General features: G+C 44.1%; 1 protein-coding gene and 1 non-coding gene across 12 annotated transcripts; one reads left to right on the forward strand and one right to left on the reverse strand.

Annotated features, from left to right (window-relative positions):
* Nucleotides 1-15,965: 15,965 nt before the first annotated feature.
* TRNAE-CUC (transfer RNA glutamic acid (anticodon CUC)) lies at nt 15,966-16,037 on the reverse strand. Its single transcript has one exon. It is a non-coding gene; the product is annotated as a tRNA-Glu (tRNA).
* A 10,005-nt stretch (nt 16,038-26,042) lies between these two features.
* Nucleotides 26,043-193,538, forward strand: NCOA7 (nuclear receptor coactivator 7). Of its 11 annotated transcripts, none has more exons than XM_073337224.2 (17): nt 26,043-26,174; nt 59,889-59,993; nt 65,279-65,409; nt 103,995-104,248; nt 146,869-146,948; nt 147,905-148,012; nt 149,433-149,546; nt 150,824-150,949; nt 153,113-153,297; nt 155,618-156,669; nt 157,770-157,938; nt 172,757-172,904; nt 183,095-183,220; nt 183,513-183,665; nt 184,372-184,467; nt 185,228-185,301; nt 191,155-193,538. In XM_073337224.2, the coding sequence occupies exons 3-17, from the start codon at nt 65,360-65,362 to the stop codon at nt 191,288-191,290; spliced, it is 2,871 nt and encodes a 956-aa protein (XP_073193325.1). In that variant the 5' UTR covers nt 26,043-26,174; nt 59,889-59,993; nt 65,279-65,359; the 3' UTR covers nt 191,291-193,538. The 11 variants fall into 11 exon arrangements, with proteins under 11 accessions (XP_073193325.1, XP_073193329.1, XP_073193324.1 ...); XM_073337223.2 differs by lacking the exon at nt 26,043-26,174 and adding an exon at nt 26,211-26,956; XM_073337222.2 differs by lacking the exon at nt 26,043-26,174 and adding an exon at nt 27,468-27,737.
* Nucleotides 193,539-210,173: the final 16,635 nt, after the last annotated feature.

Consider the following 210,173-nt stretch of genomic DNA (forward strand, 5'->3'; position numbering starts at 1 on the left):
GGCAATATGGTCTTCAAGCAAACTTGAAGGTTATAGACAATATGTAGCTTTTGTGCATTAGAACAGAGTCATTATTTAATCAATAGAACATTTCTATTAAGTGTTAGTTTATTTTGTTTCTTATGTATTCCATTTTTGGTACTTTTCTTTTTTAAAGAAAAGTTTTAATGAAGAAAAATTCCATTAATGTAATGTTACAGTTATGGCTATAATCACAAAACAGCCAGGAAATTCTAACTCTGCTCCATCATCATATGCATTAACTACTGTAGCCCCTTCTATTAAATGATCACACTAATCCAGGAAACAATGCAGTTCTTGCAAAAATAAAGGAAAGGATTTTTTTTCTGTAATATATGGACATACGTATTATTTTATATTATTGCATATTATGTGACAATATAATAAATGACTATTTGGTTATCCAGAGGTACTTTAGGGACCTATACTTTAATTTTTCTGCCTTTGATTAAACTTTCAGTCTTAATGCTGCATATCGGGGATCCAGGGAATTTTTCTTTTTGGGGGTGCTCCTTTGGGGAGCTTTAAAAGAAATGTGGTTATTTTTTAAGATTTATATTTGTAATCAGATGAACACAGGTATATACACTGCATGTGGAAAGTTTAAATGGTTTTAATGTTTCCATGATATTCTCCAGCACAACAATTTGCACAATAGATACAAACCTGAAAACAAAGTAATATCCTTGCTCCCCACCCCCTCTAGCCCTATTACTTTTTAAATATATTTTTGATACAAAGACCCTGGAGTTAATTTTGTTTGGTGCATTTAGTGGTGTTATTCTGAAACAACACAACACTGGTAAGAGGAAGTGGCAACCATGAAAACAGTCTTCTCCTGTTGCGCTGTTCAGTTAGTTAAAAACACTTCCTCTTTTTCACCCTAACCTTACCCCTTTCTGGGCAGCTGCTCCAAAATGCAACCCTCATTGCTGGCAAAAATGAAAGCCAGAAATTTGCTGAAACCACAGTAAAACTGCAGATCCAACCAGACACACTAGAAAGTTTTAGACATAACCCTAAATACCAGCTAATTTTAAATGCCAGCCACTGAAAAATTTGCAGTTGCGCCAGGCTGTCCTAGAAGCTTATATGTGTCTCTCCATTATTATTTTTTGGTTTGTTTTACTGTTATGAAATAAATGTGTGTTTTCAATAATTGCACCATATTTCCCCCATGACCTGGCACCACATAAAAATAACAACAAGCAAATTATAATGCTCCCAAATATATGTGCTGCTAAGATTTTTTTAAATTAAGCTGTGCACAATGATCTGTGCAGATAAGATACTGTGGGCAGCAATTATCTGTTGTGGAAAACATTTTTTGATACTGCTGGTAAAGTGACCTTTATATGTTATCCTGTCCTCCGTCAAGGCCTAGTAAACGCAGAAGAAAGATTCCCATTAGTAAATCATTGTTGGATCATTAAACCTTTTAAAGCCAGTATGTGCTTAACCAAGAGAATGAGGATTATGACACTCAGTGCCTGCTGCCCACTGACAATCATGGGAACCAACCTCGGTAATAAATCCATGAATTATCTGGCTCGCATTGACCGGTTCTCACGCCAGAGCAACTCCTTTGATGTGACCATCAAAACCCAAGGATGCCCAAAAGCAATAGCCACAGACAAAACAATTGAAAAGTAATAATTCAATATACATATGTAAAGCCTGCCTCCCAAAATGCTCAGCCTTTGCAGTAGAACACGTCTCCCTGGGTATATGAAATTGGAGACAAAAGGAGAAATACAGTTCATGCTAACTGCAATATTTTCTGTGGATAACCCTTTCAGAGAAGAAAAGCTACACATACTGTATCAATCTTCTTCAGCCATAATGGATATCCATGACTATTCCATAAGAGAGGATGTGCCCACACATGCTTTTTTTAAAATATCTATCCAATAGTTTGAAGTCACGATATGCTTAGGGCCAATCCTGCAAAGAGACTTAAGAACACAGGCAACAATACGCAAAGGATTAGTCACATTGACTTCACTAGGACTACTCATGTAAATACAGTTATGTATGTTCTTAACCCTTTGCAGGATCAGAGCTTCAAGGAAGAAATGCTTATTTGATTTTCCTATGCAGACAAGTATTGATACAGTTCAGCATAGACACATGCACAAACATAGCAGAACCATGCTAGCATGGCCAGGAGACCTATTGTGAACTAGCAAGTAAATAAAGAATTTAAATATACTGTAGTTCAGCTTTATTATAATTCTTCATAATTCTATTATTTTTACTTGCACAGTGGTCGTTTGCAAAGGATTGGTGACCTCCTTCACAAATGCATAGTCAGACAGTCCCTGACCCTAAGAATGTATAGGATAAGTCCCAACCTTGTTAACACTTACACACATGAGTAATTTTACTCATGTGAGTAGCCCTATTGATTTCTCTGGCTCTACTCACATGTATTTGCAGGACTAGGGCTTAAAAATGTACTACTAAAGGTAATATAGCATATTTTGTAAAAAATAAAAAATCTTAATGAGATCTCATTACAGCATCTGCAGTAACGTGTTTGCTCAGAGGTAGGGAGAAACCACTATTTTTCTGTATTTTTATAATGTGTGTAGCTTAGTATGCAATTTTGACTGTCAGATATATAACATCTATCTCAAGGCATCTAATTGCCATAAACAAGGAAAAGCAAAATACTAAACACTAAAGTTTAAAAAAAAAAACAACAAAAAAACCAGAAGCCCAAATGCCTAGAAAGCTGGTCCAGGAAGAAACCCAGTCGTCAGAAATCTTCCCACAAAGGATGGGCATGTGATTACAAAGCTGGACTGACACTCAGGAGTTGAATACACAGTTTCACACTCTGCAACATGCTCCCTGCATGACCTTGGGCTTTATGTCTCAATTTCCCATCTGTAAAATGGAGATAACACTACTTCCTTTACCCAATCCTTTGTCTTGCCAATTTAGAGTGCAGGCTCTGGGGGCAGAGACCGTCTCTACTGTGTGTGTATACGACTGTCAGACCAACAGGGCCCTAAGATCAGCTTGAAACTCTATGTGTTTATTGTAACGCTACCACTAATAAAAGATAATAGCAACTCTCAAGGCAAGCCATCCACCAACAAAGAAGTCCAATTCCTAACTGGCATAAAGGAGGGGGGGAGGGGCGGAAAGGAGCAGGGATGCAAATGGAGTCAAGTATAGGCCCTATCAAAATATCATATTGCTATTTATTTATATAAGTGCATGTGAATATTTATAAAATATGGATCTATGAAAAAAGTGTCTTATTGGCTCATGAAGTTATGACAATGTGTTTATCTGTCATATCCAAATATATTCGAATGCATTAAACAATTAGCCTTCCCAGAAATCATTATAAACAAAGGGGGAAAACATTAGGATATTTTCTCTGCTTTTTCCCCTCCCTTTTAAATTTTTCCCATAATTTAAATTATTTATGGGTGCTACAATTGTAAGCCAATACCAGCACTTGTAGATCTAACCTGTGAGCTAGTAGCTAAAATCTAAGAATGAAGCACTTCATTTACAGTTGCTGCAGTTCGGCTTTCTATTCTTATTTCCAGGGACACAGAAGTCAGACTGGTGTAAACAGTCCACGTGATGGAGGGGTTGTATTTTAAAGTATTTTTTAAAACTCTTACTGCTTGTTTTTGTGGATCCAACAAATTTCTAATGGAAGTGGGAACTGCCCATAAACAACTGATTTGGAGATCCTGTTAATAGAATAGAATGAATGGTCCTCAGATCTGCAAAAGTGGAGTAGGGGATTATTGCCTTTAACATATTTTTAACTTTTTCTTCAGAAACAAGATTGGAATAACCATCAGTTAAAAAGGAATTTGTGTCACCACAGACCTGGCTTTCAGAAGTGCTGTGTATCGACAACCATAAGTGAAGTCATTGGCAACTATACTTACTCACTACCTTAGAAAAATCAAACACTAGATGTGTCAGGTTGGGTACCCAAAAACTGAAGCACCTAGAATTAGTAGACTCTTTTAAAAATGTTAACCTATAGGTACACACATACACACACAAACTGGATTTAAAAAAAAATATTAAGATTGCATAATGCTCACAAAAGCCAGTACATTTAGGATGTTACTTTTATCCTTGAATTATTTGTTGCCATATACAACACATGCCACATATGTGGTTTATTAAGTGTTTTGTGGAGTTCAAAAAAGAATTAGATAAGTTCATAGAGGATGGGCCCATCAATGGCTATTAGCCAATATGGTCAGGGATGCAACCCCATGCTCTGGGTGTCTCTAAGCCTCTGACTCCCAGATGTTGGGACTGGATGCCAGGTGATGGATCACTTGATAATAGCTCTGGTCTGTTCACTCCCTCTGAAACCTCTGGCATCAGAAGCGGATTAAGGGTTTGTGGGGCCCTGGGCCAGAGCAAGAGGGGACCCCTCCCTACCCCTTCCGCCAGGGATTGGGGTCGGGGTGCAGGGCTTCCCCCACGCGCCCAGCACTCCTGTGGGAGAGTGAGGTCGGGGCATGAGGGCTTTCCTCACTCCCTGGCAGGAGCGCCAGACGGGCAGAGTGGGGCAGAGTGGGGCAAGCCCCCGTGCACTAACCCCACTCCCCTGCAGGAGTGCTGGGCGGACGGAATGGGTAGGGACACAGGGGCACCCCAGTTGGCCAGGGCTCCTGGGCACGGGCCTCATTGGCACCCAGTGGCTAATCTGCCACTGTCTGGCATTGGCCACTGTTGGAAGATAGTATACTGGGTTAGATGGACCATTGGTGTGACCCACTACAGCCATTCTTATGTTCAGCCATTACTGAGGAAAAGAGAGCTGGTGGGAGGAATGACACCATTAATTCAGAATCATCCATGTGGACCGCTTTGCTTTGTCCCATTAGCCAGAGTTAGCAGTGCAGACCCATAAAGCATGTGGGATTCACAAAACTTTTTACAAGCAAGCGGGCTAGACCTGATGTTCTTGGTTTGATATCAGAGTTTTCCTTCTCCTAGATGGATTGGTTGCCATAGCTGAGGAGCCTTACCTGCCCAATATAGGCACAGAGTGATGAAGTGACATACCCAAGGTCATCCAACAGGTCATTGACAGAGCCAGGAGCAGAACCCAGAAGCCCCAGTCCTGCATCCTCTCCACTGTACTAGCCTCCTTAGAAGCCTGCCTTTGAATACATCCATGACATCCCTGGCCTGAATTTGAAATAAGGTGGAGATAGAAAAGAAGGAACCCGCTACTGACTACTTGGTGCAAAATTAGTCTTCTCCATTCTCTTGCTACTACAGTTACACCCAGGTAGTCTCGTACTTGAGGGGAGAGGGAATCAGCCATCTATTTGTGCTGGATGCCATATGCAGAAGTTCACAAAACCACCTTGCAGGTGTGAAACACCATTTTGAATCCTAGAAAGGCATCTGGGACAGCTTAAGATTTATAGCCTCCCACAGCATCACTTGAGTGGAAGAAATGCAGTACTGTAGTCTCCCATTGCCACAAACAGGAAACTGCAGCACTGAATGGGAAACTGCCATCCCATGTCATATATTTTCAGTTTATGTTTTACTTTGTCTTTGTCTTTTCTTGTGTAGCTGGTGTTGGTTTCCTGGCTTCCTGAAAGCCAGGCAAAGATTGGCAGGGCATGTTAATTTTTAAATATGGTTTACAAAAAAATAAATACATAACAGAAAAAAGTTATGGGGGAAACAAAACAGGGAAAGTTTGAAGGGGCTGGCTGAAACCAAAAGGAGGCAGAAACAGGGGTCTATCAAATAGGTTTTCAGCCCAAAGGCAAAGTCAGTTTAGGTCTTTGAAAGGATCAGAACTCTCGAGTAACTTGACAGGACTTGTTGAAGGACCTGTAGGAAAATAGTGCTTGGACTGTATTACTTGAATTTATGTATGGTTATTCAATCCATCTTTCTTTTAGGACAGAAACTATGTGGGTGAGGTAATATCTTTTATTGGACCAACTTCTGTTGGTGAAAGAGACAAGCTTTCTGAAAGAAGAGGTCTGTATAAGCTCAAAAGCTTGTCTCTCATCAATAGAAGTTGGGCAAATAAAAGATTTTACCTCATCCATCATGTCTTTCTAATATCCTGGGACCAGGATGGCTACAACAACACTTTCTTCTTTTATGATGTTAGTTTAAACAAAATGTATCCTGACTCTTCTTCCTTCACACATGCACCAGAACAACTCTCCAACCTACAGCTCTCATTTCTACAGCCATAGAGTGATGGGTATATAAGGCTAAAATGTTATTTAGCTTATCTTATTATATCAGCAGCATCTGCATATAGCATCTGCACTATCTAGATACCCAGCACTGTGGTAATCAGGCAATATAGTAATCAGACCGGATTCAAATAATCAGACCAGTCCACAGTAACTGCTTTCTCTAATAAATCAATATGCCATTTCATTTCTTCTTTAATAATGTAAAAAAAATTAAATCCTTTTATGGATCAATGTCATTTTACGGCAGATATTGCTCACTCTGGCCCTCTGTTCCCATAGGTCAGAGCAGAAGAAGATGAGACCATAGTCTTTTTTTCATATTTGTCTGGCAAAGAGATTGTGGTCTCTCCTCTTTGATATGGACTTCACCCCATCCTTATCCTTAGATGCATCCAGTTTAGAATACTGTAATGTACTCTACCCTGGGCTACCCTTGAATGCCACGTGCCTGCTTCAGCTAGTACAGAATACAATTTCTTGACTTTTAGGTAGCATTGGTTCTCCGGGTTCTCCCTCTTGCCATTTCATGTCTGAGTGCAGCTGAGTGCTCATTATGGCCCAGTTCAGCAAGGGATTAAAGCATGTGCCTAACATTAAGTCTAAAATAAATGCAACTGAAGATACTCTCAGTTACAACCATGTAAATCTGGAATGACTCATTGATTTTTCTGGAGTGACTCTGGATTTACACTGGCATAACTGAGAGCAGAACTGTGTTTCTACAGATAACAGACCATAACCTTGGTGTCATTAAGGCTGCTTTAACTGGCCAGAGGAGGATTCCCCCAGAGAGTAAAGATCAGCAGCACAGGGAGCAAGGAGATGAGTGAGGTGTCTCTACACTCGGGCAATCCCCAATTGCCAGATCAGCCCCATGGAGCAATAGGCAGCCAGGCATAAACTATAGCCATCCTTCTTTGTTTTACACCCAGGATCAGCCCAACAACTGACCAGGCCCAGGACTGGAAACATGCAACCCCACTGTCACCCCATAGCGCAGGTCAGACACAATTCAGGATCTGGGTAAATATATGGGCAAAGTCACACATTCTTTTTTAGAATTATACAGTCTTCCCATCTGGTTCCTGGACTCTTTGCTCCCAAGGGCAAAGTAGTACAATTCTGTTCTTTAAAAAGGTAAATTTTATTAATAAAAAAAAGAAGAAGAAAATACATCTGGGAACTTAGGCTTTTGCTAGATTTAAAAAAAAACAGCTACAAAGATTAAAACTCAAAAATAGCTCTCTTGAGGTCCAGCTTAAAGGTTACAAGCAAAACAAAAGCACCTGGGGTTAGCACAGAGGAATCTACAAGCCATAAAGAAATAAAAGGGATAAACCTAATAGTGTCTTCTAGACATTTCCTGATCTACTTACATATCTCGGGTTTTAGATGAGTAGTTTCTAGGTGTGATATGGATGATTTTTCAGACCTGGCCCAAGCGTCTCACAGCATAACTGCTCCCTATCTGCTTCTCCCTGAGAACAACAACAGACAGACAAAAGGGGAGTCTTGTTTCAATTTTAAAAAGTTCTAGCCTTCCCACTGGCTCTTTTTAATTCATAGAATCTCAGGGTTGGAAGGGACCTCAGGAGGTCATCTAGTCCAACCCCCTGCTCAAAGCAGAACCAACTCCAATTTTTGCCCCAGATCCCTAAATGGCCTCCTCAAGGATTGAACTCACAATCCTGGGTTTAGTAGGCCAACGTTCAAACCACTGATCTATCCCTCTCACTACTGAACTATTGGCTAGGTGCCCACTCTCTTCCTTTTACCTATGCATAGCAGTGAGACTTTTTGACGCTTTACAGGTACAGCACTTAGAGAACAACTACTAAGAGAGATTTTATAGCTACAAGCTAGCTGAGTGTCCATAAAACGGAACTACCCATCCCCCCCTTCATTTATCAAAGATGGATAGAAAGCTGGCTAGATCATTGGGCACTTAGGACGGAAGAATCCCATGTACTGCTACAGGCTGGGGACTAAGCAGCATTTCTGCAGAAAAGGACCTGGGTATTACAGTGGATGAGAAGCTGGATATGAGTCAACAGTGTGCCCTTGTTGCCAAGAAGGCTAACGGCATATTGGGCTGCATTAATAGGAGCGTTGCCAGCAGATTGAGGGAAGTCACTATTTCCCTCTATTCAGCACTGGTGAGGCCTCATCTGGAGTACTACATCCAGTTTTGGGCCCCCCACTACAGAAAGGATGTGGACAAATTGGAGAGAATCCAGCAGAGGGCAACGAAAATATTAGGGGGCTGGGGCACATGACTTATGAGGAGAGGCTAAGGGAACTGAGCTTATTTAGTCTGCAGAAGAGTGAAGGGGGATTTGATAGCAGCCTTCAACTACCTGAAGGGGGGTTCCAAAGAGGAGGGAGCTAGGCTGTTCTCAGGTTTCAGGGTAACAGCAGTGTTAGTCTGTATTCGCAAAAAGAAAAGGAGTACTTGTGGCACCTTAGAGACTAACCAATTTATTTGAGCATAAGCTTTCGTGAGCTACAGCTCACTTCATTGGATGCATACTGTGGAAAGTTTAGAAGATCTTATTATATACACACAAAGCATGAAAAAATACCTCCTCCCACCCCACTCTCCTGCTGGTAATAGCTTATCTAAAGTGATCACTCTCCTTACAATGTGTATGATAATCAAGTTGGGCCATTTCCAGCACAAATCAGGGTTTTCTCACACACCCCCCCCCCACACTGTTCTCCTTGGTGGCAGATGACAGAACAAGGAGCAATAGTCTCAAGTTGCAGTAGGGGAGGTCTAGGTTGGATAATAGGAAAAACTATTTCACTAGGAGGGTTAGTGAAGCACTGGAATGGGTTACCTAGGGAGGTGATAGAATCTCCATCCTTAGAGGTTTTTAAGGACCAGTTTGACAAAGCCCTGGCTGGGATGATTTAGTTGGGGTTGGTCCTGCTTTGAGCAGGGGGTTGGACTAGATGACCTCCTGAGGTCCTTTCCAACCCTGATATTCTATGATTTCATGCTAGCCTGGGATGCAGAGTCTGAGGTTCACTTCTCTGCTTTGACACTGATTTCCTGTGAGGTCTTGGGCAGTCTCTTTTAGTCCATCTGTAAAATGGGGGTGCTACTAGCTCCCTACCTCACAGAGTTGTTGTGAGGCTAAATGCCTTAAAGGTTGGGAGAGTCTCAGATATTAGTGTATTGGGGCCATATAAGTACAGTACCTTAACTAGGTAGACTTGTTCTAGAAACACACTACTGCACCTGATAATATTTTGTATTTTCTTTTCTATGAACAATACCTTCTAATAAAAAATGTTCAAGAGAAATATTTGACGTTTACGTACATTGTTATGTATGTTGCTGTCAAAGAAACTGATGATCATCGTAAAGTGAAGTGTTTGGGTTTGGTAACAGATATATGTTAGTATTTAATGTATTTTACCAGGAAATATGATAGGAATATCTGCTTTGTTACTTTGTGTGCACACCTCACTAAACCAAGCTATTTTACTTTATGATATTTAATGAGTAGTCTCCTTAACAGCAACCTGTACAGAGTGTGGATAGGAGTAGATCTGGAGGTCATGCAGTTAGGATGCCACCTTGTGGTATACTAAAACAATATTTTTTATCAATTAACGTATGATAGCTCTCCTTTAGAGTCTTGTGTAATATTTTATCTGGATATGTATACAGCAGACAACACAAAATAATGGGTGTCTTGACTTGTGGTTACATCACAAATGCCATGTTTGGATCATCACTTTGTTTACTATGGTTCCTTTTCTTCTTCAGAAAACACTGTGGTGTGAAATCAAGTAGAACATGTATCTTCAGCAAAAGCACCCATCATCTAAGTATCTTATTGACTGTCAATATCATGGAAACTGTTATGGATAATCAGATAAAAAAACCCTAGGTTAACATGGAATTAAGGTTGTAAATATCTACCAACAATCTAAGGGGGGAGGGAATTAGTAGAAGGTTGTAGCTTAAAAAGAACCAACCCCGAACAAACAACAGAAACAAACAAAACCCTGAATACCAGGACATTTAAAATAAAGGTCCCATTTAACAGCCTCTACCCCCTATTCCCAAATACTGGAAAGTATGTATACTAAGAGTTAAGGTAGCTATGCAAAGCTAGGCCAGATTCTCAGCCATTGAATTAAATAGAGTTTTACAGATTTATACCACCTGTTTACTGGTCTTCCTTAGCTCCATTTTCATATCCCTACCCAGGATCGGCTCCAGGCACCAGCAAAACAAGCATGTGTTTGGGGTAGCACAATTCCAGGGGCAGCATTCCGGCCACACTTTTTTTTTTTTTTTTTTTTTTTTTTGCAGGGGGGAGGAGGGGTTGTGCTCTCGGAGCTTGAGACGGCAAATTTTTTGCTTGGGGCAGCAAAAAACCTAGAGCCGGCCCTGTCCCTACCATCCTAAGCACCTACCAGCTATAGTGGTTCCATGATGCCAACTATACAGGCTTTGGAGGGAGAGAAAAATTGAAATGATACATTTTAAAATGTCTAAAAATACTCATAAACGTTTTTCTATACATAATCATCTTGCAGTGTTAAGGTCCAAAATTTCAGAATTTATCAGGGTTAGAAGCAAGCACTGTGCATCGGTATCAACTTCTACTGGTGCCAGTGGGCACTCGACCCCCATCTGCCCCCGGCCCCACCCCATCTCCACCCCTGTCCCACTCCCTCCTGCCCCCATTCCAACCCCTTCCCCAAAGTCCCTGCTCCAACTCCACCCGTTCCCTGCCCCTATTCCGACTCCTTCCCCAAATCCCTGCCCTGACCCGCCTCTTCCACGCCTCTTCCCACCCTGGCCCCATCTCTTCTCCTGTGCGCGCCATGTTCCTGCTCCTCCCTCCTGGAGCTTGCTATGGCTGTTTGGCAGCCGCAAGTGCTGGGAGGAGTGGGGATGAGGCGCGCTCAGGGGAGGAGGCGGAGGAGGAGGTGAGGTGGGGTGGGGCGGGGCGAGGAGCTTGGCTGCTGGTGGGTGCAGAGCACCCACTAATTTTTCCCTGTGGGTGCTCCAGCCCTGCCCCACAGAGTCGGCGCCTATGGTACTGTGTACCTCATTTGAATGCTGGGAATCTGCTATTTCAATTAGTTTAAAACTTCTGTTCATCTTCTACATGGTGGCAATAACCATATGCTAAACTGCAGAGCCATGTGATCAATTTATTTCATCACTGATTGCCTCTTAGGCGCCCACCTCTATTACCCAGTTCTTCTGGGACCCATTCTAACATTCCAGTGACATGATTCACTCATTTAATCCAAAAGAACAAAAAACATGCCAGAGCAATGCTTCCTTCTCTTACCACCAAATGTGGAATTTCCTCCCAGAATCACATTGGCCCAAGGTCTAGATGGGCAATATTCATGCCTGGACCTGTAATAAGTTTAAGGTCTGATACTCTGTAACTCATTAATGCTAGAAAGAGAAGTTTTATACCATTAGAAAGGAAGGAATCTCACTTTTTAGAGGCATAAATTTCTAGCCCTAGTAAAATACAAAATATCTGACCTTAAAATTGCACCATTTGTGCATACAAAAGCTATTTTTGGGTTTTTTTTAGAAGTGTCTAAAGTCTCTTTGTTATAATTATTCTCTCTCCAATGCCTGTAAAGCTGGACTCTTGGTACTAAGAGACTCTGACTTTACCACTGGATACGCGAAAGTTATGCCCATAACAAATAACGCTCAAATGTTTAAAATATTGCTATCCTAGTTATTCTGTAAAATATATGTCATATATCACCATCACATACTCTCTCTGCTGATGGATATCACTTCAACCACTTCTAAAACTAGCCATCATTCTCTGAAGTGGAAGGCAGGAAGTAACATCACACCATTTCATTAGTCGTTTTGCACTGAGAGCCAAGGGAGAGAGTGGAATATGGGAGCCACCTTGCAATCCCTGATGTTACAAATGTGACATCCTAATAGAGGTAGCAGGAGTAAATTGTAGATTACTGTATATGGAAGCAGGAAGTGTCCAAAATAAAAAGGGTAAAATGGGGGAATGGCTGAAATTCCATATTCTTTTTGCGTAGAGAATGTACATTGGCCAAACCGGACAGTCTCTATGCAAAAGAATAAATGGACACACCAAGACATTGTAACATTCAAAAACCAGTAGGAGAGCACTTCAATCCCCATGGACACTCAATAACAGACTTAAAAGTGGCCATTCTTCAACAAAAAACTTCAAAAACAGACTTCAACGAGAAACTGCAAAACTGGAATTAATTTGCAAACATGACACCATCAAATTAGGCCTGAATAAAGACTGGGAGTGGCTGGGTCATTAGAAAAATAATTTTCCCTCTGTTCATACTCACCCCTTCTTGTCAACTGTTGGGAATGAGCCACATCCACCCTAAATTAATTGGCCTTGTTAGCACTCACCCCCCACTTGGTAAGGCAACTCCCATCTTTTCATGTGCTGTATATTTATAGCTGCTTACTTTATTTCTCTCCATGCATCTGATGAAGTGGTTTATAGCCCACGAAAGCTTATGCCCAAATAAATGTGTTAGTTTCTAAGGTGCCACAAGGACTCCTCGTTATTTTTGCTGATACAGACTAACACGGCTACCACTCTGAAACTTTTAAATATTATTAACCTAACTCAACTGAGCTAACTCAATTGAAAAACAAACATTTCTTGCCTGTCAAGCAGGGCCTTAGGGGACAAATCCTGCCTCCACCTGGTATATGAGCACATATCGTTCTATAGGCAGTGGAATGGGTAGAGAAGCACTGCAATGGGGAGGGCAGGGTGTGGGGAGTGCCATGTGACTTAGCTGGTTGGTTGGGGCATTGCTAGTGAATCCATGAGGGAATAAACCCACGAACTAGAGTTACCACCTTTGAAATGCAAAAATACCAGCATCCCCCACCTCCCAAGGCACGCCTGCCACAACCCCAACCCCAAGGCAACTCTGCAACCCCTGCTTCAACAGCCACTTCTAGTATGTAGAGATATAATACATCTAGATAAGACTGATAACAAATTGATAACAAACAGGCATTTATTTTATCAGCATCTTTTTTTTTGCCAGCCCGTCTTTGTAGTTTCAGAGTAGCAGCTGTGTTAGTCTATATCCACAAAAAGAACAGGAGTACTTGTTGCACCTTAGAGACTAACAAATTTATTTGAGCATAAGCTTTCGTGAGCTACAGCCCACTTCATCGGATGCATAGAATGGAACATATAGTAAGAAGATATATATATACATACCGAGTACATGAAAAAATGGAGTAAGAGGCTAATTAATTAAGATGAGCTATTATCAGCAGGAGAAAAAAACTTTTGTAATGATAGTCAAGATGGCCCATTTAGACAGTTGACAAGAAGGTGTGAGGATACTTAGCATGGGGAAATAGATTCAATATGTGTAATGACCCAGCCACTCCCAGTCTCTATTCAAACCCAAGTTAATGGTATCTAGTTGTTTCATTTAGCTAGTTGTCATTGAATGTGCAGTTTCTAAGGCAAACTTTTTTTCCCCAGGGGTATAGTAGGATCACTCGCACCATCACCATGATCGTCCACTGTTTACTACGCCTTGCATGTCTCCCCACTCTCACGTGATTCAAACCTTCTCTCTCACACACGTGTGCTGAGCTTGTGTGCTGATGGGCAGCCAGCTACCGCATTTTCAAGAGTTTTGATTTATTATCGCTTAAACTGCGGAAGTGGGAACATCTCAGCATCTTTAGCTGGACAAAGAAACTTTTAACATTAGATATCCCAGTCTATTGTGATAATAAGGCAAATCTTTAGAACGACGTTAACAAAAAACAGTACTGTAGATTTTTCTGGCAACCCGCAAATCCATGAAAAAACTGGGCCAGGCTGGTCAAATACCTATCAGGTAGTAACCCTATGACCAACTGACACATTCCTCTGTGCGTGTGTAGGTGTAGAGGCTAGGGCAGGATGCAGAAGGGATCAAGAAGCAGCCTAAGGGAGGAAAGAATGTTTCTGTTCCTCGCCCCGCTGCTGTGGACACCACCAATCCAAGTCCACTTGCCAGGGCTGGATGCTGGGAGCAGGACGCGGGAAGCGATCCCGAGCAATGAGCGTGTTAAATGACAGAAATGGGGAGAACCAGGACTGGCCTTTCCATGAGGCGAACTGAGGCAGCCGCCTCAGGTGCCAGACTGTGGGACCCAGAGTGTAGAAAATTGTGTCTGCTGCTGGTGCATATGCATTCTCTCTGCTCTAGATGCACAGAGATGGTGGAGTGCTGTGCTGGAGGAAGGAGGGCACAAGAGACAAAACAGGCACGCAGGAGAAAAGGTGAGATGCAAGAACATAAAGCAGCAGGAGCTGCAGGGAGAGAGAGGAGGAGGAGCTTCTTATGTACCTCTCTAGCACCCCCAGGAGCCTGGACTGATTAACACCAGCTTCTCAGGGAGCTTCCTGTTTTTTGCTGCTTCCCAGAACCCACTTGAGGAGAATAGGCAGTCAACTGAAGTAAGTAGTAGGAGCCAGTTAGGCCCTTCAGGTGTTGATATCTTCCCTCACTCAGGCCCTGCTACCAGCCTGCTTATTTGTCCCCTTCAATTGAGAGTTGAGAGCCACTATAGCTGGCACAGAACAGCAGTCATGAGTGAAAGAAGAAAATGCTCCTCTGGGGCAGCATTCAGAAAATGAAAGCAAGCAAAGGAAGCTTTTCTATCGAAGCAGGAAGGAGCTCTCCTGAGATACGTGGACACAAACGTTCACGGTGAGCCTTCCAGCTCCAGTGAGGATGTGAGTGGTGAGGAGATGCTCTTCCAGTCAGTCAGAGTGCAGGTGACCTGGCAGCTACTGCAGCATCCATATCTCCATCTCAAATGGATGTAACCATGCACATTTCTGAAGAAAAGTGTAGATCAGAGAAAGGTGTGGTAGAGGCCCAAGAAACAGCTGCTCTGAGTTTAGTTCCTTAAGTCTAGATGATCCAGGACTGTGGACCCACTTAAGCAGTAGCCTGAGGGACTTCCTTGTACTGCATGGGCCACAGCAAGTGAAAAACTTCATGTTCCCCAAAGACAATGAAAATAGAAGTTTCCATCCAACACATTACTGACGTGAAATCCCCAATGGTGACAAAGTGGAGAGGCCATGGCTTATGTACGTCATCTGAGCTCCCTGCCCCAGGTGCCAAAATGTTGTGGGCTGGCCCTGGTAGGTTGACCAGATGTCCTGATCTTATAGGGACAGTCCTGATGTTTGGGTCTTTTTCTTATATAGGCTCCTATTATCCCCTGACCCCCGTCCCAATTTTTCACACTTGCTGCCTGGTCACCCTCGGCCCTGGGAGAACTGTGACACGTCTCTGCTGGGGCGCAGCGGGCTGGCCCAGGCCTGGCGAGGAGAGCACCAGGCCTCTGAGAGTGACCCCAGGCCATACTGCACGCACTGGTGCAACAGGCAGAGCCATGCTGGCGCACTCTGAAGGGTTTGTAGTTGTGGGGGGGTGAAAACCCCCTTCCAGGCCCGGTGCCCACCACGCCTGCATCTGCCAGTGTCCTCTATGGCATGGATGGGTGGGTGGCTGTCCATCTCTACCCCTACCACACACATGTGCCTTCTAACACCGGCCCTTTAGGGGTATCCCGCTTTGCTGTGGGGGTTGTGCAAGACGCAGCTATTTGCTACTTCAAGCTCCAAACCAGCCCGCGGGGGAGGGAAAAAACTTAGCTTCCCTGACCGGGAATCGAACCCGGGCCGCGGCGGTGAGAGCGCCGAATCCTAACCACTAGACCACCAGGGAGCTCGTAAATGTTTTCTCTGAGCATCGTTGTAAGCGCTACACGCAAGACGTTCTACCCGCCTCGTCACGTAGCCCCGCCTCCGCCCCCTCTCCGCCGTTCAGAGTGCGAATTCCTAACTGCGCCGACTCACACAAAACCCGCCCGTCTCGACACGTAGCCACGCCCCATCCGTAACTTGTATCACGCTCACTTCCTAGCCCCGCCCCGTGGCTTTTCCCTTTTCGGCCAGTACCACCCTGCTGGGCGGGAAGAGCCGGGTGACGCACCGAGCGAGGAAGAGCCCGTTCCCACCCGCGGAGGCCCGGCTTGGGAGCGGCGGGATGCAAGGGGCGGGCTGTGAGGAGCCCAGCGCGAGCGGGGGAAGCGCTGGGGCGGGGCGGGGGCGGGGGCTGGTGGCGCCGTGTCCCTGCCGCTGCACACGCGTGTTCGCGCACATGTGGCGGGGCCAGTAGGGAGGCGCGTGGGTGACCTGCATCTCTCCTGGAGTGGGGCGCGGCGCTGCCCTGCCGGGGGATGCCTGGGTTTGGGGTGAGACCTGGATCGGACGCGTGCCAAGTTGAGAGTGCTGCTCTCCCTCGCGGTATTTTAACTCGTGTGGTCACGGGTAGCTGCCTGAGACGACTAGAAGTGAAAAAGGATCCGAGGGGTTGGGAAATAATCTTTTCCTCCTCCTCCTCCTCTTTTTTTTTTTTTTTTGGTGCTGTCCTCGTATTTCTTCTCTGCATGTGATGTGTAGTTGTCAGTTCTTAGTTTATTGCTTCTTTCGCATAGTCCGGAAGCTTTGCAGGTCTTGAGAGAGAGAGAGAAGGTGGCAAGCATGTTTACAAATAAGAAAAAAATGGTTAAAAAGCCACAAATAAATCAAAATCAAGGGGTTCTTGGGAAGGTGCAGGCAGAATAAATAAAATTAACTTAATTTTTAAAAACCTGGATTTCTGATTACTCTTTTAAAAAAAAAAAGTAGTGTTACTTATCACAAGTGTAATGGTAAACACTTGGCTATATTTCTGTTTGGCCAGGTGTATTGTAGGTGCTTATGTTTCTCCATCACTCCAATAAGAAACTATTGTGCAGTATTGGTATATGGAGTTAAATGCTTCACCTAAGAGGTAGTTGGATTTAAGTGATGGGTAAAATGCCAACCTATAGGCCAGGGGTGGCCAGCCTGACCCTGAGAAGGAGCCAGAATTTATCAATGTACATTGCCAAAGAGCCACAGTAATACATCAGCAACCCCCCATAAGCTCCCCGCACACTCCAGGGCCTCCCACCCACTGGCAGCCCCACTGATCAGTGCCTTCTGCTCCCTTTCTGCACCTCCTGCTCAGCTGTTTCATGGAGTGCAGGAGGCTCTGGGGGCGGGGGAGTGGGAAGGAGCAAGGGCAGTGCAGGCTCAGGGGCAGGGCCTGGGACAGAGCCAGGAGTTGAGCAGTGAGCACCCCCTGGCACATTGGAAAGTTAGCACCTGTAGCTACAGCCCTGGAGTTGGTGCCTATACAAGGAGCCACAAAATAACTTCTGAAGAGCCGCATGTGGCTCCGGAGTCACAGGTTGGCCACCCCTGATATAGGGTCTGATCCAGCAAGTCCTCTGCCTGCAGAACTCCCATTGACTTCAAAATCATTTTCACATAGAGAGCTTGCAGGGTTGCAGCCAGAATTAATAAAATATCATAAGATATTTTGAGATGGAAAGTGTAGTGTGGGGGCTTAAATTTGTAGGGGTACTCAGCCTTAAAGCCTGGCTCTGATCAGAGTTATGCTTTTGAGGATGTTATGGGAAAAAGTGAGATGTAAAAAATGAGTCAAGAGTTTGATTAATGCAGCAGTTCTGAAACTGTGTGTCAGCACCCCATTTTAATAAGGTTGCCAGGGCTGGCATTAGCCTTTCTGGGCCCCTGGCCAGAAACCAAAGCCCGAGCCCCACCATACAGGGCTGAAGTCAGAGCCTGAGTGCTTCAGCCCTGGGTGGCGGGGTTCAGATTACAGGCCCCCTGCCTGGGGCTGAAACCCTTGGGATTGGGATTTGGCCCCCCTGCCCGGTATGGTGGCACTCAGGCTTTGTCGTCCCCCTTCCACCGCAGCTGGGGCGGCAGCGAGGCTCGGGCAGGCTTAGGCTTTGGTCCCCCATTCTCTGGTCATATAGTAATTTTTTTTTGTCAGAAGGGGGTTGTGGTGCAATGAAGTTTGAGAACCCCTAGATTAAAGAATTCTTTTAATGTTCTTGTTGCTGCCCTACAGTTCCAGAAGAAGTAGTTAGCTGAAATCCCTCTGGCTGCCCCTGAAGACTGTAATATCTTTTCTGAGGGTTTGTTAATAAGAGCCCTTTCATCTTAATGGTTTAACTAAAAATTAAATGGAGTTAAGAGTGACTGAAAGTATTATGACAGGTTTCAGAGTAACAGCCGTGTTAGTCTGTATTCGCAAAAAGAAAAAGAGTACTTGTGGCACCTTAGAGACTAACCAATTGAGCATGAGCTTTCGTGAGCTCATGCTCAAATAAATTGGTTAGTCTCTAAGGTGCCACAAGTACTCCTTTTTTTTAAAGTATTATCAGTCACTTAGGATAAACAGTGCTACAGGAATGTTGTAATTAACCCCAGATCAAACATCATAAATTAGAAAACTAACAGCTAAGGTTAAACTGAAAAGAAATCCAGCAAATTAAGGTGAAATGCACAGTCACAGTTGTTTGGGGGCCCTAACTCTGCCTTGTCAAGGATGCTTCAGGTTCCCCATATAGTTAACATTCACTGAAATATTCTGTATAGACTAATTAAAACAAAAAGAATTAATGGTCAATCTTTCCTCCATTATTCATGATAGAAAAATTCTCTTTCAGCAGAAACCTCAACTCTGTCCTATAGTGACATAAGGCAAAAATCACAATTTGGAGTGAGGCATTAAAAATGAGTTAACTACATGGGAAGTTTGAAATATTTGTGAAGGGGGAGAGTTAAGGTGCTTTTTTTGTTCCTTCACTGCATTTCCATACCTAAACATGTTTAGATTTCTTTTCAGATTAACCTTAGCTGTTGGTTTCCTGGGTTTATAATGCTTGGTTTGGGGATGATTACAACAGCTGTTAATGTAGCTTAGTTTACTCTAAATTACAGCTATGTACTCAGCTGTAACTCTGTTTTTAAATTTTTGTCTGGGAATTTTTATTAATGTCCTATATGAACAATAAACAAGAAACTGAAAGAATGTTATCATGTAATATTGCTAATGATTTGAAGATATGAAGCATCAATTTTCAATCATTTAAAAAAACTTTTATGGACAGATTCACTGGTATATTGTGCTGCTCCAAAGTGAGGTACAGCAGTCAGAGCATATGGACCAACTAAACTGAGTTAACAGCTGCTTTGTTTTGGTAGAGCAGCATAAAGTAGCATGAGTTCACACTGCATTCACCTTATGTTTATCTCCACATGTGCCTACTCATCTTATGTTTCCTTTCCTCTCTGCCTACCTTTTGAGTAGTTTTGGTGTGGTAGGGTTTTTTGTTTTGTTTTTAAGCTATTTCAGATGATGGTTACTGCCATTATTTTTCATAATTGAAAAATGATTGTTCCCCTGCACTGTAAAGATGGGGAGACATTCAGTTCCATTGAGAACATTGTGAGAGAATGAGAACTCTTTCTCAAAATGGCCACCAGCTGTGGATTCAATCCCATTGTTCTCAATGGGAAATGGCAGCCATTGTGAAAGAGGGCACTTTGTGGAATTCTGCAGTAGATCGTTGTGTCCACAGCTTCTGCTGAGGAAGAGACTTATATGAAGAATAACAGGAAAAAAGACCATTGATCTTAAGTTCAGGTGTAGCCTGTGCATAAGATTTTAGTGAGTTTTAACTATATGGGAAGCTTGAACAGTCTGATGTTCTCGTACTGAGATTAAGAGGGTGGGGTGCCTAATGTTAGGTGCTAAACTCCTTACAGAACCCATTTGAACTAATTTGAATTCCTAAATTAACAGATATACTTATTATACACAGGAGAGAAAAAGTGGGTGAGGTAATATCTTTTATTGGACCAACTTCTGTTGGTGAAAGAAACAAGCTTTTGAGCAGGTGTTCTCAAACTGAGAGGCTTGTTATGTGAAAGGGGTCACCAGTACAGAGGTTTGAGAACCCCTACTTTTGAGTTACACAGAGCTCTTCTTCAGGTCTGAGAGAGGTACTCAGAGTTGTCACAGCTAAATTAAAAATGGAACACACTGTTCAGCATTAAGTAGTTAACACATATTCTAAGAGAGCATTCAAAGTGAGGTACCCCATTAACAATTCTGCAGCCGTAAGACAAAAAAGGGGGGAGGGAGGTTAGTGGGTTACAGATTGTTGTCATAAACTGTAAATCCAGTGTCTTTATTAAGATGACGATTCTCAGTGCCTAGCAGAGTTATGAATTTAAGTTCCCAGGCTCATTTTTTTGGAGGTGTTGTGCAGGTTTCCTTTGAAGAAGAGGACTGAGAGGTCAGATGTGGCGAGGTTGTTTGTGAAAAGTGTTTGCCCGGAGATGATGGTGTTCTTGTCTTTTATCATTTTCCTTTGTGAGTTCATTTATCTGGCTGTGGCACTGAGGACCTTTCCCAGACCTGAAGAAGAACTCTGTAGCATGAAAGCATGTCTCTTTCACAAAAAGAAATTGTCCATTACCTCTCTCACCTTGTCTCTAGTATCCTGGGACCAACATGGCCACAACACCACAGCAAAAAACAATGGTACTTATACATTCTCAGAAAGGCTATTTTGTGCTCAGAGAGTAAGTGATTTAATTTGGGGAAGGATATATTGTCTTTTTCATATATAAAAGGTATGAATTCTGTGTCTTACATGCAAGAGTCAGCTCACCCTTTATTATGGAATTACTACTGCTACCTCCAGAATACAAGGAGAGCAAGTTCCTGAAGCCCTGCCTAGATTTTTGTATGATCTCATTCTAAACATTGATGATACAGTTAGCTTTACTTCACAGATGCATATTTCATATGCAGTAAAGCTCACTAGCCAAGTAATGTGTACATTGCAGAGGGACCCTACAACGCTAACCCACACGAAGTGTGCACGCAGGTAATTATTTTGTCCTTGTGAGTAGACAGAATACGGAAATGGAGTATAAGTCGGGTCCTGCTCCGAGTGATGTTGGTGGAGTTTTGCCACTGATGTGGAAACAGAACTGGGACTGTAGAGAAAATGTATTCTGTATATTTCCGTATACAGTCTTTGGATAGAAACTGACCAGATCATATAGGCACACAATGGGGAACTATGCATCAGGAAGTGGAAACCTAGTGCACATGTTTAGTTTTGTGAACTCTTATGCTATGTGGTGGCTTTCTTAGGCCAGGAATACTCTAAAACTTTTGTCAGCATAGCATTTTCAGGTAGAGTTATGATTTTATTTATTTATTTTTATTTTTGCAACACTTCTGTGCCAGCAAAAGCTCTAGTCTAGCATAATTATACTGGCAAAAGCACTCTCTTGCAGCTATAAATTGTGTCTACTTTAGGAAGACTTGCTGATATAGCTATGCCAGCAAACTTTTTCTAGTATAGATTAGGCCTTAGAGGCCTTTCTCCTGAAGTTATGGGACACGTGATCATCTTCCACACTCCCCTCCCTTTTTTTAAAATGAAAGCTAAGTTTCTTGCCCTCATAGTTGTGGAGGATAACTTAAAAATGTGAATTGAGTCAGAAAGCATATAAAAAGGTCCAGGCAACTTACAAATAAAATGTAATGATGTTTTGGGGTGACTCATGATTGGCAATATTGAATGTTTGGCATCACAGTACTAGCTTTGTCCTGTTTTTTTAAAGAATCAATAGCAAAATAAAGATCTTGATGTGTGTGCTTAGGGAAACTTTAAAAGTAAAAATGTAAAATTCTCTGGTTTCACAATAAGCAAACAGAGTATTTTTCAAAATAAATGATATTCCAAATATATATAGAAAGAACTCTAATTACTTATAGTGATGATTTTAGTTTTGCGATGTGAATTCTTGTGAGAAATATTCTTTTAAACATGTAGTAAAAGATTAGCGGAGGAGTGGAGGGGAGAAAAAGTACTTTCCTGACTGGGAATCGAACCGGGGTGCCATGGTGAGAACAATGAATCCTAACCACTAGACCAGGGAATGGCAGCCTTTGGCATGTGGCCCGCCAGGGTAAGCCCCCTGGTGGGCCAGGCTGGTTTGTTTACCTGCCACATCCACAGGTTCGGCTGATCGCAGCTCCCACTGGCCGCAGTTTGCCACTCCTAGCCAATGGGGGCTGCGGGAAGCGGCAGTCAGCACATCCTGCGCCGCGTCCCGCAGTCCCCATTGGCCTGGAGCGGCAAACTGTGGCCAGTGGCAGCTGCGATCGGCCAAACCTGCTGATGCGGCAGGTAAACAAACCGGCCCAGCCCACTAGGGGGCTTGCGGGTCAAAGGTTGCCAATCCCAGCACTAGACCATCAGGGGAAAATGATAATGTTATTACACACTTGGATATACTTTTGTTTACATATGTAGGTTTCCTTTTCTTCTGTGACTAACTCATGTGACTCCTCTTTATTCTTTCACTTCACCCTTCCCTATCTAAGATAGCTTCACTATGTGTTGTTCTGTCAGTGATTCAGCTTCTCTCAGCTCCTACTGGCACAGAAGCGCAGCCGGTTGGGCTCAATGTCTCTTCAGCTCCAACTAGCATTCAAGAACAACCAAGAAAGGTGCACAATCTTCCTGCGGTTGGGGGACGGGGAGGAATAAAGTCTGAAAAAGAGACTTCCATCCATTAATTATAAAAAGGAAATGTTCATGAGCAATCAAAATTAATAAAGCCCAGCTTTTTATCAAAGGTACTGTAGCCAAAATGTTCAGAGTTAGGTACCCAAATTCACATATGGGCACCTAATAAGTATGTTATTTTCACATGGCTGCATACACGCATTTGACTAATGTGGTCATTATAAGTTAATACATGTGTTAAGTTATTACTCTAATTTGATTGTGGTTCTAGGTTCCTAAAAAGCCTAAGCAAAGTAAAGAATTGTTTTGATGTTAGATAAAATACATTAGGTAGAAGATGACTTACTGTAGATTTCTGGTGTGCCCTCTATATAGTGCTTTTTTTATAGTGCACTTCAGTACTAACCTATCTTGATTTGCACAGGAGCTCTGAGTGACATCTCTACAGTTGCCCTTTCCTTCTAAGCCTCTATTATCAGATAACTGGAGAAGAGACTTCATTGTCAGGCCCTTATAACTCTCTGAAAATTACCATTACAACTGAAGTGTTATACTTGTTTTCAGCATAAAGGTGATTTTAAAAACAAACAAACAAACAAACATCAAAATACATTGTCCAGAGCTTTGTAGCAAGCTTCAACCCTCTGCCCCCAATGTTGTGTTTATGAGCTGTGAGTTGGCTGACAGTACCTTCCTGTAATTTAATTTCCTTTATATTTTTATTACATGCTGTTAAACTTCAACTGAGCTAGAGGGTGCTATCTGAGAGTTTGTAAATTATGTTCATGTACAATATATGGCTACTATTTTCAGCTCGTTAGAAAATTGTTAGCCTTTTTTCAAAAGAAAATTGTGGGGTGGGGGAAAGGAAGTCTCAACTAAATTATTCTTGTGTAAAATGTTTAATGTTTTTTCCCTATCTTTCTTTCTCCCTTACTGTTAGACGTGAGAAGCCCTTTTCTGTACCTCAAAATCCCAGATTGCCCTTTTAAATGATTTAGTGTGGAAATGTATATGATTCTAGTTTTTACTAAAGGCTTGATCCTATATCCATTAAAATCAATAGAAAGAGTCCTGTTGACTTCAGTGGGCATTGGATTAGGTATTAATGACTATTAGTAATTCAGATAATACTATTAATAAGGCTAAGATTTAGTCATGGATATTTTTGGTAAAAGTCATGGACAGCTCACGAAATAAAAATTCATGGCTAATGACCCTCCATGACTTTTACTATACATACCCATTACTAAATCTCCACTTCTGGGGTGGGATCCTGCTCGTGGGCCCCTGCTCCAGGGTTGGGAGTTGACTCCCCCCCCCCCCCCCCGCCGCCCCCCAGTGGCCGCTGCTCTCCAGGGACTGCTCTCCAGATGGCATCCGGGGCCGCTGCTCTGGCCGTGTCAGGACTGCTACTGCTGGGGTGGTCCCCGGAGTGACTCCAGGACCAATGCTTGGGCTCTCCCTGGAGGTGGAGATGGCTGCTGCTTGGGCACTCCTTGGGGCCAGCTGCCTGGAGCTGTTCCGGCAGCAGGCAGTGTGGCTGGCTCCAGGGCCAGCCCGAGTGGCTGGCTCCGGGACCACTCTAGCAGCGGTCAGTGCGGATGGCCTTAGGGACCCACCAAGCAGCTGGCCACAGGGCTGCTCCAGCAGGGGCCGGTGCAGCTGACTCCGTGGCAGCCCCTGGGATTGCTGCTTGGGCGCTGCCCATGACCAGCTGCATTGGCTGCTGCTCGGGCGGTCCCCAGAGTCAGCTGCCCAGAATCCATGACTTCCACAACCTCTGTGACAGAATCGCAGGCTTAACTATTAATAGTTAAAACTTCCAACTAACACCAAATATAACCGGTGGCTTTAGCTCTGTGCAAAGTATGCATTTCCAGTAATATTCCCCAAAACATCAGTGCCTAAGGAGAAATTTAAATCCATTCAAGAATTTGACTCTAGCATCCCAGTTATGCTGTTTGTTTATTTTGCATGTTAGTGTATCAAAAGCGGTAATTTAAAGTTTTGTCCCGACTTGGTACAAATCTCCCCAGATATCCCAGCAAGGCCACAATCCACAGAATAATTTTGTCAGTGGCTGAAAAAAAGTTATATATTTTTTTCAAACTAGTATAAACACTAATGGAACTGAATTGTACAACTCTAAAAGGACCAATTCACAGGCATTGGGGGTTTTAACTGGTAAAAACTTGACCACTATTAATAGCCATTTGATGAGCTGAATCAGAAGATGACCAGGTCGTGGGCAAATGAATGCCAAGGTCCCTATAATCATGACAAGGGAAGAGTCCAGACTTATTGTCAATCTTATGTAGTAGGGAAAAGAAGACAAAAATAAAATTGATATCAAAATATAACATTTAGTTAGGTTCTTATGTAACCCCATCACCACAGTATCTGAGTAGCTACTATCTCTAACTGTAGAAGCCCAGTATATAGTTAAGTGGAGTCTTAGACCTTGCTCTTATAAGGATTTTTATGGAGGTACAGGGTATATCCACATGGAACATCCTGCAAGAGTGGGACCCTAATCTTCAAGATGCTTCTCATAAGTTTTATACAGCTGCCTATCATCAGTGTGGTTTCTGAGCACCTTTCATTTAAAATCTATTAGTAATAGAGCATGGCTGTATATGTTCACAAAAGCCTAAACCACCAAAAGGTGGGCAGCTACATTCTGTGAGCCTCTGCATTTTCTTTAAAATCAGCTTCAGATACAGTAAATTACAGTGATGTAGCCTGAGAGTGACAAATGCCTGGATCATCGGCTAGGTCGTTGGCCAAGAGGAAGGGGTGAAGTTTCCTTGGACCTGAAAGAAAGTATTGCTAGTCACTGACTTTACCTGCTCAGCCAAATTTAGGGATGAATTAAATAGGCTTTGCACCATTTTGAGTGGGAGATGTACATCTTCAATGGAAACAAATTGAAGAGGGAAAGAAAAAATGTCCCAGTTGGTTCTTCACAGTGTTTTCCTTTCATTGTGAATTATGTTTATTAGGGTAATGCCTGGGGACCAACCAAGAATGGGGCTTCAATAGGCTAGGCCCATATGGAAGGCATGACAATATTTCTTATCTTAAAAGAGCTGCCTTGCTATGGCACTTTATTCTTTATCTGGCATTTCATTATGAGAGTCTCATTTTACAAGCATGGGGAATATTGTGTGTTTATCATGGGTGGTGTGTGAACTGCTGGCTGGCGGAGGCTAGCTCCCAGCCCCGCCCCATCTGCCTGAGGCCTCAACCCTTCCATGCCCTCTGCCAGAGCCCTCCTTCCACTGCAGCTGCCAGCTTCGGCCCTAGGCTAGAGCCCTCAGCCCCAGAGTGCCCACAGCCTCCCCCACAGTCCTGGAGCGGGCAGCGCAGCCACAGCCTCCCTGACACTAGAGCACCGGGAGGTAGGTAGTGTAGCTACCCTGAGCACGGGGAGGGTGGGTGGCATGGCTGCAGGCCCCCCCAGTCCCAGAGTGTCGGGAGGGTGGATGGCGTGGCCTCAGCCTCCGTAGGCCCAGAGCGCCAAGAGGGTGGGTAGTGCGGCTTGAGCTGCGGCCACCCCACAGGGAGACTGGAGCTGCACCTAGCGGAAGCTGGAGGGGGGACCTGGGGATGGAGCATGTGTGGGGCCACAGCTGGCTGTTTGGGGAGGCACAGCCTCCCCCAGCCTATGATACCTGTCGCCCATGGTATTTATATACATAACTGCTTAACCTCAGGCTTTTAGTCTGCAGTTCATGATTTTGTGGGCTTGCTAAAGCCTTCAGGCCTGCTTCTGAAGTCTCAGGACTTCCAGAGCTGGAGCTGTGAATGTGAAACAGACTAAAAGGAGGAATAGAGACAGAGGTGAACATTATACACTCTAATGGAATAGCAACAAAAATGACAAATCTTGTATGCTCGAGACCTGCTGTTGCCCAAAGTCAAATAATGTAGGAAAATATATTTATTTTCCTGATTTTAAAACAGAACACTTTTTTATCCTAAGAAGAAAGGTGGAGGCTGGGAGTGTAGGGAGGCAGGGAATATGAATATCATAGGTTTTTCATTTTCCCACTGAAATTAAGGCTATCAATTTTCAATACTTTTAAAATTTGGGCCCTGATTCTATAATAGGGCTCATCATAGGTGCAAGGGGCCAACTACATGGATCAAATTGCAGGATTGGGGAGCTAGTAAAAAAAGTGTATGTACTTTTTTTTTTTTTGGGGTCCCAAAGTAATTGAGGGAACACTAATTTGTTCAGATTAAGGTGCTGACCCTGCCATGGACTCTATGGGGGTGCCGGGGGAAGGGGGGGGGGTCAACCCTTTATGTTGCAACTTGTGAGACTGAGGCCTTGACACTGGCAAATGTATCTCTCTTCCCCCTCCTCGCCCCCCCCCCCACCAAAAAAAACCCCTCAGACAAGTCTATTTGCCTAGAAAATGAGCAACCTGAGGGCCGGCTCCTTGGTGTGCTCAATGGGACAAATCACGGGGCCGAAAGCTGCGGTGACATTTTGAAGGGGCTAATACTGTCCCCCTCCCTCGGGGGCGAGGGAGCCGACGCGCAGAGCGGCGCTGGAGGACTGGGCCGAGCAGGGGGAAGGCGCCTGCGGCCAGGCAGGGCGGAGCTGCGGGCCGTGCTAGCGGCGCAGGCAGAGCCGGGGGAGCGGGGCGCGCTGGTGGCGAGGGCCGCTGGGTGGGTGCGGCGCGGGCGGGGCGGGGCGGGCTCTGCCTGGCGACCATGCTGCTGGCGGAGGCCGGGAGCTGCGCGCTCTCTGCAGCGGGCTGAGCTGAGCTGCAGCGGCCGGGTCTCTCCGGGGACCTCCCCTCGGCGGCCGTGGATGTTCCCGGGCTGCCGCGTCCGCGCCTGCTGAAGCCGCCCGGGGGGGCATGGGGGCCCCGCTGAGCATCCCTGAGAGGATCCGACCCAGACCCAGCCGCAAGTGCCCGGCCCGCGGCTGAAGGAACCGGTGCAGCTGGGTGGGTCTCAGCGGGCGGGCAGCGAGCCCTGCGCGGGAGATGCCCCTCTCAGGCTGGGGTGGGGGTGACCCAGCAGCCGCCTGGGGAGGGGAAGCGGGCTCCATCGGGGGCTGACATTTTGCAGATCTCATAACAATTAACCTGCCTTTTCAGAGGCACAACAACACAGCCGGCGAGGGGGGAGGAGGAGGCGGGCGAGGAGGAGGCGGGCAGATGGGGAAGTGCATTAGTTTGTCTGGCTTCAGAAATGCTGGTTTCCTTGGCTTGGCTGTGACAGCAAAACCAGAGGGGGAACATCGGACTTGAGGAAGCTGCGGGACTGAAAGGTGCAGATTGTGTGTTGTGCATGTACAGCTAGCCTGTGTTTGGGGAAGGGGGGTTTCGCTTGAATCTTTACCGGATTGGTTATGTTTTGGTAGTACCCACAGCGAGGTAGCTGCTTTCAATCTCTGTAGTCCTGCTTCAAAGATTTTACTATCCAAGTCTTTTTGTTTATTTCTCTGCAATTAAAATCCTTTTGCAAATAGTGTAATTATTTCCTCTCCCACCTTTAACACGTTCTGAAATATATTTCCAGTTAGGATTACAGAATTTTTACATGCACTTCCAAGTAGTAGATTTCATTTTTTTTAATCTGAGGAGGAGGAAGAGAAGGTGATGGTGGTAATTTGAGGGAAGGGCCTTTAATGATATTTTGGGAGCATGAAATCTGTCGTAGGTATTGGGTGATGTGGGGTGGGTAGTCACTGCAGTGATGCACGGAAGCATCCAGCAATAGGCAACGATCATATTCCAGTGTGTCTGACATAACTTCATACCTGATATCCTTTGTTATTCAGGAAAATTGGTGGGCTAGAAACTTGGTTTCAAATACAATTTCAAAATAAAGAACAAATGCTGATTTTCATTGTCTTGCATCAGTCTGGATTTGGGGCAATTGTAAGATTCCCAGCATGTGAATTATTGGAAAATGGGGTTGGTTGTGATGGTTCTATTTAAAACAAATAGATGTATTTTAACTATCAAACGACATTGGTCACAAACATATTAAAGATTTGACCAAGAGAAGAGAGGCTGCTCAGAGTTAACATTACAAATCTGGACTCTGACTTGTGCCGTTGTATTTTTTTTTAAACAGTTTTAAGTGTGGATGGATTGTTATCCTGGATTAATAGTCCTGACATCTGATTTTCAGACTCATGATTTTCAGACACATTTTATAGTTTAATTTTCGTTTCTAAACAGAGAGAAGACAATAGCTAATAAGCAATATTTGGTGTATGAGAGTGGATATATTGGGCCCAGATCTTGCAATTTCATTTGAGCAACTGGACCCTACACCTGTTCACATCCTTACTGATTTCAGTAGGATTCTTTGAGTGGATACAGGGATTCACCTGTGTCGATCTGCCTGCAGTATCAAGGCTATGGATTTTTAACAGCTATCTTCTTGACATTAGTCTTTAGAGTAAATACTCAGTTATGTAATTTTATCACGTGTGTTATTTACTTAATGGTCTGTGAATACTGCACTTCCATGAGGTCATTGTACATGCTTATATCAATACATAATTATGGACTTTTAAATGGGTGATGTTTATGCACTAATTGATTATGATTTGTGTGGAGCTGCTGTGAGCTACATTGAGTGCCTGTATTTGGATAATATTTTGCATGCATATTGAAGAAGTCTTTCCAGTCTATCTCTAACACAAATTTTTTACATATTTTAAAGAATGAATACTGGTATTATATGTACAAAATATAACATTAGAAAAAAAAGTTACTGCAGGTTGCAAAAAGAAACACCAAGAAATATATATACAGCATCTGAAAAATGGTATAAGCAGCCCTGCAGATCTTGAAAATTGAAAGCAAGCCAAAGTAAAAATGCTTCCATTTTCCAGTCCTCCTTCTCTCTCAAACTCTTGTTCCTGGAAGATTTCCATAAATGAACTAAATAGATAATGGATTCAATCTTGCAAGTTGTATACCTGTGAGTACCTTTGCTCTTGTAAGTAGTCCCACTGACTGCAACAGGAGCAATCCCATGAGCAAAGTTATTCCCAGGCATAAAACTTCGCAGGATTGAGTCCATTGTCTGTTTAGTTCATTTATGATACAGTATTGTGAATTTTGCAGAAGAATCTTGCGGGAAATTCTGTTCTTTATTAAAGAACATGGAGGGTCTATGTACAGTGCCTTCCTTTTCTTTATTATGTAGCACAGCATCACACAAGGAACATTTCCAGAAAACATACTGTATATACATGCCTCTCTGTCTCTCTCTCGCCTCAATGAGCTCTTCCCTTGTGATGTTCCGGTTTCTATGAGTTGCAGCATTTCTTCATTTGATGTAGCTATGATTCTGATTTGTCATCTCTAATGTTGAAGTGATAAATCATCTCTTGAACTTGAAGTGAATCAATAAGAATGCTTCTGTTTGTTATCCTCTGTATTTAAGATTTGGAGAATACAAGCGGAATTACTCAGGGAGTGACAGTACTCAATATTTCACCTCCATATCTTTCTATACGTCCTGATTTTCCTACAGTGTGGTGCCTGCAAGCATCACAATATTAAGGCAAGGCCTTGAGCTTCTATATTCAGTGCTGATATAGAGCTGCATTCATTTGGAGAACAGAGTAGATGATAACAATGTTAAAGCAGGACCTCTTCTGTGACCTAATTGTCAGACTTGATACATCTCCTTTAGATGGATGACCAAAGTGGCGCCAAAGGGTGTCTCATACATGGAAGTATCTATATTGCCTGCCACATGATCTGTCTGATCCAATTAATTGCTGATACTGGCAGAAGAGGTTTTTACAAAAGGATAATTGTGAGCTAAATAGAGGACAGGAAAGCCCAATTTCCCTTTATACTCTAGTAGGCATTGAAGGAAGGTTGGAACACAACTGATAATAGAGCATTTTACCACTCCCTTTAATTTAGAGAGGAGGATCCTATGCCAGACAAAGCAGCATAGCCAAGGTTTGCTTACTGGTCATCAACGGGAAGAGAGTTGTTATTCTTCCAGTTCTGGAATAATAATACTAGTTTCACTGGGTTAGTAGAGCTGACGTGAGGCAAATTGGACTATTGCTTGGGCCCAAGAACTTGTATTAATAACTGGGGAGTTTCCCCCAGGCATCATGTTGAAGGTAAGAATAACAGTCTGCTTTTAGGTTAGTCACTTCTAAAATATACTGGACCTGAACCAAGACTTGGCACAGCAGACAATATAGATCCAAAGCCTTCAGCAATGTTGGACATTTTCTAGGATTTTAGACCATCCTGAGGCAATTTATGCACCATACATTGGTTGCATTGCCCTTTTCTAGAAGGATCCACAATCTGTCTCAGTTGTTCGCAAAAATCATGATGGCAAACACTCCAGTCATTAAACTTCAGTGAGTTTATGTACCAGTTTGACTCTTTAAGGGACCATTGTCCCCTTTTTGATATTTTTCACATTTTGCTCCCTAACCTGACAGACTGGCATCTGATTCTACTGTCCCATGGGGGAAGACAGACAGATTACATTGCTGTTCCATGTGTTCATGTGGTTTAGACACCATTGGACTTCCTTATTCACTTTCCACTAAAGATGTTGTCATATGAACAACCACTGTGAGGCAGGTTAGCTTTCAGTTTTTAGAGGGCCCAATTACGGATCCAGACATGGGAGGTTTGACTGAATGGTAGAGATAGTAACCCCTGAACTTGAGCCTAGTTTTTGAGGAACTGTTTGAAGTCTGAGGAATCTCTTTATCTTCTTCCTTATTTTCCCTAGTTTGTTCCCTGGGAGATTTATCAGGGCCATGGTAAAGTCCACCTGGAATCTGAAGGAAGCTGTTTTTAGTGAGGGTTCCAGCATGTATGTTTTTCCTATTCATCATAAATGCTTCTGCGTCCACGAGGAAAACCAGACCAAATATTCTCTGTTCCTGTGCTGGCTGTTGATCGGAATGTCATTCAGGGGTAAGCTGCTGAAATTGAGCCAGGCTGGACGGTGTCACCTATCAACTGAATTTGCTCAATACTTGTTCAGGCGTCTTAAACTGATCATGGGTCTGTGACTTCTGTTCTTCTTAAGTACCAGAAGGGGATACTCTCACACCTTGGAGGCTCCCCTTTGGGGGTTTCCTAGATTTTTTTTTTAAGATGAGCAGGGACCATGGTGGTCATCCAGTCTGACCTCCTGCACAGCACAGGCCATAACATTTTGCCTACCATTTCCTGCATCAAGCCTAAAAATTTGTAGTTGAACTACAGCATATCTTTTAGAAGGACTTCTTGTCTTGATTTAAAAATGTCTAGAGATGGAGAATCTATCACATCCTAGGTAAGCAATTCCCATAGTTATTTACTTTTACTATTAAAAATGTGTGCCTTATTTCCTGTTTGAATTTATCTAGCTTCATCTTCCCCACTCTGGGATCTTGTTATGCCTTTGTCTGCTAGATTAAAGAGCTCTCTATCATCAGGTATTTTCTCCCCACGTAAGTATATTCAGACCATGCTTAAGTCTTAACTTCTCTTCGGTAAGCTAAATAGATTGAGCTCTTTAAATCTCTTACTGTAAGGAAGGTTTTCCAGTTCTCAAATCATTGTTGTTGCTCTTCTTGGAAACCTTCCCAATTTTTCAACATCCTTTTAGAAGTGTAGACATGGAACAGGACACAGTATTCTGGTAATGGTCTTTCTAGTGCTGTTTTCATTCAAATTCCTGCTCTTTTCCTACTTGATATTTCTTTGCTGATGCATCCAAGGAACACATTATCCTTTTGGCCACAGCCTCACTCAGGGAGGACATGTTCAGCTGGTTATCCACCAGGATCCCCAAGTCTTTTTTCAAATTAATTGATTTTTAGGATGCAATCCCTCTTTCTGTAGATTCCCCAAATTATGGCTTGTTTACAGATCTTCCCCTGTACACAATCAGTTTTATGATTCTGATGGAGTAGCATCAGTTCTCTGGGAGGAGAGAAGAGAAGGAAATTGTTTCATTCAGAACCCTTTCCCATCTCTATTGCCCAGGGATCCCCTATGGTCCTTCCTGAGATACAGGCAAAGAACCAGCTCCTTCACCTTAGAAGATGAGGACTAAGGCCAGGTCTACGCTACAGAGGTAGGTCAATGTAAAGCAGCTGTAAGTGTCTACACTGCAGTGTTGCTCCCGCTGATGTAAGTCCCCCCACTACACTGACCTAATAACTCCACCTCCATGAGTGGCATAGAGCTTAGGTCAATGTAGTTAGGGCGATGCAGTGTCTGGGTAGATACTGGGTAGACACTGCATTACTTACATCGCCTATCAGTTCTGCATGGAGCTCACAGCTGTGAGCCCTGCTGCTGGGTGCTGACAGTCTGGTCTGTCAGCACCCAGCAGTGGGGCTCCATGCAGAGCCTACAGCCCGCGCTGTCAGCACCTGACAGCAGAGCTCACACTGCTTCACTTAAGTTGGAGCAAGGACTCCTGGCAAGGACGTGCACACTGGCAGAAGGAGGGTAGTGTGGACATGAAAAACTGCAGTAATTACTGCGGTGGCTGTATGTTGACCAAATATAAACCGACTTAATTGTTTAGTGTAGTCAAGGCCTAAATGGAGAAGAGAGGAGACTGTTTAGGCTGTCTCACAATAATAAGAGTGAATTATTATTGGAATACCAGCCTGATGTGGATTAATTGCACAGGCATCTGCTTATCTCCAGAAAATGTCAACTAGCACCTGACTCATTTTCAAACTAAATTTAATGTTTCCTAGCAATGGCATTTTCCATTTCTGCAGTTACTCTCACTTCTGTACTTTCTGTCCCACACACCGTCTGTCTCGTTTTCTGTTTATTTTCTTATGTTCTAAACCAGCATAATAATGGAAAAGACTAAAACTATTAATATTTATGAGACTAGTGCTGTCACTTAAGTTTCAAGGGGAACTGGTGTGGCTTGCTGCCATACCAGCTGGTTCTGTGATCTCAAGCTAAATGGGGTTAGGCTGGGCCATTACTTGGACGGGACACATGCCAGGAATAGCTAAGGAGAGTTGAGGATTCAGCAATACATGGGTACTGTGTTGATGGGCACTATGGAAAAACATCAGGTAAATAAAATAGTAAGTGGCATTTGTTTCATGTAGTAAGAAATCATCTCTTGGCTAAGGAATGCCCCAACATGATGGTAAATTGAAAGGTAAAACAATGGCTTTTTTTAACCATTTGTGGTTATTTCAGATTCCATGGGACTGTTAATAAAGTAGAGTTTGACGGGATGTACAGGTGTTTTGCTGATCCCTAACCAGGATCCTATAGCCCTGCCACTCCCCACCCAGACAGTGCCCCGATGAAGAGGCCCTTTCAAGCCAGATAGTGGCCTAAGTTTTATTGATTGTCTCCCAGCAAAGGTTCAGTTACACCTCAAGTAGGCATGCCCAGCAAGAAGCTAATTAAGTTCAGCTGAGCCCAGTTGGGCTCAACACATTAGGATGACTTATAAAGGATTTAAAATAAATGTGGGCTCTTTTTTGCTCCTTTGTGATATATAAAGAATACCTGATGGCTCTTCCCCCTCCCATCCCCCCATATTTCTTTTTACCTTTGAAATAAATGTCAAGAATGTTTGTCTGGTTTTGTTGGAGGAGCTTGTGGAAGTCTCAGGGATGTTTATTGTGAGTTTGTAACACATTAAATGAAGGGACAAAGGTGCTGAATCTTAAAGAAGGCTCAAAACATTAGTCATGTACGTTAAACAGGTATTAATTAAAACGGGTTGGCAAACTTTTTGGCCCGAGGGCCACATCTGGGAATAGAAATTTTATGCTCACAGAATTGGGGTTGGGGTGCGGGACAGGGTGAGGGCTCTAGATGGGGTTGTGGGCTCTGGGGTGGGGCCAGAAATGAGGAGTTCACGGTGTGGGAGGGGGCTCCGGGTGGGGGAGTGGGGTACCTGGGGGGTCTGAGGGCTCTGGCTGGGGGTGAGGGCTCTGGGGTGGGGCTGGGAATGAGGAGTTTGGGATATAGGAGGCTGCTCTGGACTAGGACCGAGGGGTTCGGAGGGTGGGGTGGGGATCAGGGCTGGAGTGCGGGAAGGGATCCAGGCTCCAGGTGGGGGTGCAAGTTCTGGGGTGGGGCTGGGGATTAGGGGTTTTGGGTGCAGGAGGGCACTCCGGGCTGGGATCCAGGGGTTTGGAGGGTGAGAGGGGAATCAGGGCTGGGGCAGAGGATTGGGGTGTGGGGAGGTCCCGGAAGCAGTGGCATGTCACTTCTCTGTTGGAGCACTGGAGGGGGCCATTGGAGCATGTAGGAGCTGGAGGGAGGCCTTGCTGTGGCTTCCGGGAGCTGCATGGAGCAGCCCCCGATCCTGTTCCCTGGCTGGAGCTCCGGAGTGGGGCCATGTGGCTGCCTCAGTGAGCCACGTTTAGTGGCCCTCGACCCTGCTCTGTGGCTGGAGTGTGGAAAGCCCCAGACCCCACAACCCAGCGGAAGCTCGAGGGCCGGCTTAAAACGGCTGAATGCGGCCCGTGGGATGCAGTTTGCCCACCCCTGAATTAAAAACTTTTTTTTTCTTCATTTTTAAACCATATGGCTAAAACTCCCTTTCTCTGTCGGTTATTTAGTTTTCACTCTTTCTCCTGGAGTTACCATTTTATTGGTTCTCCATTCGCCTTTATGAAAAAATAGAGACCGGCTTTATGTCTCACAAAGAAGCAAAAAAGGGCACAAGCTATTTTCCCTCTTGTGTACATCATCTTTTAAAGGTAGTCTGAGTTACTCCAAAAGGGGGAGAGGAGACTAGCAGGGAGCTTTGGGGAGACATAAGAATCTGAATAGAATACCTATTGTTTGGTTGGTAGTGTTGTTTTGGGTTTTACTGAGTGTTGAGCTGCATGGAAGAAACACAGGCAGGGACTTTTGGTTCATAGAAAAAATAAAAATGTGTGTTGTTTTGATTAAATCAGAACTTCTGAGATAAAACTGAAATCCCAGAGAGCATTTCTTGTGTTTACACAAACTCTGAACTGTCTGTGTCTAGATGAATCTCCCTTGATCTGCCTTGCTCTGGCTAGTCAGACCACCTGTCTCTCACCGTCTTGCACTAGAGGTGGAATTGCAGACACCCTCTACACAAGCGAGAGAAAATGGAAGGTCTCACAAAGTATTTGGCACAGCATTAGACCCTGATAAGAGCCCCAGAATAGTTTCAGCAAGGTCATTTGGCCGTCTAACAAAAGTAGGAGCAACTGTTCCAGGAATTACTACTTCCCTGGGTCATCAACTCATCCAGCTGATGTTCTGACTTCCAGTCTCAGCCCTGCCCTGTCCAGCTAGGATATTATGATGATCTGGATGTTTACCCAGTCATTTCTGAGCAAGTAGCTACCGTGGGCGAAGGGTATTGTGAGTTCCTCAAGTGATACTCATCCTGACTGGCAAAACTCAAGCTGCCAACCAAGCCCTGGATGATGAATTTGCTAACGATTGAGAGTCTGAACCTAGCAGTACTTTTCTGAGTAGGGAAAAGTGAGAGCTACCCCGGAGAGCTACTGGTGTGTTAATTTCAGCGTCAGAACCATTTCCCCTACCTCCCCAGGGTTCTGACAATGAGTTATTGCCTAGCACTTGAAAGAATAGGCAACGTAGTGGCACTGGACAGAGAACTGCCTAGTAAAAGGCCTTTTAGACTACTGTTTTGTTCTAGAAGAACTTGCTGGCACATGTCCAACTATGTGTTTTCTCTTTTGGAGTAAATACACCTCTGACCCCGTCTGTGGTCTGCTCAAGGGATGCCCCTAAGGTCTCAGGCCTCTAGCTGTCACGTCCCTTGGGACAGGAACCTATGCCCATTTTCCTCCAGACAAGGGTTTTAGGCTGCAGTCCCCTACAGTTTACTGTGATAATCTCACCAGGTGTGACTTAGCTTTGCACCTGCAGTTTCACTCTTTATTTCTCTCATAAGCAAAGACAATGGTTTACCAAAGACCAGACAGATGTACACAGAGCACAATACATTTATTTTAGGACAAAAACATTACAGAGAAAATGTATAATAAAACAATAAAAGATCTAAGTGCATACTTAAGCTTACCAATCAGCTGCAAACAATCAAAACCATCTGGAGGTGAAAAAGGAACATTACAACAGACAGGAAATCACCCTATGAATACTGACAAAAGACTGTTTCTGTACCACACTGAGGGGGAGAGGCACTCTGTATCCACTCACAGAGCAGACCTTTTGAAGAATACAGGCATTTTCATGAAAAATTAGATCCTGGTTCCTATGAAGCCAGACAGCTCTGCAACAGTCCGAACTTTGTGTGTGTGTGTGAACCTGATATATTAAGTGTAGGCCCAGGTTTGCATTTGTTTTGTATTGTAACCATTTGTTTCCATCACTCTTTTTCTTAAATAAATCTTCTTTTGTTTTACTACAAGTGCTGTGTGATATACAGAAATGAGAGTTTAAGGTCAAACTAGTAACTTGGGTACAGGGAACAGTAGATCTGGGATTTCTGTGAGCAGACAGTGTCGGGGGCTGGATATCACAGGGGAACACTTCAAAGAGACTCAGGTGCATCTATTGTTAACCTGCAAGGTGAAGATGGGGCTGGCGTTCCCCAGAGAAGTGCTTGAGTGGCTGACAGGCTGATGGTGTTAGGGACCTAACACCCAGCCACCGTGGGGAAAACTACCTTTTGGGAGAGGCGGGGGTAACAAAGTGACTCTCAGTCCTGAGTACCCCAAGAATCATTACCTCTCCACACTGATTTTAGTTCCTGGGCAGAGCTCGGTAATCCTCCCCAACTAGCCAATTTACAATCCCTGGCTCAGAGAGGTAACATTTATAAAGTGGATAACATAGTTTCAAGCTAGGCCTGTGTTCATATGTGTCATGTGTGTAAAGTTGGATTTGCTGGTGAAACTCAGTCAGTCAGGCAGATGCAGCCCAGATCAGGGACACCAGAAGGGGGAGGCAAGGGGGCCAACGCCCTCCCACTTTTTGGCGCCACAGCCTCTCCACCTGCCCGGAGTGGGGGGGATCAAGAGCAGCCCCCAGCCTGTGTCTCCACCCCGTGGGGCCCCTCCTCCCCCCCGCAGGGCAGGAAGGTCCGCAGCTCCCCACAGCTGCCCGTGTGCTGCACATGGCTGTTACCTGGACCCAGCTCCAGCTGGGGGGCCACAGTCTGGCTATGGTAAGAGCTGCTTGGGGAGCTGCGGACCCTTCTGTCTTGGGTCCGTGGCTCCTGGCCTGCTCCGGCTTCCAGCTTGGTTGGGGGTGGGGCCTCAGGCAGAAGAGGAGGGGTGGGGGGCTCTGGCCCCCCCACTTTTGGGCAGGCTCTGCCACCCCTGGCCCAGGTGACTGAAAACTACACAATGACTGATTAGGTAGCAACCCTCCTTGCCATATAGTGAGAATGGAGGAGCTGAATACCAGGCAGTCAGAAGAGCCATCAGAGTTGGTAGGAGAAAAACAATGGACTACCAAAGAGAGCCCTGGTACACTCCTGCTTCTCACAAGGACTCATCAGTTACAGGGTCTAAGGAAGTCAGATTATGAGGCCAAGGAAAGTCCATTTGATTCACCAGTAATTTATTTTCAGCGTAGAACACTGGGCTTCATTAGTTGCGTGTGCCTGGTTATTCAGTGTTATTATAAGGGAGATAGGTACACCAGCAGAAAACAGATGACATCAGAACTGTGTAGCCTCCGTACAGCTATGGACCCTTGCAGTAGTTAGCTGCCCTTGTAAGTACTGCCTGAGCCAAGCCAAAGAATTAATACAATTCTCCTGACTTGTTGAGCTACCCACTGATGTTCTTACTTAACAAGGAACTAACTTTGTTTCACTTAATGCAGGAGTTTGGGAACTTCCTCAAAATTTAAGTCAGGTTCTCAAACTTTTTTTTTCACAGACCACTTGAAAATTGCTGAGGGTCTCGGAGGACCACTTAATGATCTGTCCAAATGTTGTTTGTACCATTATCTAACTATTGTAAAGCGCTTTTCATATCATAGAATATCAGGGTTGGAAGGGACCTCAGGAGGTCATCTAGTCCAACCCCCTGCTCAAAGTAGGACCAATCCCCAACTAAATTATCCCAGCCAGGGCTTTGTCAAGCCTGACCTTAAAAACCTCAAAGGAAGGAGATTCCACCACCTCTCTAGGTAACGCATTCCAGTGTTTCACCACCCTCCTAGTGAAAAAGTTTTTCCTAATATCCAACCTAAACCTCCCCCACTGCCACTTGAGACCATTACTCCTTGTTCTGTCATCTGCTACCACTGAGAACAGTCTAGATCCATCCTCTGTGGAACCCCCTTTCAGGTAGTTGAAAGCAGCTGTCAAATCCCCCCTCATTATTCTCTTCTGCAAACTAAATAATCCCAGTTCCCTCAGCCTCTCCTCATAAGTCGTGTGCTCCAGCCCCCTAATCATTTTTGTTGCCCTTTGCTAGACTCTTCCCAATTTTTCCGCATCCTTCTTGCAGTGTGGGGCCCAAAACTGGACACAGTACTCCAGATGAGGCCTCAGCAATGCCAAATAGAGGGGAATGATCACGTCCCTCGATCTGCTGGCAAAGCTCCTACTTATACAGCCCAAAATGCCGTTAGCTTTCTTGGCAACAAGGGCACACTGTTGACTCATATCCAGCTTCTCATCCACTATAACCCCTAGGTCCTTTTCTGCAGAACTGCTGTCTAGCTACTCAGTCCCTAGTCTGTAGCAGGGCATGGAATTCTTCCTTCCTAAGTGCAGGACTCTGCACTTATCCTTGTTGAACCTCCTCAGATTTCTTTTGGCCCAATCCTCTAATTTGTCTAGGTCCCTCGGTGTCCTATCCCTACCTTCCAGTGTATCTACCACTCCTCCGAGTTTAGTGTCATCTGCAAACTTGCTGAGGGTGCAATCCACGCCATCTTCCAGATCATTAATAAAGATAATGATAAAGCTAATCTAATTGCCTTTTATGATGAGATTACTGGTTCTGTGGATGAAGGGAAAGCAGTGGATGTATTGTTTCTTGACTTTAGCAAAGCTTTTGACAAGGTCTCCCACAGTATTCTTGTCAGCAAGTTAAGGAAGTATGGGCTGGATGAATGCACTATAAGGTGGGTAGAAAGTTGGCTAGATTGTCGGGCTCAACGGGTAGTGATCAATGGCTCCATGTCTAGTTGGCAGCCGGTATCAAGTGGAGTGCCCCAAGGGTCGGTCCTGGGGCCGGTTTTGTTCAATATCTTCATAAATGATCTGGAGGATGGTGTGGATTGCACTCTCAGCAAATTTGCGGATGATACTAAACTGGGAGGAGTGGTAGATACGCTGGAGGGGAGGGATAGGATACAGAAGGACCTAGACAAATTGGAGGATTGGGCCAAAAGAAATCTGATGAGGTTCAATAAGGATAAGTGCAGGGTCCTGCACTTAGGATGGAAGAATCCAATGCACCGCTACAGACTAGGGACCGAATGGCTAGGCAGCAGTTCTGCGGAAAAGGACCTAGGGGTGACAGTGGACAAGAAGCTGGATATGAGTCAGCAGTGTGCCCTTGTTGCCAAGAAGGCCAATGGCATTTTGGGATGTATAAGTAGGGGCATAGCAAGCAGATCGAGGGACGTGATCGTTCCCCTCTATTCAACATTGGTGAGGCCTCATCTGGAGTACTGTGTCCAGTTTTGGGCCCCACACTACAAGAAGGATGTGGATAAATTGGAGAGAGTCCAGCGAAGGGCAACAAAAATGATTAGGGGTCTAGAACACATGACTTATGAGGAGAGGCTGAGGGAGCTGGGATTGTTTAGCCTGCAGAAGAGAAGAATGAGGGGGGATTTGATAGCTGCTTTCAACTACCTGAAAGGGGGTTCCAAAGAGGATGGCTCTAGACTGTTGTCAATGGTAGCAGATGACAGAACGAGGAGTAATGGTCTCAAGTTGCAGTGGGGGAGGTTTAGATTGGATATTAGGAAAAACTTTTTTACTAAGAGGGTGGTGAAACACTGGAATGCGTTACCTAGGGAGGTGGAAGAATCTCCTTCCTTAGAGGTTTTTAAGGTCAGGCTTGACAAAGCCCTGGCTGGGATGATTTAACTGGGAATTGGTCCTGCTTCGAGCAGGGGGTTGGACTAGATGACCTTCAGGGGTCCCTTCCAACCCTGATATTCTATGATTCTATGATATTAAACAAAACCGGCCCCAGGACCTACCCTTGGGGCACTCTGCTTAAGACCGGCTGCCAACTAGACATGGAGCCATTGATCACTACCTGTTGAGCCCGACAATCTAGCCAGCTTTCTATCCACCTTGTAGTCCATTCATCCAGCCCATACTTCTTTAACTTGCTGGCAAGAATATTGTGGGAGACCATATCAAAAGCTTTGCTACACTCAAGGAATAACACATCCACTGCTTTCCCCTCATCCACAGAGCCAGTTATCTCATCATAGAATGCAATAAGGTTAGTCAGGCATGACGCCCTTGGTGAATCCATGCTGGCTGTTCCTGATCACTTTCCTCTCCTCTAAGTGCTTCAGAATTGATTCCTTGACGACCTGCTCCATACTTTTTCCAGGGACTGAGGTGAGGCTGACTGGTCTGTAGTTCCCTGGATCCTCCTCCTTCCCTTTTTTAAAGATGGGCACTAGCCTTTTTCCAGTCATCTGGGACCTCGCCTGATCACCATGGATTTTCAAAGGTAATGGCCAATGGCTCTGCAATCGCATCTGCCAACTCCTTTAGTACACTCGGATGCAGCACACCCAGCCCCATGGACTAGTGCTCGTCCAGCTTTTCTAAATAGTCCTGAACCACTTCTTTCTTCACAGAGAAGAAGTGTGCAGCAGTCTGGGACCTGACCTTGTTCGTGAAGACAGAGGTGAAAAAAGCATTGAGTACATTAGCTTTTTCCACATCCTCTGTCACTAGGTTGCCTCCCCCATTCAGTAAGTGTCCCACACTTTCCCTGACCACCTTCTTGTTCACATGTGCCTTGCAAACTGTTTCTTTCCTAATTTGTCACAAAAATTACCAAATTTAATTAATTATTAGATGATAATATTCCCTAAGACTATAAGAATGGCCATACTGGGTCAGATCAGTGGTCCATTTAGCCCAGTATTTTATCTTCTGAAAGTCTGCAGTGCCAGATGTTCTGGCAGTTGGAGGTTTAAGGACACTCAAGCATGTGGTTGCTGACCATCTTAACTAATAGCCATTGGTGGAACTAACCTCTAAGAACATATCTAATTCTTTTTTGAACCCAGCTATATTGTTGACCTTCACATCATCCTGTGGGAGCCAGTTCCACAAGCTGACTGTGAAGAAGTACTTCCTTATGTTTGTTTCAAACCTGCTGCCTATTACTTTCATTGGGTGACCCCCTAGCTCTTGTATAAATAGGGACTCACTTTCTCCATATCATTCATGATTTTATAGACCGCTGTCATATTCCCCCCTCCTTAGTCGTCTCTTTTCTAAGATGACCAGTCCCATTCTTTTTCATCTCTCCTCAAATGGAAGCTATTTGATTTCCCCTAATCATTTTTGTTGTCCTCTGCAACTTTTCCAATTCTTATATATCTTCTTTGAGATGGGGCAGCCAGAACTGCACACACTATTCAAGGTGTGGGTGTACCATGGATTTATATAGCTGTATTAAGATATTTTCTGTCTTATCTATCCCTTTCCTAATGGTTCCTAACATTCTGTTAGCTTTTCTGCCAGCCGTTGCCCATTGAGTGGATGGCTTCAGAGAACTATCCACAAATGTCTCCAACATCTCTTTCTTGAATGGTAACAGCTAATTTACGTACCCTTCATTTTGTATATAGTTGGGATTATGTTTTCCAATGTGTGTTACTTTGCATTTACCAGTGTTGAATTTCATCTGTCATTTTGTCACCCAGTTTAGTGAGATCCCTCTGTAACTCTTTGCAGTCAGTTTTGGACCTAACTATCTTTAGTAATTTTGTATCATCTGCAAATGTTGCCATCTCACTGTTCACCCCCTTTCACACATCATTTATGAATATGTTGAACTGCACAGGTCCCAGTACAGATCCTTGGGGGACCCCACTTTCTACTATCTCCATTGTGAAAACTGACCATTTCCCCCTCCTCTTTGTTTTCTCTCTTTTAATCCAAGAGAGGACCTTCCTTCTTTTCCCATGACTGCATAGTATGCTTAAAAGCTTTTTGTGGGGGACCTTGTCAAAGGCCTTCTGAAAGTCCAAGTACACTATATTGACTGGATCAGCCTTGTTCACATGCTTGTTGACTCGCTTAAAGAATTCTAGTAAGATTGGTGAGGCATTATTTCTGTTTACAAAAGCTTTTTCCCGAACATATCATGTTTATTTATGTCTCTAATAACTGTCTTCTTTACTGTAGTTTCAACCAGTTTGCCTGGTACTGAAGTTAAGCTTACTGGCCAGGATTGTCTTTGGAGCCTTTTTTAAAAATAGGTGTTATATTAGTTAATCTCCAGTCACCTGGTGCAGAAGCTGATTTAAGCAATAGTTTACATACCAAAGTTAATAGTTCTGCATTCTCATATTTTAGTTCCTTCAGAACTCCTGGGTGAATACCATCTGATCCCGGTGACGACTTCTTGTTTAATTCATCAGTTTATTCCAAAACCTCATTTATTGACACCTCAGTCTGGGACAGTTCCTCAGATTTATCGCCTAAAAATAATCACTCAGGTGTGGGGATCTCCCCCACATCCTCTGCATTGAAGACTGATGCAAAGAATTTATTTAGCATCTCTGCAATGGCCTTATTTTCCTTGAGTGCTCCTTTAGCACCTCGATCGTCCAGTGGCCCCACTGACTGCTTGGTAAGCTTCCTGCTTCTATTGTACCTAACACTTTTTTTGTTCTTTCACGATGGAACAATTTCATACTGCTTGCATTGGCTACACTGAGCCCTCAACTCCTAAGCTAATTGATTCTTTTGCCAGTGTGATTGATAGTGGCACTTTATTTAGTTCCAGTGGAATTGCATATGTATTGCCCATAAACTGGCCTCAAATACCTGCTTCCAACTTTAATCTTTTCCTTCCAAATGGAATTTCTTGTTGGCCCCAGGATGCCTATACCTTTGGCAGACCACTCAGTTGGTTTTAGCTCCTATGGGTATGTCTACACTGCAATTAAAAACCCAGGGCTGGCCCATCTCAGCTGACTCGGGCATGCAGGGCTCGGGTTAAGGGGCTATTTAATTGTGGTGTAGATGTTTGGGCTCGGACTGGAGCCTGAACTCTGGGACTCTGCCCCCTCGCGAGGTCCCAGAGCCTGGGCTCCAGGCCGAGCCCAGATGTCTCCACTGCAGATAAATAGCCCCTTAGCCCAAACGCTGCAACCTGAATCAGCTGACTTGGGCCATCCTTCAAATGCTTTTTAAAAATTTAAAATTTGGACTGTTTCTGAAGACAAGATACAAAAAAATAAAACATGCAGGGATTTGCTGGATTTCTCCTCAATGTAGGAACTTTTCTCGGTAGCTCACAGAAAATGAGGGGGAATGCCGAAGGGGGAAGCAATAGGGGGAAAAAGTATTATAGCAAAAACAAGATAACTCACTGACTCAGACGTAAACATTCTAATTTTTTTAGGCCTCCAGTCCCACTTTATGCCTTTTCTGGCATTAGTACAAGAGCAGCTTTCAAAGGCATTTATGGCTAGTTGTCTTCCTCAGCTACATAGAAATATCATAGCAGAACTGTGGCCTTCCAAACACTTATTCACAGGAGTAATTTAATGCAGTTTGCAGCAGTGTACAAATGGCTGCATGGTAGTAAAGTGGAAAAGACCTGGTTATATCTATTCTTAAAGAAATTAGTATTCAGTGTCACACTATTAATTATTAAAGCAAATGTAGTCATACCATGTATTATATAACTAGGTGAATTAAGTTTCCAATGAGGGAGATGTTTCTTCTTTATACACAGCACAGGTCCACTCCCTGAATACTACATGCAATTTCCAGCCCTCTACTATGGAAAGATAGAGGGGAAAACTGCTAGGCTAATAAAGGCTTTAGAGAGAATGGATTCAGGAGGAAAGGGAATAGAACTAAACGTGTTTAATATGATTGTTGGCTATAATACACAAAGGAATTTTGCAAAGAGGAGGGAAATAATTAGAAGTCTTCCTTTGTTTTTTCAGGGACGTGTCAGAGTGCACAGTGTGTAAATGATATGATTCACTGTCTAGTATTTGTGAGTGTAATGCATTCAGCGCTGCTGCATCTGAGCATCTGTTGAGCAGCAAGGGTTCTGTAATACAGTATTAAAAACACACTAATGCAACTTTAACAAGTTCAGAAATACAAAATTAAGGTTTCCATAGCAGTGGTAAGTCTCCCATATTACACTTAGATAGTATTTTCAGTTACAGTTCAATGTGTTATTTAATATGCAGTGTGTGCAATGTGGCAGAGATAATGTTGCCATGGAAACCGTACATTTTGCTTCTCCTAACTTGTGTGCTCAAATATGAAACATTTGTATTGCATTACTGTACATTTTTTTCATTGGATTCCTTTGTTTTTATTTAAGAAGGAGGAAAAAAATGACAAGGGAATTTTGGAATTGCACAATTGAGTACAATAGATTGTAAAATATACCACGTGGATTGGTTGAAAAATGGGGTGTATAGTGGGGAATTAACAAGATTTTTAATTGGAATTTTTCATTTATCGTCTATTGTTTTAAAAATATTTAATACTTAAGAATGTGTCAGTTTAGTCACATGGTGGTTTTTAAATTAAAATTTTAAAAAAATCATTAAACTTCTTATCTTGAAAATGGCAAATGATAAATTATTTTTGATAATGTCTGACACATTTTGAAAAACTATTTTTCATGAACTATTTTTCATGAACATTTTCAATATTGAAAAAAAACTGACCAGCTCTAGATAGTATTCAATGGAAGAATGAAAGTTAGCTGCATTACTACTGAGGGCTTGGCTACACTACGCGCCAGATCAGCGGGCAGTGATCGATACAGCGAGGGTCGGATGCGATAAATTGAGTACTGAGCGCTCTCCTGTCGACTCCGGTACTCCACCAGAATGAGAAGCACAAGTTGAGTTGATGCAGCATGTCAGCTGTGACTTCCCAGAAGAATACTTACAAGAAGTAGCAGTAAAAGCTATACAAACTGTGGGGAAAAAAATTAAAATGTCTGGTACCCTGCTTGGTCACAGACAATGCTGCGAATGTATCCAAGATGAGAAGAAATTATTTAGAAGAGAGTGAAGAGAGTCCCAAGCTAATAACATACGATTGCAGTGCTCATTTGATGCTCTTCCTAGCCAAAGACTTCAGTGCTCCAGAAATAAAGGCTAATGTTCTTGAAATTGCAAAATATTTCTGTAACAACCACTTTGCAGCAGCTGCTCTGAAAAAAGTGGGAGGAACCAAGCTAACTCTCCCACAAGACGTGCGATGGAACTCAGTAGTGGACTGTTCTGAGCACTATATCTATAACTGGCATAATCTGATGACAGTTTGTGAACAAAATCGTGAAAAAATAGATGGCATTGTCACAGCCAGAGTTTTCAACATTGGGCTTAAGAGAAATGTTGAACACATGCTTAGTACCCTGAAGCCTATTTCTGTAGCCTTGAACAAAATGCAGGGAAACAGCTGTTTTATTGCTGACGCTGTTGAAATTTGGAAGGAACTGAGTGAGATCTTAAAAAGAGAAATATACAATGACAGAGTTAAATTACAAGCATTAAAAAAACGAATGGGACAAGCACAATCTCCAGCTCATTTTCTTGCAAATATTCTCAATACTTGGTACCAGGATCAAACCTTAACTCCTGAAGAAGAGGAGATGGCTATGACATGGACCTCCAGCAATCATTCCTCCATAATGCCTACTATAATAAACTTCAGAGCTAAGGGTGAGCCATTCAAGAAATATATGTTTGCTGATGATGTTTTAAAGAAAGTCACACCAGTGAACTGGTGGAAGTCACTTAAGCACTTGGATTCAGAGACTGTTGAAGTGATAATCTCACATTTAACAGCAGCAGCTTCTTCTGCCGTTGTTGAAAGAATATTTTCTTCCTTTGGACTAATTCATTCCAAACTGAGAAATCGTTTGGGACCTGAAAAAGCAGGAAGATTGTTTTTCTTTTCCAGATTATGAACAAACAGGAAGATGAAGGTGAAGATGATTGAGTTAGCTGCAGAAGCCAGTATTTTAAGTTTCTCATGTTGACTTGGCTGACACAATCGATTTAATTTTTGTTTTTTTCTTTAAAAAATGTCATTTCACTATTTTAGTTAAAAACAATTTTAACAAAAACAAACCTGATTTTAAAAAACTTGAATGTTTAACTAAATTCAAAAATTCATATGCTTGTTTTGTTAAAATATTATACATTTGCTGTTGAAGAAAAAAATCCAGAATACATCATGTTGTTTTAGTTAAATAAAACCCTTAAATCTCTGTCTGGTGATGTTTTCCTCCTAATACAGCATGGCAAGAAAATCCTCCAAATATTAATGATTAACCTGTTGAACTGGAGATAGTTCGCCTCCCAATGACTTCATAAATATCACTGTCATGAATATAAAGAGAAGGGTAACCACTTTTCTGTATACCGTGCTATAAAATCCCTCCCGGCCAGAGGCAAAATCCTTTCATCTTTAGAGGGTTAAGAAGCTAAGGTAACCCCGCTGATACCTGACCCAAAATGGCCAATGAGGGGACAAGATTCTTTCAAATCTGGAGGCAGGGGGGAACAAAGCGTTTGGTCTGTCTGTGTGATGCTTTTGCCGGGAATAGATCAGGATTGCAGCGTCACAACTCCTGTTAAGTTAGTAAGTAATCTAGCTAGAAACGCGTTAGATTTCCTTTTGTTTAATGGTTGGTAAAATAAGCTGTGCTGGATGGAATGTATATTTCTGTTTTTGTGTCTTTTTGTAACTTAAGGTTTTGCCTAGAGGGATTCTCTATGTTTTGAGTCTGATTACCCTGTAAGGTATTTACTATCCTGATTTTACAGAAGTGATTCTTTTACCTTTTCTTTAATTAAAATTCTTCTTTTAAGTACCTGATTGCTTTTTCATTGTTCTTAAGATCCAAGGATTTGGGTCTGTGTTCACCTGTACAAATTGGTGAGGATTCTTATCAAGCTCTCCCCAGGAAAGGTGGTGTAGGGCTTGAGGGGATATTTTGGGGGAAGATGTCTCCAAGTGGGCTCTTTCCCTGTTCTTTGTTTAAATGCTTGGTGGTGGCAGCATACGATTCAAGGACAAGGTAAAGTTTGTACCTCGGGGAAGTTTTTAACGTAAGCTGGTAAGAATAAACTTAGGGGGGGTTTCATGCAGGTCCCCACATCTAGAGTTCAGAGTTCTAGAGAACTAGAGTTCAGAGTGGGGAAGGAACCTTGACAGTTATTCATTTTCTCTTATAGCTATAAAACTAATCTGAAAAGTTTTCAAAATAAATCACTTTAAAAATGTATAGTGTGTACCTTCTAAAAATGAAACCTACATCTATCTCTGAGTTGTGAAGAATCTGTATTAAGGTTATAAAAATCAACAAGAATGCACTTTTATGTAGAAATCCATGATTAAATCAAGTCTTCCTGACTAGTGATTTAAATCAAATCCACCCTGATTAAAATATTACATCTTTTATCTTTTTTTAAAGGAAATTGCAGGTAGCTAGCCTTGTAGATAAGTGCTTTTAATTATATCTAAATACATAGTTCTTCGAGTGCTGGTCCCTATGTGTTTTCCGCCCCTGGGTACGCATGCGCTTCATGCACTCAAGTCTGGAAATTCTTCAAAGCAGTGTCTATTGACCTGCACTTGTGCAGTAGCCTTCTTCATGCTCCTGACTGAGGCTGTAAGAGGCAGTGTAGGTCAGTGCCTCTGCAGTTCCTTATTACTGCCACATGGTCTAAGTTGGAATAATTTCTTCCTTTGCTCCGTGCACAACATGTAAAGTAAACTTTTTGTAAATAGTTTTTATATCTCGCTTAGTAGTTATAGTTAGTATAGTATATAGTTAGTATAGGATAGGTTTCCTCCTCCCCCACTATTCAGGGGAAATCCTCCCCAGTCACAGAGTCCTGGAATTTAAGAATTGCATCTCCTGTGCTCTATTCTTCTCCATCAGTGATGAGTATTAATGATGCTTGTACTGCGTGGGTGAGGCACATATTTCTGCAAAGTGCAGTATCTGTTGATCTTTCCCTCCCAGAACTTGAGAGGCCTGAGGGCTCTGACTAAAAAAGTTCCCAATGGAGGAGGCAATAAGGCCCTGTTCTGACCCGGGTCCAGGAGACCCCCCTGAACATTGGCCTCAACGGACCAGCAGTGCCTCTCCAAGCAGAAACCTTGGGACGGTGCCTTTACCACCGAAGCCCAAGGACTCCTTCTTCAGGACTTCCTATGAGAGTAAGGGGCACTCTCATGGGTGTAAGGACAGATGCCCACAGAGGATTGTCCATAAGAAATGCGTTTGCTCCTGAGCCGTTCTAGGTTGGGGGAGACATTGCATATGGAACCCACGGAACCAGCTCCACCAAAAACTGCCAGATTGGAGGGCAAGGCACTCAAAAAAAGGATCCACCAGTTCTGGCTGTGGCTGTGAGACCAAAGCAGAGAGACAGACACTCATCATTCCCTTCTATGTATGTGGGTCTGAACTCATTGTCGGTATCACCTCATTTATCCAAAGACAGATCAGCTGCAACAGATGAGCCAGGTATTTCAGATGTTTCTGCTGGAACTCCCCGGACTCCGGGCTGTATGGAGAACTTTGTAACACTGGAGGATATATTCCTCCTCTACCTGCAGTCTCCCCTCTTTTCAGACCCTGCCCTCCTGAGGGACATCCTTACCAAGTCAAAGTCCAATGAGGGGAGACTAGTAGCAAAAGTGGCTCTCCGGGCTACGGTAGATGCTGCAGATACAATGACCAGAAGTTTGGCCACGGGGTGATCATGCAAAGGTATTCGTGTTTCCAGTTAGGATTTCCTAGTGAGGTCCAAAACACCATCCAAGACCTCCCCTTTGATGAGGCCAACCTTTTTAATGAAAAGATGGATGAATCCCTGCACTCTCTAAAGGACTTAAGATCCACTTTGCAATCCCTTGGGATTTACATTCCAGCCTCCACGAGGAAACACCAGAGACAGCCCGTTAGATCACAACCACCCTTTTCACATGCTTCATGTTACCAGTGTCCACCTGAGCCTCCGCACGAATGACAGAAGATTCAGAGGTCCTGTTTCTCGGCTGCTTCTGCTGCCACAGCCTCTGCTTACTCCCAGACACCGGCTGGGGCCACTTTTGACATGCAGATCGAGACCCACTTACCACCACAAATGCCACCTATTTCCTCTCTGATCATCTTTGGAGGCTGTCTCACTTTATTCACCCACAGCTGGAACAAGATCACCACAGACAGTTGGGTCCTGGAGATTATCCACCAAGGGTACTTCATAGAGTTTCTTTCCTTCCCTCCTCACAAACCACCTTCCTGATCCCAGTCTCACCAACGGATTCTTCAACAAGAGGCAGAATCCCTTTTACACTGGGGTGGAGGGGGGGTAATAGAACACATCCTGCCTCACTACCAAGGGACAGGCCTCCACTCACCATATTTCCTAATCCTCAAAAAAGGCAGAGGATGGAGACACATCCTGGACCTTAGGCAGCTCAACATCTTTATTTGAAAGCTGAAATTCAGGATGACTATGCTGGCACCTATAATCCTTTCCCTTCAGGAAGGAATATGGTTCATGGCTCTCAACAGGAAGAATGCATATTTCCACATAGATATTCATCCATCTCACAGGAAGTTTCTGCACTTCATGGTTAGCCAAGAGCTCTTCTAGCTTTGTGTCCTCCCCTTTGGGCTCACTGTGGCATCCAGGATATTTACAAAAGCTTTTGCTGTGGTAGCAACCCAGATAAAACGCCAGGGCTATACGGTGTTTCCATACCTGGACGACTGGCTCCTAATAGGCCAAGCTCATCAGGAAATCACGTCAGCAACAGGATCTCTTTGGCACCTTTTTGCCACCTTTCTTTGCATAAACAAAGAAAAGTCCATTTTGTCACCCACAAGTAACAATAATTTTTATAGGAACAAGTCTGGACTCAGTCTCCGCAAGAGCATTTCTCCCCACAGACAGGTTTTACACATTGAGCAACCTTATCTCTTATCTCAGCACACGCAGACTGTGAACTACAATGCACTGGTGTCTTGCTCTGTTAGGCCACATGCACCTACATGATGCCATTCACCAGATCCACTTACGGTACTTGCAAGCTTGGCTCCATTCAACCTACTGACCAAACAGGGATTGCATCAACTCCAACGTCACTGATCCCACCAGAGTTCTCTCCTCCCTCGCATAGTGGTCCAACCCAAACAAAGCCATTGTGGGGACTCCATTCAGCTGTCCTATACCAAAGGCCACCATCTTAACAGACACCTCCTTTCTTGGGTGGGGTGCCCACCTGGACCCCAAGAGAGGCAAGACTACTCATAAACTTACTGGAACTGAGAAAGATCCACCTTGTGTGCAAGGTCTTCCTTCCCCTCAAACACTCACTCTATGTACAGATAATATCAGACAGTATCACCACAGTGGTCTATATAAACAAACAGGGAGGGGCAAAATCTTGTCCCCCAGCCTGGAAGCAGTCAGGCTTTGGAATTGGTGCATCAGAAACCACATTATGAAACAGGTTGCAAACTTCCTGGGTGTTCACAACTCCCTGGCAGACAGGTTAAGCAGAAGCTTCTCTACGCAGACCACAAATGGGAGATCCACGACAGAGTTCTAACCAACATATTTTCACAATGGGGTACACTGCTTTGGGATCTCATTGCTTCCCAAACAAACAGAAAGCTTCCCAACTATTGCTCGAGGGGAGCCATAGACCATGATTCCCAGGGCAGTGTTCTCCTGGACGGTTGACCTCAGATATGCCTTTCCTCCCTTCCCCCTGCTACCACAAGTTGTACAGCAGATCTGTCATGACAAAGTCACCATAATCCTTTGAGCACTCTCCTGGTCCAGACAACTCTGGTTCATGGAACTACTAACAATGTCCTCATGCCCACTAATCAGGATCCACCCATTTCAAGATCTCCTAAGCAAAACAGGAGGGAAATCAAGCACCGCAATCCAGGCTGACTCCACCTCACGGCCTGGCATTTGGATGGGTGTCAGAAATAGAATGTTCATTCACTGTCCCTATTCAGAAAATCCTCAAACAAAGTAGAAAAGATTCTACCAGAGCCTGCTACCAGGCTCCATGGTGGTGCTTTTCAGCCTGGGCACAAGGCCAGTAACATTCATTTGATACAGTGGGCATTCCAGTTATCCTAGACTATCTCCTTTCATTAAAGACTTCAGATTTGGCCCTTAGCTCATTGCGGGTACACGCAGCAGCGATTAATGCCTTCCTCCCTCTGATGGAGGGATGTTCTGTCTTTACACATCTGGCTACTGTGCAATTTATGAAGGGCTTGATCAGGACCTTCCCACTGGTCATTAAACCTACGCCTCAACGGGACCTTAACCTCGTCCTGTCAACACTCACTGGTCAACCCTTTGAACTTACGGCAACATCATAGAATCATAGAATATCAGGGTTGGAAGGGACCCCAGAAGGTCATCTAGTCCAACCCCCTGCTCGAAGCAGGACCAATTCCCAGTTAAATCATCCCAGCCAGGGCTTTGTCAAGCCTGACCTTAAAAACCTCTAAGGAAGGAGATTCTACCACCTCCCTAGGTAACGCATTCCAGTGTTTCACCACCCTCTTAGTGAAAAAGTTTTTCCTAATATCCAATCTAAACCTCCCCCACTGCAACTTGAGACCATTACTCCTCGTTCTGTTATCTGCTACCATTGAGAACAGTCTAGAGCCATCCTCTTTGGAACCCCCTTTCAGGTAGTTGAAAGCAGCTATCAAATCCCCCCTCATTCTTCTCTTCTGCAGGCTAAACAATCCCAGCTCCCTCAGCCTCTCCTCATAACTCATGTGTTCCAGTCCCCTAATCATTTTTGTTGCCCTTCGCTGGACTCTCTCCAATTTATCCACATCCTTCTTGAAGTGTGGGGCCCAAAACTGGACACAGTACTCCAGATGAGGCCTCACCAATGTCGAATAGAGGGGAATGATCACGTCCCTCGATCTGCTCGCTATGCCCCTACTTATACATCCCAAAATGCCATTGGCCTTCTTGGCAACAAGGGCACACTGCTGACTCATATCCAGCTTCTCGTCCACTGTCACCCCTAGGTCCTTTTCCGCAGAACTGCTGCCTAGCCATTCGGTCCCTAGTCTGTAGCTGTGCATTGGGTTCTTCCGTCCTAAGTGCAGGACCCTGCACTTATCCTTATTGAACCTCATCAGATTCCTTTGTACATGTGCTATGATCCACCTGTCCATGAAGGTGGCAATCACCTCAGCAAGAAGGATCATTGAGCTAGGAGCCATGAAGGCAGATATTCCTTATACAGTATTTCACAAAGAGAAGGGCTCCCTTAGGAGCCCTAAATTTCTCCCCATGATTTTTTCTGAGTTCCATTCCAATCAGTCAATACACTTACTTGTATTTTTCCGAAACCCCATGCTTCTTCCAAAAACAGGAGACTTTACTCCCTAAGTGTCAGACGCACTCTGGCGTTCTACCTACAAAGAACCAAACCGAACCCATCCAAGACTCTTTGTTGCCATAGCAGAAAGATAATGTGGACAGCCATTATCCTCACAGAGACTTCTAAGTGGGTTTTGGGATGCATCTTAGAACGCTACAAAATAGCAAAACTTTCCCCTCCTGGGGGTATTACAGCTTATTCCATGTGAGAACAAGATGCCACTGCATCTTTATTGGAAATTCCACTTTAAGACGTTTGCAGAGCAGCACGTTGGAGCCATACTACCTCAGCTACACTGCTATTTGTACGATCACTAGCTCAATCAGAGCTATTGCAAGTATGTGTACATGAGCAGGGGAATCTCACTTCTAGCTACGAGCGGAGGCATAGCCTTTGAGATATTGTTAGGACTTTCAGGTTTCAGGTTTAATTCAAAATGTGTAATGCTAGAAGCAGGAGAGGAAGTAAGGAGCAGGAGATAAACCACAGAAGTGGAAGTTAAGAGGTGTGTGGCTCTGTCACAGATTTGCAATATGATCTGAAGGGGAATCTCTTAATCTTTCTGGGGCTCAGTTTCTCATCTGTAAAATGATGGTAATGCTATTGCACAGAAATGTTGTCGGGTTTAATTTAAATAAATAAATACTGTAGTGTTTTTTCAACATTTGAGAACTAACTGGAGCCCCAGTCCTACAAACGCTTATGCACATGCATCACTTTACACATGCAAGTAGTCCTGTTGACTTTAAGAAGTATATCATTCATTCTGTTTATAAAAATGTTATATAGGATTTTTCTGGAACATTCATCTTCCTATATGATATCTGAGAAGAAAACACTAGAGTTTTCTCTTTGTAAAGAATAGAGGGTTTGATTCTTTGCTGCATTGCCTTGTGTTGCCACGTATGCTTGTGCAACATGGATGTGAAATGCTACCAAAAAAGTGTGTTGGTGTTTTACACGAGCTTTGCACTGGTGTACATGCAAACACAAGATGCAAGGGGGTGAAGATTCCCTTTAAACCTATATAGGAATTAATTTCTACAGTAAGACTTGCCAAAACCCTTACAATTTAGATTGTCTGTTGAGAGCTACTTTTACCTTCAATATTATACAGCTCACCCCCTATTAATGAATTACCATGTTATTTTCCAGTCTTTTTCAAACAGCAACAACTGAGTTGCACACCATGATGTATTGCACCATGTGGAAAATAACTTGATGGTGTTTGGTTGCCAAGTATTAAGGGCACAGGAGATTAAATCAGGATGTTTTTATCTTTGACAAATACCATTTTTACTCACAGCGTGGAATCCCTTGCATTTTTATTCACTCACTCATGTTCTGTGAGGAAACATAGTGATTTGATTTGGGGCACAATCCTACTTTCAGTTAAGTCAATAGGAGTTTTTCTGCTATGTCCACTGGAAGCAGGATCATGTCTTTGGATTGGAAACAGTGTTGACATACTTTTAATTCTGGTTTTCAGTAGAAGGTATAGCGATCCCACAAGATGGAGCTACCATAGCATATCTCTGTCTTCATTTAGCCAGAGAAATACAAGTCTGCATTGGTCTGATACCCAGCTAGGTTTATTTTGAACAAAAGCTCCACAGAAATCTTTTCCATGTATTCATTTTCAAATTTTTTATTTCTCGGTGTGTTTTCGAGTTGTATTAGATCAGTAGTTTTCAATCTGTTTTCATTTGTGAACCCCTAAAAAATTTCAAATGGAGGTATGGACTCTTTTGGAAATCTTGGACATAATCTGCGGAACCCAGTTTGAAAACAAGTGTTCTATGATAATGGTGACCTTCTGCAGACCCCTTAGACATAGTTTGTGGACCACAGGTTGAAAACCTCTTTATTAGATTTTAAAAGTGCAGTATCATTGCAAGAAACACTGTAGGCCTGCTGCTTCAACTTTTACTCACCCAAACACATTGAAATCAATGGAACTATTTGCATAAGTAAGGATTACTGTCATGAGCAAGGATTGCATGAGCAGACTCAATCTCACCACAATAAGGAAGCTTTCCTGGTGTAGTCTAAACTGGATAGTAAGCTGATTGGACCATGACTTTTTGCAAAGACAAAGAGCTTATTCATATTTGTGTTTTGGAAATTTCTTTAAAATTCACATGGTATTTAGTACCATGATTACATAGTTGAGGGTAAAAATTCCCTGGTTTTCTTAAGGTAACCTTCTAATAACTTCTGCATTTATTGTTCAAGGCACTTAAATCTAATTTAATAAAATATAGCTCAGGCTAAATTATATGGCTGTGCTGGAGGTTACTTATAAGCCTCCAATCTCATTTGTAATTGCAGCATTCTGCCTGAAGAAAGAACTAAATAAGCTGTGGTTTACTCTAATCTTTGCTGGCTATGCATTTCTGTTGCCTTTTTATCCGGAGACACTGCAGTGTTGTTCTTCTACTTGGGTTTTTATGATAGCAGCAAATGAAATGAACTAGTTGATCATGACAGTAATTCAAAGTAAACCTGATTCGTCCAGTCATTGCTGAATAACTTAAAGAAAATTGCCATTGCCTTTCGCTTTGCAGGTATAGTGTTAAAATACACCTGCTTGTTGTAGTGTTTGACTAAATGGAAAGGCATGTTAAAATGAATATTTCTTTAAAGACTTGATAATACATATGCTTCAGCCCAGTAAACTACAGAATGTAAACCTTATTCTTATTTCCATGACTTGATAACAAATCAGAATCCTCACATTCCAAGCTTACTTGCTTCACAATAAGTCTGTATTGAATAAGCTTCTTCTATCACAATCCTGCAACAGTGTAGGTGGATTGTTGCACCCGCATAGAGCCCCATTGACTTTATGGGGTTCCATGTGGACACAGAGATCTGCCCTCTTGAAGCCAGTTGCAGGATCATGTCCCTAATTAGTAAAATGGTGGAAGTATTTACTCTTTACTTGCAGTGCCCTAGCTTGCTGAACTCTTCCCTTTTTCACTCTGATCCATATTTCAAGATCATTCTCAAAATGCTGTATATAATTTTTCTTTAAGAACCCTGCCCCCCAACCACCCACACAGACTACTACTACATTTTTATAATGTTGAGTCCTTTTTGCTACCTATTTTCTGGCTGTTTTATTGGCAATATCCTTGCTGCTATCACAGTGTCCTAATATGTGTCAAATTGACATTGAAACAAATAAAACCCTGCATGTTTTCTTACATTTCAAATATAGTCCTTTCCAAGGAAGCAGATTCAAACAGAACCATGTGTTTAGACTATAAGCTCTTTGGAGCAGGGAATCTCTCTTCTATGTTACATGTGTGTGCAATAACTAATACAATAGAGTCTTGAGTCAGGTCTCCTAACAATAATAGGAAGCAATCAAATGTATCTATCCTCCAGTTAATAATATAGTGGTTATTCTGTGCTAGCAATTCAGAAAGCTGTTGAAATGTAGGCTCAGACTTGCCATGTCTTCCATTGTTTGTTGGAGAACCTAGAGAAAGAAGGATGTTCCAGTGGTTAGCATGCTAAGCTGGGATTTTGGAGACCTGGGTTCAGTTTCCTGCTTTTCCATAGACTTCCTGTATGACATCAGCAAGGCATTTAGTTTCCAGGTTCCTCTGTTCCCCATCTGTAAAATGGAAATAATAGCACTTCCCTACCTCTCAAGAATTTTGTCAGGAAACATGCAACGAAGATTGTAAAGCATGTACATATTACAGTAATGTGGGACATAGACGAGAGAAAAGTGCTAGCTCTTGTATGGGTTAGGCCTGGTCCACTACAAACTTAGGTTAACATAAACCACATTAAATTGATCTAATAATGGGTGTCTACACTACTGAATCCCTTCCACTGACCTAAGTGGCCTGTAAAGTCGACTTCCGTACTCCACCTCCGCGAGAGGCATAGCGCTTGAGTCGACATGGGGATAGTGTAGACACTGCGTTTTGTAATTTGAATCAGTTGGCCTCCACTGTGTCCCACAGTGCTCCACTGTGACCGCTCTGGAAAGCACTTTCAACTCCACTGCATGTCAGCCAGGTACACAGGAAACAGCTGCTCCCTTGTTAAAGCCCCGGGAACTATTGAATTTTCATTTTCTGCTTGATCTGCGTGGCAAGTTCACCAGCATAGCTGATCTTGGAGACTCAAGGCCGCAAATGTGCTCTAGCATGGCATATACAGGAGGTGGTGGATCTTATTGCTGTGTTGGGAGAAGAGTCTGTGCAGGAAGAGCTCTGATCCAGCAGATGAAATGCTGACATTTATGCCAAGATTGCATGGGGCATAATGGGGGAAAAGGGCTAAACCAGAGACATGCAGCAGTGCCGCGTGAAAATAAAGGAGCTTTGGCAAGTGTACCAGAAGGCAAGGAAGGCGAACAGTCATTCTGGTTCTGCCCCATAATCCTGCTGCTTTTATGAGGAACTGCATGTGATTCTCGGCGGTGACCTCACCACTACCCCAAAATTCGCCATGGATACCTCGCAGGAGCCCCGGGAGACCTCGAGCAACAATGAGGAGGACATTGTTGAGGAGGAGGAGAATGCACGGCAAACCAAGAATTGTTTTTAACTCTGGAGCCCATCCCTTCACAGGACCAGTTGGCAACACAGCGTGATGGTGGGGAAGGCGCCTCTGGTGAGTACACATTTCCATTCAAACTGTAGAGGTTACATGCTACTATTTTTTATGTTTAATCTGAACAAAAAAGAAGATGTAGAGGGTATTGGTTGCCACTCCAACTATGCAGAGGGTGCTCTCCAAAAAAAGACTGTTTATCTGCACAGGGATCGCCTGGGAATCCTCCATGGAGATCTCTAGGAAGCTTTCATGGAGGTACTCTGCAATCCTTTGCAGAAGGTTTCTGGAAAGGGCTGCCTTATTTCGTCCTGGTAGGACACTTTCTCGCGCCACTCCAGTATTAACTCTGTTGGCATCATTGCAGCATGCAGCATAAGAACCAGGGCTATACCCAGACACTTGCAGAATCTGCTCTCGTGCCGCCTCTGTTACCCGCAGGAGAGTGATATCACATAGGGTCACCTAAGGGAAATGGGAAATTTTCACTGCTAGCCCTTAAACTGCAAACGCTTCAACAAGTAATCTGCCCCCGTTTGGTGAAATCTGGGTCACACAACCACGCTTTCCCAAACTGCCATGGTTGTGGTTGGAAGGGATCACCATGTATTGCAAGCAGCATTGTATTAAAAAAAAAGGGGGGGGAGTGACGGCTTCCTGTTTGTCTCCCTCCCCTCACCCCTTGGTGCTACTTTTCTAAAAATCAATCTACTGGGGGGAGGCTTTACACTGGTGCCTGTCCTCAAGCACCATTCAGGTTGCTAGGGGAAAGGGGGCTTTTCTCAAGTTCCAACCTGTGATCCCAAGGATGTCTTCACAAAAGCAACAGCACAAGACCTCTCACCCATGCCTCGTGGCCTTACTCACCATGGCTGGAGCAGCAAACAGACTCTTGCAATAGTCAGCGGTTGTGATTACATTGTGGGTTGCAGTGAAATGTATTGAGGGGTGTTTTTTTAATAAAAAAAAATTAATCTTGCACCAGAAACAATGTATGCACTGTCAATGCTACCGTTTTGCTTTGATTCCTTGCAGCTGAAACTTTGTCTGTCGGCGCATCCTCCATACCGGGACAGAGACTTTCCTAGATTAGAAGGCAGAAAAAGAAGACTCAAGAGGACATGTTCAATGAGTTAATGCGCACCTCTGAGAGTGACAAGAAGGAGCTCAGAGCATGGAGGATTACACTATCCGAGAAGCTGGACATGGACAGGGAGGACAGGAGACCATGCAGGGAACAGGAGCATGCCACACAGAAAGGGATGCTGCAGATTATGAAGGAGCAATCAGACATGTTGAGGCAAGAAAGGCAGCTGGATGCTAGAGTCCCTCTGCAGCCTATATTGAACCTGCTGTCATCATCGTCCAGTTCTACATCCTCCTCCCCTACACATCCTATGAGGCGGGAGAGTGGGGGAAAAGTCATGTATCCCTTGCACTCAACACCAGGGGAGGTTACAAGAACCAGAAGGTGCCCATTCCCACACCTTTGATTGTTATTGCAGTGCACCTATAAGCAAACTTTCCTTGTTTCTCCCCGCCCCGCCTATAGAGTTATCAGCCCTTTGCCCAAAGTTATCTTACTTTCCTTTGCTGTCTCTGTGTGTTTGTGTGCATAATAAAACTTTATGGATTGAGGAGAAAAGACTCTTTATTCATTCAACACACGGTGGTTGGTGGGAGTGGAGTTTACAGGGGAGAAAATGCAATGGAGGGGACAGTTTGGTAAGGAACAACACAGATAAGGGTCACATTATTCTGGCTTATTGTTAAAACTGGTTTTCAAAGCCTCAGAGAGACGCAGAGCTCCTTGATGTGCTCTTCTTATTGCCCTGATGTCTGGCTGCTCAAAATTGGCTAACAGGTGATCTGCCTCAATCCTCCATCCTGGTGGAAACTTTTCTCCCTTTGTTTTACAGAGATTATGGAGCACACAGCAGGCATCAATAGCAATGGGGATATTGCTTTCACTGAGGTCTAACCTAATAAGCAAACAACGCCAGCAACCTTTTAAACGTCCAAAGGTACATTCCACCACCATTCTGCACTTAATCAGCCTATGGTTGAACTGGTCCTTACTGCTGTCCAGGATGCCTGTATAGGCTTCATGAGCCATGGGAGCAAGCGGTAGGCTGGATCTCCCAGATCCACGATTGGCATTTCGACAGCATCAGTGGTTGTTTTGCAGTCTGGAAAGAAAGTCCCTGCTCGCATCTTTCCGAACAGACCTGTGTTCCAAAAGGTGTGCATGTCATTCACCTTTCCTGACCATCCCACGTTGTTGTTGTTGAAACGGCCCCTGTGATCCACCAGCACTTACAACACCATTGAGGAGTACCCCTTTTGGTTTATATCAAAATACCAGAATCTGATTCATGCTCATCTACGTACTCATATTGTTGAATATATCATCAGCAATGTGCACAGCTCAGAGAAATAGTACTTGATGCTTGAGAACTACTGCTGCACAGCCAATCAAAAAGTGATTATAGGTTGTTACACTAGTGGCACCAAACAGATTTCTTTAAAGAAAACAAATGACTTGGAACACAAATAACATTCTTAATGTTTAATTAATTTGTTGTTTAAAATCAATTAGTTCATCTAGACAGACTGAGAGGTTAAAAGAAGGAAGAAAATAAGAGTCCCTGAGACTCAGTTCAAAGTTATCAATGAAAAGGGGTTAGAGGACTACTTATATATTAAGAAAATAAATTGAAAGCAAGAAGGCTAAACACATAACTAACCCAAATTTATAGTATAGTTTTAAATATTTCATATTGGTTTATATTTTATTTGGCTATGTTATTTAACACTGATTTAATTGTTCTCAACATGGAGTTTAGCAATAATTCATCTTGATATCAAATGTATGTCATTCAGTCAGATCTTCCCTCTTTAGAAAATTGTGTCCAAAAAACAAAACAAAACAAAACAAAAAGCAAAAAAACCCTAGCATCATCAGAGTCATTAAATAGAAATTTTCTCCCATCTATTGAAAAGTGCATTTTAGTGGGAAATAACACTGAATCTGAAATACCTATAAAGACCGATTCAGCTCCGTCATGCTTGTGTTTTTGAGCCTGGGCCATGCTGGCAGTATTTGGGAATCTGAGTATCTTTCTCCCTAATAAAAATATTATCTTTGGACCTCCATAGAAGTTTCATGATCCAATCCTTATCTGGTTACTACAAGAGGTGGATTTTTAAATATCTGTCCTAACCTAAATTAATCTAATCTCTTTTCTGACAGTATTGAAGGGACACTATCCATTAGAGTGGAAAATATGGGGTTTCTTTATTTAATAAAAGTTATAAAAATTGATTTAAGAATTTTCATATGTTTTAAAATTTCAAGTAAAAATGTGTATTATTTAGCACTAAACATTCCCCGGTAGTGTTTGTAACCAAATCATTGCAGCATTGAACTAGTGCATGAGAACCAGAAATTGAAGCTTTTCTTTCCCAGCTATTGTTTTTTGTTAGTAATTACTGTAGGGTGCTATATGGTCATGATAGGAGATGGTCCATGAGACAATATCGCTATTTGTGCTATGAAAAAATTTCAGAACCTCTCGCCTACTTCGTTTTCCTTGTTCAAGTGAAGCGCAAAAACTCCAAACATAAATGGTGAAAACTAAATTGGATTTTTAAAAAATATTTTTAAAATAGAGTTTAAAAACTCTGTTTCTTTAGTAACATTAAGAAGGAATTTTTGTTAAGTACAAATTTTAACCTTACAACATACCTTTAAGATGCATTAGTATTTTGTTCTCAGAAATTTCTTTCTGAGAAAGTGAGCTAAGATTTAAAACTAAACAAAACAATAGACGTAGAACTTAAACAATATGAAGTCAGTTATATGTGAACTTTCACTGATCGGGCCAATTCCTAACAATGCTTGAGATGAACTCATTATTTCCCTCTCAGTACAATAAGACAAAAAATAACAGACACTTTTCTTCTCTTTTAAGAATTCCTCAATTTTATCTGAATGCCCTTACATCATCTCCACGTTATATGTTATGTTCCCATTTTCAGGGTAGTCCATTTATCCTGAATAGAATACTGCACTTTTATTGTATTTAGTCTTGATTTTGAAGTTGCCCGAAGGGATACACTCTGCTTCTTTTGTTTGTGTTGTACGGAGCTGAAATGGGAAGCAAATTGTAGCCTCTGGACTTGCAGTCTCATGTGTAGCTTTACTACGTGACACTGCACAGAATATAATTGTTTTTACTACCTGTTGTGTAGACAAAGTTAGAGAAGAAGAGGCTCCTTTTGCACTTGAATGTCTTGAAATTTACTAGATAGATGGTACTTGACCTCCAAGTGCAGGCTTGACTCTAAATATAGCACAAGCAAAAAAACCTGACTGTTATTTCCTTACATTTAAACATCTAAGTATTTAGGACTTAATTCTGAAAGCTGTTCAGGGCCTCCCAAAGTGGCTGGATGCAAGGGTGCTCCTAATTTTTCAGGAGGCACTCAGCATCTTGCATAATTGGGCCATAAGTATCTGGGACAGAATGGCATGTTATGGTGTTTTTCCTATGCTACTGTCACAAAGATCCTAGTATCCTACTGAAGACTTTGCAACATTTTCGTTTGCAGAGCACTTTTGATCGGGATTTTTCAGCATTTTTTAAAATGGTAAATCTGTCTAATCTAGCTAATTCAATTTAGGATTTATAATGATTGCTGTTAGCAGACTGCAATGATGACCACTGCATAAGATAACTGTATAGAAAGAAGATTTTAATTTGGAATATGTTCAGTTAACCACAAAGAGTTTGTAAGAATAGAAAGTGCATTCTGATGCAGTACATGTTGAGGAACATGGGCTGGTGATGTTCAGTGCTCATTATATGGGGATGGGAAAATTATGCCAAATATTTTGATAGAATATAATATTACAAGCTACCAAATATCTTCTTCTTTGGTATTTCAGTCAAGTTGACCTCTTTTGGATACATTTACTTTGATAGATGACTGCTAGTTTGAAGAGTGTGATTTTAATGCAGAAACAAAACTGGTGGGAACAGATTATGCTAAGGGGTAAATTTTCTGTTGCTTACATGGCAAATCATTTGTATGTCTCCCATTATTAAGGGGAGTGGTGGATTCTCCATCTCTTGATAGAAGATGTGCTTTAGCTAAACCCAAGTTATTGGGCTCAATGCAGGAGTAACTGGATGATATTCTGCGGCCTGTGTTATACAGGAAATCAGACTACTTAGATGATCTAATTGTCCCTTCTGGCCTTAAAATCTAATCTACTGCGGGAAAGTTACTCCCAATTAAATTACTACTTCCATCTGTGTATGTTTGTGTGAGAAAGTGAGCGCATGTCCAACAGAATAGCCTCTTGGAAAAAGAGTTGCTCCAGAGATGCTTTGATGGGGATTTTCAAAAACGCATGGCATTGTCCTATCATTAACTTCAGCGGGAGCAGCTTTAGACCAGTGCTGAGTAGCAGTGTATGGCCTCCCGCATATCTAAGAGCTTAGTAATTAGGGCACTCAGTTTGGATGTGGAAGACACAGGTTCACGTTCCAAGTCTGGAACAGGGATTTAAATCCAGGCCTCCCATGTCACAGGGGAATGCCCTAACCACGAAGCTATTTGTTAGCTAGTCTGGGATAGGTGTCTCTGAACCTCTTTTGTAGAAGCAGTTCCATTTTGTGTAAATAATTAAATATTCATTGAGAATGACTCTATACTATAGCCTGGCAGTCAGGCGGAGGGGAGGACACCTGTGTTTGAGTCCCTGCTCCAATTAATATTTTGCCCAGCTCTAGTGCAGAGCCCGTTTGAAAATCCTACCCTCTGGCTTAAAAGGGCCTTGGTCCTGCATTGTGTAAAGAAGCTGTGATTCCAATGCATAATGCCATAAACAGATATCTAGCCAAAACTGATATGCTAATCTGCAATAGTTTAAAACTTTGGATGTTATCTTGACCTTCTTTAGGTGTATTTTTCATTTCTCATACAGCCCAGAAAAGTCACTGGTTCCTTGTTCAAGGTGGCTACAATTCATCTGCAAGCAGCGTACAGGTTGAACCTCTCTAATCCTGCACTCCCTGGTCCAGCAACATCCGTGGTCTGGCATAGGCGCTGACTCCGTGGGTGCTCCGGGGCTGGCACACCCACGGGGAAAAATCAGTGGGTGTGGAGCATCCACCAGTGCCAAGCTGTCCCCTGTGCCCCCTTAACCCCGCACCTCTTGCGCGCTGGTGGCCCCAACTCCTCCTCCTTCCTCCCAGCACTTTCGGAGCGCTGTGAACAGCTGAGTTGTGGTGTTCAAGCTCCAGGAGGGAGGGTGAGGACCTGGGGCTAGCGGCTGGGACCCTGGGCGAGGGGCTGGCAGCTGGGACCTGGGGCTGTCATTGGAGCCCCCAGGCAGGGGGCCAGTGGCCGGGACCCCGGGTGGCAGCAGGGCCCCTGAGTGGGAGGCTATGCTGGGCGCAAAGCCTGGGGGGTGCTGCAGCACCTCCCATACCCCTACTTCCCATGCCTATGGAGACCCACTGGAACTCCGCATTGACCTCCTGTGGTTCAGCAAATTCTTTGGTTTGGCACCAGTCAGGTCCCGAGGGGGCTGGACTAGAGAGGTTCAACCTGTGCCATCTTTATTTGTGATTTTCCATATTGGTTTAATGAGGCATGACAAAAAAATACCTGTGCTGTTACAGAGAAAACAGATTGCTTTTTACTATTTCAAGTTGAATTGTCAGTGGGCCCCTACTCAAACTTTTTGTTTTTTTTGTTGCTTTTGTCAGCATTTTTCAGTAAATGCAATTTAAATTATTATTTCAGATTTTTGCTTCTCATATTATAGGATATCTCGGCAGTTTGGGACCATTATGGTCACAACTGGGAAACAAAAGAAGTGTGGGCTTTTTTGGTATATACAACCAATTTACAAATCTGTAAAGGATAAAATATTTACAAGCTGCTAAGACATTGTTACAGCTCTTTGAATTAATCCCCTGTAGTATGCCACTGTAAATGCTGTCACTGATTTTCATATCAAAATCTCTTCAGATTCCCTCTGATTCTCCCTCATTAAAAAACAAAAACAAACAAATCTCAGATATGATTTTTCTGCAGTGACTTGCCCAACCATATTCATTGTCTTGTGTTTTTGGTACAATAGGTCTGTATCATGTGACATGTTTTCACTGGTTAAAGTTTACTGCCATTTGTCATGGGGCTATGCATGTTATCTCCGCACTGTAAATTGCTGCAGAAGTTATTGACATTTTGATTTATGAACTTCTTTTTTGTTTTTAAATGATAAATACAGGGGGACTATACATGGGTATGAGGCACTGCGAAAAAGAGCAACAAACCCCAAACACTCACCTGGCACTTTTCACTGTATACCATGGAGACTAAGGAGGAGAAGAAGGAGCGGAGACCAGGCTATTTTGCCCGGTAAGTGTGCATAATTAGTTCAGTGCTGATAAAAACGTACCTGTGGACTTTGCCATCGGTAATAGTCTTGTTTTTCACATTTTAAAATTATAATCTAGTGAATTATGAATCCACAGGTGCCTCAGTGGGAGCTGGATTTTCTATCTGCATTTCCCCCCTTGAGTTTGAGTAATGATTTGTTGTCCTTTTCCTGCTGTTTCTGGGTAATGGAGGCAGCGCTGCAATACCAGTTATAAATGTTACTTCCAGTACAGAGCTGTTACTGAACTTAGTTGCAATATGCTCTGAATCTCATATTAGCAACTTGCCTGGCTCCTGTTTAAGGTGAACTGGATAAAGCTGCAGTGACTGTAAATCTGTAACACAACAGAAGTTTGTTAACTTCAGATTCTTAAAGAGACAACGATTCAGCAGTACATTCTCATAGGGGGAAGGTGGGTAAATTATGGGAGATCATCACCCTAATAATTTGAAAGATGAGATGATGTTCTATGCTAATACTTATAAACTACTCTAATAGTTAGATTATATTACTGTCTATAAAGACAACATTATATTTTTGCCAACTACTTTTATTATCTTGGAGCCATGGCAAGTATTTTTTAAGGATAAAAATGAGTTGCTGGGAAAATAATTCTTTGTTAATATAATAAACATTTTATAAATAGTCATCCATGATGAGCTGTATGGGAGAAAAAGTGCCAAAGCTCAGTTAGTCTGTTTGAAAAATATGAGAGTAAAATTCTTCACTCTGCTTTCAAACAGAGATATACAAATAGCTGCTGTAACATTACTGGGAAGGAAAGTCCAGCACAGAGCTGCTTTTCCACCTTCCCTCTCCAGTCTGTACTTAATTATTGTTAGGCTTGGAAGGATTACGGTAGATTGTTATCAGTAAACATCTGTTTCACTGTACAGAAACTGATGAAAAAATATTTGTCAGTAATAATCAAAATTTACAGATAGGCATAGTAAGAAAAGTGCTGCTTGAGAACTTATTAGAGTTTGATTTAGGGATATTTACCTGGTATATTTTGACATTGGCTGTTGACAGTTTGTGTTTTAATGTCTATAAGGTTTTACCTTTTTGAATCTCAGCATGTACTGATATTAAATAATTATCGTCTGACTTCTCCTGATAATTTCCCGCTACTCTGAAAATTTAAATGAATAAAAATCAGGAACAAATGCTTAAACACATAATTTTGTGCAATTTTAAATCAGTAAAAATAAAAAAAAAATACTTAAAAAAATATTGACCTTATCTGTTGAAATTATAAAAAAATAAAAATCAAATTCTGCCAACCCTAATTGTTGTTAACCAACTACACCAAAAACTGCACTATGTGTTTTGTGGACTTGTAATAAAGTAGGTCCCCTCCCTAATAACAGGAGTGGAAAAAGGGGTGCAACAATTTTTTTGTTGCTGTTTAGCCAAAACCTAAGGTTAATGTGAGATGGAATGTAGAAGTAATAGTCATGTGGAAGTTCATAGTAGTGATAATTTCAGAGCTTCAGCTTTGAAAAGTTTCTGAGTGATGGCTATGGCAGTAGTTCTCTTCTCCCTTTTCCAAAGTCTGGAAGTACTCTCAGGACCCCTTAAATTAATGAAGGCTTTATGTGTTCCACATACCAAAATCCTCTTTGTTTGCAAGAGGCAGTGATCATTAGGGTACTAGTTACACTAGCTTCTATTCTTCCATATCCTGGTTGATGCATGGGATGGCTGTGGAGGGAGTTACAAGTTCCATTCCTGTACTGAGAGGAAGGTTGACACTGAGGACTACTTGGAGAAGGTTGACAAGAAATGGCTGTTGTAAGTTAGGCCATGTCTACAGAAAGAAATAGCTTAAATTGATTTGGGACTTGGTGTAAACTAACCTGAAATAAGCCGCTCTTCAACCAAAATAAGAGAGTCCACACAGGGGTTTTTAAACCAGGATAAGGATGAAAATGATTTGGGGTTCATTAGGCACGCCAGGCGACTCTGTGCGCTGCCTCCGCCCACAGGTGCCGTCCCCGCAGTTCCCATTGGCCGCGATTCTCAGCCAGTGGGAGCTGCGGAGCTAATCCTCAAGGCAGGGCAGGGGCAGCGCACAGAGCTGCCTGCCGCATCTCCACCTAGGAGCCACTTGCAGGGAGCCGCCCCAGGTGAGTGACCCCCGAATCCAGCACCCCGCAGACCCTCCCATGCCCCAAGCCCCCTCCTGCACCCAAAGTCCCTCCCAGAGCCCGTGCACCGCACCCCCTCCCACGCCCCAACCCCCTGCTGGCCCCACACCAACTGGACTATAAACGGGAATTTCAGTGAAGATCAGAAATGCCGGTTTATAGAGCTTTTCAGTTGGTGAAGTGCCGGATAAAACAGCTTTTACTGCGTTAGAAAACATGCCTTATAGTTAAGGCTATGATTTTGTCATGGAGGTCGCGGAAATCATGGAATCCGTGACTTCCAAAGACTTCCATGACTTCAGGCCCGGTAGCTGGGAGCTTCAGGGTTTCGCTGCTTCCCGCAGGACGGGCAGCTGTGAGATATCCTGAGGCAGCTGGCCCCCAAGCTCTAAGCCACCATGGGCTGCGAGGGTACCCTGCAGCTCCTGGCCTCTGTGGGCGACGGGTACCTCGCGGGCGACAGGGGGACCGCCGCAGCTCCCTGGCCAGCAGGGCAGGGGGACCTCTGCAGTCCCCGGCCGTGGCGGCGACAGCGGCAGAGTGATCCCTGCAACTCCCCACCATTGGGGATGGGAGAGGGACCCTGAAGCTCCTTGCCACCACGGAGGGACAGGGGGACCTGGAGCTCTGAGCCCCCATGGGTGGTGGGGGCCCCAGAGCTCTCAGCCACCCCACCACTGCCCAGCCCCTTCTCATTTTATCATAGATATTTTTAGTAAAAGTCAGGGACAGGTCACGGGCTTCCGTGAATTTTTCTTTATTGCCTGTGACCTGTCCATGATTTTGAGTAAAAATATCCATGACAAAATCTTAGCCTTAGTTATAGTGATAAAGGAGCTCAATCTATTTAGTTTAACAAAGAAAAGGTTAAGGGGTGACTTGATCACAGTCTATACCTGCATGGGGAACAAAATATTTGATAAAGGGGCTCATCAGTCTAGCAGAGAAAGGTATAATACAATCCAATGGCTGGAAGTTGAAGCTAGACAAATTCAGACTGGAAATAAGGTGAAAATTTTTAACAGTAAGGGTAATTAACCATTAGAAGAATTTACCAAGGGTCATGGTGGATTCTCTGTCACTGGTAATTTTAAAATCAAGTTTAGATGTTTTTCTAAAAGATCGGCTGAATTCAAAAGGAATTATTTTGTGGAAGTTCTGTGGCCCGTGGTATCCAGATTAAATGATTCCAAGGCCAGAAGTGACCATTCTAATCTATGAATCTGTAAGTAAAGAAGGAGTTGATTATTTAGATAGTTTTGTTTTATAATAGTATCTGACAGTGTAATTAAAATATTTGAGAAATATTAAATCAGTGGTTAGATTTTCACATTCATCCTCTAGCATCAACACCTTTGCTTGGAAGAAGTAAGAAACTTGCTGTATAGAATGCATCTACACAGGTATATCAAGCTTGGGTATTTTTTATCATCTGCTTGTCCCCAGTCTTTTATGTGTTTTCAGAATGGAAAGTTTCCACCTACTGTTAAGGCATAGTGACTAGGCAGTTTATCCTTGCAGTATGAATAGTCTCAAAGCCAACATACAGCAGAAGTTGGAATTTTATAAATTACTGTGGGGGAAATATTGTCTTGTATCATCTTATTTACATAACAAAAATGGTTTAGATCATCTTACAGGGATGTAAATGTTAACTCAGTATCCTGCTATTCAGACTATAAACAGTATCATATTTTAGTCCCATTATTGTGACCAATGGCATGTATGCCAAAGACGTTTCATTCTCAAAAAAATGACTAAAGATATATAACTTGTTCAGATTTATGAATATTTATAACCCATATAATCTGTCCTATAACTGAAGATTTCTCCATGTAGTTGTGGATAAAGCTCTGGATGCTAAGGGCAGGTCTACACTTGACAGGCTTCTTCTGTCAGCGTAGGTATACCACCTCCCCAAGAAGCAGTAGCTATATGATTTAGCGCTGTCTAAACTGGGGGTTAGGTTGGTTTAACTGCGTCACTCAGGGGTTTGGATTTTTCAAACCTCTGAGCAATGTAGTTATACCTACCTGATTTCCTAGTGTAGATCTGGCCTAAGAGATACCATAAAGGAACGTCTGGGGCTTAGACCTTTGTGATATTATGGGGAGCAGAAATGTTGTAGCTAGTTTTCTGCCTGCTAGCGTGCCTTGTATCAGTACATAGCTCCAGAGCTTTTATATAACTATATAAAGTTTTATATAACTTTTTAGGGTGTTCTTTTAATGAAATATATTTAATATTTTGAATCCCTTTCACAATGGCTTTAGCTTTCAGATATTGAAGACTGTCTAGACCTGCACAAACAGCACTATAAGAAATTCTTATATTTTTGTAAGGGGCTTTGCTAAACTCAGAAGATCCTATCGTGTGGATAGGTGGTATCTGCAGTTCATTGCTTACATCATATTGCTGTTGCATTTATTAAGAATAACTTTTATTGTATGTGTAAATCTGAAAAATGTGACAGTTTGCAGTTATCTAATTACTGCATAAAAAAATCTGTTATGGAAGTGGGTTTGGAATGTGAAGGTTTTAGGAGGTTTTGAGGCAGCACTTAACTTGGGAACTGTGTCCTTCTGATTTCTGAACTATCGGTGAGGTTTTACATTATCAGCGTGGAGCTCTTTGCAGTTCTGTGATAGCATTTGTGTAAAACAGGATAAAAGTGTGTATAAGAACTAGCTAAGCACTACTTGTGCAATCAGTCACAGGACTACGTTCCCAACATACACGTTTTTCTTCAGGGCAGTCCAAGCAACAACTGATTTGTGCAGTCTTACTGAGTTTATACTGATATCTGTGCCTTCACTGAGTAGGTACCTTATAGGCGTGCAGAACAAACATTGTTACTAGGTGCGGGGATAGTGGGAGTATTTATTTGGGTCATTTGGGCCGTTTTCTGGAAAGGAAGAGATTCTTAGTGCTGTATGTCTAGTGACCATGCACAGTGAGAAGGGAGTGAAGGAAGAGAGACCAGGGAATAGTCCACATTTAGTGTAAAGAGATGTTAGCAAAGGGAAGAAGGGAGAAAATTAGAATGAAGAGTTTTGAATTCTGTTGCGGCACCATTATAAACATACAGAGCAAAAAGTGTTTGATTACTTAATTTCAAAACATACTGTGGTACATAAGAGATTTCAAAGCTGATTTTCACTAATTGTTTATCCTGAAAGATATGTGCAATACTAACTTGTTATGCAGTAAGCATACAGTGACCTTCTGTTTGCCTTTCTAAACGGGACCTTTGGTGACTTTTATCTGCCTTTAAAAAGAAAGCATTAGGAAAAACTGAACTTGTCCCTCCTTTAGTGTGTAAACAGTGTACATAATGCAGCTTTGATGCAGAAGTCTGTACAGTTCTGATAAGAGTTGGTGCTATAGTAGTCATAATATATTATGTCTTCATTTTCCTCCACCATAGAAAGAGTCTCAGAGCTGTCCCTGGAGATCTTTACGGTTATGTAATATTGCACAATTTAACTGATCTTGTCATTGGGATAGTTAAATAGCATTACATCTTAGTGGCCATCAAGACGTAAGGGAGGGCAGCAGAAAACAATAGGGTTGTTTGATTCCTCAGTTTTAGGCTCTTTCTGTACTCTGCAGAATCTAAGATTTTAATTTTAAAATATTGCAGTTTTATTTTTTCAGTTTTGAAAATAGCCTTTCCAGTGTACTATTGTCCTGTTAACTTCACCTTACAGAAAACTAGGTGCAGCCAAATTGCAGTAGGGAACCCCACAAATAATTCTGTTGATCTCCATGAAATTTAAGTTCAAGATGAAGCTGTTTAAATCCTAGCATTGAGAAATGGCAACTTAATAAACAAACATTCAGTAGTACAGAGTTGTGGCAGGGGATTTTTTGTTTGTTTTTGTTTTGTCTTGTTTCATTTTTTGTTGTTGTTGTTGTTGTTAGCCTCTCATTCAATCAAATGTTTGGGAAGCCACAATTTACCTAACAATATTTGCAGGGGAATACAAGCTTTGGTAGTGCTATGATGGCAACCTAATAAGAAGAGGCATGAAGACTGAATTGTAAACCAAGCCAAATCCCAAAATCATGTATATCCTTTACTGCTCTTTGTGATATATAAAATCAGGGGTAAAAATAAAATTTCTCTCTTACTGGTATGTGGGGGGGGGCAGCTTTGGCCCCCTCCCCGGAAGGGGCGGGCCTCGGGTGGAAGGGGTGGGGCTGCGGGGTGTCAGCGTCCCCTAGCCAGCTCTCCCGCTCCATCCAGGGCTCCAGCAGCGATTTAAAGGACCTGGGGCTCTGGCTGTCAGTGGCCGGGGGGGCAAAAGGGGCAGGGACGTTAAAGCGCTGCTGTGGCAGTGCTCTAAGCTGGGTCCTTTTGCTGCGGCAGCGCTTTAGAGTCAGCGGTAAGGGCTGGTACAGGCGGCAACTTTTTACCGGTACACTGTATCAGCCCGTACTGCCTTACTTTCACCCCTGTATAAAATCAACATCAAGTTCTATGTTTGTCTGGGTTTTCTTCACACATTAGAATGATCAGGTCCTGACTTCCCTTTTTTTTTCCCCTGGGGGACTTTGCAAACTTTAGGAGGACTGTGAATGTGACATTGCTGGACCCTAAAACTTGAGCTGCAGCTCCCCTGGCAATCAGTTGAAAGGGGATGGGAGTGGGGGGAGAATGTTGACCTTAAACAAACTTTCCTGTGCTCCCATAGTAAATTAAATTAACTCAAGATCTTTATCTCCCCTCAGCTGGGGACTTGAATCACTGCAGCTCAGCTTCAGTCTCTGGTCGTTCCCAGACTGCTAGAGAATGCCAATAGGATATGGGGAAAAAGAAGGAAATCCGTACCTGATATTTTTTTTAATCTAATAAAACAAGCAGATGGAAAGATCTCTTGTTTTGGAATAAAATCTTTAAGGCCATTTTTGCACATGTTAATGGAGTAGTAAATAACTTTTTTCTTCACAGTTGTCCTTTAAAATGACACTGCAGCCTCCCTGCTGCCTTTTTTTCCACATTCTTTCTTTTAAGGAAGAAAGCAATTTTCTTTAAGTGCTGGTAGCAAGCCTGCCAGTGTTTGAATTACGGTTAGTTTTTTAGAAGTCAGTATCAACAAGATATTTCAGTTAGTATAGTTGGGAAGTGATTGCACAGCCTAAAAGAAAGAAACTTCGCACAATGCATCTAGGAATGTCTCCTCAGGAAATCTTTGTGACTCTGTGTTCCTGATGAGCAGGGCAATATGCCTGTAAATCTCACCCAACAGAGAATGCATCAAAAATACTGGAAAAGGACAAAACAACTCAGCTCTGGAGGAGAGGTAAGGTCTGAATGCAGGTGTTGTGGTCAAGAACGCCTGAATTTTATTCCCCTCTCTAATTCCATCTGCAGTCTTGTGCAAGACTGTTAAGATCCCTGCCTCGTTTACACCACTTTTAAATTGGGAATATTATTATGTATTTCTGGCCTGTTGTAGTTGGTTTACTAATGTGGGCATTGTGGCAGAAGCTGGAGTAGTCCCTTAGTAAGTGTCCCCAACAGTGGAAGGTCTGCCAGGTTGTAGTGGTGAAAGTTATGGTGGTGTGAGGTAACTGCAATCCCCTACCCACTACCCCAACCCTCAAACTGGGCAGCTGGCAGTGGAGGAGGCATAGCCAAAGTACCTTGGGGATGTGTTGGTTCAGCACCCCTTCATTGCAGCTTCCACAGGTGCGTCTATGGAACTTAAAGCTGCCTCCTTCAGGACAAAGCTCCATGGGAGGGCAGGTAATGAAAACACAGATTCAGGGAACCTGGACCCCTGGCTCTGGACCAGCTTGGTCTGCAACAGTAAATTATGTGCCTGCAAAAATAACCTGTTTCGGCAGGAAACTGAAATACTTCCTGTGGACCAAAAATATTATCCCTTGCCAGTAAATTTGCTGTCCTAAAAATTTCACACACCCTTCACTAGGAATTGCCATTGGTCCATCTAGTGTGGTATCCTGTTTCTGACAGTGGCCCATGCCAGATGTTTCAGTGTAAGGCTTAAAACTCCTGTAATGAACAATTATGCAATAGCATGCCCATGGAGGAAGGATTTTTTTTCCCCTTAGCCCCCCAGCCACTAATTAGTGGTTGGCTAACATCTTAAAATTTGATTTTTATACTTGTGGAATTATGAATGATTAAAATAATAATAATAAAGACCCTACGTTAGGAAAGTGCTTAAGCATGTGCTTACATTTAAGCACGTGATTAAATCCCATTGACTCAATAGGATTTAGGCATGTGCTTTAGGAGTTTGAAGCTGCACTATTGAAGTCAGTGAGAGTTTTGCCGTTAAATTGGATAGAAGAGAATCACACTAAGGGCTTGACTATACAACCATTTAGTTCACGGCAACCTGGGGTATAAGTCTACCCCACGCTAGTCTGCTGCTGAACACTTAATACTTGTGTGGGCTCTGCTGCTGCACACTAAGTTCCCTGGTACGCTTTAATCTACTCCTGTTTCAAAGCAGGAGACATTAAAGTGCACTAGGAAACTTTTAGTGCATGGCAGGCTAGTGTGGGATAGATTTACACCCCAGAAAGTTAACATTAAGTTAACGTTAGCCTTCTGGGTGTCCCAGTGTGTCGTGTGTTTGTCTCAGAGGTGAAAGTAAGCCAGTACGCCCCGGTAAAGCGTACCGGTAAGAGCCAGTGCACCGTACTGGGGCAGCCCGGCTTCCCCAGGAGGCAATTTAAAGGGCCTGGGGCTCCCAGCAGTGGCTGGAGCCCCAGGCCCTTTAAATTGCCTCCGCAGCCCCGCTGCTGGAGCCCTGGGGTAGCGGCTGAAGGGCTCCGGTAGCTATTTAAAGGGCCTGGGGCTCCCCTGCTTCTACCGCCCGGGCCCTTTAAATAGCCACTAGAGCCCTGCTACTGCTACTCCAGGGCTCCAGCGGCTATTTAAAGGACCGGGGCGGTAGAAGCAGGGGAGCCGTGGGCCCTTTAAATAGCCCCCAGAGCCCTGGGGTATTGGGGGCTCCAGGGGCTATTTAATGGGTTGGGGCTTCAGCTGCCTCTGCTGCCCCGATCCTTTAAATAGCCGCTGGAGCCCCACCGCTTCCCCAGGGCTCTGGTGGCTATTTAAAGGGCCAGGGCGGTAGAAGAGGGGAGCCCCGGGCCCTTTAAATTGCCTCCAGAGCCCCACTGTTGGAGCCCTGGGGTAGTAGCTGCAGGGCTCCGGCAGCTATTTGAAGGGCCTGGGGCTCCTCTGCTTCTACCGCCCAGGCCCTTTAAATAGCCACTGGAGCCCCGCCGCTGCTACTTCAGGGCTTTGGCGGCTATTTAAAGGACCGGGGCGGTAGAAGAGGGGAGCCCCGGACCCTTTAAATAGCCCCTGGAGCCCCGGGCTGCTGCTGCTACCCCGGTGGGGGGGCGGGGGGCACTTACCTTACAGGGTGGTCTGGGGCTGGCTCTGACCCCCTCAACCCCACCCCTTCCACCCTAGGCCACGCCCCTTCTGGGGGCCAGAGCTGGTCCCAGAGTACTGGTAAGTCACTCAACTTACTTTCACCCCTGGTTTGTCTATTTAGATTGTAAGCACAGAGATTGTCTCCTTCTGTGTCTTATAAATAGGGAGACCATATTCTCCCAAAGGGAAAAGGGACACCCCACTGGCCAGCCTGATGCCCCCCTTAACTCCCCCCTCCGCCCCCTGTGCGGCTGGCCAGAGCCCTCCCTGCCTCCTGCCTGTGTGGGGCCAGCCCGAGATCCCCCTTCCCCCGTGGGTTTGATCCAAGCCTCACCGGCGTGGGGCTGTCCCGAGGCCCACCGTTGCCCACCCACCCACAGGGCAGGCCCAAGCAAGCCACTCCCCCAAGCCATCCCTCCTCCATGGGGCTGGCGTTGCTGCTTGGCTCCCCTGCCCTGCATGTTTTCTCCGCCCCGCTTGGGGTCGCACCCCACTGCAAACGGGACAAATGCAGAGTATGTCTCTGATACTGCAAATGTTTATGGGTGTGAGTAATTTATGCAGGGAAGAAAAGCAAAATATATTCTTTACTAGTGCAGAACACTGCGACGACTATGGCCCTATTTTCTTCCTGATTTTTAGAGATGGTCAAAAAATGTAATTGTGACATATTTCTGGGAAAATTGTTTTTTTCCCAAAATGAATGTTTCCATAGAAAATATTAATGTCAAGTGAAATTTTTATGACTTTTTAACATGAAAAGCTGTTAACAGTTTTATATTTTTATATCAAAAATCAGAAAAGCCATATTTGTTATTTAGCATATCACCAAATATTGAAGACCCACTACTATCACAGGCTTTATGATAGTAGTGGGTCTTAAATATTTGGTGGTGTTATGTTAAATAGCAAATATGGCAGTTTCCTGAATATCCTTGGAAAAACTTATTAAACTGAATTAAAATATATTTTGGGTCCACTGTGTTAAATGCAAAGTTTATGTATTATTGTGGGCTGGGATTGCATGCAACCTCTCTAGCAGGGGCGATGGGGTGAAGGGAGTAAGGCCTGAAAGTTCAAAGAACTATATTAAAAATGTGCCAGACAAAAATGGACTTTTGGAACAATAAGTGTTAAGTGAATTTCCTGGAAAATACCTTAAAAAGACTAATGCAAATTTCCCACCTTTGGTTATGCAAAAATTCAGCCTTTTAAAATTATGCCCTAAGGAAAGAGTCTTTGTCTGCTAATTACGTGCTACCAAAGGTAACAATGAATAGCCATATAAAGAAACTGGCTGCTCTACTAACCTGTGTTCTGGTTCTAAATCCAAGACCCTTATAAACTTGTAGCCATGGGAAAAACCCAGTTGTGGGTTTTAAAGAACTAACAGCTACCAGATCCTGAGGCTGGAGTTGGGATAACCTCTGATAAGGTTTTTAGCATGTGTGTAGGTTCGTTTGTTGTTTTAATATGTTTCACCTGAAAAATAAAAGTGCTTGTTTATAAAGAGCTGTGTGGTAACTTATAACTGTGGTCAACACCCTGGGCATAGTCTCTAAAAGGAAAGCAAAGGGCAGGTGCTGGCCTTTTAGGCAGTCTGGCTTGCTGGAAATATGACAGTGTAGGCTGGGAACTGTACAATCTGGAATAACAGTCAGAAGGAAAAGAGATGGGCCTCCACCCAAGAGAGGTGATGCCGGTTAAGCAGCCAGGAGCCTAAAATGGGTGCGCTTAGTGGACCACGATGGGGGAATGCAGGTGCAGTTGGCCTGAACTGTGACACTAGTGTCTAGAACAGCGTTTCTCAAATGCATGGCTGCCACCACGGGCTTTTCTTGTGGCCACAGCCTCCTGGGCAGTGATTGGGGGGGCAAAGCAGCCGGCCCGCCCCTTCCCTGTTGCTCCTCGATGTGCCACCTTGGTGTTGATTGCTGGGGCTGCCAGCAGGGGTTGGGCCCTGACCCGGCCCCCTTCTGGAGACACAGTGCTGGAGGAGCAGGCAGCCTGTGAGTTTCCAATCTTCCCAGGGGTGGTAGGGCTCAGTTTTCAGCCCTGGGATGGTGGGGTGGCAGGCTCCGGCCACGGGGCTTCAGGCTTTGGGCTCTGGCCCCATGCCCTGGCTGCAGGGCTTCGGGCTATGGCCCCGGGGCTTCAAACTCCTTCCTGAGGCCCCATTCCCCAGGCTTCAGGCTCTGGCTCCCCGCTGCCTCCCCATCTTCCTTCCTGGGGCCCTCATCACCCCTGACCCCTGCTGACTATCCATCCACCTCCCCATTCAGGGCTTAATTTGTCCCCGGGCTTGCCAGGGATGTATAAGTCTGCTGTGAAAAGTGAAACTTGTATGTTTGTTAATATCACTTTTCACATCAGACTTAGTAGCTGGCTGGGAGGCTGTAAAAAATATTAACAAACATACAAATATCACTTTTCTCAGCAGCAGACTTAATAGCTAGCAATAAATACATTACAGTGGTTTTGATGTGCATATGTGCATGTTTATTTGTTTTCCCTAAAGTTAATTAAGTATTTTAGGAAAAATTGTCAGAGCAGCCACCACAGGGAAAAAATGTGGGGTGCTGAGCACTCACCGGCACCCCCATCAATGCCTCTCCCTCCCCCTAGAGCCTCCCGCCTGCCAGAGAGCCCCGCGGATCAGCGCCTCCCTCTCCCTCCCTGCGCTTCCCGCCCGCCGTGGTCAGCTGTTTCACGGCATGCAGGAGGCTCGGGGGGTGGGGGAGGGAAGAGGAGCGAGGACGCGATGCACTCGGGGGAGGGGCGGAAGTGGGTGGGAAGAGGCAGGGTGGGGCCTTGGGGAAAGGGTGAAGTGGGGATGGGGCCTGGGGCAGAGCCGGGGGTCAAGCCCCCCCTGGCACTTTGGAAAGTCGGTACCTGTTGTTATGTGACCTTAAGAAAATGTTAAAGGAGCAATTCCCAAGACACATCACTTCATTCTACCTTCTGTCTAATGCTGTTGGTTGAGAGCCAGCTGTAACTCATTATAAAAGAAGGCATTCGGTAGATTTGTAAATCAAAGTAAAAATAGCCTTATAAAAGCCTTCCACTGTGAGGGGATTTATTAGGTTGCTGTAATGGCAATGTAGACCTGAATGCGTTATAATCTATTTTTCTTGGTTAAACAGAAAAGGTGTGTCAACACCGCTGCTGGGAGGTCTGACTCCCAGCTAGGGTAGATGTATATGCATTAGCTCTGCTTGTGCTCATGTGATAAAAATATCCGTGTGCTTGTGGTATCATGTAAGGTGGCTTGGGCTAGCTGCCCAAGTGTGACGATGCGACGCCGCAGGGAGGGGGGAGTGTTGACCTGGGAATGTGCCCTGGGGATGAGAGACCTGAGAGCCTGTCACCTGAGCCAGGAGGGGGAGGTAACACCTTTGCCCAGGAATGCGAAGAGAGGCTGCAGGAGAGACCCTGCTGGGCGGGTTTAGTTTTCAGTTTGGGGCTGGGTGGAGGAAGGCAGGGAACCCCAGGGCTGGGGTCTAAGCTCCCTGCTCCCCCAGAAGGACTTGACTGAGGGGTCCTGGTTGTACCGACAAGCTCTGTTTTGGACTGTGTTCCTGTTGTTCAATAAACCTTCTGTTTTACTGGCTGGCTGAGAGTCTCAGTGAATCCCAGGAAGAGGGGTGCAGGGCCTGGACTCCCCCACACTCCGTGACAACTGGTGGCAGTGGTGGGATGTACTGCACACTGTGAACGGTGCTTCCTGCACTAAGTGACTGGGGAACAGTAAAATGAAGGGGGATTGACGGGGACCAGGCTTGCTGAAGATTCAGAGAGAGACGGTTTCAGGGGGCAGTTAACCCCTGGGAGTGTGTGAACAGAGAGAAGGACTTTTGCAGTAACAGGGTCCCTCGGGGGATTGCAGTGAGCGGTCCCAGGGGCGGAGGAGTCTGCAGCTCAACCCTGGCAAAGAAGTGGTGACCTCAAGAAGGACTGGCACACGAGGGGTTTTTCCTGGAAACCGTAGAAAGCTGCCCAGGCCTGCGAGTGGCCAGCAGGGAGATGTACGCTAAACACCTTAAGAGTGACCTGGTGGAGCCATGCAGGCAGAGGGGGCTGCGCATTGGGAGGTCCACCAAGGAACAGCTGATTGCCCAGTTGGAGGAGAGGGATCGCTTGGATGACCCGAACCCTGTCCCTGAGGGAAGCCGCCCGGTGGACGCACCGTGGGCCCTGGGGTCTGACCGGGCTGGGAGGGGTCAGACTGCAGCCGAGGACATCCCGAGACCCTTCCTACCTAGGCCTGGGGAAGGGGTTGGGGGAAGCCCAGCGAATACCGAGGGCACCCTGATCCTCCCTTACTGGACTCCAAAGCCGTGGAGGTGTACAGCCGAATGACAGGGGCGGAGGCAGGGGACTATGAACTGTTCAAACAGGCCCTGCTCCGTGAGTTTGGGCTGACCCCCGAGATGTACCGGAGAAGGTTCCGGAGTCAGCGTAAAACGCCTGAGGTCACATACCTACAACTGGTCAACCGAATGCAGGGATATGCCCGCAAGTGGACAGCTGGGGCCCAAGCTAAAGAGGACCTGCTTGACATAATCGTACTGGAGCAACTGTTTCCACGGTATGCATCCGATGAAGTGAGCTGTAGCTCACGAAAGCTCATGCTCAAATAAATTGGTTAGTCTCTAAGGTGCCTCAAGTACTCCTTTTCTTTTTGTATGAACAGTGCCCTTCCGACCTGAGGCTGTGGTTGGTGGACAAAAAGCTAGAGAACCCTCAGCACGCAGGGCAGCTGGCCGACGAGTTTGTGAACAGTCGGTCAGGGGGTAGCAGGGAGGAGTCCCAAAAGAACAGCCCCCCCCCCGATGCAGAGAGAGAGTCACCATGGGGCCTCCCAGCGGGGAAATAGGGAGAACCCCCTCCAAAGGGGAACGCCTGGCATTGGGCCCTTCCGACCCGCTCGAGGGGACCAACGTGACCTGAGCTGCTATCACTGTGGCCAGAGAGGCCACATACGGACCCAGTGCCCCAGGCTCAGGGACAGACTGAGCAGACCCAACCTACCCAGGGTTAACTGGGTAGGGACCCAGCTGGACGAGGGGCAGATGGCCCAGGCAAGGGGGGCTGCCAGTTTACCACCTGCTCAGGAGGGAAGAGTACCCCAGGCCAGCTCCGCCAGAGGGCTGGATACTCTGGACTCAGGGTGCTCGGTTTACAGGGTGGGCGCGGGGTTGTCCCTCCAGAGAGAGTGCCTTGTTCTCCTGGAGGTGGATGGGAGGAAGGTCAATGGATACTGGGATACGGGCGCGGAGGTGACGCTGGCCCGGCCCGAGGTGGTGGCCCCAGATTGGGTGGTGCCCAACATCTACCTGACCCTGACGGGGGTGGGCGGGACCCCATTTAAGGTGCCCGTGGCAAGGGTACACCTGAAATGGGGGGCCAAGGAGGGCCCCAAGGATGTGAGGGTACACCACCATTTGCCCACTGAGGTTTTGATGGGGGAGACCTAGAGGACTGGCCAAGCAAGCCCCAGACCGCCCTGGTTGTGACCCGTAGCCAGAGCCGGCGAGGGGCACTGCACCCTGACCTTGGGGAGGGTACCACACCGGAGGCGCAGGACCCTACCCTGGTGGGGAGGGAGCGCCGAGGGTCACGGCTCAGAGAGGCTGTGGCCTCAGACCTGGCCAATGAGAGGGAACCGGTCTCCATCCCTTCCCCAGCCGCTGAGTTCTAGGCCGAGTTGAGGAAAGATCCCTCCTTGTGGAAGCTCAGGGACCTGGCCGACCTCAGTGTGGTACGGACCATGAGGAGAGGTTGCCAGGAGAGGTTCCTGTGGGAGAAGGGGTTCCTGTACCGAGAATGGGTTCCCACAAGGGAAGTAGAGTCCTGTGGGATCAGGAGGCAGCTCCCCAAGAAGTATCGCTGCAAGCTACTGTACCTGGCCCATGATATCCCCCTCTCAGGGCACCAGGGAATCCGGCGCACCCGGCAGAGGTTGCTACAGAACTTTTACTGGCCCGGGATCTTTACCACGGTCCGGCACTATTGCCAATCCTGTGACTCCTGTCAGAGGGTGGGGAATCATAGAATCATAGAATATCAGGGTTGGAAGGGACCCCTGAAGGTCATCTAGTCCAACCCCCTGCTCAAAGCAGGACCAATTCCCAGTTAAATCATCCCAGCCAGGGCTTTGTCAAGCCTGACCTTAAAAACCTCTAAGGAAGGAGATTCTACCACCTCCCTAGGTAACGCATTCCAGTGTTTCACCACCCTCTTAGTGAAAAAGTTTTTCCTAATATCCAATCTAAACCTCCCCCACTGCAACTTGAAGTGCAGGGGAAGTGCAACTGGGAAGGCCCAGGACAAGGGGAAAATGGCTTTGAGACCTTTGCCCATCATAGAGGAGCCTTTCCAGAAGGTGGCCATGGACATCGTGGGACCTCTCAGCGAGACGACCCGGTCGGGGAAGAAATACATTCTGGTGGTGGTAGATTTTGCCACCCTCTACCCCGAGGCAGTGCCCTTAGCTTCCATTGAAGCAGACACCGTGGCGGATGCGCTCCTGACCATTTTTAGCCAAGTGGGATTCCCCAAGGAAGTCTTGACAGACCAAGGGTCCAACTTCATGTCGGCCCTGCTCCGGTGCTTGTGGGAGAAATGTGGGGTCCGGCACAACTGGGCCTCAGCTTATCACCCCCAGTCCAGTGGGCTGGTGGAGAGGTTCAATAGGATGCTAAAGATGATGCTGAAAACCTTTATGAACCAGCACCCGCAGGATAGGGACAAGTACTTACCTCACCTGCTGTTTGTGTACAGGGTGGTGCCCCAGGAGTCTACCAGATTTTCGCCTTTCGAACTGTTATATGGAAGGAGGGTAAGGGGCCCCCTGGACCTGATGAGAGACGAGTGGGAGGGGAAGGCCACTCCCGATGGAGAGTCAGTGGTGGAGTATGTCCTGATCTTCCGAGAGAGACTGGCTGAACTCATGGGCCTGGCCAGGGAGAATCTGGCCAGAGCCCAGAAGAAGCAGAAGGTCTGGTATGACTGCACGGCGCGGGCCCGTGCCTACGCCACCGGGGATCCGGTGATGGTTCTCATCCCTGTGAGAAAGAACAAACTACAGGCTGCCTGGGAGGGCCCTTTCAAGGTTGTCAAGCAGCTCAGTGAGGTAAACTATGTGGTGGAGCTGTCGAACCGGGCGCACCACCGCTGGGTGTACCATGTGAATATGATGAAGTCATATTATGCCAGGGGGAATGTGGTGTTGGCCGTGTGTGGACAGTGGGAGGAGCAGGGAGATGACCCTTTAGTAGATCAATTCCCTGGGACCAGAGCTGGTTTCCCCCCTGGAAACAATTCCCCTCTCGGATCAGCTAACCACTGCCCAGCAAGCTGAGGTCAGGGGGGTGCTGCATGCGTACTGACAGCTGTTTTCCAACCAGCCTGGACTCACTAATCTGACTGTCCACCGGGTGCAGACAGGGTCGCACCCGCCGATAAGATGCTCGCCCTTCCGAGTCACAGGGAAAACTGCTCAGGACCTGGAAAGAGAGGTCGGGACATGCTGGCTTCGGGGGTGATCCAGCCATCTGCCAGCCCTTGGGCCTCGCCGGTGGTGGTGGTCCCCAAAAAGGACAGGTCGGTCCGGTTCTGTGTGGACTATCGGAAGCTCAGTGCCATCACTGTATCTGATGCCTACCCCATGCCCAGGTCTGACGAGCTCCTAGACAAGCTGGGAGGAGCTCGGTACCTTACCACCATGGACCTTACAAAGGGCTACTGGCAAGTGCTGCTGGATGCAGATGCCCGTCTGAAATTGGCCTTTATCACCCTTCTGGGGCTCTATGAGTTCCTGACCCTGTCTTTCGGCCTCAAGGGAGCACCGGCCACCTTCCAGCGCCTGGTGGACCAGCTACTGAGCGGGATGGAGAGTTTTGCCGTGGCATATATTGATGATATCTGTGTCTTTAGCCAGACCTGGGAGGACCATGTGTCCCAGGTTAGACAAGTGCTGGACCGACTCCAGGGGGCTGGGCTGACTGTAAAAGTGGAGAAGTGCAAGGTGGGGATGGCTGAAGTATCTTACCTGGGCCATCGGGTTGGGAGTGGCCGCCTAATGCTGGAACCAGCCAAGGTGGTGGTGATCAGAGACTGGCCCGCTCCCCACACCAAAAAGCAGGTCCAAGCCTTTATTGGGATGGCAGGATACTACCGAAGATTTGTGCCCCACTTTAGCGCCATCGCCATCCCCATCACTGAGCTATGCAAGAAGGGGAAGCCAGACAAAGTGGTCTGGACCGAGCAGTGCCAGGAGGCTTTCTGGGTGCTGAAGGAGGCTGTGGTCAATGGCCCAGTTCTGGCAAACCCAGACTTTGACAAGCTATTTGTGGTGTTAATGCAGGAGGATGAAAAGGGGGAGAGACACCCCATCGTGTACCTGAGCAAGAAGTTCCTACCCCGGGAGCAACACTACACGGCCATCGAGAAGGAGTGCCTGGCCATGATGTGGGCCCTCAAGAAACTAGAGCCCTATCTCTTTGGGCGACACTTCACCGTGTACACCGACCACTCTCCCCTGACCTGGCTGCACCAGATGAAAGGAACCAACGCCAAACTCCTGAGGTGGAGCTTGCTCCTGCAGGATTACGACATGGACGTGGTCCACGTGAAGGGAAGTTCCAACCTGATAGCGGACGCGCTGTCCCAGAGAGGGGACCCCGAACTTCCCCAGGTCACTGGTCAGAGTGACCCCGCTCAGTTCAGTCTCGAAGGGGGGAGAGATGTGACGCAGCAGGGAGGGGGGAGTGTTGACCTGGGAATGTGCCCTGGGGATGGGAGACTTGAGAGCCTGTAACCTGAGCCAGGAGGGGGAGGGGGAGGTAACACCTCTGCCCAGGAATGTGAAGAGAGGCTGCAGGAGAGAGTCTGCTGGGGGGGGTTTAGTCTTCAGTTTGGGGCTGGGTGGAGGAATGCAGGGAACCCCAGGGCTGGGGTCTAAGCTCCCTGCTCCCCCAGAAGGACTTGACTGAGGGGTCCTGGTTGTACCCACAAGCTCTGTTTTGGACTGTGTTCCTGTTGTCCAATAAACCTTCTGTTTTGCTGGCTGGCTGAGAGTCTCAGTGAATCCCAGGAAGAGGAGTGCAGGGCCTGGACTCCCCCACACTCCGTGACACCAAGTCCATCCCATTTGAGGTCCTGTGTAGGTAGTTAGACGTGCCCAGTCTGAGCTGCTGTCTGTGCCACTGCAGCCACTCAGTGATTTTTAGCGTGCTAGCTGGAGCATAGCTAGTGCGTGTATGTCTACCCAAGCTGGGAATCACACACCTCCAGATCCGACGTAGACATAGCCAAAAATTGGGGTTATCTTATGCATTTCTAAATTTGTTAGGATTTTTATATATAGATAGATATATATACTGAGTTTTTAGGTTCTTCAGTCTTACTAAAGTAATAATAAGGAGCTCTTATACATCTTTTTTCAGTTCATAGTTCTCAAAGCTCTTTACAAAAGAGGGTAAATATCCTTAGCATCATTTCACAGATGTGGAAACTGAAGTCCAGAGTTGCAGTGACTTGATCAAAGTCATAACTGAGGTGTCATGAGTGCAGTGCCATATCCATTGGATCATGCTGCCGTTTTGGTGATGCTGATGGGTGACTGTGTGTGAAATCTGAATCTGCTGTTTACTTAGGCGTAGAAGGATTAGATTTTTATTGATAAATGTCGATTTTTACCATACACACACAAACTGATAAGATCTTTCCATAGATGATAATCAAAATTTACAGATAGGCAAAGTAAGAAAAATACTGCTTGAGAACTTATTAGTGTTTGATTTAAGGATATTTACTTTGTATATTTTGACATGTGATGTTGACAATTTGTATTTTTATGGTTATAAAGCTTGAACTTTTTGAATATGTGTCTACTGTTATTAAATAATTATTTTCGGACACCCTTGTTGTCTGACATCCTCCCAATTCCTTGCAGCTGTAAACATTTAAATGTATAAATATTAAGAGAGCTTAAAAATAAACAGGTTTCAGAGTAGCAGCCGTGTTAGTCTGTATCTGCAAAAAGAAAAGGAGTACTTGTGGCATCTTAGAGACTAACCAATTTATTTGAGCATAAGCTTTCGTGAGCTACAGCTCACTTCATAGCATACTAATCTAAGGTGCCACAAGTACTCCTTTTTAAAAAATAAACATTATCCATCAAAATTACAAAAAAATAAAAATCAAATTATGCAAAGATTGTTTCTACAGATAAGTAATTAATGTCCACTAAAGAGGAGGGAATTTTCTGTAATAACCTATGCTGCTAATTTAGTCTCTTACATAGTGTATTTTGTCATTTTAATAGATAATTGGGTTTGTTTAATTGAATTACAGTAAGGTTTGTTTTGAAAATTGAGAGAGCTAGTAGAGATTATTGTTATAGTTGTGTTTCAGTGGTAGTTGAACATGTTCATTATTTTAGAGTACGAAATAGTGTGCCAGCCCGCAAATTTGCCCTGAGTCAGTTTAAGCTTCTTGGCTTTTCTCTTTCTGCTGCAGGATGTGTATCAGTGTGGGCACTTGTTGCCATTTCAGAGAGCTGTTTTCCTGCAGGGTGGCTGATACATGGATTTATGAAGACATTTCACTCAAGATTAATTGTTTGCACCAGTTTTGATATGAAAAGAAAGATTTTTGGCTCCGCAACGGAAGTCTGGAGCAAGGCGTGATGCTCTGGCAAAGCATCTGACTTCCCTTAATTTTGCAAGCAGCTATAATTTATTTAGCTTGAAATCACTTATTCATCAGGTTTCAGAGTAACAGCCGTGTTAGTCTGTATTCGCAAAAAGAAAAGGAGTACTTGTGGCACCTTAGAGACTAACCAATTTATTAGAGCATAAGCTTTCGTGAGCTACAGCTCACTTCATCAGATGCATATCGTGGAAACTGCAGCAGGCTTTATATATACACAGAGAATATGAACCAATACCTCCTCCCACCCCACTATTACCAGCTGGTAATAGTTACCAGCAGGACAGTGGGGTGGGAGGAGGTATTGGTTCATATTCTCTGTGTATATATAAAGCCTGCTGCAGTTTCCACGATATGCATCTGATGAAGTGAGCTGTAGCTCACGAAAGCTTATGCTCTAATAAATTGGTTAGTCTCTAAGGTGCCACAAGTACTCCTTTTCTTTTTATTCATCAGGTTACATCAGATCCGATGAGAGGGTAGCTGTGCCTAGAGCTGATTGAGCTCCTGTGGCACTGAGCTGAATGAAGGGGAGTTGTTGGGCAGGCTAGAGTGGAAAGGCTGGGAAGTATCTGTCTAGTGGAGTCTGATGTAGGCTTCTAATAGAATAATTCTGTGCAATATATTCGGATAGTGTAAAGTTTATGGGAGGCTCCTCTTAGAGAAAAGAATTAACATTAATATTGTGGTGAGGTGAGATTAATATAGTTAGGATGAGTATTCTTTTAATTATATTGTTGTGAGGTGATACAATGTAATTAAAATAATATTCTCATTATATTAATCTCATCTCTCTAAAATAGGCATGTGGGGGTACAAACAGATAAAGATCCTTTTAAGGTGATTTAAAATGCCTATTGGCTTAATTAAAAAACAACAAAAAACACCTTACTGCATGTATGCATGTTGCTGGATTTCCAGTGACCCCGTCTGTGGAGCATAATGTGCATGTGTCACAGGATGTTATGCTGATTGTATACCAGTTGCCAGGGAAACTTTTACAAGACACACATTGTGGAACTGTTCCCAGTGGGAAAAGGATGTCCATTAAAAGTGAAATGAGGAGGGAAGGTTTGTGTGATTTACTAAGAGTTGTGTTAAAATTGTAAGCTGACACTGTACATTTCAAGGTTTTTTCCTGGTTCTGCTTGTGGGCGAGGGGCTCTGCAGGGACATGTGAGATCTTGGCCTAGCGGACAGCCTATATAGTAAGTGGGGGTGGGTTGTGCCTCTTTGTTTTAGGGAGCAACCTTCTTTCTCCCTCTCTGATTTTGGTTACTCTGTGTTATTGTTCTGGATTCTAATAATAAAAGTAATATTACATTGCAACCTTCCAGCAAGAGTATTTGAAGGTTTTTTTTAATCTAGCTTTTCTGTGTCTGTGCTGGGGAACGTAGCAGTTTGTGCGTATTTTTTCTTTCCATATCTGTTTGAGGGCTTAAGGGGAGGTTGTTTTTGGTTGGCTGATTTTTTGTTTGTTTGTTCGTATAGAGGGTGAAAATGGAAGAGGGTTTCTGTTTTTATTATATATATAGATATAGTTATATAATACAATATCAAAAATATCAAGTTTTAACTCCTTGTTTTTCTGGAGGTTTTCCTTGGAGGTTCCGAAGATATGGACTGGGAGGTCTCTGTCTATAAATGAAGGGGCAGAATGTCAAATTGTTAACAAAAAAGAGCTTTTCTTCCAGTTGATTGTTAGGCATTTGAGTTAAAGTAACAGTTTTCAATAGTCTAAAGCAAAATTCTTTGCATGGTCAGATTTCCATTTTTTGGTATCTGTGATGTTATAAGCCTACTACTACTCCAGTCATAAAGTCTTCCAGAGAAAACAGGGGAAACAAGACAATTTCTAGTGTCAGAAAGAAACAAATGAAAAATCACCTCTTTTTAGGGTGGAGCTGGGGTGGGAATTGAGGCAAACTTTATACATCATAAAGAAGCAGAAAAAAAGCGGGGGAGCACTATCATAATATGTTTTCTTTTTGTAGGTTACCTTGAAGGGAGTCTGAAACAGGGAGTGGCCCAGGTTCACCTGCGGGGTAGATTGCAAGTGCTGAATTAAACAGACACTGTCACCTTAAATTTTTTTTTAAATGGACTAATGTGAAATTTTCCAGTTTCTGACAGAGCATCCTTTAAGGACTAAGAAAATAGTCTTGACATTTTAAAACATTGTAAGGGTTTTTCTGCTCCCCTATCACTGTTTATAAGGCCCGCTCCCCCACCCCCCAGCAAATTAACCATAGCTAACTCATACAGGAATCAATAGGAATCTTTCCCTTAATTTAGTGGGAATTTATCCAACCCCCCCTTGTCAAAATTGGTGGAAACCAACAGAGACTGGAGGCTTTGGCTTGAAAATCATTGTTATGCATTTAGATAGATGTGGGAAATAGAATATCAGTTGTTACTCAGATGTCAGGGTGTGGGAGCACTACACCAGGGGTTCTCAAACTAGGGGTCGGGACCCTTCAGGGAGTCACGAGGTTATTACATGGGGGGTCACAAGCTGTCAGCTTCCACCCCAAGCCCCACTTTGCCTCCAGCATTTATAATTGTACTAAATATATAAAAACATGCTTTTAATTTATAAGGGGGGTCTCACTCAGAGACTTGCTATGTGAAAGGGGTCACCAGTACAAAAGTTTGAGAAGTTGAGGCACTACACAGATGCCTGTAAGTAAGTAAATAAATAAAATAGTTGTGTTGCCTGTCAGAACTGCCTTATATGAAATACTATTCTTGGTGCTTAAATACAAAGACAGCTGTGAAAGACACTAATCTGAGTGATGTCGGTCCTATTGTCATGGAAATGCAGATAGCTAAAACTCTCTTTGTCTGCTGAGTGGCATATTTTCTCTTTTCCCAACCTGCCCAAGGAAACATGATAGGTTATCCATTTGTGTGATGTGGCTAACCCAAGTATCTCCTGTAATAGCAATTTATTCATTCACCAGACAGGTAATGTACTGCTGCATCCAAAGTCTATTGTTTAGTCACAGAAACCTGCCATACAGTGCTCAGACTCAATTTATTTTAAGAATAACTTTCTGGATTGGATTCTGGGGTTCAAATCTGGCCCCAAGTTTTGTTTTTTCACCAAAATAAAAAAAAGTTTCTGTAAAATTGAAAACGGTAGAAATGTTTCTATCAAATTTATTCCAAAGGAAGCATTTTTTGTTAAATAAATCTTCCTGAGTGGTTGCTGTGAAGGACATGGTAGTGATCTGTAATATTTAATAAATATTATAGGTTCCATCTTATTGATTGTTCTTGTGTTGTTTGCTGTCTGATTACAAGGGGTTAATTCAAGCAGGAGTTAGTGGCCTGTACCCAGGAGAAGGACAATAGCTTCAGATGGCCTCCCATTTACCAATACTTAAAGGACAGTGCAGGTGTCATTACTTCTAACCATGCTGAGCTCAACAGTCTGGTTGGCAGGGTGGATCGGATCCCAGCCTGTATTCACAGGGGGGGATCCAACTCCACCTAGGAAAAACTGGAACAAAGACTTTTGTATGGATAAAAAGATAGTTCCTGAAGGACTGGGGAGAGTAGGCAGCAAACTGCTGGGGAGCAGATTAAATTCCAATCCCCAAAGGTTGGAGTGTCTGGGATAAACTAGGCTTACTCTTTAGGTAAGAAGAAAAGGAGGACTTGTGGCACCTGAGAGACTAACAAATTTAAATTTGTGCCACAAGTCCTCCTTTTCTTTTTGCAAATACAGACTAACACGGCTGCTGCTCTGAAACCTGTCTTTAGGTGAGATAGACCTGCATATAAACTTTTTATTGTATTACACACCCTTTTCTCTGATTAGGCCTTGTTCCTCCTGATGAGATTAAATGATTCTTTTGTTTTGAAAAGATTGTGTTAGGTCACTGTGTTCACCACTACTCCCAACAGGAAGAACCACAGGTAGCTGCTCCCAGTCAGACCTGCTGAGGAGTGAGTGGGAGAATTGAAGGATTCCACCCTGAGTGAAGTGAAGGCTCAGGGCTACTCACCTGAATGCATGCGCTCAAATGGTATGTCTACACACCAACTCAGGCTTGCGGGGCTCAGGGTGCGGGGCTGTTTCATTGCTGTGCAGATTTCTGGGCTCAGGGTGAAACCTGGGCTCTGAAACCTTGTGAGGTGGGGAGGGTCCCCGAACTCAGGTTCCATCTTCAGCCTAGACATCTACACAGCAGTGAAACCGCCCTGCCTCGTGAGCCCGAGTTGGCTGGCATGGGCCAGCCGTGCCTGTGTAGTTGCTGTGTAGACATAGCCAAAGGGACTAGAGAGGGGTCAAAGGTGAAGCTAGGCCTGTAACAGTGAGAGTTGCAACCACATTCTGCTGCATTGTGTTAGTGTATAATAATAATATGTAGCACTTATATAGCGTTTTTCACTGGCCAGGCTGAGAGAAATGCAAATAGTAAACAAAATCAGAGAGAGGAAAAAGAAAGTGAGATTTTTTAATAATCTGTTGTTTATAATGCTAGGTGGTGTCACTAGTCCAGACAAAAGGATTTTTTAAAAAAAAAAATATATAGACCAAGATTTTTAAAGTGACTCATGATTTGTAGTGCCTCAGTTTTTGGATGCCAAACTTGAGGCACCTTAAAATGCTCTGCTTTTCAGCACTGTCTGAATAGCAAGCCCCTCTAAGGTGTCACAGATTGGAAATTCAGAATGTGACTCACCCCAAATCACTGCCTTCTCCCTGGATTTGATGGTGGTCTGAAGGCTCTATGCTTTGCTGATGAGGCTGCCGCAAATTGGCTTGGCATGTTCTGCATTCAGTAAGAAGACTAGTCACTTTTGGAAATTTTGGCCATTATTTTTAATCTTACAGTGTCTTTCTTACACGATGCCATTTGCAAAGAAAGTTACATGCCAGACTGGTGCGAATCATGCACTTATAGTACAGTGCTCAGGACTCTGGGTTAGATGTGGTAAAAAAACACATCAACCCTGTATTCATGCTACTGCTCTCGCCATTGCTACTGCCCGTAGAACAGACCTGATAACCTTTGGTTTATGTCTTTTTCTTTTTATTAATTACAGTTTATCTAATTAAGAACACAAGAATATTATAAGCAAACGTATTAATTGGAGGAATCTGTTTATAGTGTCCTTTATATGAAACTGTGTTTCTGAGGATCAGTGTACATGTTGAGGGTTTCTTAAAGTTAGTTGGTAGATGTATGTGAGAAATCTTCTGTAATTTTCCATTACTGTTTTCTTAGTTTTGAGACTACACATATGCCCTTCAAAACTTGCTTGTCCGGTTTTGATAAAAATAAACAAACTGCAAATCTGAAAACTAAGGCCCTGGTGGGTTTAAATTGTAGATGGGCCATTAATAGGCTGTTAGTTTTACTTTTTAGTGAACCAGATGATTCAGGTCTCCCTAAAAGTGATGCAATCTTACGCACACAGATAAAGGTCATCACCTTCTCCAGAGCAGAAAATGCAAGTCACTAAGAGTCTGGAGCCAAGATCAACCATGATGTAACAGGTTGCAATTTCAGCATAGATAGTAGCTTTGCACAAGTTTACCCAAGGACTGAGTATAACCGTATGTCTGAAAAGTGAGCTGTAGCTCTCGAAAGCTTATGCTCAAATAAATTGGTTAGTCTCTGAGGTGCCACAAGTACTCCTCTTCTTTTTTCAATCTGATCATAGTGCACTGCTGCTGTTGCACCAGATTTAGATTGGGGCTGTAGTTATTTTTGACTAACAAACCTTATTTTCCAAGGGCTTTTTTGTATATACAAAACATTTTTCCTTCTCTCACTATGTATGTATATGTAAAAAGAAAAGGAGTACTTGTGTGGCACCTTAAAGACTAACAAATTTATAAGAGCATAAGCTTTCATGAGCTACAGCTCAATTCATCGGATGCATAGGGTGGAAAATATAGTGGGGAGATTTTATATACACAGAGAACATGAAACAATGGGTGTTACCATACAGGCTGTAACAAGAGTGATCAGGTAAGGTGACCTATTACCAACAGGAGAGCGGGAATGGGCAGGGGACCTTTTGTAGTGATAATCAAGGTGGGCCATTTCCAGCAGTTGACAAAAACAGTAGGAGGGGAAATAAACAAGGGGAAATAGTTTTACTTTGCAAATTAATTCCAATTCAGCAGTATCCTTGCAACAAAGCCCGTCGCCAACTGTGTCCACATATCTATTCAGTGGACACCATCACAGGGCCTAATCACATCAGCCACAGTATCAGAGGCTCGTTCACCTGTGCATCTACCAATGTGATATATGCCATCATGTGCCAGCAATGCCCCTCTGCCATGTACATTGGTCAAACTGGACAGTCTCTACGTAAGAGAATAAATGGACACAAATCACACGTCAAGAATTACAACATTCAAAAACCAGTCAGAGAACACTTCAATCTCTTTGGTCACTTGATTACAGACCTAAAAGTGGCAATTCTTCAACAAAAAAAACTTCAAAAACAGACTCCAGCGAGAGACTACTGAATTGGAATTAATTTGCAAACTGGATACAATTAACTTAGGCTTGAATAAAGATTGGGAGTGGATGGGTCATTACACAAAGTAAACTATTTCCCCTTGTTTATTTCCCCTCCTACTGTTCTTGTCAACTGCTGGAAATGGCCCACCTTGATTATCACTACAAAAGGTCGTCTCCCCCCCCCCCCCCCCCGCTGTCCTCCTGGTAATAGGTCACCTTACCTGATCACTCTTGTTACAGCCTGTATGGTAACACCCATTGTTTCATGTTCTCTGTGTGTATAAAATCTCCCCACTATATTTTCCACTCTACGCATTCGATGAAGTGGGCTGTAGCTCACGAAAGCTTATGCTCTAATAAATTTGTTAGTCTCTAAGGTGCCACAAGTCCTCCTGTTCTTTTTAGGGATACAGCCTAACATGGCTGCTACTCTGTAACCTGATCTACTGTATGTATATATAGTTCAGTTCTAAACTACTGTTATACACCCCTGTGGATTGTATTGAATTTGTTTCTGATAATTAATTAGGCCTTAGTAGAGCTCATTGCAGGGTTGGGTCTTAGGCTGTAGTTAGGATAAATTTAAGAATCACATCTGTTTTTACGGCAAAGAGTCCTGTGGCATCTATAAACTTAACAGACATATTGGAGCATAAGCTTTCGTGGGTTTTTAGCTTTTTTCTTTTTAGCTTTTCTTCACCTTGTGTCTCGTGTTTCTAAGGCCTTGTCTACATATTAGTTTTCACCAGTTTGAACAGGTGTAAACCCCTATGCAGATGTTCTTATTTCTGTTTAAAGTAGCTTATTTCAGTTTACTGTAATAATAATACCTTACTCACACATACTCTTGTCATCAATAGATCTTAAAGCACTTTACAAAGGAAGTCAGGATCATTATCTCCATGCTACAGATGGGGACACTGAGGCAGAGAGCCATGAAGTGTGACTTGCCCAAGGTCAGACATCAGCAGAGCCGGGAATAGAACAAAGGTCTCTGGCATCTGAGTTAAGTGCTCTATCTGCTAGGTCAGAGGTGGGCAAACTACGGCCTGCGAGCCACATCTGGCCCGCGGGACCGTCCTGCCCGGCCCCTGAGCTCCTGGCCAGGGAGGCTAGTCCCTGGCCCCTCCCCTGCTGTACCCCTTCCCCTGCAGCTACGCTGCCACATGAGCAGCACGGTCCTGCAGCACAGAGCGGCAGTGTGTCTAGCTCTGGTCGGGCAGCTGCCAGACATGCTGCTCTGAGCAGCATGGTAAGGGGGTGGGGAGTTGGGTAAGGGGCAGGAGGTCCCGGGGGGGCATTCAGGGGACAGGGAGCAGTTGGATGGGGCAGAGGTTCTGGCGGGGTAGGGGATGGGGAACGAGGGGGATGTCCCGGGGGGGGCGGTCAGGGGAAAAGGAGTGGGGTGGGGAGGTTGGATGAGTGGGAGGTTCTGAGGGGGGTAGTCAGGGGGTGGGAAGTGGGAGGGGGCGGATAGGGGACAGGGACCAGGCTCTTTGAGGAGGCACAGCCTTCCTTACCTGGCCCTCCATACAGTTTCGCACCCCGATGTGGCCCTTGGGCCAAAAAGTTTGTCCACCCCCGTGCTAGGTCATACCTCCTTCCATTTAGTTTAAACCTGTTTCTAATCTATTTAAGATAAACTAAATTAAGCTGAGTTTAAATTGATATTCAGTGTCCACTCAGCCTTTTGCACTGGGTTAAATAAATCAGTTTAAAAATGCACCTTAAGTTAAAAACTGTGCATCTCTGTTGATAGGCAAGTCTAACTATACAGAGAAGGAATTAAGCAGTCAATATGTCTCCCCTTAAAAAGAGGCTATTGTAACATTATGGAGGGATTGGGGAGGCCTCAGCTGTGAGCACTGTTGTCAAACATCATAGGGGTTATGTGATAGCAGTATTGTTCATTACATTTTCATGCTAAAGGCCACTTAACAAATTCCCTTTGTACGGTAGGCTTTTGGATCTTAAAGTACAGCTGTGACAATGTGTTTAAGATTTTTAAACACAAACTCCATTATTTTTGTTTTTGTAACACAAGTTCTTCGAGTGATGGCCCCTATATGAATTCCATATGCGTGCCATGCGCCGGAACTGGAACTGCTTGTAGTAGTTTCTGTTGGCCGTGTGGTGTGTCCAAGGCTTTAAGAGGCTGTGTGGGTCGACACCGCTCCAGTTCCCTCTTACTGCTGCATGGCCAGAGTCGGAACCCCTCTTGCTCTTAGTCCACTCAGAAAATCTTGTCCGTTCCTTCCGAACTTCTGTAAATAGTTTTTCTAGTTGTATATAGTTATCTACCAGTTTTTAGTTAGTTAGGTCTCCCCTATTGGACTTTTTTCCCCTTGCAGGGCACTCCCCCATCCTGTGCTCTGTGCTTGCGCTCCTTTTCTGTGAGCGATGAGCATCAGCGCTGTCTCTATTTTCCCTGCAAAGCCCACGTTGTCGCCAGCTGCTCAGTCTGCCGGTCATTCCCGCCTCGAACTCAGAAAGCTAGGGAACTTTGCCTCCATAAACACCTGATGGAGGAGACTATGTGTCCACGGTGCAATCGGATCTGGCACTGTCGGATCTGCTGGAGCGGGCCCTTCCCATGCAGCACCAGTGGAATTGACACAGCCGCTGCAGGCCTACGGGGAACATAAGAAACATGGATATGGGCATAAGGGTGGCTTCCTAATGCGGACCACCTCTAAATGCTGCATTGCTTCCTCAAGCCTTCCTCCAGGTCAGGTGAGAAGTCGCATGTCAACACGGCTGCTCTGCCTCCTAAGAAATCTCATACAGAGCATAAGTCCAAGCGCCGCCGTGAACTGCCAGAGCCACCTCCAGCCGTGGTAACTGGTCCATCGCCTTCATCTCCAGCACTGTCGATGCTGCCAGGGCCATCCGGACTTTCACGCCCCGACCCACGCACACCACGATGCTTGTCCTCACTGACGCCTATGTCAGAGCTCATGCTGCCATATGCTGGCTCCCCTCGGCACCCAGGTCTCCGGTCGCCTTGAGGCTTCCATCTCCAGCAGATGAACCTTTCCTGTTGCAGCAGCACCCTGCTTTTCTCTGCCTCACACTGTCAATACCGCCAGTGGCTGACCCTCTTCTGCTCCAGGAGCACCCTGTTCCACCCCATCTTGCGCTGACAGCATCAATGGCCCTATCTCTGCTGGACCCATCCTCAGATTCTGAGTGGTCCTCCAAGCTGGACCCCACATTCTCCCCCGCACGCTCCTATAGCCTGGACCCTCAGTGCTAGCTGTCCCCTCAGGTGTATGGCCCTTCCACCGAGGCGTGGTTTCATTACCCCTGGGGGCCACTGTTAGGGGGCTTATTCCTTCACCCGCTTCCTTCCCTGGTCCTTCTCGCATGAACAGAGAGCAACAATACCCAAAGTCCAAAGGTGCAAACAATTCGATGTTTATTGGGGTGAACTTCCAGCAAGCATGATTCCAGTTTCCTTCCTTAATATCCTCCTTCCCAGCTCTGACACCACAGAGCCTTACACCTGTGTCCCTGTTCCCATTCCTGCCCTTAGCCAAACATTATTCCAGTTTCCTTACCCACATTCCTTGTTCCCATCTCCCCCTTTAGCAAAACATGATTCCGATTTCCTTACCCACATTCCCTGTTCCCATTTCCCCCACACACCCCCACCCCCTCACTTCCTGATTGACTGCAGACTATATAGTAAAACTTGAGTTCTGCTTTGCTATACCTTAACCAATCATTTTCCTGAAATTTAACTAACCAATCCTAACATATTGTAACATGATTATGTAACCAATTATATCCCACCACTTTAATTAGTTTACACCCAGCAAAATTAATTATACAGCAGACAGGAACAATCACAGAACCAGACAGAGATTATACAGACAAACAATAGCAAAGTGGGAACTATAATGACAAAACAACACAGAAGTGAGGATTTCACATCCCAGTGAGTTCTTGCCAGACAGGATGCTATCAAACTAAGTTTCCTTTTACATCTTCTAGGCACTTCCCTTTCTCTGGAGGCGATAGGCATTATCAGGACAGGATTGTATTCCTAACAGCCCAATAGCACCTTATTTCAATGTGACTAGTTTGGAATGTGAGGATCTGACCATTCGCTTCCCAGCTTATGGCTGCCTCTGCTGCTTAGCCAAAGATCTTAGCCTAAGAACAGGGCCTCTAACTGTCACAGTAAGAGAAGGCCCCTACACTGGCAGACAGTGATTTTGATTCTCTTTTGTACCTCTGTAACTAGCCAAGTGATAAGAATACACCTAAATTCTTAGAGTATAGGCCTTTACAGACAGACCTGAATATCTATATCCTAACAGCCACCAATGCCCAGTGACCCATATGCCTGGCCCTACTGGCCTGCTTGGGATCCTTACCAGGACAGCGGGGTACCATTGCTGCCACCTCACCGGCCGTACCCTGCCTGCACCGCCTCTCCTTCTGTCTGCGACAAACCCTGGGAAGTCACAGCACCCACCACTGACACCGCTGGTCCTTACTGGAGCCTCCTCGTCAGTGGACGACATGCTTATCCTGCCTTCCTTCCCCCGCGACGACCATAGTCAGTGTGACGGGTTGGATCACAGAAACCCCCTTTGGGAATTGCCACCTGATGTGCTGAGACTACCTCTGAACCCGTTTTCCCTGCCAGCTTGGGACTTCAGTGCCCTGCCTGGTTGTGCCAGACACGCTAGCCTGCTGCAAACACAGACCCAGGTCTGAACCACGTCCCCCACAAGCTGCAGGCTTAACTGAAAACAGCTTAAGAAGTGCTCCTGTCTCCAACACTCAGGTACCCAGCTCCCAATGGGGTCCAAACCCCAAATAAATCCATTTTACCCTTTATAAAGCTTATACAGGGTAAACGCATCAAATGTTTTCCCTCTATAACACTGATAGAGAGAGATGCGCAGCTGTTCCACCCCCCCCCCAGGAATTAATTCAAACTCTGGATTAATTAATAAGTAAAAAGTGATGTTAGTAAATATAAAAAGTAGGATTTAAGTGGTTCCAAGTAATAACAGACAGAACAAAGTGAATTACCAAGCAAAATAAAATAAAACACACAAGTCTAAGCCTAATACAGTAAGAAAACTGAATACAGATAAAGTCTCACCCTCAGATATTTCAGTAAGCTTCTATCACAGACTGGACTCCTTCCTAGTCTGGGCCCAATCCTTTCCCCTGGTACAGCCCTTGTTCCAGCTCAGGTGGTAGCTAGGGGATTTCTCAGGACTTCAGCTCCCTTTGTTCTGTTCCACTCCCTTATATATCTTTTGCACAAGGTGGGAATCCTTTGTCCCTCTCTGGGTTCCCACCCCTCCTTCTAAATGGAAAAGCACCGGGTTAAAGACGGATGATCACATGTCACTGTATGACTTCATTACCCACTTGCCAGCACACAGGTATAGAGGAAGACTTACAAATAAACACAGACATCTACAGTCAATTGTCCTGGTTAATGGGAGCCATCAAGTTACCAAACCACCATTATTGGCCCACACTGCATAATTACAATAGGCCTTCAGAGTTATATTTCATATTTCTAGTTTCAGAGACAAGAGTGATACATTTATACAAATAGGATGACCACACTCAGTAGATTATAAGCTTTGTAATGATACTTTACAAGAGACCTTTTGTTGGAAGCATATTTCAGTTACATTATATTTACTCATTAGCATATTTTCATAAAATCATATAGAGTGCAACGTCACAGTCAGTACCAGGACCTGCTTTGGCGCATGGCTGCAGCTCTCAACCTTCCCGTGGAAGACGTTCAGGACCCACAGAACCAGTTCCTGGACATCCTGCAACCTTCTGGGCCTTCTTGTACTGCCCTACCTAGCCACAAAGCCATCCTACAGCCAGCTCAAGGAGTCTGGCACACCCCGGCTTCCTGTGCCCGTACCCCAAAGTGAGCGGAATGCCGGTACTTTGTGCCATCTAAGGGTACGGACTTCCTGTTTACTCAACTGTCTCCCAACTTGCTCATGGTTCATGCAGCGACTGAGTGTGCCCAACAGCAACACCTTAAGGCCACCCCTCCTCATCAGGTGGTGAAGAAACTTGACCTGCAAGGGCACAAGGTCTACTCCTTCATAAGCCTCCAGTTCTTCACTGCCAACTACCAAGCCATCTTGGCGGAGTACGACTTCCTCTCTTAATCCAAGTTGACGGAGTTCCAGGCCTTTCTCCCGACAGAGAAACAGCAGGATTTTCAGGCCCTGTTGGTCGAGGTTAAGCTAGTTGCCAAAGTGGCCTTCCAAGCCGCGGTTGATGTTGCTGACTCCACATTGCGCTCTCTGGTGTCTGGGGTGGTGCTCCGCCCGGATTCCTGGCTTCAGTCCTCTGGCTTTCCCAAGCAGGTCCAGACCATCCTAGAGGACCTTCCCTTTGACAACCACAAACTCTTCAGCGATAAAATGGATAAGTCTTAAAGACTCCTGTGCCACCCTCTGGTCGCTTGGTATCTATGTCCTGGCCCCAAATTGCAGGCAACGGCGGTCGTCCTTCCGACCCCACCCTCACACTGCCTACCAGCCCTACCCTCAACACCTGCAGACCCATTTCGCCAAAGCCCACGCACATAGTGACCTCGCTATTCTGCCGTTGCCACTTCCACCACCTCTAACTTCTCACAACATTCATCCAAGCAGTCCTTTTGACTCTTCCTCCGAGACCCACGAACCTCACTCCACTCCTCCCACAGCACCTCTGATCATTTTCAGGGGACTTCTTGCCCTGTTTGCCCACAACTGGGACAAGATCACTACCAACTGCTGGGTGCTGCATGTTGTTCACCAGGGGTACCCCATAGAGTTCCTCTCATTCCCTCCTTGTGGCCTGCCCCATGGTGGCCGTAGGTATCCTTCCCATTGCAATCTCCCCCGAGAGAAAGTGAACACCTTCCTCCGTAAGGCTGCCACAGAATGTGTCCCGTGCAGCTACCATGGCCGTAGTTTCAACTCTCCTATTTCCTTGTGCCGAAGAAGGGGGGTGGCCACCGCCCCAATTTGGATCTGTGGTTGCTGAACACATGCATACACAAGTTCTTCTTCAAGTGCTTGTTCACATCCATTCCACATTAGGTGTGCATGCGCCGCGTGCATGAGCGTCGGAAACTTTTTCCCTTAGCAGCTCCCATCGAGCCAGCAGGGCCCCCCGAGTGGCGCCACTGCGCCATGCATATCTACCCCCACCGGCCCGACGCCCTCCAGTTCCTTCTTACTGTCCGTGGCGGTGTTGGAACAACCTCTCTCTCTCTCTCGTAGAAGAGCAGTCCCTTAGTCTTTAGAGTAGCTGTTATCAGTTCGTAGACATACCTATTGTGGACACTTAAGTCATTAGGTGCTTGGAGGCCTCCAGCACCTGCCCCAGGCCACGGGGCATGCCACAGGCCCACAGCTTCAAGGCTTGCGCCACGTGCCGCAAACCTATGCCAATTAGTTACCCCCACGACTCGTGTCTATGTTGCCTGGGGAATGGACATCAAACTGAACGGTGTAGGATTTGCAAGGCGTTTAAGCCAAGGACAAGGAAAGAAAGAGACTTTCGTCTAAAGCAACTGTTGATGGAGGCTGCACTGCAGCCGCAGGGCCCGGCGCACCCAATGCCAGCTCAGGCTTCCTCAGTGCGTAGTGCCCCGGAGCCGTCGAGAGACCTGGCACCAGCTAAGCGCCGTAAACTGTTGGCCCCAGAGCGCCAGGCTAGGCCCCGGCACCTCTCTTCCTCCCTGGTGCGGCCCCTGGCGCAGCCGGAAGGAAGGCGCAGTCGTTCCCCGCACAGGAGGCTGGCGCCTTTAAGCCGCAGCCTCCCCCTCCACGTCAGTACCAGCCTCGCCATCGGCATGAGCCTTACCGTAGGCGAGGCAGGGATAACAGGCAATGGCGCAACAACAATAGTAACAATAATGTGCCGGGCCAGAACAAACCCCAACCGGGCACTAAGCCAGGCTTTTGAAGGTGCGTTCGAGGACAGCATACCAGACCAGTCACCGAATCCATCCCTTTGTTTCCTGAACTGCCTGTCCCGTTTCTCCCGTGTGTGGTCCACCATTACGTCAGACCTTTGGGTCTTATGCACGGTGTGGAACGGGTACTCGCTGCAGTTCGCCTCCCTCCCCCCTTCTAGCCCCCCTTCTGCATCCCTCTTCAGTGACCCCTCTCACAAACGTCTCCTAGAGGAGGAAGTCCTCTCGCTGCTAGAGGCGGGGGCGGTACCTCATGGCCTCAGGGGAAAAGGGTTCTACTCCCAATACTTCCTCATCCCCAAGGCCAAAGAGGGCCTTCGCCCCATCCTAGACCTACGCGGGCTCAACAAGTACATGCAACAAGTTCCTGGTCAAGGTCTGGTTCCGCATGGTCTCTCTGGGCACCATCATCCCTTCCCTGGACCCCGGGAGACTGGTACGCTGCCCTTGACATGAAGGATGCGTACTTTCATATCACCATCCACCCAGCACATCGGCGGTTCCTATGCTTCACCGTGGACCGAGAACATTACCAGTTTGCGGTTCTCCCGTTCGGTCTAGCTGCGGCCCCAAGGGTGTTCACAAAGTGCATGGCGGTGGTGGCAGCCTTCTTACGGAGGCAGAGAATCCAGGTGTACCCGTAGCTTGTCGACTGGCTCCTGGCGGGCTGATACGAGGTGGAAGTGTGGGGCCATGTGGAGGTGGCCCTGAGGTTGTTCTGTGAGCTGGGGCTCCTGGTCAACGTCCCCAAGTCCATGCTTGTACCCACACAGAGAGTGGAATTCATAGGGGCGGGCCTGGACGTGGTGCAGGCCAGAGCAAGCCTTCCGGTATCCCGATTCCGAGCTATCCAGCAAGCGGTGGCCTCCCTGCGCCAGTTTCCAATGACAGTGGCCAGGTGCTGCCTGCGGCTGCTGGGCCACATGGCAGCATGCATGCACGTGGTCAGGCATACCAGACTGAGACTCAGAACTCTGCAGGCGTGGCTCGCTTGGGTGTACCGTCCAGGCAGGGACCCCCTGGACTTGGTAGTGACAGCCCCAAGGGACATGCTGGACTCCCTGCTGTGGTGGCAGTCCCAGCCTGTGGTTTGTGAAGGCATCCCCTTTGCCGCCCCACAACCGGACCTGACGCTGGTGACATACGCATCAGACCATGGATGGGGGGCTTACCTGGGGGACCTCATGACATGGGTTGTGGTCTGGAGCAGAGCGGTCGCTCCATATCAGTGTGAAGGAGCTCAGGTCGGTTCATCTCGCCTGCCAGACCTTTCACGCCACTCTGAGTGGTCACAGCGTGACAGTTCTGACAGCCAACACTACTACCATGTTTTATATAAGCAAACAAGGCAGGGCTCATTCCTCGCTACTCTGTCGTGAGGCTCTCCTCCTCTGGGATCTTTGCATAGCCCATGCAATTCACCTTGAGGCATCCTATCTCCCAGGGGTACAAAACGAGCTGGCGGACTCCCTCAGCAGGTCGTACCGCATGCACGAGTGGACATCAGGGCGGACGTCGTGCTTTCGGTCTTCCGCAGGTTGGGGTTTCCCCGGGTAGACCTGTTTGCCACCAGGGCCAACACCCAGTGCCCGCGGTTCTGCTCGTTTCAGGACCGCAGCCCGGATTCGCTTGCAGACGCGTTTGCGATCCCGTGGAGAGGGGGCTTGATGTATGCCTTCCCCCTGCTCCCCTTGGTGCACAAGGTCCTACTCAAGGTGAGCAGGGACAGGGCGGCGGTGATCCTCATCGCCCCAGTCTGGACCCACCAGCACTGGTACACATCGCTCCTAGAGCTGTCGGTGGAGGCCCCAGTAGTCCTGCCCCTACACCGGGACCTCATTACACAGGACAGCGGGCGGCTTCTCCATCTCGACCTACAGTTACTGCACCTGACGGCATGGAGGCTCTGTGGCTAAACGCCCTGGAGAGCCAGTGCTCCCTTCCAGTGCAGCAGATTCTGCTTGGCAGTAGAAAGCCCTCTACCATGGCGGCCTATATGGCCAAGTGGAAAAGGTTCTCGTATTGGTGTGAACCCCGCCAGATGCGGCTGTGCCAGGCCCTGGTGCAGGCCATCCAGGAGTACCTCCTGCAAGTCAAGCAGCAAGGGCAAGCCCCGTCCTCACTCAGAGTGCACCTGGCGGCCATCTCCGCCTTCCGTCCGGGGTTCTCAGGGGGCTAGTGTTTTCCCACCCAATGGTGGGGCGGTTCCTTAAAGGGCTGGACGGTGGTTCCTGTACTCCTGCCCACCAGTCCCTCCATGGAACCTTAACCATGGTTGCCATCCATGTACATGCATCCGGCAGTTCCTTTCCCTCCGTGGCCACATGGAGGGAACACAAAGTTTATAAATGTGCAATATAATAAAGACAGGACATTTTTAAAAGCTGTACTAAGACCGTGTCCAGAGATGTTTATGCCAAATATAAATTTGTGGACCGAGATTTTCAAAAGCAACTAGTGATTTTGGGTGCTGCAATTTTTAGGTTCCCCGTTTGAGACACCTGATTGGCTCTGGTTATCAGAAAATGCTGCCCATTTGTGCTGCCCAAGTTGAGACACCTTAAAGGGGCCTGACACCCATCCTCTGAAAATCAGGCCCCTTTATGGTGTCTCAACTTGGGCAGCACAAATCGAGGCATCTGAAATCATTAGTCACTTTTGAAAATCTTGACCCCCCTCCTGGATTTTTTTACTGTAAACTCTGAGCCAGGAAACATATTAATACTATAATATCTTGGTATGTTACAAATATATCTGATGGAAGTACACCTCTTTTGCAATCCTTGTATGTATGTTGGTTTTCCCTTCCCATCCTATTCCATGTCATGAAACATTTTCATAACTGTAATGGATCCTTAATAGTTGTAGTTTTATGGCTATCTTCTCTCAATGCACATACATAATGACTGTTATCAGCCTCAGAGAACAACATATAGCATCCTCCTTAGTATCCCTGTAACTGAAAAGCTATTAATGCACTAGAGGGAAGGATCATTGAGGTTAGTTGTTTTTCTGTTCATACAGTCTGTGTCAGTGATTTGTAAACCAGTGGTAACAGAGGATTACATTGCCATTGATAATCTTCATGACAATCTCTCAGTTAAATGGTGTTCTTACTGAAATTGAGCACCAAAGATGATGACTGGAACAGCAGTTGTGACACCTGCCATGTATCTCTCACTTTGGGTATATTTTAAGGCATTTTTGAAAAAAAAAATCTCTTGTGGTAAAAGATTTTGTAGAGAGTTACGGGCAGGGCATTAAGATTTCTCTTCTAGAAACTGTGACAGCTTGAGAACAGCCCTATATGAACAGTCCTGACAGAACCATAGTTATGTTGCTTAATGCAATAGGCATTCAGAAACTATGATGGTGAGGGTGATATAACGACCTTTATAGAACAGAATATGAGTGGCTGCTGATAAATAACCTTGAACAAAATGTAATTAAATAAGTTTATATCAAAACAGGCTAGCTCATAAAGCAGAGGCAGTCAACTGTGAAATTATAACTTTAGCTGTTGTATTATAATACATTTAGACCTGGAATAGTTTTGATTTTATCCCTTGTCTCATCTTGAAAACATTGTTTCCCCCCTTCCTTCCTCCCCCCCCGCTCCTTATAGTGGTATAGAGAAAAGAGTATGCTGTTTTGTGAAGGGTGTGTGTGTGTGAGAGAGATTGTAGTGAGTCACCATATAATAAATTCATTTGCAGAAATAAGATTGGCCAGCTCAGTTAATCAGTTCCCTGTAAGAGACCATGTCTCACTCTCATTTTTTTAAAATGTATATTTTATCTAGGTTGAAAAAGAAAAAGCAAGCCAAACAAAATGCTGAGACAGTCGCTGCTAATTCTCGTGGAACCACTGCTTCCAGAACTCAGGTTGGGAAGGATGATGGCAGTAAGGTCATTTTGGAGCAAATCAGTTCTGAAGACAACTGCAAACTTGCTGAGGAAAAGGAGGAGTGTGTCACTGAAGAAGAGAAGAAAAAGAAAAAATATAATCAGCTAAAAGATATCAGGCGCACAGAGCTGAAAAGATACTATAATACTGGTGAGTGATGTTAACACGACACTATTTTGACACAGTATTGTTTTGGTAGTTCTTAATATCTTTTTCTCATGTGATTGACTTAGGTATTCCTTAAAGCGATAGTCAACTTGAAATCTTGTCATATCTAAAAATTAGTTAAAATAGTTTCAGGTACTGCCCCTGCCCCCGAGGCTGTGTCTGCTCTATGAGCTAAGGGTGTGATTCCCCTGCTCACTTACAGGTATTCACGCTAGCTGGCATTAAGGTGGCATGAGTCTAAGTGGTAGTGTAGCCACACTAGCACGGGTAGTGGCAGTGGAGCCGCAGCTGAGCTGTGCTGACTACATACCAACCAGGGCTACCGCTGTTACACTGCTATGTATACTTGCGTTGGCTCGACGAGAGCTGTCACGTGAGCAGGGAAACCACACCCCTAGTTCATAATGTAGGCATAGCCTAGTTCCCTTCTGCCAACTTTTGTAGTTTTTCAGTCACTGGTTTCCTATTTTTTTTTTTTTAATGTTTTTTCTTTTCCCTGTTACTGCGTGAAATGCCCACACAAAACAGGGGAAACTGGCTGTAGGCAATGTACTGTCAGTATCATGAAGTAAACAAATGAAAAGATAGAAGTAATTTTCTTCCTTTTCAGTTGTGGAAATGTGAGGGGGTTGGTATTTTTTAAATTGATGGTGTGCATTCAATATTGTTTTTCAGTTTGTTTTTTGCATACTGACAACCGAATATATAGCAATCCTGAAGTGTGTTGTTTTTAAATGTAAGTCCTGTTCTATTTGCAGTGCAGTGAAATAAGTGTTAAAAACAATCCACCCATAGTCTTGAGAAGATATGGCATTGAGACATGGATAAATGATTAAAAAAAAAATTGTCCATGGTCTCACAATCACTTATTAATTTTACACATGTGAATAATCCTATTGAAATAAAGTTTAGCTTGTGCCTTAAAGTTAAGCTCACATCTAAGTGTTTGCAAGACCAGAGTCTATATGTAGCGTCCAGTCTGTTGGTCTGGATTACATTTTGTTACATTCCCAGAATCTAGGGTGACCATATTTCCCTAAACTGAAAACAGGACACTGGGTAATTGGCAATGCCAGGCAGCTCAGGCTATCCCCGCGTCGCCTGGCGTTGCTGCTTGCCTTAGCCTCACTGCACTGGGCTGGCCTAAGCCACCTGGTGTTGCTCTCCCAAGCTGAAGTCACGGACTTCACAACTTTTTAGGCAAAACTTGGCATTTGTCCCATTTGCTATTGCCCAAACGTTCTTCTGCACCCCTTTGGGGCAAGAGCAAACGAGACAAATGCCCAGTTTTGCAAAAAAAGTCATGATGTCTGGGACAGAGGTTAAAAAAGGGGACTGTACAGGTCAAAACGGGATGTATCATCACCCTATCTAAATCATTTCAGAGACAAGGTAGGTGAGGTAATATCTTTTATTGGACTAACTTCCGTTGGTGGGAGAGACAAGCTTTCAAGCTACACAGAGCTCTTCCTCAGTTCTGGGAAAGGTACTTAGAGTGTCACAGCTAAATATAAGATCAAACAGATAGTTTAGCGTAAGTAGCTCATATTCTAAGGGACCGTTCAAAGTTAAGTGGCCTGTTAACACACCTGTAGTTACAGGACAAATATATATTTCAGATATGATTTAAAATAATATATTGTGTCTTCCAAATGTTGTATTGGGAATTTGATAGAAAAAGTAACCATTAACTAATGTTTAATTTATGGTGTCAGTATATGGCCTCACTGCAATCCTGTTCTGTGAGGACTTGCTGTCACAAAGCTGTCTCTAAAAAAATAATATTGTACATTTTACATCATAAAGACATGACCTTTTTGTGTCACATGCTATACTGTTACAATTTGTGCCCTGCACATTCATGAAAACCCTCTTCACTCTGAATATCCTGCATTGTAATAAAAGAATCAGCAACCAAAAAGGAGCTAGTGCCTTGTGAGCAGCATGTGCAGATTAGTCAACAGTTTGAGAATCTCTCTTGTACATTAACCAAAGCTCTTCTGTGGAAATTTGTGATCATTTTTTTTTTTAAAGACCCTATCCTGTAAACTCTTTTGCTTGTTGGTAACTTCATTCACTTGAGCAAAATTCCTTGTGTGTAAAGCATTGGCAGAGCTGGACCCAAAGAGATCAACAATTTAGAAGTTTTAAAAACATTGTACTTCAGTTTATCTTGAGCACTGCCTCAGATCAACAATGTATTTGCAGTAGCATCTTTAGTATAGGAACACTGAAGTGTTTGGATTGAAGAATAAATCTTTTAAATTACTTCTGTTTAGTTGTTCTGGAGAAGCTTTTTGCAAGTATTTATAACTGACAAATTGAAAGACACCAAAGTAAATACTGTGCTTATTTATTTAAATAAAAGCGTTTCTACTTAAAATGATTTAGATGAAATCTTGTTATAGAACCCTTTCTCTAAAAGATCATTTTTAAATAGAGAATGACAGTCTGGAGAAGTTCTGAGTTTTGTGAGATGGCTGGAATTTGTTTTAGTGTTTCAGAGTTTTTGTGAAACGTGGAAGAACTATTGGAACTTTCTTGGAAAAACATGACAAACACGAAAACGAAGTTGCTAGGACTGTAAACATCATGATGCTCCCCTCCTCTCTCCCTGTACTCCTTCAAGGCTCTTCTGTGGTCACATTCCCAGCCATCGTTTTCTCTTGAGTGTCTTTGCAAGCTGGTTCTTTCCAGCAAAAAATGTGCCCCCTGAGCCTTTATAAGGAGAGCGTTTAGCATCTCAATCTGAGTAAACTGAGAATGCAGAGATTGAATTTATATTAACAAAATTTATCTCATCTTTGATGGGATGTTTAAAATGGACTGGTATGCTTGAAAAGTGACCTTAAAAGCTGTTTATCTGCCACACCCAAATTCGGGATCTCTGGATTCTGCAGCACTCTGGGGAGAACTCTGGGCAGCTTCAGATGATACATTTGAAAATTGAGTTTTATTGTCAGATTAAATATAAAAATGACTAATATAATCCATACAGTAGTCCCTGTATTATTAATCCTCATACTAAATTAGGTTTATTTTACGATAGCTTCACAGTTTCAGAATACCAAAGATTTTTACCTATTTGGTTTGTAGAAGTTGTTGGAGGCAAAGCTGGGAGATACGGGAAGATTGAGATTGTGGGACAAGCACAATGGCTAGTTGTTGCTGCTAAAATGATCAACCTGAGGTAGTAGTTAACAATGTTGACATTGAAATGATCATCTTAAAGTTACAGATTTAATCAACTGAACTAAGAGGCAGCTCATACCTCTCAGAGTTTGTTTCAAGCTCTGCAAACTCAAGCAGACAAATCACTGAGGCCAGGTCTACACTATAAACTTACATCAGTATTACTACGTCATTCAGGGGTGTGAAAAATCAACATCCCTGAGCGACGCAGTTATAACAGCCTATCCCCTGGAGTAGACAGCATTATGTCGACGGGAGGGCTTCTCCCATCAACATAGCTACTGCTTCTCAGGGAGATGTATTAACTACACCAACAGAAACAGCTCTCCCATCTACCTAGCAGCGTTTCACTGAAGTGCTACAGTGGTGTATTTGCACCAGTGCAGATGCATCACTGCAGCATTTTAAGTGTAGACATGCCCTTACACTAGTTAACATTTTCAAAGTAATCTCCACAACCGTAAGGGCTATAAACATTATTTATTAATTTATTTATTTTTTAAAAAGCTAATTAGATCCCGGAGCGCAGTTCTGTACAAAGGGGTGAATTCAGGAGTTCTGCAGTTACAGAACACACAGGGCCCTACCAATAAGGGGATACTTTCTGCCCAATCAATAATATGTACACACACATCCTGCAAACAATTCACATGTTTATTTGAAGTATCACAGGACTTCCTTAACAAGCAGGCTAATGGAGAGTGTCCGTGCCGTACTTCATTCAGTCTACGTGTGGTTTTGATCAGTATTCTTTAGACAAGCCCTGAAGTGCTTTGACTAAACCCAATAACCTCACTCTCTCTTGTTCTTCTGCCTGTCCATATATCTAGTGTTGGTACATTTGTATGTTTTGGTGGTGGTGGTGGTTTGTTGTGGCTGCTAGCTTGAGGAATATCTGTATAATTTAACTCTACACTTTAGACCTTTAACATTTAATGGTTTCTGAGTGGTACTTCTGAGATTATTTCTCAGTAATAGTTTATGCTTTTCCAGTACACCTTTGTGCTTCTGTGGAAAAGAAAGAAATGTATTAGATGTATTAATGGCACTGTAGTTTGCCTCATCTGTGTGCTAATGTGATTGTGGATGCATAATATATAACATGGCTTAATGGAAGTTTTATCACAAGTGCTTTGAGTCTAGGAAGGTCAAGTCTGTCAGTCTAGCAGAAATTTGTCCTCTTAATAATCTCCCTTTCATGCTTTACAGGGTCTTAAAGCCTTCTTTATTTATTCTTATTGGGGAGAAGGGGGAGGAGCACCACATCTCACTATAAATCATTATGTAGACTCCATGAATCTTCATTGCAAGCATGTAAATCTGCATGCCTGTGTTAATTTGTAAATGCTGACTGTGACTTTCGCATTCTTTCACTTTGAATGTCAGTCCTCTTAATAGAATTGTGTAATATTTTCTGTCCACACAATTTCACTGACTCAACAAATGCCACTTCTTACATTAGGATGAATATAATGCAGCTTCTTAAGGGTGTGGAGATGCATATTAACGAGGCACTGTTGCTTTTCTGATCGATGTGGAGGAGGAGATGGTTCATAGAAGGAATTGATTTTTCATTTTCTATCTTTGGAATAGGTTCCAAATATGACATGAGAATGAGAAATCTTACAGTAGAATATATGAAGAAGGAATATGATATTATCTTGTTGTTACTGGTAGAGGCCAGTAGGTGACGTATCAGAACCAAAAAGGAATAGCTGTTGCACCTTTTGATTCTGTAGGAAAGAATCAGAAAGTGGAAATGAAAAGTTCCTTTTAGTTTACCTAAGACCTCTCCCAGTGCAGTGTTGTTCCCCACAGTACATTTTCTAGTGTTTTGACTGGTTTATTATTAAATGTCCCAGGCTAGGGAGCTGCTACCACATCCTTGGGGAGAAGATTGCACAGTTTAATAGATTACACTGCCAGGCAGTCCTTCCTGATTATTTATCCTCTTCTTGCTCTTTCTCATGCAAGTTAGCAAACTCCAATTTGGACCTATAGCTCTGAAATAAACTTATAAAATCTTTCTCTTTGACATCTAAATCTAACCCTATAAAAGCTTGCTTTGTATCTTCAGCCCTCATTTTCTTGGCATCTCAGCCTTTAGGCAACCTCTGTCTGTCTCTGCTCTCAGTGTTAGTGGAGACATTATCACTTCACTCCTGATTTTGCCCCTTCCCTCCTTGGCCTTTGGGATCCACCCTCTTCTCTACACTTCATGCGGTACCTTCTCACCTCCTCTGCTGTGATTCCTGGCAGTGGCCTTTTCTAGAAATTCCTACTACTAATCTCGATTTTAGCAGCTGGTGGGGGCTCATCAGAGGGGTCCAGGTGTAGAGGGGTAAGGATGGTCAGGGTAAGGTTTCGATGGGCTAGGGCTTGCTTAATGGGGGAGCCCCAGCTGCTGCCGCGGGGATGCCACATGCCAGGCTCCTGCTTCCCTCCTGTGATTCCTCTATCCCCTTTTATTCTCCATGCCCCTCACTCCCACATTCCCCTCCCCAGCCTTATTCCACCCCCATTTCCTTCCCCACTGCCTCCCCTTCACCCCCCTTCCCTCATTTCCCCCACACCCCTTTACCCAGCCCCACCACAGGCACTCACTGTTGCACAGAAAACAAGAAGGGTTCACAGTAGCAGCCATGTTAGTCTGTATTCGCAAAAAGAAAAGGAGTACTTGTGGCACCTTAGAGACTAACCAATTTATTTGAGCATAAGCTTTCGTGAGCTACAGCTCACTTCATCGGATGCATTCAGTGGAAAATACAGTGAGGAGATTTATATACACACAGAACAAGAAAAAATGGGTGTTATACACACTGTAAGGAGAGTGATCACTTAAGATGAGCTATTACCAGCAGGAGAGCGGGGGGGGGGGGGAGGGAAGAAAAGCTTTTGTAGTGATACTTAAGGTGGGCCATTTCCAGCAGTTGGCAAGAACGTCTGAGGAACAGTGGGGAGGGGGGGAATAAACATGGGGAAATAGTTTTACTTTGTGTAATGACCCATTTACTCCCAGTCTCTATTCAAGCCTAAGGGTATGTCTACACTACGAAATTAGGTCGAATTTATAGAAGTCGGTTTTTTTGAAATCGGTTTTATATATTCGAGTGTGTGTGTCCCCACAGAAAATGCTCTAAGTGCATTAAGTGCATTAACTCGGCGGAGCGCTTCCACAGTACCGAGGCAAGCGTCGACTTCTGGAGCGTTGCACTGTGGGTAGCTATCCCACAGTTCCCGCAGTCTCCGCTGCCCATTGGAATTCTGGGTTGATATCCCAATGCCTGATGGGGCTAAAACATTGTCGCGGGTGGTTCTGGGTACATATCGTCAGGACCCCGTTCCCACCCTCCCTCCCCCCGTGAAAGCAAGGGCAGACAATCATTTCGCGCCTTTTTTGTCTGCTGCCAGCCAAAGATGTAAAGGATCGATGGAGTGGGTCAGAACAAGAAATAGACCAGATTTGTTTTGGACTCATTTTCCTCCTCCCCTGTCTAGATCACACTGCAGTCAGTCACAGAGAAGGCGCAGTGAGGTTAATCTAGCCATGTATCAATCAGAGGCCAGGCTAACCTCCTTGTTCCAATAACAACGATAACTTTGGTGCACCATTTCTTATTGGAACCGTCCGTGCAGTCCTGCCTGAAATACTCCTTGATGTACAGGCACACCCTTTGTTGATTTTAGCTCCCTGAAGCCAACCCTGTAAGCCGTGTCGTCAGTCGCCCCTCCCTCCGTCAGAGCAACGGCAGACAATCGTTGCGCGCCTTCTTTCTGTGCGGACGCCATACCAAGGCAAGCATGGAGGCCGCTGAGCTCATTTTGGCAATTAGGAGCACATCAACCACCACACGCATTATCCAGCAGTATATGCAGCACCAGAACATGGCAACGCGATACCGGGCGAGGAGGCGACGTCAGCGCGGTCCCGTGAGTGATCAGGACATGGACACAGATTTCTCTGAAAGCATGGGCCCTGCCAATGCATGCATCATGGTGCTAATGGGGCAGGTTCATGCTGTGGAACGCCGATTCTGGGCTCGGGAAACAAGCACAGACTGGTGGGACCGCATAGTGTTGCAGGTCTGGGACGATTCCCAGTGGCTGCGAAACTTTCGCATGCGTAAGGGCACTTTCATGGAACTTTGTGACTTGCTTTCCCCTGCCCTGAGGCGCATGAATACCAAGATGAGAACAGCCCTCACAGTTGAGAAGCGAGTGGCGATAGCCCTGTGGAAGCTTGCAACGCCAGACAGCTACCGGTCAAAAGTTGGGAATCAATTTGGAGTGGGCAAATCTACTGTGGGGGCTGCTGTGATGCAAGTAGCTCACGCAATCAAAGATCTGCTGATATCAAGGGTAGTAACCCTGGGAAATGTGCAGGTCATAGTGGATGGCTTTGCTGCAATGGGATTCCCTAACTGTGGTGGGGCTATAGACGGAACCCATATCCCTATCTCGGCACCAGAGCACCAAGCCGGCGAGTACATAAACCGCAAGGGGTACTTTTCGATAGTGCTGCAAGCTCTGGTGGATCACAAGGGACGTTTCACCAACATCAACGTGGGATGGCCGGGAAAGGTGCATGACGCTCGCATCTTCAGGAACTCTGGTCTGTTTCAAAAGCTGCAGGAAGGGACTTTCTTCCCAGACCAGAAAATAACTGTTGGGGATGTTGAAATGCCTATATGTATCCTTGGGGACCCAGCCTACCCCTTAATGCCATGGCTCATGAAGCCGTACACAGGCAGCCTGGACAGTGGTCAGGAGCTGTTCAACTACAGGCTGAGCAAGTGCAGAATGGTGGTAGAATGTGCATTTGGATGTTTAAAGGCGCGCTGGCGCAGTTTACTGACTCGCTTAGACCTCAGCGAAACCAATATTCCCACTGTTATTACTGCTTGCTGTGTGCTCCACAATATCTGTGAGAGTAAGGGGGAGACGTTTATGGCGGGGTGGGAGATTGAGGCAAATCGCCTGGCTGCTGGTTACGCGCAGCCAGACACCAGGGCGGTTAGAAGAGCTCAGGAGGGCGCGGTACGCATCAGAGAAGCTTTGAAAACCAGTTTCATGACTGGCCAGGCTACAGTGTGAAAGTTCTGTTTGTTTCTCCTTGATGAAACCCCCCGCCCCTTGGTTCACTCTACTTCCCTGTAAGCTAACCACCCTCCCCTCCTCCCTTTAATCACCGCTTGCAGAGGCAATAAAGTCATTGCTGCTTCACAGTCATGCATTCGTTATTCATTCATCACACAAATAGGGGGATGACTACCAAGGTATCCCAGGAGGGGTGGTGGAGGAGGGAAGGAAAATGCCACACAGCACTTTAAGCACAGCACTTTAAAAGTTTACAACTTTAAAATTTATTGAATGACAGCCTTCTTTTTTTTGGGCAATCCTCTGTTGTGGAGTCGCTGGTTGGCCGGAGGCCCCCCCACCGCGTTCTTGGGCGTCTGGGTGTGGAGGCTATGGAACTTGGGGAGGAGGGCGGTTGGTTACAGAGGGGCAGCAGTGGCAGTCTGTGCTCCAGCTGCCTTTGCTGCAGCTCAACCATACACTGGAGCATTCTGGTTTGGTCCTGCAGCAGCCTCAGCATTGAATCCTGCCTCCTCTCATCACGCTGCCGCCACATTTGAGCTTCAGCCCTGTCTTCAGCCCGCCACTTACTCTCTTCAGCCCTCCACCTCTCCTCCCGGTCATTTTGTGCTTTCCTGCACTCTGACATTATTTGCCTCCACGCATTCGTCTGTGCTCTGTCAGTGTGGGAGGACAGCATTAGCTCGGAGAACATTTCATCTCGAGTGCGTTTTTTTTTCTTTCTAAGCTTCACTAGCCTCTGGGAAGGAGAAGATCCTGTGATCATTGAAACACATCCAGCTGGTGGAGAAAAAAAAAGGGACAGCGGTATTTAAAAAGACACATTTTATAAAACAGTCGCTACACTCTTTCAGGGTAAACCTTGCTGTTAACATTACATACATAGCACATGTGCTTTCGTTACAAGGTCGCATTTTGCCTCCTCCCACCGCGTGACTACCCCCTCAACCCTCCCCCCTCCCCGTGGCTAACAGCGGGGAACATTTCTGTTCAGCCACAGGCAAACAGCACAGCAGGAATGGGCTATACTGAGTGTCCCTGAAGAAAAGCACCCCATTTCAACCAGGTGACCATGAATTATATCTCACTCTCCTGAGGATAACACAGAGAGAGAAAGAACGGATTTTGGTTGAATGCCAGCAAACATACACTGCAATGCTTTGTTCTACAGTGATTCCCGAGTATGTGTTACTGGCCTGGAGTGATAAAAGTGTCCTACCATGAAGGACGAAATAAGGCTGCCCTCCCCAGAAACCTTTTGCAAAGGCTTTAGGACTACATCTAGGAGAACCGCAAATGCCAGGGCAAAGTAATCCTTTCACATGCTTGCTTTTAAACCATGTATAGCATTTTAAAAGGTACACTCACCAGAGGTCCCTTCTCCGCCTGCTGGGTCCAGGAGGCAGCCTTGGGTGGGTTCGGGGGGTACTGGCTCCAGGTCTAGGGTGAGAAACAGTTCCTGGCTGTCGGGAAAACCGGTTTCTCCGCTTGCTTGCTGTGAGCTATCTACAACCTCCTCCTCCTCCTCATCTTCTTCGTCCCCAAAACCTGCTTCCGTATTGCCTCCATCTCCATTGAAGGAGTCAAACAACACGGCTGGGGTAGTGGTGGCTGAACCCCCTAAAATGGCATGCAGCTCATCATAGAAGCGGCATGTTTGGGGCTCTGACCCAGAGCGGCTGTTCGCCTCTCTGGTTTTCTGGTAGGCTTGCCTCAGCTCCTTCAGTTTCACGCGGCACTGCTTCGGGTCCCTGTTATGGCCTCTGTCCTTCATGCCCTGGGAGATTTTCACAAAGGTTTTGGCATTTCGAAAACTGGAACGGAGTTCTGATAGCACGGATTCCTCTCCCCAAACAGCGATCAGATCCCGTACCTCCCGTTCGGTCCATGCTGGAGCTCTTTTGCGATTCTGGGACTCCATCATGGTCACCTGTGCTGATGAGCTCTGCATGGTCACCTGCAGCTTGCCACGCTGGCCAAACAGGAAATGAGATTCAAAAGTTCGCGGTTCTTTTCCTGTCTACCTGGCCAGTGCATCTGAGTTGAGAGTGCTGTCCAGAGCGGTCAGAATGGAGCACTCTGGGATAGCTCCCGGAGGCCAATACCATCGAATTGTGTCCACAGTACCCCAAATTCGAGCTGGGAACGTCGATTTAAGCGCTAATCCACTTGTCAGGGGTGGAGTAAGGAAATCGATTTAAAGAGCCCTTTAAGTCGAAATAAAGGGCTTCACTGTGTGGACGGGTGCAGGTTTAAATCGATTTAACGCTGCTAAATTCGACCTAAAGTCCTAGTGTAGACCAGGGCTGAGTTGAGAGTGCTGTCCAGAGCGGTCAGAATGGAGCACTCTGGGATAGCTCCCGGAGGCCAATACCATCGAATTGTGTCCACAGTACCCCAAATTCGAGCTGGGAACGTCGATTTAAGCGCTAATCCACTTGTCAGGGGTGGAGTAAGGAAATCGATTTTAAGAGCCCTTTAAGTCGAAATAAAGGGCTTCACTGTGTGGACGGGTGCAGGTTTAAATCGATTTAACGCTGCTAAATTCGACCTAAAGTCCTAGTGTAGACCAGGGCTAAGTTAATTGTATCCAGTTTGCAAATTAATTCCAATTCAGCAGTCTCTCGTTGGAGTCTGTTTTTGAAGTCTTTTTGTTGTAATATTGCGACTTTCAGGTTCAGAGATCGAGTGACCAGAGAGATTGAAGTGTTCTCCGACTGGTTTATGAATGTTCTAATTCTTGACATCTGATTTGTGTCCATTTATTCTTTTACGTAGAGACTGTCCAGTTTGACCAATGTACATGGCAGAGGGGCATTGCTGGCACATGATGGCATATATCACATTGGTAGATGTGCAGGTGAATGAGCCTCTGATAGTGTGGCTGATGTGATTAGGCCCTATGATGGTGTCCCCTGAATAGATATGTGGGCACAGTTGGCAACGGGCTTTGTTGCCAGGATAGGTTCCTGGGTTAGTGGTTCTGTGGTGTGGTGTGTGGTTGCTGGTGAGTATTTGCTTCAGGTTGGGGGATGTCTGTAGGCAAGGACTGGCCTGTCTCCCAAGATTTGTGAGAGTGATGCGTCGTCAGCACACAGAAGGGGAGCATGACTGTTACTAGGACCCAGGAGGCTGAGTTCAGCTGCGGACTCAGTGGAGCCCAGATGCAGCCTCCTTCAGCTAGGCAGCTCTGCACTTGCAGAAATGGGTGGTGGTGGTGGTGGGGGGCAATGGCATGTAACCCCGTGTGCCCACCCGTGCCTCACCCCCCCCAACCCTCCCCCCCCCGCCCATGGTTGTCTCCCTGAGTGACTTCCCTGTGCTTCCCTGCTGTTTTCTGCAGGGAAGGATAGGAATTTGGCGGGGGGTGGGGGTGGGGGGTGTTTTCTGCAGGCATGCAGTCACGCAGCACGCAGAATCTCCCCCACCAGTTGCACTCCAGAGCCTCCTTGAGTCCAGGCAGGCACATCTGCTAAGGGGAGAGTCTGGCGCTAGGGTGGGAGCCCTGGAGTACATCTACACGGCAGCTGGGAGCATGCTTCTGCTTCCCAGTTGGTGTAGACAGACATGACTTCCAGCTGGAGTAGTGTGCCACTTCAGGCTAGCACACGAAAAATAACAGTGTAGCCAGGGGTAGCACTGGCAGCGGTTCGAGCCAGCTGCCTATATACAAACCCTTCCAGACCCTCTGGCTACACACCTGGGCAGCTAGCCCTATCCGCTGCCTGGGCTACGCCCATGCTGACTATTTTTAGAACAGGAGCCCAGCAGAGCTCGTGCAGACCTGTCTACCCGCGATGGCAAGCATGCTCCCAATGGCAGTGTAGGCGTACCCTCAGGGGACCCTTAATGTACGGCCCTATTCTACAGATGGGAAACTGAAGCAGAAAGGTAACATGATTTCCTGAAGCCATACACTGAGTCGATGGCCAAAGCCAGCATTCAGACTCCGAACCGCCTGACTCACTGCCGTGTGTTCCTTGTTCCACACCGCACTCTGTCTCACGACCAGATGGGCTGACCATTGACTAAAGCTTCCATTGACTAAAGCTGCAGTTGTGAGTGCTCCGTATGTCTTAATTTGGGCACCCTGAAAGTGGTGAACACACAATTAGGGGCCAATTTTTGTCAAAAGTTTGGTTTAGCATCACATAGGAACTCTAAGACAGGGATAGAATTCAATTCTGCAGGGTGGCATTTAACTTTCCTTAACCACAAAGCCATCCATTCTCTTCTTATAATCCCCTGCCCCATTCACTATACACCTTCCTTTTTTTCAGTAAATGTGGCAGAGATGCCAGAGGGGCCTCCTTCATTACACAACCCTGATTCATCGCCATAGCAGTCCATCCAGTAAGGTGAATGAGGCAGGATCTTGTGGGAAAAATAGTTTGTGATCATGTAATTAAAGATCTTGTTCTAATGCATATGGACAAGTGTATATTCCCCTAAGCCAAAGGGTATTTTAATGGGGGAAAACAGGAGGAAGATTCATTTTGTTTGCGTCGTATCTAAAGGTGCTCTGCATGAGGCCACCTGAAGGGTGGTGCATGTACAGTGTTAATAAAATATTCAGAATTTTTAGCAGCAGGCCAAGAACAAGCTTTAGGTAGCAAGTAAAACACAGATGGGAAATGACAATGTTCAACAGCTCATATCATAGCCAAATCTGCACTGATTACATGGGACCAGCAGAAGGTAGCTCCCTAATACTAAGACTATCCCACTGTCAAACCTCAAAGTCCTCTTGCAAATCATGGAGGCGTGGAAGCTCTTTAAATAAGTCTGAAGAATTTTTGTAATGAAAAGGTTAGACAACTTAAATACATAATACTGCATGGTACATTGGGGATACACTTCAAATAATATGTATTTTATTGGTGACAGTCTTATTAAATAGACATAATCCTATTAACACACTTTTCTGAACTGGGGTGCGCAAATTAAAAAAACATACAGTAACATCAGAGCTCAGAGAAAAAATGACTTTTCCGTGTGGAATTTTCAATTTAGAGTAGACTTAAAATTGAAGCATTACTGTGATAATGTGGTAGTTTTATTGGGTATTTTAAACCACTTTGTTTAAAATATATGATTTTATTTAACATTGATAAGAAGCTGAGGGCATAATTTAATAAAGTTCTTCTCATAATTTGACCTGAAAAAGGCGAGGTACATTTAAAAAACAAAACCGATATAAACTGTCACTGGCAAAGGGCCAATTTTCTACATCAGATCTAACCATAAAAGGTTTGATTCTGCCACCCCTTATGCCACCCCTTGACTACCTGACTTTCTGAAATACGGAGCACTCACCATCCTTAATCGTAGCCAGTAGAAGTTGCAGATACTCAGCACCTCTGAAAATCAAGCCCTAGTGGGGCAAATTGTTCCCTAACATGTAGCCCAACTAGCTGGACTTTGGGGTAGCGGAGGTTTCTAGAAGGGGCTGGAGATGAAGGAATCATCCTCCAGCCAAGGCTGCAGTGTAGCAGCAGAGCTGTTCAGTGGCTACTGCTGCAATACTGCACCCTCATTATGTAGGGGATGGTGGATCCATAACGAGGCAGATCCTTAGCCCTCCTGCCCCACCCCCAAATCTCTTTATGTGACAACATTCTGGGAGTATGCAGGGCTGGGCACTGGATGTGTGCATACCCCGTGTAAGGGTATGGCTTCACTAGCAACGTTAAAGTGCTTTAATGTGGCTGTTTGCAGTGGCAAACTCACTCTCCTGCTGGTAAGTGGGGGGGTGGAGGGTGAGAAAACCTGGATTTGTGCTGGAAATGGCCCAACTTGATGATCACTTTAGATAAGCTATTACCAGCAGGACAGTGGGGTGGGAGGAGGTATTGTTTCATATTCTCTGTGTGTATATAAAGTCTGCTGCAGTTTCCACAGTATGCATCCGATGAAGTGAGCTGTAGCTCACGAAAGCTCATGCTCAAATAAATTGGTTAGTCTCTAAGGTGACACAAGTACTCCTTTTCTTTTTAATGTGGCTGTGTAATTGCGGCACCAGCACTGGGAGAGAGCAAGCTCTCCCAGCGCTGTAAAAAAACCACCCCCACGAGGGGAGTTGCCACTTTACAGTGCTGAAACTTGCAGCGCTCAGGGGTGTGTTTTTTCACACCCCTGAGCGAGAAATTTTCAGCGCTGTAAAGTGGCAGTGTAGACAAGGCCTAAGTCTCTCCATGTCACACCTCCTCCTCTGCACAATGGAACCCTAGCAGTTCAGCTACCTACTGGGACCCTATGCCTATGGAGAGGGCTAGGGTTTTCCCTTTGTTGAACGGATTTTTAACTTTGCAGGTATGAGTATTAATAAATGTAACTAAAAGCTCCATGCACATATAAATGTACCGAAGAATTTGCATATGGTTTTGAATGATTGCTTTCTGTTGAAAGCAGCTTGGATGTAAATCTCTTCTTTTTTAAAACATAAGCAACCCTTCCAACAGTCACTTATTCTTTCGCAGACAGGGAAAACCACAAACAATGCTAAATGTTGTAAGATTTAGAGAACATTGACACACAAGATACTGAAGCATAATTTCCATCCTCTGTGTAAACAGACTGAGCACCCTCATGGCCTTGCATCTCACCCTATGATCACACAGACCTATGCCAGCTTCTTTGCCCCGTCTTTCAAGCACAATATGAGTATTTAGACTAAATACTGTGGAAAAATAGAGGTGATGGAACTCATATTTAAGTACTGTGACAAAGGGATGTGATGGGACCCACATTTAAATTACGGTATACGTTAAGCAAGAAGAAAAGGAGTACTTGTGGCACCTTAGAGACTAACCAATTTATTTGAGCATGAGCTTTCGTGAGTGAGCTGTAGCTCACGAAAGCTCATGCTCAAATAAATTGGTTAGTCTCTAAGGTGCCACAAGTACTCCTTTTCTTTTTGCGAATACAGACTAACACGGCTGTTACTCTGAAACCTGTTAAGCAAGAAGATTGCTTTATGTCCTGGGAAAAGCTTTGCTCCCAGCTCCTAAGCTGACAGTTTTCTAGAGTCCTAGCCTTTGTGAGTGTGCTGTGGCTCTCATCAGGTGGCATCCAGGATCAGTGTATCATGTAACCTGAGTCTCTCTGTTTTATAGTTCCTGAAAATCCTAAAGTGCTAAAAATACTTAACAATATACTGGACATTGACATCATCTGTTCATTCACACATTTTTCACATCATATTTAGGTTTCTAATTCACAACCTCATAATTCCCTGCAAATAATCAAGGATTACAACGAACATTTCAAAGAAACCGCCCATTTCAAACAATTATTTGAAACAAATTATTTTAAGATGAATAGATAAGCATTTTGTATAAAAAACAATTCATCTTACATACTGTTAACACCTTGATGTCTTTCAAAAAGCATACACCTTTTTTTGTGCTGTCTGGGTAAACATCCCCTATTAGCAGGTCTTCCAGTATCAGGTCTTCTTCACTCTAGGTGGTTTCTTGGGTTCTTGGCTGATTTGTTAGGCAGCCTAATATTTTATATACACACAATTAAACTCACCAAGACTTAAATAACAAATGTAATAAATAAAGAATGGTCAGCGTACTGTCCATAAGAGCAAGGCTTAGAACATTTTGATTCTGTAAATCATAGCAAGGGAGTCAGAATATGTATAAAATATTTGGTGCAATGTCTTCCTAAATCTAGGTTTCAGAGTAACAGCCATGTTAGTCTGTATTCGCAAAAAGAAAAGGAGTACTTGTGGCACCTTAGAGACTAACCAATTTATTTGAGCATAAGCTTTCGTGAGCTACAGCTCACTTTATCGGATGCATACTGTGGAAAGTATAGAAGATCTTTTTATACACACAAAGCATGAAAAAATGGGTGTTTACCACTACAAAAGGTTTTCTCTCCCCCACCCCACTCTCCTGCTGGTAATAGCTTATCTAAAGTGATCACTCTCCTTACAATGTGTATGATAATCAAGTTGGGCCATTTCCAGCACAAATCCAGGTTGTGATGACAACAGCACCTCCTTTGGACTCAAGGAATATTTCCAACACACCTCTGAACAACATACTAATCCACAGAGACCTCCCTACCAACACTACAAAAAGAAGGATTCTAGGTGGACTCCTCCTGAAGGTCGAGACAGCAGACTGGACTTCTACATAGAGTGCTTACGCCGACGTGCACGGGCTGAAATTGTGGAAAAGCAGCATCACTTGCCCCACAACCTCAGCCGTGCAGAACACAATGCCATCCACAGCCTCAGAAACAACTCTGACATCATAATCAAAAAGGCTGACAAAGGAGGTGCTGTTGTCATCATGAATAGGTCGGAATATGAACAAGAGGCTGCTCGGCAGCTCTCCAACACCACTTTCTACAAGCCATTACCTTCTGATCCCATTGAGAGTTACCAAAAGAAACTACAGCATTTGCTCAAGAAACTCCCTGAAAAAGCACAAGATCAAATCCGCACAGACACACCCCTGGAACCCCGACCTGGGATATTCTATCTACTACCCAAGATCCATAAACCTGGAAATCCTGGGCGCCCCATCATCTCAGGCATTGGCACCCTGACAGCAGGATTGTCTGGCTATGTAGACTCCCTCCTCAGGCCCTACGCTACCAGCACTCCCAGCTACCTTTGAGACACCACTGACTTCCTGAGGAAACTACAATCCATCGGTGATCTTCCTGATAACACCATCCTAGCCACTATGGATGTAGAAGCCCTCTACACCAACATTCCACACAAAGATGGACTACAAGCCGTCAAGAACACTGTCCCCGATAATGTCACGGCTAACGTGGTGGCTGAACTTTGTGACTTTGTCCTTACCCATAACTATTTTACATTTGGGGACAATGTATACCTTCAAATCAGCGGCACTGCTATGGGTACCCGCATGGCCCCACAGTATGCCAACATTTTTATGGCTGACTTAGAACAACGCTTCCTCAGCTCTCATCCCCTAATGCCCCTACTCTGCTTGCGCTATATTGATGACATCTTCATCATCTGAACCCATGGAAAAGAAGCCCTTGAGGAATTCCACCATGATTTCAACAATTTCCATCCCACCATCAACCTCAGCCTGGACCAGTCCACACAAGAGATCCACTTCCTGGACACTACAGTGCTAATAAACAATGGTCACATAAACACCACCCGGAAACCTACTGACCGCTATTCCTACCTACATGCCTCCAGCTTTCACCCTGACCACACCACACGATCCATTGTCTACAGCCAAACTCTGCGATACAACTGCATTTGTTCCAACCCCTCAGACAGAGACAAACACCTACAAGATCTCTATCAAGCATTCTTACAACTACAATACCCACCTGTGGAAGTGAAGAAACAGATTGATAGAGCCAGAAGAGTTCCCAGAAGTCACCTACTACAGGACAGGCCTAACAAAGAAAATAACAGAACGCCACTAGCCGTCACCTTCAGCCCCCAACTAAAACCCCTCCAACGCATTATTAAGGATCTGCAACCTATCCTGAAGGATGACCCAAGACTCTCACAAATCTTGGGAGACAGGCCAGTCCTTGCCTACAGACAGCCCCCCAACCTGAAGCAAATACTCACCAGCAACCACATACCACACAACAGAACCACTAACCCAGGAACCTATCCTTGCAACAAAGCCCGTTGCCAACTGTGCCCACATATCTATTCAGGGGACACCATCATAGGGCCTAATCACATCAGCCACGCTATCAGAGGCTCGTTCACCTGCACATCCACCAATGTGATATATGCCATCATGTGCCAGCAATGCCCCTCTGCCATGTACATTGGTCAAACTGGACAGTCTCTACGTAAAAGAATAAATGGACACAAATCAGATGTCAAGAATTAGAACATTCATACACCAGTCGGAGAACACTTCAATTTTATTGTTTTGTTTTGTATTGTAACCATTTGTTTCCATCACTCTTTTTCTTAAATATATCTTCTTTTGTTTTACTACAAGTGCTGTGTGATATACAGGAATGAGAAAAGGAGTACTTGTGGCACCTTAGAGACTAACCAATTTATTTGAGCATGAGCTTTCGTGAGCTACAGCTCACTTCATCGGATGCATACTGTGGAAACTGCAGCAGACTTTATATACACACAGAGAATATGAAACAATACCTCCTCCCACCCCACTGTCCTGCTGGTAATAGCTTATCTAAAGTGATCATCAAGTTGGGCCATTTCCAGCACAAATCCAGGTTTTCTCACCCTCCACCCCCCCACACAAATTCACTCTCCTGCTGGTGATAGCCCATCCAAAGTGACAACTCTCTACACAATGTGCATGATAATCAAGTTGGGCTATTTCCTGCACAAATCCAGGTTCTCTCACCCCCTCACCCCCCTCCCAAAAACCACACACACAAACTCACTATCCTGCTGGTAATAGCTCATCCAAAGTGACCACTCTCCACTAGTAACTTGGGTACAGGGAACAGTAGATCTGGGATTTCTGTGAGCAGACAGTGTTTGGGGCTGGATATCACAGGGGAACACTTCAAAGAGACTCAAGTGCATCTATTGTTAACCTGCCAGGTGAAGATGGGGCTGGCGTTCCCCAGAGAAGTGCTTGAGTGGCTGACAGGCTGGTGGTGTTAGGGACCTAACACCCAGCCACCGTAGGGAAAACTACCTTTTGGGAGAGGCAGGGGTAACAAAGTGACTCTCAGTCCTGAGTACCCCAAGAATCATTACCTCTCCACAGGTTTCAGAATAACAGCCGTGTTAGTCTGTATTCGCAAAAAGAAAAGGAGTACTTGTGGCACCTTAGAGACTAACCAATTTATTTGAGCATAAACTTCCGTGAGCTATAGCTCACTTTATCGGATGCATACTGTGGAAAGTGTAGAAGATCTTTTTATACACACAAAGCATGAAAAAATACCTCCTCCCACCCCACTCTCCTGCTGGTATTCATAAACCAGTCGGAGAACACTTCAATCTCTCTGGTCACGCGATTACAGACATGAAAGTTGCGATATTACAACAAAAAAACTTCAAATCCAGACTCCAGCGAGAGACTGCTGAATTGGAATTCATTTGTAAATTGGATACAATTAACTTAGGCTTGAATAGAGACTGGGAGTGGCTAAATCATTATGCAAGGTAGCCTATTTCCCCTTGTTTTTTCCTACTCCCCCCACCCCCCCAGGTTCTTGTTAAACCCTGGATTTGTGCTGGAAATGGCCCACCTTGATTATCATACACATTGTAAGGAGAGTGATCACTTTAGATAAGCTATTACCAGCAGGAGAGTGGGGTGGGGGGAGAGAAAACCTTTTGTAGTGGTAAACACCCATTTTTTCATGCTTTGTGTGTATAAAAAGATCTTCTATACTTTCCACAGTATGCATCCGATGAAGTGAGCTGTAGCTCACGAAAGCTTATGGTCAAATAAATTGTTTAGTCTTTTAGGTGCCACAAGTACTCCTTTTCTTTTTCCTAAATCTACAGACAGACAAACTGAAGCAAATGCTCTAAGAGGTGGGGATGGCTCCTGCTCAATGAAACGTGACCCCTAAAATTCTAATATTTTAAATATCAAACATTGTTAACTATTTGACTGCTGATTACTTTAGCAGAAACACCGAGCTATTTTGGGACTGCAGAGTTTGAGTCCCATCAGACCTTCTTCCACCTTAATCTGAAATGCTTTTTATTACCCAATCTTTCAAACCATTGGGCTGATGTATGACACTCTTGTTTGCAGTCTGCGGGAGGTCACTTTATTATTCTTTTATGAACTGCAAATATACTGTTTTCTAAATGATGATTAAGGCTGTGATTTTTTCATGGAGGTCGCTGGAAGTCACAGATTCTGTGACTTCCAGCGACCTCCATGAATTCAGCCTTGTTGGACGGGAGCCGGGGGACCCCTGGAGCTCCCAGCCACCGTGGGTGGTGGGGCCCTCTGCAGCTCTGAGATGCTGTGGGCAGCGGGGCCATAGCTCCTGGCCACAATGGGGGTACCCCGAATCTCCTGGCCACCGCAGGCGGTGGGGGTACCCCAGAGCTCTGAGTCACCAATGGCAGTGGGGCCCCTGGAGTTCTGAGCCACCATGGGCACCAGGGGTCCTTCAAAGCTCCCAGCTGCTGTGGGTGGTGGGGGTACCCTGGAGCTCCAAGCCCCCACAGGTGGTGGTGGTCCCCAGATCTCGGAGTGGCCCTGCAGCTGCCAAACCTCTGCAGGCAGCATGGGGACCCCACAGCTGAGCTCCCCATTTTGTCAGGGATATTTTTAAGTAAAAGTCAGGGACAGGTCACAGGCTTGCGTGAATTTTTCTTTATTGCCCGTGACCTGTCCGTGACTTTTACTAAAAATATCTGTGACAAAATCTTAGCCTTAATGATGATAGATGAAGGCTGGACCAACAGGAAATTTGTGTTTAATCACAGAGGGAAAAGAAGCCTGCCCTAATTTTCACATGTAACTCACCCAGCTAGAGACACCAGCATGGCTATACTGGGTCAGACCAATGGTCTAGGCCAGTAACCTGCCTTCTGACAGTGGCTGGTGCCAGATGCTTCAGAGGGAATGAACAGAACAGGGCAGTATCAAGTGATCCATTCTCTGTTTTATAGTCCCAGCTTCTGGCAATCTGAGGTTTAGGGACACTCAGACCATGGGGTTGCATTCCTGATCATCTTAGCTAATAGCCACTGAGGGACCTATCCTCCAGGAATTTATATAATTCTTTTTTTACCCAGTTGTACGTTGGCCTTCACAACAACGAGTTTGATAGGTTGACTGTGCATTGTGTTCAGAAGTACATCCTTTTGGTTGTTTTAACACTGCTCTCTATTCACTTCATTGGGTGACCCCTAGCTCCTGTGTTATGTGAAGGGGCAAATACTTCCTTATTCATTTTCTCCACACCATTCATGATTTTATAGAACTCTATCATATTGCCCCTTAGTCATCTCTTTTCTAAACTGACAGTCACAGTCTTTTTAATCTCTCCTCATCATTTTTGTTGCCCTTCTCTGTACTTTTTCCAATTCTAATGCATCTAATGGGGTTACCAGAACTACACACAGTATTCAAGGTGTGGGTGTAGAATGGATGTATATAGTGGCATTATGATATTTTCTGTCTGCTTAACTATCTCTTTCCTAATGGTTCCTAACATTCTATTAGCTTTTTTGACTACTGCTGGACATGGAGCAGATGTTTTCAGAGAACTATTCATGATAACTCCAAGATCTCTTTCTTGAGTGGTAAAAGCTAATTTAGATCCCCTCATTTTGTATGGACAGTTGGGATTATGTTTTCCAGTTTGCATTACTTTGCATTTATCAACCTTGAATTTCATCTGCCATTTTGTTCCCCAGTCACCCACTTTAGTGAGATCCTTGTGTAACCCTTTGCAGTCAGTTTTGGACTTAACTATTTTTAGTAATTTAGTTTAGTCTGCAAACTTTGCTACCTCACTGTTTACCCCTTTTGACAGGTCATTTATGAATATTTTGAATAGCACTGGTCCTCATACAGATCTTTGGGGGACCCTGCTATTTATCTCTCTCCTTCCGAAAACTGACCATTTATTCATATCCTTTGTCTTCTGTCTTTCAACTAGCTATTGATCCATGAGAGGACCTTCCCTCTTATCCCATGACTGCTTACTTTGGTTAAGACCCTTTGGTGATGGACTTCGTTAAAGGTTTTCTGAAAATACAAGTACACTACATCCACAGGATCCCCCTTGCCCACATGTCTGTTGACCACTGTCTTCTGAACTAGTGGAAGGTGGAGGGGGGGGAGAGGGCTCAGGAGTGAATTAGCTAGCAAAGGGGAGGGAAGAAGCTAAAGCCAGAGAGCTGCTTTTTGCACAAAGGGGAAATTAAATGCAAAGCTACGACTAAGAAATTAAGCCCTCAAAGGCAGGAAGTTGAGAAATGACTGTTTTGTACAACATTGCAAACTCATCCTAGTTGTACATATGTGGTATTCTTATTTTGGTGGTGTTTGATTATATAACTTCATATGTTACTGTTCATATTGTTACATGTACACTATAAAATACACTAAGAGGCAACACAGTAAGTTACCTCAGCCGTATGAACCTTTAACTTTGGAATTTCCTGAATCTTCCATCTGTAATTTCTCTATCTGAGCCTTTCAGCCTGACACGCCAGCAGGAGCAATCTATTCAGTTACACTGCTTTACATGAGTGGTGGTTTTCACTTGAAGTTTGTAGCTGAAGTGGGAGCTAGATAGCACTATCTGGGTGTGTGGTGACTAAAGTTGTTTTATACTGATCCAAAGTGAATTTGGCAAGCGCATGAAATGGTAATACTTGAATGAGGAAAACCCAGAGCACAAGAAAGCTATGCCACACATCTCCCCAGAGGACTGAGTTCAAAGTAATTTGAAGCTGAGAGGCTGTGCATACTTACCTAATTGCACTATGATACTTTTCTGCATTAGTAAGATGCCCATGAGTGGCTCTCCTCCCCTATATCAGTACATCTTTACTAGCTAGTGGTCTAATGGATAGGAAAATGAATGAAATTGTACTTTCCCAATGCAGTCAATTGTCTATGGCTTTTAACTGCATTAAATCCTCCAACCTCGAACCAAACAGTTCTTGATGCGTGTGTTCTTTCCTGTTCTGTGAGGTATTTGCATGTAGGGGACAGTTGGGTCTGGTTCATCCGGTAAATGTTTTCCTCCACTTACACAGGCTTTTACTTAAGATGCTTTTCTCATGTGTCCCTTTGAACTCAGAGTTTTAGGTTAACTTTTACAATTGCTTTAAAAAATGCTTTAAATATCTTTAATTTAGAATTGCCTGTTTTCCCTTCCATACGCCAAGGTTTTTCCTGTACACGTTGTTCTATTACTATTATTTTCTAATAGTAATCTTTTAGTTCATGTATTTTTTTCCCCCTTTGCCTCCCCACCTCAAGGTTGTTGTAATCTGGGAGTAACTCTGTCTCTGAAAAACACACAGTATGAAACTGACTTCCAATGTGTGGTCTCATGATAAAGTCCTCTCTGTGATGTGAGTGGATGCTAGTGAGAAATTCTCTAAATTACCCTTTGAATCTTAAATACTATTAGGCAAAGCCAGCTTGAGTTCCAATCTCAGCTCTTATTTCTATGTTCTTGGGCAAGTCACTTAAGCCTGCTTAAATTTAAGCATCTGAGCTGTCCTATTGATCTTGATGGCACTATTCAGGCACTTAAAATTAAGCACATGCATAAGTGCAGGATTGGGAACCTTGTGTACGCTTGGGTTTTGACAAACATTTCCCAGTATTGTTCACACTCCTGAGTCTTTAGTATTCCTACCATTGCATCCAGTGGTAGAGTAGACAAAGGAGTACAATTTTCAAAAGCACCTAAGTGGCTTAGGCTCCTAAGTCCCATTTTCAAAAGAAACTTGGGCACCTAGGAACCTAAATTTTAGTTCAGAGTGGTAGCCATATTAGTCTGTATCAGCAAAAAACAACGAGGAGTCCTTGTGGCACCTTAAAGACTAACAAATTTATTTGGGCATAACCTTTCGTGGGCTGGAACATCTGATGAAGATGCATGGAGTGAAAATACAGGAGCAGGTATAAATACATGAAAGGATGGGGGGTTGCTTTACCAAGTGTGAGGTCAGTCTAATGAGTGAAATCAATTAACAGCAGGATACCAAGGGAGGAAAAATAACTTTTGAAGTGGTAAGAGAGTGGCCCATTACAGACAGTTGACAAGAAGGTGTGAGTAACAGTAGGGAGAAAATAGTATTGGGGAAATTAAGTTTAGATTTTGTAATGACCCAACCACTCCCAGTCTCTATTCTGGCCTAATCTGATGGTATCCAGTTTGCAAATTAATTCCATATCGTGGAAACTGCAGCAGGCTTTATATATACACAGAGAATATGAAACAATACCTATTCCCACCCCACTGTCCTGCTGGTAATAGCTTATCTAAAGTGATCATCAGGTGGGCCATTTCCAGCACAAATCCTGTGCTGGAAATGGCCCACCTGATGATCACTTTAGATAAGCTATTACCAGCAGGACAGTGGGGTGGGAATAGGTATTGTTTCATATTCTCTGTGTATATATAAAGCCTGCTGCAGTTTCCACGATATGCATCTGAGGAAGTGAGCTGTAGCTCACGAAAGCTTATGCTCTAATAAATTGGTTAGTCTCTAAGGTGCCACAAGTTCTCCTTTTCTTTTTGCGAATACAGACTAACACGGCTGTTACTCTGAAACAAATTAATTCCAGTTCTGCAGCTTCACGTTGGAGTCTGTTTTTGAAGTTTTTTTGTTGAAGAATTGCCACTTTTAGGTCTGTTATAACCAGAGAGATTTTATTGACATTCAAGTGACTTAAGAGCCTAGGTGCTTTAAAAAATTGTATCCAATTTGCAGCAGCAACTGGCATTCTTAACACCATTTCGATAAAATGGGCTTAAACATTTGCAGCTGCAAAAGCCTTGTTTAGGCTAGTGCTCATGCTTTCACTTGTACTAATTGTAACAATGATGGGAAATGTTTGCCAGAAGGAGGCTGGTGTGGACAAGACTTTAACTCCCTGCTTTAGCTTCCTCATCAGTAAAATGGGGTTCATACTTAGGCCATGTCTACACTACAAACTTATATCTACACAAGTTACATTGGCATATAGCCACCATAGTTGGTACATCATTTGTGCATGTGCATACTTGGCTCCTTGTACTGACAGTGCATGTACTCACCAGAAGTGCTTGTATCAATGCAGAGTGCGGTACACCATGTGTAGGAATCCCATGTGCAATTCGTCACCATCCAGCGCACTGTCTTTTACATAATGGGGCCAAAACAAGACATGCAGAGGTGACTGGGAGCCCGGGGTCAACTTCCCTGTTTGTAACTGTCTCCATCCCATAAGGGTACCTGTATCCCATAATTTTTACACTTTATTTTTCAAAATCCTACAAACCTACACTGCCCTCCTCACTGTCCACCATCTCTGACAGACGCATGGAGCCTGCACAGCTCTGCACTGTTGTTATCAGCGTTGCAAGCACAGGGCGCACAATCCTGGAATACTTGAAGAGCTGCAAGAACTGAATGAGTGGGGAACATGACAATTGTTGGAGGACAGACTGCTGTTGGACATAGCGAGAACCAATTCAGGGCTGTTGGTGGTGTCCACAGAGCAGCTGCGGGTGGTGGAGCACCGCTCCTGGGTGAGAAACAAGCACTGACTGGTGGGATCTCACTGTAATGCAGGTTTGGAAGGACTAGCAGTGGCTGCAGAGCTTTCAGATGCACAAGGCCACGTTCCTAGATCTGTATGCTGAGCTTGCCCCAGTGCTCCAGTGCAGGAACACCAAAATGAAAGCTGCTCTGACAGTGGAGAAGTGAATGACTATCACACTGTAGACACTTAAAACGCCAGATCGCTACTGGTTAGTCAAAAATCAATTTGGAGTCAGGAAATCCACCATGGGGGCTGTTGTGATGCAAGTATGCAGGGCCATTAATCACATCCTGCTGGACGTGATTTGAGCAACGTGCAGGAAGTAGTGGATGGATTTGCAGCAATGGGGCTCCTAAACTGTGGTGGAGCGATAGAGGGCGTATACCTGTTCTGGCACTAGACCACCTTGCCACAGAGTACATCAACAGAAAGGGTTACTTTTCTGTGGTTATGCAAGCATTGGTGGATCACTGGGGAAAGATGCATGTGGGCTGCTCAGGAAAGGTGCATGACACTCGCATCTTTAAGAACACAGGACTGTTCAGAAAACTGCAAGCAGAGACTCTCTTTCCCGATCGGCAGATTACCATTGGGAATGTTGAAATGTCAATAGTGATCCTGGGGGACCCAATCTACCATTTGCTCATGATGCCATATACCAGCCACCTTGACAGCACCAAAGAACAATTCAGCTATTGGCTCAGCAGGTGCAGAATGAATATGCTTTTGATTGTTTGAAGGGTTGCTGGAGCTGTTTACTCACAAATATTGGAACTCGGTGGGAAAAATATCCCAATGGTTATCACTGCCTGCTATGTCTGGCATAATGTATGTAAAGCAAAGGGGGAAATGTTTCCACCGCGGTGGAGTGCAGAGGTGGAACAGAGGTCTGCTGAATTTGAACAAGGGTTATTAGAAGAGCTCAAAGGCTCAGGAAGGCTTTGAAAGACCATTTTAACAGCAAGGCAGAGTAGTGTGTGTTGTAGTGTGCTCTACTTGGCCTTGCGCTTTTGTAGCCTGGTAGGAATTGTGTGGTGATTGCTGTACATGTAGGAATGTAACACTGTCAATGCACCTATTAATTTTGTTTGTGAATGATCCTATTAGTTGTGTGACATTGTACAGTAAGAGGTAATGGCTTATTTTCAGAACTGCTGAGCACACGGCGGCATATGTTGTGTACTAATAAAGATGAATTAAGCTCCAAATAGAATTTTATTCTGTAAGAAAATCAGTGCAAAAAAACCCTGAGATTTTAAAACAAATACCCTAAAAAACCTAATAAATTAAGATAATAGAACTTACGAAGAGAAAGAACATGACTTTAGCTACACGTACACCAGTCATGGCTTTCACTGGTCAGTGTCTGTGAAGCTGTGATTGTTTTGAATGTTCCCTGGACTGGAGTGGTAGGGCAGTGACCCGGGATGCCATGTGGAATGTATACAGAGATCCCAATGTTGAGTTCTCAGTGGGCTACAGGTGGAGGCAAGCACTGGATTGTTGAACCTGCAGGTCCACCAGAGTCTGCAGCATCTGTGTTTGTTGCCTGAGAAGCCCCATTGTGTCCTGATACATCTCCCTCTCCTTTTCCTGCTGGGACTCCTGCCTCCTCACCACTCTTTCCTTCTTCAGGCTGATTGCAGTGTTCATGCTCACGGTCCAATGTAGCATAGGCTTGCAGGATCTTGCTGAACCTGTCACCCCAAGTCCTCTTCTTTTTCCTCCTTATCTGGCTCAGGCGTTGTGTGGTGTTGAAGGCTGCAGTGGCAACAGCTGAAGATAAAACACAGAGGTACCATTGTCAGTGCATTCACTACAGAAAGTGAAATTTAAGATTTTGAAGTCACTCCTCTCAAGTTTTAAGCAGTACATTCTCACTTCTGTTTGGGATTGCTTGTGCACAGTGGCAGTCATGGCACTAGCCATGGTGAATATGGCCCACTGAGGGTAGGGGAAATGAGGAGTGAATTGCTTGGTTGTATGAGTCTAGTAATCAAGGGCAATGGCACTGAGTACTGGCCCTATTTTCCACATAGGGTGGTGATTTTAGCTGATATCTCGCTCCTGAGGGTCACAAAGGCAGGGAGAGCACAGCAGCCGCTGGCATCCCAAAGCTGCTCGGGCCTATATGTTGCTAGCTTGTGTACTGCAATGATGCCTGCTGCAGATATCACTGAGTGGCACAGAAAAGTGTCCTATCACAGAGGAAGAAAGAGGGCAGACTTCCGTAGACACCTTCGGCAGAGGATTGCAGAGTACCTCCATGAAAGTTTCATCAAGATCTCTCAGGAGATTCAAGGGACATCCCGGTGTACATAAACTGCTCTGTTTCCCACCCTCCCCACCTAACTCTAGAGGAGAATGAAAAGTAGATAGCAACTCTGCCTTTGTTGATTGTACCACTACCTCTTCTAGCACGAGTAAAGTCATGAAAAGTCAAAAGATGTGTCCTGCTGCTTTGTGGGGGCCATCCCTGTAGCTGAAAATTTACTTACACATTTACCCAAGATTCTTTCCCCTGCATCAGGCTCAACTGCCTGGACTGCAGTGGAGTCAAAAACCGGTCCTGGCTTGCAGCACAGCTGGATCCCCTGATCGTCTGTCCCCTTTACTTCTTCTCTTCCTCCTCCACAACCTCTTCCTCCTCACTGTTCACAGCAGGGACCTGTGACTCAGGCTTCACAGAAGTATCCAGGGTGCTGCTGGTGTGGGGGTGGAGTGTCTCCATCGAGTATGGTATGCACCTCTTTGTAAAAGCAATAGGACTGCAGCTCGGCACAGGATCACGTCTTGTCCTGCCTGGCCTTCTGGTATGCCTGCTGCAGCTCCCTGTCTTTCACCCAGCACTGCTGCTGTTCCCCGTCTTAGCCCTTCTTCTGCATCCCTTTGCAATCTGCTCGTAGATGTCCACATTTCTCTGCACAGCCTCTTCTCCCCACTGGCCCAGGAGATCCAATATCTCCTGTCTACGCCAGGCAGGAGCGCGTCTGGAGTGTGTAGCTGGCATGGTCAGCTGGGCAGTTGCACTCATCAATGGAGAGCTGCTAGGTGTGCTCACCAAGCCAGGCCATCAAGAAACGGAATTTCAAAAATTTGTTGGGCTTTAAAGGGGGGACTTCTGGTCTCAGTGACCCCTGGGAAGTGGAGTTCAAAATGGTGAGCAGAGTGGTCAGTGGGGGGTACTGTAGGACAGGTGCTGGAGGACAGTTAGGGTTGACATGCAGTGTTTACACTCGCACTGTGTCAACTTAAGTACATTGGCCACAGCTCCATGCTGCTTGGGAAGGTGATGTTACTATGTCGAAGCAATGGGGTGCTCACAGCGGTGGGAGACACATGCACAACTAGGTCAACATAAGCTGCCTTGCATCAACCTAACCATGTAGCGTAGACCAGGCCTCCATTATCTCCCTCAGAGAAGTGCAGAGGATTAATTACTTTAATTTTTATAAAGTGCTCTGATAATGAAAAAATACTTTGATTGGATGTAAAAGGCTATTAAAATAGTCTTAGGTGTTCTGCTAAGGTTTTGCCTCAAAACCAAGTACATTCTCAAATGACTCTGTCCTTTAACTCAGTGTTTCTCAACCAGGGGTCCGCGGCACCCTGAGGGGCCATGAGCCCTTTCAGGGGTGCCCCGGGGCCATGAGCCCTTTCAGGGGTGCCCCGGGGCCTCACGGCTGAAACCAGGGGCCCCAACCGCCGGCACCTCCCATGGGGCTGAAGCTGGGAGCCCTGGGAGTGGCACAGAGCTGAAGGCGGCAGCCCTGCCCCAGAAGCGGCGTGGGGCTGAAGCTAGCACCCCCTGAAGCCAGGAGCCCCAGTCTGCCTCTCCTCCCCCACTAAAGCTGGGAGTCACGTGGGACTGAAGCCCCGAGCGCCAGCACTCCCCACAGGCAGAAGCCCTGAGCCCATGGGCAGAGTTGGGGGGCACAAGGATGTTGGCCCCCCCAAAGTGCAGTGCCTTACCCACAGTGGGGCAGTCTGGGGGCAGCTCCACCCCACCTCCCCCCCGACACACACCTCCTCCTCTCCCTCAGCCCCCGTTGTAGATGGGAAGCCAGAGCCAAGCAGTGAGGGGCAGCTGCTCCTCTGGCTGGTGGTGCCATGGAGTGGGCAGCTGTGGCATTTCCCCCATCTCCTGCAGGTGCCTGAGGTTTCGGCTGTTCCTCAGATCCCAGCTCCCTTTGACTGCTCACGCAGCCTGTAAGAGTCACCCAGGTGGGGGGACCCGGCTCCAGAGCCAGCAGAGCCCTCGGGGAGCAGCCACCGCAGTGGAAGCCCTCCTGGCACACAGCCCCTAACTATCCTTATCTCTGCAACCTGAGCTACCTCCCTGCAACCTGAGCTACCCCCCCTGCCCGTGCACCGCCCCTAGCTATCCCTTGCCTGCACCCTGAGCTATTCCCCTGCCTGTACATAGCCCATAGCTGCACCCTGAGCTAGTTCCCTGCCCATACACAGCCCCTAGCTGCCCCCTGCAAGAGAGAGCAGAAAGAACAAGATGACAGAGAAGAAACGTACAGGAATCAAGATGGGGACTGGGTCAGGGGCGAGAAGTGGCAGCAGAAGACATTTAAATTACAGGAGTCTAGAAAAAAAATAAAGAAGCTGAAAGAATTCATAAACAAATCCTCCCACTTCCATTCAAAACAGCCAACAGTAGGTAGGAAGATACCCCCACAGACATACAATGAAATCACCCCCTCCACATGCCAGTATCGCTGCAACCTGCTATAATGACATCCTAGAACCTAGAGATAGAAAAGACATGTTATGTCATCTTATCCATTTTCCCCCTTCCCCATGTCTCCCACATGCCTACCGTGGCCAAAGCAGGATTGCTCCCTACTTTCTATATTCTTAAATTCTGTGCGTCTCTTTTAGGATGACTCACAGGAGGAGTATTATACCACATCTGCATGGAGACGTGCAGTTTCACATTCTAAACAGGAGCTCACTGATAAGGAATGTTTTCTGAGATTCAGCCATTAACTCTGTTTCATCCCATTACCTCTAGTGCAATGGTTGGATCATTTCATCTCGCCCCTGTGTGTTCACACTCTTCAAATACTTGTGGACTGCAATCATGCATGCACTCCTTATTCGTAGTTTAGCTAAGCTATCATTATTTAATGCCTTTAACTTTTCTTGATTAAATGAATCCTTGAAGCCTTCAAGCACCTTGCCTACACTACCACTCCTGCTGCTACTGCCCAGAGAGTTGAATGGGTGATAGCAATCGTGGGATATTTTCTGCAGAAAAGCCGGGTACAGACAAAGTTATAGAGAACCTGGTCTAGCTCTCACTGGGAGCAGGAACAGACCCATAGAAAGTACTGTTTATAGTACCTTACAGCACCCAGATCTGATACTTCTGTGTATACAGCCCAGCATTTTACTGGCTTTTTCCATGGACTCTCTCTCTCCATTTACACAGATATTTACTCGGTTGCAGGAGTAATATTCTACTATAATTCACGAAGGCTACTAGGAGGATAGTTGCTCTTTTAGCATCATTTTCTTTTAGCACTCATTCTTACTTACCAAAATACCATCAAAAAGTGACTGTGCACATTTTTAAGGATCTCACAGCACTGAAAAGAAAAATCAGAATAATCTTCCAGAGAACGCAGGAATTATGTATAAATTCACAGATTGAGGCATAAAGGAATCAGTAGTTCTTTGCTAAAATCTTTTTTTGAAGCTGATCTATTCTATTGCTTTTTTTCTCTGGACACTCATTCTCATTGTTCTTTACTAATAATCATTTTCTATATACTTTTATTTTGCTTCTTGTTATTTTGCTATTGTCCATGTGTGTTGGATTCGTGAGTAGCTCCCTCTCCGCCTCCATTTTTCCCCTTCCTACAAATGCTATTCAGCACATAGCACAAATTAACAAATGGTATTAACATCTTAGAATTCTCAAATGTTCGAGCCACCAGCTTTTCGGCAAATGGGCACTACAGAAAAACCTGAGACTGAGAACATGAATGTATCATGTCAGCACTAAGCAAAAGTCCAAGTTCAAAGGACAGACTGCCTTTTTTCTTTGAGCCTGAAATACTATTTGACTCAAAAAAGGGGGATTGTCCATTCTGCCATGGGATGAAGATGCCTGGCTGACCTCCACCACCCGATATTTACTAGGTGCCTGGGACCTCTCCTGGAGCAAATGGGACACAAGTATTAGTGTCCCTAATTCATGCACAGAGAAGAAAACTTCGGTTCCTTCAGAGAGAAATGATGGTGAGAGGGGGAAATAATAAACATATATATATATAATATTTTTGTGCAGAGTTCAATTTGTGACCTCTGTAAAGTTAAATGTATGATAAGTGTGGTTACAAGTACAGTAAAGTGACACTGTTAGGTCCTCCTGGGATTTAGGTTAGTTGGATTTCTTTTATCTGAGTTTGTTTTAAAGGTTACATTTTTAAAAAAATAAAAGGAGTACTTGTGGCACCTTAGAGACTAACCAATTTATTTGAGCATGAGCTTTCGTGAGCTACAGCTCACTTCATCAGATGTTTACCGTGGAAACTGCAGCAGACTTTATATACACACAGAAATCATGAAACAATACCTCCTCCCACCCCACTGTCCTGCTGGTAATAGCTTATCTAAAGTGATCAACAGGTGGGCCATTTCCAGCACAAATCCAGGTTTTCTCACCCTCCACCCCCCCCACACAAATTCACTCTCCTGCTGGTGCTAGCCCATCCAAAGTGACAACTCTTTACATAATCAAGTCGGGCTATTTCCTGCATATTTCTATGCAGGAAATAGCCCGACTTGATTATGTAAAGAGTTGTCACTTTGGATGGGCTAGCACCAGCAGGAGAGTGAATTTGTGTGGGGGGGGTGGAGGGTGAGAAAACCTGGATTTGTGCTGGAAATGGCCCACCTGTTGATCACTTTAGATAAGCTATTACCAGCAGGACAGTGGGGTGGGAGGAGGTATTGTTTCATGATTTCTGTGTGTATATAAAGTCTGCTGCAGTTTCCACGGTAAACATCTGATGAAGTGAGCTGTAGCTCACGAAAGCTCATGCTCAAATAAATTGGTTAGTCTCTAAGGTGCCACAAGTACTCCTTTTCTTTTTGCGAATACAGACTAACACGGCTGTTCCTCTGAAACCTGTCATTTTTAAAAAAATGTGTACGCAAGATACAGCAATAGCTCATAGCTACATGCCAATATTTTCCACCAGCGGAAGTGCAATAATTAAATGGCAAAAAACTGTCAAATAAAGTGGGTGGGGGGTTAGTCTAAGGATTTTATCTAGAATCAGTTACTGTATTTGCAGGGTAAAAATAAATAGCCCCAAACAAAGAAAATATGACTAAAGATTTCACATTTGTTTCTGAAATACATTTAGAAGCACAAAGGATATGGGCCCTTTTTTGTGGCTTTCAGAGCCAGAGTTGAGATGATAGATGAAGATGCGGCAGGGCAGCCTGCCAGCGTTAGTTGGGGGCATTCTGCCTGTAGAAAGCTGAGGCACAAAGCATGCCTTTGGTAAGAAGCAGTTTTCACACCCTTTTTAGAGGTGCAATATAGGCTCCCATCAGCACCAACGTCCAGCAGATGTACAAGGGGCGATATGAGCATGGCCCCACGACACTCAGCCATACCTTCTTTAGGGTTTGCAGTGCCTCTGGCTGTGCTAGCCCAGCCCCTTCCCAGGTGGGGAAGGGAGAAGATGCATGAAGCCCCTTGCCTTATCTTCTCCACTCAGACAACCACAATAAGGAAGAATTCCCCACCCTTTCCATCACACCTGATACAGTACTTGCAGCCCTGTTGATGCCTTGTGGAAAACTTTGGAAATCTGTTTAGAGACTGTTTTGCCTAGATAGCTTCACTCTTCTTTCTATCCTTTGCTCCCTCTGCCCGCCCCCAATTTTATTATTAAAGATAGTAGCATGAAAATTGAATCTTTAAGAGTCCATCTGCTCCTGTTATTTAATCCCATACCTGATGTTTAATACTTTGTTTCTGACATCAAAATTGATTATGAAATTATTGAAATTGAGGGACTGGAGTACTTGTGGCACCTTAGAGACGAATTTATTTGAGCATAAGCTTTCGTGGGCTACAGGCCACTTCATCGGATGCATGCAGTGGAAAATACAGTAGGACGATTTTATATACACAGAGAACATGAAACAATGGGTGTTACCATGCACACTATAACGAGAGGTTTCAGAGTAACAGCCGTGTTAGTCTGTATTCGCAAAAAGAAAAGGAGTACTTGTGGCACCTTAGAGACTAACCAATTTATTTGAGCATAAGCTTTCGTGAGCTATAGCTCACTTCATCCGTGAGCTGTAGCTCACGAAAGCTTATGCTCAAATAAATTGGTTAGTCGCTAAGGTGCCACAAGTACTCCTTTTCTTTTTACTATAATGAGAGTGATCTAAGGTGAGCTATTACCAGCAGGAGAGAAAAAAATGTAGTGATAATCAAGATGGGCCATTTCCAGCAGTTGACAAGTAGTTGACTCTGAAAATTGAGGGGTTGTCATTTTAGGTAGGGAATAAGTAGCAGGAGCAAATGAATTCTTCAGAAATAAGGATCCTGGTTTTCCTCTAGCAATTTTTTTAGTTTCCATATTGAGATAACACACCCACATACATACAATGGACAGGCAACCAGTGAAAACTAATAAATATGCCTATTACAAAAGAGGTCTATTACTATTGGTTATAGTTACACAAAGTATTTTCTGTGTTTATTAGATTTACTATCTATTAGTTAATAGGGTTGACCATGATCTGAATGGTGTCCCTCAAATCCCTGCTGGGAGGGGAATGGCTGTGTTTATCTCCCTCCCCCACTACTCAGAAAACTCATAGCTCTCTTTTTCATGGCATCCCTCTCCTCTGGATTCCAGGAAGATCATTCTTTAGATTCCACAAAGTGGCCCAAGAAAAGTTAACTGTGCCTGGGGCTCACAGACCATCAGTCCTTACAGGCTGTGGAGGTGGCTAAGGAGGTGGCTGTTACTCAAATCAGAGCTTGGAGTGGGTTGGATATTTTAATATTCGAACCAAACTATTGTTCAATGTCTAAGCTGATTTCCAAACTTTTATCTGGTGGTTAACCCTTTCTCTCCTGCCTCCAGTTGCCCAACTAGGATTACAGACTTTTAGCAGAACACTCTGATAAGCAGAAGTTTGACAAGTCTTACTTAACAATTTTCAGCTGACAGTCTTAAGTTTTCTGGATGCTTACATGGAATACGGAATACACGTTACTAAATATCTTTTAAGAGATAGCTTTTAGTGTTGTTTTGAACCGGGGGAGAAGGGTGTTATGGTGCCCCCCATAAGGCTTTATGGAAATATGCTTATGAATATATATGACATAACTGGAATATGTTCTGTGCTACATATGCCACGTAACATACCTATGGAAAGGTTATGATCTACTGAATCTATTAATCCTATTTGTATGCATGTATCATTATTGTATTTGAAGTTATGAATATTGGCCTTGTACTGGCTTGATTTCTAAATAACCTTAGTAGAGCATTTGATCAGTTCCGGAGAAAGGAATTTGCAAAGTTAAATGCCCAGTCAAGAAGCATTTAAGGAACAATGCATCTTGGAATGCTCCAATCCACATGAGAAGTCTTCCTGGAGACATTCAAGAAACCATGTGGGCAATGGCTTCTGCCTGTAAAAGCTGTGAGTCATGCATGGACACGTGACTTGCCCAGGTGACTCCAGAACTCCATTTTGGAGCTGGACTTTGCATAGGAGAGAGGAGGGGGTCTCCATCCACAAGAGAAAGTCTATTTAAGCCCAGGGGAGACCCCCTCCATTTTGTCTTCAGCTGGCTAAAGAGAGAGCCTCTCCACCACCAAGAAAGAAACTGGAACAAAGGGCAATAACTACAGGGAGTGTGAGTGATTGCTGGACCTGGACTAGAAGGAGATCAGTCTGTAAAAGGAAGCTTACTGGAACTGGTGAAGTTTTGTCTATATTCAGTTTTATTAGACATAGACTTGCGGGGTTTATTTTATTTTGCTTGGTAATTCATATAATAGAATATCAGGGTTGGAAGGGACCTCAGGAGGTCATCTAGTCCAACCCCCTGCTCAAAGCAGGACCAATACCCAACTAAATCATCCCAGCCAGGGCTTTGTCAAGCCTGACCTTAAAAACTTCTAAGGAAGGAGATTCCACCACCTCCCTAGGTAACGCATTCCAGTGTTTCACCACCCTCCTAGTGAAAATGTTTTTCTTAATATCCAACCTAAACCTCCCCCACTGCCACTTGAGACCATTACTCCTTGTTCTGTTATCTGGTACCACTGACAGTCTAGATCCATCCTCTTTGGAACCCCCTTTCAGGTAGTTGAAAGCAACTATCAAATCCCCCCTCATTCTTCTCTTCCACAGACTAAACAATCCCAGTTCCCTCAGCCTCTCCTCATAAGTCATGTATTTCAGTCCCCTAATCATTTTTGTTGCCCTCCGCTGGACTCTTTCCAATTTTTCCACATCCTTCTTGTAGTGTGGGGCCCAAAACTGAACACAGTACTCCAGATGAGGCCTCACCAATGTCGAATAGAGGGGAACGATCACGTCCCTCGATCTGCTGGCAATGCCCCTACATATACATCCCAAAATGCCATTGTCCTTCTTGGCAACAAGGGCACACTGTTGACTCTCATCCAGCTTCTCATCCACTGTAACCCCTAGGTCCTTTTCTGGAGAACTGCTGCTGAGCCATTCGGTCCCTCGTCTGTAGCGGTGCATGGGATTCTTCCGTCCTAAGTGCAGGACCCTGCACTTGTCCTTGTTGAACCTCATCAGATTTCTTTTGGCCCAATCCTCCAATTTGTCTCGGGCCCTCTGTATCCTATCCCTACCCTCCAACGTATCTACCTCTCCTCCCAGTTTAGTGTCATCTGCAAACTTGCTGAGGGTGCAATCCACACCATCTTCCAGATCATTTATGTAGATATTGAACAAAAGCTGCCCGAGGACCGACCCTTGGGGCACTCCACTTGATCCTGGCTGCCAACTAGACATGGAGTCATTGATCACTACCCGTTAAGTCCGACAATCTAGCCAACTTTCTATCCACCTTATAGTCCATTCATCCAGCCCATACTTCTTTAACTTACTGGGAAGAATACTGTGGGAGACCATGTCAAAAGCTTTGCTAAAGTCAAGGAACAACACGTCCACCGCTTTCCCCTCATCCACAGAGCCAGTTATCTCGTCATAGAAGGCAATTAGATTAGTCAGGCATGACTTGCCCTTGGTGAATCCATGCTCACTGTTCCTGATCACTTTCCTCTCCTCTAAGTGCTTCAGAATTGATTCCTTGAGGACCTGCTCCATAATTTTTCCAGGGCCTGAGGTGAGGCTGACTGGCCTGTAGTTCCCAGGATCCTCCTTCTTCCCTTTTTTAAAGATGGGCACTACATTAGCCTTTTTCCAGTCGTCCGGGACTTCCCCCGATCGCCATGAGTTTTCAAAGATAATGGCCAATGGTTCTGCAATCACAGCTGCCAACTCCTTTAGCACTTCCCCCCCCCCCCCCCCGCACTTTGTTCTGTCTGTTACTACTTGGAACCACTTAAATCCTACTTTCTGTATTTAATAAAATTATTTTTTACTTATTAATTAACCCAGATTATGTATTAATACTTGGGGGGGGGAGGCAAACAGCTGTGCATATGTCTCTATCAGTGTTATAGAGGGCGAACAATTTATGAGTTTACCCTGTATAAGCGTTATACAGGGTAAAACGGATTTATTTAGGGTTTGGACCCCATTGGGAGTTGGGCGTCTGAGTGTCAAAGACAGGAACACTTCTGTAAGTTGCTTTCAGTTAAGCCTACAGCCGTTAGGGGACGTGGTTCAGACCTGGGTCTGGGTTTGCAGCAGGCTAGTGGGTCTGGCTCAAACTAGTTAGGGTGCTGGAGTCCTAAGCTGACAAGGCAGGAAAGCAGGAGCAGAAGTAGTTCTGGCAGATCAGGTGGCAGTTCCCAAGGGTTTTCTGTGATATAACCCGTCATAGAGGGAATCTTCCTTTTTGATGCCTTCCCTGTGAGGGCTTTACAGGCACTCAGATACACATACACACACAGACAACCATACCTTCACATCCTAAACTAACAAAAAAGGTTGGGATGTCTCCCAGATAATGAAAACAAAGGGAAAAAGTAGAAAAAAAGGGAAAAAAGAAGAAGAAGATAACAGGGAATTTGCAAACTCTTCTGTGCTTGCAGTCTTCTGGACTTCCATGGGTCAGTAGCTAGAGCTGCAGTCAAGGAAGTAGATGATGTCATAGCTAGCACAGTACTTCACAGTAGAGGGCTTTTCAGGTGCTGGGAGACTGGTCAAAGGCTGGTATAGCCCATTTATTGATGATATGATTTTCTTCCCTGGAAGTAATTAGTTCTGGGGTTCTGAAACATCAGTCATCTTTTGTCTCAAAAAAGTGATCATCTCAGCTTTCTCCTTGGTTTTGATGGGTGGGGACTGTAGCTTACTCTACCTTGCAGCACCATCCCCTGAGGGTCTTCAGGCACATCAGTTATGAAAACTACTTTCAATTCTGATAACATGGCCCAATAAGATTTGTTTTATGTCATCCTGGGCTCATGTTATTTTCTGGAAAAAAGTCCTGCTGAAACCAGCAGCTTTTTAAAAAGTATTCAGTGTTGTATGCCACATGTGCTGAAAATATCAAAATGAAAAAGACAAACACTTTTTAGGAAGTTAACATGGCATTACCTGGGTAACAAAGACCTTGAACTTCAGTGTTAGGTAGGTAGGCAAGTGTTGTTATCTTTATTTTTTTTGCAGAGAGTTTAAGTAACATGCCCAAAATATATGAGTCAACAGGTATCTGCCATAATATTTAGTCCTGCCACGAGTGCAGGGAACGGGACTAGATGACCTCTCGAAGTCCCTTACAGGCCTACAATGCTATGATCACCGTACGGAGAGTATCCTCAAATTCTGCAAAAACAACTGATTACAAAAACCCTAACAAAAATATACCAGCCACTCAATGTGAATTCACCAGCAACATTAAGAAGAAACTCAGACGGTTTATAAACATACGTCCCATCATTTCTTGCAAACAAGGCTATTTGGCAATCTTTTATATTTTAAGTACTGGGCCATAAGTCATGCAACTTATCTCTTTGAAAATTTCAATCTTATAGAAGAAAGGTGACTATAAAGGTGATCAAATTAAAAATCTATTTAAAAAGTTAATTTTATACAAGGTCTGTATTCTCATGTATGCTATTTCTCTTGCACTTGGAAAGAAGAACATATGTATTGGCAAAGGTGCTAGATGCAAGAAAAATAGTTATTGGTGAAAATTGGGTATAATTAATTTTGACAGTATCTCTTTTGCCTCAGTTAGAATTTATATTTAGCCTAAGCTGATTTTGTGAACTTTTGCAAAGCTTCCTTTCTGTTTGCATTATGTAGGCTTTTTAAATTAAAAACAAGAATCAGCTCACTTTTCTGTATTCCATCAGACAGCTGTTTGGAACCCTACTAAGTAAATACATTAACAGTTACACAAGCCAAGAACTACCATGCATTTTTGGTACTTGGAGGGGAGGAGGATACATTTAGTTGGAGCCTCTATTATGGTGTTTTTAAAGAGTTTCCATGGAGCTTGCAGGCGTTTAACTCTTATGATTGTTCCTTTTAATTTAAGTAACCTGCTCATTTTTGTATAGTTTCCCTTCTTGAAGTTAAATGCTATTGTGCTAGGTTTCTTTGGTCTTTCCCCCCTTACAAGGATGTTAAATTTCAGAGTCTCCCTAAAAGAGTAACATAAAGTACCAGAAGGCCTGCTTTGCAGTATTTGGTTACCTGTTCTCCAAATCACAAAGCAGGATGGAACAAGTGAATCAGCCACTGGTTACCTTAAAGAAATAGATATTGTTAAACAGACCTAAAGTTTAATTTTCAGGGCTTTGTGGGGTTAGATCACAAAGCAGGGACTGGAATCTATTTTAATGGGTTCGTAGAAACAGCTGCTAGTGTTGCTAAAACTGATTTGTGGAGACTGGTGTCTGTCTTCCTCCCACCCCGCTCAGGAGCCACCTGTGCAGGTAGTCTAAGTGCTCCTTGCCCCACTACTGGCCCTGCTCCTTCCTGTGCTTTATTGCAGGGCTTGGGGTTGTACGTGTTGCATGCGCAGGACCAGGGAGGGCCCTTATACTTTTGTTCCAGACAGAGCCTGCAATCCTGGGGCTGGGGGCGGTGCGTGCAGGGCAGCACTCGCTCTGCTCCTGCTCCGGTCTGGTTGGAACTGGACTGCGCAGAGCAAGCCCCCTCCCCAGCGAGCACTGGGAGAGCTCAGCTGCCCTGCCCTCTGCCAGCGTTTCTCTAGCTGATCGGAGAAGACCCGAGGGGTGGGCAGCAGCTTCTTCCCATTGCATTAGTTCAGCGAGCAGCAAGCACGTACTGTTGTTGGAAAGGGGCCTCAGTCTGCAGGGGAGAGGCCCCCACAGCTCAGAGCAGCAAGAGGCTCTGCTGGAACTGCTTGTCTCGCCTGGAGCCAAGCGAGCGGTCTTGGGAGGAGGAGGAGGAGGAGGCGGCGAGGAAAGGGGAGAGACGTGTCCTTTCTAGAAGGATTGCAGGACAAGCAACAGAACAGCAGGATCAGAAGTCCCCGTTCCTTTGCAGGGTATGAGCCACCACGTTCCTTATCAGACGCGTTGCGCGTGATTAGGGACTCTGCCCTCGTTCCCCGCCCGGAGATGTTTGCAGTGGAGTGTTGTTGTGCCCACGATCCAGGTGAATGTTGCAACATCTGCCCTTCTCCCGCTGCGGCGGCGGCTGCCACAGACAAAAGAGCTGCGTGCAGATTCCCCCAAGAATGCAGCAGTGTTGAAAGCGATGAGACTTTGTCTTCTGGGTACAATTCGGCAAATGGAGACAGCTGCGAGTCCTTACCTGAAGTTGTGGCCTGTGATCCTAGCAGTTTGATACCCCAGAACAACCTGCTAGAGGTTATGCACAGTTTTTCCGTTCACAAGCATTTCTCCTGGTGTGTTGACTACAGACAGCCTTACCTTTTGTTAGGTATGCAGTCTTTGATTCCTGTTTCCTTCCGCTGGTCACTTTACTTGTTAGAGTGTGGGGGAGGAGGTTAAGGGGCTGAATCAATTTGAAATCTTACGTGAATGGGTGTATTTTAGAAGTTGTTCTCTAATAGCAAATAATTGTACCTTTGCCCCTAAAAATGTTTGGTTTTGTTTCCATTAAGCACCTACAGAGACTATTTTGTAGTAAGGGCACAATTTGAAAATTAATACTTATGTTTCAGAGTAACAGCCGTGTTAGTCTGTATTCGCAAAAAGAAAAGGAGGACTTGTGGCACCTTAGAGACTAACCAATTTATTTGAGCATGAGCTTTCGTGAGCTACAGCTCACTTCATCGGATGCATGTCGTGGAAACTGCAGCAGGCTTTATTTATACACAGAGAATATGAAAAAATACCTCCTCCCACCCCACTGTCCTGCTGGTAATAGCTTATCTAAAGTGATCATCAGGTGGGCCATTTCCAGCACAAATCCAGGTTTTCTCACCCTCCACCCCCCCACACAAATTCACTCTCCTGCTGGTGATAGCCCATCCAAAGTAACAACTCTTTACACAATGTGCATGATAATAAAGTTGGGCCATTTCCTGCACAAATCCAGGTTCTCTCACCCCCCTCCCAAAAACCACACACACAAACTCACTCTCCTGCTGGCAATAGCCCATCCAAAGTGACCACCCTCCCCACAATGTGCACAATTAAGGTGGGCCATCTCCAGCACAAATCCAGGCCCTCTCACATCCCCCCCCCCACACACAAACTCACTCTCCTGCTGGCAATAGCTCATCCAAACTGACCACTCTCCAAGTTTAAATCCAAGTTAAACCAGAACTTCTGTGTTTCTTCACATCCAGAACTCCCAATAACATCAGATCCTAAAGGTCTTTTGGGTTTTTTTTTTTTTTTTTTTACAGGTGCTTTATTCATGCTGTGTTTACCATGTTTTGGTTTTAGCACTTGCTTATGAGTATAGATTAGCAAGAAAAGACATGATGCTGCCAATACCTTTACAATCAATACAATTATCTAGTCATTTAGCTGTATATATTTAGTAAAAGTGGTTTATCTCTTAAGTAGCTGCAGTGTTTGCATGACTGTTTCTAAGTAATTGAGGAGTAACTTTAGTTTTCCAAAGAAATAATTGCACCATGTAATTAAGAAAAAAATGCTTGTTTTCAAAATCAGATTTCAGCCCTCCATAGGGATCAACCTAGGCAGAGTCCCATTGATTTCAGTAGAACTCCATGCAGGTTTATCCTCCAGCACCTTTACTCAGTAATCCTTGAAGTCAGTGAGAGCTGTGGGCATGCAACTGACTGACAGATACCTGTTGTGTCTCTCATATTTTGGGCATGTTACTTAAACTCTCTGCAAAAAATAAGGATATTATTACCTACCTAACACTGAAGTTGAGAATTCTAATGAATTAAGCTCTTAGCCTGCCAAGTTTTACACACATGGGATTAATTTTATGCTCATGAGTTAACGGAACTATTCAGGTGCGTAAGTGTCTACAAGGGCCTTAGTTTGTAAAATATTTTGAGGGTGGAAATAGTATTTAAAATATTAAGTATTATTCTGATTGTTCATAAACCTACTGATGCAGAATTATTGAATACGGCCATGTGCTAGCTCTTTCTATCTGGACATCACCCCAGTCATGTAGTACAAAAATGTGCTTTGCCCCAGAAGTAAATTGTTCTTCATTAACTAAGGGAAGAATCCACGAAGACTTTTTACAGGAATGCAGTACAGTATAAGTTGACCTTAAAAGGCTTTAAAATGCTAATCAGAACCTAGTATTGATTTAGTCTTGGTGGCCATATGGTAAAATTTCAGAACTTGACAACCTTTTTTTTTTTTTTTTGCGGTGTCACTGTTGTATGTGATCAAACCACAGTTATATCCCACATACTGTAAATATCCTCACTTGAAAAATGTTGACAGGTAAATGAATGGTTTGAGACATTGTTTGTTTGTTCCTCAGATGACAATCAAAACAAAACCAATGAAAAGAAAGAGAAGAAAATGGTTGCTCAGAAACCCCTTGGAACTATAGAATATACTGTAAGTACTGGGTGCATAATTAGGTCATTTATTAATGTTGTTTAAAATGAGGTTGTCGAGGTTAATGAGACTCTAAAGAAACCAAACTAATATAGACACCCTTTAATTCCTTTTTAAAAATATCTTCCAAATATCCTGTGTGTAGGAAGGGAAATTGGTCTCAACGCCACAACCATCCTCTAACTTGGGCATCACCCACCCTTTCCCAGCTGCCTGCCTTCTGTATTTCCAGTTCCATAGTGGGGCCATGTAAAACCTCTCCTCTTCCTCTGAGAAAGATTTCTGTCCCATTAAATGTTGCCTAGGCCTTCTAGCAGGAATATGTTTGTACCCTGGTCATGAGATGCCAGCGTTTTCTTTTTGGAATGCCAGTGATGTACACTGCCTCTGTACCAGAAGTGATTAGTTGTGTACTGGGAGAAAGCTTACTGAAAGGTGCCAGGGACATATTGCAATGTCCCCTTTCCCTACAGATCCAGGAAGGGAAGGAACTCTTAACCTGATTCTCTCATGTGCTAGTATGCTGTTACCACCAGGCCTGCTGAGAACAGGCTTTAATCTTAACTGCTAGAATGGGTGAAAGAGTAACGAACATCAAATATATATATAATGTGTGTACAATGTGCCCCCCTCCTCCTCTCTCCTAACCAGTTCTAACTGGAAGGAGCTAAGTTAAAATGATACATTGTTTAACTAAGGTTGATGAAGCAGTGAGAGAGGGATCTTAACTGTTCTCTTTTCTCTGTTTTATAGAGTGGAAAAAGTGCTGTTAACACAGTAGCTGTTGTCTTATAATTAACTGTGTCATCTTGCAAAAATTAGATTGATAGGAAATATGTTAGATCACCAAGTCCATACCCTGCAACTGGTCTACCCGATAAAGTTTATTTAAACTATTATACTGATCCTGTACTTGATTATTGCTGTATCTTAAACATCAAGTTTCCTTTCTTCAGGCTGGAAGTCAGGACACCCTAAACAGCATAGCATTGAAATTTAACATCACTCCAAACAGACTTGTGGAGCTCAATAGGCTGTTCACACACACAATTGTTCCAGGGCAGGTAATTTTTAAGTTTTAAATACTGAAAAATTCTGATTTTTTGCTATGCGTTTAAAACCCCCACCCCCAACTTAATGAGTCTATTAGGCAGATGTATATGATGGTGATGGGCAGTAGTATAAAACCTCAGAACGGAGTCTAGCTCAGATGGTTGCAAGAATTGGTCTAGGCCCACTTGGGAATCAGGCAGCCCAGGAAGCCAGCTGGCCAGAGGCAATCTGCATGGCAGGAGCCCACAGCAGCTGCTGAGTGAAATTGACATCCTTGTCAGCTTCACCACTGCTAATAGTCAGTGAGCAGCTGCTGTCCTGGGAACATAGTTAGATATGGAAACACAATATATTGGCATTTCAGAAACAGATTTTTCCAGAATTTCTGATTTGCAAGAAATCTTGAAAATTTGATTTCATTCTGAGTCAGAACAAAACCAATTCTCAAAATTCTGAAATTTCTCTCTAACCAGAAATCCTGAGTGTATTCACGTACAGGGACGCCTTCAGTTTCTATAAAAAAAAATGTAATTTTTTGAAAATGTCTGTACTCGTAAATAATATTGTGGGTTTAAAAAGTTCTGTGGTTTTAACTTTTTGACCATTGAAGAGTATTTCTTTCTGCACTTCTTTGGGCTTTGACATTGACAAATGACTGTGCAGTTTTATTTTTAAGGTCTTATGCTCCTAAAAGCTTGAAAGTCTGTAAGAGTAAAAATCCAAACAAAACATGGCTTAAATCTAAATGTCAACAAATGTTTTTATTAAAAAAATTTGTTGACATTTAGATTTATTTTTTTAAATAAAAAGTTTCCAAGGTACCTGACAGTGTTCCATTATATATTTTCTCTTGAATTCAGAAGAGTTTTTCCCTCTGACATAAATATGGTTTGGAAAAGAGAGATCTTATTGCAAAACATAATTTCCTGTAACTTCTAGCTCTAAAATTTACATTTGTTGCTTCCTCCAGTGGCTTCTCTTTTTTTTTTTTTTTTTTTTTGGTCCAATTTTTGCCTTTATAACAGGCATCTGCTGCACTAACTTCTATAGACTATCCTGTGATGATTTCTGTATTAGTTAATCTTGTAGTTAGGTTGTAGTTTACACAGGTAAGGGAGGTTGTCATTCTTTCAAAACTGGTGTATGCTACTGCCTTTCTCAAAAAACAAAATATAGACCCTGATCCTTCAGTGAAATTCATATGGAACCCCACTGACTGACAAATAAGAATTTTAGAGATAGGAGTTATTCCAGAATGTGTTTTGCAGTGAGATGTGTTGTCAATACCAGATTGTCTTTGTTGGGACTCCTGCATAGATCTCATTGCAGAATCAGGACCATAGTGTTTATATTACATATGTCTGTCTTTTTTTCTTCTATATGTAATTATTTTAAAATAAGTTATTTGTGTTTAATGTAATCTTTGTGTAGGTTCTCTATGTCCCAGATACTGACCACTGTTCCAGTGCTGCTAGGTTAGCGTCTTCCAGTCCTGGTGCTCCTGTTTCTCCTTCATCATCAGATGCTGAATATGATAAACTTCCTGTAAGTAAATCTTGTGTTTATAGAACACTGTCTCTTTGAAGCTCAGGTTAAATCCTATTAAATAGTTATTTTTGATGAGCTTGCAATTGAGGCATTGTAGAAAATGGCATTAAAACCAGCTGATGGGTTTGAGCCAGTTGTTCCTGGGAGTTTAGATGTTTCTGTGCTGCTGTTTACACAGTTACACCAATCCTCACCCCCAAATCTATGGCTATTTAAGAGAGATTTGAGACTAGAATGCAGTAAACTGCTGAGAGTGTTAAGCCTCAGTCCTACAATCTGATCCATGAAAATGGAATCCCATTAAAGCCAGTGGGGCTGTGTGCATTGGTATTTCCATGTCAGTCAAATTGAAGAATTGGGCCTTAGCCAGTGTTCTCTCTAATTTTTCCCACCCATGTGCAGAATGAATTTTATTATGTGCACCAGTACGGAGGTGATTTGTGACACATCACATTCATATTGGTGCACATAACAACATTCATGGGGTGGGGGTGGGGCCGAGGGGTTTTTGTGCGAGGGGGCTCAATTGAGGCAGAGGGTTGGGGTGCAGGGGTGTGAGGGATCCAGCTGGGGGTGTGGGCTCTGGGGTGGCGCTGGGGATGAGGTTTGGGTGCAGGGGTTTGAGGGCTGCGGCTGGGGGTGTGGGCTCTGGGGTGGGGCTGGGGATGATGGGTTTGGGATGCAGGAGGGTGCTCTGGGGCTACTGCGCAGAGAGAGGACCCCCACGCTCTCTCCCCGCAGCAGCACCTGGGCTGGGGCGGAGAGGCGCTTGTCCCTGCCTTGGGAGCTCTGGGGCTGGGGCTGCAGGGTAGGCACCCCAGCTCCAGCAGGGTCGGCAGGCTGGCTGTGCCGCAGCTGGGACCACCAGGCTGCTCCAGGGTCAGGCTGCACCTGGGCCTGATCCGGCCACGGCAGGTCTGGGCCGCAGGGTGAGTTCCCTAAGTGTCTGCGTGGCACTAAATAGGCTACTGCACAGCCTATAGGCCTAAGTGTGGTTAATTTAGGTGTCTAACTGAAAACTGTTGTAGTGCGTGGTTTTGTTTTTTCTTAATTTCCCGTCTGTCATTTACTTGGAGATTTTTTTTTATAAAGTTATAAACAAAACATGGTCACATGCTGGGGGGAGTATGAAATATAAATCTGGCCGTGTTTTTCCTTTAAACCAAAAGGAAAATTGTTAATGGACCTTGGTCTTTAATTTTTCAAAAACTAAGAAAGAACATGTCTGTGAAACTGGTCCTGTTGTTTCGCACTGAGGCTTTTGCTTTTTAAAGGATGCTGACTTGGCAAGAAAGGCCTTCAAACCAATTGAGAGAGTCCTGTCATCTACCTCGGAGGAAGATGAACCAATAGTTGTCAAATTTTTAAAAATGAATTGCCGTTACTTCACAGATGGTAAGGTAAGTGGAGCTTGTGCCTTGTGTCTCATTCGAGATCCTTTTAGAGAGTGAACTTTTGTTGTTAGTGTAAGTCAGAGGCCAACAGCAGGGTTGGGAGCCAAGCATAACGTAAGCAAGTGCTCTGGACATTCTGTTTGTTACTTCGCACTATACTGACATATTTGCTCTTTACATCCATTTACTTATTACAGTGACTGCTTGATAGAAGACTAGTTCTTCCTTCCCACCCATCTCTTTCTCCTTTATAGCCTTTTATTAGAAAGGTCTCCTTCCAAGAATTGTTGGGGGGGCACCCATCTGCTAGGAAGACACCCGTACAGAGAGTATTGCACTTCATAGTTCCACTAATCATGATATACAAAATGCCTGAGCAGAGACTGCCAAGTTCCATCAAATTACAGGATCACTTTATAAAATGGACAAATGTCCCTTTTCGTTGTTGTATGTGTGTGACCTGAATTGGCTTTGAACTCTCTTTAGAGGTAAATGCACAAGATCAGGGCAGATCTTAGTTCTCTCACTCCTGAAGTATGAAAACTCTGTTTCCTTACGCTTATTTATTTTTCTTATCTACTCTTGTTGTTTTTCATTTAAGTCTCCTATAAAAGATGTTTACACACTTGAGTTTTCCCATTCTTTGGAGTCAACAGGAAACACCTGAGATACTAATTGTTTCAACTTAGCTTTATTTTTCTTTTGTCCTATTGTTTTGTGTTTGCTTTTTCTGGTTCTGAATAGATGTGGAATATGCATTTAACCAACTTGGAGTTTTTGTAGAAAGTAGCAGAATACTACAGTGTGTCTTATGCATAAATTTGTACAACATAGTGCTTTCTTATATGAAGCTTTTTTGATACTGGGTTCCATTTCACAAAATATATAACTGGTCACTTTCTTTGAAGCCTGCGTATGCTTTAGGAGCCAAAAACAGCTTCACACCTCAGCAGTCCAGTGTGGACTTTGTTCTTGGTAACATATCTTCAAGCAGAGCCTGATGTAGTCCTGTTTCCCCTTTGGCCCAAATACAGAACTTGGCCGATATATGTAGAATTCTGCTGTCTGTATTGAGAACAGTGACTTTGATAGCTGTGAGTTTGAATGGCAGAACCTCCCGCCATACACACATATCACACAGAAGAAACATGTGCAAAGTATATCTTGCCTTTGTTCCACAAACTAAAGGTAACATGTGCTCCCTAGTATCGATCTGTTTGTTTTGTATCTCTTCCTCTGGCTTCCTAGCCTCCACTGGCATGACTTGCTGGTTGACTAGCCTTTTCCTTAGTGATGCTTGCAGTGTTATGCAGGCTAATCTTATTGTCATTTGGGCCTTGTGACAACTGTCTGTCAAATGACTTAAGATCAAGTGCAGCATTAGCTGAAAATTTGGTCATGATTGTAGGCTACTAAAAGGCCACATCCATGAGTCCCATATCTGGTTGTGGGAGACAGTCGTTTGTCCAACCCAGGGCTAGTCATTTCCAAGAGTTAAAAATCTTTTCCGCAGCAGTGTAAATTGCCAGCTTGGTCCAGTGGTGACACTGGAGGGTGGAGACTGGAATCACCATGTCGGGTCCCTGTAAAATAGGTCAAGAAAAGATTTTCTGTGTACCAGATGGCGCTCTCAAGGAAGGGGATGTGGAACCCTAGATTCATCTGCTGTCAGTACAGCAACCTCTCCATGTTCCTATTACTGGGAAGCCCTGCATGTGTGCAGAAGTCCATACCAGCAGGTTGAGGTAGGGCTGCTAGCACAGATTTACCGGTGTAGCCAAAATGAAAAGTTGTTGGTGGGTTTAAAAAAAAAATCCTCTTTCCTTGCCTCTGGTTAATTAACAAGCTGCAGCTCTAGTTTATAGCAGCCAGGGATGAGAGTTAAGTACCTTGAATCCTCTTTATAACACTGTCCTTGTCAGCTAAGCATTTTGAGTGTTCCAAAGAGTTCTCTTTTTATTTATCCTTCTTTATAATACCTGGGCCAGTGCAGCTGGGAGCCAGAGTGTTCTGTTAGAAAATATTGCCCCACATGGGTATAAAGAGACATGAGAGAGAGTATTATACTAGGCAAATAACTTAAAGGTTGACACTGAGCTATTCATTAAAGTGACCTCTGGTCAGTGATTAGATTTGATATGCTAACTCTCTCTTTGTTTTTATTATTAGGGTGTAGTTGGAGGTGTCATGATAGTGACTCCAAACAACATCATGTTTGACCCACATAAGTCGGATCCTCTGGTAATTGAGAATGGCTGTGAAGAGTATGGGCTCATCTGCCCTATGGAGGAGGTTGTCTCGATAGCCCTCTACAATGATATTTCTCACATGAAGATTAAAGATGCCCTGCCATCGTAAGGAGTGTTCTTTGCTAATTGTGTTTACATCTTTATCAGCCGGGGTGGGGAAACAGAACAAGAAAAGAGAGGTTTGGTGGGAGTGGTAATAAAGTTCATGAGAAGAGACAATTAACAGTGCCTTAAAAGAAAGAGAGGCAGAAAGGTGTGATGTCCTATAAAACAGTGATTCTCAACCTGGTGTAGGTATACCCTGGGGGTATGCAAATGTCGTTCAGGGGGTACATCAGCTTATCTAGATATTTGCCTACTTTTACAACACACTACATAAAACGCAGTAGTGAAGTCAGTACAAACTAAAATTTCATACAGACAGTTACTTGTTAGTACTGCTCTGTATACTATACACTGAAATGTAAGTGCAATATTTATATTCCATGGTAAAAATGAGAAAGTAAGCAATTTTTCAGTAATAGTGTGCTGTGACATTTTTATATTTTTATGTCTGATTTTGTAAGCAAGTACTCTTCTAGTGAAGTGAAACTTGGGGGTACACAAGACAAATCAGACTCCTGAAAGGGGTACAGTAGTCTGGAAAGGTTGAGAGCCACTGCTATAAAAGAGGAAGGAAAGTAAACTTTTCAACAGCAGAAAAGGAGACACGTCGTAGGTATCAAAACCTAAGAAACAGAGGACAGTGAAAACGTCCAAAGGCAAAGAGAAAGATGGCACGCCATGTGTAATGTTTGTGGTATTTATTCCTGCGGGTTAGTTTCTGCAACTGATTGAAGCCCCACAGAAAGTGTTCCACAATTTTAATGGAAGGGAGGGGGACTACAGGATGTTAACTGATCAGCTTTAGTTCAAATTGGTTGCTGTTGTGACTATATTGGTTAATGGAGCAGGTAATTTAAACGCTTCTGGTCGCAGCAGCAGGAAAATTCCTACCTCCCACAAACCTCCAAAATATCAGTCCTCTTATGTAGGAATCAGAGATCATAACCCATTTAATTTCTTCAATACACGGCAGTGTTTTCTTAGCTGGTATTTTCACTTATGCTTCGTCAATTGTACCTTGATGATAAACACTGTCCACAGGTGTGTTCTAGAAAACAACTTGTCTTCTCAATGCAGCTAACAGGGTTTCACCGTTTTAAATAAATGCGTCATCTTCCCTCTTCTCCCCTACGCAACAAAAAACAATTAGTCATAGCATCTCAGCCACGCAAAACAAAGGCAGCTAGCCCTGCAGAGATGTATAGTGGGGATATAGTCATAGGTAAGGCTAAGATTTTGTCACTGATTTTTACTAAAAATCACTGACTAGTCTCAGGCAATAAACAAAAATTCACAGAAGCCGTCGACCTGTCTGTGACTTTTACTAAAGATAATGGGGTGGCTTGGGGCTCCAGGGCCCCCCACGGCAGCTTGGGGCTTTGGTCCTAGGGCTGAGGTGGAAAATCTCACTGAGGTCTCTGAAAGTTACAGAATCTGTGGCCTCTGTGACATAATCTGATCCTTAGTCATGGGGTTTCCTGTCTTATCTGTTTAGACCTCTATACCATACTTGCCATCCCAGTATCTTGGTGGGAAAATATATAAGCTTTCATTATCTGTTCTCAGACTCTTTAACCTTGACCTGTGTGAATAATAAAGTAAATAAAGATCTTGAGCTATATGTCCTTATATTTCCAAGATTTTTCTACTTTCAGGCTCTTTGATGGCTTGCCCCCCCCCCCCCCCCGATCCCTAAAGTTTCTGGGGAAATCCTGCAGTCAAATGATCAATTTTAGCATTGAGGGAATAACAAGTAATAAGAGTGACTTATGCCTTGTAGGGCATTTACAGCTCTAAAGTTGTGTAAGTGCTTTAAAAATGTAGAGGTTCTCTCTGTGGTTTTCTGTACTTTCAATAATTAACTTCTACCATTTAAAGAAGCAGGAATGCGGCAAGAGCCCAGAGTATTGTCCCAGACATTCCACTCTTCTTTTATAAAGGATGAGAAGTAACAGAATACACAGGCCTAGATCCTTAGGTGGCACAAATCAGTGCAGGTCCTTTGACTTCAGTAAAGCAATGCCATTTTACACCACCTGGCCTTATTTTTGTATTATTGAGTACCTGATGACGCATACCATGTTGATTACATATGTACCATATCTTCCCCCATGAGATTATACTTGGCAGAATTACTCATCTTTTTAAAGTTATACTTCCTATAGCTTCTTCATTTTGATACCATGTATTTCAGCTGGCTTACATTTTATTTGTACATTTTTTGGTTTGGTTTTGTTTAAAATCATTTTGACATATTTAAGTTGTTTTCTTTTCCATTTTGTTTTAACATCCCACGTACATCCACCATTTCTCCTGACAGTGACATTCCAAAGGATCTTTGTCCTTTGTACAGGCCAGGAGAGTGGGAAGACCTTTCCTCTGAGAAAGATATCAACCCTTTCAGCAAATTCAAGTCCCTGAGCAAGGAGAAGAGGCAGCAAAATGGGGATGATTCCAAATCAATAAAGTCTTTGGACAAGGAGAAGTCTGCAGATTTTGAACTTCTTAAGCCTTCTGACAGTCCTGTTTCAATGGAATCTAAGTCACTGGAACCTCCCAATGACATGGCCTCCGCTGAACCATCTGAAAGGTCTGCTGTAGGGGGACATACCAAGGAACCTTCTGGGGGAAAAGCTGCTTCAGATTCCAAAACCAAAGAACATTCCCTTATAGGAGGAGGAGATGATGACTTTGTTGAACTGCAAGAGACTGCATCTCCTACAAATACCAGATTAGACAGAAAAGATGCAGTAAGAGAAGGTTTTCCTTTTGACCCCAAGGAGTCAGGGAAAGCCAGGTCGCAAGTAACCAAATCTCTTTCAGAAGTCCAGGACCTACTGGCATTTGATTCCTTGGACACAAAGAATGATGTTGAACCCAAAGCTGATATAGACTTAGAATCATGTGAGAAGCAAGATGTCATGCCAGAAGTAAACAAGTGTGCCAGTTCCCCGACAGGTAAGGTGGAGACTACACTGGACACTCAAAAGGAGCTAGATAAAAACAAACTTATTGAGTTTTACCTCAATAAAGATAAAGATGGGTCACAGTCTTCTGAAAACCTACATAAGGCTGGAATTGGTGAAGGTGAAAACAATAAAGTAACAGGCATAGACCTCACACTTAGCTGTTCAGAGTCCCAAGTTAACAAACTTCTTACAGTTAAAAGTGGGGAGCCCGATTCAAGCTGCATTGAAAGGAAAGAGCCTTCACTGGAAGTCAGCTTGCCTGCAGTGGAGGAAAAGGATCTTAAAGAGTCTGTGAAATCTTCATTGGTACCATCTCTGGACAAGGCGTATCAAGAAACACAGTTGGACAATAACTCAGAAATCAGACTGTGGCTGTTACAGAGAATTCAAGTACCAATTGAAGGTAGGTCTCTGTCTATCCTTATTCTGTTAACTGTGGGAGCTGGGCAGTATCAATTCAGTGCTCACTAGGATGATCTTCCTGTTAATTTCCTTTTCAGTGTAGTTTGGTATTTTACAATATAAATCTTCAGGCGATAACTTGACTGTACAAATTCTCAATCCAGAAGTAATGTAGGAGAAAAAGGATCCCTTCTAATTGTTTGGGCTACTGAGTTTGACAAATGGCTAACGTGCTTTGTCCATGTTTAGTAACTATTTTTTGTAACATTTTAGCGATAAGTGCAATAAAATGTCATCCATTTATAGAGTTGACTGACACACAGTGGCTGAAAGATTACTATTATTTTGCTATGTATTGACATGATCTGCAGTTCCATTGAAGACTGCCAATGTACTTCTAATGTGTAAAAATCCAGAGTAGTACACAGCAACATATTGACTCTAAAGAGTGTGTGTGTGTGCAGGCGTGCACATGTTTATACTGTTTCTTAGTCCTTTTTGTGCTACTGGACCACCCAAGATGTGCTGCTGAGCAGGAGTATAAGCACAGTCTTGCTGAGTGACCATTCTGTTTGTTCTACTATTATGTGACTCTTGATGAAATATAGGAGCACGTTGGAAAATGTGGAATTCTCTTGAACTTGAAAACTCTTGAACAGTTGGAGCCAAACTGACCTCCAGTTTACATAGCACGTGTGAGGTTTGGTTGTGTTTCTTTTTTTTTTTTTTTTTTTGGCAAGTCTACGGGCCTCATTCTCCCTTAAAACCAGAGTAGCAAACTCCATTGACTTCAGTAGAGAGAGCCTTGATTTACAACAGAGTAGGACAGAGGAGAATCATAGTCTAGAGGTCACAAATTGTGTCTGGGGGGGTGGGGAATTTAAATCTCCCCTTTGGAAAAGGTCTGTGTACCACTGACAGTTCTTCGGCATCTGTCTTACTGAAAAGGTGGCCTTCGGGCCTTCCCAGGGTGAATGTGGCAAACTTGAGTTTCCCAGTGCTGTTGAATATTCCTTCCCAGAAGGAGATTGATCTTTGTGTCTGTATCTAAGCTACCAGTACTGTACTGGAAGCCTGTCATTCCTTTTTTCTCTGATTCAGATATGCTTCCTTCAAAAGAGGAGAAAAGCAAGACCCCTCCAATGTTCCTGTGTATCAAAGTGGGCAAGCCAATGAGAAAATCCTTTGTTGCTCAAAGCACCACCATGGCACAGCAGTATGGTAAAAGGAGAAAGCAGCCGGAGTACTGGTTTGCTGTTCCTCGGGAAAGGTAGGCTGCAGTGCATGATACAAAGACATTTGTCTCTTCATTAATTATCAACCATATCAACAATTTTAGGGGCAAATCCTGACACCTGCTATCCCACACCAGAGTTTGCACAAGAGCCCAAATGCAGCAGGAATGCTAGGAGGTAGAGTCTGTGTGGTGTTCTTGAGGATGCAGGGGAAGTGTGTGGGGTGAAGAGGGATTGGATGCACAAAGGAAAGCGTACTACTCCTTAGCAGCATGTGAGCAGATAGTTGTTTGGGAGGTGGGGATTAAGGAGTGACTGTCAAGGAAGTTCAGTTGTTTGTTTAGAAGAGTATAAATTGTAATAAATAATTTTCAACAAAGGAGGGTTGGATTCCTGCACACAAGAATTCCAGATTTTTTTTTTTTCTTTTTCGATGAGCCTTTATGTCCCTTGTATTCTGAATTGAATGAGACCGCTGTGAAAAAAAACAATTTATTCTGCTGGAAGGATATATTGTGTATAGTAGTTGAATAATTTCTTGCTTAAACTTATTCTAAGATCCATAGAATAATTTCTTGCTTAAACTTATTCTAAGATCCATAAGAATTATAGCATCATGATTCACTTGAATTTCTAGCCTGTTAAAATATTATTTATTCCACTGGAATTTATAGCTTGTAAAGATAGTCATGTGGCCGCTGCAGAGAAATTCTGTCAAATGTGGGCATATCAAAAGGTATTGCTTCCTTCAAATCTCAAGAGTACAATACTTAGGTCTGCATTTCAATGTGGTTATGTAAAAATAGTGGCATCTTACTCACATCTGTTCCCAGTTTGTATTTGGAGACTGATTGTCTGTCAAATGCTTTAGAAGGTGGCCAGTGCCATTGTACCTAAGTTTTGTTAACAGCATGGAGCCAACACGATTATGTGAGCTGGATCTATTCGGGCTTACACATAGAATTTTTTAAGTTCCAATTTCAAACTCTGCCTGTCAATTCCACTTGTGCAGTTACAAGTTACATAGGTGTCCGAGTATGGATGGAAGTCAGTGAGGCTTCTTTGGTGTAAATTAGGGCAGAATTGGATTTGCAGGACCTCTTACAACTGCAATGATGTACAAGCCAAAAGGAAGCCAATTTGATTTTTTTTTAACTCCCCATATTGAGTTTGTGGGGTTGGCACATCACAAAATTATCTTCTTACACAGCAAGTTAGCTTAGTTTGCTAGTAGGTCAGTGAGCAGCAATAAATGCAGAACCCCACAATGCCAGTTATTTTAAAGGTCATTTTTCAAAGTAAATCACCCGTTAAACCATGCTCTTGATTTTTCTCCTTTTTGGCAGATGTGGACCAGTTTGCAAAAACTGCTTACCTGGATTTCACTGTACCAATAACCTCTAGCTTTCACTGATGAACAAAAGAGCATAACTGGCTGTATTTGCTCATCAAACTTGTTGAAATAAGGCTTTAATGCAGTCAATTACTTAAAGTCTCATTTCCGATTGCTAAATGATCTTTGCAATGGTATGGCTTTTTCAGACTTATGTTCTGAGAGAGCTTTTTTCCAGCCGCTGCCGTTTTCCACATACAACCCTCATACTCTCTTTCTCTCCCCCGCCCCACAGCATTCTGCTATTGTATTGTTATAATGGACTCACATAATATTCAGAGCTGCTCAGTTAGTTCTATTGATGGTCCAAAAATTAAGGAGAGAGAATTATCCCACTGTTGCAAATATCAGTCAGGGGTTTTAAGCTATAGGCAGTTTTTAAAAATCATATTTTCCTAATCTTCTAATAGTTTCAGAATACAAAAAACCAAAGATAAAATTAGCTATGTCTGATCCCCTGGTGCATTTTAGAAAGGAGTTAGTTAAGCAGAGCAGTGGTGTGGAACTTGCTGACTCAGAGAGAAAGGTTTAATCTGGCTGGAATGTTGGTAGTAGTTAAATTTATAGTGGTTTGAGCAGTAGTTGAAGATAGCCAGTGAATTAAAAGCTATGTGCAGAACCCAGTACTTGCTTCCTGTGGGGTCACAAAACTGTAGATTAAGAAAATTCTAGATTCAAATGTGAGTCAGCACTTCAGAGTTAGAACGATACTGTAACTTAATGCAAGGCCAGTATTGCTTTGTCGGTGGTGTATCTAATTTAATGTTGTATAAAAAATGCTAAATCACTTTCTCTGATTGCTTATTCTGTGTTCAAGGATAAATCTGAAATATATATATTAACCTTAGCCATGCTCGAAAAATAACTTGCCTACCTGTCATTGCGGAGTAGAAAATATTTCTGGCGAGTGAAGTGGCCACGTATAATTTAAGCTATTTTTTTAAAACTAATTTTCTAGCCCTTTTGATTACAAAGAAATCATTCTAAATGTGAACTGCTGTTGCCGAGTCTGCAGGCTGACCGCTCCAGTATTCTGCTGCTGCTGCTCTTAACTTTGTCAAAGAGCCTCACAGTGAAATCAACAAGACTGGTGACTTTTCAGAGCTGCTATTCAAAACCTTGACAGTTTCACTGTGTCCATAATCAGGTCCGTTTCACTGTGCCATTCCTTGGGAAAGCTGTGAACAGCAGATCATGTAGGGCTGTTTTTGTTTGTTTCCATAGATCAAAAAAATGCTTTGTTTAGTTACAAAACTTCAGGTGCTTATGAAATTATTCATTCCAAATGTGTAGTAAAAAAATCTGTATAGGCTCAATAGCCACATACAAACCCTCTCAACCTGCCACAAGTGAAACCAAATTCTCCCCTCTGCGACCCAGTCATAGTAACCTGTGTGACATCTTAGTTGGTCTTTGTTTTATTCATTAAGACTTAAAATTGTAGCCAGAACGTGGAGAAATCAGCATCCATGCTGCCAGTCATTCTGTCTAGTTAAATTTCCCCCATAGTTTCAACTCCAATGAGTTTATTCCATCCTATACTTTCTTGTAGTGTTGCTGTGTGCTGTTAAACCACTGCTGTAAATAACCCCACGGGTGACTGCATTTCAGTGGTGGTGAGATAATGGGAACTTAAACTGCTCCTCCCAGTATAGTACTTGCTATGTGCATACATAGTGCAGGCACCCTGGTCTTTCAGTCTGGCATGTTTCATGAGTGCTAAAGTCACATGACAAAAGTTACTTCATGATTTTCAAATTTAGTTTCATACCATCATATACCTGTCTGAATTAGTCTGTTTTTCAGTGTTTTCTGTAAGCCACTTCAAACATCACTAGTGGAGACACAGAAAAACTTCATTCCTTAGTTTTAACTGTTTTTAATAGCTTTTACTACAACTTTTAAAAAAAATATGTGCAGAACCCAGTATTTTCTTCCTGTGCCACAAAACTGTAGCAAAATTGTAAACAGCTCATGTATCCACCTCGTCTTCTGTCTCAATTCTTCTACTGGATTCCTTCTCGTGCAATACATGACTTACAAGTTTCAGAAAGTCCCAAAAATATGTCTCTCCATTATCCCTGATGATGTAGTTGAGTTAATCGGTGACTCCAGGGCTGCTCTTTTGATTGCAAAATCACAGCAGGCCTTGTCTCTAGCACGTAACTGGGAAGATGTAATCATTAAAGAAGTCTCAGCTGAAAAAGGTGCACTTCATAAGGGAACTTCTTGCGCTGCTGTTTGGCAGAGTAGCACTAATGCTTTTGGACAGTGACTGAGAGTAACTGATTCGCTTGCTGGTAGACCTGACAATGGGTGTTGCTTACAGCGTTGGAGAGTAAGTATAAATGGGCTTGTATTGTATGGCTTTATATTTCGCTGGAACTAAGTGAATCTGTAGAATTACATTTCTGAATTGATCCTCAGTTGTTGTTGAGGATATTAGGCTAGAAGTTGAGCTACTCTTAAAATTATTTCTTTAAAGGCATTGAGAGGAAAAATATCTAGTGCTGGAAAGTAAACAACTGTAGAATGGTTTTTAGTTTAAGGTATGTATGGAAAGTGATGAAAAAACACAGATTAAGGAAGACTAGTATGAAATTATTCAAGGTGAAACACACTATTCAATAATTTCTTCATTTTTGTTTTAAATTCTGCTTTGTGAGGACTGAAGTGTACATACATATCAGGCTTGAATCCAGAACTGCCAAATATACACTTACAAATTCAAAACACAAAAGTGCATGCTACTTTAATTTTTTTTTCTAATTACTACAATATTCAGAGTAGTTTCCATACTAAAAAGTAAACCTTGTTCGTTATCAACAGTAGCCTTTCATCAGCCAAATGTATAGATTTATTTTTTGCCTTGGTATCAGCATCCAGGAAACGGTAAGTTCAGGCATCGACTCTCTCTCATTGGCACTCCCTTATTATGTTTGGTGCACACAGTAGCTTCAGGAAAGAAAGGTAGTAGGGTTTTGGTGCTTGATGAATATGGGCAATTTCTGTTTCCAACACAGTTAATTTTATATGACAGGATGAAATTCTGGCTGGTTTGTCTTCTGTTCATGGGAACCCTGGCTGTAAACAAACTGTGACATTCAGCTGAGAAGAGATTAGTGGTTATTGAAGTTGGATCTCTTGCAAGAAATTTCAAACAAGTTGAATTCCATTCTAACTAGCAAGGGTCTAGAATCATAACATGGTCCCATGTCAAATACACCAGGACTGTACATCATGGATGGTGTGACAGGGATCCATTTGGATTTTGACATGACTCTGGACATTGGTGCTAGGGACATCTGGAGAGGCTGGCCCCTAAATTTCCCTCCCTTTCCTATTGTTGGTATGATTCATGGAACAGACTGGATAAAGTTAAGGATTGGACTCCTTGGGTCATCCCAGCACCAATGTCTGGTGCCCTTTGAAACTTCAAATAGGTAAGAGACCAAGTCATAGATAGATTAGGTTTTCAGTGTGTTCTGGAATGTGTTCTAGTCATGCAGCCAGTGGGTGCCTTGGATTTTCACTTTCATATACCCTTTATAGATTCTAAAGCTAGAAAGGACCACTGTCATAGTGTAGCCTGTCCTCCTATGTAGCACAAGCCACGAGACTTCCTTGATCCCAGAACTGAATACAGGATTCCAGTAGCAGTCACACCTGTGCCAAATGCAGAGGTAATATAACATCCTTACTTGTACTTAATATTTCCTATTCCCAATGATCATGTTAACCTTTTTAACCACAGCATTGCACAGCAAGCTTGCATTCAGCTGATCATCCACCATTACACTCAAGTATTTTTCAGAGTCACTGCTTCCCATGACGGAGTAGCCCATTCTCGTCTTCACTACAGAGTTTTGTAGACAAAAATTATGCTGCTTTAATTAAAGCATTTTAATTGAACTGCTGTTGCATGTCCACATTATGCTCTTTGTGTCGGCAGAGTGCATCCACCCTAACAGCTCGTATGTTGACACAGAGAGCAGTGCACTGTGGTAGCTATCCCACTGTGCAACTGGCCACAGGGTGCTTTGGGAAGGGTTTGCAACACCTTATGGGGCAGGTACAGCATCACATGTTGCAGGTTTCTCAATTGCATTGTTCCAAGGGCATCCTAGTAGATTGCAGCTCCTTTCCAACTGAAGTGGGCTGGGGGTGGGAGGAGACAGAAACCAAGTGTGTGGACCCCCCGCATACACATCAGCCCTCAGCTCTGCACAGCTCAGCACTCTCTTCTCCCATCCTTCCCGCAGCAGCAGCCCACTCTGCCTGCCTGCCTGTAGTTCTGTGACTCTCCAGCTGCTGGGAGCAATATCCACAGCAGCTCTGCTTCCCCCAGAGCTTTGAAAAGGGAGGGGTGCATGACTGCATAGCTAGATGGAGGGCAGCCATCAGCCTCCCTGCCTGCCGCACCGCACTGCACCTCCCCCCCCCCCAGCAACAGTCTGCCTGCTGCTGTGTTCCTAGTGCAGGGGGAGAGGATTCCGGAGGCATGCTCAGCTGTCAGAACTTCCCAGAGCTTTGAAAGGGGAGGGGCACATGCCTGCAGGGCAGCTGAGTTCAAAACAGTGAGCAGAGCGGTCGTGGCAGGCATTGTGGGATACTGGGGGAGGCCAGCTCTGGCGATATAAGAAACGGCAGTGTCTACATCAGTGGTTCTCAGCCCGCAGCCTGCAAGCCACTTGTGGCCCAGTCAGCGCACAGCTGTGGCCCATGTGACATCCTCAGGGCCATACAGGTAGCATACATATTGTGTGGATGCAGCCACGTAACACACAGAGAGCCGCATATGTGGCCCACACTGGTAAATAGGTTGAGAGCCACTGGTCTACACTAATGCCTTGTTGCTTTAACTTTGTTGCAAAAAGCGGTCTCTCTCGTCGAGGTGGTTTTATTTTGTCGTCAACAATGGCATTGCTGTGTGAAACCTCCTCTGTTTCGTCGACAGAACTCTGCAGTGTAGACAAGGCCTAAGTATGGTCTGCATCTTTGTTCCTGGATGTTGAAGTTTCCCACATTTCTGAATTTCAACCAGCTCTAGATTTTATATTTACTTCTAGATCATTGCTAAAATATTAAATAGCATAGGACTAAGAACTGATTCCTGCAGGGCCCAATTATAAATGCTCCTGCTCAATAACAGTCCCCATTTACAATTATATTTTGAGACCTATCAGTTAGCCAGTTTTTTAATTAATTGAAATTGCCTTGTTGATTTTTGTATCGTTCTAGTTTCTTAATCAACATGTTGTGCAGTACTAAGTCAATGCTGTTCAGAAATCTAAGTATTATAACATCAGGCTATTAATTTAAATGGGTAATCTTATCACAAATGATACCAAGTTAGTTTGAGATATTTTTCTATAAACCTATGCTGATCCGCATTAATTAAATTGCCCTACTTTATTAATTGAGTCCCATATCAGCCATTCCATTATTTTTCCCAGGATTGAAGTCTGGGAAACTATGTGGGTTGCCCTCTTTCCCCCTTTTAAATATTGGTACAACATAAGCTTTTCTTCCAGTCGTCTGGAACTTCCCCAGTGTTCCAAGACCTATTAAAAAGTAAAAGGCTATTCAGGCAGCTCTCTTAAAACTCTTGGATGCAAGTTATCTGGAACTCTTGATTTAAAGATGTCTAACTTCAGTAGCTGCTGTGTAACAAGCCCTTAAGTTACTTATGTAGAATTGTTTAATCACCCTCATATGATATGAAAACATTTAGCTTTTCCCCAAATACAGAACACAAATATTTTTGAATACTTCTTGCTTTTTGCATTATTAGTGACAGTTCTACTTAATGGACCGCTACCATTGTCAAGATTCCTTTCGTTCCTGTATATTTTTAAAATACCTCTCCTTATTGTCCTTAACTCTGCTGGCAATGGATTTCATCTTGTGTCCTTTTGCTTCCCTATCAATTTCCTACAGTTTCTCACCTCTAATATATATTTACTGTTAAAAGTTTCCCTTTTTTTCTATTTGTTACATATTTATTTTTTATTACTGCTTTCAGTTTCCCTCTAAGCAAGGGTATGGGTCAGAGGTTGTTTTTTTTGTTTAACCAGCATAGCCTTCTTTCTCATGTTTTTGCTTTTGGGACATCTAGTAAAATGTTCTTGAACAGTTCCCAATTATCACTAACATTTTTCTATTTAAATTCTTTCTCCTAGCTCATCTGGCTTATAATATTCATCTTTGTGAAATGTCCCTGGTAAAGCACTGTGTGTGTGTGTGTATATATATATATTTATACATATTCAATAATATTTAATATTTATATATTTATTACTGGTTGGGACTTTATCTCTGTGCACATAACAAATGTAATCCAGTCACAGTTGCATGCATCTAGGCAACCCTTAACTTTTAGTTGTGTGATCATGTCCTCTTTATCGGCAAAATTAGGTCTAAGACAGGTTTTCCCCATGTTGGATGCAACGCTTTTTGAGTTAGGAAATTGTCAGTTATAATTTTTAGAAAGTAAGAACTGGGAATTCCTCCATTTTCACATTTATAATGTTGCACTGAACCAGAGGTGATGTGTTGTATATCACTTCTTCAGTTACCTTCAGAAGGGACATCATTTCATCCTTTGAACAACTGACCTTTTCTTGTAGTGACTGCCTAATACAAGGACCTTGGTTTGAAAAGCAGATGACTGAATTAGATAGTAAAACTGGCCTTAGTCAAAATAATTTAAAAAAATAAAAAATCTCTCAAAATTTGCCTGCCTCTTAAATAGGTCAGTGATGCAAAACTTTTCTAGCACCGTGGGTTGCACACCCTACCATTGGTACAAGGGCTGCACCTAATTTACATTAAATGTACATGGGATTTTAGCGAATGCTAACCACACAGTTTTATACTTAGACAGTGCTGTAAGCATACACAGTAGTTTTTCAGTACATGCACAGTATAATGCTTTAAGAAACTGCTATTAATGGCTCGTACTGGTTCTCTCAGTCCATCCTCTTGTCTGGCTTTGTTTTTGAGGTTGTCACGTACATTATGGAATCTGCTTTGGGTCTACAATGTATGAATTTGTCTAGCTCTGTCATAGAATTTTTTTCCCCCCACAAATATAAATACTTTCAAACATGCTTTCACAACAGTAGCTCTCTGCATATCAGTCCCTTCACAGGGATTAGTAGAAATTTAGCTAGCTTCCCAAACTTTGGATCAGAGTATTGCACGTCAGACGTGTCTAGCTCAACTGTGACTATGTTTTCTACAGGTTAAGCTAAAAATGAGTCTGTAAGCAACTTGGACATTTTGTTGTCCCCTTAGAAATTTTAAAACTGTTGATCAAATGAATGTGGAAACTTTTTCATCCATTCAGCATAGGAATCTTGCTATTACTTGAGCAAGTCAGGAAGTGGGAAAGATCATTCTGCTGAAGTTGTCCATGGGAAAAAATCTTGTAACTAGAAATAAAAGCCTTCTCTCCTCCACCATTATGATAGCCACAAGCTCTCCCAGCTTGATATTTTTTATAAGCATGCAGATTTTGTTAGCTGTTCGAGTTAGTCAGGTGGCTTCAGATTTGCAGAGAGTAGAGTCCTCAATAGCTGCAGAATAAGCCTTCCATAAGCTCTCCTAGCTGATTACTGTTGATCATCCCCAGGTTTGCTCAGCCTGTATAGTGCACATAACTTTTATTTACCACCCCCTTTTTGCATCTCTAATTTCTGTTATCCAGCCACTTTGGAGAAGCACATTAGCTAAGTAGTTGTGCTACGGTGATGGAGCAGTGAAATAGTTGTTTAATGGACATTTTAAATTGCCGTTAAACTTCAGAGATAAACTCTTCTCCACACACATCTTGCTTACCTGCCCCCATGCATCCTCCCCCACTCTGAACTCTAGGGTACAGATGTGGGGACCTGTATGAAAAACCTCCTAAGCTTATCTTTACCAGCTTAGGTCAAAACTTCCCCAAGGTACAAAATCTTCCACCCTTTGTCCTTGGATTGGCCGCTACCACCACCAAACTAATACTGGTTACTGGGGAAGAGCTGTTTGGACACGTCTTTCCCCCCAAAAATACTTCCCAAAACCTTGCACCCCACTTCCTGGACAAGGTTTGGTAAAAAGCCTCACCAATTTGCCTAGGTGACTACAGACCCAGACCCTTGGATCTTAAGAACAATGAACAATCCTCCCAACACTTGCACCCCCCCCCCCTTTTCTGGGAAATGTTGGATGAAAAGCGTCACTAATTTGCATAGATGACCACAGACCCAAACCCTTGGATCTGAGAACAATGAAAAAGCATTCAGTTTTCTTACAAGAAGACTTTTAATAAAAATAGAAGTAAATAGAAATAAAGAAATCCCCCCTGTAAAATCAGGATGGTAGATATCTTGCAGGGTAATTAGATTCAAAAGATAGAGAACCCCTCTAGGCAAAACCTTAAGTTACAAAAAAAATACACAGACAGAAATAGTTATTCTATTCAGCACAGTTCTTTTCTCAGCCATTTAAAGAAATCATAATCTAACACATACCTAGCTAGATTACTTACTAAAAGTTCTAAGACTCCATTCCTGGTCTATCTCCGGCAAAGACAGAATATAGACAGACACACAGACCCTTTGTTTCTCTCCCTCCTCCCAGCTTTTGAAAGTATCTTGTCTCCTCATTGGTCATTTTGGTCAGGTGCCAGCGAGGTTACCTTTAGCTTCTTAACCCTTTACAGGTGAGAGGAGCTTTCCCCTGGCCAGGAGGGATTTCAAAGGGGTTTACCCTTCCCTTTATATTTATGACACGCCCCCCATATCTCAGCTAGGGTGAAAATATGGCCACATCGTCAAGGTAGGTGACTGCATATTCTCCTAATCCTGCTAGGAGACCATCTACAAGTTTTTGGAAGGTGGCGGGTGCATTTCGCAGCCCGAAAGGGAGTACATTAAAATCATACAGCCTGAGATGTGTGGTGAAGGCTGACCTTTCCTTGGCAGATTCATCTAGCGGTACCTGCCAGTACCCCTTGGTTAAGTCCAAGGTAGAGATGAACTGGGCCCATCCCAGTTTCTCTAATAGTTCATCTGTGCGTGGCATTGGATAGTTGTCTGGGCGAGTTACAGCATTTAGCTTACGGTAGTCCACGCAAAAACGTATGTCCCCATCTGGTTTGGGAACTAGAACCACTGGAGATGCCCATGCACTTTCAGAGGGGCGGATTACACCCATCTGTAACATATCCTGGATCTCCCGTTCTATAGCAGTTTTAGCTTGAGGAGACACCCGGTAAGGTTGGACCCTAATTGGGTGAGCATTACCTGTGTCAATGGAGTGGTATGCCTGTTCAGTCAGTCCTGGGGTGGCTGAAAACGTTGGCGCGTAGCTAGTGCACAGCTCCTTGATCTGCTGTTGCTGCATACGCCCAAAGGTCATGGAGAGGTTCACCTCTTCCACACCACCACCACATTTCCCTTCGTAGTAGACACCTTCAGGCCATTCAGCGTTGTCTCCTCCCTGGGCTGTAAACTGACAAACCTTTAATTCTCTGGAATAAAAGGGCTTTAGAGAATTAATATGGTACACCTTAGGCTTTCGGTTGGAGGTGGGGAATGCTATGAGATAATTAACAGCTCCCAGGCGCTCCTGGACCGTGAATGGCCCTTCCCACGATGCTTCCATTTTATGGGCCTGGAGCGCCTTTAAGACCATGACCTGGTCCCCTACTTTGAAGGAACGCTCTCTGGCATGTTTATCATACCAGGCTTTTTGCTCTTTTTGAGCATCCTGTAAGTTTTCTTTAGCAAGGGCTAAAGAGGTTCGGAGGGTGTTTTGTAGGTTGGTTACAAAGTCCAGAATGTTAGTTCCTGGAGAAGGTGTAAATCTCTCCCATTGCTGCTTCACCAACTGCAATGGCCCCTTAACCTCACGGACATATACAAGTTCAAATGGTGAAAACCCTAAACTGGGGTGTGGTACAGCTCTGTAGGCAAAGAGCAACTGCTGCAACACTAGGTCCCAATCATTGGAGTGCTCATTTACGAATTTACGTATCATGGCCCCCAAAGTTCCATTAAACTTCTCCACCATGCCATTTGTTTGATGGTGGTAAGGAGTGGCAACCAAGTGATTTACCCCATGAGCTTCCCAAAGGTTTTCCATAGTTCCTGCCAGGAAATTAGTTCCTACATCTGTGAGGATGTCGGAGGGCCAACCTACCCTGGCAAAAATGTCTGCTAGTGCCTGGCACACACTTTTAGCTCTGGTGTTGCTTAGAGCTACTGCTTCCGGCCGTCGGGTGGCAAAATCCATGAAAGTCAGTATGTACTGCTTTCCTCTGGGTGTCTTTTTCGGAAAAGGACCCAGAATATCCACGGCTACTCTCTGAAATGGAACTTCAATGATGGGGAGTGGCTGGAGAGGGGCTTTGACCTGGTCTTGGGGTTTTCCCACTCTTTGGCACACCTCACAAGACTGGACATAGGTAGAAACATCCTTGCCCATTCCCTCCCAGTGGAATGACCCCCCCCAAACGGTCTTTGGTCCTGTTCACCCAGCATGGCCATTAGGGTAATCATGGGCTAAGCTCAAGAGCTTGGCCCGGTATTTAGTTGGAACTACCAACTGTCTCTGAGGATGCCAGTCTTCCTGGTGTCCCCCAGAAAGAGTTTCCTTGTATAAAAGTCCTCTTTCTACAACAAACCTGGATCGATTTGAAGAGAGGCAGTAGGTTGCTCTGTGCCACCGTCCAAGCTCTCTGGAGGCTTTCATCTGCTTCCTGTTCGGTCTGGAACTGTTCCCTTGATGCTGGAGACATCAGTTCCTCATTGGATTGTGGACCTATGCTTGGTCCCTCTGGAAGCGATGTAGGGGATGGGGCTGTTTCCGTTGACTGTGAACCGCTCTCCGCTGGTGCACTATGTTGGGATTCAGGCTCCGGCTGAGCCTCTTGTGTAGGGTTATGGGCTGCTGCCAGTTCAGGTTCGGTGGGGCCCTCTGGTGTTGAGGTTGCAAGTACTGGATTCAGTGCTGACACTGGGTCTGGTGTTGGTTGTTCGGCTGGTTCTGGTTCTGGGACTGGTTCCGTCTGGGTCTCTGGGACTGGATCCACTACTGCTGTTGCAGACATTGGCCTGGGGTCCGGGTCCATCACCTCTGACCGGGTCCTGATAGAAGTTTCCGGAACAGAGCTAGGCCTCACTGCTTGTTTAGCCTGGTTGCGGGTGACCGTTCCTACCCTCTTGGCCTGCTTCACATCATTGGCCAAGTCTTCCCCCAACAGCATGGGGATGGGATAATCATCATAGACTGCAAAAGTCCACGTTCCTTACCAGCCCTTGTACTGGACAGGCAACTTGGCTGTAGGCAAATCGAAAGAGTTGGACTTGAAGGGTTGAATCGTCACTTGGATCTCTGGGTTGATTAAATTGGGGTCCACTAAGGAAGCATGGATAGCTGACACTTGTGCTCCGGTGTCCCTCCACGCAGTGACCTTCTTCCCACCCACTCTCACAGTTTCCCTCCATCTCTGGGCTACTATTACAGACTATCCACAGGCTCTGAAAGATTACACTGGATTTGGCCTTGCATTTTGAATGTTTTTCTTTGCGAGCATAGTCACTTTTTTAAAAAAATTAAAATGAGAACTTAAATTCAGTAAAAACAGAAGGGCCTCCATTGGGACATGGATTTGTCCCAAAAACCCACCTCTCATTCTGCTTGGGGGCTTGGGGAGTTGCAGCAAAGCTGAGGGTCCAAAGTGAGCCAGTGGCCCAAGATGTAGCTGAGATCTGGGAGAGCATTTGTAGCCAACTATTGGTGTCCCTTTTTGTAGGTGTAATTTATTTTGTTAAACACTAAAAAGTGCCCCTGCAGCTCACTTGCAAAATTCTAGTTGGGGACTAATCTGTCTAGAATTTGGAGGTTGATAATTTAAGTGATTAAGGGCTAGATTCTGACCAGTGTAGTTCCATTGTCTTAAATGGAGTTACTCTGGATTTACACTGGAGTAGCCATCAGCAGAATTTGACTCTTAAGAAAATGTCTACAGTGCAATAAAACACCTGTGGCTGACGCTGGTCAGCTGACTCACGCTGGGGGATTATAAAATTGCAGTGTAGAAGTTCAGGCTGGAGCCCAGGCTCTGGGAGCCTCACCCCTTGCAGGGTCTCAGGGCTTGGGGGCTCTGAGACCCCATGAGGGAGAGGGTCCCAGAGCCCAGGCTCCAGCCTGAGCCCAAATGTCTACACTGCAGTTTTATAGCCCTGCAGCCTAAGCCCCATGAGCCTGAGTCAAGTGACCTAGCCCAATCACAGGTATTTTATTGCAGTATTCACATTTTAGGATGAAATTTAATGATGTTGCTTATTTGGTGTTTTATAAAAATGTTCAAGATCAGTCATGCATAGATCATAAGTCCTAAAATGATTTGAAATGTAGAAAGGATCTTCTAGGTAGGCCTGGGTGGATTAGATTTTTATTGGTAAATGTTGATAAATATTGATGAAAAAATATTTCCTTCAATGATAATTGAAATTTACAGCTAGGCAAAGTAAGACTGTATTGGAAAAAAAACAGTGATTTAGTCTATTTAATTAGGCTTGTTACAAATCGACTAGCAAGTGATTAGTAAAAACAAGTATTTATAGATTTAAGGATATTTTGGTATGTGATGTTAACTGTTAATATGCAAATTGTCTACAAAACGTTAAAAAATTTTAATCTCAATGTCTCTGTCATTCAATAATTGTCTGACAACTCTGCAACTGAAATTTCAGTTGATAAAAATCTAAAAAAATGCTTAAAAATAAACACCTGTCAAAATAATATATATGATATTGAAGTGCATGTACATCTGAATGTACTGATGAATCTCACACCCACCCGTTACACATTTTAAGTGGTTAGCAGGTAACGGTTTAAAGATCTGACACACTAAAATGGAAAGAAAATGAAAATCTGTATCAGAGTACGTTTCAGAACACAAGGAAGTAATCAAGTTTTAAGAAAACAAAAACCGGAGAAAAGGATGTTGAGTGTATGCACTGCAAATGGTGTGGCCCAGTTATTAAATGTAAATATTTATAGGACTAATAGTACCAAGTCTACAACAGTAAATTGTTTGTTCAAATGAAAATTTTAAATTGAGGATTAGAAATATAGTATTTTCTTAAACTCAGAGGTGGCATTGAGTTTTGAGTTCTGTTTTAGTTCTGCAGCAAACTACATTGAATTCGACTCATCAAAGCATTAATCTACTGAATAATTCTTTCCCTTGTCCTTCCATCCACACAAATATCCCCAATATTTGGTGGGGAAAAAAATTAATAATTTTTCTGGGTAATTTTTACTTATTTTTGTTGTTGTAGTAATAACCTCTGATAAATTTCTGGGGAAAATTTAATAAAATAGGGCCCTTAATTTTTGTATACCATATGACAATTCTGTGGAAAACTGAATACCGTGTCCTCTCTTGTTTTGCTTCACAGGGTAGATCATCTGTATACATTTTTTGTTCAGTGGTCACCAGAAGTATATGGAAAAGATGCCAAAGAGCAAGGTTTTGTAGTGGTGGAAAAGGAAGAGCTTGATATGATAGACAACTTCTTCAGTGAGCCATCAGCTAAAAGCTGGGAGGTGAGTGCCTTCTATTTTCAGAGAATCAAGAATGATACAGGGAATGTGCATCATCCACTGCGAATCTAAATACCCACCCTTTTAATTTTTCTAACAGTCTGGCACTTTTTTTTACTGATAGGACTCTTATTCCTTGTATTATGGTGTCCTCAGGCTTTGTGGCTGTCCAACATACCTACTCTGATCCCTACAGCTCCCCTTTCCCTTTATATCTCTAGTGATCCAAGGTAGTGATCAGGCAAGGAACTTTCTGATTCCAGCAGAGTCAATAGAAGTTATACAAATATTTACTGCAACTATCATACAAAGTTTTTTTTAAACCATATTTCGTAGCCTTTTTGAGGGAGAACATTTTTTCTGAAACTTTACAAATGTTACAATAGTATTAATGTTGCAAAAAAGGGCACTCGTAAGTCAGCTTCAGTGAAGTTTCAAGGTGGAGAATATCATTTAGCATACTACTTGCTTGAGCATCTGTTTTAAATCATTAATGAATACTTTTACAGCATTGCTGATGTATCTCTGATCTGTGGGTTGTACATACATGTGTGAAAGGCCAAACATTTCACAATGTTCGTATGAAAAAGAATAAGATAAATAAGGTATTAAAGTTTTACAGTTCTGGGAAAAAGCTTTGCGCTGAATAGATAACTGTGAAGTATAAGTGAACTTTATTTTGAGTGTTGCATTACTGGGACAGAGTTAAGGAGGTCTGGGTGCTGATCTTTGGAACATGTTTTTGTTCAACAGACTTTGTGGGTTTGATGCTAAGGGTAGAACTGTTTGTAACATTAGGTTCTGATTTCCACCATTGTGACTGTAAGAACCCCTCAGTGTCAATTGGCAAAGGGTTCACTGTACTGTAACAAGAACGCCTAACAAGCGTGACAAACTACATCATCTTGTACACCGCTTTCATCTATTTATCTATAAATGATGTCATGTAGGATCTTTAATGAAAGCCAGGATCACGCTGATCATTAATACCATTGTGAAATGTGTGTATGGATACCACCACTTCCACCTTAATTGAATTGGCCTTGTTAGCACTGACACCCCACTTGATAAGGGGCAACTCCCATCTTTTCATGTGCTGTGCTGGGTTTGTGTGTATGTGTGTGTGTATCTATACTACTTACTGTATTTTTCACTCCATGCATCTGATGAAGTGGGTTTTAGCCCACGAAAGGTTATGCCCAAATAAATTTATTAGTCTCTAAGGTGCCACAAGGACTCCTCATTGTTTGTTTTTGCAGATACTACATAAAAAGGTGTGTGGTTTTTTTTTTTTACAGATATAAGAAATTTTGTTCCTAAAAGAGTCTCTGAATCAAGGCAGGTTTCTTAACAAATGGGTTTCTGCCAGGCAAGGGATGTATATTTACCTGCCCGCCTCAGTTCATGTGTAAGTTAAGCATTGCAAGCCAACACAGTGCACATAAAGTCAGCATGAATATGTGAATTCAACATGAAGTCACACCAGGGAATAAATCTCGGCAGATCACCCTGACTCTAGGTACAAAAAATGGGATGTGAGCATATAAGGAGGAGGCAAAAGGACATCTCATTATCCTGCACCTTAGGAAATAATCAGGCAATGGGATTAACTAGAGAAATGGCCTTAAATAAATAGGATGAGATCCAATAAGGACAAATGCAAAGTACTACACTTAGAAAGGAATAATTAATTGCACACGTACAAAATGGGAAATGACAGCCTAGGAAGGAGTACTGCTGAAAAGGATCTGGAGGATTATAGTGGATCACAAACTAAATATGAGTCAACAATGTAAAATTGTTTCCCCCCCCCCAAAAAAAACAAAACAAAAACAAAAACATCATTCTGGGAGGTATTAGCAGGAGCGTTGTAAGCAAGACCCAAGAAGTAATTCTTCCGCTTTACTTAGCACAGATAAGGCCTCAGCTGCAGAGCTGTGTCCAGTTCTGGGCACCAAACTTCAGAAAAGATGTGGACAAATTGGAAAAAGTCCAGAGGGGGAGCAACAAAAATGATAAAAGGTCTAGAAAACATGACCTACAAGGAAGGATTTAAAAAAATGGGTTTGTTTAGTCTGGAGAAGAGAAGACTGAGAGGAGACATGATAACAGTCATCAAGTAAAAGATTGTTCTAAAGAGAAGGGTGATAAATTGTTCTCCTTAGCCACTGAAGACAAGACAAGCAGGAATGGTCTTAAATTGAAGCAAGAGAGATTTATATTTGATATTAAGAAAAACTTCCTAAATGTAAGGAGAAGTTAAGCACTGGAATAAATTACCTAGGGAGGCTGTGGAATCTCTGTCATTGGAGGTTTTTAAGAACCGCTTCCCCCCACCCATGAACGCTTGTTGGGTTTGGCGAGAAGGATAATACTTAGTCCTGCCTTAATGCTGGGGTCTGGAGTAGGTCCTTTCCAGTCCTACATTTCTATGATTACATTCATGAAAAGAGGATCCCAACCTGTCCTGATTGGGAGCACTATAAAAGACATTTAGGTGAGAAGAGACTGCTTTTAGACAAATAACTTCAGCAGGTTAACCAAGTTCAGTCTCTAGAAAGCATGTATGGATTTTGTTTTACATATAACCTTTATGTTTCCATTATCCTCATTCACTGTCTCCTAAATCTTAGCTTTTGATGATGAACTTAGGATTGTTTTAATTATAAATATATCTCAGGGCTGTGGTGTTACATAGAAGCTGATCCTGAATTGAATCAAATAAGCTGGAGTGTACACTGGGATAGCAAACCTCATGTTTCTGTGACTAGCTGGTGTCAGGGCTGAATATCACAGGGGTGATCAGCTCAGGGACTGAAGTGCCCCTATGGGTAAAGTGTAAAGCAAAGTGAAGGCTGGCATAGCCCTGAGGAGATTGTTTGGGTAGCTAACGACTGGGTGTCAGTTGCCTGACAGCACCAGCCTAAGCATTAGCAAGTCTCTTTCTCTCACTGGGGGTGTGGGGTGGGTAACAAGGTGACTCTCGGTAACTGTTCATGCTTTGGGGATTTTATTTTACACACTTATTTGGTGTATCTTCTCTTGAATTATGCGTAGTAACTTGTAAATTAACATAATGTTTTGTTTGGAATTTGTTGTATTTTTGTTAATTTCTTCTTTCATCTCATGTCAGGCTTCTGCCTCAAGAACATTTCTGTATATTATCTAGTGAAAACTTGAATGTTGGTGAAAGCTTTGTCGAGAATGAAAAGATTTCCCCCTCCCCCCCCCCTTCGCCCCCCGAGGAGATTGCTCACCAGCTCTATGCTTCTGCTTCTCAGACCACCTCATTCCCAGGACCCACAGATGGCCTTGATTTCCCAACCATTCCTCACTGTCTGATTCCCGACTCCAGCTGGTTCTCATTACCAGGTTGCAGACTCATTCCCATTCTCCAGCCAGCCCCTTTCCTTGACTTGCTCCTTGCCCTATCCCCAGTGGCTGCTTCTCCACTGCTAGGTGTGCAGAGGATACTCCTGGGGGAATTCTGCATCACTGTGCATGTGCAGAATTCATGGCCCCACAGATTTCTTCGCTTCCCTGCAGAAAAATGATTTCTGATGGGGAAGCAAAGGGAAGCCCACAAGAGCAGTCATGTGCCCCTCCCTGGCAGCGCAGGCAGGTTGGTTCAGGCGCCCGGGGCAGCTGGTAGAGACGTAAATCACCACTAGGACGGTAAAGGGGGGTGGGGGGTGGGCAGTCGTGTGTGAGAGGGAGACACACACTCTGTCCCTCCTGCTTGCTATTGTGGCATGCTTGGCATGGAGAGGCAGGGCTTTGAGGTGTTTCTGAGGAGGTAGGCATGGGGCAAAGCGGAATGTAGCAGCCTTCCTGCTTAGTGAATTGTTCCCATTGTCTTTGTGAATTCCCCCAGGAATACAAAACGGATGTAAAAGTTTTAAGGCTCCTTTACATTGCCAGAGTGGTGTAAAGAACAGTATGGCCTTATAAATGCTTATGGTGCTTAGTGATTAGAACTGGCCTAAATTTTTGGACTGAAAAAAAAATCCTATCAAAATGGGCTCCATGAACTGTTTGGTACTTACCTTTCTGGAGATGGTCAGTAGCCAGTATAAATTGTGAGTTTGATACCCCAGCCCTTACGTGCTCTTCAGTTGCCTACAATGTGACAGTGAACGTATGGGGGTGTGTGTGTGTGTGTCTTATAATGTCAAACCTAGCTACATTACTATTAGACGAAGGGAGTTTGGGGATTTCGTCTAATGCTCCCCACTCCCATTCTCCATCCACTGTATTGTAGTTTAAATAAATTACCAAACTAATTGAAACTGGCATGATTATATTGCATTATTTTGACAAAATGTGTGGAATTTTGCAGCATTTTAAAATATTGTGTACAGAATTTTTAATTTTATAGTGCAGAATTTTTAATATTTTGGTGCAGAATTCCCCCAGGAGTAAGAGGAGGAGTCCTGCTTGACTGGAGCTTAGGAGACCTGTGGATTTTCAAAGTAGCCTGAATATCAGAGCCTGGAGCCTCTTCTCCTTGGAGCCTATAGAATACACCCTACCCCCTGTTCAGTGTTCCTCCTTCATTATCCAAGTCTCCCATCCCCAGCTTCTATTAGTTCCAGAACACAGCTGAGTGTAGCACTTAGAACTGCTAGCCTTCCAACACCAATTTTTAATTTTAAAAAATTGATCTAGTATTTAAGAATTTAAATAATAAAATTTCAAACATCTCTAGAAAAATTCTACAACTCTCCTATTTTAAGCATTCCCATCTGCAAACAAATGAGTTGCTATGCTCAAAAGTTAGAGAAAGGGATGGAAAGTAGGGCTTATATTGAAAAACTGTCCCCCATTTGTAATTGTTAACTTCCACTTGACAGTCTGTAGCTTAAATGCTGTATAAAGAAACAGAGGAGGCTGTCCAGTCCCAGCTGCGCTCCAGCCGTAGGAATTATGATACCTACGGACAGGTTTCACGCTGAATGACCAAAAGGGGCCATGACCAGGACACCCTGCAGTGCAGGGTCAAAGTGAAGGAGCTGCGGAACGCCTGCCACAAAGCATGGGAGGCAAACCACTGCTCCTATCATGCTGAACTCATTGTTCTATTTTAAATATGTTCTGGTGGTAATAAGGAAATAGCTGGAAATTGTTCCAAAGGTACAAAAACCCACCAACCAACTCTGTACAGCTTTTACATATGAAGGTGGATCTGCCTGGAAATGGCTTTGAGGAAGGCCCTAATTTGGTCATAATCCTTTGTGAAACTTATACTTTCTGTTGGGGAAACAGAAAGTAAGACTGTACCAGGGAAGTGTATAAGCAATATTATCACAGCGTGGCAGAAGCAGTAGCTGCCTTGTCTAGCGTGTAGGAAACAGCTTTGGCAGTACAGCAGAGAAGTTTGATATAGTGAAAATAAATTCCATAACAATGAGAGTGCGACAGATACCTTTGGATATTCAGATTGTTTACTGTGTCAGACCTAACCAGGAGCCTTTTGTGCAGGTATGTTGGACTGCATACAATGCTGTGGTGCTGTGTTCTATCTCTGTACCAATAAACTAAAATGCATTTTAACTGGATATTTCTGCATGCTGGGGCTTGCTTCTTTGTTCCTAAAAATGGCAGTACTTTTTGCAGTTCAGATCTCTGTGGGGTTTTTAATGTTTATGCTACCTGAACTGACCTGTAAATGGTTGGTAATGCATATCTCTTCATTGCTGTTTTGGCCTGACTACAGCATTGAGATATTTAATTCATTTGGTGTGATGCAAGTAGGTGAACTTTTGGAGAGTTTGTCTTCATTGAATGCCTTTTTGTTTTAACTTCTTAAGAACTGGAATTCTGTCCCTTTTCGGGTGGTAGGATGGGGTTGACTTTTATTCCTTATTGATAGAAATTGATGATGGACTTGTTAAGAAGAAACATATCTGCAGCTGCTTGTCTTTGCAAATTCAGTTATACATCAGTACAAACATATTTGCTGGTAGACTTGGTTTGAGTTCTTTCTTTTTGAAACCTGGAGGCATTATGAAAGCTTTGTAATCAACCCTCCCCCTCCACTATTTTCTCAGTGTGCGGGAGAGGAGTCACTTATAAAATATTCAAAATTAAAAATGTAAAAAAGTCCAGGTTCCAGGGAGACCACAGTTAATGAGAGAAGAAAGGAAAAAACAGAAAATTCATATCTCTTAAATCAGTTGCTCTCAACCTTTCCAGACTACTGTATCCCTTTCAGGAGTCTGATTGGTCTTCCACACCCCCAAGTTTCACCTCACTTAAAAACTACTTGCTTACAAAATCAGACATAAAAATACAAAAGTGTCCCAGCACATAACTGATGAATTGCTTCCATTCTCATTTTGAGCATATAATTATAAATCAATTGGAATTAGGGCTGTTGATTAATCGCAGTTAACTCATGCGATTAACTCAAAAAAATTAACGGCAATAAAAGAAAAGAAAATTTATCACGATTAGTCACACTGTTAAAAAAGAGAATAGCAATTGAAATTTATTTAATATTTTGGATGTTTTTCTACATTTTCAAATATTGATTTCTATTACAACACAGAATACAAAGTGTACAGTGCCCACTTTATGTTACACCAGACCCTCGCAAGAACTCAGGATTTGGGATCCATGCGCGGGACTGCATTAATGCGGGGACCGTGTTAAAATGAATTGCAATTAAAGTAATTAAATTTGGGATCCATGGCCACGACCATATCTATGCAAATTCGTGCTATATAGATGCGCGTTCTAGCAAGGGTCCAGTTTATTTTATTATAAATATTTGTACTGTAAAAATGGCAAACAAAAGAAATAGGGGTTTTTTTTTCAATTCACCTCATACAAGTACTGTAGTGCAATCTCTTTATCGTGAAAGTGTAACTTAAAAATGTAGATATTTGGTTTTTTGTTTTTTGTTACATAACTACACTCTTAAAAACAAAACAATGTAAAACTTTAGAGCCTGCAAGTCTTACTTCTTGTTCAGCCAATTGCTAAGACAAACAAGTTTGTTTACATTTACCGGAGATGCTGCTTACTACGTCTTATTTATAATGTCACCTTAAAGTGAGAACAGGCATTCACATGGCACTTTTGTAGCCGGTGTTACAAGGTATTTACCTGTCAGATATGCTAAATATTCATATGCCCCTTTATGCTTCGTCACCATTCCAGAGGACATGTTTCCATGCTGATGATGATCGTTTAAAAAAAAAAAAAAAGCGTTGATTAAATTTGTGACTGAACTTCTTGGGGGAGAATTGTACGTCTCCTGTTCTGTTTTACCTGCATTCTGCCATATATTTCATGTTATAGCAGTCTCGGATGATGACCCAGCATTCGTTTTAAGAACACTTTCACAGCAGATTTGATAATACACAAAGAAGGTACCAATGTGAGATTTCTAAGGATAGCCACAGCATTCGATCCAAGGTTTAAGAATCTGAAGTGCCTTTCAAAATCTGAGAGGGATGAGGTGTGGAGCATGCTGCTGGGAGTCTTAAAAGAGCAACACTCTGATGTGGAAATTACAGAACCCGAACCACCAAAAAAAAAAATTAATTTTCTGCTCGTGGCATCTGACTCAGATGATGAAAATGAACATGAGTTGGTCCTCACTGCTGTGGATCGTTGTCAAGCAAGAACCCATCATCAGCATGGATGTATGTTCTCTGGAATGGTGGTAGAAGCATGAAATGACATATGAATCTTTAGCGCATCTGCCACATAAATACCTTGCAACACCAGCTACAACAGTGGAAATTAACCAAGATGGTCAGGGATGCAACCTCATGCTCGGGACAACCCTACACTCTGACATGTTTGTCTGAGCAATTGGCTGTACAAGAAGTATGACTGAGTGGACTTGTAGGTTCTAAAGTTTTATATTGTTTTATTTTTGAATGCAATTACTTTTTGTACATAATTCTACATTTGTAAGTTCAACTTTCATTATAAAGAGATTGCACAACAGTACTTGTATGAGGTGAATTGAAAAATACTGTTTTTCAGTGCAAATATTTGTAATAAAAAATAAATATAAAGTGAGCACTGTACACTTTGTATTCTATGTTGTAATTGAAATCAATATATTTGAAAGTGTAGAAAACATCCAAAAATATGTAAGTAAATGGTATTCTATTTAACAGTGCGATGAATTATGATTTTTTTTAATCACTTGACAGCCCTAACTGGAATATAAATATTGTACTTGCATTTGAGTGTATAGTACATAGAGCAGTATAAACAAGTAATTGTCTGTCTGTATGAAATTTTAGTTTGTACAGTAGGACCTCAGAGTTATGAACACCTTGGGAATGGAGGTTGTTCTTATATCTGAAATGTTCTGTAACTCTCAACAAAATGTTACGGACTTCAGCCATGAGCAGGTTGGGGCTGCAGCTGCAGCATAGGGGGAGGTCAGGGCTTCGGAGGGGAGGGGCCCTCAGGGCTTCTGCCCTATGGGAGCACCAGGGCTCAGGGCTTTAGATCTGGGAGGAGCGCTGGGGTTTGGGGCTTCAGCCCTGCGGCTCCATAGAATCATAGAGTTTAATTGTAGGGTGATAGGTTTGTATAGAAAAGATGGTTTAGATAACTGATAAATTTGAAGCCACAGACTCTGCAGTCAGTTCTCTCTGCAGACTCTGCAGTCAGTCTAGTGGAACAGGCAATGACCTTAATGGAGTTCTGGGGGAGGAAGGGCATGGTATTTTCCTTCTAACTAAAGGAAGAACATTTGAATCCAAATCTGACTAATGAGTCTTTATATGGATCAATGTTGTTTTTAAAGTTGTAGCAAACTCAGATTTAAAACTATCAGTGACCAATCCACATTTCCAAAGAATTATTCGATAGTTTTTCAACTGAAAATGTCTGATTTTTTTTTTTATTTAAGTACCATGAGACATTTGACCTTGGAATACATTCTTAAAATTTCTTGAAATAAGCATCAGTTTCCCAAAATGACTTTTTTAAAGACAAGAAAGAACTTACACTAGTAAGAATTTGGAACTAAATACTTGACTGAGCATATAGATTCATTGAGAGCTTACCTATATGATGCAGCCTTCAGAACATGTGCTTTTCTTCCAGGTTTTGCTCAAATGTAACTTTCTTTTTGGTTCTTCGGTGTGGTGGTTTATTTCAATTTATATAAATAAATGTTTATTTCTTTGTAAATGGGCAAGAAAGGGCTGCCGTAGGGTTAGCAATAATGGGAAGTGAAACCTAAAGCCTTATTTATATTAGTGTTATGCGTTAGCATCTGAGAAGAGTTCACTGTGCTTGACTAACTGCAGGAAGGAAAACAAAGAAGCTTCTGTGTCCTTCATATTTGAAAGAATATCCCAAGCCCCATGGCCCACATACACATGGTGACTCTCAGGAGGAGGTGGCCTTTGCACTCCTTTGATGTTGGACTAAGTATGTACCAGGCTACTTCCCCAATATAGTTTAGTTTCTCTACCAGCTAATGGCCCCAAGGGGTTAATACAGCAAAAAGGGATTGTCAGGCCATAAAGAAGACCTCTCCATGCTTCCTGTGCTACCCATAGACATAAGCATATAAGAGCTGCCATACTGGGTCAGACCAATAGTCCATCTAACCCAGTATCTTGTCTTTTTACAGTGACCGTACCAGAGCCTCAGGGAGAGTGTACAGATCAGGGCAATTTTGGGGTGATCCACCCTGTCTTCCACTCCCAGTTTCTGGCAGTCAGAGTATAGGGTTGTCCCGAGCATGAGTTTGCATCCCTGACCGTCTTGGTTAATTTCTATTGGAGGACCTATCCTCCATGAATTTATCCAGTTCATTTTTTAACTCAGTTAAATTTTTACCATCACAAGATCGCATGGCAATGAGTTCCACAGATTAATTGTGGTGTGAGGAAAAAGTACTTCCTCTTGTTTATATTAAATCTGCTGCCTATTTAATTTAATCAGGTGACCCCTGGTTTTTGTATTGTGGGACAGGGTAAACAACACTTCTTTATTCACTATGTAACATTGTCCCTGGGGTATATCCTTACACTGCGTGGTCCTGCATATATAGGATATACTAGCTTTCTGGGGCTGCTTCACAGTGTATAAGATCTGGGTCTGGTACTAACTTAACTCCATTAGTCTAATTCACTCGTCCCAGTTTAAGGTTAATGAAAACCCAGAAATTGACTCAAATTTATAATACTTGTGTCCTCTTGTCTCAGATTATCACTGTAGAAGAGGCAAAGCGTCGAAAGAGCATTTGCAGTTACTATGAGGAAGATGACGATGATTCTTTACCTGTCCTAAAGCACCACAGCGCGCTCCTAGAGAATATGCACATAGAACAGGTATAATTAGTAATGGAGTTTTGGTTTGCTCCCTTTCCCACATTCTCATTTTCTTCCCTGCTGACACTGGAACAGTTACATTAGAAATTATATTGGCACAATATTGGAGATTTAAATTTCTAACCACAATGCTTCAGCTCTTTATTTTGGGTGCATTGTAAATACCCATCTCTGTAGTGTCTAGGTGTCAGGCACAGCTTTTTGCAGTGCTCTACTGGCTGTTGACTTGAGATGAAGAGAGAGAAATCATATATAATTAAATGTCTACACTAGTCTCTTCTTTCACTCCTAGCTTGCACGCTGTCTGCCAGCAAGAGTGCAGGGATATCCATGGCGGCTTGCATATAGCACGTTGGAGCACGGAACCAGCCTGAAAACTCTGTACAGGAAATCAGCGTCTCTTGACAGTCCAGTCCTCCTTGTCGTCAAAGATATGGACAACCAGGTTAGGACTTCGGAATAGTGCACTTATTTTGGGGTCTCCTGGATTGGAATGACCCAGTTAAAAAAGAGCTTATGATTGTAAATAGATTAAACATAACTATCTTTATCATTTGTAGTGCAACCTTCACATGGGTATTCCATACAATTTTAAGAGTTGCATACGCTTGTTAGCAAAGCAGCAGTTTTCAGCCAAATTCAATTATATGGAATAGTAGGAGTCAAAATAAGACAAGACGTATGTTATACTATGCTTAGTACTGACTGTTAAATTAGCATATTTATCCTTAAACTCAAACCCAGGAAAATATTAGTACTAAAAGAGGTAAAAATCTGTCCAGAACTCACAATTTCTATGGAGCATGCTTTGCAACTGTAATTGTGTTCTCGCAAGCATCCATTCCAGTCACTAGCAGACTTCAGTTATCAGTCTGTTATAAAATAGCAGAGAGCATCCTTGGGACTGGTGTGAAGTACTCCAGTAGCTTCTAGAATCCTCATATCTGGAGCCCTCTGGCTTTTAAAACTATAAAGGGGTGTGGACAACCCAGACACCAGATCAGCTTCCCTTCCCTCCCCCCCGAATTTCACTAATTAGCCTTTATTACCTAAAACGTCAGCGCAGTTATTTGTCAGAAACTATATTTGAAAGGCCTTTTGAATTTTGCAAATTGTCTTCAAGTATAACCCAACCATTTTTGTTTTGACAGATATTTGGAGCATATGCAACACATCCTTTCAGATTTAGTGACCACTATTACGGCACAGGCGAAACTTTCCTCTACACGTTTAGTCCAAACTTCAAGGTAATTTGTTGGGGAAGGGGACCCATGGCTAGGGGGAGCTCCACTTGTGAAACATGCTTGACAAAACATTACTGAACAGCATGTTTATCGTGAGACCCTTTTTTGCAGTGTTGAGGTAGCCATGTTGTTTCCAGGATATTAGAGAGACAAGGTGGGAGGGGTAATCTCTTTTATTGGACCAACTTCTCTTGGTTAGAGAGAGAAGAAAAAAATTGACTCCTCAGAAAGCATCAGTTTGAAGGTGTGTGACAAACTGCTTGTGAATGCAGCTAATCACTAAACTCTTCATTCAGTACTACCAAACTGCAGTACTTCCAGCAAAAGTGACTGGAGGAGCTGGACTCTTCCATGAGGGTGAGAAGAAGGTTCTAGGTTGATTGTGTGGGAAGATGTAATGAATAAACCATGGAACACTCATAAAACCGGAGAGGTGGGAGCTCCAGAAGTAGTTTGATTTTACACAGTGCTTAGACCATAGTGACAAGAAACTAGAGAATGGGCAACTGTGAGACACCCCTAAAATGTAATTAGGCTGTTTGTTTTTAAATATTGAAGATATTAAGTCTATGAAAAGCAAAGGCATATTGATTGGACACACGTGAAATTTAAAGCAATCTATCGTTGTGCCTTTTTTAGATATGAACCATGCTGCTTTTATTTTTTACACACACACACACACACAATTACCCAGAATAATTCCCTAGCCTACTTTTTTAGTTTATTATATTTCCGATAATCAAATTTGGGTCTTGTTTTCTAGGTGTTTAAGTGGTCTGGAGAAAACACCTACTTTATCAATGGAGATACCAGCTCTCTAGAACTTGGAGGGGGAGGGTAAGTGTGTGGTTTTTTGGTTTTGAAATCCTATAATTGACTACATTTTGGGAGAGAAGGGATATTATTAGATGTAAGTGTGGAAGGAAAAACTGGTTAGTCCAGTAGATTAATTTATCCGTCTTTGAATAGTGTTCCTATGGGTGCTCCACGTCGGGCACACATGCGCCTCTCAAGCCCATGATCGGAGATTTCTAGTCAGCAGTGTCCATTTGGCCTGCGCATGCACCCTATGCCTCCTGGTGGCAGACACTGAGGCTACATAGGGATGCACACGCAAACCACCTTCCGTTCCTTCTCTTCTGCCTCAGCCTTACGGAACACCTAGCATGTCTGCCTAGAGCGTAATTGGACTTCTCTTTGTTTTGCACAGATAGTTGTACTTAGTGTTTTACCATAGTTAGTTTTGGTGAGATGATTGTGGGTGGTTCCCCCCCCCGCCCTTTCCTCGGGGGAGACTTGTCGTCTTCTGGCAGGGCATGCCTGACTCACCAGACTTCAAATGCTGCCTCTGTTGCTTGGAGGCTATACCAGTAAGCAGTGGGCACTCTCAAGTGTGTCTGTTGCCTGGGGGAGTTCCACATGTCCCAGAAGCGTTCCTTCTGTTTGACCCTTAAGTCCACAGCTAGGAAGATCAGGGAGATAAATCTCAGACTGTTGGCCATGGAATGCTTCCTGCAACCACCCCCTGAGCCAGTCAGGAGAATCCCTGGACAGATGGGGCTTACCTCCTCTCAAAAAGGAGCCTGCTGGGAAGACTCCCAGAAAGAGCGCGGACTCTCACTCTTCCATCTCCAAAAAAGACCAGGTCCCTATCGAGGTCCTCAGTCTCCAAGGGTACTGTTGAGGCCAAGGACTCTTCCTCTGGTACCTGTGGGCCTGCAAAGTCCCAGAGCTCAAAGAACAGTAGACACAGCTCTGATACGGCACCTGTACCCTCCCCTAGTAAGGGGAGGGTAAGCACACGGTACCATCAAGTTCGACCCTGCCATCAGCAATGAAACATCCTGTTCAGTTGTTGTTGCCATCATGCACCTTAACCCCATCATCATTACCAACGCAAGCTCAGTCAGGGGTGCCTGTACATGTGGTACCCTCAGTACCAAGCAAGCATCAGCTCCTGACATCTATAGTATCTGGTGTATGCCCATCATCGTTGGTACCATCGGCTCCCACATAGGTGTTCTACTCCAGGTGCACATACGCATCTTGAGTCCTTGATCAGAGATTTCTAGCCAGCAGTGTCCGCTCAGCCTGCACGTGCTCCCTATGCCTCCTTATGGCAGACACCAAGGCAATCAGGGAACTCAGGTAAACCACCCTCAGTTCCTTCTCTACCTAGTCATCCCCTGGGGAACAACCAAAAATAAAATAAAAGTAGAGGGGAAGAAGGCAGGTAGCAGAGCACGCACAGAACACACATCTCAAAGAACTGCAGTTCCTGCACATGGTGAGTAACATTTCCTTCTTCTTCAAGTAGCATCCCTACTGGTGCGCCACTTCAGGTGACTTCCTAGCAGTACCCATGGAGAGAGGAGGGAGCTTCTGTGGGCTGACATGATGGCAACTAAGAAGGCCATCTTCATAGATGAATGAAGTAGGGGGCAGGTCCCCCACGCCAACAGACGATTGGCATTGACATACGGCACCGGACCTTTGACTGCCTTCTCTGGCACCTGACACGCAGTACTGGTCTCTGTCATTGGATTCCAGGCACCGGTCCCCCGCCTCCCTTGCGGCACCGAGCATCAGTACTTCGGACCTCAGAATCCTATGTCGACTCACATTATTAAAGGCATAGTTGGCATAGATCCCAGAATCGATGAAGGGAGGCCCCACTGAGTTGGCAACAGCAGTGGCAACCCCTGGTGCAATGGCCCTTTTGGATCCCCGGGGTGTATCATCAAGTCCAGGGCACCTTGTCAAGGGGATCAAGGTCTGTAGCGTCAGGATGCCGGCCGCAACACTCTCCTGGGGACAGACTCGCTCCTCGAGGATCCAAGGCCACCCTGTCCCAACTGTCCCCTCAACCTCTGGTTGTGACCGAGACGTCTCCACAACAGGACCAGCCCCAGGCATAGACTGTGGTGGCCACAATCGTCTATTGACCAAGAGTAGGTCAGAGACTTAGAGGGACAGGAGGACCCGGTAACTCCACTAGCCACCTCATCTTCTTTCCCAGACGAAGCTGTAGCAAGGGCGTCCGCTTCAGGGCCACCTCCAATAGATCACAGGGTGCACCAAGACATCCTCAGGTGAATCACTCTCACAACATGGAGTTGCAAGTGGAGGAGGTTGTTGAGACCGAGGTTGCCATGGTGGACATTCTCGCTCCCAAAGGTACATCACGGGTGGCTCTGCCCCTAATCAAGACAGTGCAGAACAATATAAAAACTCTGTGGTAGACCCTGGCCTTGACCCTGCTCTCGACATGAAAGATGTGTGCTTTCACATAGCCATTCATCCAGCCTACAGACTTTTCCTGAGATCTGTAGTCAGCCACAAACATTACCAGTTCACAGTGCTCCCATTTGGTCTATTGACGGCCCACCGAGTATTCACCAAGTGCATGTCGGTGGTCGCAGCCTTTCTCCAAAAGAGGCAGGTACAAGTGTATCCCTACCTCGACGACTGGCTGCTGCAGGGGGGGCGGGTGCTCCAGGGAGTAAGTGGAGTCCCAAGTTTGGTTACTCAGAGACCCTTTCGAGAGACTAGGACTCCTCCTCAATGTGAACAAGTCCACGCTTTCACCGACCCAAAGAATAGAATGAATTGGGGCAGTGCTGGACTCGGTACAGGCCAGAGCAATCCTGCTGGAGTCCAGATTTCAAGCAATGACCGATATTATCCAGACTCTCAGGCAGTACACCACCACAACTGCAAGGGGATGCCTGAGTCTCCTCGGTTGTGGCAGACTGCACCTGTGTGGTCAGGCATGCCAGACTGAGGCTCAGGCCACTGTAGGCATGGTTCACCTCAACTTATTGCCCAGGTCGAGACAGCTTGGACTCAGTAGTGACAGTACTGGAGTGAGTTCTAGAGTCCCTTCGCTGGTGGCTAGACCCTTGCATGGTCCACGAAGGACTCCCATTCAGCACCCTTCAACCCCCCATGACCCTAGTAATGGACACGTCAGCTCTGGGTTGGGGGGCCCAGCTGTAGAAGACCTACAGATGCAGGATCAGTGGTCGCAGGTCGAGCTCTCACTCCACATCAACATCAAGGAGCTCAGAGCTGTGTGTCTAGCCTGCCAGACCTTCCAGGCCAGAATTCAGGGTCAGTGGGTGGCGGTGATGACCGACAACACCACCACCATGTTTTACATAAGCAGGACGGATCCTGCTCTTCTCTTCTCTGTCAGGAAGCTTTCCAGCTGTGGGATTTCTGTATAGCCCACTCCATTCACCTGGAGGCGTCCTATCTCCCTGGAGTACGGAATGAGCTTGCAAACCACCTCAGCAGGTCGTTTCGCAACCACGAGTGGTCCATCCGTCTGGACGTCATGCATCCCATCTTCCAAAGGTGGGGGCTTCCCCGGGTAGACCTATTTGCCACCAGGAGCAATAGGAAGTGTCCCTTTTGCTCTTTCCAAAAACAGTTCAGGCTCTATCTCAGACTCGTTTGTGCTACCCTGGGAAGACCATCTAATGTATGCCTTCCCGCTGATATCGCTTATCCACAAGGTCCTGCTCAAGATCCACAGGGACAAAGCGGAAGTAATTCTGCTGACCCCAGCATGGCCACGCCAACTTTGGTACACCACGCTTCTGGAGCTGTCAGTGGACACCCCGATCGCCCTGCCACTCTACCCCGATCTGATTACACAGGACCACGTTCTTCACCCGGACCTCTATTCCCTCCATCTCATGGCTTGGAAGCTTCATGGTTAAACCCAAAGGAGCTCCAATACACGGAATCAGTAAGGGAGGTGCTGCTTGGTAGCAGGAAACATTCCACCAGGGCCACATACCTAGCTAAGGGGAAAAGGTTCTCATGCTGGTGTGAGCAGCATCGCGTACCTCCACTTCAGACATCTACACCGTTCATGCTGGAGTATCTACTGCATCTGAAGCAGCAAGGTTTGGCGGGATCATCCATCAGGGTACACCTCGCGGCCATCTCGGCGTCTCACCCAGGAGAGTTGGGGTATTTGCCAGCCCTATGGTGGGCCGTTTCCTGAAAGGCATGGAAAGGCTATATCCACAGTCCCAACCGCCAGTACCTGCTTGGGATTTCATTCTGGTCCCCTCTAGGCTAATGTGTGTGTGTGGTGGGGGGCATTCGAACCACTGGCTACATACTCCCTTCTGTATCTCTCATGGAAGATGACATTCCAGGTTGCCATCACATCAGCCAGGAGGGTGTCCAAGTTAAAAGCGCTAACCATCAAACACACCCACACACACACGCACTTCCATAAGGACGAAGTACTACTCAGGCCGCATCCAGCCTTCCTGCCCAAGGTGGTATCCAAATTCCACATTGGCCAAGACATTTTTCTACCAGTCTTCTATCCCAAGCCGCATGCTCATGTGCAGAAGCCGAGGCTTCACTCACTAGATGTCCAGAGGGTGCTGGCATTCTACATTGAGCACACAGAGCCTTTCAGGACGTCTAACCAGCTGTTTGTAGTGGTGGCAGACCAGATGAAGGGGCATCCGGTCTCATAGAATCATAGAATATCAGGTTTTGAAGGGACCTCAGGAAGTCATCTAGTCCAACCCCCTGCTCAAAGCAGGACCAATCCCAACTAAATCATCCCAGCCAGGGCTTTGTCAAGCCTGACCTTAAAAACTTCTAAGGAAGGAGATTCCACCACCTCCCTAGGTAACGCATTCTAGTGTTTCACCACCCTCCTAGTGAAAAAGTTTTTCCTAATATCCAACCTAAACCTCCCCGACTGCAACTTGAGATCATTACTCCTTGTTCTGTCATCTGGTACCACTGAGAACCCAACGCATTTCTTCCTGGATCACGGACTGCATCCATACCTGCTACGACCTCGCCAAGATCCCAGCCCTGGATATTACAGCCCACTTGGCGTGTGCTCCAACCTCGTCTGCTGCTTTCCTGGCTCAGATGCCCATCCAGGAGATCTGCAGAGCAGCAACCTGGTCTTCGGTGCACACATTTACCACCCACTATGCCATCACCCAGCATGCTAGAGAGGACACAGCTTTCGGGAAGGCGGTTCTCCAATCAGTGATTCCTTAACTCCAATCCCACCTCCAGGGGAGAGCTTGGGAGTCACCTGATTGGAATCAACATGAACAAGCACTGGAAGAAAAAACGATTACTCACCTTCTTGGGACTAAAAGAAAAGGAGTACTTGTGGCACCTACAGCTCATGAAAGCTTATGCTCAAATAAATTTGTTAGTCTCTAAGGTGCCACAAGTCCTCCTTTTCTTTTTGCGGATACAGACTAACACAGCTGCTACTCTGAAACCTGTCATCATGCAAGGCACTTCTTGGGACTGTTGTTCTTCGAGATGTGTTGTTCACATCTATTCCAATACCCACCCTCCTTACCATCTGTCAGAGTATCCGACAAGAAGGAACTCAAGGGTGGGTCGGGTCAGCAGGGTCATAAAGGCGTCACTCCCGGGGGCTCCCTAGCGTACCCAGTGGGAGCTGCTAAGGGAAAAGTTTCCGACAACCATGCATGTAGCGCACGCACACCTGATTGGAATGGACATGAACAATACATCTTGAAGAACAACAGTTACAAGAAGGCGAGGAACCATTTTTTGCCCAAGCTGTGGGGGTTTGTTTTGTTTCTAGCTAACAAGGATGTGGGCTTAGCTGTTGTAGATAAAGTTTGAACTTTAACTTTTTTCTTCTTCTTTTTTTAGTGGTCGATTTGGTTTATGGCTGGATGCTGATTTGTATCATGGGCGAAGCAACTCCTGCAGCACCTTCAATAATGACATCTTATCCAAGAAGGAAGATTTCATAATACAAGATGTGGAAGTATGGACATTTGAGTGAAATAAGGACTGCCTTATGGACTGGGTTCATTGAGGATGCTGAAAGCTAAAGCCCCAGCACAGGCCTCACAGTGTAACACTTTTTCTTTCTGATATCCCAGCAGAACACGGCTACACAAAAACGTTCTGAGAGCCAATTTTAAGAGGCAGAAATGTAGAAAACAATAAGAGGACCAGTGTGTGTGAGTGTTTTTACTCTCTTCCCACCAACACTCCTTCAGTAAGGAAACAAGATGCTAATGAAGACATTCATGGTGTATGAATTTGTTTAAAGCAGTTTTGTTTTTTATTTTCTGTAACTGTGGAAAAAATACTGTGGGGGGAAAAAAATATATATATATATACAGAACATTCCATGTGTATTTATATTACATGTAAGTGCTAACCAAAAAGAAAATCTACAACATACTTTCTGTTTGCCATGAAAACAATAATAATCTGAAATAGATGAACAGAGCACTTAAAGGGAACATGGTTTTTTTTAAATCTTTTTATTTATTGTTCATTGTATAGTACATTTGTTTAAAATGTAGTAGGTATGTTTTTTTCTTTTAATGTTTAAAACCTCAGAATTTGACAGAAAAATACTACTGAGGTGTTTTTCATATGTGTTGGCAACAAATCCATTTGATTTCTAAAGTTAGTTTTATATATATATATATATATATATTATTTTGTAAATGAAACTTTTTTGTTTCTGTTTTGTTGTTGCCCTAATTTAGGGGTTTTGTTTTTTGGCAGAAACTCTGAGTGCATAATTCTGGATTACTTTCAGAGGGTGGGAGAGAGGTGGGTGCTGTCAGCTTTCATTATTGACTCTGCTGCCATCTTCCTATTGATCGGGTGTTCTACTGGCAATATATGGGACAGCAGGGCACATTCTTAGGTAGCGTAACTTGTCGTAGCTTCATTGACTTCAGTAGAGCTGTGACAGTTTATACCAGCTCAGGATCTCCCCCAACATGTTTATATTCATGACTAAGAAAATGTCTGAAAAGAAACACAGGTTGGTTTTTTCAGCCACTTGCGTGGTGGCACAGAAAACTAGCTCTGTTTCATTAGTCTTACCTACAAATTTAAAAAAAAAAATCTTGTTTTTTAATAGGGAGAAAAATGTAATGTGAAAAGTTGGAAGGAATGTTCTTTCCCATATAGGCCATATTATGTTGGTGTAAAAACTGTTTTTCTTGGTCATTCTTATTTGGTTTCCTTCCTGAAAAAGGCTTGAACCAACATGCTAACTTATGCTTTTACAAGTAACTAATTATTTCTTTTTTGGTTTAATGAAGTGGCATTTAAATGCTGACCAGAATTTTTTCTCTGGAGGGACATTTCATTTATGAAAGGCAGAGCTGAACTCTAATCCAGTTAGTGCTGTGAAAACACCAACAGATACAAAAGATAACTGAAGGAAATAAGAAAATACTTTTCTTTATGGTATGTGACCAATTCTACCTTGTCAAAAAACATGGCTTTGTGGGTGTTTTTGTTTAAAAAAAAAAATTATTTAAATGATAATCTCTGCTGGTAGGAAAGGAATACTGTCCTGCCTTTAGAGTTCAAAGCAAAATGTAACACGTCATACTGAATCCAATTAATCATCTTAAAAGAAGTCAGGTTAGAAATGGTGTTGCACTCATTCTCAAAAATGCACTGTAAACACTTGGAATATTCCACCACAGTAGTACAACTCCAGTTAGTTACTACTGTTCACCCTCTTCTCCCATCCCCCAGAAATAAAAGGGAACAACTTAGATGCCAAGCATCAATCAGTCTTAAAGTCCACACAGAGGTTCCATGCAGTTAAAAACTGATGCTGTAAAAACAAGAAGTCTGTAACACAGTGCACATAAGCTATTAACACTGTTTTCTACCACTTGGTCTATCCATAAAAAAAAGTTCTGATGGATTTAGCTGTAAGATATTTCAGAACCTGCTAATAGCATAGTGCTTTGAGAGATGCTAGGAATGTCCAATAATGTCTGCCATTTTGGCCAGTTGCATACCCCTTACTAGTTACAAGCAAAAAAAAATTGTCATTTTACATACCTATCTCTCTTATTTACCTACAGTTTATTCCATTACTCTGTACTTGTCAGAGCATATCTAAACGCTGTGTTCTATATTCAGCAGTGTTGTTCATTAAAACTTCTGTGACCCTTTACACTTTAAACTATGAATATTGAACATATGTAATGCAATGCTATCGCAATATTTTCAATAAAGGAGTTTATGCATTCAGATACTTACTTTGGATGTTTTCCCTTTTACAGTTATTTACAAACATTGAATACTCCTAAAATGAGGGAATAATACGAGCCCTTCCTTAAGGCACAAATACTTCAGATAAGAATAGTAGCTGAATCCTCCTTGAGAAGAGAGTTTCAAAGGTACAGATCATAGCAGAGGCAGAATACAGGAGTAGATGGTGGAAGTTATTGGTATGTTAACATCCATTTTGGTATGTTATTTTCTAACTTGGGTTGATTCAATGTACTATGAAGGGACTTCAAGAAGAAAAGCTATGCAAAAAAGAAAAAAACACCTCCTTTTACTAGGAAAAAAAATAATGAAAATAATAGAACAGTTAATCTGAGGATCTGATCAGCCTTATTCTGCAGTGCTTAGTCCTACTTTTGTGTGTGCCCACATGCCATGTTACAAGTACTTCATGTTTTTGAGAACGGTCATGATATTCCTGAGTGTCAGCCTATCTCAAGATACGAAAAGATAGCGCACATACTTAGCTTACCATCAGACTTCTTGCAAAATATAATAGTTTTATTCCCAGACAAAAAATAACTAAGATGAAGCTAAAATTGACTATATTAGTAACATGAAGGTAATCTGCAAAGAATTTGTGCCTTTTTTGCTACTTTATAGTGTATGAAGAAGGCCTGAAATTAAAACCAGAAAAACTCTTCTGTGGTGTCTGGTTGGTTGGTTTGTTTTTTGGATTCTTTTGGGCATTTTTTTTTATTTTATTTTTTAATTTCAGAAAGATCAGGCATGTCAAGTTTTTGGTCTGACTGGAGAAACTCAGAGGTCTCAGAATGAGCATACCTTCTATTCATAAGTTTAAGTAACTCTTTGTGTAAACTTAATGGTGACCAGAATTTGCAGGAAAACTGTAAACTAGGAGTGTAAAACAGTCTAGTGTTTTATGGTCACTAGTGATTTTGAAACTGTTATGGATGAAAAGTTATTTCAGAATCATATGCTTTAATCACTACAGGAATACAGTTGAAGGTTTATTTTGGTGTTTCCTTACAAGTGTGTGATGGATTATTAAGATTTTAATTTCCATGCATTTTTGTTGGCTGGCTGCTGTATAGTGTTTGCTATCTCTTAACTGTGAATTTTCCAAGTCGTTTGAGTTGGTACTTGTACTTGTGCAAACTTAGCTGTTGCACACCATAGTTCTTTGTGTTGGAATCATTATTTAAATTAGCTCCCACTTTCTGTTCTCAAGATAGGATCTTGCAAGAAAACATCTTAGAATAATCTTTAGAGGTGAACTTTTTCAAAGTGTCTCAATTTAAAACTACTTTTCTTTTTTGATTTTGGTGGTAAGATTCTCCATAGAGATTGGCTTGTATTCTACAAGCTGTTCTATTTCATGTCAGCATCCATCAGCTCCAGGAGTAGAAAGCCACAAAGGTGGTTTTGTAGGGAATTTTTCTGTTTTTGTTGTTTTTCCCTACTTATCCATCTTGGATTCAAGGGGTGGTTGTTGTCCCTCCATTTTTGGTGCCTATCTTGTTGCCAGATTTGGCGCCTTTTTCTCCGCAAGGCAGGAAAAGGTATGGTCGCATGACCGAAATCTGCCTCTTAACAGGAGAGTATTTAAGGTTGGTTCGCGTGTCCCATGGCTGCTGCCCATCAGAGTGGCAGATCAGTGCCCATTGTTCCATGTGCAATTGCACTGCTCTCACTCACCTGGCATACCATCACTTATCACCTGGTGTGCCAAAAAATAACGTACCTGGGCATAGAGTTAGGAGCTGAAGGAAGAAAACCTGACACTCAAAGAATTGAGCTCATAAATAAGTTTCCTGCTTCACAGAACCAATCTTCTCTATGTTCCTTCTTGGACCTGACAGGGATTCTCGAGAGAATTCATTGAAGGTTATGCAGAGATGGCCCGCCCTCTGTACCAGTTGCTGAAGAAGGGACAATACTGGATATGGGGAGAAGAACAGAAAAATGCCTCTGTCAGCCTAAAGCAAGCCCTTATGAAGGCTCCGACTCTTGCTTATCCTATGCCTAATACTCCCTATCAGTTACAGCTGGCTACAACAGGAAAAGATCTAAGTGCAGTCCTAACGCAGGATGCTGGTAATGGTCCTAAACCAGTTGCATATGGCTCAAGAGTACTAAGCAATGTAGAACAACCGTATACAGCATGTGAAAAGGAGGTATTGGTCCTTACATGGGCACGCAGCCACTGAGAATATATCATCAGAATGTCCCCAGTCAGTCTCAAAACAGCCCACACTCTTACCAAGTATGTCCTTTCAGGATGAATAAATGAAGGAAGGGTCTCAAACTTAGGTTAGCATTCTGGACTCTTAGCCTAATCAACAGGGACAGCAAAATTGACAAGACATCTCAACTATCAGCTGCACCATATGCTTTGCTAATACAAGGTGAGGAGCATGAGTGCCCTCTAACATCAGACAACTTAGAGCACCTTTAAAATGGGCATGACATACCAGGAAGCCAAAGATAAACATCTTGACGTCTGGGTAGTCAATGGGAGTTGCTATCACAAGGATGGCAAGCTGCATGCGGGCTATACCGCCCTTCAGCTCAGCTCATAGACCATCGTGCACAGCACTGTCCTAGCCAATTTGCACAGGCAGCAGAAGTTGTTGCCATCCTGGCCGTCTTAGATGCTGCGGACCCAAAGAGCAACTTGTTGGTATGTTCAGACTCTGGGTGGTGAAGGCACTCACAAAATGGATGCCAGTATGGATCCAGAGATCCATGAAGACCTCGGATGGAAGACCTGTCTCCTATGCAAAATACCTTTTACACATCTGGGATTTTGCCACCTCCAGGACAGGTAATACATATTTCCTGTAAAGTGAAGGCACGCAGGAAAGATCAGGCCGAAATTGCAAAACACAACAATCAAGTTGATAGCCTCACAAAGCAAGCAGCATTAGTGGGAAAAGAATATTTGTGGACCAAGTCTGATAAGATCTATAAAGGGCAACTTGCAGAATCAGAAATCATGAGCCAGGTAGACATCATAGACCATCAAAAAGCTGACAAAGTCCAGGACCTTCTGTCAAAAGAGGAATATAGAGGGTATAAGCTCTTCAAAAACAAGAATGGTATCATCATGGCCCAAAGGGAAGATGTTAACAATGTTACACCGGTATTAGTGGTGCCTGAATGCTTGAGAAGAGAACTCATCAACCTATCACATAACCAAGGCCACTTTTGGAGTGGAAAAAAACACCAACAGAATCCTAAGCATGGGCTGGTGGTTGGGAATAACTAGAGATGTCTAAACAGTCATATTTGCTTGCAGTGTGCTGAAAATAACGCAGACCACAAAGTAATCAAGGGCCCCATGGCACACCAAAAGATTGTTGGTCCATGGTCACATTTACAAATTGACTTTATTGGGCCATTACCCTGTATGGGCAGAGGTAATAAATATTGCCTCGTCATCATAGATGCATTCTCCAAATGGGTGGAGGCTTATCCTACCAGAAATAATACAGCCTCCACAACAGCAAAAAACCTTTGCACGCTTTGGTCTGCCTGAATGAAGAGTTCATGTTTAGCTATTCCACCTGGAAGCAGGCAGGGCACACCCTGACTGTTTTGTAGAAGCAATGCACACATTGCTCTATCCAAGGACAAGGGCTAGATATGAACCATGAGAACCTGATTGTTTGGACAGCAACTGTGGGAGGCTTTCTTAGCCTGGGCTCAAGGCCTGAGAACCAGGATTGTAGTAGATAAAGGATGGTAACTAAGTATATTAATTAACGTCATACATTCCTTTGGGTAGCAGTGTGTAATGCTTAGGGGGAGAAATATAATAAAAGGAGAAGGTGGAAGGCGGGGGGGCAGAACAGCCCATCTCCGCTGACCAGCCTGTTTGCTTGCATAAAGCTGTGTTCTGTCTGATCATTGAACCGCCACAACTGGCGCCCAAACGTGGGGCCCTCAGCACTCACCTCGCCCGGCAAGGGTTTCAGACGCGTCACTCATCCGCTTCGTGGATCCCGGTGAGTATTTTTCATTGTGGTAAGTATGGGAAGCTCCCTCTCTGCTTTGCAAGTGCAACACCGCAATGAGCTGCAGTATTTGCTGCGTAAGGCTCAGCATGACTGCCCGGCTCGAGCACTTACTCTCCTGCTACAGGAGGTGTGTGCCCAGTGCCCGTGGTACCCTGAAGCCGGAAGCCTTAAGCTAGCGGACTGGGAGCGATTGGGCCAGACATTGCACGAAGAGCCTCGGGTGCCCATGCAGGCTTTACATGCCTGGCACCTCTGCCGCGACGCAATACAGCGTGTCGCCTCCGACAGGCCCTCCCTCGCGAGGCTGGTGATCTCGCCACACCCGTCCGCTCCTGCAGCCATCCCCGCTCCTGGCGATGCGACACAGCGTGTCGCCTCGGAAAGGCCCTCTTCAGCACCAACAGAGGAGCTGCCGATCCCGCCACCCCTGTCCGCTCCTGCAGCCATCCCTCCCCCTGCTTCGCCCCCAGTGCCTCTATTACCGCCGCCTCCCTGGCCTTCCCCACCGGAGCCGGTGTGTGATCACCCTCCCCCCTTGGGGCCCCCCGGAGGGTCATCTGCATCTGCTCAGAAGCTTTCGCTGGTGCAACAAATGGTTCACTCAGCGAAAGCTCGATCAGATCTTACAGCAGAGGAGCTGGCTGATCTGGTCTCAGTTTGCCCGGTGACCTGGCAGAATGATGACCAGGGCAACCCCGTGGGCACCTGGACCACTTTGCCATACTCGGTGGTTAGAGAGGTAAAGAAAGCAATTCATGAATTTGGCCTGACTAGCACCTTTGTGCGTGGTCTCATTGAAGGGATAGATACTGGGTACTCCCTAATCCCTGAGGATTGGAAAACGCTGCTGCGCATGATGTTATCACCCAGTCAGTATGTTATTTGGCTTAGTGAGTATCGGCAGATGGCAGAACACCAAGCTCAGGTACATAGAGAGCACGGTATCATTTATGAGCATTTGGCAGGGGAGGGCCCGTTTGCTACTATTGAGATGCAGTCTCAACTCCCTCAGGCCGTCTTCCCCATTATTTCTCCACCTGTGCCCAGCATGCTTTCAAGAAGGTCCCGGATTCAGGCAAGCCTACCAAAAGCTTTGTCAGTATCCGTCAGGGTGCCTCAGAGTCCTTTTTGGATTTTACCAACAGATTGCATGAGGCTATCCTCCGACAGGTGGATAACACTGAGGCAGCTCACGAGCTCCTGTTAAAATTGGCAGTTGAAAATGCAAATGAGGATTGCCGCCGTGCTCTCCAGGCAGCACAAGCCTCTGGTATTTTAGAGCTCTCAGACATGCTGCGGGCGTGCCAGAACATTGGCACACAAGCCCACAAGGCTGGAGTTCTGGCTGCCGCCCTCAGAAAAACCGGGAAGGAGGAGAAGCGTTGTTACCGCTGTGGTAAGGAGGGTCATTTTCAGCGGGAGTGCCGCTCATCTAAGGCACCAGCCCGACCCTCAAAGAAGTGCCCCAAGTGTGGGAAAGGTTATCACTGGGCTAATCAGTGTCGTAGCGGGTCGGGAAACCGCGCGACGGGTCCCCCCCGAACCCAGGGCCAAACAGGGGTGTTTCCTACTCAGACAACCGCTCCTCTGCTTTAAAATCCGTAGACTCTATGAGGGCGGCGACTGCTGGAAGTGCAGGGCTTGATTTGATCATGCAGGAGGACACTGACTTTCGGCTGCCAGGGGAGGTCTGTGCCATACCTACACAGGTGACAGGACCTCTCCCTGCCGGCTTTGTAGGTCTTGTTCTCCCTCGCTCACATGCTGGGAAACAGGGCTTTTTTGTCATTCCAGGGGTCATTGATGCTGATTACACTGGCATTATTAAGGTTCAGGTGTGGACTCATCTTCCCCAGTCGCTCTCGCGTGGACGGTCAATTGCACAATTGATTTTAGTCCCCTATCAGGTGCCAGCTGCCGAGGATCGAACTCGGGGCGGAGGCGGCTTTGGATCGACGTTGTCTCACTCGCCGTCTCACAGCGCGTCTTCTCCACTTGTTGCTCTGACAATGTCAGTCCGCCCCTCGAAACCTCAGTTAACACTTCTCTTAAATGATGTTCCTTTTACAGGGCTGGTGGACACTGGAGCTGACGTTACGGTGATTCGTGATCTGGAGTGGCCGGTTAGTTGGCCTACGGTTCCTTCTAGAGAATTGTGGGGGATCGGGGGTAGTAAACCCGGGCGCCAAAGTTTGTCTTGGGTCACGGTCTCTAAACCGGGAGGCCGTACCCTTGCTACAATCCGTCCTTTTGTACTCCCTGTCCACCTCAATATTTGGGGCCGTGATTTACTTTCAAAGTTAGACACCACCCTCGATATTAATATCTGATGGCCCAAAACCCTCCCTCACCCACCTTGCCCTCCACATTACTATTGGTGTGGCAATCCTTAGAGCCCGTGTGGATTGACCAGTGGCCCCTCCCTCTAGAAAAGCTAAAAGCACTTCATTCGCTTGTGCAGCAGCATTTGCAAGCACAGCGACTGGAGAGCTCCACTATTCCCTGGAACACCCCGGTGTTTGTTATTAAGAAAAAATCGGGTGCTTGGCGGCTGTTACATGATTTAAGGGAAATAAATAAACGCATCCAACCTATTGGCCCCTTGCAATTTGGCTTACCAAATCCAAATTTAATTCCTCAAACCGATCAACTTTGTGTGTTAGATTTAAAAGATTGTTTTTTCACCATCCCCCTTTGCCCTCAGAATTAGCTGCTGTTATTTTGGCCTTTCAACCTTTTGCTGATTGTCCCTTTAATTTAATTGTGGATACCCATTATGTTTATCAGGTAATTGATCATTTACCCCTTGCCCTCATTACCCCTCAGGTTGATGCAGACCTCCTTCGCCTGTTTTTGTTTTTGCAGCACCCTTTTGCCACTTGTCATTTCCCTTACTTTGTTGCTCCTATTCGCAGTCATACCACTCTGCCTGGGCCACTCACTGAGGGCAATGCACGCGCCGATCGCGCGTTGCGTGGTCAGGTAAATTCCCTTTTTTCTGACCCCATTGAAAGCCATGCCTTTTTTCATCAGTCTGCCTCTGTTTTGGCCCGGCAGTTTCACATTCCTGCTGATCATGCACGTTTCATTGTTCGTTCCTGCCCCCACTGTGCTGCTGCTGCTCCTACTTTTTCTTATGCCGTTAACCCCCGAGGTACCGCAGCAAATCAGCTGTGGCAAATGGATGTTACTCATGTGTCACAATTCCGCCCCTATTCGTTTTTACATGTTTCCGTTGATACTTATTCAGGCTTCTTTTGGGCAACCCCACAACGTGGGGAAGCCACTAACAAAGTTATTCACCATTTGCTGGCCTGCTTTTCTGTTATGGGTCGCCCCTGCCAAATTAAAACAGATAATGCCCCAGCCTACTGCTCTGCAGCCCTCTCCACCTTTTGTGCCCGCTGGGACGTCCGTCTTAAACACGGAATCCCTTATAATTCCACGGGCCAAGCCATTGTTGAACGTGCCAATCGCACACTCAAAACCTTGCTAGATAAACAATTAAAACAAGGGGAGCTGCGTCTCCGAACCTTAGGAGACATTCAACAACAAATGCATATCCTCTTGTTTACTTTAAATAATTTAACACTGAATGCAGATCAGCAGACCCCTGCGGATCGGCATTTTCACAAATCTGAGGTACTGGAAAGACCGCGTGTCTTTTACCGTCAGCTGCCCGATCCACAGTGGCTGGGCTCAGTACCTCTAATCACTTGGGGTCGGGGATATGCTGCTGTGTCCCTCCCTGCAGGACCGTTGTGGGTTCCAGCTCGGTGTGTGCGACCGGCACTTAAACAACATGGCATGGCACCAGGGACTGTCGAATCCCATACCAGAGTTTCAGCTGACCTTGGAGGAGACCGCGTTGCCCCCCGAGTCGACAACGACGGGACGGAAACGGAGGAGGCGTAGCATCCCAAGCCAGCCCGTGACATGGGGAGCAGTAAAAGCATTGGTCGCCGCGGCCCAACGAAGACTGGCAGCAGATCAACAGCCAGAGACTCCTGAGACTTTGTGGCGATTCTCGCCCAAATCACTGCTAATTCTGTGATGATTGTGTGCCTTTTGTGCCTGCTATTTCCTGTAGGGGTTGGCTCGGAAGCGCTTCCCCCGTTACGAGCCCGAATGACATATAACATATGGGAAAGATTGGCTTCAATAGCAAATGTTACCCACTTTTGTTTATCTAATTCTGTAGCAGCCGGAGATTTGTTAGGTACATGCCTTATTCCAGTATGTCATCACCCTGAGGAGATGGAGAATAAGACACTGTTCTCTGCTTATGCGAATTTTTCCTCCCAGTACTCTAGCATGGCTAATTGGGGCCCGGCCAACTATACTCTGCCTTGCACGGCTATATCCCTCCACACACCGTACCCGGCCGGGGCTCACAATGTCACCTGTGCGCGTGTAGTTAACTGCACTAGTACAAAGGTGCCCTTGGGCTGTCGAAAAATTTCTCAACCCCTTTTAAATTGTTCCCATGCTGTTAATGTTTCATATAATTATGGCCATATCATCCTACCATCAGGATGGTTTTTTACTTGCGGTTCACGCACCTTTAATTATATTTCTGCAAATTTAAGTGATGGCACCCTTTGCTGTCTTAGTAGAATGACACTTATATTGCCTTTTGCTGGTTACAATTGTAGTAAAAGAAGTGTACCCCTTTTAGATGATTGTATTGCAGATGTTGAGCTTTTTGGTTATTCTGTGTTTGTAATCATTGGGCTTATTTTTTTGCTGCTGCTGTGTACAATGTATTCCTTCCTTGTTAAGACTTTGTAAAATTTTGCCGTGGAAAGCTCCCCAGGTTATGTCCTTGTCTGTCTGGGAGTTAAATAGCATGACAAAACAAATTGACGGCTACCATAAGATGGCCAAATATCATTAAATAAAAAAACGGGGGGATGAAGAGTTCATGTTTAGCTATTCCACCTGGAAGCAGGCAGGGCACACCCTGACTGTTTTGTAGAAGCAATGCACACATTGCTCTATCCAAGGACAAGGGCTAGATATGAACCATGAGAACTTGATTGTTTGGACAGCAACTGTGGGAGGCTTTCTTAGCCTGGGCTCAAGGCCTGAGAACCAGGATTGTAGTAGATAAAGGATGGTAACTAAGTATATTAATTAACGTCCTACATTCCTTTGGGTAGCAGTGTGTAATGCTTAGGGGGAGAAATATAATAAAAGGAGAAGGTGGAAGGCGGGGGGGCAGAACAGCCCATCTCCGCTGACCAGCCTGTTTGCTTGCATAAAGCTGTGTTCTGTCTGATCATTGAACCGCCACACCTGAAACCATCGACTCAGACCAGGATCCCCACTTTGTGAGTGAAATAATGAAGGCCCTATGTCAGGCTCTGGGTATCAAACAATTTCATATTGCGGGACACCCCCAGAGCTGTGGGTTGCTCTCCATAAGATCACCAGCAATAATGGAAAGAACCGGGACCAAAAGTTGCCATTGGTCTTCATGGCATTAAGATCCACAATAGCATCCCTTGGCTTTACACCACACAAGGTGGTAATAATAGGTTGTGTGATGAAGATTCCAGAGCATTGATGGGTAGGAGGGGTTCCTCCTGACCACTACCAACCCAGGGTTCTGATAGATAAGTATATGAAGGAGCTTCTGAATAACATCAGTTGTATTCAAAGACAGGTCGCCCTACAGTTGAAGGCAAATGCCAAGTTCATGGAAAAAAGGTTAGGAGACACATTGAAACCTGTTGAATGGAACATTGGGGATTGTGTTTTATACAAATTCTATTCAGAAAGAGGGCATGTCCTAAGCCCAAGATGGATAGGGCCTGTGATAATTACAAATAAAGCCAGCCCCACCGTCTACAAGGTGGAATTTAAAGGGCAAAAAAGTTAAAACCCTTAAATGGGAAAGGGGCCAAGTTACTGCAAAATGTAATCTCTCTCTTTGTTCATCTCTCAGGTGTCCAAAATCATCAATCACCTGCTATTGCTTTTAATTATACAAACATGTATATGTTGTCGATAGAAGAAGGGGAACATTATTTTTATAACCTTGAATCACCTGTGAATGGTACTAAGGAAATTGAAAATTTCGGAAATTTCTTGGAAATGAGAAAAGACCATGGGGAGTATCTAATGGACCACCTTTGCTTGATGATAAATGCTTGGTGGTCACCTACAAAAGAGACACCAACTGTATCCTCCAATGGAAGGAGGAAATGGGCAATAAGGTAAACATGGATGTAGTTAGTTATAACACTAATGTAATCTTAACTGAGAGAAATTTGGAACCTTTAGGGAAGGTTACCAAATTTGGCGAGAGCTGTGTTTGGAAGCTACATGACAGATGCGTCACCAACTGTACTAGTGGTCTTATAATAAAAAGTCCCCTAAGATGTGCCTGTATGATGTCTAATTTGGCCTAAAAACTGAGGGAAGGGATCCAGGAAGTAAAGATATTCCTAAATATGTAATCCTATGTACCATATGTAAGAGTATGGTTACACACCCCTTCAAGTGCATATTTTCTTGTATTAAATTGTAATAGCCAACCAAAGCAATACTGTAATGCTTCGGAATATGTGAACAAGTTTTGCTCGTTTGTATGTTTAAGAATGGTTTTTGTTTAAAGAACAAGGAGTACTTGTGGCACCTTAGAGACTAACATTTATTTGGGCATAAGCTTTTGTGGGCTAAAACCCACTTCATCGGATGCATGCAGTGGAAAATACAGTAGGAAGAGAGACAGACAGACATACATACATACATACACAGAGAACATGAAAAAATGGGTGTTACCATACCAACTATAACAAGACTAATCAATTAAGGTAGGAAGTATTAACTTGTCTGTGTCTGTAGATGACTCTGGAATGTGGTACCTGGCAGGTCCTTCTGGGGTAAAATATACTATAATAACTGTTGTGCCCAAACCCTATGTTAGTTCTATCGGCCCTCTGGTGGTAAAACAGGACCTGAAAAGGTTACTTATTATCAGTCCCAGTTACTCTCTAAAAAGAGTAAATATGGACATTCCAGTGCTAATTCATATGTCCCCCAGATATGCGCCTTTTGTGACACCTTTAACGAGAGGCTGGGATGCTTGGTTAGACAAGCATCATCTCTAAGTACTCCAAACAAAAGAGGCAGCCACAGTGCTAGGAGGGGTGGGACTAGCCTTGGGGTGGCAAATTCACTGAGTACTACCAACTTGGCCCAGAAAATCAGGATACGATATGACCTCCCTCAGCCAGCCCCTTACCTCTACACTCAGTAAAATCAGTGAGTTAAATTATGATGCTGTAGATACCATGAATGTCTGTACACCACCAAGAAAAAAAATCTTGATAAAACAATCAAGGCTAAAGGTGTGCTCCAGTCCAACACCTCATGGGCACTTGCCTGTATGCCGACCCAGGCATTGCTACAGGATGTAGTGGTAGGAATCCTAAGAGCAGGATTTCAGGGTAATATTCCCCTTCAGGTAAAAACCTAATGTTTAAAGATGTCATGCCTTTTGAGAGAGAACATCATGCCTGGTGGAAGCTAGTAGATTTTTATTTTGATGCAGACATGAATAGAACAGCTCACATCCTAACCATCAGCAATGCCAGCACAAAGTGGGCATATCCCTGCATTCCCTTGTGTATTAATATTAACCAGTCGGTGTTAATACCTTCAGACATCCGAAGTTGGGTGCAGGAAAGTGAAGGGCAATACTACAGTATTGATATTAGTGGATGTGTAAGGGAACCAGGTAATGGATATATCTGTGCCACTGATGTCTATATGGCTCCACATATCTGCTTAGATCCGGACCAAGGAAAATGCCACTATGACCTTCAGGTATATGAAAGCAACCATTCAGAGTTAGTAATAGTTAATAGCAACTGTGTTTGTGTTAGAAATCTTTGTAGAACATTTACTGTTAACTTCTTTTACGAAGTTGTAAACAATCCCCATGTCAATTTGTCTTTGTTTTGTCATGACTATACAAAGGTGCAATATAAGTTTTGTTTCAGAAAAGTTAAATATACAGAACACTGTGCTCTCATAAAGTTTGTGCAACTACCTAGACCCTATCCATCTAGGGGTAAACATAAAGGTGTTGGAACAATTAGTCCAGCACCCTGTACTAGAGGGTCACATTAAGGATCTGGCCAACCAAGGTAAAAATTTGATGCTTACCATCCATCACTCCACAAACAACATTTGAAAAGATCCTTAAACGGGTACTAAAGGATGCAAAGTTCACTCATTGGTGGGAAAGTTTATTTGCAAGTCCCACTGAAGTTACAAAGGTGTGGTATATTCTCAGTTTGTTACTATAGTGTCAATTATTATTACCACAAGTTGGGTTAAGGCCAAGGTAAGAAAGGCCTTTATGCAGCACAGGTATTCTAGTACACCTGGGACACAGAAATGGTAACCAATGCAGTCAAGACTGCAAGGTTACCAAGGATGGGAAATGTAGGGAATTTTTCTGTTTTTGTTGTAAGTTGCTTTTGGTCAACTTCATTGTTGGCAAAATCACTGTGTGGTGTTTGAGTGGGCTGAGACTGTTTGTTTGTGGCAGAAGGCAAAAGAGTTTAAGACACAAATGGGTATCAGAAAGTTTTTCAAAAAAATCAGTGCCAGAAAGTGCCTCTGAATGTGATACAGAGATGGTCCCACAGGAGCCACTTCCTGCTAAGAAAAGCAGAACATGGAAGGAAGAAAAACAAACATTTCAAGACCAGTTTCTAGTCTTTCTGAAGCTGTCTGATTCAGTTTCTGAGCAAGTTGCATTCTGATCCACACAATGTTTGCAAGAGAGAAATTCATCAAATCAAAATTTATGCAATGCAATGTTACTAGAGCACTCATGTAGGGATACTTGAACAGAATTACCACAATGAGTTTCAGAGGCGCAAGCTGTTACATGATGCAAAAACTGAGTTTGAAAGACAACAGTGGCGGCTCAAAGACTTTTTTGAATAAACCAGATCAGATTTGAGTGCCTACTTTTAAAGTTGCACTACTTTTGGGGAAAGCAAGAAAACCATTCAGCGATGGAGAACTCCTGAAGAAAATTGTTCTGGCCATAGAACCAGAAAGTAAGCTTTTCAGAGAGATACCACTGAGCAACAGCACATTACAGGGGAGCACAAGAGATCTGGTGAATTTTCTACAAAATGAAATTGCTGGAAAACTCGCAGCAAGCCCTTTCTACAGTCTGTGCTTGGATGAGAGCCTTGATGTCATGAGGAATCCCAAGGTAATCGTATGTGTTCACTTTTTGGACTGTGATTGCCATTGTTTTTCCGAAGGTATTTTATGTCAGGTGCCTCAGAGATAGGCCTACTGACAAATACATTTTTGAATGTGTTCAGATGAGAATGTAGGCGTGCCATGTTAACTTTGACAATCTCTGTGGTTTGACAATTGATGAGGAAGTAGCTATGCAAAGTGGATGAGTAGGGTGTTGAACGGCTTCCAAGAAAGGTGCACTCAAACGTTTTCTGTTTCAATGTTTTGCCCAAGAAGTATTTACCAGCAAAGCTTCAATGGAAAGTATGGATGAGGTTGAATCCATAGTGGAAAAAATGCATCAATGCTGTCAACACCAGCAACGTCAATAAAGGAAGATCCGCAACTGTGTGTGAAATGGGCTGTGAGACACACACGATGCTGCTGAACAACAACCCAGTCCACTGGCTTAGTTTTAATGACAGTGTGCAGAGGCTCTTTAAGCTCTGGGAAGAGCTCATTGAGGTTTTGAATAACATTTCACCGTAACTGTCCCAAAAACTACAAGATCCAGAAGTACATGGTTGTCTAAATCGTTTTTACCAAAGCTTGCTTCCTTGAACCTGGAGCTTCAGAAACCTCAGCTAACAATATTTGATGATAATGAAATAATTTAATACATTTAGAATGACAATACCTGACAGTCCAGCACCTACAAGAGGAATGGACTTTTCAGTTTATCAGCTTAGGCGGTTGGAATGTGCAGCAAAAAGTCGACTTAGGTGTAACCAAATACCTGAGTATCCTCTTGGAGGATCTGGAAAATCGTTTCAGTGAGGGAAACTTATTCTGTCAGTTCACCTTTGTCACTGACCCATTCAGCAATTCTGGTTCAGCTTTTTTGGCTGACAAAAAAGCCAAAGCCTTGCAAAGCCAAAGCCTTGCAAGACAGATTTGCTTCCTTTGACTCTTTTTGGATTTAAGTTCCTCATGCTGAAAATGTGCAATGATTCAAGAGTAAAAACATACTTCAGTCAGCCTACTGTCATAGTACAGAAGTTATGGAGTAATGCGTACCTGTTTTGAGGACACCTACAATCCCCTAGCTAAAGTTGCTTTGCTTTTCTTGTGGGTGGGGGGGGAGGAGGAGGAAAAGAGGCAGGGGCAGAGCCTTCAGGAAGGGGCTGGAATCTGGGCATACCCCCTCCAGTGAGCACCCCCATGACCCCAGCTGTCTGCCCACCCCGACTCCTGCACCCCCTCACACACCTCCCCCAGCCTCCTGCCCCGACTCCTACACCCCCCACCCCCAAATCCCCACCCCAAACACCCTAAATGGGAGTTCTTGCACGCACACCCATTCCCACCTGCACCCCTCACACCAAACAGGAGCTGCCCCAGGTAAGGGCTCCACACTTCAACATCCTGCCCTAACCCTGAGCCCCCTCCCTCACCCTAGCTCCTGGCCAGACCCTGCACTCCAACGGTTGTTTAAATTTTTTAATAAAGTGCTCTTATCTAAAGTGCTTTACAATAGTTAGCTAATGGTACAAACAATATTTGGAAAGATCATTAAGTGGTTCACTGAGACCCTCTGCGATTTTCAAGTGGTCTGTGGAAAAATAAGTTAGACTACAAGAACAATCAAGGTACCTCACTTATTTTCATTTACTTCCTATTACTTAGAGGAGGATGAAGAGAAAAAAAATGAAAAATGGGGGCTGGGGGGAGAGGAGAGAGTTTTCTTTTTCTTGGCTGGGTCCCAAAGAGGGGCCCCAAAAATGAAGCTGAGCACAGGGCTGGGGGCCCCACTAACTCTAAATCCACCACTGGCGGTCACGTCACCTTAGGGTGACCAGATGTCCCGATTTTATAGGGAGAGTCCCAATTTCTGGGTCTTTTTCTATTACCCCCCACCTCTTGCCCTAATTTTTCACACTTGCTGTCTGGTCACCCTACATCACCTGGGCTGGAGATACTGTGTGGCCTGTACTCCTTTTCTTTTTGAGAATACAGACTAACACGGCTGCTACTCTGAAACCTGTGTGGACTGATCCCCACAATCTCCAACCTACCTGGGCAGTACAGCAGACATGGCCCTGCCCACTAGCTCCTCTCCACTCCCCCACAAGGCTTAGCCTGCTCACTCTTAAAAACGATTGCTTCCCCCCCCCCCCCCCCCCGCAGGCTTTTCTGGCAGCCCTGTATCCAGTTTTAGACTGGTTTCAGAGTAACAGCCGTGTTAGTCTGTATTCGCAAAAAGAAAAGGAGTACTTGTGGCACCTTAGAGACTAACCAATTTATTAGAGCATAAGCTTTCGTGAGCTACAGCTCACTTCCTCAGATGCATATCATGGAAACTGCAGCAGGCTTTATATATACACAGAGAATATGAAACAATACCTCCTCCCACCCCACTGTCCTGCTGGTAATAGCTTATCTAAAGTGATCATCAGGTGGGCCATTTCCAGCACAAATCCAGGTTTTCTCACCCTCCACCCCCCCACACAAATTCACTCTCCTGCTGGTGATAGCCCATCCAAAGTGACAACTCTTTACACAATGTGCATGACAATCAAGTGGCCAGCAATGCCCCTCTGCCATGTACATTGGTCAAACTGGACAGTCTCTACGTAAAAGAATAAATGGACACAAATCAGATGTCAAGAATTATAACATTCATAAACCAGTCGGAGAACGCTTCAATCTCTCTGGTCACGCAATCACAGACATGAAGGTCGCTATCTTAAAACAAAAAAACTTCAAATCCAGACTCCAGCGAGAAACTGCTGAATTGGAATTCATTTGCAAATTGGATACTATTAATTTAGGCTTAAATAGAGACTGGGAGTGGCTAAGTCATTATGCAAGGTAGCCTGTTTCCTCTTGTTTTTTCCTAACCCCCCCCCCCCCCAGATGTTCTGGTTTAACTTGGATTTAAACTTGAAGAGTGGTCAGTTTGGATGAGCTATTACCAGCAGGAGAGTGAGTTTGTGTGTGTATGGGGGTGGGGGGGATGTGAGAAAACCTGGATTTGTGCAGGAAATAGCCCAACTTGATTGTCATGCACATTGTGTAAAGAGTTGTCACTTTGGATGGGCTATCACCAGCAGGAGAGTGAATTTGTGTGTGGGGGGGTGGAGGGTGAGAAAACCTGGCTTTGTGCTGGAAATGGCCCACCTGATGATCACTTTAGATAAGCTATTACCAGCAGGACAGTGGGGTGGGAGTAGGTATTGTTTCATATTCTCTGTGTATATATAAAGCCTGCTGCAGTTTCCATGATATGCATCTGAGGAAGTGAGCTGTAGCTCACGAAAGCTTATGCTCTAATAAATTGGTTAGTCTCTAAGGTGCCACAAGTACTCCTTTAGTTTTAGACTGGAAACTCCAGTAGAAAAG

This window comes from Lepidochelys kempii, chromosome 3 (genome assembly GCF_965140285.1).
Source record: "Lepidochelys kempii isolate rLepKem1 chromosome 3, rLepKem1.hap1, whole genome shotgun sequence".
Taxonomy (NCBI): Eukaryota; Metazoa; Chordata; order Testudines; family Cheloniidae; genus Lepidochelys; species Lepidochelys kempii.

Excerpts from the sequence above, each read along its gene's own strand:
- NCOA7 (XM_073337224.2), top strand. The coding sequence starts at position 65,360 with ATGGAGACTAAGGAGGAGAAGAAGGAGCGGAGACCAGGCTATTTTGCC. Across the intron at positions 157,939-172,756 it reads TTTGCTGTTCCTCGGGAAAG|GGTAGATCATCTGTATACAT; the intron begins GTAGGCTGCAGT and ends TTTGCTTCACAG. Across the intron at positions 172,905-183,094 it reads CATCAGCTAAAAGCTGGGAG|ATTATCACTGTAGAAGAGGC; the intron begins GTGAGTGCCTTC and ends CTCTTGTCTCAG.